This window comes from Hyla sarda, chromosome 2 (assembly GCF_029499605.1).
Source record: "Hyla sarda isolate aHylSar1 chromosome 2, aHylSar1.hap1, whole genome shotgun sequence".
Classification (NCBI taxonomy): domain Eukaryota; kingdom Metazoa; phylum Chordata; class Amphibia; order Anura; family Hylidae; genus Hyla; species Hyla sarda.
In genome coordinates, this window is record NC_079190.1 from 423,384,878 (window position 1) to 423,638,652 (window position 253,775).

A 253,775-nucleotide genomic window follows, 5' to 3' on the forward strand; every position below is an offset into this window, starting at 1 on the left:
GTATACCTCTGATGGACCTTACGAGAGGCAATGTGCAATCAACCTTACACTTGGCATAGCTGATGCCTGTGGTTTTCAAGACTAGAAGACACAGGCCAAGCCATATATACAGCTCTCACAGTCCTGTGCACCAATGCCTCCATTTATTGCCCATCTACAGCGGGTGAAATAAGTATTGAACATCACCATTTTTCTCAATAAATATTGTTTCTTGGAGACAACAGTATTTGCTAATTCCAGGTCTCCACAAGTGGTCCTTGGCTCTTGGACATCTCTTGTGGACAATCTTGTGAGAAGAACCTGGTCGAGGCAAATTTACATTTCGGTATTATGACCCCAACAGAGCTCACTGGAATATTCAGAAGCTTAGAAATGTGCCTGTAACCAATGTCGTTGTTATGTTTTGTAGGTTGCAAAGGTCTTGAGACAGCTCTTTACTTTTACCCATCTTGAGATGTGTCTTATGTGACACCTTTGCAATATGACCTTTTTTAAAGCCATCATTTGGGACTGAACCAACTGATATTAGTTTGCACTAGGCTGGATTGCTTTCTAATTACTGATAGATTTTAGCTGTTGTCTTGGCTTTCCATGCCTTTTGCACGTCCCCTTCTTCATGTGTTCAATACTTTTTCCTTGATACATTTAAATTATTAAACATAACTTAATTTCTGAGCTAATTCTTTTGGTTTATTTGTATGTATGGAGTACTTGGATTGTTACCAACATCTGGTAAAATTTTCATGTCAATAGCACCTTTGGAAGTATATTAAGTGAGAAAAACTTGTGGCGTGATCAATACTTATTCCACCTGCTGTAAAGTGGTTTGATACCATACAGGTGATCAACACAGTATCACCTCACTGCAGAATGGACAGATTAATAAAATACTAATCAGACACATTCAAAGTAATACTAAACAGATCCAATGACTCACAGGTGGTGTCTTCCCTGCATGTGGCCAGTCGCTTTCCTAGTCTTTGGTATTCAGCCCACACCAATATGATCACTTCTTCTAGCTATAACTTGCTTTTGCTGGATTTGCCACACAGGCCCCTTTAGCTCAATGCCTTCCCAGTGAATCCACACCATTAAGGAAACCCCCAATCTGCCCCACCTTTAATAGTCCCATCCTGCTGCTACCCTAAAAATGTGTCTGCTGTGCTGCCCAGTGTCCCCAAATACTGTACTGTAGTAAAAGTCAGTGCCTGGTGGTGTCGGTCACACAAGGTACAGCCATGAATTGTGGGTGAGCACTGAGAAGTGTTGGAATACTGAGTACAGCCACATGCTTACCAGGTGTTGGACATGTGCAGGGGAGGGAAGATCAATGCCAATTGCAACAACAACAAGACAAGCTCATCCTGTGCAAGAGAACAATGACTATTCATATTATTAAAGGGGTATTCCAGGCAAAACCTTTTTTTATATATAGCAACTGCCTCCGGAAAGTTAAACAGATTTGTAAATTTCTTCTATTAAAAAATCTTAATCCTTCCAATAGTTATTAGCTTCTGAAGTTTTCTTTCTAACTGCTCAATGATGTCACGTCCCGGGAGCTGTGCATGATGGGAGAATATCCCCATAGGAACTGCACAGCTCCCAGGATGTGAGTCATCAGAGAGCAGTTAGACAGAAAACAACAACTCAACTTCAGAAGCTAATAACTATTGGAAGGATTAAGCTTTTTTAATAGAAGTAATTTACAAATCTGCTTAACTTTCCGGAGCCAGTTGATATATAAAAAAAAGTTTTGGCCTGGAATACCCCTTTAACTGCACTGCACTTCACCTAATATATATTCACATATCAGATGAGGTTAAAGGGGTACTCCGGCGCTAAGACATCCAAAGGATAGGGGATAAGATGCCTGATCGCGGGGGTCCCGCCGCTGGGGACCCCAGTGATCTTGCACACAGCACCCCGTTACAATCAGTCCCTGGAGCATGTTCGCTCCGGGTCTGATTATTAGCAATCACGGGGCCGGAGCATTGTGACGTCATGATGCTACGGCCCCGTGATACAGTAATGATGGAAAAAATTGTATTCAACTAAATTTATCTTTATTATATTGAAATTGTAATACATTTTTAAACAGGGATTCATTTATGTGGGCGGGCAGGGCACTTAAAATGTAACCAAAAATAATAAAAATGTAGTGTGTGTGTGTGTGTGTTTTTTACTTTTTTTTTTTTAAACATTTTTTAGGTAGTACCACTACTCCCAGCATGGAACACACTGTTCCATGATGGGAGTAGTAGTACTTGTACTAATTGACAGATCACCCGCGTCACTTCGGACACAAATGTTTAAATGCAGGCGGCCGCTCTTCTATGGTCCCCTGCACTGCCGTATATATACACATATTCATATTTCCCACAGAGAGCTGTGATTGGCCAGATGGTTCCAGCCACTCACAGCTCTCTGCGGGAAATATGAATAATAGGTATATATAAGGCATATACTCATACTACAGAGGGACCAGAGAAGAGCGGCCGCCCACATCTATACATTATACAGGACAATTGCATCGGGTGGCAGAAGTGACACCCGCTGCGATCTGTCTATTAATGCAGGCAGGTACTACAGCTCCCAGCATGGAGTAGAGTGTGCTCCATTTTGGGAGCAGTAGTACCTGCAGTTGAGGTCAGATCACATCAAGTGTCACTCCTGACACCTGCTGTGATCATCCTATCTATTGCAGAGATGTGAGCGCAGGAGAAAGCCGCTCGCATGTATACATTATAGAGGATGATTGCAGGGGTGTCGCTAATTAAAAAATGTGTTATTTAAAATCCAGTCGATTTGGTTTGGTCCGAATAAATTTTTTCATGAAATTCTGAACGAATTCGACTTAGTCAGATTTAATTACCGTATTTATCGGGGTATACCACGCACCGGCCTATAACACGCACCCTCATTTTACCAAGGATATTTGGGTAAAAAAAGTTTTTTACCCAAATATCCATGATAAAATGAGGGTGCGTGTGTGCGCGTGTATACCCCGATATACCCCCAGGAAAGGCAGGGGGAGAGAGGCCGTCGCTGCCCGCTTCTCTCCCCCTGCCTTTCCTGGGGTCTAGAGCGCTGCTGTCGGCCCTTTTCACCCCCTGGTCCCGCTGCCCGTTCTGTCCCCCTGACTATCGGTGCCGGCGCCGATAGCCAGGGGGAGAGAAGCGGCGCCGACAGCCAGGGGGAGAGAAGGGGCAGCGGCACCCATTGCCGGCGCCGCTGCCCCGTTGCCTCCCCCCATCCCCGGTGGCATAATTACCTGAGTCGGGTCCGCGCTGCTCCAGGCCTCCGTCGTGCGTCCCCAGCGTCGTTGCTATGCACGGCGCCGTTCAGCGCATAGCAACGACGCCAGGGACGCACAACGGAGGCCTGGAGCAGCGCCGCTTCTCTCTCCCTGGCTATCGATAACCGATAACCGATAGCCGATAACCAGGGGGTGAAAAGGGCCGACAGCAGCGCTCTAGACCCCAGGAAAGGCAGGGGGAGAGAAGCGGGCAGCGACGGCCTCTCTCCCCCTGCCTTTCCTGGGGGTGTATCGGCATATAACACGCACACAGACTTTAGGCTAAAAATTTTAGCCTAAAAAGTGCGTGTTATACGCCGATAAATACGGTAGCTCATTTCTACTGATAAGGTATTCCAACAGATACCATGGCACCACGTACCACGGTTCAATAGACCAAACATTTTCTTCTTGTGACTATGCTGAAATATATTTTATTTGTGGGACACAAATGTTTTTTGTTTCACAATTTTTTTTTTTTCATAAAACAGACTCAATTAGTCTCAAGAAGCCAATGTTGGGTCTATTGAATCCTATGCTGTGGTATGTGTTGGAATCCTATGCTGTGGTATATATTGGAACACCTTTTAGAAGGTATCCCGATATAGACCCATGATACACAGTCAACATTTAATGTGAACGACCCCTAACATGTTTTGAAATAGATGAATAGCATTTTAGCCACCTAGAAGGAGGATGGTAAAGTTAGTGAAAACTAAGCTAGATATATAAATGTGGTCTGTTTATGTCAGCACTAGTGCTCCGCTGCTATTCTTTGTTGTGAAGAACCATGAGGGGAATTTATCAAAGCAGATAGTGGTGTTTTTTTTTTTGCTTATCTCTGTCGGATAAATTGTCGCAAATGCGCCAAAGCAAATTATCCTGCAACTTTTTGACAGAACCAGAGCAAAAGCAAAAATCTTGTTGACCACTACGTAGGGAAGTTTGCCCGATGACACTTTGTAGTGGTATTAAATTTATCATAGCGACTGTCGCCTAAAAAGCCACATTGTCCATAAAACTACCGCACACGAAAGCAAACTTTTGTAGATTCGAGAATCATGCAGGAGAGGCCCTGACTCCGGTCCCGGTGGCGGCGGCTAAAGGCTTAGCTTCCTCTGCACCGCTTCCCTCACCGTGGCCCAGCCCCTCCAGCATGATTCTCAGTATTTCTCCTCCCAGCAGTGCTCAATGCTGGGAGGAGGTGGTGACTTAACCCCACCCATGGCTGGAAGCTGGAAGTTGATAAACAGCACAACCATGTCGCGGGTGCATGAAGAGAGCTCAGGAACTTCATACTGGCTGATGCCGGACATCACCAATCCGTGTGATGTCCGGCATTAACGCTTTAGACGCCGTGATCAACGTTGATCACGGCATCTAAAATGCCTAAAACATATGCCGGTAGCTCAGTGGAGCTGATCGGGACACCTGCGGCAAAACTCACGGGGTCCCGATCAGCTGAGGGGGCGAACGGAGGTTCCCTACCTGCCTCCGGCTTGTCCTATCGGCACTCCAATAATGCTGCAGCCTTAGCATGCTGTAGTAATGGAGCGCCAATAACACTGATCAGTGCTGTGCTGTAGGCGGCTATAGCATTGATGAGTATCTGAATAGTTCCCCATAGGGCAGTTATTTCTTAATAGTGTGTCTGCAGCTGTTACAGCCTTTTCGCTGTCCGGGCATGCTGGGAGTTGTAGTATTGCAACAACTCGAGGCATCCTGTGTGGAATTAATTGGAATTTATTATGTATTATTTACAAAATTTACCAAAAATAGTTAGTAATAAATGTCATTAAACCCTAAACTAAATTAAACAAATATGTGAAATTGCCACATGCGTAAATTTCCAAAATTTTACAATCTAACATTAAAGGAGTAGTCCAGTGAAAATAAACGTATCCCCTATCCAAAGGATAGGGAATAAGTTAGAGATTGCAGGGGTACGAGCTCTTTGACCCCCCGCAATCTCCTGCATGGGGCCCCAGCAGGTTTGCTGGAAGCTGATGTCCGACCCCCGCAGGAAGCCGGTGCCTGCACACTCCCTCCATGTATCACTATGGAGTACATGGAGGGGCGCGTCAGCCGGCGCTCTGTGCGGGGGTCGGCAGGCCCCTCTTTTCAGCCGATTGCTGCGGCCCCTTGCAGGAGATTGCAGGGGGTCCCAGCACTCAGACCAACCACCCCCCCCCCCCCCCCCCCCCGCGATCTATAACTTATCCCATATCCTTTGGAAAAGGTATAAGTTATTTTTCACAAATCAACTCCTTTAACCCCTTAAGGACTCATTTTCCATTTTCACCTTAATTTTTTTTACTCCTTCCCTTCTAAAAATCATAACGCTTTCAATTTTTCACCTGCAGACCCATATAAGGGCTTGTTTTTTGTGTCACCAATTCTACTTTTCATAATATAATTAATATAATCTGCGGTGAACCAAAAGAAAAAAATATTTGTGGGGTGAAATAAATAAAAAAAAGCGCCATTTTGTAACTTTTGTGGCCTCCCGTTTCTACGCAGTGCACTTAAAAATTATACATTATTTTTTATTCTGTAGGTCCATATGGTTACGAGGATACTCATTTTATATGTTTTTTTATTTTAATACTTATAAACTACATGAACATTCTGATAAGAACTTGCTTTCTGAGGGGAGTTTTCAAAGTCTTTCTTTCGTGTACCAAATTTATCAATCCCGTGCGACGTTTTGATAAATTAAGCACACGAAAGCAAAACAAAAATCATTTTCAACTAGCCTTTCAAAAGAAAGCTTTGATAAATTCCCCTCCATATCTCTTTTTATATTATAGAATGATCCCGGTCACATCCGGTTCTGTCCTCATAAATTGTCAGGTCACTGCCTCCCACCCACAATATCAGCTAATTCAGCTCACGCTGCGGTGATCATTCCAGCGATCTGCAAGATGTTATGATGTTTTCATTATTCAATTTACGATGGCCTACTACATTTTTACAGCTGTCTGACATGGGCTTTAAACCTAAGCTTTGCAGTTTTATTGCGCATGGGAATGGTGGCTGCTCACTGCTGCGTGTTGTCGTACATCTGTAGCTGGGCCGTCAATGACAGTCGGTGCAGGACACCGGAGACTTTAGGAAGGTGCAAAGAATAAATGGATTTTCACTGTCTGATTGAACCTTCACGGAGTAAGAGCAGCATATACAGTAAACACAATCTATATAAAGACTATACAAATAGAAAAGAGGCCCATATCAAAAATAAAAATGCCCCTCCCCACACATTGACACAATTACATAGAGCGCATAGTGTCACTTATCCAACACAGCTCTGCTGATCCTGGAGCACAGGCCGATATTGTGCAGGTTTTGTTTTTGATCATAACTGAGAACGAGAAAAGTTTATAACTGTTTAGACAGCTGGATCACGGACAGCAGGACCTATATACTATATTTATACAGACTCTACAAGGCAATGAAAAACAAACATTATAGCATGTTCCATGCTGCATTATGGAGATGTTCTACACCATATGTGTGCCACATGGCCTTCCTATGGGTCTGTGATACAAACCTGTCTCAGTGGTAGTCTAGGGAGCGTGTTGTAAAGGTTTCTGATGGAAGTAGTAGTCCCTGATGTGTAACATGGCTGAATGGTGCTACCTATGTTCATTGGTATCTATGTAGAGAAGAACGGCACCAGGAAGTGGTGCACCGTGCTCGTGGATCATATAAATCCAATGAAACAAGAAGAAATACCGGCACCAGTAGCTTTGATGCAAATAAAAGTATATATTTATAATACAGCAAGTATTATATACGTTACAAGACGCGTTTCGGCTAATGTATCTTCTGACATACTGCTGCTAAGGAACGATCTGCTCTTGTCTTGGGGCTAAATGGCTATGTTGTGAGATCACCATAACACTGGGGCTAGCTTTTTGTGAACCGGTATTTCCTGTTTGAGTTTCCTTCTTTGCCTCAAGACAAGAGCAGATCCTTCCTTAGCAGCAGTATGTCAGAAGATACATTTAAGGCTGTTAGCACACGGCAGTGTGACGGCCGTCGGGGGAGCCTAAGGAAACAGTGGGAGAAAAATTACTGCTTGTGCCATTTTTTTCTCCCGATTTTACCATCAAAAAATAACAGTGTCCGGTGGCCCCCATAATAGTAAATGGGAGCCACCGGGACCCGTTATTGCCCATTGCTCCCCGTCATGAAAACTGCCATTAAAGTCACACAAAAAAAAGAGAAAATAATGGCCGTTCTCAACGGGGAGCAACGGCAGTGTGAAAGGGGCCTAAAATGTACCCAAACATGTGCTGTGGTATACCCATAGACTTCAATTATGTCAATGTAGACAAAAGTAGGTGATTTTTTACTGTTTTGTCCCCTGTATGATTGGCTACAATTTATTTGTGGGAACAAATAGTTTTGTCCCACAAAAGAATCGGTACTTCCTCAATACCACAGTTCCCCATAGGAGTGTATAACAGATGTATGGTGTGGTAGAAGTTTTTTGAGTATGCGTTTAGAGTGAGTGACTGCTGTCCCACTCCCACCCACCCAGCAGCATACATTCTGTTTGGCTAACCTGGGGAGGGGGCAGGCTGCCAAACAGATCTGGCCATCTGCTCTATCGGGTAACAAAACATGACGTGTGGGTGATGGTCAGGAAGGGTGTAAGTGATGGTTTGAATGTTCTGAAGAGCAGGCGGCGATAAGGAGATGAGCAGCCATCAGAGAGCGGTGTATTCCTGGCAACTTTCAGTGCCATTTCCTAGTCCCATCAAGAGCTGTGGAGATGAAGCCGAGTGCCTCCAGGTGATAAACAATAAGTGTAGGTGCTGTGGCGTCATATATACTGACCTCCATACATTCCTTCACTGTGCACAGCCATGTATGGAGGCTTCCTAAATAACACCAGGGCATCTGTCTGCATCTGAACAATGCCAGGGAGCATCTTCTCTAGGACTTATTGTAGGGCCATGCACATCCCAGGGGTCAGGTTGGCAGCTGCTAAGTCCTTATTTAAATAGCCACTGTCTTTCTGAAAAACCTAGTGACATGTCAAAACTTTTGATCGGCGGGGGTCTGAGTGTTCAGACCTCCACGGATCAGGAGAATGAGCTGGGAGAGGTTTGCGATCAACACATTTCCCCCCCCCCCCCCAACTTTGTGTCACGTAACCAAGACACGATCGCAATATAAGGCTATGGAGCGCATCTCCATCATGTGACATAGAGCAAGCATAGGAGTGCGCAGCAGAACAGACTTCTCCTGGCTTTTTCTCATGATCGGCGGAGGTCTGAACACTCAGACCCCGGCCGATCAAAATTTATGACATGTTGCTAGATTTTCCCAAAAGACAGTGGTGGTTCCTATACTTCCCTGTCTACAGGAGGTAACTAGGCCCCAATTCTTCATGTAGTTTTTCTGCTCATATACTCACAATGGAGCTCTGATGTTTAAGAGTACCTGTCATCAAACCATATTTTCTAAACTAACTCCCTAACTACTCCTAACATCCCTCCTGCTCTTTAAAAAAAGCTTTAAAAAGCTGTGTATCATACCTTTCCCCTTCCTCACATTGTGTGAGCTCCCAGCAGGAGAAAGTGGGCGTTCCCCAGCAGGCGCAACATCACTGAAGCCTGAGAGAGCTGTGCCTCCCCATGCCCCATATGCACTTCCTGAGTTTGGACTTCTGCAAGTCCAAGTGGAGACCAAACTAACTGTTTTACTTCCGTCAGGGAACAGAACAGAGCCACCTAGTGGCTGTTTTTTTAATCACATTAAAAACATATCAAGGTTCAGAATTTTAACAGCAAGTAAGTGTCTTATAATAATATAAGGAACAATATATTAAAAGTTTAGTCTGGTAACAGGTACTTTTTAAGGATGAATGAAAGGGGGCACCCCCTAGGAGGTAGACAGATTGTTTTGTATGTGGACCTGGTTTATTTTGTTGTATTATGTATGCATATAATCCCCCTCCCTGATCACTTCATATAACCGATGACTGGCAGCAGAGACATGAAGGTGCCTAGGTGCCAGCGCTGCACATGGCTGCCCTGGGAAAATGCTATGTGCTCTGCCCTTGCTGCAGGTGCGTGCACAGGTGAGGGTACCTCTGCCCCATACTGATGTTTGTGGCACTGGCACAGAAATACCCTTGCAGGGTCATCACCATGATGACTCACCTCAGTACCTTTTTAATAGGAAAAAGAAAGCAAAAATATATTCGTTTAAAGGGGATGTATACAAACATAAAAAAATATACCACAAAAGTGTATGTAACAATGAGCCAAATTGGTCATGTTGTATACATCCGCTGTATAGATGTGAACGTACCCTTACATTACATACCTTGTTTTTATATATTTTTTTAACAGCGTTCCCCTTTAACACTATAAAGGATCGTTTTGTTGATGTAGTTCCGTCTATTTTGTTGCACAACAGGGACATCATGTGGTAAGATTGGGTAGTACAAGACATTTTTTTTTTAAATCTGATAACACTGAATTGTTCCGTTTGTCCTCCTGCAGTTTCAGTATCATTGTGTTAGTGAAGTAAACCTCAGCATGTTGATATATTCCTTCTATCTGTCTTTTAGTCATCTTTTTGTATTTGCATTATGTAGCCTTTTATGATGTAATCATTTATATTGTATGTAAATAGGAGAGCTGCATTTACTGAATATGTTGTATTTTTTCTTTTCTTTAGACTGTTATTAGGCAGTAAGGTCTCAGTTTCCTCCTATTAACCCCTTAAGGAGCAGGCCAATTTTCATTTTTGCACTTTCGTTTTTTCCTCCTCCCCTTCTAAAAAACCCTTTAATTTTACACCTACTGGCCCATATAAGGGCTTGTTTTTTGCTTCACCAATTGTACTTTGTAATGACATCACTTATTTTATAACAAAATCTGCAGGCAAACCCAAAACCTAATTCTTTGTGGGGTGAAATAATTTTTAAAAAAAACAACGCCATTTTGTAACTTTTAGGGGCTTCTGTTTCTACGCAGTGTACATTTTTGTAAAAATAGATCCATACAATTACAAGGATACCCAATTTATATAGGTTATTTTACTACCGTATATACTCGAGTATAAGCCGAGTTTTTCAGCACAATTTTTTGTGCTTAAAACGCCCCCCCTCGGCTTATACTCGAGTGAACTCTCCGCCTGTCAATCCCTTCTCAGTGGTCTTCAACCTGCGGACCTCCAGATGCTGTAAAACTACAACTCCCAGCATGCCCGGACAGCCCCGGACTAGTGACGTTGCCTTGACGATGACGCACAGGGACATCCGTGCGCAGCAGACGTACCTGCGCATGAACGTCTCTGTGCGTCATCGTCAAGGCAACGTCACTAGTCCGGGGCCTGCCTGGAGCGGAGAAGAGGGCCTCCCGGTGACAGCCCTCCCCACCAGACTTTCCCTGAAGCACAGATGGCCCGGAACAGCTCACCCTTCCTTCCCACCGAGAGGAGGTGAGTAGAAAACTAAAGGGGGGGCCTGGATGATGACAAAGCCCGCAGTGGTCTTCAACCTGCGGACCTCCAGATGTTTCAAAACTACAACTCCCAGCATGCTGGGAGTTGTAGTTTTGCAACATCTGGAGTTCCGCAGGTTGAAGACCACTGAAAGGGATTGACAGGCGGTGATGATGAAGGGTGGGGGGGGGGGAGTGATGACAGGGTGATGATGATGGGGGGGAAAATGACAGGGTGATAATGATGGGGGGGATAATGACAGGGTGATGATGACAGGGTGATGATGATGGGGGTGTTAATGACAGGGGGGGATGATGACATGGGGGGGATGATGTATTTCCAACCCTAGGCTTATAGTCGAGTCAATAACTTTTCCTGGGTTTTTGTGGTGAAATTAGGGGCCTCGGCTTATATTCGGGTCGGCGTATACTCGAGTATATACGGTACTTAAAAAAAATGTTAACGTCAGGCACCAAGCAATTTAATTAACATTATATTTTAATAGTTTGGACATTTACACAAATGCGGCAGTATCACATATGTTTATTTTTTATTACATAATTTTATTTAAAAAAAATGGGAAAAGTGGTTAATTCACTTTTATAAAAAATTTTTTTTTTTTACACTTTTTACTTTTCTTATTTTTAGTTCTCATAGGGGGCTACAAAATGCAATCTTGAGATTGCATACACTGTTCAATGTTGAGCTTTGGCTCAGCATTGATCAGTGTTATCGGTGCTCTGCTGCTCTAGCCTGCCTTGGTTGGCTGGAGCTTCAAAGGACCGATCGGACGGCGAAGAGTCAGGTAAGAACCCTCCTGCCATCCACTCAGCTGATTTGGACCTGCAGTTTTGCCGCAGATGTCCTGATCAGCTCTGCTGAGCTATGGACACATATAGATCCCGCAACTCAACTTAACTTTGATCACGGTGTCTGAAGGGTTAATTCCGGGCATTAGCCCAATCGGCGATGCCCGACATTAACCATGGGTCCTGGCTGCTGATAGAAGTCGGGACCGACCGGGTATGAAGCACGCCTAGCTTGTGAGCGTGCTTCAAATTGCAGGAGCAGGACCAGGGCGTACAGTACAGGTATGCCCTTGGTCCTTAACAAGTTAAAAAATCCCACAACTTAATTACCCCTCACTGTACACAATAAGCATCATGTAATTACATTAATATATCACATCTAATAGCAATAAACCCTTACCCCCTTGTTTTACATGGCTGAGATTTCTTCCTTAACCTGCTTCACACACTAGACATGTCGGTCCATCTTTATGTACAACATGCTTCCCCCGCCCCCGCTATGCAACTCTATGGGAGGGGGCGTGCAGGTTGTCACGCCCCCTCCCATAGACTTGCATAGCGGGGGCGGGGAGTGATGTCACACAGGGGCGAAGTCGTGACGTCACGATTCTCCGGCCCTGTGGTCGCCACCCGGCTGTTTGTGAGCTGGCACCGCAGCGTTCAGCTCAAACAGGTGGGTGGTGAATACAAGATTGCGGGGGGTCCCCAGTGGTGGGACCCCCGTGGTGAGACATCTTATCCCCTATCCTTTGGAAAGGGAATAAGATGTCTCATGGCCGGAGTACCCCTTTAAAGCATGCTCCTATAGACTCCCTGAGCTCTCACCCTAGAGATCGGGCAGAGTACTCATAAAGACTCTGCCCCATCATGTTGACAATTGTAGAGCCATATAAAGCGCTACAGTCCTAAGTTTTTGCTGCAAGTGGCCAAAAGCATGGTACAAATTTCTTGTTTTTCTGTGATTATGCTAATGAGGTAAATCACTGTAAAATGTGCAATTTTTTACCGTGACTCTGGACATTTGCAGGAAAAATGGACACAGTCAGTTAATGACTCCGGGCGACTCATTTTTGAACCATATCAGTTTTATTGCCAGACTAAAAGCTGTGGCTGACTGCCGTATTCCCAAAATGTGGTGTGAATGCGCCCTTACATTGATTGGTCTACTTCTTTGCTTCTTCTCCAGGAACTCATTAGCTCTGAAACATGTCTGCAAGTCCTTGCCTGTCATGTGGTACTGCTCTTTGCCAACAAGGATTGTCAAGCTGATATTTTGTCTAGCTCGTCTGATGCTTTGGTTTTCTGCTGGAAAGTTCCTGCCCAATGTGATTCTCCATGTCAGATTGAGTCCTTACAGCCATGTCTGGTCCTGTCTTTTGGTTCCATGGTGCCTCTTAGGCCATGTTGACAAGACAGAATTTTGGTGCTGAATTCCACATTGGAATCTGGCACGGAGATTCCGCTGCAGCAGAGTCCTGTTGAATTCAATGGAATTTTGCTGCGCTTTGCACACGGTGGAACATCCGTGCCAGATGTTTCCGGCACAGAAATTCTCTTTTCGGTGTCCACACAAAGAGTCCGCACGGAATGCATAGCTGTCAATGAGACGGCGCATTCCTGCGTGGTCCTAGCTCCGGCAGATTATGCCAGTGCCCGCACTCTCTGGAATGTCTGAACGGAAATTCTCCGTGCGGACATTCTGGTGTGTGAACATAGCCTTACAGTCTATGTAGTTACTCACCTTTTTCCAACTGCCAGAAAGCTATTTGATCGTGGTCGCCATTCTAGTTTACATTAGTTCTTGAGCTATTCTTTTGGTGCATAGTTTCTATTTCCCATTACCTCCCTGCTTCTCCAGCAAAGCAACAGTTAAGGCTCCGCTCATATTGCATTTTTCCTCTCATTAGATCCCACTGAAAATGGAATGCTGACGGAATAGTGTAAGGGAGAGCAGAGAGTACCATTTATTTCAATTGCCCGTACAGAGTTACCTACTGACTCCATTTGAGGTGTATGCTCCATTTTAAGCGGAATGGACAATGCATCAGTTTATGCTTTGAGCCTTATTAAAATAGCGCATATAAAGTCAACTAGTTCTGATACTCATGGCCTGGGTGTCAGCACAGCTCAGCCTCTGTTTTGGTCCTGATCAGCTCCTGTATTCAACGGACTCTGCCTCAAATTACCCTCTTAAAGTATGTTTTAAATGGGCACTGTCAGATAAAAAAAACATTTGATATGTTGTAAAGCATATATAACCAATAGGTTTTGTAATTGCTTTCATTAGAACATTTTCTGTATTTCATACTGAAAAAGCCAGCCAAACAACTGCCCCCCCCTGTCTGCTTTGACAAATACTAGTCCTGCTGTGTCCATGCATCATCACCTATGTCATGGACACACTTCTATGATTGACAGCTGTGAGTGCAGGGCTCACAGCTAGAGGAAAAATCCTCCCACTGTCAGCTTGTGTCCCCCTACTGTCAGTGAGGACAAGCTGGGAGTTGTAGTTTTTCTAATGCTAGGGGAGATGTGAGCAGACAGCATACTGAGGGAGGGGGCAGAGACCTGCACAGTGAGGCCATGCCCCCTCCCTTTGAGAGGAATTCAGACTAGTGAGCTAGATTAAAAGTGTAATAAAAAAAAAAATAAAGGTAATAGACACATAAAAATGAGATGTACATGATCAGGATTAGGTACTGAGTGATATATTAAAAAATGTCATCTTCTGATCTGACCTGATCCAAGACTCTGCTTTTGCCTGTCCTTATGGATACTGTGATTTGCAAACCGCCCCTGGTTTTATGCCCCTGGTTCCAGCTCCTGGTCTGTGTTCCATGCACCTTGCCTGGTCTTGTGTCCATCCTGTCATCATAGCTGTGTCCAGTAGCCATTAGGGGATCATATCTGGGGCAAGTCCAACCTTCCAGTGTGCAATGGGAAAAACGGGGGCCCAGTCTAGCCAGCTACTGTATGTTTAAATGTTTGCTTAATTCCTGTGTCTAACTTTTACACTTAACCCCTTCCTGTCAATGAACATCAATGTACGGCATGGTTGAGTGGGCCACAACACACCAAGATGTACAATCATGCCCTGTGCTGCATTTTGTCTATTAGTGCAGGAGTATGCATTCTCAGTGCAGGTGGTTTCAGTCTGTCATATAGTATATATACATTGTTAAAGGTTAGCATCATAGAACCAGGCAAATAGAGACAGGGATACAGAAATGAATTTTAGGGCTTATCCTGTTTTTATTTTTCAGCAAACAAAAATATGGCCTTCACAGTCAGGCACACAATACATTTTTGTTTGACCAAGTGCTAACCATACAATAATCTTCCCAACCTGTACAGGTGGCTTACTACTAGCCACCCAATAAAACAGTCATCAAATGTGTTACTTACACATGTAAAAATTTCTCTTTTCTGAGGCCACAGAAATCAGGACTCCAACTCCCATCAGAGATACATCTCATCACAGCCTGCAGAGTTTACATCTTGCTCTTAAAAACCAGTAATGAGCTATGCTGATTTGGGCTCATTTAAAAAAAAAAACCTGGACTGATCAGGAAGGGAATCAAAGGACCCACTACCAAAGAACTTTGATAAATTAAAATTCTAGGCCCAATAACAGACTTTACCAAAGTTTCAACAACTATGGTCTGCTGGGGATTCAACTATTCATTGATTCCACATTTCTCACCCAGCTTTCCTTGGATGAGATATGTGCTTCCTAAAGCCTGATAGCTACACGACAAGTACCTTGGGAAAATATAGCAATCCCTATCCAATCCGAGGAAAATGACATTGCCCCAGGGAATGACCATCTCCCCCTTAAAGGACAACTGCAGCGGTATGACACTTATCCCCTATCCACAGGATAGGGGATAAGTGTTTGATTGCGGGGGGTCCGACCGCTGGGACCCCCCGCGATCTCCCTAACGGGGCACCGCCATTAGCGCTCATGGTGAGCGCTAAGGCGCGTAGCGTCGACCTAGAGGTCGACGGTGACGCCCCGTCTCCTCCCCGTCCCCATACATCTCTATGGGAGAGGCGGGGAGGCAGCGTTCGTGCCTCCCCGCCTCACCCATAGAGATGTATGGAGGAGGCGTGCCGGCTGCAACGTCATGCTGCGGTCGGCACGCCCCCTGCGCGGGACAGCCGCTACCCCATACAGGAGATCCCACCGGTCGGACCCCCCACGATCAAACACTTATCCCCTATCCTGTGGATAGGGGATAAGTGTTATTTACCCTTCAGATGTCCTTTAAGGACCAGGGCCTTTATAGGGCTATTTAATCTGAGGACCTGGAGACTGTCCAAGGGAATTGACATGTCTTCACCTTTAGGAGGGCCTACAGAATAGATGATGCGCCTAAATAGGTCTATCCCTATCCAATTCAAGGTAAAGGACATTACCCAATGCATAACTCCCTGTCAGATCTGATGTGCGTTGAGTGGGGGCTCCTATCTTTGAAGGTGATTATCTTTCAAGATTTTGATGGCTAGTGCCCCCCAAGGTGGAAATGGCCATAGCCAAATGAAGTGAATGTGGCAGTTATTGAAGTCAGATCTAAACTTAAAGATCTTATAAATAGATAGGCAGGAAATGCAGAAGGGAGTTTTTAATGAAGATGCTCAGCCTTGCCAGGGTTAGTATCACTTCAGATAATACTCTTAAACAATGATGCACAGATTACTGGAGGACATGGATCTGGGGTTCCAAGTGACAAGGTTTTATCATCTCTGAAGGATGATAATTATCTTATCATGGGGATCTGACTGCCGGGACCCACTGTAATTTCCAGAATGGGGCCTCAGCTCTCAGCGAGAGTGCATGCTGTAGACACCATGCACTCCATTTATTTGTATGGGAGAGCCAGAGATGTCCAGCACTTGTTATCACTCTTACACTCTCTAATACTGGTCATTAGAAGTTCAACATGGCATCTCATGGCAAAGAACTCTCTGAGGATCAGAAAAAAAAAAGAATTGTTGCTCAACATAAAGGTGGTCTAAGCTATAAGATGATTGCCAGAAGATCATCTAAAGATGATGCAAAAGAAGGCCTGAAAGCAGTTTGCTGAAGACAAGCAGACTAAGGACATGGATTACTGCAACTATGTCCAGTGATCTGGTGAGACCAAGATAAACTTATTTGGTTCAGATGGTGTAAAGCTTGTGTGGTGCCAACCAGGTGAGAAGTAGAAAGACAAGTGTGTCTTGCCTACAGTCAAGCATGGTTGTGGGAGTGTTGTGTTTTGGGGCTGGATGATTGCTGCTGGCACTGGGGAGCTACAGTTCATTGAGGGAAGCATGAATGCCAACATGAACTGTGACTCCAAGATGCTGACGGTAAAGGTGATTGTCTCCAATCTATTATGGATGAAACACAAGAGATGGGGGGGGGCTCAGCTAATGTGCAAATATTACAAGGGGTGCTACCCAACAAATTACAAGGGGTGCTACCCAACTAGAGACCCAACTACAAGTATATAGAAACAGAATGAATGCTAAAAAACGGATGCACGTCCACAATGAATATATTGAAAAAGTAACACATTTTATTGGACACACAGGATATACAATGCCAACAAGAAAAGACATTTACAATTAAAAACACTTAAAAAGGCTCTACCACACTACAGTGGAGAGACACGGTGTTCCTCCCTAGGACAAGGGCATCTGCATAATAGTGTGCCTATCTATTCAATTCCGAGGTACCTATAACCACCCAACAGACACCAGTACTCTCCTCAATAACATGCAATAAATAATATCAATATTCCATAGTAATCTGCAATAACATAGAGGAGAAGCCTGCAGTTGGATAGCTGGAAGGTAAATATAAAGCTGTCCACACCATAGAGTTCGGGTAATATAAGATGGCACCTGTATAGGAAGAACAGCTATTATATAAAAGACAATGGTGGGAGGAAAGAGGCCCAGTTAGGGAGGACAAAGCAAAATGTCACCAATTAGCCCGTGTCCATGAGAAACCCCACGACAAGTGACTTCCTCAGGGGTGTAGAGGTGTTTGAATGAGACGTGTCTTATATACCATATATATCAGGTAAAAATGCCTGTCCGGTGTGGAGCTCCATGCTTGCGGCCTGGCGGGCGTCGGCTTCCACATGATTAGACGTGGGGGTCATAGGTGAACATGATGTCAGCGTGTGTTAGGCTAGGTTCAGACTACGGAATCTCCGGGCAGAAAATTTCCGCCAGGAGATTCTGAGTGCGGCCAGCGCTGACTGAATTAGTCGGCGCTAGGACCGCGCGGACACTGCAGTCTCCAATAGACGGCAATGTGTTCTGCGAGTATTTCCGCCTGAAAAAAGAGCAACCTCATTCTTCAGGCGGAAATTTCCAAGCGGATTTTCCGTTCACAAATTCTGCTTCACAAATTCCGAAGTGTGAATTTGTGAACGGAAACCCATTCACTATACTATACATTTTAGTAAGCAGAATTTCCGCCTGCAATTTCAAAGAGGAATTGCAGGCGGAAATTCCGTAGTCTGAACCTAGCCTTAGCGCGCCGCCGCCGCTACCACCTTCAAATACACCTACTTTTATCACTAAGTGGAGCGAGTCATGTGTAAGCGTATCACATGATCAAATAGTCACATGACTCAGCCGCTCACAAGATAAACAAATACATCACATGATTGCTGTTGATTCAAATACTATCCAAACCGAGGAAATAACTTCCCAATAAAGAGGTAAGTGATGTCATATATTCACTGTTTGTTCCGGTAACCCCTATTTATAAATACCACACCAAAATAATGAATTAAGTGGGCAGAAAATAATAATAAAATAAAAAATTTAAAAAATAATGAAAAATAATAAAAATAATAAATAATTAAAATAAAAACACACAAAACAAATGCCATTATTATCATAATTGAATAATTCTAAATATCACACCTGATGTACCCCCAAAAATATATGAAATAAGAAAATAGAAATAGGTACCTTGGAATTGAATAGGTAGGCACACAATTATGCAGATGTGCTTGTCCTGGGAGGCACAACGTATCTCTCCACTGTAGTGTGGCTCATTTTAGAGCCTTTTTAAGTGTTTTTAATTGTAGGTGTCTTTTCTTGTTGGCATTGTATATCCTGTGTATCCACTAAAATTACTGCTACTACTACTACTGCAGCATTGGTATAGGGACTCACTGCTACACATTCAGGAGTATTCACACAGCTTTTTAGAAAAGATTAGCATCATTATTAGAGATGAGCGAACTTTTCAAAAATTTGATTCAGCCGATTTGCCGAATTTTCCGTAAAAGTTAGTTTCGATCCGAATTTTTTTGCGGTGAATCTATATTAAAAAAGGCTATTTCTAGCCTACATACAGCCTCTATAGGGGTATAGAACACTTTGCTGTGTTCTAAAATGCATATGGAGTGTGCTGGGGTAGTGAAATAATACTGTTATTCAGAATAACATGCAGATTACCGGCATCGCTTTTAGAATCACTGCCGCACAGCAGCCCAATGACAAAGCCTGGTGGTGGCATCAGTGTCAGGAGACCATATAGTGACTGAATGACAGCATGGAGGTATTGGCAGCATGAGGACACCATATAGTGGCTGAATGACACAGCTTGGATGAGGCTGAAGCATGAGGACACCATATAGTGGCTCAATGGCACAGAATGGAGGTGTTGGCACCATGAGGACACCATATAGTGGCTGAATGGCACAGTGTGGAGGTGTTGGCAGCATGAGGACACCATATAGTGGCTGAATGACACAGCTTGGATGAGGCTGAAGCATGAAGCACCATATAGTGGCTCAATGACACAGAATGGTGGTGTTGGCAGCATGAGGACACCATATAGTGACTGAATGGCACAGTGTGGAGGTGTTGGCAGCATGAGGACACCATATAGTGGCTGAATAACACAGCTTGGATGAGGCTGAAGCATGAGGACACCATATAGTGGCTGAATGACACAGAATGGAGGTGTTGGCTGCATGAGGACACCATATAGTGGCTGAATGGCACAGTGTGGAGGTGTTGGCAGCATGAGGAGACCATATAGTGGCTTAATGACACAGCATGGACTTGTTGGCAGCATGAGGACACCATATAGTGGCTGAATGACACAGCATGGACATGTTGGCAGCATTAGGACACCATAAAGTGGCTGAATTACACAGCTTGGATGAGGCTGAAGCATGAAGACACCATATAGTGGCTGAATGACACAGCATGGAGGTGTTGGCAGCATGAGGAGACCATATAGTGGATGAATTGCACAGCCCGGAGTCGACAGCAGCATAAGTAGGCACTAGGCCTTCACAATCCCTAAGATTAAAAGATGAATTAAGAAATTTAAACCAAAGATTTTGGATAGCGGGTGCTACCTATGAGAAAATTTGAAATTCCCAGACCCAGGCCCCACAGCGGCATCAGTAACTCATATATTGCCTGAATGACACAGCCTGGAGTTGGCTGATGCACAAGTACACACCAGGGCTTCACAATCCCTTCAAAAAAACACCACAATTTTAGAAATTTTTGAGAAAGATTTTGGATAGCGGGTGCTACCTATGAGAAAATTTGAAATTACCAGACCCAGGCCCCACAGCGGCATCAGCAACCCATATATTGCCTGAATGACACAGCCTGGAGTTGGCTGATGCACGAGTACACACCAGGGCTTCACATTCCCTCCAAAAAAACACCACAATTTTAGAAATTTTTGAAAAAGATTTTGGATAGCGGGTGCTACCTATGAGAAAATTTGAAATTACCAGACCCAGGCCCCACAACGGCATCAGCAACCCATATATTGCCTGAATGACACAGCCTGGAGTTGGCTGATGCATGAGTACACACTAGGGCTTCACAATCCCTCTAAAAAACACAACAATTGTAGAAATTTATGAAGAAGACTTATGGATAGCGGGTGCTAGCTATGACAAAAAATTTGAAATTCCCAGACCCAGGCCCAGCAGCGCCATCAGTAAACCATATATTGCCTGAATGACACAGGCTGGAGTTGGCTGATGCATGAGTACGCACCAAAGCTTCACAATCCCTAATAAAGAAGACAAAGATTTTTGACGAAAAATTTTAACGAAAATTTTGGACATCGAGTGCTCTCTATATATTACCAGAATGATGCAGCCTGGAGTTGACTGCAGCATGAGGAGACCATTGAAATGTGTGATTTTTTTATTTGAAATTTAAATAAAAATTTGTGTCCCGGATCCAGCCGTGTGGGAACAAAGGACCTAATCTCACAAGCACCCACAGGGCTCATGTGGCCGTAAGATGTAGGCGCAACGTCTCCATAGCCCTGACCGGCCATTTTTGTTTTTTGTACCTTTGTTTAAGAACAAGTGCATATCCAAGAGTCCAGAAGACTCTATAATGGACCACCAAAAGACATTCTTCTATCAAATAATTTTTTATTAAATAAAGAAGCAGAGTTCATCCCTCTGCGTATTTTTTTTGAAAATTTTACACGCACCAATCGTTCAATGGTGTAATGGTTATAATTGTGGAAAATTCAAGTTTATTACTGTGATAATTATCAGAAAATTTGAAAAAAAACACTACCCAAGAGTGTTTAATAACCCCATACATTGCACCATAAATGTTAAAATTTTAATTAAGCATGTATGTATGTATTTCAAAAATCCTAAAATTAAAGGCCCAAGCCCAGAAGCATTAGGAAGTCTAGTACTTCCTGAAAGACACAGGAGCAGTCAGGAGTAGGCATCAGCAGTACCCAAGAGGCTTTAATAACCCCTTACATTGCACGATCACTCACGAGATCGAACAATAACAGGTGTATTATACCCTCAGATGTCCGGGGCTGCACGCGCGCTACACTGAACGGACCAGCGTGTGTCTATCTTTAACCGACAGGTGCGGGTAACCCGCTGAACCCCCTTCGCGATAGGGATCAGGGATTGCAATTATTTGCCAGGAAAGAAAAATCACAACTAAGCGCCGGTCATAAGCTTGGGTTCATTAAGTCCCTGCCCTTTGTACACACCACATGTCTCTAGTACTGATTGGATGGTTTAGTGAGGTCCTCGGATCGGCCCCGGCGGGGTAGGAGAAGGCCCTAGCAGAGCACCAAGAATTTTAAGATCATTGTTGAAATTAGCATTAAGCATGTATTAGCTACTGCTAAACTTCCAAAAATTTAAGGCCTAAGGCCTGAGGCATCAGGGAGGCAATTATTTCCTGAAAGACACAGAATGAGTCAGGAGCAGTCATTCGCAGTACCCATGAGGGTTTCATAACCATCCCCTTACATTTAAAAGTCAATGTTGAAATTTGCATTAAGCATGTATTTAGCTACTGCTAAACATCCAAAAATTGAAGACCCAAGGCCTAAGGGCAGGGAGGCAAGTAGTTCCTGAAAGACACAGAATGAGTATGGAGCAGGCATTCGCAGTACCCAAGAGGGTTTCATAACCCCTTACATTTAAAGATCAATGTTGACATTTGCATTAAGCATATATTTAGCTACTGCTAAACATCCAAAAATTAAAGGCCCAAGGCCAGAAGCATCAGTGAGGCAAGTAGTTCCTGAAAGACACAGGATGAGCCAGGAGCAGGCAATCGCAGTACCCAAGAGGGTTTCCCAACCAACCCCTTACATTTAAAGATGAATGTTGAAATTTGCCTTAAGCATGTATTTAGCTACTGCTAAACATCCAAAAATTAAAGGCCCAAGGCCAGAAGCATCAGTGAGGCAAGTAGTTCCTGAAAGACACAGGATGAGCCAGGAGCAGGCAATCGCAGTACCTAAGAGGGTTCCATAACCCTAATTGATAACCCAAGAGGGTTTCATAACCAACCATAATTGGGAAATGTTGGTGTAGCAGCTTGGTCAATCTACTCTGAGGCATCTGGCATTGGTGGCTGGAAATCCTGGCTGATCCATCCCTGATTCATCTTGACAAACGTCAGTCTCTCCACATTTATAGTGGAAAGACGAGTTCGCCTTGGGGTGACTGTGGCCCAGTCCGCACTAAACACCTGCTCTGATGGCACACTACTGGCCGGGCGGGACAGCTTTTCCAGGGCAAACTCTGCTAGTTGTGGCCATAAATCAAGTTTGGCTGCCCAGAATTCCAACGGATCTTCAATGGCTGTTGGCATGGCCATGTCAAGGTATGCCACCACCTGCTGGTTCAGGTCCTGCTCCATGTCTACCTGCTGCTGATGAGTTGCTTCACTATGTGGGTGAAGAAAGCTACTCATCAGCGACTGTAGACTCAGGCTGCTGCTGATTGAGCTGGTACTGCTCCTGCCACCCCTCCCCAGCAGCCATGGCAGTGGAAGGTGAGCGCAGAGGGCCCCCCGAGTCAGACCCGATAGGCATCAGCCAACTGACTACGTAGAATCTCTCTGTAGCAGGTACGTTTGTCCTCCCTCTCAGTGGGTGTAAAAAAGGCCCCCATTTTGGGACGGTAGCGAGGGTCTAATAAGGTGGAGATCCAGAAGTCATCCCGCTGACGAATTTTGATAATTCGGGGGTCACTACGCAAGCAACTGAGCATGCATCGTGCCATTTGCGCCAGTGACTCGGAGGGACTACCTGCCTCCATCTCCACTGCATACTGCCACGGTGTGTCTGGGTCCTCTGTCTCAACTTCCTCATAACCCTCCAGCTCCTCTGGCTGCTCCTCCTCTCCTGTCCGAAGACTAGAAACACCGGCCATCTCATCCAACCTAAACTGTGCTCCGCTCTGCCCCTCATCATGCTCCTCCTCCAGTTCAACCCCCACAGGGCTCATGTAGCCTTGAGATGTAGGCGCAATGTCTCCATTGCCGTGACCAGCCATGGTTTCAATCATTTGTTGTAGGAAATGTAGGAGTAGAATTACGTTGTTCATGGCGTAATCCAGGCGACTCACAAATAATGTGGCTTCCTCAAAGGGCCTCAGCAAATGGCAGTTGTCATGTATGAGCTGCCACTGGTTCACATTGAAGTTACACAGGGGAGTACTCCTATCTGCTTCAACGTGTGGCAAAGTCACAAATAAGACTATGTTGTGGGATACTGTTCTGACGCTGCAGCTCAAGGAAGGTGTGCTTGGCGGTGTACGAGTGGCTGGAGTGCATGCACAGTTTCCTTGCCATTTTCAGGATATTTTGCAAATCGGATGAAGACTTGAGGAAGTGCCTGACAACCAGATTCAACACGTGTGCCATGCAGGACGCTTGTTTCACACTTCCTTGTCGCAGCGCAGACACGATGTTCTTCCCGTTGTCTGTCACCATGGTTCCCATTTCCAGATTTCGTGGAGTAAGCCATACTTGGATTTCTTTATGAATGAACTTTAGCAGTTCCTCCCCGGTGTGACTCCGTTCACCAAGGCAAACCATGTGAGGAACAGCCTGACACTGCCATGCCCTACACACAAGGTACGATGAATGGCCACCGAGATTTGGACGTGTAGTGGAGGCCAAGGACACGGTGGAGCATGAGGAGGCGGTGTCGCACAGTGTAACAGGACCAACTGCCTGGGGGCGAGAGCGTGGAGAAGGAAGCGGTGTGACCTGTCCAAGTTGCTGTTGTGGCTGTGCAGGAACCACATTTACCCAGTGAGTCGTAAAAGACAAGTATTGTCCCTGCCCGTAGTTACAGCTCCACACGTCGGCGCTGCCGTGCACTTTTGAACACACCGACAGGCTCAAGGACTGGCCCACCTTCTCTTGTACAAACTTATGCAGGGCTGGTACTGCCTTCTTCACAAAGAAATGACGGCTTGGGACTCTCCACCTCGGCTCGGCACAAGCCATCAATTCTCTGAAAGGTGCAGCGTCCACCACTTGAAAAGGGAGGGACTGCAACACCAGCAACTTGGACAGGAACACATTCAACTCCTGCGCCGTTGGATGAGTGGGCGCATACTGTTGTTTCTTGGACATGGCTTCGCCGATGGATTGTTGGCGGAATGGCTGACTAAAAGCGGGAGAAGCAGGAGCGACAGAAGGAGGGTTTGACACACAGCTCCCTTCGGCTGAGGTGGTGGAGCCTTGGCTGGATGAAGGAGGGAGCGGTTGGCCACTGGGTGATGCAGCAGGCTGGACCACTACATCGGAGCCACGGTTCTCCCAGGCCGCTTTATGGTGGCGAAGCATGTGTTGACGGAGGGCTGTGGTGCCGACATTGGGACCCTGGCCACGCTTAACCTTCTGCCGACAGATCTTGCATGTGGCTACATGAACCTCCTCCGGATGCCTTATGAAAAACTTCCACACCGCCGAGTAGCTGAATTTCCCACCTGCAGTCCGCACTAATTGACTGCTACTGGCGCCGTCTCCAGGAACCCCTGTTCCACTACCTCCCGGAAAGGTAGGCTGCCGCAAAGCATGTGGTCTCCCCCGGGCACGTTTGGCTCCTGAATTTCCATTACTGCCACCACGCTGACTGCCAAACGTGCTACCGCCTTGCTGCCTCAAGGGCAACCTGCAACTCTCTTCTCCTGATGATGATGAAGCCCCTTCTGCACCCGGCTCCCAATTGCGATCGGCTTCATCATCATCAACAGTTGTGTGCATGTCACTGATGTCCTCCTCAGGTTCCCCAACAATGTCTGCTTCAGGACCCTGAACACTTGCAACACCGCCTCCCACGTCACTCTCCGCATCACTACTTGGCCGCCTAGCGGAGCAAGCGGCGCATGTCTCCTCCCCTTCTTGACTGTCCAGTAGCTGCTGACTGTCCTCTATTGGATCGTCCCCAGTAAATAGTGGAGCTGAACCCACAGCATAAGATACTTCTTTAGGAGAGGGAACAGCATAGGACAAAGGCAATGGGAGGACACGGACTGCTCCCGGGCCATGCCAACTGAGGGTTGTGTCTGAGGAACCCACCGACTGTTGACTGGGGGTGTCAGATGTCACTTGTGATGATGTGGATGAGCGTGTAGGCCCATGACAGATTAACAGGTACTAGATGGTACAATACTTGGATGTACCTATGCGGTATGCACTGATGAGGGCAGTAATATGCCTAACTATTAGCAGAAAAAACTCTGTATTTTTGTAATACACCAGCCGGCGGATACTATTGTTTGGACTTTGACGGTTTGGAGCACCTTGACAGATTAACAGGTACTAGATGGTACAATACTTGGATGTACGTATGAGGTATGCAATGATGAGGGCAGTAATATGCCTATTAGCAGAAAAAAACTCTGTATTTTTGTAAAACAGTAGCCGGCAGATACTATTGTTTGGACTTTGACGGTTTGGAGCACCTTGACAGATTAACAGGTACTAAATGGTACAATACTTGGATGTACCTATGCGGTATGCACTGATGAGAGCAGTAATATGCCTAACTATTAGCAGAAAAAACTCTGTATTTTTGTAAAACATCAGCCGGTGGATACTATTGTTTGGACTTTGACGGTATGGAGCACCTTGACAGCTTAACAGGTACTAAATGGTACAATACTTGGATGTACGTATGCAGTATGCACTGATGAGGGCAGTAATATGCCTTTGAGCAGAAAAAACTCCGTATTTTTGTAAAACACCAGCCAGTGGATACTATTGTTTGGACTGTGACGGTTTGGAGCACCTTGACAGCTTAACAGGTACTAAATGGTACAATACTTGGATGTACGTATACGTAACTATACGCAGAAAAAACTGTTTTAAAAAAAAAAAAACAGCCGGTGAATAGTATTTTTTAGACTTGCACAGTATGTAGCCAGCCCCTTGACAGATTAACAGGTACAAAATGGTGCAAATGCAGTACAGTCCACTGAACAATCACGTATTTCTGAACAGCAGCAGGACCCAACAGTGCCTCACCACAAAAAAAAATCCAGGGATTAAACCCTAAATTGCACTCTGTCACACAATTCTGAGCAGCAGAAGTTTTGTGGAGCAAAATGTATGTATGCATGTATGATTGATTTGTCTGTATGTATGCATGTATGATTGATGTGTCTGTGTGCATGTATGATTGATGTGTCCGTATGTATGCATGTATGATTGATGTGTCTGTATGTGTGTATGATTTATGTGTCTGTATGCGTGTATGATTGATGTGTCTGTATGTATGCGTGTATGATTTATGTGTCTGTATGTATGCATGTATGATTGATGTGTCTGTATGTATGCATGTATGATTGATGTGTCAGTATGTATGCGTGTATGATTGATGTGTCAGTGTGTATGCATGTATGATTGATGTGTCTGTATGCATGTATGATTGATGTGTCAGTATGTATGCATGTATGATTGATGTGTCAGTATGTATGCATGTATGATTGATGTGTCAGTATGTATGCATGTATGATTGATGTGTCAGTATGTATGCATGTATGATTGATGTGTCAGTATGTATGCATGTATGATTGATGTGTCTGTATGTATGCTTGATAGATTTGTGTAATACTACAGCTGCAGGTCTGAAGGGGAGGCCTGTTGCTGTCAGCACACTTATTTATTTTAATGCTGGGCCCTTAAAAATAAATAAATAATAATAATAATTTTAAAAAAGCGAAGCCGCTTTTCCCCCTGCAGGAATCTCAGTCTGGGCGGCCGTTAGCGCAGTAAGATTGGGCAGGGGCACTGCCCCCTTAAGAGCAGGGAGCTGCTGGGAGCAGACATGCCCCACGCAGGTAAGCACATCTGCTCCAAGCCCCTGACAAGTCCCTGCCTGCGACCGCCACTACATCCAAAGCAGCAGCCTCTGCTCCACTCCATCCCCTACAGTCACAAGCAGTATAATCTCCTCTGCCTCGCTGCATCCCCGGCACCTGGTAAGTGGCAGGCCATGGTGCTGATCTCCAGGAGGGTGAGAGGTTGGAGATGTGTGTATGTATTATAGAATGTGTGTATGTATGATGTATGTATGTATGACAGATGTGTGTATCTATGATGGATAGATGTATGTATGATGTATGTGTGTGTATTTATGATGTATGTATGTATGACGGATGTGTGTTTGTATGATAGATGTATGTATGATGGATGTGTGTATGATAGATGTATGTATGAATGATAAATGTGTGTATGTATGATAGATTTGTATGTGTATGATATATGGGTGTATGATGTGTAGCTGTATCATACATCTATCATCATACATATACACATCTACCATACATACACCAGTCACATACACATCTATCATACATAAATACATATACTGTACATCAATGCGGAGGGGTGAGGGGCCAGGGGATGATTGGGTACAGGTCGGATATTGGGCTCTGGGGAGTGGGGCAGAGGAGCCTGGAGTGGAATCTGGGGGTCTAGGGAGAGGGGAAGAGGAGCATGTAGGAGGACATTGGGGGGGGGGGGGGGGTTAAAGGAGCCAGGAGAGGACTTAGAAGTCTGAGAGGGGGGGGGGGGGGAGTGGAACAAAGGAGCCAGGAGGAGGACAGGTTGGATTCAGCTAAACTGAGAAGAAACTGTCTGAGGACATTATTATTATTATTATTAGCACAGTGTATGGCAGGGTTATATTCAGAGGCTACAGTGATGGTAGTATTATATTCATGGGCACAATTTGGCAGTATTATAATCAGAGAGTACAGTATGTGGCAGTATTATATTCAGAGGGTATAGTATGTGGCAGTATTATATTCAAAGGGCACAGTATGTGGTTTTATTATATTCAGAGAGTACAGAGTGTGGCAGTATTATATTCAGGGATATAGTGTGTGGCAGGGTTATATTTCGGGGGAATAGTGTGTGTGTCAGTATTATATACAGGGGGTATAGTGTGTGGCAGTATTATATTCAGGAGGTAAAGTATTTGGCAGGATTATAATGATTTTGTCTTTATACAGAGGATGAGGATCTACTGACAAAGTGAGCAACCAATGATGTCCGGGTGGACTCTGCAGAGAAGATGTAGCTGGAAGACGTCCTGACGTCTGGACCAATTGAAGAAGAAAAGGAAAGACAACGGAGAAGACGTCACTCAGGTCACTTTGTATATTCTTCTGACTGTCCCATCAGCTGGAATCACTTGTAAGGTCTGCAGTGATGATGGCTGTACTCATGCTTGGCTCTCCAGCTGTTGCAAAAGTACAACTCCCATAATGCCTGAGGCTCTACAGACATGATGGGAGTTATAGCTTTACAACAGCTGGAGAGCAACTGGAACCAAGGTGATTGGTGGGGGTCCCAGCATTCGGACTTCCACCAAAAAAATGGGCTGCTTATTTTAAAATGCCCGGGCGTATTTTTGATACCAGTCCAGCCCTGCCTGTTAGTCACTTATATCGTTGTGTATTCTCTTGACTGTGTCCCATCAGTGTTGTAGTCACTGATATCTTTGTGCGGCCAAGGCCTGGTAAGGGGGTCATCCGGGATTGGGGAAGCGGGTTGTCAGGTGGTTGAGGGGCCCAGGGCAATTTTTCTAGCTACGCCCCTGGCACCAGGATATATTATGGGAAGATGACAAAAGTCAGCGGGAGTGTGATGCTCTGGTAAAAGTTCTTCTGGTTCTGGCAAACATGTGGATATTATTTTGACACACAGTACAACCTACTTAAAGTGGTACTCTGGTGCTTACACATCTTATCCCCTATCCAAAGGATAGGGGATAAGATGCCTGATCGCGGGAGTCCCGCCGCTGGGGATGCCCGTGATCATGCACGTGGCACCCCTTTTGTAATCAGTCCCCGGAGCGTGTTCGCTCCGGGTCTGTTTACGGTCGACCGCAGGGCCGGCGGCGTGTGACGTCATTGTTGCTGGTCAGTTATACCCCTTAAAGGGGTACTCCGCCCCTAGACATCTTATCTCCTATCCAAAGGATAGGGGGTAAGATGTCTGATCGCGGGGGTCCCACCACTGGGGACCCCCGCAATCTCGGCTGCAGCACCCCAGACATCAGGTGCATGGAGTGAACTTTGTTCTGTGTCTTCTGCCCATGTGCGGATTATCCATTTTGCTTCTTGTTGTAGTAATGATTTACGATTGTCTATTCCTTCTTTTTCTCTCACTCGCTCAATACCAAAAAACATTAAAGATTTAATATTATTTTCATGTACTTCCGCCATTTGATCAATAAACTTGGTTGAACCTTTTTTTGTTTTTAATGAATGAATGTGTTCTCTAAATCATGTATTCATCGAACGAATAGTACACCCAATGTAAAAACTCCCACAGGTACATTTTATTCCATATACCACATAGAAGGTTTGACAGCAAAAACTGTCCCTAAAATAGATTTGCTCCCCTCCAATCGCAATAAATTTATCTGTGCAGATATTTTTGCACCATGTACAGGTTCCACAACGGTGGTTACCAAGGGAAACAGAACTCTGCAACCAATTGTTTTTTTCAGGCTTAGAGAGGCGGCTTCGAGAAGGTTTTATGAACCTTTGGTAAAAAATACCAGTGAGCAGGTCAAGGATTTTTCGGTAACAACTTTTCTGCCATTCTTTTAGACAGTACGCCCTTATCCATATAAATCCTAAGCAACAATTGTAACTTCCTTGTAAGTCTCTGGGTACGATTCCAGGACAACCAACCTAGTTCCATGTGTCATTTAATTGCCTAAAGGCTTCATGGCAGTAATAGCGTCTACTCATTAACACTCCCTTTTTCTCAAATACTCCAATGCCTCCAATTCTTTTGAAAGAATCTGCAGAGAAGTTACCAAAAATGACATGTACACTCTAACTGACTTGGGCAATGACATTTCAGCAAAGACTATGTTATAAAGGTGTTTCTAGTTCCTTAGAGGAGAAAGTATCAGATGGCACACTGGTTTATTTGGCTGATGTTCAGAGTTCCCTGGGGGCCTTGTTTGTCCTCTTAGACAAATGTAGTTCTTTCTCCGGTCTTAAAGGGGTACTACCGTGCTGACAACTTATCCCCTATCTAAAGGATAGGGGATAAGTTGCCTGATCGCGCTGGGTGTTGGTGCTTGGTGTTCCTGGCTTGTGGGTATATGACAGGTAGTCTTTTTAGGTATTACTCATCTTGGGTCCCTATTTATGTCTGTTATACTGCATTGCTGCTCCCCATGTTATACTGATGTATGTTAGATGTTATATCTATATTATACTATATTACGAGTTTGCAGCCGTGCCAGTTTTACATTGTGTATGCTTTTCACTGAATACCTACATTGCCCATACCAGGTTCACTGGCACTTGTTGTCTCCTGCCTAAGGTTATCCTCTGCCTTTTAATTATTTTTAATTGTTTGTTTTATATTGTCTAATAAAGATTGTCATACTTTTTGAAATAACATTAGTATTGTGGGTCTCTTTGTTTTTGGCTATATATTGGTACCCCCGGGACCTACATACGGCGCTTAATGTTTGCCGTGTTGTTGTTTGGCTAAATTAAAACTACAACTCCCAGCAAGCCTGGAAAGCCGATGGCTGGCCGGGCTTGTTGGGAGTTGTAGTTTTGAAACATCTGGAGGTCCGCAGGTTGAAGACCACTGTATCAGATATTGACAAGCGGTGATGATGAAGGGGGGGGGGGGGCTGATGACATGTGGTGATGATGACAAGGGGATGATGAAGGGGGGGTGTGGGATGATGACAAGGGGATGATGAAGGGGGGTGTGGGATGATGAAGGGGGGGTGTGGGATGATGACAAGGGGATGATGAAGGGGGGTGTGGGATGATGACAAGGGGGTGTGTGGGATGATGACAAGGGGATGATGACGAGGGGATGATGACAGGGTGATGATGATGAGGGTGCTAATGACGGGGGTCTGGATGATGACAGGGGGATGATGTATTTTCCACCCTAGGCTTATACACGAGTCAATAACTTTTCCTGGGATGTTGGGGTGAAATTAGGAGCCTCGGCTTATATTCGAGTATATACGGTACCTAAGTTTTTTCTCTTTCTCCGGTGATTCCTCCTAGGAAGTACTTTGTACAGTGGGGATCAAAAGTTTAGGCACCCCAGGTAAAAACTTGTATTAATGTGCATAAAGAAGCCAAGGAAAGATGGAAAAATCTCCAAAAGGCATCAAATTGAAGATTAGACATTCTTATATGTCAACAAAAGTTAGATTTTATTTCTATCATTTACACTTTCAAAATAACAGAAAACAAAAAAAAATGGCATCTGAAAAAGTTTGGGCACCCTGCAGAATTTATAGCATGCACTGCCCCCTTTGCAAAGCTGAGACCTGCCAGTGTCATGGATTGTTCTCAATCATCATCTGGAAAGACCAGGTGATGTCAATCTCAAAGGTTTTAAATGCCCAGATTCATCTGACCTTGCCCCATCAATCAGCACCATGGGTTCTTCTAAGCAGTTGTCTAGAAATCTGAAACTGAAAATAGTTGACACTCACAAAGGAGGAGAAGGCTATAAGAAGATAGCAAAACGTTTTCAGATGTCAATATCCTCTGTTCGGAATGTAATTAAGAAATGGCAGTCATCAGGAACAGTGGAAGTTAAAGCAAGATCTGGAAGACCAAGAAAAATATCAAATAGCTTGCAGGATTGTGAGAAAAACAATTCAAAACCCACGTTTGACTGCACAATCCCTCCAGAAAGATCTGGCAGACACTGGAGTTGTGGTACACTATTCCACTATAAAGAGATACCTGATGCATTTTGGAAACTAGTTCTGTGGACCGATGGGGTTGAAATTAAACTTTTTGGCTGGCTTCTACAAATGGATAATGATCCTAAACACACCTCGAAATCCACGGGGGATTACATCAAGAGGTGTAAACTGAAGGTTTTCCCATGGCCTTCACAATCTCCTGACCTCAACATAATTGAAAATCTATGGATAGACCTTAAAAGAGCAGTGCGTGACAGACAGCCCAGAAATCTCAAAGAACTGGAAGACTTTTGTAAGGAGGAATGGACAAAGATACCTCAAACAAGAATTGAAAGACTCTTGGCTGGCTACAAAAAGCGTTTACAAGCCGTGATACTTGCCAAAGGGGGCAGTACAACATATTAACTTTTGCAGACGCTATTTTTTTGTTTTCTGTTATTTTGAAAGTGTAAATGATCGAAATAAAATCTAACTTTTGTTGACATATTATAAGAATGTCTAATGTGTAATTTGATGCCTTTTGGAGATTTTTCCATCTTTCCTTGGCTTCTTTATGCACATTAATACAAATTTTTACCTGGGGTGCCCAAACTTTTGATCCCCACTGTAAAGCTGAGTGCCACCCTGAGATCCTTCTATTGGCAAGATAAACCACCCCAATTGGGTCAGGTGCTGCTCCAGGAGTCCAAACAGCGGGGTGGCTTACCTGCTCCTAAAATGTACAATTACTTTCTAGCATCTCAATTGGTGTATGCTGCCTGGTGGATCGACCTGGATCTGGCGAATACATCTACTGCCCTTGCAGGCACTCTCGTGGGTTCATATGAAACCTTTACTAATACACTTTACAGATACACTTCTAATTCTAGGTTGTTGCCCCCTATTCAAATTGTGGCTGAGGTGTGGTCAGTGGTCTCCAGGCGTTTTCTGTTGCCGGTGATGTCTCCGACAGCACCTCTGTGGGGGAACCTTCCCTTTTAGCACCTACAGGAGTTGGAGGCTGCCGTCTTCTGGAGTGATCATAGAGTCAAGTTCGCTGTGCATTTATTTGGTGGAACTTCCTTCTTTCCCAGAAATACGAGACATCTTTAATCTCCCACAAGGTGCTCAATTTCGGTACTTGCAGCTGAGACATGCAGTAGTGGTGCAATTTGGCTCTCTTGATGTGATTGCAGAGGTGGAGCTACTTCTGGGTACCACTGACCTTTCCAAACATCTGACTCAGGCATATGTATTACTTCAATCAGTATGCCCTGACCCGTTTGAGTTGGCTTTTGTAAAGTGGGTGGCTGATATTCCTGATCTGTCGGAGGATCAGTGGAGGGAAGTTACCAAAACCTATTACCTTACTGTAGTCAGTGCTAGGGATATGCTTATTCAAGCTAGATTGATCCTACGTCTATGTTATACTCCAGTCAAGCTGTCCCGTATTGGGGTTTCTGCTTCTTGTTTTGGATGTCACACGGATGTGGGCTCTCTTCTACATGCTATGTGGAGTTGCCCTTGTGTGAAAAACTTTTGGAGAGAGGTGATGCAGTTCACTTAAGAGTTTCCCTTTGTGTTTTCCCCTGTTGTATGTCTGTTAGGTGTTATTAATGATCTGGCCTTAGGCTCCCATAGGCGCCTACTCATTCGGTTTCTCTTGTTCTGTGCCAATAAAGTTTTGATCATGGGATGGAAGGATACCTCTCCTCCTCCCATCGTACGGTGGTTCAATTAATAAATATGTACCAATGTATAGGACTCTTTATAGTAGTCGTAAATGCCCCCAAAAAATTTGATAAAGTCTGGATGCCCTGGTTACTGATAGGTGAATCGGTGGTGCGCCTGGAACGAGTGAGTTCTCCTCGGTAGTGCGCTTATATACCTCTAAATCTGTGAGGTGGGGGGTCGCTCAGGGAGTATGTATGTCTGATTGTTGGTGTGCATGTGTTTTGTCTTGTTGGTTTTTCAGGCGCAGATCAACTTGATTTTCCATTCCTGAGACACTTCAATATCATGTCTCTACCTTCCTTATTGTGGGAGATTGGGGAGCTCTGTGCTCGAGCTACATGTTTATTGTATGTGTTGTTTATTTTTCATTAAAAAAAAGTTATAAATACTTGGCATTATAGTGCAGGTGAACCGGATTACAACTAGGTATCACTTACCCAATCCAAGCTGGGTATGCCGGGTCCCGCCTCTATTGCGCAAAGCTAACTATTAGCAATGAGGCCTGATACCACGTGTATCTCTGGAACCAGACAGCAGATCCAGGTAAAAGATACCTTGTTGTAATCTGGTTCACCTGCACAATAACATTTTGCAATAGGTTTAGTGCAGGTGAACCGGAAGACAGGTTACCTTTAAAGAAGGAGTCTCATGCCCGACAGTACAGAAAAACGTATACCCTATCTGCAGGCTAGAGGATAAGTTTTAGATTGTGGGGGTTCAGAGCGCTGTGGCCCCCCGCGATAGTCTGTACGAAGCCCCAGCTCTCCCACAGAATGACGCATCACGACCCCCACCTGAAACAGGGGCCGCCACGCCCCCTCCATATATCTCTATGGGAGAGCTGAAGATTGCCGAACCTCGCCCATAGAGATATATGTGGGAGAGCTGGGTCTCCGTACAGACGATCGCGGGGGGGCCACAGCACTTAGACCCCCTGCAATCTAAAACTTATCCCCTATCTGCAGATAGGGGATACGTTTTTCATGAGACTTGTCCTTTAAGCTTCTAAGTTAGGTAACTGAGAATTGTTAGAAAGGTTACAGTACAAAAACTCTTGGTCCTGCACCTGAAACATTTTTCATGATTGCATGAATTGGTGATTCTGGAGATGTGGTGTATGGGTAACCGATTGTTATAAAGGCCGTCACGCCCCCTCCCATAGACATGAATGACATCACGTCCCCATTCCCGGAGGTTTCCGAAACTAGAGACGCAGTCCCCGCATAGAATACGGTTGCTGCAGGGAGATCGTGGGGGTCTCAGCTGCGGGCCCCCCACGATCAGACATCTTATCCCCTATCTTTGGATAGGGGATAAAAAATTTTTGCCCGGAATACCCCTTTAAAGGAGTAGTCCGGTGCACACTTTTTTCATTGTATCCCGTCCGGGCTGCAAAATAAAAGAAAACACACTTTATCTTACCTGCCAACGAGCCCCCAGAGCTCCGGTACAGGTGTTTGGTCCCCGGGCTGTATTCTTCTTACTTCCTGTTAGCCCGTCATGTCACACGGAGCTTCAGCCTATCACCGGCCGAGGTGGGACATCGCTGCGGCCAGTGATAGGCTGAAGCTCCGTGTGACGTGCCGGGCTAACAGGAAGTAAGAAGAATACAGCCCGGGGACCGAACACCTGTACCGGAGTGTACCGGAGCTCTGGGGGCTCGTTGGCAGGTAAGAGAAAGTGTGTTTTCTTTTATTTTGCAGCCCGGACGGGATACAATGAAAAAAGTGTGCACCGGAGTACTCCTTTAACTTCAATGGGGCCCAGTATTTTTGTCGGATCCTGTGACAAAGGCACTAAACAGAGGGTCCAACTCAGATGTAAACCCAATCTTAACCAGGTTCCAACTAGCACTAGTTTAAATATATATTCTTGCATGCTGATAGTCAAAACTGCAAACCTAGCTAAACAAATGATGATAATGACATGAGGCCACTTAATATATAAAAAATGACTGAGATGATATTGGAGCAATCAATTTGGATGACAGGTATATACAAAAATTTAGCAACAAAGTAACACAATGAAATATCTGTTTGTAGTTCAGTTTATTAATATATATCACAAATGCTCACAATATCAAAGCATTTTCCTCGGCATGCTAGATGGAGACATTATAGGGAAACATTTTTTTATTTTCCAATTTTATCTTTAAAAAGGTCTGAACATTTCCAAGGCCTGTCCTTACCTATACTTTAGGTTTTTCACTTTTCTGAAAATATCTGGTTGCTGTACTTCCATAGCAACATGTGGAGAACAAAACAGGAGCAACATGTGGAGAACAAAACAGGAGCGACATTAGCTTGGGAGAACGAAAGGAATAGGCATAACAGCACAAGTGAGGTTAGCTGTATACTAAAGGATAAAAAAGCATCGATATATTGCCTTCACAGTAAGCAACAACAGTTTAGTAACAGTGAAACACAAAATCTTGGAATCTGAAGCAAAAAATTCACTAGACGAAGATCATTAGCAATAGGCATACAGCACACAGTAAGAATCCAGGGTGCAGCCTAGCCTTAGGCCTACTGGATGTCATTTAAAGCACAACATAGTTCAACATGACTCTTCAAGTATTGTAATATCACAGATTTATTTTAATTAATGTGGTATATGGCAAAATAAAAAAAGAAGTATGCCTTGTAAATAAATATATATATATATAGATATATATATAAAAAGATTAGATAAGCTATATTTGTTTTTCATGTATTGATTTATATAAATGTGTGGAACATTTAATAAACCGTTGGTAAGGACGTCTTTGTCCCTTTGTTTGTATCAGCCACTGCATGCACAGCCAGGTCGAGGCAGTTAATGGATTATCATAGTAACAATACAACTACAGTATGACTAAAGAACACACAGAGTGCCATCATACGAAAAGCCTTCCCGGAAGGAAGTGTGCAGTTAGACACTATATAGGCTACTCTTCATGGCACAACTTTACTGGAACGGATGGTTACACTACAAAATGGGAACACGGAGTGCTTGGTAAATGTGTTGTGTGCTCTAACATTCTGTAAATTCCTTCTTTATTCCTTCAGCTTCTTATGTAGTAATGGGTGGATCCTAGGGGGAAAAAGAAAGCAATAAATAGATCATAAACTTTCCACTAAATATATGCATTCATCTTTATTTACGCAAATAAAAGACAATGAGATTATTAGTTATTGGTATTTTTTACACCTAGTAATCGTGTACATGGCATCGCTCTGTGAATGCTATACAGGCATTCTTGGGCAGTGGGTTGGGTGGTAATCCTCTCCAGATGGAGGGCATCCAATACAGCATGCAATATTATTCCTGTTGGATTTATATAGGAGCAGACACAAAAAAAACTCTGCTTATAAGTGAAAGACTGTGTTGGCACAGTAGATGCCCCATGTACCTCTATGGTTGTCCTATAATGGCTCTGTGCAGTATAAACAGCCACGTGCATAAGCTCATGAAGGGGTTATCCAGCATTAAAGTGATGACCTCTCCTAAGAATAGGTCATCGATATTACAGCGGTGGGGATTTAACTCCAGTCATTCCGTCAACTAGCAGTTTGAAGGAGCTGTAACACTGCAACGTTGTCATTTTAGAGTGAAAAAGACACTGCCCCCCCCCCATCAATGGGGGTGAAGGGTATCTCTGGAGGGTCAGGAAAAAGGACTTGATGCATGGATGTATCCTATCCATAACAAATACAATAACCCAATATGCTGTTGTTGAATTTCATTCAAATACATTAGAAGAAATGCCATATTAAAGGGGTACTCCGCTGGAAAACATTTTATTTTAAATCAACTGGTGCCAGAAAATTAAACAGATTTGTAAATGACTTCTATTAAATTTAAACAGATTTGTAAATGAATTCTATCCTTCTAAGACTTACCAGCTGCTATATTCACCACAGGAAGTTCTTTTCTTTTTGAATTTCCTTTCTGTCTGACCACACTGCTCTCTGCTGACACCTGACTCTGGACAATTCCTAAAATGGACAGAGGTGTCAGCAGAGAGCACTGTGGTCAGACAGAAAGGAAATTCGAAAAGAACTTCCTGTGGAGCATACAGCAGCTGATAAGTACTGGAAAGATTACGATTTTTTTTAATAGAAGTAATTTACACATCTGTTTAACTTTCTGGCACCAGTTGATAAAAAATAAAATGTTTTCCAGCGGAGTACCCCTTTAAGGGCAATCTGTCAGCTCAATTTTCTGCTTAGAGCTGCAAGCACCGCTGTTAGGGTATTAAAGCAAAATGTATGTCTACTGGAGCTGGTGGTGGCTTTCAAACTTCTAAAATTACCTTTTTATTTCTCAGCTAAGTTTTAAGAAGGCAAAGCTAAGCTGCTCAAGTGCCACCGCCTGGCACGTTTCCTCGCTTGCTCTCACTTCCCAGGCTCCCCTTGTTTGGTGTAGAGAGCCCAGTTCCTCATGAAGAGGCTGGAAGGTTAGGGAGGTGTACCAGGCTGTGACACTTGGCTGAGAAATTAAAACGTGATTTTATAACTTCAGCAACCACCACCAGCTCCTGGAAAGATACAGTTTGCTTTTATACTCAAACACCTATACAACAGTGTGTGTAGCTCTTAGTAGGTAACATATCTGACCAATTCCCTTTAACACAAATGCTGTCAGCACAAGCCACACTTCTTACTACCCACTGCCAGATCATGGGGGAGATTTATCAAAACACGTGCAGAGGAAAAGTTGACCAGTTGCTCATAGCAACCAATCAGATCACTTCTTTCATTTTTCAGAGGCCTTTTCAAAAATTAAAGAAGTGAGCTGATTGGTTGCTATGGGCAACTGGTCAACTTTTCCTCTGCACCGGTTTTGATAAATCTCCCTCCATATGCTGCAGTTTATTACTTCCTATGGAACCTTGCAAGCAATTATTAGAGTTTATTAAAGCGTACCTGTCATAGTGCAAAAAAGAAAAAAGTGATATGTTACTCAGTACCTAATCATGATCATGTACACATCCTTGGTATGTCTAGGACCTATATATCCCTAGCAAATAGCATTTATATTTTGCTCACTTGCTTTTTGTTCTTCCTTATGGAGTGGGCGTGTCTGTTTCTCTCCCTCACTGTGATGACTCATCTGCTCTGAGTCTGGGAGCTGCCTGGCAGTCTGTAAATCACTGCACAGTAGTTTGCATACATTTTCTATATTTTCCTAGTAAAGCTGGAAGCTAATCAACATAGCTGTCACTATGTGCATCATTCAGCTTTCACAGACTCCTGAATGTCTGATCAGCTTCTTTGTCATTCAGAAAGGTTTGGCTGTTCAAGCATGCTGGGAGTTGTAGTTTAGCATTGCAACAGCTTCAGCTGCAGTGTTTATAAAGCACTGTGTTAGAGCAGTGTTGCCTTTAACTGTTGCAAAACTACAACTCCCGGCATGCTCACACATTTTTGTCTGTAGTTTTGCAAGAGCTGGAGAATACACTGCTCTAAAACAGTGTTGTACAAAGATTGTACCCCCAGCTGTTGTAAAACTACAACTCCCATCTAGGAACAGCTGAAGGCTGTAGTGGTGCAATGGTGATCTGCTATACTGGATACCAACACACTTTATGGCCAGTATTCAGTATGCTGCAAAATACAGAGTAGTCTGTCTGCATAAAGACAGATGACCCCTAGTGGCGGCTATTTTCATTTTTGATTTTATAGTAAAATTTACATATTTTTTAAATAAATGTATATTTTAAAAAGTCATCTTATCAGTAGTACTACAAGATATAAAAAGTTTTTCATAATGATAGTGCCTCTTTAAGAAATTAACAACAGATAGAGATATTCCCATTGATGGGATATTGACAGACTATGATCAGTGGTGGTCTGACTGTTGCAACTCACAGGAACCTCAGAATGAAAAAGCTTTATATTCCTGTACTGTAGTGCTTCCATCCACCTGCTGCGAAGAGAACAGGAGAACGGCCCTATTCACTGAATGCAGATGTGTTTTAGTTCTTTGCACAGCAGGTGGACAGCAGTGCAGATTGTACAGGGAAAAAACATTCTCACTTGTTATCATGGGAATACCCATTTAAACCTGATAAAAGGATTGCACAATAGAATAATGAAAGCCGAATCGAAAATTAAAGTAAATTACAAACTTCCCCCATTTCTATGCAATCAAATCCAAATCTACAAAAACAATATCCTGCAGTTTTACCAACTCAATATATAGCCACTAGTGCTGTATTATGAAAATTGCATTTACTCAGCTTCCTATCTTACAAACGATAAAGTGTTCATAGATAAATTGCAGGCGCATATATGGAAGCGCCTTGCATACACAAATAAGGCCAGACACATTATTACCAGCAGAATCGATTAGTTTTAAATCACTGCATTAGCTTCAGCAATTTAAAAGTGAATACAATCCGAGGGGGACGCCGGTGGCCTATTGCTAGACATCAGGGGGAGGGGGGTGGGTGGGGAGTGGAAATTTACCATGTTACACCATCTCGTACTGATTTGCAGTGATAAACCTGGAAAGGCAGCACGCCAACAGCATTCCAATCAGCTGCAAGACAAAGATGCATATATTAATAATACATACATTAGATATCCTATCCCAATCATATCCCATTTTATCATAATAAATATCTATTGTCTACTGTGCGTTTTGTCACATAGGTTTGAATAATACTACACATAAAGCCGCATACTGGTATATGCCTTTTATCCAACATGGTATGCAATTGTTAAACAATTGTATTAATTTTAAAGTGTACCTGTCGTTAACAAAAACTTTTTATATAACGTAGATAATACAAATATATATATATATATATATATATATATATATATATATATATTTGCAATACACATTGGTTATAAAAAAATTTGTATAGCTTTGTCCGTACAGCTATTGTCTGTGTGTCTCTGTGAAGAGTCCAAATACACGAAGTGTAGGTGGACAAGCAAGGCTGTGTGCACTGAGGACAAGCAGGGCTGTGTACACTGAGGACAAGCAGGGCTGTGTACACTGAGGACAAGCAGGGCTCTGTACACTGAGGACAAGCAGGGCTCTGTACACTGAGGGCAAGCAGGGCTCTGTACACTGAGGGCAAGCAGGGCTCTGTACACTGAGGGCAAGCAGGGCTCTGTACACTGAGGGCAAGCAGGGCTCTGTACACTGAGGGCAAGCAGGGCTCTGTACACTGAGGGCAAGCAGGGCTCTGTACACTGAGGGCAAGCAGGGCTCTGTACACTGAGGGCAAGCAGGGCTCTGTACACTGAGGGCAAGCAGGGCTCTGTACACTGAGGGCAAGCAGGGCTCTGTACACTGAGGGCAAGCAGGGCTCTGTACACTGAGGGCAAGCAGGGCTCTGTACACTGAGGACAAGCAGGGCTCTGTACACTGAGGACAAGCAGGGCTCTGTACACTGAGGACAAGCAGGGCTCTGTACACTGAGGACAAGCAGGGCTCTGTACACTGAGGACAAGCAGGGCTCTGTACACTGAGGACAAGCAGGGCTCTGTACACTGAGGACAAGCAGGGCTCTGTACACTGAGGACAAGCAGGGCTCTGTACACTGAGGACAAGCAGGGCTCTGTACACTGAGGACAAGCAATAGGCAATAGCTGCAGGGACATCTTAGATTATAATATGAACAAAGTTAAAATAATATTCTGGCCTAAAAAATGTATCAACTATACATAGGTTAAATGATAAACATTAGATTGTTGGGTGTTCCCATCCTCCTCTGCAGCAAGGAGGAATGAAAATGAAGTTGCTGCTCCATTCAAAGCCTATGGGACTGAGGAAAGTCTCTGAGCACAGGACCTCCACCAATGTAACATTTATTACCTATTCAGTGGTGATGCATTATCTTAGGCTTGAATACCCCTTTAAGGAAAATAATTTTGGAATGTAAAGGTATTGTCCAGGATTAAAGGGGTTATCCACTTTAAGGTGATTTTAGTACTTACCTGCCAGACAGTAATGGACATGCTTAGCTTGGGGCTAAATGGCTATGTTGGGAAATTAACATAATGCTGTGGTTCTCTTTTTGTGAAATGGCTATTTGCTGTTGGAGTTTGTTCCCTCAAACTACAAGTCCCAAGATTCCTTGTTTGTAAGTGTGAGGTCACTTTTATCCCTCCAACACTTCAGCCACCCCACCCATTGGAACACACCTTTGATCCTTTCCATGCAATAGACCAGAGTTTTCTGACCAGGGTGCCTCCAGCTGTTGTGAAACTAAAATTCCTTCATAATTATCTCCCTCCCACCCAGTTGCTCTACCCATTGAAGCAAAGACAGGCTCCCTCTGAAGAACTGACTAGTGATGTAACGTCTTAGGCCGCACTGCTATCTGGGAAAACCTGAGCCAACAGTCATTTTGTATGCTCTTAAAAATACTAATTGGAGCAAAAATCTGAGAATTGTGTGACCACCATGAAACCATGGAAATATGCATTGCAAATCTGCAGCAAATTACAGTACCAGCAAAGTAGATTTCATTTTTGAAATTGAATCAACAAACAGCAGAAATTTCCCTGACTAAAATGGACCTGTGGTGCAGATTTTAAACTCTTCAGCTTGTCAATTACTTTCCACATTAATATCAATGGGAAAGGTAAAATCTGCTTAAAAACTGCTGTAATTTCGTACCACATCTCCCCTCAATCCATACATACCTCTGAATAGTTAATCAGTTTCTCCAGCACTAATATATCAGTATTAAAAAAGATATGTAGGTTGGTCTTTGGAGCTCACAACATGGGTGTTTCCCTCGGCTGCTATCTTACCTCCTTAAAGGGGTACTCTGCCAGAAAACATCTTATCCCCTATCCAAAGCATAGGGGATAAGATGTCTAATCACTGGGATCCCGCCGCTGTGGACTCCCGCGATCTCCACTGCGGCACCCCAGTCATCCGTGTCTATGGGAGGGGGCGTTACTGTTACCTACTAGCAGTCACACCCCCTCCCATAGACATAAATGGAGGGGGCATGGAGTGATGTCACAAACTTGGAAGCTCCAAAGCTTCTGTGTTCCGGATGCCACCGATGCCGGCCCGGAGATCGTGGGGGTCCCCAGGGGCGGGACCACTGTGATCAGACATGTTATCCCCTATCCTTAGGATAGGCAATAAGATGTTTTCCGGCAGAGCACCCCTTTAATTTTATAGTACATGCACTAAACAATGCTGTACTATACTGTGAATTTTCCCGTATAAGGGGTTAATGCAAGACATGGGCCTGATCCGCAATGTCTGGCATTAGCCATGGGCCTGGTTGGTGATCGCAACCGGGACTCACCAGGTATGAAGCGTGCTGAGCTTCTGAGTGTGCTTTGTATCACGGGAGCGGGTGCAGGATGTACAAATATGTCCTATGTCTTTAAGAGGAAACAAGGGAGAGGCGATGACTATAGAACAGCCTAGTTGTTGTAAATCTGGGGGATAGAGGATGTAGCCAGCACAGAGGGGCGGGACTAACAAGTTAAAGGGGTACTCCACCCCTAGACATCCTATCCCCTATTCAAAGGATAGGGGATAAGATGAATGATCATGAGGGTCCCGCCACTGCGGACTCCCGTGATCTCGGCTGCGGCACCCCAGACATCCGGTGCACGGTACGAACTTCACTCCGTGCCGGATGACTGGCGATGTGGGTGGAGGCTCATGATGTCAATGTCACGCCCCCTCCAATAGACTTGTATTGAGGGGGCACAGCTGTGACATCAGGAGCCTCTGGCACTGCATCTGATGCTCTAAACGAACGCCGGGTGCAGCAGGGAGATTGCGGTGGGAGCCCGCGATCAGACATCTTATCCCCTATTCTTTGGATAGGGGATATGATGTCTAGGTGCGGAGTAACCCTTTAAGGCACAGAGCTGTGCTAGGCTCTAGAAGCCGAAGGAAACACTCAGTGGACTCCAAAGCCATATAAGCATTTTTTTTTTTTGCTCTGGAGTGGTCAAATAATTAAAGAGAGGTATGTATATGGATTCAGGGTCAAAAAGCTCTATACAGTCATGGTCTTGCCTTAAACCCTAAAAACCTGCTAAGAGGTCCACTTTAAAGTATCTTTTTTGTTATTATCTTTCATGTGTGCTGCTCCGTGATTAAATTCTAGGACTCTAGTGTTTTATAAGTATGACTGAGAAAAAAATCAAAGCAAATCTTTAATCTGTTAGAACAGACAGAACTGATTTCCACTGGTCGGAACTAATCGATTTTACAACATACACGGAACGCTAATCCTTAAGGATTGACTTCTCAGGTTACATCAAACAATTATTGTTCATGGCCACCTTAGAATAAAATATGATCACAACGTCTTGTAGGATTTATGTGATCTTTGTAGTTGCTTCCTGTAACCCACTTTACTACTGTTAAAAAAAGGGTTGTGGTCAAAACAGAGAGGTATAAGATAATATTAGGCAAGGTATGAACTGTGAGGACTGGGTTATTGCCATCATAAGGGACAATTTATAAATAACCGTAAGGATATCAAAACAGCTGAAGTAACATCTAAGAGGAGGTTTCGGAATTTCCATTAGGAACCGATTATTAGGAAGTAACATATTTTACAAACAAATAGTGTATGGATAAGGTTGCAGGATATCCTATCAATGAAATTCTAATTTATTACAGCTTAATCCTCAAAGAACATTCTCCTCAGAATATCTTCAATATAGAAAGGATAGTGAAATAAAGATATAAAATCTATTGAATTTCTCCAAAAAGCTGATGATTATTGAAGGGGTAGTCCAGTGCTGAAAAACGTATCCCCTATCCTAAGTATCAGATCGTGTGCGGGGGGGGGGGGGGGGGGGGGGGTCCGACCGCTGGGGCCCCCCGCGATCTCCTGTACGGGCCGCCAGCTCGCTGGCCAGATAGTGAGTGTCGACCACCGCACGAAGTGGTGGCAGACACTCCCCCTCAATACATCGCTATGGCAGAGCCAGAGATTGCCGCTTCGTGTGGTGGTCAACACGCCCCCTTCCCGTAGACTGCTGTGGCCCCATACAGGAGACCGCGGGGGCCCCAGTGGACGGACCCCCGCGATCTGAAACATATCCCTTATCCTTAGTTTTCCAGCATTGGATATCTCCTTTAAGTGGGTGCAAGACCCTGTGAAGTTCAATAGTTTTGCAAGGGTCCAATGGATTCCAGCAGCCAAGACCATACATGTATTTACATGTGACAGGAGGAGTGCTAGAGGGGTACAGACAGTGCATATGTTTCTGTGTGCATGTCTATATGTCTGAATGGGCACAAGGATGGATATTTATGGATGTAGCTAACATTAAAGGGAAAAAAGCAAAAGGTACTGTACTGTTTTTGCAATATGTTAGAACTGACCCTATAGGGTATTTAATATTTTCAATGTAAATCAGCAATATCTATCTCCTATAGAGAACATTTATCTTTTTCTGCTCAGTCCCTCCTACATACTATGGAGACAGAAAGTGATAAAAATACCAGTAAGTCAATCTCGCCATAGCTGAACAAGCGTAACAAGCTTACAGGCCTCCTATGCATTTATCTTGTCAACCACTGGAGCAGGAGAAGCTTAATTTATCTCCTATGTACTCGCTGCACACTTAGTCATAGAGGTTGCTCTGAACAGGACGCTGCTCTATAAAATTGGCTATCCTTTTCATTTTAGTAGGATCTACTTGTCTACTTGGATCTAATGTCTTATGAAAATGCTAGACAGTCCTCCATGGCTGCCATCGGGGGCTACAGGGATTCATCAGGCTCGACTTCAGTCTGAGAAATTCTTTGCTTTCATCAGAAAAATGTGGAGGCCAATTTGTCTGACAGCAGAATATCTGCCCCAAACTACTGGTGTTTCTGGAAGCTTAACTTGAATGCTAACAAACCACTAGCCCTCACTTTTTGTGATGTGAAAACCTATGATATGCCATATTTTTTGTATTGGTGGTCATCAGACTTCAGCAACCCCCACTGATCCTGGGAATGTAAGAGACGTAGTGTTACAGCTGTGATTCACATTTTTTTTCTGATACGTTATCTTATGTACCCACTACAGGAACCTGAAAGTAAAAGTAAATGGTGCGGTTCTATAGTTCTCCACATAGCTAGTAGTTGGAAGTGTTGCTACGCAGGGAAAAACTGAAACCACCAATTTGTTTGGCCCTGACTTTATCCATGAAGTAAAGGGCAGACACAGGGCTAGAAAGTCCTTTGGGGATCTCAAGAAGCCTGCCAAGAAGCCCATTTGGTCCAAGGGTCGTTCCTTCTGGTCCCGTGGACAGACCCAGCAATCCCAGGGACATACCAGACGTGGTTTGTCCAGTGGTGCCCATCTATCCAAAGGAGCCTCTACCTTCTACCTTCACAGAGACAGACTTTACAATTAGGCCGATATCATTGATCAGTGGAATGCCTATGTATAGCACTGAACAGTGGTATGCCTATGAATAGTCCCCTAAGCGAATAAAATGTAAAAAAAAAAAAAAAGATTTTTTTTTTTTTTTTTATGCCAATAAGTGGGCAATTTCAATAAAAATTTAAATCACCCCCTTTTACAAAAAATAGTGTTAAAGTGTAACAGGTAAAACTCGAAAATTTGAATATCGTGCAAAAGTCCATTATATTTCATTAATGCAAGGTAAAAGGAAAGGAAGCATGAAGTGCTCCAAAATCTCCTGGCAGACGGATGCCTTGACCCTGGACATAATGAAGCACAGTGGACCAACACCGGCAGATGACATGGCTTCCCAAATCATAGTTATTTGGGGGGGGGGGGCTTTGGGGTTTTCATGAGCTGTAATCCATAATCCTCACAATTATGACAAATCACAGCTTGAACTATCTAGCTTTGCATGTAATGAGTCTCTCTCATGTATTAGTTTAACCTTTAACCCCTTCATGACCCAGGGTTACCTTTAAAAAACCATAACTCTTTCAATTTCGCACCTAAAAATCCATATCCTGGCTTATTTTTTGCGCCACCAATTCTACTTTGTAATGAGATCAGTAATTTTACGCAAAAAATTTACAGAGAAACGGAAAAAAAAATTAATTGTGCAACAAAATTGAAGAAAAAACACAATTTTGTAACTTTTGGGGGCTTCCATTTCTACGCAGTACATTTTTCGGTAAAAATGACACTTTCTCTTTATTCTGTAGGTTCATACGGTTAAAATGATACCCTAGTTATATAGGTTTGATTTTATTGTACTTCTGGAAAAAATCATAACTACATGCAGGAAAATTTATATGTTTAAAATTGTCATCTTCTGACCCCTATAACTTTTTTATTTTTCTGTGTATGGGATGGTATGAGGGCTCATTTTTTGCATCGTGATCTGAAGTTTTTAGCGGTACCATTTTTGTAATGATTGGACTTTTTGATCGCTTTTTATTTACTTTTTCATGATATAAAAAGTGACCAAAAATACGCTTTTTTGGACTTTGGAATTTTTTTGCGCATACGCCATTGACCGTATGGTTTAATAAGTAATATCTTTTTATAATTCAGACATTTCCGCACGCGAAAATACCACATATGTTTATTTTTATTTTTATTTACACTGTTTTTTTTTTAAATTGGAAAAAGGGGGGGTGATTCAAACTTTTATTAGGGAAGGGGTTAAATGATCTTTATTCACTTTTTTTTCCACTTTTTTTTTGCAGTGTTATAGCTCCCATAGGGACCTATAACACTGCACACACTGATCTTTCACATTGATCACTGGTTTCTCATAGGAAACCAGTGATCAATGATTCTGCCCCTTGACTGCTATTGCCTGAATCTCAGGCACGGAACAGTCATTCGGCGATCGGACAGCATGGAGGCAGGTAGGGATCCTCCGACTGTCATGTAAGCTGTTCGGGATGCCGCGATTTTGCCACGGCGATCGCGAGCAGCTCCCTGAGCTAACCGGCATTAGTTTACTTTCACTTTAGATGCAGCATTCAACTTTGAACGCCGCGTCTAAAGGGTTAATAGCGTGCGGTACAGCGATCACTGCCGCGCGCTATTAGCCACGGGTCCTGGCCATTGCTAGGTGCCAGGCCCGACCCGCTATGACGAGGGGCCACGCCGTGGCCCCACGTTATAGAATGGGAGCTGACCCATGGCATACATGTATGCCATGGGTCGGGAAGGGGTTAAGTTGCATTACTGAAAGAAATGAACTTTACACAATATCCTAATTTTTCGATTTTTCACCTGCACAAATATTTGGTATCGCCTTGCAAGTTTATGTCTGAACTATTAAAATATGATGTTAATTAATGGTTTTCTTTTCAATTTCCCCCCACATATAATATATATTTTGGTTGTGCTGTAAATATTTTGGTAACATGAAAGGTGTAATTACAAAGTATAATTTGTTGAGCAAAAAAATAAATAAATAAAAAAAGCCCTAATATGAGTCTGCAGTTGGAAAAATAAAAAGGAGTTTTGACTCTTAAAAAGTGAAAAACACAACAAGGAAAGTGGCTGCCCCCTTAAAGGGGTACTCCCCCCCTAGACATCTTATCCCCTATCCTAAGGATAGGGGATAAGATGTCAGATCGCCGTGGTCCTGCTGCTGGGGACCCCCGGGATTGCCGCTGCGGCACTGCGCTATCATTACTGCACAGAGCGAGTTCGCTCTGTGCGTAATGATGGGCGAAACAGGGGCCGGAGCATCGTTAAGCCCCGCCCCTCATGACATCACGGCCCGCCCCCTTAAATCCAATCTATGGGAGGGGGCGTGGCGGTCATCACGCCCCTGCCATAGACTTGTATTAAGGGGGCGGGCCGTGATGTCACGAGGGGCGGAGACATGACATCACGCTGCTCCGTCCCCTGTTTCGCCCGTCATTATGCACAGAGCGAACTCGCTCTGTGTAGTAATGATGGCGGGGTGCCGCAGCGGCAATCCCAGGGGTCCCCAGCAGCGGGACCGTGGCGATCTGACATCTTATCCCCTATCCCTTAAGGGGATAAGCTGTTCTGGTTTTCCCAACCCTCCTAATCAGGTGTCATTGTCTGTGCAAATTGCATGTAGATGTCCATTTTGTACATGTAATATACTTGGTCTCCTCATGTCGATCAGTGTGGGAACAGTCTGCACTTATTATTGGACAATACTTTTAATATCACATTATCTAAGTATAGCTTAGGTACAAAATAAGATTTGTATGACTTGTCTTAAAGAGGACCCATGGTCTCTCCTGACCTGAATGTTTTAGTAAACACTTGTATTCCCCATGAGATAACAATTCTGGAGCACCTTTTCTTTAAAGGGGTATTCCGGGATTTAAGCTTTTGATAGGGGATAAAATGTCTGATCACGGGGGGCATAATGGAAGTTACGCCCCCTCCCACAGACACGAATGTAGGGGGCGTGGCGTGGCGTTACGGGGTGGGGAGATGGTTGGGTGACGCGGTTTGTGACGTTACATCACGTCTCCAGTCTCGGAAACCGGGAAGTTTCTGACACTGGAGAGGCAGCCCCACATACAATGCAGGTGTTGCAGGGAGATCGCGGAGGGTCCCAGCGGCAGGTCCTCCTGCCATTAGACATTTTATCCCCTATCTTCTGGATAGGGGATAAAAGCTTAGATCCCAGAATACCCCTTTAAATAGCCAACTGCGTGTTACCAGTTGGGAGTGTGTCTCTACACTGTCTGAGACTGACCCAATCAAAGTTAACAGTGCGAGACTGTGGTGAGACCCCCCAACTGATAACACCCAATTTACTATCTAGTGATACATTCCTGATAAGAATAACAGAGGAATAGTAGAGCTATAAGAACATATGCTCCAGAATAGTTATTTCCTAGTTAATACATGTATTTACTAAAACGGACAAGTCAGGAGAGGTCACTAGTCATCTTTAATAGGATGATCCAGTGTAATTACATATTCCCTGAATATCACAGGATTTGGCATTAAGGTGGAGGGTCCTAAATTATCTTGCTAATTGTCCAGGATTAGATAAACAAAGCTGATTTATTTCACAGACCGCACTACACTCCTCCTCAGGTTGTATGTAGTATTGTAGATCAGTTCCATTGAAGTGAATGGAGCCAAGTTGTACTACTACACACAACCTGAGGACAGGCATAGCGCTGTTTTTAAAATAAATTAGATGTTTTTCTATTCCCAGATAACCCCTTTAAATAACGATCTAAGACTTGGAGAAAGCCAGGGATCACCCTTCCATCCAGTGTTTTACTGAAAACAGTTGCCAGCAGACATATTTGCTAGCAAAACAGGGGTCAGACATTTATGGGATATACTGCGGATGTCCCCGTTAATGTTATTATAACTTAAGTCAAAATAAGAGTTTTATTTATGCAAATTACTGATAACAGAAACTAAAGAAAATGTGGTAGAGTAATGTTTCATGGTCTATCCCTTTTACACACAATTAGGAAGTCATTCCAACTTAGATAAACATCACACAAGTCAATTCCAGGACTACATTTAAATGACCAGATCCATAGTGGTCCAATATAAGTCTGTCCCTCTGTGAGAACTAAATGCACTGGGACTTAAAAGGTAGCTCCCACCATCATGATTTTTTTTTTCTGTCCCTGCCTATTGCCCTTCTATCCCTAACACCCTCCCTGCCTTAATTTAATTTTTTTTACTATTTTAAAAATGGCATTTAGTCTGCCTGGTAGTGTGCTCACTACCAGGCAGACTTCCCCAGCAGGCACCATGTCACTGATGCCTGCTGGGGGCCAACTTCCGCCCTTAGTTCTCCTAACAGGGTGCCTCCAGCTGTTTCACCACTACAACTCCCAGCATGCCCTGACATCTACTGGAGTTATAGTGGGGAAACAACTGGAGGCACACCGTGATGGCCGCGCATCCTGCAAATCCACCCCCCCCACCCAGGCCCCGTCGCGCCGTTCAACTCCCTCCCCCCCCCCCTTAGTTCACCTATTCAGCATTCCTCCAGCTGTTTCCCCACTACAACTCCCAGCTTGCCCTGACATCTATTGGCTGTCAGGGCATGCTGGGAGTTGTAGTGGGGAAACAACAGGAGGCACAACGTGATGGCCCATCCCGCTCCCGCTGCGCAGCCCGCAACCCACTACCCCCCCCCCCCCCAAAAAAAAAAAAAACATTCAGTAACAGACACAACATAGATAATCTTACCTGTCGCCGGGGCCTGCCAGGGACCTGCGCGCGTCCTCTTCATTCAAAGCGCTTGCACCGCAGTGAATGAATTCCGACTCGTTGCCAGGCTTCAACGAGTCGAAATTCATTAGTGACGTCACTGCCCAATGCATTCGGCCACTAGGAGGGCGGCCCCTCAGTGGCCGAATTTAAAAGTGATTTTAAACTGTTTAATTAAAGTATATTAGAGATATTTTGTAGTACTTAAGTACTACAACATATCAATTTTTTCATTTCATGACCGTGCCCATTTAAAGATCATTGCATACAAATTGCAGGCACAAAATGTAAATACAGCATTGCTGTACAGATCTATATAGAATTGACCTATTGTTCTTAAAGTGAAGTGGCTGTGATTCATTGACTTAATGCAATTACATTGAATACCTAATGCTTTTATACTCTATCAGCAGCTACTCACTTTAATAGTAACAAGCAAAATGAAATATAGACAAACCTGCCTGTTAATACATCTTTGTCCCTTTAATTACAGAAATAATCCTAACCTAATAGAAAGAAATACAAATGCTCCTATATATGATTTTGCATATTGGCAGGGCCATATTTAGGCTGTACAGGTAGCACTGCTATCAGGGGCCCGGGCAAAGCAGGGGCCCAAACTCACATGTGGGCTGCCTCTAACACATCATCCACCAGTTGTTAAATGATTGTGTACAAAGTTGTAAATAAAATAAAGAGGGTTTTATGTTAAAGACAATAATGTGAAAATCTAGCTGCCCTTAATTTCACTTTATGAGAAAGATATCAACTACATTTATTTCAATAGTAAAAACTAGGTTCTGATACATATTCCATCCAATATTTCTAATCTTATTATTTTTATTTCCTGGTTGTACGTTTATTTATTTAAATAACTAATTTCTATGGGAAAGTTGGCATGCTCTATGACCTGTGCAGTGTTCACTGCAGAGGAAGGAGGAAGACGAGAGCTGTGACCATCACCTATTGTAAATGACAGATCCTGTGTTATGTATATGTTACTTTTCAGTTTAATCTTGCCTGTGATGATAGTGAGAGGACTGACAAGATTTCAGGATTTATTTTTATTTAAAGATGTGACATAGTTATAAAGAGTTTTTTTTTGTTGTAATAACTATAATATTTTACAGTTCCCAGGAAAAGCTGCCAATATGTTTATATTATGTTTTTTATATGCTACTCCCCTTTTCCCACCATGTAAGCAAGGATGTCTAGGACATGGACTTGTCCTGGCTCAAAAGGTCCCTCAGCTCTATTTGATGGGACCCAAACTGTAAATGACATTGAAGTCAGGTCCCGTTACAGAGTACAACACTGCAGTTGATGTTAGTTTGCTGTAAAAATGGATTCTTACCTGTGAAAATGCAATTCCAAATGCCACGCCGGCTATGATTCCCATATTAATTTCCATGAAATCAGTGACCAGTTCATAGCAGCCCTGAAAATGCAAAAAATGTATTGAGAAACAACCATTACCTTATAGAAAGGCTCCAAAGATGAGAAAAAAGAAGTCCGGAAATGTTAAGGCTATGAATAATCCTTGTAATTGAAGCTGGCTAAAGATGGAAGTAATAAAGTCTAATTCCTTTGTATCTTAGTGACACTCACCTTGCCAAACACAGCAGGCTGCACATGTCCTTAGTCTACCGTAATGACTTTACGTGATGCTACCATAGAAGGAAACAAGTCATTCGCTGTGCTCTTCTACTCTAAGACTAAGCTCCTGTTCTAAGACTATAGTTCCTGTTCTCATGGCACCCTTCTCCTCTATGGCCTGCATCAGAGGAACCTATAATTTAGGTTATTTCACCATTTGATCACCACTGTCTATTAAAAATCAAAAGGGACTAGTGCCTTCGATTGATCAGAGACTGCGCAATTCCTTTGCAGTCAGACCTGTGGACATAAAAGGGAACCTAGGGGTGACTGTTCAGAAAACCTGCTTATCAGACAACACAGTATGCCCTGCGTCATAAAGTATTATGTTCATACTCCATAAGTATTATATGAAATAGTAATCCCGAGGGATACTCCAGCCCTAAGACACCTTATCTCTACCCAAAGGATAGGGGATAAGTGGTGATCATGGTGGGTTCCTGCCGCTGTTGCCGTCACGCCCCCTTCCATAGACTTGCATTGCGGGGGAGGGGCGTGATGTCACACGGGGCGGAGTCATGACAGCAGCGCATCCAGCACTGCGTGAAGCTCCCACAGGTGGGTGCTGCATGCGACATTGCGGGGGTTCCCAGTGGAGGGACCGCCGCGATCAGACATCTTATCCCCTATGCTTTGGATAGGGGATAAGATGTCTCCGGGCCGGAGTACCCCTTTAAGGGTAGGGTCACATGTAGGGCTTCCAGGAGCTAAAATTGTACAAATCTATGGAAATTTGCTTGTACGGATTTTTCTGCTATGGAAATTTGCAAGAAGATTATGTTGCTATTCATTGAAGCCAAAGGGTTCCTCAGCAGAATACTGCAGCGAAAAATCTGTAACCGGAAGTTCAGCTGTGCTAAACCCTCATCAGATGTGCTACATGTGACCCTACGCAAAAGGGGTTATACCACAAGGCAAAGTTTGTAACATTAGATGTGTATCACACATGTAGAGTAGTACAAATGTGCTGTTTTTAAAGTGAACCTGTCATTTGAAAAAAGACTTGACATGTCATAGAGACTTAATAGTTGGATTCTCAGGGAGTGCCCAGTAGCAAGCCAGGGAGTGAAGTGTGCTATCGTGCTCTTCTCCCCGCTCATTCTAATGGGCAGCTCTGAGACTCTGATCAATCAACATTTTTGGACATGTCTTTTTCATATATGAAACATTTTCTAAATGACAGGGACACTACATTGTCTCAAAGGATGCCTTAAAGGGGTTATCCAGCATTTTTTCTATGTTTCCATTCTGCCCAGGCTGCAACAACAAAAATAACAAACCTTACTTTACCTTCCGCTGCTCCCCCGATGTGCCGTTATTGGTCTCCCGTCCTTCGGCCCTGGTTTTCTTTCACTTTCTGGGACCCGAAAGATCACAATGCACTGAGCTTATTACCGGCCGCAGTGATACCCTGTCTCGGCCAGTGATACGCTGAGCGGCTGTAACAGGCACTGCCTTCTTCATGGTGCCCGGGCCCCTTACATGACACTGCTGCTTAGCATATTACCAACCTCGATGGGACACTGCTACCTCCAGTGATAAGCTTAGCGCAGTGTGACGTGTTGGGTCCCAGAATGCGGAAGAAAACAGGGATCGAAGGACACAAGACCAATATCAGCACACCAGTTAAAGGGGTACTCCGGCGCCTAGACATCTTATTCCCTATCCAAAGGATAGGGGATAAGATACCTGATCACAGGGGTCCTGCCGCTGGGGACCCCAGTGATTTGCACGCAGCACCTAAGTTAAAATCAGTCCCCAGAGCATGTTCACTCCGGGTCTGATTACCAGCGACCACGGGGCAGGCGGCGTGTGACGTCACGCCTCCATCCCCATGTGACGTCACGCTCCACCCCTCAATGCAAGCCAATGACAGCTGTCATGCCCCCTCCCATAGGCTTGCATTGAGGGGCGGAGCGTGGCGTCACACAGGGGGCGGAGGCGTGACGTGACACGCCGCCGGCCCTGTGGTCGCGAACATGCTCCGGGGACTGATTTTAACTGGGGTGCTGCGTGCAAGATCACGGGGGGATAAGATGTCTAAGCGCCGGAATACCACTTTAAGGTGTATTATTTTTCTTGTTGCAGTTTAGGCAAAATGAAAAAAATAAATTAAAAAAATTAAAAACCGCTAGATAACCCCCTTTAACCAAAGTTGTAACCAAGGACATCAGAGCAAAACAAAGCACATGGGTGATTAGTAAGAGGATATCTCTCAAATGGTGCATTTTAAGAAACACTTGTACATTTGAAAAATGTGTAAACTCTTGCATAAAGTGAAGAAACATTTATTTTCCTGAAAAAAAAAAAACCTTTGATGGGATTAAAAAGTTATAAAAATTCGGTGGGGAAAAAAAAAAAGTCTGCAAAACACTTCCCCCAAAATCCCAATTATTTAATATTAAATAAATGTCATTGCCTAAACTGTACATAAAAATGAAAAATCCACAATAATTATTAGGCATTCTCACAACCATGATAACCTGAAGAATTAATTTAACAGTGAATTTAGTGTTAAAGTTAACAGAATACTGTGTCCCAAAAAATTACAATGTCCACTGCATAAAACAAGGCCCCATACAGCCAGATAAAAAAAAAAAAAAAAAAAAACTAAGGATGCTGAAATGCATAGAGCTAAAAACGAAAAAGAAAAAAATATAGCTGGACAAAATAATTACTATCGTTTAAAAAACTTTTTCTCATGTCATAGAGGTCTAGGTGTTGAGACCCCCACTGATTGCTAGAACAAGCAGGGAGAAGCACTCAGCTTAGTGCTTCCTCTCCCTATCTCCCTGCAGGAGACAAAGTCTACGAAATCCATGCAGTGAGGAGATGGGGGAAGAGAACATGCTCAGGTGAGTGCTTGTCTCCACTAGTTCTTGCAATCGGTGAGGGTCTCAGTGCCCAGACACTGACTGGTTAAAACTTTTGACAGGTCTTTATGATAATGTCAAAGGTTTTTCAATGTTAGTAACACTTTAAGGTCCAAACAGACAAATGCCCTTCACAACACTATACACCCCAAGCCTCTCATAAGTCTAAGACATTAAAATAAATCATCTCAAACATTCTTTCATGTCAGAAATTTGACATGTGATGAACACGGTTACCTTATTTTATACATTAAAACTGGAGTCAGGTCCATAAGGTATCTTAGGACTCATCCAGACTTGTGAAGTGACCTTTGTCTTGTAAGCAAATATTAGTGAACTGCATTATCTCTTAGTGATATGAACAGGATACACTTATTATTTACTTATTATTTACTTTGCCTTTGAGTTAACCTCTTTAGAACCGAGACAATTTTGGACTTCAGTAAAATGCATCTTGGCCTTCCTAATAGCTTTTTTTCCCCTGCATTGATGCAGCACTATGAAGTCTTTTTGCAGAACAAGCTGTAGCTTCTTCATTCCCTATTTTGGGTTTGTATACACTATCCCAAACCCCTTGGTTGAACTTGATAAACGTGTCTTTTTTAATGGTACCAACTATGTAATGTTTACATTTTTATGGGCTAGTTGTGGTGCATTACAACTGTCTTCTGGATGGTGATTGTGAGATCCCCTTGACATGATAATACATGAAAATGTTCTAAAGCAGTATTCTTATTTAATTAAAAAACCTAACAGCGGCATACTGCAAGTGTACAATAACAAACTAGAGCATACTCACTTCTTTCAGTGCAGGACCAGCGCTCCGGCTGCGTTGGTGCCTGTTTACTTAACCTGTTGACAAACTCTCCCTGCTCTGCCGATGACTTTCCAAGCACAATGCAGTCAATCACTGTGACTCTGGTGTGTGGACAGTTTGTCTTCAGGCAAAGTAAACACAGGCACATAGGTCTACCGGAGCGTTTGGTGCTAGTCTGGGAAAGGTAAGTATTCTATAGATTGTTATTTTGCTCTCATAGCATGGTGTAGTTAGGTTTTTTATCTAAATCAAAATACCACTTTAAAGGGGTACTCCGCCCCTAGACACAAGATGTGCGATCTCCCTGCCGCACCTGGCATTCTATTAGAGCATCGGGTGCAGTGCCGGAGGCTCGTGATGTCACAGCCACCTCCCCCCTCAATGCAAGTCCCCTCCCATAGAAGTTCATTGAGGGGGGCATTGCCATGACGTCACGAGCGGGGAGCGTGACCGTGATGTCACAAGCCTCCGCCCCACATCGCCAGTCATCCGTCATGGAGCGAAGTTTGCTTCGTGCACCAAATGTCTGGGGTGCCGGAGCAGAGATTGCGGGGGTCCTGCCGCTAGGGGATAAAATGTCTAGGGGCAGAGTACCCCTTTAACTATGCAAGAACCCTTGACATACTATTACATCGTGGTGCAAGAAGGGAGAGTAGAAGGCTTGGCACAATGTACAGATTGGCATTGCATTAGAATCTCTGCTTTGTCTATTCACGGTCGGGTATCCTGATAATGCCGCAGGTAATACATGCATATAGGAAAAAAAGCATAGATTTCTGTGAAATTCTGAAATGTTTAAATATCTATATACTATATGTTCCTACGGATGTTGCATTTAGTACATTTAAATGGCAAAAAAAACATTTTTTTTTTAAAGTACTCACCCTTTGATACACTTTTGTAGAAGCAATTGTTATGTTGCGCATATCTGACGGATTGCAGTCGCTCATGTTGGCGCAGCAGCTGGGTGGGATACCATGTTCAGGAAAATAATTGCTGTTAGTCCAGTTGATGTAATTCTGAACTCCACAGCAACTCAACTGCAAAGAGGGAGAAACAGTATGAGGACATTAAAGTCAAATGCAGCTTTCTACTGTGTGCATCTAGGAAATATTTGGAAAGTATGGATCACATACATAATTCTTGACCATTCTGCTACATGTAAGTTTAGTAAAGTCATTACCGCAGGATGGCAAACGGATCACAAAGTGTTCTTTGTAAAGGGGTACTCTGCCCCTAGACATCTTATCCCCTATCCAGGGGTGCCGACACTGGGGACCCCGAGATCTCTCCTGCAGCCCCTAGTCATCTGCAGCACAGAGCCGAAGTTTGCTCCGCGCCCAATGACTCCCGATGTAGGGGCTGATGGTCTGTGACATAACAGCCCCGCCCCGAACCACCGGCCCCTGCATCGTGAGCCATCAGGCACGGAGCAAACTTCGGCTCCGTGCTGCAGATGACTAGGGGCTACAGGAAAGTGGCGAGACCCCCGCGATCAGACATCTTATCCCCTATCCTTGGATAGGGGATAAGATGTCTAGGGGCAGAGTACCCCTTTAAAGGATCCTTAATACTTTGCATGAATTTCGTTTTTTTGGAAAAATAATGGCCTATTGGCCTATATATATATATATATATATATATATATATATATATATATATATATATATATATAAATGTAGAAAAAGCGCAGCACTCCTCAAATACGTGAAAAAAGTGGTGGTTTATTGGCTCACATAGCAGCAACGTTTCAAGCTTGAAAATGGTCCTATGGTAGGACAGAAACGTTGCTGCTATGTGAGCCAATAAACCACCACTTTTTTTCACGTATTTGAGGAGTGCTGCGCTTTTTCTACATTTATATTACATGGACTTTGATCGGGTCTGGGGCGCTGGCACCCGCTGCTGTATTGGATAAGTAGTGCTGCAGATTTTCTTCATATATATATATATATATATATATATATATATATATTTTATTGGTAGTAGACTTTTTAAATAGTAAGACGAAGAAAAAAATAGAGGGGCACTAACCGGAATAAAAGTCTTCCAATTCTTCCGGCTGTGGTTTGGAACCGCGGGATGACTTGAACGGACGCTACAGCGTCCGTTCAAGTCATCCCGCGGTTCCGAACCACAGCAGGATGAATCGGAAGACATTTATTCCGGTTAATACCCCTCTATTTTTTCTTCATCTTACTGTGGATATATTGTCTCATTTTGCATAATAGAAGTTTGAGCACACGGATTGTCATTACATACATGCTGTGTCCCTCAATGACCCATATATAACAGCCCTCTTGTAGGTCTGTGCCCTCCTCCATTTTTTTCTTCTTTTGGTTGTTATATTTATGACTTTTTGAATAATATTAGAATAGTAGTAGTGGTGTTTTGCATGCTGGTTACTTATTTTGGTGCGATAGTGACCAGCTGTAGTCTCTACCTCCCTAATTCTCCTACCTAATATATTCTTCACTTCCCAGTTGATACTTGTGTATACGATCTCTACCAAAATAACATGTTACATACAACTTACACTTTTTTGAACATCATCAACTGCGCGACTCCTCTCATCGTTTCCATCGTAGTTCTGGATTGCTTCAGTGTAAGTTCTAAGAAAAGTATCCTTGATCTATAGAAAAGGCAAAGATATAACAATAAACATCAAAATTACTTTTTGTTCTCTCTTAATAAATATTGACCAATGTTCTCCCCATGATATACTCTCGCAGTAGATGGTGCCCTGCAGCAATGAGAGGAAAATATAGTATTACATTCCCTATAATGAGATGATTTGGTCTCATAACTTATTAACTATTAGATATCTCAAAGCGCCTATTATTGGCCTGCAATGTCTGATCCTAAAACAGAGAACCATTCTAAGCCTGTTATTACAGGTTCTCTCAATCACAAGGAATCTGCCCATATTACCTAGTTCTGAGGAAAAGATATCTTTACTAAGACACTGTAACAAAACACTTTTAAGAATGTTTTGGCATCCATCATGAAGGAAAATATTTATTGTAGAGTACTGATCTGTTATGAAGATAAAATACTGTATACTGCTATATTGTCAAATATAAAATACTGTATACTGCTATATTGTCAAATATAAAATACTGTATACTGCTATATTGTCAAATATAAAATACTGTATACTGCTGTATTGTCACATAAAATACCATATACTGCTATACTGTCATATATTAAATAACCTATACTGCTTCAATGTCATATATAAAATACTGTATACTGCTATATTGTCATATATAAAGTACCATATACTGGTATATTGTCATATATAATATACTGCTATATTGTGATATATACAAAAACAATATACTGCTATACTATCATATATAAAATACCATATACTGCTATATTGTCATATATAAAGTACCATATACTGCTATATTGTCATATATAATATACTGCTATATTGTGATATATAAAAAACAATATAGTGCTATACTATCATATATAAAATACCATATACTGCTATATTGTCATATATAAAATACCATATACTTCTATATTGTCATATATAAAGTACCATATACTGCTATATTGTCATATATAAAGTACCATATACTGCTAGATTGTCATATATAAAGTACCATATACTGCTAGATTGTCATATATAAAGTACCATATACTGCTAGATTGTCATATATATATATATATATATATATATATATATATATACATACATATACATACACACAATATACTGCTATACTAGCATATATAAAATATCATATACTGCTTTACTGGCATATATAAAATACCATATACTGCTATATTGTGATATATAAAGTACCATATACTGGTATATTGTCATATATATATATATATAAAAAACAATATAATGCTATACTAGCATATATAAAATATCATATACTGCTTTACTGGCATATATAAAATACCATATACTGCAATATCATGTAGAAAATAACATATACTGCTATACTGTCATATATAAAATAACATATACTGCTATACTGTCATATATAAAATAACATATACTGCTACATTGTCATATATAAAATACCATATACTGCTATATAGTTATGCATGTTTAATCTAAGGCTTATTACATTTACTAGGATATTCGCAAACAAAAATAAAATATATCATATTTTCAAAGTGAGATAATGTTCTTCTTCTGTATTTACCAACAAAATTTACAAAGATAAAATTACAATGAATGTGGATTTTATATCTCCCTCTACCACCATCTTCACACTAATGCTGACACAGTGGTTGTTTCCCTCTTGTCAGGAAGAATGATGTGTACTGAACACGTCAGGACCCAACAGGATATAGGTGAATGATGGGGGATCTAAATGCTACAACCTAAACCAGGAATTTCATAGGTAAATCTGCCGTATTCTACTTTTCGTCTATTGACTAGTCATTTGAGCACTACCTTGCCAGCTGAGATCTAGCAGAAATTATTTATTACGGAATCTGCAGAACTCCCTAATGTATGAAAATGGCGGTGAGAGAGCAGAGGTTTAGCAGGGATTCCCTCTAACTAGCTCATTCATCACCAGCCTTCCTGTAATTAGCTGCTCAGTGAAGCGGTGTTAAATCTGATAATATATGGCGGTAGCAATCTCACTATTATCTATTCTCATGGAGCCTTGGATTGTCTTCCAGCCACATACAAGAAAACAATGGGGGAGATAATCAAAAACTGCCTAATAAGTGTAAACATAGAAGAATGCACCAGATTTTTTACAGCGGCTCAGGCTCAAGTCTGCAACACCTATTAGGGGACTTTCTATAAGCCGAAAATGTGTGCATGTTTGGCACATTTTAGCCCCTCCTGTTTTACTAAGGTCACGCCTCCTGTTATTTGTGTATAATTCATTAAAACATTTTACGCAAATGGTACTTACCACTTTCCAAAAGAAATGTGTTGCAAAAGGCGCAAATCCTTTAAAGGAAACAGTTCGTCCTGTTCACCTGAACTAAACCCAATACACTGGGTTATATTGTGGATGAACAGGAAACGGCTGAGGGGTCAATGACTCCTATCTGTCCCTCCGAAGATCGGCTTCCTTCTCCTGTGAATTGCACGCTGGAGGCGGGCCCATCAGCTCAATCTAAATATTTATTGTCGCTGGTCACATGAGCGTTCAGTTGGCGCAGGATGACCATTTTAAATTGTTTTAAATATCCTCCTTTCCCAAAATTGACTTGCAACCTTACTTGAACAGTAGACCATGTTTATATGGACACGGTTGTTGATTTGAATCCACCTTAAAGTGTACTTAGACTTCAAACAAACTTTTGACATGTCATAGAATAAGTGCTCTGTCGAGCGCTTCTGCCCCTTGGTTGTAGAGATTAGTGGGGGTCTCAGAAACCGTACTCTACTGATCGTAACTTCTGATGTGTCACTATGACATGTCAGAAGATTTCCAAAAGGAGGAAAATACATATGTGATGCTGCCAATTCACCTTCAGACAATACCCCAACCAGACCTTGCAGAGGTTCACAGCTAAGGTCTGTGACTCCTCTCCCCAAAAAGCTGATATTTAAGGTGCCAAAAGTCTGACTAAGACTAACCCCATCTATGGTAGGTATCAGGGGAAGATATATCCATATGGCACAGGTGGATTGGTGTTAAATAACTAAAGTGGATGATATATAATTGAATGAACTCGTTATAAGCCGCAGGAGAGCCTAGCGTGGGAGAGGCAAGAACATGTTGCCAAATTTTCTGATGTCATAGAGGGTATATGAGATTTCCAGAAAGCAGCCTCAGGCAGGGGTTGTTGAGAATGTTTGGAAACCCTCTAGGAGCCTTTGATCAAATAATACCAATCAGAGTTTAATCTAAAATAGGAGACCTAGGTGGACAGACCCGACTATTAAGCACATAGCACAATTGGAGATACTTCTAGATCATGGATAGGGATCCCAAATTCCTCCTGCAACTGAGAGAAGGATTTAATTGCATTCTACTGTACACATGACAAAGCTGGAGAATGCCATGAACCGTCCAGGATTCCGGGTCTAAATCCAGTGTAAAATAAGTAAACTCTGGGTTGTGCACCATATAGGTAAATCAGACATAATATCTGTGTAAGAGTGCAGCTGTTGTGTGGACCTCAAAACTTGCAAAGCAAGCCGATGGAGGGGAAGAAACTTTCTATTTCTATGAGAAGTAGCATTCAGAAATAGACGGAAGAACTGAACCTGTAGATAATATGCTGAACCAGAATTCAGCCAAAATCACTTAAGGCTGCAAAAGTTTCATTGGTCAGCTAAAATCTGGAAGAGGATACCCAACCGTCTCTTTTAAAGGGGTACTCCGGTGGAAAACTATCAACTGGTGCCAGAAAGTCAAACAGATTTGTAAATTAAAAAGAAATTGGGGTATGTGCAGCTCACAATATAAATTAGTCGAGGCTAAATGGAAAGTATTTACACCAAAAAAATACCAGTATAAAATAATATATGAGGATAAAAAGGGGGGTACCAAATGCCTCTAGACTAATACCATAAAATGGTACATGATGATGAAATTACAGAAAAATAAAGTCGGACTGTGCTTCACTTTAAATGATGTACAAATTTAATATAAAATATTACAAATGAGACATAAAATAAATAATGCAAATCTAATACATAAATGCCTCCTACCACAGGGCCCTTGTGGGGAGGTATGGTATTGAAATACAAAAAATATTATATTAAAAAAAGTGTTTAAAAAATGGCATGTACATTGTATTCTACCGCTATCCCAATAATGTACAAACCGACATAATATACTTTTATAAGGTACACTACGTTCTCATATGGTTTAGAACAGTTTGCAAAATGGTATAATTACCAACTCCTAAAGGTGATTTTTGGCTGGACGTCCGAGAGATAGGTGTTGTAGAGGCTGTGTCCAGCGCTAGTATGTGCTTACGGTGACGGGCCCGGATGCCACAGGCCAAGGAGAAATCACCGGTCACGGAATGATTCCGGAGATGGATGCAGGCTCGGAGACAGATGTCGTGGAGGCTGTGTCCAGCGCTGGCATGCGCTTGCGGTGATGGGCCCGGTTGCCGCAGGCCGAGGAGAAGTCACCGGTCACGGAGTGGCTCCGGGGATGGAGGTACACTCGGAGATAGATGGATCTTACTCCGGAAACGAAGGAAAGCCTCGTGGAGGATCTCTCGGCGTCTGGTGGAATGGCGGATGGAATGCAGCCAGGTGTGGAAACAGCAGATGATAAAGTTGTATTGGAGGTAAGTGATAGCGGTTTGTGGATTGCGGTGGTCATGCGGTAAATATTTCTTTCTCTAGACGCGTTTCAGGGTACTTTATATATGACCCTTTCCTCAGTAGAGATCATCTCCTTATAAAAGTATATTATGTCGGTTTGTACATTATTGGGATAGCGGTAGAATACAATGTACATGCCATTTTTTAAACACTTTTTTTAATATAATATTTTTTGTATTTCAATACCATACCTCCCCACAAGGGCCCTGTGGTAGGAGGCATTTATGTATTAGATTTGCATTATTTATTTTATGTCTCATTTGTAATATTTTATATTAAATTTGTACATCATTTAAAGTGAAGCACAGTCCGACTTTATTTTTCTGTAATTTCATCATCATGTACCATTTTATGGTATTAGTCTAGAGGCATTTGGTACCCCCCTTTTTATCCTTATAGATTTGTTTAATTACTTCTATTAAAAAATCTTAATCCTTCCAGTACTTATCAGCTGCTGTATACTACATACTACAGAAGTCCAAAAAACAGACAAAACATACGTTGGGGCAGTGGTGACAGGACCCTATTATGGGTGTTACAGCGCATGGTATACGGTATACAAACTGTATAGGGAGTGGTGCATGTCCATTCAGCACCGTTAGGCTGCACCCTAGTGGAGGCTAAGGCCCGGTCCCCCTATACGTATATTATATGAAGTGAGACCTACATATCGCTGCTAACTCTATATTACATTTCTCACTATCTAGTAACAGTATATTATAAGTGTAACCTTTCCCATCTTCTTTTTGGTGTTAATAGATTGAAAAAATATATATATATATTTTTATCAGTAGCAATTGCTCTAGTCCTTTTCTATGTATAAAATGTTTTGTACAGAGCTATACTGTATAATCACTAGCTAGACCCTCAGCACTTTACATTTAAAATGAGGCATAAGTACCGGGATATTTCTTTTTGGTGCTGTATATTTTTGTATCTAATACTACAGAGAAAGTTGAGTTGTTCTTTTTTTCTCTGACCACAGTGCTCTCTGCTGATACCTCTGTCTGTGTCAGGAACTGTCCAGAGGAGGAGCATATCCCCATAGAAAACCTCTCCTGCTCTGGACAGTTCCTGACATGGACAGAGGTGTCAGCAGAGAGCACTGTGGTCAGACAGAAAAGAAAAACTCAACTTCATCTGTAGTATACAGTAGCTGATAAGTACTGGAAGGATTAAGATTTTTTTAATAGAAGTAATTTACAAGTCTGTTTAACTTTCTGGGTACCCCTTTAAGTATTGTAGGTTACTCTGTTTACGCTTAGATCTACAGGAACCCTACACAAAAGAAGGTAACAGAGAATAGAAAGATTTTAAAAAAGGAGTTAGGCGGCGGAATAGACACACGGTCCAAAATAGAAAGACATTTTAGGAGTATGATCATTTGCGCTAGGTTAATTCTACTGGGAACTGTACTAGGGAGGAGGCTCCATATTTTAAGTTTATCTCAAACATAAGGAAGGAAATGATGATTTACCGTATTTTTCGCCGTATAAGACGCACTTTTTCTTCCCCAAAACTGGGGGGAAAAAGTTGTGCGTCTTTTACGGCGAATACACCCCTATCGCGGCGGTCCCTGCGGCCATCAACGGCCGGGACCCGCGGCTAATACAGGACATCACTGATCGCGGTGATGCCCTGTATTAACCCTTCAGACGCGGTGATCAAAGCTGACCGCCGCGTCTGAAGGGAAAGTGACACTAACCCGGCTGTTCAGTCGGGCTGTTCGGTACCGCTGCGATTCCACCGTGGCGGTCCCGAACAGCCCGACTGAAGAGCCGGGTTAGTGCTTACAGGACACCGGGAGGGACCTTACCTGCCTCCTCGGTGTCTTCTCTATTCAGGGATCCCCTGTATAACCGGCGCTCTCCTTCCTCGTCATCACGTCGTCGCGTACATGCGTCGGTGTGCGTAACAACGTGATGGCGGCGACGGAGAGCAAGGATACCCGGCCGGCAGCAGAGATGTTCCGGAGCGACGGGGACACGGCGACAGCGATGGAGCGACATCCAGGGCAGTGGTGACGGGTCCGGAGCGGCAGGGACACGTGAGTATTACCTCCTATGCAGTGGTCTTCAATCTGCGAACCTCCAGATGTTGCAAAACTACAACTCCCAGCATGCCCGGACAGCCAACAGCTGTCCGGGCATGCTGGGAGTTGTAGTTTTGCAACATCTGGAGGTCCGCAGGTTGAAGACCACTATTGGGTTCAAAATCTTTATTTTTTTAGATTTTGCACCTATAAATTGGGGTCGTCTTATACGCCGGTGTGCCTATAGGACAAAAAATACGGGTAGAGTCCCATGTATAAACACCTCAAGATATATATGAACGGTCTACGACTTGGAGATCACACATGTAGGTGGGCCAAGAGCGATCGAAAAAGCGCATAAAAACAGACTTGGACCAATTGATCCAAAGGCCAGAAGAATCCCAGAATGTATTTATAAGGGCAATGAGATGGGGGAAAGACCCTTTAGGATCCTCCATAAATAAGACCATATAGTTTAGATACATTTTAAAGAAGTACTCCTACTAAAAGAAAAATAAATATCTTGTGGCCTATAACTAATGTAAATTTTGTTAAATAGATGTTCAGTTAATTTAATTACATTGTTGCCTGTTATTATGCCATCAATGATAAATGCCTGGAAACCCCTTTAAATCAACCCATAACAATCTGATGGGTGGGTTATAAGAGCAAACAGATCTTCCCAATATCAGCATTGACTAAATCCTATATTATCGTTTCAGACTGCTAGAAGGAAGTCATATGTTTTATTTTAGGTAGGACACTTCCTTTGAAGGTGTTTGGGGAGGTCAAAGACCAACTTGATGATGAAAAGAATTTTCACTTACCTCATGTCTAAACACGAATCCTGAGATTCCGGCAATCAGTTCAGCCAGGAATACCAAGGATAAGAACATTGCATACTGGAAGACACAAAAGATGTTATAATAAGGATTACCATCATCATGGAAGAATTTCACAAATGAGACAAAATGCTGAGGACCTCCAACCAAACTTAGCGCCAAAATATTCCGCAGCACTTTACTATTCTGAGTGTACATATAAAGAAAAATATCAGACATTACAAAATCACACACTATTCTAACAATGTTAGCTTATAGTCTATTGGTGAATGATGGTAAAAAGGGCACTCATTGTACTGCTATACCATTCATCCAATCTGGCAGAATTTTCTTATGGTGTGGGAGGAGAGCCCAACTGGATTTCAATATCCCCAATCCATTGTTTCCTTAGGGCAGGGTCCCACGTAGTGTATAGGCTTATGCATATTTTCGTACCCACTGAAGTCAATGGCAGCAAAATTTGCAGGGTATACACTACTTGGGACCCAACCATTAGGAGCTAAGCAGCTACCAAAGGTGTCTGGCAGGGGCTTATCTTCTTCTCCATAATAAGATAACGAGCATGTGCAGTGGATGGGAGAATTCATGTTTATGAAAGGTCAACAGAGATGGACACAAAATTGCTTTCTCCCAAACGTGGCTATGGCTGGCTTTAGGTACAGGAAAATCTGTTAGAATGTTGTGGCTTTTTCTTAGCTTTGCACCACTAGTGATTTTAATCAGCTGCAGGCCTAGGTAAGTCTACGTTGTCATCGGCCATGCATGAAGCTATCACAGCTGGCTCTGTGCCGCCGCTCCCACACAATGTACTGACAAAGACTGCACAAATTAATTGGTCTATCAGAATGGCAGCGCTCATGTTGTTCTGGTGCACTATAAAAAGACATTTCTCCTGGGAGCTCCACAACACACAAAAAAACTCAGAATATGATAGTTTCAGAGTCTCCCGAACAGAGATAAGAAGTAACCCACACTATAATAGGAAATCCTCCTGCAATAACAATTCAATTAGAAATAATGCTCGGAAAACTCCAGATAAGCTGACATCTCTGTACCAGAAGTCATGTCCTGACTGGAAAACCAGGGAACTGCTATAAATCATATTTTTTTAAGAAAGTTTATTATTAGAAAATGTATCATTGTTTAAATAAAATGTTTGTTTAACATACTTTTTAAGAATCGTTGGTGATTTTTTATCAATTAATCCTGAAATCTTGCAGTTTAATTTCTGTACAGATCACTTTTCAGCAGTCCAAATCTTTATCATACAGAAGTACAGTGAAAGGTGACATCAGTATACAAATAACACTGGATCCACCACCATTCACCATTCTAGCCAAGTCTATTTTGTTTATGACCATGGGGCTTGCTGTAAAGCATCTCTCTCAATGCTGTCAAAACAGCTCAGGCAAGATGGCTGCCCCCATAATAATGTCCCAAAAAATTAACATGTTTCAGTACGTGGCTCTAATCCCTCAAAAAATATCCAGGGGACACATTAACTTTGAGCACACAGACTTTCAATCTTCTGAGATGTCAAAGACGCAGAAGATAGGGATGTGGGTGTGAGGACCTGTACCTTCTTTGCGCCTATCAATCTGGACTCATACTAATTGTAACTTCTGATATACCAGGGTGAAATGTCAGAAGATAGGATTTTATGTACAAAGATGTACAATTACTTTACAGTGAAGCATCTCTTCAATTATAGACATTAATTTAAATGTATTTAGTCAGAAAAACAAAAACTATCCAATGGGGATCATGTCTGAAAATAAGGGGGTCTGAGCAGTGAGGCCCCCGCAATCTCTTGTACAGAGCCCCTGTGCTGCAGTACAGGAGCGCGTCACGACCCCCGGCCGAAGCGGAGGCCGCCAAACTCCCTCCATTAAGCTCTATGGGAGAGCCGAAGGTTGACAAACGGCTCTCCCATAGAACTATATGGAGTGGGCGTGGCGGCCTCCGCTTCGGGCGGGGGGTCATGATGCGCTCCTGTGCTACAGCACATGGGCTCCGTACAGGAGATTGCGGGGGCCTCACTGCTCAGACCCCCTTATTTTCCACTGCAATCTATAACTTATCCCCTATCCTTCGGATAAGTTTTTATGCATGAGACTTATCCTTTAGAAGGTGTTTTCCTAGATCCGACATTTGTCATAAAAGATTACTTGGCTATTTCTGTAATTCTCATAGATATGAATGGTTGTGGTTTACATTTCCAATCAGTTTACAGCTAGATGCTTTATCTGGCAGAATAGAGTGAAAGGAGTAGTCCAGTGGTGACTCAGTGGTGAGCAACTTATCCCCTATCCTAAGGATAGGGGATAAGTTGCAAATCGCGGGGGGTCCGACCGCTGGGGCCCCCTGCAATCTCCTGTACGGAACCCCGACAGCCTGCGGGAAGGGGGCGTGTCGACCTCTGCACGAGGCAGCGGCCGACACGCCCCCTCAATACAACTCTATGGCAGAGCCGAAGCGCTGCCTTCGGCAATCTCCGGCTCTGCCATTGAGATGTATTGAGGGGGCATGTCGGCCGCCGCCTTGTGCGGGGGTCGACACCCGCTATCTCGGCGGAGAGCCGGGGCCCCGTACAGAGAGATCGCAGGGGGCCCCAGTGGTCGGACCCCCCGCGATCTCAAACTTATCCCCTATCCTTAGGATAGGGGATAAGTTTTTCACCACTGGACTACCCCTTGAAGGGACCCCTGTTTTCCCTGACTGGTAAATAATCAGCAGGCTTTTTTCAGCAGTTTTCTTTCTCTATGTGCATTTTAGGTGGGTATTGTAGATAAGTAAAGTGAGTAAAGAAGATTTTATTTTGTAGATATTAAATAGGAACCAATAAGAATCACCAAAAATATGTTTCACCCAATATTTTACGTTCTTATTACTAATAAAAAGGCCATAAATGTGTACTTTGTATAATTTATTTTTAATAACTAGATTTATTAACATTTTCCGCTCTGGGAGCCATCACAGAGTCCAGATTGTTTCAGGTCCAGATAATGGCACTTAGGCCAGAGCTGTCCGTGATATCTACAACTAACTCTCCTGTGCTGCAGGAACCCAGTGATAAAATGTGGCTATAAAAAAAAATACATAGGTACTGATGTCTACACCCAGAGCAGAATATGTTAGTTACAACCATATCTCAAAACCCACTGAAGCAGAAACCATGCGATTTCAGGTGGAAGGGGGGGGGGGGGGCATAAAAATACAACTGATATGCAAACTGGAACACTGCCAGCTGCCATATATTTATGTAAGAGACCAGCCTACAAAAATGGACATCCACAGGGCGCTTCTCCAGGAGAAAACAGTCCAAAATACAGACAAATAAAATATTAATTCAAAGTGTACAGCCACCCTATTACAATTCCGTTAGGATTCTTAACTTGCTTGACATAGGATTCTTTACAGATTCGAAACTCGTTGCTGTACACTTCAAATAAATAGTTAATTTTTTTCCATATATCACACTGGTCTGTTTGTCTGGGAAAAGAGACTTGTTGATGTCCACTTTTGTAGGCTGGTGTCTTACATTCCTTTCCCGGACTTTTCTTTACCGACACTACAGGAGAGATTCTACTTACCTGCAAAGGTGTTGCGCTCTTCGGGTACGTGCAGTCAGTAAGTGTAACTTATCCCAACCACCATTGTACTGATGTGTACACTAGGGGTGCACCTTTATTTCTTTATTTACTCACTATGTTTGTGTAAGGCAGTTGGGAAGGGGTTATTATTATAAAAAGGCCATCATGTACCAAAACTTACCATGTTGAACAGTCAGAGTACATACTGTATCAATTCACAAAAATAAAAGCAAAACACTGATGGGCAACAAGGCCTAAGATTTGTGAATGTCTAGAGGCTGGAAAAAACTGGGTATCCAGTGACAGATACATCATATTTTAACATGAAATATGCTGTTATGTTATATATTAATAAAAAGGAATGGAGAATTGAAGCCACATTCCAGATGATCTAACAAAATGCTAAAAAAACACCATAATCCTGTTCACATTATACTTTAATTCAACATGGAATCAAATGAAATTTCACTGGCATTACAAAAACTCCTTACCAGTTTTAGCATCCATGGGCTACCACGGCAAGTGGCAAAGCATCCAAAGAGTCCGAAGACAATAATGGTAGTTCCAGTTCCAATGAGGACATAGGGAGCATTGGTGGAGTTTTCAGCAATAAGTGAGATATATGTTCCTAATGTAAGTTTTCCCCACACTCCAACGGCTAGAAGAATGACACCGGTAATCTGAAATACAAAAAATAAATAAATAATGTATATAAATAATGTAACCAACATGCATCTCCTGCTTTAGTTGCAGAATTGGTTTCATTCAAGAGTACTCAACCTAGTCTATTGTTATTAATGCCACTGGATTCATGTCTAGCAAGGAAGACAATAAGCCTACATCAAGTAGCTGCTGCTAAGCCTTGGCTTTTGTCATGTTCCACAATGTCCTTCGTTTTTGCCTTGAATGGGAAGTTGGTACATTCTTCAGCTTAACAAAAGTAGAAATACTACATTAATGTGTGGGTTATTCAACTAGACCTTGAAAACGTGCACTGAATACAAGTGCCTGCTCCCATCATACCCAAAGTGCAGAGAACTATACGTACACTGAGATCCCTTTATCAACACAATGGCCCTGATTTACTATTGTAAACCAGACATGATTTGTGGGGTTGTGTGCCAGATTCTGGCACATTGCGTCAGAAATTCTGTCTGCGCCAGAATGTGCGTCAGAATTGGAAAAAAAACAAAAAAAAAAAACTTGACTAACTCTCCATTTTACTGAGAAAAACCAGAAAAAGGGGTGTGGGTGCCGGGAAAAGGGGCATGTCCCCAACATTGTCACAAAAAAAGCAACATATTTACTGAGGTTTCCACAGAAAATGTAGTGGATTTGAGCTGAGAAAACCCCACAGATTAGAGCATGTGTGAAAAAGCTAAATGTAGGGAAACCTTAGTAAATACCGTGAAAAAAATTATTGTAGGGAATTAAAATCCACAAAGAAAACTACACACCACTCTTAAATCAGGGCCAATATCTGTTGGACACAGTCAATTACACGAACACTTAACCACACAGAGGTCCCCTAGAATACAAATTTTTTGTATATATTCAGTAAGACTAGTTTGAAACATTAGAGCGTCTAATAGACAGGGTTCTTTTTGTTAGTGCATCTCCGAGATTCATGTGTTGGTGAAACTACTGCCACACGAGCCTCTGATAGGTGAAGGGGACTCAGAAGTGTTAGGGTATGTTCACACTGAGGAATTGGAGAGGAATTTCCACAAGTAATTCTGCTCGCTTTTTCCTCTCCAATTCATTCAGCAGTGAAATCCCCATAGAGTTGTACAGAATTTCTGCCCCTCAGTTCAAACTGAGGAATTTCTTCAAGCAGAATTCTGACGAGGAAGTCTGTTCCGCTTGAAGAAAGAACATGTTCTCTCTTTCAGGCGGAATCAGCGTCGTTCTCCCATAGAGATCAATGTTATTTTTTTTTGAGTCCGAAGCATTTCTGCGCGGAATTGGCGCACAATTTACACATGAAAAAAAAAAAACATTTTTCTGAATAGAAATACTTGATACTCCTCCTCCGCATGAAACCTGCATTTCCAATTCCACGCGAAATTCCGCACGAAATCTCTGCGAGTTCTTGTAGAAAAGTAACAATATTTTGAAGCAGAAAATTTCTGCTTGATTTCTGCCCCAATTCCTCAGTGTGAACATACCCTTAATCTGCATGTCATGAAGGAGAACATATGGGCTTCTACTGGAAGGATAGAGGGGCTACTTGGTGACGCACCCAATGACCTCTGTTGGGCATCTCCTAGATGCCATAATAATGAGGGCCCTGTCTCTAGTAGATGCCTATTAACAAACAGCTACTGGAAAAAGAAATGTTCCCCCTGAGGCTGCTGACCCACTGACCTATTTTGTAAAGGCTGAACTCCAATAAAGCAGTGGGCACATTAACAGAATTACTTTTCAACTAAATTCATAGTAGAATATTACATTTGAAATAAAAGCTACAAGTAAGACTACATTCACATATGTGTCAGAAGCTTATTTGCCCATTAAAATGCTCCCACTGGGATTATTAGAACAAAAAATATGGAGCAGGCAGATCTGCTGCACGATGGTCACCAATGGAATTGTCACTGAAAACAAAAACAAAGATATATTTAACCAGGGTGACGTAGTATAACAATGTCACAGGACCGCAACACCCAACTAAAACTGAGCATTTAATAGATACGCATTAGAATACATTATAATCAGAAAGTATGCGGTTATCGGATCCCAGGACTATGGGGTCTGAGAAAGTGGTCCGATTCTGGATCTGGGTATTCACCTTTTCCACAAGGCGTACTGTTTATCTTGTTATTGTGCAATGTTATCCATAATGATGTTTATTAAAGGAGTAGTCCAGTGGTGACTCTTAAGGGGGCCCCCTGCGATCTCCTGTACGGAGCCCCTACAGCCCGCGGGAAGGGGGCGTGTTGACCTCCGCACGAGGCGGCTGCCGACACGCCCCCTCAATACAACTCTATGGCAGAGCCGAAGCGCTGCCTTCGGCAATCTCCGGCTCTGCCATTGAGATGTATTGAGGGGGCGTGTCGGCCGCCGCTTCGTGCGGGGGTCGACACCCGCTATCTGGGCCGAGAGCCGGGGCCCCGTACAGAGAGATCGCAGGGGGCCCCAACGGTCGGACCCCCCGTGATCTCAAACTTATCCCCTATTCTTAGGATAGGGGATAAGTTTTTCACCACTGGACTACCCCTTTAATGGTTCATAATTGTTTGACCCATGATAAACCCCATTTTCTAATGGGGGAAAACCCATTGGGGAAGGATGTTTTCTGTGTTGAAACTTAGGACATGCATTTAAGGTTGTATTTTTTCCTCTAGTTCTTTGTTCATTTACTGTATTTACAGAATCAATCAGTCTACATTAATGTGATACTCATGTATTGCCATTCAGTGTTGCTGCCTTTTCGGAAAAGATAATGTGGTTTACATTTGGCAATATTTATGTGCCTTATTTTCACAGTTTCATTTTCTGGTAGGACCTTATTAATATTGTACAGGGTGGGCCATTTATATGGATACACCTTAATAAAATGGGAATGGTTGGTGATAACTTCCTGTTTGTGGCATATTAGTATATGTGAGGGGGGAACTTTTCAAGGTGGGTGGTGACCATGGCAGCCATTTTGAATCCAACTTTTGTTTTTTCAATAGGAAGAGGGTCATGTGACACATCAAACTTATTGGGAATTTCACAAGAAAAACAATGATGTGCTTGGTTTTAACGTATTCTTTCATGAGTTATTTACAAGTTTCTGACCACTTATAAAATGTGTTCAATGTGCTGCTCATTGTGTTGGATTGTTAATGCAACCCTCTTCTCCCACTCTTCACACACTGATAGCAACACCGCAGGAGAAATGCTAGCACAGGCTTCCAGTATCCGTAGTTTCAGGTGCTCCAGAATGGGCAAAACAAAAATTGGAACAGGACCCTCAGTTTACGCAGAAGATTTTGTTCAGTGATGAGGCAAACTTTTATGTGAATGGTGAAGTTAACAAACTAAACCACCGCTATTGGTCTGACACTAACTCACATTGGATAGATCCCTCCAAGACTGTTGGAACACAAAATTTGATGGTATGATGTGGTATATGGGGTACAAAGATAGTGGGGCCATTCTTCATCAATAGAAACCTCAAGGCCACTGGATATGCAAAATTGCTACATGATGATGTGTTTCCCTCTTTATGCACTGAAGCTGGCACGTTCCCTGAGTATTTCCAGCAAGAGGGTGCACCACCACATTATGGGTGTCAGGTCCGAGCATTCCTAAATGAACAGTTTCCTGGAAAGTGGATTGGTCGTCGTCGGCCAGTTGAATGGCCCCCAAGGTCTCCCGATCTGACCCCCTTAGACTTTTATCTTTGGGGTCATCTGAAGGCAATTGTCTATGCTGTGAAGATACGAGATGTGCAGCACCTGAAACTACAGATATTGGAGCCTGTGCTAGCATTTCTCCTGCGGTGTTGCTATCAGTGTGTGAAGAGTGGGAGAAGAGGGTTGCATTGACAATCCAACACAATGGGCAGCACATTGAACACATTTTATAAGCGGTCAGAAACTTGTAAATAACTCATGAAAGAATAAAGTTACGTTAAAACAAAGCACATCACTGTTTTTCTTGTGAAATTCCCAATAAGTTTGATGTGTCACATGACCCTATTCCTGTTGAAAAAACAAAAATTGGATTCAAAATGTCCGACTTCAAAATGGCCACCATTGTCACCACCCATCTTGAAAAGTTTCCCCCTCACATATACTAATGTGCCACAAACAGGAAGTTAATATCACCAACCATTCCCATTTTATTAAGGTGTATGTATCCATATAAATGTCCCACCCTGTATATTTTAAAGGGCTATTCCAGCCTTTGAGCCCAGGATGTCAAGTTATAATACTGTGTAATATAACAGTAAAATGAAAGTACTTTCAGTAGAAAAAAGGAATGGCACTCACCGTTGTCTTTTATTTCTTATTCTTTATTTTCCATAAAGTGCAGGTGCATAAAACGACATATCACCCGTTCGGGTGTGGACGCCAGTGCGCGTGCTTCAGGTAACAATTGTTTCGCTCCAACTGAGCTTCAACAGACCCTCAGTTGGAGCGAAACAATTGTTACCTGAAGCACGCGCACTGGCGTCCACACCCGGACGGGTGATATGTCGTTTCATGCACCTGCACTTTATGGAAAATAAAGAATAAGAAATAAAAGACAACGGTGAGTGCCATTCCTTTTTTTCTACCGAAAGTATTTTTTGGATTATGGATACTGTATCTTCTTGGGGAGTTGAGCACCACCTATCGTATAGGGATTGACCGGGTTCTTTCATAGGAGTCACGGAGAGTCTGGCAGTGCCAGCCAGCTTTCTCTAATCCAAGTCTTGAGTAAAATGAAAGTACTTGCAATACAGCACTTCCGGGTATGGGCCCGGAAGTGGCGCACAGAGGTAATAATAACGTATTGCACAGTAATAAAACTTGACATCATGGGCTCAAAGGCTGAAAAAATTCTGGAATATTCCTTTAATGCATTTCTATTAAACACTAACTTTAAAGGGGTACCCTGCCGAAAAACATCTTATCGTGCAGGTCCCACTGCTGGGGACCCCCGGATCTCCTGCATGGCACCCCAGTCATCTGTGCATGCAGCGAACTCTGCTGGTGACTGGTGACTACAGCTGCCACGCCCCCTCCATTTATGTCTATGGGAGGAGGCGTGACAGCTACTACATAGCCGTCACGCCTCCTCCCATAGACATGAATGGACAGGGCATGGCATGACTTTACCAACACAGAAGCTCCAAGCTTCCATGTTCTGGACGCCGCTGCTGCTGGCTCGGAGATCGCAGGTGTCCCCAGCCGCGATCAGGCACCTTATCCCCTATCCTTTTGATAGGGGATAAGATCTTTTCTGGGGAGTACCCCTTTAAGTGGGTGTTGTGCTCCTGTGACATCATTTGGACACCAAAGGAGCCCACTGGACCCCAGATAAGAGAATTGTATCGGTTATGTGACTGGATGGGACTGAGCAAAAAAATTATTGCATGCAGCTTTTTTTAACTGGTCTTTTGGAGGGATTCTGTGATGGAGGCCTAAGACGGAGCCTCTGACGGAAATGTGAACTGTTATCATCTGCGTTAGAAGTCTCCATTACATAATTTGTAAAAACATGGCAGACATTATAGCACAGATGGCAGTTTTTTTGTCTGGTAAAATACTGCTCGCCATGATGGAAGCGTGACAGCTCCCATGAGGACAGACGGGCATCAATGGTGTCCGTTATGTGACTGATCCTTCAGTGCTGTTATTTTTGTTGTTCCGACATAGCAGAACACTGAAAAGAACAGTGCAGATGTGAACAAGGCGTAAGGCATGGATAGCATTCTAATGACTAGATAATATAGTTTCACTTCACTTTTATATTTGTTTCTAGGAAACGTGACCAGAACTACTTCGACTGGCCTTAGCTTTGTGCTCCTGGCTGTTGGTTTGTTCAGGTACTTGATGTTTTTCAGGTGGTGTTTTCTCAAGCGCTTACAATGTATTTCTAAGCTCGTGTCTCTCTGCTTGCAGACTCATTGTTTTGTCCTTGAATATAAGAAATACACAGTGCAAAATGAACACTCCAATAAACAAAGGCAGTGAACGAGGTTATCGTGAGCAAATATATTACAAGATAAGCTTTAAACTAGAAATAATAGCCCATTATCTGTAGTCAGCTGCAGCAGGTGCCATATTATCAAAATTAGAATAATAATTTATTTATATAACGCCAACGTATTCTGCAGCGCAGTACAGAGCTTGACATCACTCAGGTTGGTCCCTGTCCTTACAACCTAAATTCAAAAATAGTGTCTTTCTGAAGTGTTGTCGGAAATCGGAAAACTTGGAAGAAACCCACACAAACACATAGAACATAAAACCTCTATGCAGCTATTCAAACAATGCTGTACAAAAAACATGTATCCCTGCAGCAACATATATACTAGATAACCAATCCAGGGCCAATCTCTTCCCTGTATTCGGCTTCCAGATTTAGGAAGCATTTTTTGGACAATACAAGTAGCAGAATATCAGGCAGCGGATACATTCTACAGCGATTTTCCGCCACACATTGTTGCTCAAGATTTGATTTCAATATGTAAAAGAATTTATTTGCATTTTTCCACCTCTGGTGCGTTTAGAGATAACCACTTAATCCGATAATTCTTCATGTATTATTACCTGGAAATGTCTTCTTTTACTGCCTCCCCCCGATTAAGGACCTAATGGAGCGTACACAAACAGCAAAGCCATTAAACAATAATTACCAGCCCGTACTAAATGTAGAAGCAGCGTTGTTTTGTTTTACGTTTATGTAAGCAGACTCTATTGAGTCACATGTTATCACGTGCTGGGTGCCAGCAGGATAAAGGGGAAGGAATTACATTATGTTACCGTTCCTATCTGCAGTGTTGCTACTATAAACATTTCCAAAGTTATTTGTGAACTATAGAGTACGAACAAGTCAAGTGCATTGCTGTAAACCACAGAGATATTGCTTACACCTTACAATTTCATTTCCAGCAGGCAGGTTATATTCAGGACATATGATAATCCTGGAAGAACCTTCAATTGGAAGTGATTACATGAAGTGTACACGATGGCATTTGCAGTGTAAGCAGTTCTGTACAATCAGCTATTAAGCCTACTTGCGGACTTATCCTCCTCTCACCTGAATTACACTATGGCATGTGACTACTGTGCCATCCCGTAAACACCTGCACTGGGTTTAGAGTAAATCTCTGTGCTACTTCATGTGCTTGAACTGTATATAGGCCAGGTATAGTAGATTTATATATCAGGAAGAGTATGAAAGGGCAAAATAAAGAATACAATTGAGTGATATGGCTTTTATCCTTGTGTTAAAGGGGTACTCTGCCCCTAGACATCTTATCCCTATTGAAAGGATAGGGAATAAGATGTCAGATCGTGGGGGTCCTGCCACTGGGGACCCCCGGGATCTTGGCTGTAGCACCCACCTGTTGCAGCTTCCGGCAGCGCTGGAGGCTCTCATCCTAACGCCTCACGACCACGGTGACGGGAGATCGTAACATCATGACTCCGCCCCCCGTGTGAGGTCACGCCCCCGCCCCTCAATGCAAGTTTATGGGAGGGGGCGTGACGGCTGTCACGCCCCCTCCCATAGACTTGCATTGAGGGGCGGGGCGTGACGTCACACGGGGGCAGAGTCGTGACGTCACGATCTCACGTCAGCGTGGTCGGGAGCCGAAGCCTCCAGCGTTTCCGGAAGCCGCAACAGGTGGGTGCTGCAGCAGAGATCCCGGGGATCCCCAGCAGCAGGACCCCCTATCCCCTAAGATTTTAAGTGTAACTGTCATTTCAGGTAGTGTTTCAGGATAAGTTGCCCTGTGTGTGTACATGAGGAGCAGCACTATCTCTGGCCATTATATACAGTATCTCTCATATAAGGGAGTACACCCCTCAAATTTATAATAATGTATTATAATATTTTATTGTATCTTTTCATGTGATAACACTGACCCTCTGCTACAATATATAGTAATGACTGCACAGCCTGAATAACAGTGTTTAATGTTCTGTCCCCTCAAAATAACTCAACACACAGCGATTCATGTATAAACCTTGGCAACATAAGTGAGTGGAAATGTCCAAATTTGGTCCAATTTGCTATTTCCCCTGCCCAACATCATATACTTGTTAGTGTTACAAGGTCTCAGGTGTGAATGGGGAGCAGGTCTCTTAAATTTGGTGTTATTGCGCTTACGTTCTCTCATACTGGTCACTGGAAGGTTAACAAGGCACCACCATAGAACTTTCTGAGGATCTAAAAAATTAAAATAAATGTTGCCCTACAAAAAGAGGGCCTAGGCTATAGGAAGATTGTCAGGGCCCTAAAACTGAGCTGCAGCACAGTGGATAAGACCATATAATGGTTTCACAGGACAGGTTCCACTCTGAACAGGCCTCATCATGGTAGACCAAATAAATTGAGTGCACATGCTTAGCGTCATATTCAGAGTTTGTCTTTGGGAAATAGACATATGAGTGCTGAGTGTTTAGAACATGGATTACTGGAACCATGTCCTGTGGTCCGATGAGACCAAGATAAACTTATTTGGTTCAGATGGTGTCAAGCGTATGTCGCAAAAAACAAACAAGTTTGCCTTGCCTACAGTCATGCATGGTGGTGGGAGTGTTATAGTCTGGGCCTGCGTGTGAGATTTACGCAGATATAACCTGTATATGTATTTTTTTTTTTTTTTGCAGATTTCTGCTTTGCAAGCTTTATCTCTTAGCTCTAAACTCCCATCCAAAATACTTGTATTGGTTTGTCTTGTAGACACAGGAGAATGTTAAGCTGATTTCCAGAGTAAACAATAGTCTCACAGGAGAGGGGGGAGAGGGAAGAAGCTTTATAACTAGAGAAAGAGTTTTTTTTTGTCTAATAAGGTATACTGACCACAGTGCACTCTGCTGACACCTCTGTTCATGTCAGGAACTGTCCAGAGTAGGAGAAAATCCCCATAGAAAACTTATCCTGCTCTTGACAGTTCCTGAGACAGACAGAGGTGTCTGCAAAGAGCACTTTGGTCAGACAGAAAAGAAATTTAAAAAGAAAAGAACTTCCTGTGAAGCATACAGCAGCTGATAAGTACTGGAAGGGTTAGGAATTTTATATAGAAGTAATTTTAAAATCTGTTTAACATTCTGGCACCAGTTGATTAAAAAAAAAAGTAGTTTTTCACCGGAGTACCCCTTTAATAGCTAACACTGCATGATTTTTGACACAGAAAACCACACAGTTTTCCCAACCAAAAAACACCCGGATTATGCCTGTGTGAACATGCCCTAAGGAGTCTTTTGTTACAATATATCAATTGGTTTAGCTCCTCCTCCTTTATATCATGATGCTGGCGGATCAGACTGCATGTTCAATATGTCAGGTTCCATTTTTCTACCAATATGGTTTAACCTGGTACGAAGATCCATCCTTCTCCTGTCGGCAGTGATAAACGTGCAGCTGACTGCATGTACCATCCATCCATCACCGCCGTCTGCTGTATTCTTTAATCAGTCCTATTAGCCAAATGGAACAAGATGTCCTTTGCTGTATGGGCTAACAGCAGAGAAGACCTGTTCACATACCATTCTGCATAGTCTGATGTCAGATCCTCTATAAGCGATGCTCTTTTGGCGTAGTTTCTCTCAATTCCGTTTTCTATCAAACCACACTTTTTTTTTTTTTTTTTTTTACTGTGGCAACTACCGTAGTTTGATAAATAGATCACAGACTGAGACTGTGCTGACTTTGGAAAACTTTACTAGAGAAAAGCTATTCAACCTGCCAAGGATAATATAACACAGACTGGCAGAATGACAAATATCAAAGCATCTGTTTTTCCCATTTGGTTTCCTATATAGGCTACATTTAAACAAAAGCATTTAAATTATAATAATGTGTTTATGTAACAAGTCATTTTCAGATACAAAAACATGAAGGCCAATTGTATTCTTAGGGCCCAAGCACATGAATGTATTACGGCTCTGTGTAACCCACAAGTTGTATGGGGCTGTAATACAGCTATAAAACTCTTAATGGGCCCTATAGAACGCCATATGCGTCGCTTATGATGCTATTCTTTAATACAAGTCCTGCAGCATAGGAAATTGGAGGTTCGCATAGACTACTTTACACCTACACAATGGTAATAGCCTAAAAAACTACTTGCATGTTGTTATAACTGCTGTTCTTACTTAAAGGGGCACTCTACCCCTAGACATCTTATCCCCTATCCAAAAGGGATAGGGGATAAGATGTCTGATCAGGGGGTTCCGTAGCTGGGAACTCCCGCCATCTCCCTGCTGCATCCGGCGTTTGTTTAGAGCGTCGGGTGCAGCGCCGGAGGCTCATGATGTCATGGTCTTGCCCCACTTGTGAAGTCACGGCCACGTCCCCTTAATGCAAGTCTATGGGAGGGGGCGTGATGGCTGTCACGCTACCTCCCATACACTTGCATTGAGGGGGTGTGACCGTGATGTCACGAGTCCTTGCCCCGCATTGCAAAGGTCGCTCCATGCACCGGATGTCTGGGGGAGCGAAGGTCGCTCCGTGCACCGGATGTCTGGGGGAGTGGCAGGGTAGGGGATACGATGTCTAGGGGCAGAGTACCCCTTTAAAAATGCATTGCTTTTAAAGAGCTCACATCTGAAGTATCTCATGACAAACCAGTCAGGCAGTAAGGAAATCGGTCTCTCTCCCCTGCAGCTGTCATCTGTCAAAGCACAAAGAGTCCCACTTTAGGAAGGAAGCAATGAAACACAAATCCTTCACACTATGTCAGGACTGATTTTCACTCAGCACCTGCTAAGTGAATCACACTACACTACTGCTTTTCCTTTGCACCTCTAGGTCATTTTTTTCTGTACCAATTTCCTATGTCTTTGCCTGACAAAGAGTCCCGTCTGGACTCAAAACTTTCTGTTGCAAGAATCCTACTAAACCAAGTTGTTATTTTTATCAACCTCGGGTATGGATCATATCTATCATTTAGAACCATCGGAGAGGGGAAGCATCGTACAACACAAGTCCTTTTTTTTTTTTTTTTAGTTTTCCTCCAAAACAACCAGAGGTCACTTGAAAATGTGTAGAGCCAACAGGGGGTTGGCTCTACACATTTTCAAGTGACCTCTGGTTGTTTGGGGAATATGACCTCCATATCACCAGCGAGTCTACAGGCACATTGAGGTGTTGACGCAATCTGGTGGGCAGTGAACAAATGAACACACTGTGTGAACGCTATCCCTGATCCTCTGCACTAGGAGCGCACATTTTTCTCAGTCCGCTCTCACTTTCTGCTTCACACCAAAGGCTAAAAATTCTACCCCTGTAGAAATCACTAATCAGATCACACATAGAATACTGTGTACAGTACTGGGCACCATGTAGAAGAAAGATATAGTGGAGCTGGCAACCAGAGTAATGGAAATGGGAGGACTACAGTACCCAGAAAGATAATTTTGTTTAGGAAAAGATGGCTTAGGGGCGACCTAATAACTATGTATAAATATATCAGGGGACCTTACAGAGATCTCTCACATTATCTATTTATACCCAGGACTGTATCTATAACAAGGGGGCATCCTCTACGTCTAGAGGAAAGAAGGTTTCTACACCAGCACAGATGAGGGTTCTTTACTGTAAGAGCATGGAGCAATTGGCACCAGCCTCGAAGTTTTTTTTGCCTTCCTCTGAATCTACACAGCAGGGATATAGGTTGAACTTGATAAATTCAGTTTTTTTATTTTTTTTAAACCTTATGAACTATGTAACTATGAAAAGCCGAATTCATGTCTATTATCTTTGTGCCAATTGTAATTGTTAGTAATTAGTAGTCTAGACAATTCAATTCAAAATTGGACCACATCCACTCAGTACTGCTGTTATTGTAGCATCAGCATCAGATCAACCAGTAATCCACTGTATGGGTGTATTAAATAAATAAAAATTCCAGTAGGTCGAACTTTATCTTGAAGACCGGATTATCAAATTGCATTATTTTATTCCACAGAACAAGAATCTGCATCATAATTGGGCCTATATCAGATGGACGTCTATAAGCAGAGAACTCGGATTTCATGCCTTCCATGTACAGCAGAATGTATTTTCTACCAGATCATTTCGTTGGAACCATAAACTACAAATTGCTTTTTACTAAGCAGCTTTGATCTTGACTAGTATGAAATGCTGGCATGAAAAACTAAACCAGAATGGGTTAGGATGGAGATCAAGAATGATCTTGTGGTAATGGGACACTTCCAATCAGGCAAGAGGAAAAATAGGCCTAGGATTGTATAACACAGACAAGTACGTAGACATTTGGCATTTTATAACCACTGTGGTAATGAGGTCTACAAATGTGGCCTTTTCTCTAGAAAATCTATTCTAGAGGCCAGGGTACCGGCTCTAAGGTAACAGAAATCAGGTTTTAATAATTTTTAAGATACAAAAAATATCTTACGTTTGCAATAGAGCAGAAACAATATAGTAAGCTGGTTAGCATAGCAAAATAACACACCAAGATATGCCTAGTGCACCATATGAGGGGGCTATACATAAAATAGGCATATATTGCCCAGTCCAAGATGGGAACCCTGGGGAAACTCTAATTACTATATATATATATGGTGAGTTACAGAATTGGAATTTCCTCTTAATGGAAAGTGGCATCATAAGACCTTCCATAACTATCCATTAAATGTATATCTACTTTTAGAGTTGAAGGACATTTCGCCATAGGCTATGTTCACATTTGTTACTGCACATATTTCGCTGTATACACTGGCTTACTTGCATAACAATGGGCCAATGTATACCGCAGCATACACAAGCTATACCATTCATTTTAATACACCAAACATGGTGGTCTAGTGATTTGGTCAATTTCTGACCATATATTGGAAGTTTGAGGGATTCAAGAGAACTGGAGAGTGAAGACCATGCTTTAGTGTCCCATAAATTAGTTGGGCTTGGGTATTTAGCAGCATATGTTCGCATAGTGTTCTGCCAATGTATACAGCGAACATAATAAAAAAAAGTGTGTTAATATAGCCTTCATAGATAACCTACCTTTCTAAGGGTACTGTTAGGTACTGAGGATATTTTTATGACTAGCAACTTGAAAAATGCGTCCTCAGAATTGAGCAAATATTAAAAACAATGTTTGCATCAAACAGACATCACAGTGTAGTACAGAGCTTCTGTTTATAAAGCCAAATGCCATGGCTACACGGTTCACAAACAGTCAATGCTTGCCGGCAGCTCAGTCAACAGAGGTGCTGCAGTTCATCAGATATGTCGCTGCTGGCCGCTTTCCACATCCACAGCTGATATACATGTTTATTTAGGAAGTATTCATAGCCGCTTATCACAAGGCACTTTTTGTGCAGTAAGCTTTGTCTAGATAAAATGTTATTGGACGTTTCCTCACCGAAAAATGCACGGAATACAAATTATATAGATATCTACTATTGTAGGAACACAGTGTAATAAGATTTCCTATTATTATTGTTTAATAACGACCAAGCAATAAACTATTCATGGCCTATCCAGAGGATAGCCAACCATAAGCTGATCGACATGTGCACTACACAGACTATGGGACCGGAAGCAGTTGGCTCCATACTCCGTGTAGTGGTAATGCCAAGTTACTGCAGCCAACCTCGTACGGAGCCAACTTCTACTGGCTCGGTGTATTCGTGGGTGCCGATTAACTGATATTGTATATTCCTGGAGAACTCCTTTGATAAAAAGTTACTCTGTACCATTTCTCTTTCCTATCTGGGTAAGTAGCACATCATAAAATAAATACATCTAATAAATACAATGCCAAAAGATTGTGATCAGAGATCCAGGAAAAATTATTGCAACACATCAGTTTAATAGTAATACCATATATCGATTATTTCATTAAATCCCAGATAAAACAAAAGTGAATGAACTAAAGTAGTTTCTTTAGTACAGTAGTAGAGTTTTACAGTCCCAACAACCTTTGTAACATGGCGGAGCACTAAAATATTACGTCATGGATTAGAATAGCACTAAGGAGCCATGACAGCATTCATGACAGCATAAGTCATGACAGTTTTTTGGGTGGAAATGATGCCAGAATTCTGTCACATTTGCAAAAGTACATTTTCCTACATATAATAATAAGCATAATCCAGACTAAAATCTGCAGCAGCAGAATCCAATAAAAATTCACATTTTTTTTTTTTTTGCTACATATGGCCATACACTAATAGAGTCTGTCAGGTTTCCATCAGGGTTGTTGTATTTTTTAAAAGGTAAGAATAGCTCTGCACACTTTGCATAGAACCATGTGTTATTTTTTCATTAAAGGGGTACTCCGGCGCTAAGACATCTTATCCCCTATCCAAAGCATATGGGATAAGATGCCTGATCTGTGACATCACAATACTACGGCCCCGTGATCGGCAGTCATCAGACCCGGAGCGAACATGTTCCGGGGTCTGATGGTAACGGAGTGCTGCGTCAAAGATCACGGGGGTCCCCAGCGGCGGGAACCTCGTGATCTTTGACGCAGGACCCTGTTACCATCAGCCTCCGAAGCATGTTCGCTCCGGGTCTGATGACTGCCAATCACGGGGCCGGAGTATTGTGACATCATGGCTCCGCCCCCGTGTGACATCACGCTCCGTCCCCTCAATGCAAGCCTATGGGAGGAGGCGTGACAACATGTTCGCTCCCGGGGCTGATGGTAACGGGGTGCTGCGTGAAAGATCACGGGGGTCCCCAGCGGCGGGACCTCCGCGATCAGGCATCTTATCCCCTATCCTTTGGATAGGGGATAAGATGTCTTAGCACCAGAGTACCCCTTTAAGGTCATGGCTAACATTTATTCTGTATAGCTCTATTGTACAATTACCCCAAATGGGGGCTAACTGGCTAAACTGAACCCTTTAATAACCACCCTCTGTTTCCTATCATTGAGCCAGTTACTTACCGACTTACACACATTCTCTCCCAGTCCAATCCTTCTCATTTTATGTACCAATCTTTTATGTGGGATCGTATCAAATGCTTTGGAAAAATCCAGATAAACGACATCCAACGATTGCCCCATGTCCAGTCTGGAGCTCACCTCCTCATAAAAGCTGATCATGTTAGTTTGACAGGACCGATCCCACATAAACCCATGCTGATATGTAGTTATACATTTATTTTTATCAACATACTCCAAAATATCATCTTTTAGAAAACCCTCAAACAATTTACATACAACGGAGGTTAAACTAACTGATCTATAATTCCCGGGGTCACCTTTTGACCCCTTCTTAAATATTGGCACCACATTTGCCATGCGCCAGTCCTGGGAAACCTTCCCTGTCACTATAGAGTCCTTGAATATTAAAAATAGGGGTCTGACTATTACATTACTTAATTCCTTTAGAACACGGGGGTGAATGTCATGTGGACCTGGTGATTTGTCTATTTAGATTTTTTATATGCGAACTGTACTTCTACCTGGGTTAGACCGGTGACCTGTACTGGGGAGTTTACTTTATCTCGCTGTATTTCATCTGGCATTTCATTTTCCTCGGTGAATACAGTGGAGAAGAATTTCTTCCTCACCTTTTTTTAAAGGGCCAACACTTTCATTTTTGACCTTTTTACTACCATATTTATTGGGGTATACCACGCACCGGCCTATAACACGCACCCTCATTTTACCAAGGATATTTGGGTAAAAAAAGTTTTTTACCCAAATATCCATGGTAAAATGAGGGTGCGTGTGTGCGCGTGTATACCCCGATACACCCCCAGGAAAGGCAGGGGGAGAGAGGCCGTCGCTGCCCGCTTCTCTCCCCCTGCCTTTCCTGGGGTCTAGAGCCCTGCTGCCGGCCCTTCTCTCTCCCTGGCTATCTGCGCCGCTGCCCGTTCTGTCCCCCTGACTATCGGTGCCGGCGCCGATAGCCAGGGGGAGAGAAGTGGCGCCGACAGCCAGGGGGAGAGAAGGGGCAGCGGCACCCATTGTCGGCGCCGTTGCCTCCCTCCATCCCCGGTGGCATAATTACCTGGGTCGGGTCCGCGCTGCTGCAGGCCTCCGGCGCGCGTCCCCTGCGTCGTTGCTATGCACGGCGCGGCGCACTGACGTCATGCGCCGCGCCGTGCAGCGCATAGCAACGACGCCGGGGACGCACGCCGGAGGCCTGCAGCAGCGCGGACCCGACCCAGGCAATTATGCCACCGGGGATGGGGGGAGGCAACGGGGCAGCGGCGCCGGCAATGGGTGCCGCTGCCCTTTCTCTCCCCCTGGCTGTCGGCGCTGCTTCTCTCCCCCTGGCTATCGGTGCTGGCAATGGGGCGCCGGCACCGATAGTCAGGGGGACAGAACGGGCAGCGGCGCCGATAGCCAGGGGGAGAGAAGGGCCGGCAGCAGTGCTCTAGACCCCAGGAAAGGCAGGGGGAGAGAAGCTGGCAGCGACGGCCTCTCTCCCCCTGCTTTTCCTGGGGGTGTATCGGCGTATAACACGCACATAGACTTTAGGCTAAAAATATTAGCCTAAAAAGTGTGTGTTATACGCCGATAAATACGGTATTTATATAGTTAAAGAACATTTTGGGGTTAGTTTTACTCTCTTTGGCAATGAGTCTTTCTGTCTCTATTTTTGCAGCTTTTATCTGTTTTTCACATAATTTTATTTTGTCATTTATTGCCCCCTTAACGTTTTTATTCATCCATATTGGTTTTCTTTTATTTCTGACTCTTTTATTCACATAGGGTATATACATCTTACAGTGAGAATTTAAAATATTCTTAAAAGTCTCCCATTTAGTGTCAGTATTCTTGTTTTTGAGGACATTATCCCATTTTATATTGTTAAGGGCTTCTCTGAGTTGATCAAACTTTGCCTTCCTAAAGTTCATTGTTTTTGTGGCCCCTCGAGAGATTCCCTTATTGAAGAACAAGTTATAATGTATTATATTATGATCACTATTTCCTAGGTGTCTTTCTACTTGCACATTAATTACTCTGTCAGGTACGTTGGTTATTATTAAATCTAGTAGGACGCCCCCTCTGGTCGGGCCCTGCACCATTTGGGACAGATAATGGTCTTTAGCTATAGTCAGAAACCTGTTTCCTTTATGAGATTCACAGGTCTCAGTCTCTCAGTTTATATCAGGATAGTTAAAGTGTCCCCCATAATTATCACCTCATTCTGATTTGCTGCCTTGTTTATTTGCCTCAGTAATTGATCTTCTGCCTCTTCAATTATGTTTGGTGACTTTTAGCAAACCCCTATCAGAATTTTTTTAAATTATTATGTCCATATAATTCTACCCATAATGACTCCGTAATAAGGAGTGCTGGGATTCATTTCTTTACATTTGTATTTACATTGTCCTCGTGCATCCCGCCGCACTCAAGTACCGCCCTATACTTATCCAGTTTATCTACTGGATATGCATAAAAATTTGTGAGGGCCCGAACGACAGCAACGCTTTGTGATAATCAGTCAGTAAATAAGTTTTTTGGCTTTTTTTATTCAAATTTACAAAGATGAATACATGAAATAAATGATGATTTTGTATTCATGAGTCTTTTCCTGTACTGTATAATTTATTCTCAACACCTAATGAACAACATGAATGCAGAGATTTGCGCTAACAACTAACCTTGAATACTGAGTGACACATAAGCGTGCCTGCGCACTTCACAGTAAGGAATATATGCAAATATACAACTGTCTACCTACCCCATCTTAAACGCTAGTTATTGATATTATTACGGCTCCTAATCGATGGCGAAAATAATAAAATTTACAAAGACTTATGACTTCCTGAAAAAATACGGGGTTAAATGAGGTCACACAGTTAATGAACAATACAAATGCCAATATCATGGATAAGAGGAAAACAAGGTTTGATTTAGTACATACAGACTTTCATGATGGAACCGGAGAAAGACTATGGAGACTATCCAGAGAAACATCAATAAGCTTCAATGTGTGATAATACTACAGGGCTACAAATGAAGAAAAACTTCAAAAAGATGGGTCTACATGGATATTTTATTCCATTTTTTGCATTTGCCATCTACAAGAATAGAGTATTGAGCAGCTAGATTAATATTAAGAAAGCCATGAGAGTGAACAAAAGTCACAAGAAAGCTGGACGCAAGACAGCGACTTTAAGGCTATGTTTTTACGACAGAATTTCTGCATGAATTTATAGCCAATAAACTTTAATGGGATTCTGCTGTCCTATTCACACAGATTTGGTAATAGGTGCGCCCATTAATTCTATGGAGCTAATAAAATGTAAAGTATCATGGATCATATTGCGTGCAGACTATGGGAGTCATATTTAGCTAGCTACACAGTAATCATGTTTCTCCATAACTGGGGATCTTTTCTCGCCATGTTATATTAAAATAAAATATACACATAAAATACCACCCTACCACTTCAAAATAGACAGAAAACATTTTTTGAAAAAATATCACACTGAGGCTAAGTTTCTACTTGTTTTTTCCTCTGAGAGTTTTTGGGAAAACTACCACTGCAGTTTTTGAGCCAAAGTCAGAAGTGGGTCAATAAGGGAGGAGAAGTGTAAGTCCTCCCATTATATGTCCTATTCCTTTTGAATACATTTCTGGCTTTGGCTCAAAAACTGCAGTGGCAGTTTTCCAAAAACCGCCAGAAAAAAACCAAGTGGAAACTTAGCCTGATAGTTTAACAAATAAAAAGTTACATCTAGCATGTCATGTCTACGTTGTTTCTGGTCCTGAAGACCAAAAGTACCCTGAACTGCTGAGGCCCCTTTCCCACTGCCGTTGGGGCCCGGCAGTGTGACGGCCTCTGCAGAATAGCGGGAGAAAAATTACAGCATGTGCCGTCTTTTTCTTCCGCTATTCATAATGGGTCCTGGCGACCCCCTTTATAGGGAATGGGAGCCAACGGGACCCGTTGTTTGCCGTTTCTCCCAGTTAAGAGAACGGCCAATAAAGTCAGAAAAAAAAGTAACTTTGACGGCCATTCTCAACGGGGAGCAACGGCAGTGTGAAAGTAGCCTGACAAAAATAAATGCAAGTGGGTTACCAGCATAATAACAAGTGAGCGGCTATATGTTGGCACCATATACAAGAGATATTCTCCTCTAGAAGCCATACTTAAAGGGCACAAGGTGCAGCATTATCCAGTTTGGTTTCTGTGGGATTCTTATGGATACAAGGTAGAGCAGGGCGCCATAGAATACTAGTCATGCGGAAATACAGTGATGTTCTATTCAGGATATAGACAGAGCCATTATATGGGAGTGTGATGTGCGTTGGACATATACAGTATAACCCTCCAATGTGGATTGTGTTCTGACTTGGATTGCTGCCAGGGGTATCTGGCAACAACTTCTTCCTCTCTCAGGGTGCGTTTACACGCTCTTTGTTTTTGCAGGTTTTCCGCTGCGTATTTGAAAGGGGCGGGCTCTTCTTGGCTGTCCAGAGCAGATTGTCTGCGGCGAAATTTATGCTGCGGAAAATCCGCCGCAGTCCCTACTGACTTCAATGGGGCTTGCGGCGGATTTTCCGCAGCGTAAATTCCTCTGTGGAAAATCTGCTGCGGATAGCCGAGTAGAGGCCGCACCCTTTCAAATACGCAGCGGAAAACCTGCAAAAACAAAGAGTGTGTGAACGCACCCTCACAAGTCAAAACACGCACCTAAAGCTGAGGTGGACAGGTATTGGGAGAGATAGCTGTTGGCCAAATGCTATCTTCTATGTATGGCCAGCTTTGAACTAGGATAATCCCTTAGTGCCCCAAAGTCCTAATTTGTCTGTTATACGGTCAGCAGCATGTCCATCACGTCCAAACAATCTCTGATCAACGGTTCTTTGGCCCAGTTATCCCCATATGATCACACAGAAACTGATAGTAGTCAAGATATGCAAACATGAACCCCCTTCCCCGCAAGAAAAAAAAGACGCAGAACATTGATTAAACTTCTCCCTTTTACATTTAATTAAAAAAATATATATCAAAAGTTGTGCATTTCTGTCCAGTGGTCAATGTGACAAGTTCTTTACGATTTATTTTTGCACAAAGCAGTATTTTCTGCTTAATGAGAAAATATTTGTATTTAATTAAAAACACCATAGAGTTAATGAGAGGGGTTTTTAGCAGGTGCTCCCTAGATCCGCCTTTGAGAGGTGCAATTATAAAGCATTTTAATATGAATTAGTGGATGCAGTACTAAATGCCTAGTAAACCTTCACAATTAGAAACAATTATCACTTACTAGGAGAAGCGTGTGTGGAATGTAGAGAAGCCGCTTTAATACCATTCACTGTACACAACAAATCTAGCAGCGTGGTACACATACTAACAAACTGGTTGGAGTGGAGCTCTTCTACAAACCTCAGCCTCCGTATTGCGTATTGACACATGATATGAAGAGAGAGATTGATTCGTAGGTCATCTTTGTGACTGCAGCGGAGAAAAATGTGGCACATATCCCATAAATGCTTCCCACTGACCTTGTGCTTTTAATAACTGTAAACACTGTGTACAGGACAGTCACTCCTATCAGTCTTGTTCTAGTAATATTACAGATCTGCTGAGTGCAGGTACAAACACAGGAGGGTAAGAGACTCAGGGGGTTATTTATCAAAGGATTTATGTGCTTTTTTCAAGTAACTTTGGTGCAATACTTTGGCGCAGTGTCTTTTTGCGCCAAAGTTTGGCGCATCTTCTCCACTGTCATTTTTACAACTTTCTCAAAATCACACGGTCCTGTGTGTGATTTTAAAGGGAACCAATCATCAGATTGTACCCTATATAATGCTTGGCAAAGCGTTATATAGGGTAAAATCTTTATTTTCACCATTCCCGGGGGACGCTACTGCCCCCAGGGATGGTGAAGATATGAAGTTATAAACTAGTCACCGCCGCCGCCGTAAGTAGTCACCTGGGCGGGGAGCTCTTCTCACCTACTCCCGTTCTTCGGCCGGCAGCGACGCCCCCTCCACTTGATTGATGGGCCGCGTCATCGCTCTGCTCCGTCTGTTCAGTGAGCGGAACAATGACGCGCCCATCAATCAAGCGGAGGGGGCGTCGCTGCCGGCCGAAGAACGGGAGTAGGTGAGAAGAGCTCCCCGCCCAGGTGACTACTTACGGTGGCGGCGGTGACTAGTTTATAACTTCATATCTTCACCATCCCTGGGGGCAGGAGCGTCCCCCGGGAATGGTGAAAATAAAGATTTTACCCTATATAAATAAATATATATATATATATATATATATATATATATATATATATATATATATATGGTAAAATCTGATGATTGGTTCCCTTTAACTTTAGTCAGTAATTCATAATTTGCGCCAATTGATCTTTGGCGCAATTTTGCGCCTTTAGGGTTTTTTTGGGCGCAAATCACCGCCAAGAAATTTTGCACATGGAAAACACACTTAGCAATGTCTGAAAATGTAAAGGCGTCAAAATACTTAAACATTTTTTGTGAAAGCAGCGACGCCTCCAGGGCTGCTCAATACTATCCTGCGACATAGTTGTCAGCATTGGACATGGCCACACAGGTTCAGGAAAGGTAAGCACTAAAGCAGTGGTCTCCAACCTGCGGACCTCCAGATGTTGCAAAACTACGACTCTCAGTATGCCTGGACAGCCAACGGCTGTCCGGGCATGCTGGGAATTGTAGTTTTGCAACATCTGGAGGTCTGCAGGTTGAAGACCACTGCACTAAAGTAACCAAAAAAAAAGTTGAAAATAAAATCCATTTCACCTGGTGGCTATTAACCCCACAAAAGAAAATAACTCACGTCGCTTGCTGATATACTGCAGGAGGGACTCCGAAATGGCTGCTCTACAGGGTAAAATACGCGTCCTCTATGGCGGTAAGTTCTGTGTAAATGGCGCTGTGAACAGCTGATTTCAACATTTGACCCAAATTACTAACAACTTGCACCAAATGATAAATACCAAAGTGAAAAAAGGGTAAAAAGAAACTCTCAACAGGCAAAATTGATAAATACCCCCCTCAGACCCTAAAAATGACAGTGGTTTATGGTGAAGTTATACTTTATATAACACAAAGGAGGATTTATCAACACCCAAACATCTAGCACATGCCAGTCTTAGGCTGCATGCACACCACGTTTTTGCAATACAGTTCCCGTATCAGGTTTTTGATGAAAAACGGATTCCTAAAAAAAGTACTAAACTGTAAAAAAAAGTGTGTACAAATTTTAACCCGTATACGATGATGTCCCGAAAAATGATGTCCGGTTGCATCTGTTTTTTAAGAAAAAAAAACAGCCGTTTTTAACTTTTCACTCCATTATGAATAAAGTTTCACTTGTTTGATTGAAACTCCAAGAAAAAAAACGTGCAAAGTAAAAAACCATATGGTGCAAACCGGATGGAACCGTATGCACATACGGTTCCCATTGACTCCCAAGTTAAAAAAAAACAAAAAACAGCCGACTCGTCCTGAGAGGGCAACATAATAAAATGCTGTCTAAAGGCAGTTTTGTAAGCCAGATCTGGGCTGTTGTAGATTTGCGGCGTTTTGGAGAGACTTGTGACTCTTTGTGCAACATTCACACTTTATAAATTCGTTGCTAAACTTGATTTTGGAAATGCTGTTTTTTTTATTTTTAGCGCACAGTCAAAAATCGCAAAAAAAAGTGCTTAGGCACACGTGCAATATTTCATGCGCCAAATGTAAGCAAAAAAAAAAAACCATCTCTAAATACAATAATCTCCCCCTTATTGTTTCAATGGAAGTTTTTATGTAAAATATTTGAGAATATTTGATCTTTTAAATTTTCGATGTCACTGAATCACTTAAAGGAAAACTGACAGCAGGGTCAACCGCACTAAATTGAATATACAGGTAGATAGTGAGGGTGACCCGGTTTATAATGTGGTGATGGTGTGATTAGGGCAGACGGAATTACCCTAGGGGCAGATGGCATAAACCCCTTGTGTTTGTGACGCCAGGGCGTGGTTTATCCACTACACCACCAGAAGGAATACAGCTGGATCCTGGGCTAGGCACGGGGGCAAATACTGAAAGCAGTTGCTTCCTATAACCATCAATAAGCTACTTACACCTCTCAGCCGGAATGTTTGACCACTCTTCCTTTTCAAACTGCTCCAGGTCTCTCTTATTGGAAGGGCGCCTTTTCCCAACAGTAATTTTAAGATCTCTCCACAGGTGTTCAATGGGATTTAGATCTGGACTCATTGCTGACCACTTTAGAACTCTCCAGCGCTTTGTTGCCATCCATTTCTGGGTGCTTTTTGACATATGTTTGGGGTCATTGTCCTGCTGAAAGACCCAATATCTCAGACGCAAACCCAGCTTTCTGACACTGGGCTGTACAGTGTGAGCCAAAATCCATTGGTAATCCTCAGATTTCATGATGCCTTGCACACATTCAAAGCACCCAGTGCCAGAGGCAGCAAAACAACCCCATCATTGAACCTCCACCATATTTCACTGTAGGTACTGTGTTCTTTTCTTTGTAGGCCTCATTCCTTTTTCTGTAAACAGTAGAATTATGTGCTTTACCAAAAAGCTCTATCTTGGTCTCATCTGTCCACAAGATGTTTTCCCAGAAGGATTTTGGCTTACTCAAGTTCATTTTGGCAAAATGTAGTCTAGCTTTTTTATGTCTCTGTGTCAGCAGTGGGGTTCTCCAGGGTCTCCTGCCATAGCATTTTATTTTATGGATACCCATGGCACTGTAGCTAATCTCCCTGGGCGTGGACGGAAGAGAAAAATTGATGAAAGGTGTCAACGCAGGATAGTCAGGATGGTGGATAAACAGCCCCAAACAAGTTCCAAAGATATTCAAGCTGTCCTGCAGGCTCAGGGAGCATCATTGTCAGCATGGACTATCCATCTACAAACAATAATTACTCACTCCATACAAGTAGTATAATGGTTTCTGGGTATGCTATAAAGTGATTAGGTGGTTGATACTCATTGGGATAAAGTGACAAGTGCTTACATATAATATCATGCTCCAGCACAGAATACTCAAATAGCCATATATGGAATAAAGCTCATAATCTATCCCAGTGTAAAACACATATACCCAATGCAAATTCCAATATACTTGCATATACCAGTTCCTGAAATAGGAAGCAAGCGTCTCAGACTGGAGAGGGAAGAGAGGTTACGCCATAAGTGAGAGGACGGGGCCACCGAGAACCCCACGTGTTCCGTTGCCAAGCTGGCAACTTCCTCAGGGGTGTTGTGCTGCTAAAGAGTCCATACATATATATATATACACACACACACATGTCTATTAGGTACACATACCCTCGGGGTTCTCGGTTATGGGGTAACCTCTCTTTTCTCTCCAGTCTGAGACGCTTGCCTCCTGAAAGCACTTGTCACTTTATCCTAATGTTTGAGTATCAACCACCTAATCACTTTATAGCATGCCCAGAAAATGTTATACTACTTGTCTGGAGTGAGTAATAATTGTTTGTACATCTTTATATACAATTGTTGTTTAGAGGACGGGTGCCAAGTCTCAGCTGAGGGGGTTCATGGCCCCCCTCCTGGGTTGTGCTTTAGGCTTCTGTGAGCCATTATTTTAATTGGTTTTAACATGTTCTTGTCATATGTTCACAGTGTGTATACAGGATCCTTTTCTTTATGTCTAATAAGATTATATAGAACATTAATTGGTGTGCTACTATGTTGCAGTGCTGCTTTTTCTCTTGAATACAATGTTGCTGTTTATCACTGAGTAGCACCCAGTCTTGTAGATTGGATTGAGACCCCGATACTTTCTCTCATTCTGGACTCCAGACACACACTGACAGGACTTGACCTTACTGCAACTCAGTAAGCAGAAAGAGAGTGGGCAGAGGTTCCACCCAGGGTCCCATAGGTCACCCTGTAGGCAACATTCCTGGGTTACAATCACATGACAACAGGTCTTAAAGGCATAACACATTTTATATGCAATACATTAAACAACACAGGCACTTAAGAACATATATGGGGTACAGGTGCAGGGGGGGCCCAGAGGTCACTGTATGGAGGCTACCTGACAGGGCAGCAAAGGTACAGGGGTGCAACTCCTGTACTGGGCCACCACAATAACATTTCTTACTGGGTAAATGTGTGTGTGTGTGTGTGTGTGTGTGTGTGGGGGGGGGGGGGGGGGGGGGTTGGTTGTTTTTGGGGGTTATGGCATTGCATACAGCAGCAGCACGCCTCCAGTGCACTTATGAAGAAATTACCTTATTTGCATCAAGATGAATGTCTCCTGAACAGCTGCACTGATTTTACCCTTTAAGAAGTGTTAGGAACAGGGTCCCCCGCTTCTACATGTATATCCAGGTTAGTGCAGGTGATCCTGTCAGTTTCCCTTTAAACAAAATCTTGAAATCCCGACAATGACCTGATTCTTGCACTGACCAATGAGCCTAATACTTGTCACTTATGCTGCTTTCACACTATAAAATTAATCCGTTTTAAAGATCCGTTTGATGTTCCGTTATGAAAACCCTGAAAATCGCCCATTAAATGGCCGTTACAAAATCCCATACGGCAGTTAGAAAATCCCATTATAGTCTCTGGGATTTTTACATTATCTGTTTTAACCCAGTTATTAATAACGGACGTTATTTTGTGATGGAAGGTGGTAATGGGAGAAATAGTGCATCACAAAATAATGCTCGTTATTAATAACGGGCTATAACGGGTTAAAACGGATAATGTAAAAATCCCATAGACTATAATGGGATTTTGTAACTGCCGTTTAATGGCCGATTTTCAGGTTTTTCTTAACGGAACATCAAACGGATCTTTAAAACAGATTATTTTATTTTGTAGTGTAAAAAGCAGCGTTAGACTGTCACTTCCTGTTCTATAGAGGTCTCTTCTCAGATGTCATGTCTTATCATCACAATGTATTACAATGAAAGATAACACCTTATTTTACAGCAGGTAGATGCAGCAGGCAACTTGCAAGTCCATGGTCAAAATCATTCTGGGAACCAAGTCTCCCGGAATAAGGTTAACAGCATAGTTTGTGAGGCTACGCCATTTACGCAAAGCTTATTAATGTCAAAGGGAGTTACACAAATTGCATAAGACAAAGTGCTCAGATGTTTTTGGCTTTCAAGCCACTGCAAGAAAGCTGGGGGAGGCCAGAAAGTCATGTTTTAGCATAGTTAAAATGACCCTTTAATGCACTCGACGTTCAAAACACTTTATTTCCGAAAAACAACAGTAAATAGAAAGCTACTTTTCAGGCTTCAACTACAATGTTAAAAGCTAAATAATATTTGCTTTGCAAATGTATTTTTATATTTATTTTTTATATTTTAAAGAGTACCTGTCATCAAACCATATGTTCTAAACTAACTCCAATTATATTCCCTAACTACTCCTAACACCTCTCCTGCCCTTAAATTTTTTTGGAGCTTTAAAAAGCTCTGTATCACACCTTTTCCCTTGTTCACATTGTGTGAGCTCCCGGCAAGAGAAAGTGGGCGTTCCCCAGCAGGTGCAACCTTACTGAAGCCTGTGAGAGCTGTGCTTCACCATGCCCCGCACACACTTCCAGAGTTTGGTCTCCTGCCAGGCCGGGAGGAGACCAAAATAACTATTTGACAGGTGCAGGACACAGAACAGAGCCACTTAGTGGTCGTTTTTTCAATCACATTAAAAACATATAAAAGGTTGAGAATTTTAACATCAAGTAAATAGCAAAGTGTCTTATAATTACATAAGGAAAAATATATTAAAAGTTTATTTTAGTGACAGGTCCTCTTTAAGAAAATTGCAGTTTCCTGCTAATACCTTTTTCTCTGACACTATAATGAGCAGAAAAAAAATCCGGAGACTGAGGCCAACATTTATCATTGTCTTTAAACAGTATTTTGTGTCTATAAAAGGCGCAAAGGGCGCATGCAGAGTTTGCGCCTTTAGGTTTACACATTTCTGCTGATTTTGAGTTGCACTCCACTGATTTTGGCAATACACATGATATGAAAGGGTTTTATGAACTTTTCACAAAAAGGCGCAAAAAAGGCGCAAAGCCACTGAAAAGTCTCTAAAAGTACACCAGCCCAGACTTAGCTTAGCTTTTTGGTGTATGTGAAGAGTGAAATTTCAGAAAATGTGACCTGCACAAAATTTATCAAATGCTCTGCGACCATTTAAATAAATTTGGTGCCCCTACACATTACCAGCAAACAAAAAAAAAGGTGTAGAAAAATGCTTCAATTAAACCTACAATAATAAATGCCGGCCAAAATCTTCTAGGCAGCGGTTCTGTTTTACCCTTGTTGTATGGAAACACAAGGTACTTTGTCATGAGATTCGACAAACCCAGGAATATAAAACAGTTCCAGGAGTATAAACCCCAATGCTAATGAGCACTTCAGATCTCATTATGTATTTATGGAGTATTTATAACTTCTCTATGTGAGGTGTGCAATGGAAACAACACTTCTAAATAAAGGGAAAATATCTCACAGTGTATTGCATACATACTAGATGAAACATTATGTCTGCAGAACAGAGCTACTATTTTTTGGCGAAATATTGACATTTAAAAGAGATCAGGCTGCAAATATGCCTAGAAATGTGTTAATGGTGTCTATAGGTTTTATTCTTTGAGGTCTTATAGCTGCCACTTATAGCTGTCTTTGTTACCTGTACAACTCCTGTAAAATTCCTGGCGCTGATGGTGGTTTCCAGACTTTTTTTCCCCCTCAGGCAAGTGTCAAGGGGGCGAGGAAAAGCTGCTCAAGTGCCACAGCTGGCATGCCTCCTGACACCCTTGCTTATTCTCACCTCTAGCCCCCCTTTTACTGATGTACAGTGGTCCCTCAAGTTACAATATTAATTGGTTCCAGGATGACTATTGTATGTTGAAACCATTGTATGTTGGGACAATAACTCTATGGAAACCTGGTAATTGGTTCTGAAGCCCCAAAATGTCATCCTAAAATATAGGAAAAAGTGAGGAATAAACAAAAATAAGTAGATAACTAATAGAGATAAAGCAATTCCATACATATAAAAGTAAGAAAGAGCTGCTGGGAGCTGTAATCACTGTCTATGTCAGTGTTTCCCAACCAGGGTGCCTCCAGCTATTGCAAAACTATAACTCCCAGCATGCCCGGACAGCCAACGAAACAATGGTTTATGTAGGGGACAGGAGCTTCTTCAGGGTCCTATACAGTACACACAGTGTCCCAAATGGAGCCGCACTTACTTGGTGTCCAAAGGAGCAGCTAACCCTGACACAGGTAAGGAGTAGTACAGAACTTGTAGTTCCTCCCTGTACTGTAGGGGGCGCTACCAAACAGCCAGTCAGTGCATGTACTTCAGTAATACAGGTGATTTACCAGTAAAATGCCCATTCTGATTGGTCAGTTCCTCCAGTTGTGACAGGTATCACAGATCTGGACTGTCCGTAGCATTGTATGTTGAGTCTGGTTTCAAGTTACAATGGTCCAGAAAATACCATTGTATGTTGAAACTATTGTATGTTGAGGCCATTGCAAGTTGAGGGATCACTGTACATGGCTCTGTATGTCAATTAAGTGGGGGGCAGGATGTGAGGGTAAGTGAGGTGGTATGCCAGGCTGCGACCCTTAAAGGGGTACTCCACCCCTAGACCTCTTATCCCCTATCCAAAGGATAGGGGATAAGATGTCAGATCGCCGGGGTCCCGCTGCTGGGGAGCCCTGGCATCCCCGCTGCGGCACCGCGCTCTCATTACAGCACAGAGCGAGTTCGCTCTGCACGTAATGACGGGCAGTGCAGGGGCCGGAGCATAGTTACGTCACGGCTCCGCCCCTCGTGACGTCACTGCCCGCCCCTTTAAATACAAGTCTATGGAAGAGGGCGTGGCGTCGTCAAGGCCCCCTCCCATAGACTTGCATTAAGGGGACGGGCCGTGATGTCACGAGGGGTGAAGCCATGACGTCACGCTGCTCCGTCCTCTGTATCGCCCGTCATTACGCACAGAGCGAACTCGCTCTGTGCTGTAATGAGAGCGGGGTGCCGCAGCGGGGATCCCAGGGCTCCCCAGCAGCAGGACCGCGGCGATCTGACATCTTATCCCCTATTCTTTGGATAGGGGATAAGATGTCTAGGGGCGGAGTACCCCTTTAAACAGCTTGGCCACACCTCCTTGACACTTGAATGAGAACTAAAATGGATGCTTTATAAGCTTGGTTACTACCAATAGATCCAGGAAAGGTTACAGCTATCCAACAGTGTCTGCAGCTCATAGTAGCAAATACAGCTGACAGATTCCCTCAAGAGTATCTGGGGGAAAAGAAAAATCACTTGGATTTGTCATGATTTAGTGATCAACCTCTGGGATTTCCACTGATACACAGAATGGAGGAGCCATAGTGCTGATTTAGTTCTGCCGCCCATTTCTTGATATTCCCTGCTGTGATAGGAACTGTAACATGGCCCCTATTCAGGTTCACAGCCAGCTGGTCAGGAGTGCCAACATGGGGTATAACCCCGTACATGGCCAAGTACTTTATACCTGTATGTGAAACAAACATGAAATAACCTTCTATTAGTCTCTCCATAAAGGATTTTCTGCAGCACCGTCAGTTCACTTCCTCTGAACTATTGTGCACGGAAGCATTAAAAGTATTTTTCTTCTGAATGACTGCTCCATGAACTACATTACCGAAACAACAAGAAGAAAGGAAACATTAGCTCGGCCCAGCAGCTTTCTCTTCCATAATGGCTGACAGAACTTTTTTTTTCTACTACTACTCTTGTGGTAGCCGTGTAGAGTTTAATCAAAAACACCCAGAACTCGACTCTTAAAAGGATGAGTAAAGGATGGGCACTGAAAATTGACCACTTTTCCTAAAATATGAAGCAAGCCCAATGCATTTACCCAGAGCCCTTAAAAGGGGTACTGCGCTCCTAGACATCTTGGGGGAGATTTATCAAAACCTGTCCAGAGGAAAAGTTGCTGAGTGGCAGATAGCAACCAATCAGATCGCTTCTTTCATTTTTCAGAGGCATATTCAGAAATGAAAGAAGCAATCTGATTGGTTGCTATGGGCAACTCAGCAACATTTCCTCTAGACAGGTTTTGATAAATCTCCCCTCTTATCCCCAATCCAAAGCATAGGGGATAAGAGGTCTGATTGCAGGGGTCCCGCTGCTGCAGCCGGCGTTCTGAAAGTTATTTTCAGTATGCTGAGTTTGGGTGACTATGGGGACTATAGCTGAAGAAGCGTATGCATTTTGATGAAGGCACTTGAAGAGCTACCACAACTACAGAAATGTAATGCAAATGTAATCTATAAAAAAATCACGTTCTAAAAAATAATAATAAAAAAAAAAGGATCTTTAACCCCTTAAGGACGCAGCCCTTTTTCACCTTAAGAACTGAGCCCTTTTTCGCAATCCTGACCACCATCGCTTTACGAATTAATAACGCGAAAACGCTTTTACCGATTATTCTTATTCTGAGATAGTTTTTTCGTGACATATTCTACTTTATTTTGGTGGTAAATTTTCGGCGCTACTTGCATCCTTTTTTGGTGAAAAATCCCAAAATTTCATGAAAATTTTGAAAATTTTGCATTTTTCTAACTTTGAAGCTCTCTACTTGTAAGGAAAATGGATATTCACAATAAATTTTATTTTTCTTCACAAATACAATATGTCCACTTTATGTTGGCATCATAAAATGGACATATTTTCGCTTTTTGAAAAAATTAGAGGCCTTCAAAATAGAGCAGCAATTTTCAAAAAATTCATGAAAATTGCTAAATCTGAAGGGACAGATGTTACAGAACTACAACTCCCAGCATGCCTGGGCAGTCCAGGCATGCTGAGAGTTGTAGTTTGGCAACATCTAGAGGGCTACCGTTTGGGCACCACTGTAACAGTGGCCTCCAAACTGTGAGCCTCCAGATGTTGCAAAACTACAACTCCCAGCATGCTGGGAGTTGCAGTTTGGCCTTCCTAGTGGTTTTACTTTCACTTTCAACTCCCCCCCCCCCCCCACGACGATTCCCTACCTGAGCCAGGATCCAGCAGTCTCCAGCGAAGATCCCGGGTCCCCAGGTCTTCCCACGATCCCCTCGACATCCAGGGGCGGGCAGAACGGGGGGTTGCCATGGCAACCCCCTGTTTTGCGCTGCCATTGGTCAGAACTCCGTTCTGCTAATGGCAGGGGATAGGAGGAGATCGCAGCTCTGCGACCTCACTCCTATCCCTTAGGCTGGTCGGGGCTGTCGCTGACAACTCCGATCAGCCCTATTTTCCGGGTGATCGGGTCACCGGAGACCCGATCAGCCCGGAATTGGAGAAAATCGCATGTCTGAATTGACATGCGATTTTCTCCGATCGCCGACATGGGGGGGTCTCAGGACCCCCTGGGCGATGTGCCGGGATGCCTGCTGAATGATTTCAGCAGGCATCCCGATCCGGTCCCCAACTGGCTAGCAGCGGGGTCTGGAATTCCCACGGGCGTATCCATACGCCCTCAGTCCTTAAGGACTCGGGATGCAGGGCATATGCATACGCCCTGTGTCCTGAACAGGTTAAAGGGGTACTCCGGTGGAAAACATTATAATTATTTTTTTTTTTTTATGAACTGGTGCCAGAAAGTTAAACAGATTTGTAAATTACTTCTATTAAAAAATCTTTACCCTTCCTGCACTTTTTAGCAACTGTATGCTACAGAGGAAATTCTGTTCTTTTTTAATTTATTTTTTGTCTTGTCCACACTGCTCTCTACTGACAGCTGATGTCCGTATCAGGAACTGTCCAGAGCAGGAGAAAATCCCCATTGCAAACCTATGCTGCTCTGGACAGCTCCTGACACAGACAGGTGTCAGCAGAGAGCACTGTGGACAAGACAAAAAAGAAATTCAAAAAGAAAAGAATTTTCTCTGTAGCATACAGCTGCTAAAAAGTACTGGAAGGGTAAACATTTTGTAATAGAAATAATTTACAAATCTGTTGAACTTTCTGGCACCAGTTGACTTAGGCTAGGTTCAGACTACAGAATCTACAGGCAGAAAATTTCCACCCGGAGATTCCGAGTGCGGCCAGCGCAGTCGGCGCTAGGACCGCGCGGACATTGCAGTCTCCAATAGACTGCAATGTGTTCCGTGCAGATTTCTGCCTGAAGAAAGAGAAACGCCATTCTTCAGGCGGAAATTTCCAACCGGATTTTCCGTTCACAAATTCCGAAGTGTGAATTTGTGAACAGAAACCCATTCACTACACTATACATTTTACCAAGCGGAATTTCCGCCTGTAATTTCAAAGCGGAATTGCAGGCTGAAATTCCATAGTCTGAACCTAGCCTTATAAAGACCTAAAAAAATAAATAAATAAAAATAAAAAAAAAAGGTTTTCCACGGAGTACCCCTTTAAAGACGAATGTGTTATTGGAAGAGTCAAGAAAAAAAGATACCAGGAGCTGAAAAGCCAATTTGTTGGGAAATTTTCTGTTGATGTCTATACTTCTGGGTACCTTTCCACTGGTATATATGAAAAGTGACAATAAAAAGAAAAACTGTGGGTTCCTGGAGGGGTCTAACTGGCTCCTTAATGGTCTATTCACACTTGCAATATTCTGTGCAGATTTGACACGCAGATTTGATGCGCAGGATTTTCTGCTGCAGATTTCAATGTAAACTGAACACAGCTTGAAATCCTGCACATCAAATCTGCGCAGAATACTGTATGTGTGAATAGACCCTAAAGTGGTATTCCAGGAAGAAAACTTATATATATATATATATATATATATATATATATATATATATATATCTCAACTGGCTCCGAAAAGTTAAATCAGATTTGTAAATTACTTCCATTAAAAAATCTTAATCCTTTCAGTAGTTATCAGCTCCTGAAGATGAATTGTTCTTTTCTGTCTGACAACAGTGCTCTCTGCTGACACCTCTGCTTGTCTCAGGAACTGTCCAGAGTAGGAGCAAATCCCCATAGCAAAGCTCTAATAATTCGGACAGTTCCTGTCTATTTTAAAAAAAAGTGTACAACATGAAAACAAAATTGCGGCTTTCTTATCAATTTCCCCACACAAATAGTATTTGTCAAGAAACAGAAGCGCAACAGCCGGAGCTGTGCGGGTGGACGGCAACAAGGTGGTTTCGCGGGTATTCCGCTTCCTCTTGACCAGAGGAAGCGCAATACCCGCAAAACCAGTTTGTTGCCGCCCACCCGCACAGCTCCGGCTGTTGCGCTTCCGTTTCCCGATCCCACCCAGGCCAGCTTTCTGTTGTATGAAGATGTCGAAATGAAAATTAATTTTCAACAGGCGAGTGCAAATGTGAATTTCTTACCACGGATTCTACCTGTAAAAATAAAATTGTCCTTAAGGCCCAAACGGGCTGAGTCTGTTAGGGGTTAAGGAGCATTCACATTTTTTAGTAAGGCCTCAGAAATGCCAATAAATATACAACTGGTCAATTTAGTCTCCAACCTGACTTTGCGTACGGCCTAAAGAGACTCATATAATAAGGACACAGTTTTCAACTTAAAATGGAACAATGATCATTTCTGTATGTTTGTTCTCAGCGGACTACCAGGTCTTATAATATCTGCCCTGAAATGTGATAGACTTTATTTTTAGAAATCCTAAACATAGCAATTACTGTTATAGAGGCAATTTCCTGCTTTCCTTGTAGTTACAAGGCTTTTAACATACACTAAAATTGGGTTGCGGAGTTTCCATACTACTGAATTTGAGTTGAGAGACTGCACGATTCCTCTGGATATGTGTCAAGTAATCGTATTACGTAGGTGACAAACAGAGACCCTCTTTATACATGCAGAACAACAACTACTCATTGCCAACAAAAAAGTTTCCAGACCTAATACTAAAGAGCCAGGAAACACTGGCTAATAATTAAAATGTTATGGTTTCCATAAGCAATAAATTACATTGCTTTCCTGGCCATGCCGAATTTATTCTACATAATGCAGGCGCCTGTTCGGAAACAGTTTCTGCAGACTCCGTGACCACAACCATTATAAAAAGGTGCGAATGCTACTGTGTGGTTTAGGAGTCTGTACTGATCCTTCAAGAAACGACCATGATAATCTAAAGCCAGCGGGGAGATTGGCCTGTAGTAAACATGTATTCAGCATACATAACCCTTATATATGTTCTAAATACACATCTGCAAATCCTGCACAGATCCTATATTTAACCATATGTTAGTCACAAAAACAGCTGCCCACTCAGATATTCCCAAGAGTCACAGTCATATGAAAGTGCCCTGTCAATACAAGCTCCTGGAAAAATACTTATAGGGGATGTCTAATGGAGGATATTTTAATTTTCTTACCATATTTTTGTACTATAAGACCCACCTGACTTTAGAAAGCTTCTCTGGTTTAGACAACTGAAAATATATAATAAAAGTATTTTATAATAATTAGACTACCCTAGTGGAGAGGAGGGGGCCAATGTCACTATCTTTGGTGACCTAAGGGGGTTAATGTGTACCGGTTATTTTCAATTTTTTTAAATATAATGTAGATAATAACATTATGTGTATATTTGTAATATACATTGGTTAAAAAAAATTGTATATTTTTGGGTGAAACAAATCCTGTCTTGTCTCTGCAGCTATTGCCTGTGCAGGGGTGTGGAAATTTAATTAAAAAAACTACTTGTCCACGGGACTAAAATGGAGCAACAACTACTTGTCCCTCATAACGATCCACTTGTCCAGGCCAATTTTCGCTTTTACACTCTCGTTTTTTCCTCCTTGCCCTATAAAAGCCATAACTAACTACTATAATACCTTTTAATTTTTCCATAACATATTCTCCGAAACAAAAACAAAAATATTGGTGAAGTGAAATTGAAATAGTAAAAGATAATTTTACAGATTTGGTGGTTTTCTTCTCTACGCCATTTACCTTGTGGTTGAGCTAAAATGTTATTTTGATAGTTTAGACCGGCCTAATTACAGCAATACCAGATTTATATTGTTTCCATCATGTTTTACTAATTTAAAAAAATTATTCTAAACTCTTTAGATTTTTCTTTTAATTGCAATTTTTTGACCCCTGTAGCTTTAAAAAAAAAAAAATGCATACCAGGCTGTATGAGGGCTAATTTTTTTTGCACCATAATCTGTTTTTTTGTATCGGTACCATTTTGGTATTGAGCCGACTTTTTAATAGCTTTTAACTTTTTTTTCTGGGATATTATAAAAATTGCAATTCTGTGGTTTGGTATTTTTTTTACATTTCCTTAATTTACTGTACGGAATACAATCGTATATTTTAATAAATCGTACAATTACACACGCAGCGATACCAAATATGTTTATTTTTATTATGTTTACATGTTTTTATATAGGAAAAGGGCATGATTTGAACTTTTAATATGGAAGGGGTTAATGTGTATCTTTTAAACTTTTATTAAACATTTTTTTCACACTTTATTAGTCACTTAGGGGACTTTTAGGAGGAATCATTAGATTTATCATGCAGATCAATAGAGTTCAATTGAACTCCATTGATCTGTGTGCTCTGCGATCCATTGATAGAGTCTAGTCCAGCCAAGATAATGACACCAGGGAAGCAGAGGTAAGCCCTCCGGCTACCTCTATAGTGGATTGCAACCAGGGAGCATTCACATGTCCCTTTAGACGCCGCTGTCAGCTTTGACAGCGGTGATCTAAAGGGTTAATAGCCAGCGTTAATAGCCATCCGTGGCGATCACCGTATTAGCAGTGGCCCCCAGCTACTGAAATCAGCTGGGGCTGCAGAGTATGAAGCGGGCTGGAGTCAGGAGCCCGCTCCGTACTCCCCTGTGAGCGCCGCCGTGCTTGTCGGGGGCTTTCAGGTCCGGCCCTACTTGCCCAAAGCAGGGCTAAGGGCCTGAAAAATTCCCCTGCCCGGCGCATGGAACATCATGTCCCGGGCATCGAGCGATACAAATTCCATTTCCCTGCTGTGTGTCCCTGTGCAATACAGAAAGTGTGGACTGACAAGCAGGGCTCTGTGCACTGGAGGACAAGCAGGGCTCTGTGCACTGGAGGACAAGCAGGGCTCTGTGCACTGGAGGACAAGCAGGGATCTGTACACTGAGGACAAGCAGGGCTCTGTACACTGAGGACAAGCAGGGATCTGTACACTGAGGACAAGCAGGGATCTGTACACTGAGGACAAGCAGGGATCTGTACACTGAGGACAAGCAGGGATCTGTACACTGAGGACAAGCAGGGATCTGTACACTGAGGACAAGCAGGGATCTGTACACTGAGGACAAGCAGGGATCTGTACACAGAGGACAAGCAGGGATCTGTACACAGAGGACAAGCAGGGATCTGTACACCGAGGACAAGCAGGGATCTGTACACTGAGGACAAGTAGGGCTTTGTGCACTGGAGGACAAGCAGGGATCTGTACACTGAGGACAAGCAGGGATTTGTACACTGAGGACAAGCAGGGCTATGTGCACTGGAGGACAAGCAGGGCTCTGAGCAGTGAGGCTCTGTGACACACTCCCAGCTCACACATCAGAATAAAATGGATCACGAAGAAAATGGAAAAAATTGAGTCCTGTGCAGTTACTTCTTTATTCACATGAAGACATAGGGTAAAACAGCAGAGGACAGATGGACGGACGCGGGGGGAGAGATTGTCTCGGTACAATCGAGACGATCTCTCCCCCCGCGTCCGTCCATCTGTCCTCCCTGCTGTTTTACCCTATGTCTTCATGTGAATAAAGAAGTAACTGCACAGGACTCCGGTGAGTGCTCCATTTTCTTCGTGATTCAAGCTATATGAACTCTATTACATGTGCAGCACCGCCATTAGGAGCCTCCAACAGTTTCAAGGGACCGCACTCATATCCACTTAGTCCGGGGTCATACACTAGAGTGGTGCCGAGCAGCTTCGTGTATTATAATTTATAAATCTGTTTAACTTTCTGGCACCAGTTGATTTAAAAAATAAAAATAAAAACTAAAAGTTTTCCACGGGACTACCCCTTTAACAGGAAAAAAAATTGCCCTGGGTGGATTTTTTTTTTCAATAAGTAGGAACATAACCTACTAGTCATTGTGGAGTGGCATTTGCTATGCAGAATATTATTGCTACAGACCTATACTACTAGTCACCCCAAAAAATAAAAAATTCATGAGTGTAGCGTAGTTAGCCTCTCCGTTTCTTCTGCCCCTCCAGGTAATGATTTATAGGCTGCTGTGTATGTCCCTATGCATTCATTGAAAAAGGGGTGACTGACTTGGGGGGGGGGGGGGGGGGTGAGGAGACTCCTATCATAAATATACTGCTCAAAAAAATAAAGGGAACACTAAGATAACACTTCCTAGATCTGGATGAATGAACTAATAGTATGAAGTACTTTCGTCTTTACATAGTTAAATGTGCTGACAAGACTTGCGATTAATTGCAATTAGCCAATCTTGGTGTTCTCTGGCAAATGCCAAACGTCCTTCATGGTGTTGGGCTATAAGCAAAACCCTCACCTGTGGACGTCGGGCCCTCATACCACCCTCATGGAGTCTGTTTCTGACCATTTGAATGGACACATGCACATTTGTGGCCTGCTGGAGGTCATTTTGCAGGGCTCTGGCAGTACTCCTCCTGCTCATAGGCGGAGGTAGTGGTCCTGCTGCTGGGTTGTTGCCCTCCTACACCCTCCTCCAAGTCTCCTGATATACTGGCCTGTCTTCTGGTAGTGCCTCAATGCTCTTGACACTACGCTGACAGGCACAGCAAACCTTCTTGCCACAGCTCTCATTGATGTGCCATCCTGGATGAGCTGCACTACCTGAGCAACTTGTGTGGGTTGTAGACTCCTTCTCATGCTACCACTAGAGTGAAAGCACAGCCAGCATTCAAAAGTGACCAAAACATCAGCCAGGAAGCATAGTAACTACGTAGTAGGTCTGTGGTCACCACCTGCAGAACCACTCCTTTATTGGGGGTGTCTTGCTAATTGTCTATAATTCCCACCTGTTGTCTGTTCCATTTGCACAACAGCATGTGAGATTGATTGTCAATCAGTGTTGCTTCCTGAGTGGACAGTGTGATTTCACATAAGTGTGATTGACTTGGAGTTACATTGTGTTGTTTAAGTGTTCCCTTTATTTTTTTGAGCAGTGTATAATGGACTCTATAACTATAATGCTGGATTCACACAGAGTATTTTGGTTGTTTCTTTTTTTTTTTTTTTTTTGCCAAAACTGATAAGGGAGTGAGTGCCAAACACAGCAAAAGTTGCAAATCTTTCTATTGAAGTCTTACTATGTGTTGGTTCAACTCCTGGTTTTGGCTCAAAAAAGACCAGAATTCAGCCTTAGGGTGCGTTCCCACACGGCGTATACACAGCGTATTTCACACTGCGCAAAATTTATGGCAGCAGCGGAAAAAACGCTGCGTATTCCTTGCTCACTATACAAACAGGTCTTTCTGGCGGCAACCCTATGCGTGTAGTAAGCTTTGGAGGCGGGGCCGTGTTCCGGCTTGTCAGTGACGCGCAGCTCCGCCTCCAAAACTCACTACACGCATAGGGCTGCCGCCGCAAAGCCCTGTGTGTATAGTGAGCAAGGAATACGCAACGTATTTCCCGCTGCTGCTGTAAATTTTGCACAGCGTGAAATACGCTGCGTATACGCCCTGTGGGAACGCACCCTAAATCTGCTTGCTGCACTTTTTTTTTTTTTACATAGGTACAAAAAAAAAAAAAAAAAAAAAAAAAAAAAAAAAAAGATTTTCAGCTGACAGATCTGCTTGCACAGGTGCATATGTCACTCATTGACCTTATACCGTAGTAATAAAATGTATGGTGATATATCCCTGTATATACTAGATCACTGTTTCCCAATCAGGGTGCTTCCAGCTGTGGCGAAACTACAACTCCCAGCATGCCCGGACAGCCGTTCGCTGTCCGGGCATGCTGGGAGTTGTAGTTTTGCAACAGCTGGAGGTCCGCAGGTTGAAGACCGCTGTACTAGATGATACTTTATTACATAGGTCAAGTAATAAAAATAAAAAAGGCAGTGGATAAGTTCTATGTATACATCGGAAAAACATTCTCAAGATGGAGCAGTGCCCAGTGCCAGGGAGAATTACCAAACGCCTGTAACGTCCCTTGATAAGTATCTTTAGAGCCCTGTGTAGACAATGCATGGTTCAGAGATTACAGCAGATGACATAAAACACCCCTATTGGATTATATGTAAATTAGCTTTATTCCATCTGTAAAGAGAGTTCTGATGACAAAAAATAAATAAATCTATTTCTAGAGAATACATTCTGTTCTCGAAACAAATGGCCCGCATAAGCTGTTCTCCACTGGCAGAAGCATTGGAATTGCGCATTAATGCTTCACACAGAAAAGCCAATTGAAAAGAATAAATTGCATTCACCTCTCCCGATTCCGCTTTTTTTGGAATGCGCCCAATATTTAGATTGCCAAACACAATACCAATAAATCAACATTGTCTTTTCCTGCATTACCTGCTAAATGGATTGCTTCCCTAAATCCGATGAATCGCAGCACAAAGCAGCCCTGAATTACTCCAAAACAAGGACAAGCACAATAAAGTAGATTTATGTAAATACCTATATGGGGAAAATTATTTTCAGAGCAGCCAAAGTTGGGCAAAAAGTTTGCACAAAAAAATTAAAAATTTTATTTTTTTTTTTTTTAAAAGCACAATTTTCCAGTCTGGAGCATGAAATGATAAATCCCCTCCCCCCCCATATACGGTAGTTTACGTGTATTCATATATTGTATGTATAGTCCATTGGCACAAAGCAAGAAATTGCATGCTGCGGGACTGCAGCCAATGCCGCAGCAATTTACAGACTAAGGCAATGTTCAAACAGTTTTGGTCTATGTTTTAAAGTTATTTTCCTTTTGAATTTCTGTCTGACCACAGTGCTCTCTGCTGACACCTCTGTGCATTTTAGGAACTGTCTAGAGTAGGAGCAAATCCCTATAGCAAGCCTCTCTTGCTCTGGACAGTTGCTGACATGGATGGAGGTGTCAGCAGAAAGCACTTGTGGTCAGACAGAAAGGAAGTTCAAAAAGAAAAGAACTTCCTCTGTAGTATACAGCAGCTGATAAGTACTGGAAGGATTAAATAGATTAAGGATTTATTAGAAGTAATTTACAAATCTGTTTAACTTTCTGGCACCAGTTGATTTAAAAGAAAAATGTTTTCAAGTGGAGGTCTCCTTTAAAGGGGTACTCCGTCCCTAGACATCTTATCCACTATCGAAAGGATAGGGGATAAGATGTCTGATCGCGGGGTCCCCTGCTATCTCTCCTGCAGCACCCAGTGTCATCTGCTGCATGGAGCGAACTTGGCTCGGTGCCTGATGACAGGCGATACAGGGGCCCCGCCCCCTCAATACAAGTCTATGGGAGTGCGCGTGACGCCACCACGCCCCCTCCCATAGACTTGCATTGAGGGGGTGGGTTGTGACGTCAAAAGGGGCGGGGTCAGGACGTCACAATACTCCGGCCCCTGTATTACCCGTCTTCAGGAACGGAGCCAAGTTCGCTCCGTGCAGTAAATGACATGGGGTCCTGCCGCTGGAAACCCCCGCGATCAGACATCTTATCCCCTATCCTTTGGATAGGAGATAAGATGTCTTGGGCAGAGTACCCCTTTAAGGCCAGGCATAGATAACAAAAGGCTACCCCAGCTTCACTTCTTTAGACACTGGCATCTTGCAGAGGGCACTCAAGCACCAAAGTAAGTAAGCACCATTTGAAAATTAACAGGCCTTATAGTATGCCTGAACAACAGCAGGAATTACTCTGTTGCCCATCTACGAATAAGAAGATGTTGGTCTGAGCTATTGAGCACCAGACACATTAGTTGGACATCCTGAAAAGCAATTAAAGGGGCGATCCAGAAAAAAACTAATTTTTTCATATATCAACTGGCTCCAGAAAGTTAAACAGATTTGTAAATTAGGAAAAAAAAAGGGGTACCATGAACCTCTAGACTAATACCATAAAATGGTACATGATGATAACCACATTTTGGAATAAACTGTGCTTCACTTTATGATAAGAACATTTATTTATAAAATAATTAATAACAACCTCCTTTCAAAGGGCCCTTGTGGGGAGGTGTTAAAACATAAACAGAATTAAATAAAACAGTAAAATATTAATAGACTGCTATATAATGTATTATCCGCTAACCCGACATTTGATAAACCGGCATGAATAGCTTCTCATATGGAATGAATTGCAGTCAATGTCCGTGTGTGATGGATAGTTCAGATTAAGGTGCAGAACACCATGAATCGTAGTATATTCGCGTATATACTATATTCGTATATATACCATCTGCAAATCCAGCATTTCCATCTTGCCGAAATCACCTACCTGACGTCAGACGCTGAGGGGCTCTCCACGAGGCTGCTTTTCCTTCCATCTCTGGAGCAGAAACATCGCGAGACAAGCGACTTCCCCTAGGCCTGTGGCAACCAGGCCAGTCGCTGCAGCGCATGCCAGCGCTGCCAATGCAGCCTCTATGAGATACACCACCTGCCTCCTTGGACGTCCAGTGATACGGCGCCATACCACAAATATACTACGATTCACTCTCATCTGCAGGAGCTGGTAATTATAAATGGTGTTCTGCACCTTAATCTGAACTATCCATCACACACGGACATTGACTGCAATTCATTCCATATGAGAAGCTATTCATGCTGGTTTATCAAATGGCGGATTAGCGGATTATAGCATTATATAGCGGTCTATTAATATTTTACTGTTTTATATCATTCTGTTTATGTTTTAACACCTCCCCACAAGGGCCCTGTGAAAGGAGGTTGTTATTAAATTATTTTATAAATAAATGTTCTTATCATAAAGTGAAGCACAGTTCTTTCCAAAATTTGGTTATCATCATGTACCATTTTATGGTATTAGTCTAGAGGCTTATGGTACCCCCCTCCCCCCCTTTTTATTTTTCCTTTTTATAGTATTTAATCGGTACTTTTTGGGTGTAAGTACCTTCCATATAGCCTCGACTAATTTATTTTGTGAGCTGCACAATACAAACTATTCTTTTAGATTTGTAAATTACTTCTATTAAAAAATCTTAATCCTTTCAGTATTTATGAGCTGCTGAAGCAGAGTTGTTCTTTTCTGTCTAAGTGCTCTCTGATGACACCTGTCTCGGGAACTGTCCAGAGTAGAAGCAAATCCCCATAGCAAACCTCTTCTACTCTGTGCAGTTCCCGAGACAAGCAGAGATGTCACTGTTGCCAGACAGAAAAGAACAACTCAACTTCAGCAGCTGATAATTATTGGAAGGATTAAGATTTTTCAATAGAAGTAATATACAAATCTGTTTAACTTTCTGGAGCCAGTTGATATATAAATAAAAGTTTTTTCCTGGAATACCCCTTTAAAAGAAAAGAAAACAATGGGGCGCCAGCAATACCACTCTATAAGAACATGTATAACAGGTGCATCTCTACAATGACTCCAGCTTAAAATTTGCTCCGAGCAAATAATTTATTTATTTGAGGGACAACCCTTATAAAACGTATACTGGCAAAACTAACTAAATTGTCTGTGACTAGCGAACATAACAATACAAGAGAAAGTGAATCAGAGAGTCTGTGGTACATTAAAGATGGATGTATGGTTCTCCAGAACCGGCTGACTCTGTAGTGATATGAATAATGTCATCTGACGTGGAGACAAAGGGCCCTGTTTATGAAGGCAAAGACGAGCATTCAATCACACAGAGCTCAGCTGTTAGTCATCCCATTACCAAAGCCCAGGCAGATGAGACTTGGAAAGTTCCTTTCATGTGGTTCAATTCACATATGCTCCAGGAAGATAACACCAAACCCTTGAAGATGAATGAAGATTAGCTTAGAAGTGTTATTCTCTTGCAGGGATATCATTTTTCGCCTTTTAAAGTACAAAAAGCATGACATTTTTCTTTTTCTTTTTAGTGTAGAGTAATATTTCATCCAATGAATGACCATGGTGGATTCAGAAGCTTCACCTATCCATGGGGCTATGTAGAATGTCTCTAATCGTAAGTCAATAACACAGGAAGAGCAATGTATGTGCACTATGCAAACCGCCAAAGGTTATCTATTCAAGTAATGATCAATATTTTTTCTGATTCTAACTTTAGCACTGTCCATTGCGATGCAATGCAGCTGCATAACTAAACTAGCAAAAACAAAATACCTGGGCCCTTCACCAAGCTGCCTATACACTGTACAAAGGTTTACTATTATAGTGGACCTGTCTAAAGCAGTGGTCTCAAACTGTGACCCTCTAGATGTTGCAAAACTTCAACTCCCAGCATGCCCGGACAGCCGTTGGCTGTCCGGGCATGCTGGGAGTTGAAGTTTTGCAACATATGGAGGGCCACAGTTTGAAACCACTGGTCTAAAGGGTCTTGGTCAACTGTATTTGATGCTAAGAGCTGCAGACACTATTGAAGAGCTGTTAAGGATTAAAAGTAGGGATCGGCCGATATCGATTTTTTAGGGCCGATACCGATAATCTGTGGCCTTTCAGGCCGATAGCCGATAATTTATACCGATATTCCGGTATAAGTTATCGGCTATTTCTCCACCCCCCCCCCAGGCCCCGAAGAAGCGTCTGCAGATCATTGATTTAAAGCAGGCGCTTTATTTTGCTGGGCCAGAGACCGCCGCCGCGACACGCTTCTCTCCCCTTGCCGGTCCTTAGTCCAACCACCGCCGCTGCCCCATTGCTTCCCCCATCCCGGTTTTATAATTACCTGTTCCCATGGCCCGGGGTCCGTGCTACTCATGGCTCCAGCGACATCCTGAACTGTCACTGTGCTGACGGTGATGTTGCGTTGAGGACGTCACTCGTCATTGCGCAGTGCACAGCGTAATGCAGGATGCCGAAGGAGCCAGAAGTAGCGCGGACCCCGGGAACAAGTAATTATAAAACCGGGGATGAGGGAGACAGTGGAGCAGCGGCGGTCTCTGGCCAGGGCGGTGGGGGACGGTACAGTGCGGTGGGGGGGGTGGTGCTGGGCTCGGGGGGCGGTGAGGGGCGCGGGGCATTATCGGATTATCGGCAATGCCAATACCGATAACGTCCAAAATCATGAAAATCGGTCGATCCCTAATAAAAAGCAAAAGGGACCTTGACTCGAGGTGATGGTGGTTGCCAAAAAATCACAGAACTGTGAGACCACCGTCACACACATATGAACTACACTAACTTTACAGCCCCTGTAGCATAGTCAAAAAAATAAAAAATCCTGGAATACCCCTTTAAGAAGCTCGTCTCCACCTTCTTGACACTTGGCTGAGAAATAAAAAGTGATTTTATAAGTTTTTGCAACCACCAGCTCCAGGAAAAATACAGTTTGCTTTTTAACCCTAACATCTATCCACTGGTGTCTGCAGCTCTTAGCAGCAAATACAACTAACAAACTGGGGGTTTGAATCGAAATTGTGTATACATCAGAGTTTTCTGTGAACCTATGTAGGAGCAATACACAGCTCCATGTTGTGTTCAGGAGGACAGAAGTTTTCTCATTCAATGCTTTAGTCTTCTAATTAAACAAAGACAAAACTAAAACCTGGCCAAATGTATGCATAAAAGCACATAGTCCCCCAAAGGCAGATAAAAAACCTGCCACATCCTGAAAGGACTTCTTACACTTTCTGCTGTATTGCCTAGATTTTCTTTACTAATTAAAACCACATTGTGTGTTCTTATTTTATTTGGATCTGGTTTTATTTTCTGATTGTAGATTATTTTCTGTACATAATTGCGGAGGCAGCCATCTTTGCCTCTGTTAAAAGCTATAGAAGATATACTTTACAGCAGAGCTGTAGGTAGGCTTTCTTTCACCCATTGCAAAAGTTTAGTTTACATTCCTAGCCCTATATCTAAATACCCTGGCTAAGGCAAAATGGCATTTTCCCCCCCTCGCCGAGTATTTAGTACCCGGGACACATGCCTCAACAAATCCCTGTTGCTTTCCAGCAGCCATATAAACCATAAGAACCAGTAGTCTGGAGATGACTTTTGGTGGGACAATGTTCTGGGCGTGCTCAGTGACTGTACTGAGTTCAGTGTGCAGGAAGAAGGAGGTAACTTGCAGCATATTGTGAAAGGCAGATCCTGTCTTACATGGTCAGTTGTAAAATTAGAAGTAGGGATCGGTATCGGGGCCGAAACCCGGCATCTGCATGGTATCAGGGACTAGTTTAATGTCCCCAATACCAAGGCCGATACCTGCAGCAGTGCGGCCTGTCAAATGTCCCGTTCTGCTGCCCCGCATCATGGCGTCCCACGGAGGAGCATGTGACACACATGTAACTCCACCTCCCCCACTGCTCTCAGTGTAATGTTACGTAGGAAGCAGAGAGACGTGTATGTCACATGCTCCTCCATAGGACGCCATGATGCAAAAGGGAGAACAGGGCAGCGGAGTAGAAACGCCCAACAGAGGACAGCCGCAGGTGAGCAACTCCCAGGGGCACTACCGAGGGCATGGTGGTGGGGCCTGCTGTCTACTAAGGGGGGGCAGCTGTATACAAAGGGGGGGGACTGCTGTCTACAAGGGGGGGGGGGACTGCTGTCTACAAGGGGGGGGACTGCTGTCTACAAGGGGGGCTGCTGTCTACAAGGGGGGGCTTCTACTAATGTCTGCAGGGGGGCTGCTGTCTACAGGGTGCTGCGGTCAATGTCTGCAGCTATCTATACTACCTACTAGGGGATACTACCTACTATTATAGGCAATCTTACAGCAGAGTCACCTGCACTAACTTTAATTTATAGGTAGATGCAGGTGACCAGGTTTCTACCGCTGCTCACCCTGTGAACATCAGCGCAATCGCTCCGGAGACATCGGTCTCGCCCCCAATGCAAATTCCCTGTTCTGCCCAATGGAGAAGAGAGAATCTTGGCTCATACTACAGCAGCCGCCTCCATTGCACACAACAAGGGACCCACATATCAGCACAGTAAGCTGCGCCAGAAACCGGGTCACCCTGGGGTTAGATTTCCTTTAAAATAAAAGTACTCATAATTGGTATTGGCGAGTACTAGAATTAAAGCATCGGTACTTGTACTCCGTCTTAAAATAATGGTATCGGGACATCCCTAATTAGAACATTTTTAAATATAGATAATGACAGTAAAGAGAAACAACATCACGAAAAGTTCCCCAGAATTGGGATTCTGCTAGCTATGAGCAGACACACAGAGCTACCCCGCCACAGCTCTGTGTGTATGCAACAAGGTTTGGAGGTGTGACTGTGACATGCAGGTCCACCTCAAAATCTCACTGCACACACAGGCCTGAGGCAGGATAGCCCTGTGTGTCTGCTCATAGCAGAATCCGCAGTGTAAGGAAAAGTATCAAAGGCTCTATATCAATCAGTCTGGTGGGGCAGGCTGAAGCCACAGAGGACCACCCTGATGACTCATGTGTAAGGCAGCATGAAATGAAGAATGGTTTTGGTGCAGAAATGGAGCCACTACACACCTTGCTGCAGATTTGTTGGAAAAATGTCAGATACAAAATTGGCACTGTCAGATACAAAAACTTTTTATATGTTGTACATCTTAGCAAAAACATTAACCTTTCTAATATACTTCCTGAGAAAATGTTATTTCCTTATGTGCTCTCTCCTGTCTGATAGCACTCCTCTGTGCTCTCTCCTGTCTGATAGCACTCCTCTGTGCTCTCTCCTGTCTGATAGCACTCCTCTGTGCTCTCTCCTGTCTGATAGCACTCCTCTGTGCTCTCTCCTGTCTGATAGTACTCCTTTGTGATCTCTCCTGTACTATCAGACAGCAAAGAGGAGTGATAGCCCACCCTCAAAAAACACAATTTATTTCCTATACACAGCATGTGTGTCTGATCAAGGGAGGTCGGATGCTGCGACCTCCCACGATCTTTAGAACGGGTCTGTAATACACGCTCTCTCTGAGATCCCCGTTAATACATAACTGGGCAATTCCCATGACACAGGAAACAAGTGCACCTAAGTCTTCATTCAAGCGCATATGTAAAAAAAAAAGGTGAAACCAGTCAGCACTTTGCAAATGACAAAGGTTGAGTCTCAAACCATCAATGTAGAATATGTCACTAGCTTATAAGTAGAGAGGCAAGGCAACAATTTGGTCCTGCTTGAAAAAATATGCACTGCATACTAATGTGAAGCTGAAAATATAATGCACATAGCAATAAATAATGTGCATATGCCCTATGCATCTGAGATACACAAAAAAAAACAACATAAATTTTGCTCACACACGGCCGATGCAGCAGTGTGCTATATTTTTCACTTATCCGTTCTGCAGAGTCAGATAAACAGGGCTCCTGTTGACCATTCATTGTGCCGTCACACCTGTTTCCTGCTCCACTGCTGAGAGGAGTTTCGGCATAGGGGATTAATAAAGGAACGCTCCACTGAAGTCTTACAGATAATTAGTAGAACAAATATGTCGGCCTAATTCTCTTATGTAACATCAATTTTTTCTTACCCTAAGATTCTGCTTGCAAGAATGTATTTTATATGTCACATTTTAAAGGGGTACTCCAGAGGGGATTTTTTTTTATTTTTTTAAAACAACTGGTGCTAAAAAGTTATACAGATTTGCAATTTACTTCTGTTTAAAAATCTTAAAGGGAAACTAACAGGCTGTTCACCTGCACTACACCCAATACACTGAATTATAGTGTGGGTAAACAGGAGTAAAATTAGGTATAACTTACAGAAACTGGTCCAGTTTTGAAGATATGGGCTCATTGCTGGAATGCAGATCAGGTTTGCTGTGCAATGAAGGTGAAGGAGGCTTTCACAGCTTCCCTGCCTCCAGCCCTGTATGCAGCACAATGCCCACCCATCATATGATTATATGATGTATATTCATTATTGTTCACTCTCGCATCCTAGTGATGTGAGCCTGCATTCTGCCACAAAAGCAAAACGCTCACGTGACTGCAGGCTCTCACATCTTAGTGACTAGGACAAGCAGGACTCTGTGCAGGGAGGACAAGCAGGACTCTGTGCAGGGAGGACAAGCAGGACTCTGTGCAGGGAGGACAAGCAGGACTCTGTGCAGGGAGGACAAGCAGGACTCTGTGCAGGGAGGACAAGCAGGACTCTGTGCAGGGAGGACAAGCAGGACTCTGTGCAGGGAGGACAAGCAGGACTCTGTGCAGGGAGGACAAGCAGGACTCTGTGCAGGGAGGACAAGCAGGACTCTGTGCAGGGAGGACAAGCAGGACTCTGTGCAGGGAGGACAAGCAGGACTCTGTGCAGGGAGGACAAGCAGGACTCTGTGCAGGGAGGACAAGCAGGACTCTGTGCAGGGAGGACAAGCAGGACTCTGTGCAGGGAGGACAAGCAGGACTCTGTGCAGGGAGGACAAGCAGGACTCTGTGGAGTGAGGACAAGCAGAACTCTGTGGAGTGAGGACAAGCAGGGCTTTGTGCACAAAGGACAAGCCTCACTGTGCAGTGAGGCTCTGTGACACGCTTCCGGCTCACACAGCAGGATGATTGACAAGCCAGAAGCCTGCACAGAGTCCTGCTGGTCCTGCCTTCACTTTCTGTATTTGGACTCCTCATAGAGACACACAGGCAACAGCCGCAGAGACAGCGATTTTTCACCCAAATATATAAAAACATTTTAATCAATGTATATTACAAATACATATAATAGTATCATCTACATTATACCAAAAGTTTTTGTTAGCGACAGGTACACTTTAACTGAACTCCCTCCACGGCGGTGCCGACAGCCAGTCCCGCCTTCTCTTCTTCCTCCCTCCAGGGGGCAGGGAGGGACTGACTGAGACTGACAGTCACACTCAGCGTGGCCGCAGCGCCGGTCACGCGGCCAGCCCCACAATCACTGGCTGCGGTGTACCCGTGCAGCTCTGTGATGGCCACACGGCGCACGCAGCGCATAGCACCCCAGCCTGGCATGCAAGGAGGGATAAAAAAAAATATCCTAGCAATGGCACTACTGGGGGCCCCTACCTAGCCACAGGGGCCTCCTCTACACCACTGCATGTAATATGGTTTGTGCAACAAGATGTATCAACCAGGATTGGCAGCATGAAAATGATTCCAGAAAACCTACTGAGCGCACATCTAGCCGACATCTTGTATGCTGAAGATGTTGTGCAGTGCCTGACTACATGAGTGACCAAGCCAGAGCCAGGAAGTATATAAATAATACATAACACCGAGAGGCATATTAACACGCTGCAAGTTGTGGGAGAATCAATTCCTTCTTTACAGTAATTCCCTGGAGGCCGGCACAGTTGTACATCAAAAAGAAAACATTAAACTCACATTTATATTCCATTTGAAGCAAGACTCAGAAGAACACAATAGAGAAGATGTAGAAAAACTAGTGTAAGCAAAAACAGGAGTTGTCCATAGTAACCAGAATACTGATGATTTCCAACATTCTTTGTAAACTGTAGCAATATTGGTTAGACAACAGCAAATCTTCTTAGTTCTCACCATACATGTCCCTTGGTAGATTTGCTCCAATTATTATTCTTAATTCAAGCAGATTGTGTTAATGGTAGAACTAATCTGTTTTACGGCTTGTGCGTACATGGGTGTATTAACATCAATACTAATACAGAAGCTCACTATAACTTGTCATGCTGGTTCTGGATTGCTTTTAAAAGGGTATCTATGACTTATGATCACATGTCATAGTGTCACGTTGTAGTTCAGATCAGTGATCACTAAAATGAGAAGGAAGATGTGCTCTGTTGAGCGCTGTGTGCATTTGTTTCTGCTTTGCATCACTTGTCTCAGCTTGGACAGTAAATATGATGGGAAAAAATCACATCGCCACCATGGTTAAGTTTTCAACATTGGGCCTCCTTTAAACGATCATTTGGTCCTTAATATGGATTTTAAATACCAATGTTTTACGGACGAGATGTCATCAGTGTCTCATCAGTGAAACTTCAAGAGTCTGTCAGCTCTAGATCATGCTCACAGTTGCAGACATGGGCAGACAGTGTATAACGAGATGGATGTTTGCAAAGTCATAAAATCATGTTTTCTTTCTAAGGCCAAATAATAGTGGTGGTGGTACTAAACCTAAGTACACATTTCAGTATGCATTTTATAGGCCCTGTGGTCCTAGTCCCACAGGTTAACATTACCGCAGAACTACAGTTAAAAAAACTTAATAGGGACAGGACATATGCTCACGTCAAATCGACACTAACAATAAAAAAGGACCTGTGTACTAAGGGGAGCTTTTACCAACAAGAAGAGATGTGAACCTCTGTGACGTATAACTAAAACCTACTTTTCATGCAGAAGGAGCATCCTTCTCCGCTCCAGAATCCACACTTAGACAAAGAGTGTATTGGCAAAGTGAAGTCTAGATTTCTCTGAAACAGACATAGCTGTAAAGATTGTAGATGTGAACTTCAGAACTAAAAATTTATGTTTTACCACCATAACTCTATGCACCAATTCCCTTTTCTTCTTTATAACTTTGTATCACCAGATTCTTCCTTTATTTGAAAGTGACTCAATGTAGAGCCTTGGTTCATCGGCATGTTCAATGCTGTCAACTGCAGTGACCAAAAGCTTCATTTAGATATAGCTGCGCTCCAGAAGACTTTTTCTGTAAGTATACAGTACCTAATGTTTTTGCCTGGCATGGGGTAAACTTTATGGCTCCACCACAGGCTGAGCACTTAAAAGATGGTCTTAAACAGCAAGCATCTGCTTAAAGGAACACTAAAGCCCTGCCACAAATGGCGCTTATTAAACATACTGCAAGTGCACTAATGGACTTTATTTATAAAGCAATTTACAGCCCAAGTCACTTCACAGTCTTATCGATAGATTCTACTAGAACCATGATAGCAGCAGAATCACTGCATGAGGGTAATGTATAGCAGGAGGAACCTAGGGTGCACTTAATAATACAAGGACAGTGAGACATCACCATCCATTCATCAGAAGTGAAGACAGAACAGAATGGCATTGGCCAGTTCATAGAATCAAAACCCATTACTGTATTTAAGGGTGGACATATTGGTGCCAGCTGACCCTTCTATATCCATTCTTTCATAGGAGAGAAGTATAGCATAAGACACTGGCTGTGCAAACCTCTCTATTTACTAACAACACTGTGAAAAGGGGGAATCCTACACAGGCATGGCATAGCATCAAAGGGAACCTGTTATTACCGGCATGCTGCCTGAACCACAACTCATCAGGGCAGGCCCCTGCAGACCCAGCTCTTGGATGTCACTCACACCCATCCTAAGGGCTGGGTCCACATTAGGTAAATTTTTGGACAGAAATATTTCAGTCAGATATTTAGGCTGCTGCGTGCGCCCTGATTAGTCGGCTCAAGAACCACTTCGATATGTCCCTCCCCCATAGATGGTAATGCATATCCGATTGGATTCCACTGAAAGAATGAACTTGATCATGCTTTTGGCAAAGTCCAGAAATTGTATTCAGCAATGTGTACTGCTCAGCAGAATCCCATCGAAAACAATAGGAGGCTTCTACACCTGATTTTCCAAGCAGAATTTTTCCGCTTAGAAATTCTAGAATGTGAACTCCGCCTAAGAGACAGGGAGAAGAGGCTGTAAAAATATGGAGCTGAAATACATTGCTATGTAAAGGCCTCTTACATTTCATGTTTTAGGTCTTGCTGGTACATATTTTCTTTTGATGACATTGATAAGGATGACAGAAAAACATTATTTTCCTTATGAGACATATCAGCTTGCTATTTGCTTGTAACTAAGATGAAGACCTTGGGATGAGGCCAGAAGAAGCAAGATTAAGAAGAAGTTGGAGACAAAACATCTGAAGAAAGATAGACTGTGCAGAAGGACGGATACATCCAGAATTTTCTGGTAGAATAGGGAGATGGCAACATAAGTGACCTATGGCTAAGAAAGAAATGAATGCTTAATATGCTAATATAAACAGACACAATACTCAAATAACCAATCAAAATATAACAATGATTTTGACGCGATAACTAACCTCCCCTTTTTGTCAAATGTAAAAACCAATGTACTTCCGTAGAATAAACAGAACTCCTTAGGACAGCTCCTTAGCCTTCTGCTGAGAAGGAGTTTTATACCAACTTTTTGTCAGGTGTGTATTTCTTGTGTCGACACTCAGCAGTATACAGCGGCAGTCACTCAGATTTTAAGGCCTAAACAGCAGCCAACCTTGACAACATCACTTCAGATTTTCTGCACAGCAGTCACCTATAACAGTTAAAAATGACGCACAAAGGGGGAGATTTATCAAAAGCTGTGCAGAGTAAAAGCTGACCAGTTTCCCATAGCAACCAATCAGATCGCTTCTTTCATTTTTTAAAGAGGCCTGTAAAAAATGAAAGAAGCAATCAGATTGGTTGTTATGGACAAGTGGTCAACTTTTCCTCTGCACAGGTTTTAATAAATCTCCTCCAAAGTGCCTGACATTGATTGTCTTGTTACAATGGCAGCTGCCAGGGGGTATATTAGGCACCAAGTAAACAGTCAGCTCTTGAAGCTGATGTGTAAGAGGCAGGAAAAATGAGAAAGGGCAGAGATTTGGGTGACACTGACAAGGTCTATATTGTGATGGCTAGAAGACTGGGTCTGAGCATCTCCAAACTAGTAGGTCCTGTAAGGTGTCCCTAGTATGCAATAGCAATTACCTACTAAAGCCAGCCTGTCTAAAATTATCCCACAGAAATGCTTCTGTAGCACAACGTGGTAAAAAGTTACTGCTGGAAACAATAGAAAGGTGTAAGCACATATACTGCCTACAATGGGCACATGAGCATCAGTTTCCTTTTATTTCATGTTAACAGCTGGATGGTGAGTGCGCGTACTCGAGGTCCAAACTGCACCAGGATGCACAACTGGAAGAAGCCAAGTCAGGATAGTGTGATTTTCTCTGAAATATTCTGCTCGAAACCTTTGGTCCTGGCATCCATGTGGATGTTACTTTGACAGAAAAAAAAACCCCCACCAATATACACACACACACATACATAGCGTTTTTGTATCCCCTATTATATGGGAAGAAAATTGCCACAATTTCTTAAAGAAAAAATACTCAGAGCATGCTGTGATTTTGCTAACTGTCCTGGAGCCTAATAATGACAAACCTTGTGTTGTGGCTGGAGTTTCACTTTAAGATTGATAAACTTTAGTTGTGGCTGGAGTTTCCCTTTAAGCATACTATTTGTGCACATTTCTTGAATGATTCACAGAAAGCTAGTACTATGGAGCAAATATAGACTAACCAGTCACTTAGTAAACTACCATTGGAGGTCTACCATTCAAGTGTCAAAACTAAAACAATGTACCGTATATACTCGAGTATAAGCAGAGTTTTTCAGCACGATTTTTCGTGCTGAAAACGCCCCCCTCGGCTTATACTCGGGTGAACTCTCCGCCTGTCAATCCCTTCATCAGTGGTCTTCAACCTGCGGACCTCCAGATGTTGCAAAACTACAACTCCCAGCATGCCCGGACAGCCATCGGCTGTCCGGGCATGCTGGGAGTTGTAGTTTTGAAACCTCTGGAGGTCCGCAGGTTGAAGACCACTGCGGCCTTCGTCATCATCCAGCCCCCCCTTCCTTCTGTTTTGTACTCACCTCCCCTCAGCGGGAAGTTAGGGTGAGCTGGTCTGGGCCATCTATGCTGCAGGGACCGTCCGGTGGGGAGGGTTAGTCATTCCGGTCTGTCCATTTTAACCGGGGGGGGGGGGGGGGCCTCTTCTCCATGCCCAGCCCCAGACTAGTGACATTGCCTTGACGACGACGCACAGGGACGTCCCTGTGCGTCGTCATCAAGGCAACATCACTAGTCCGGGCCCGAAGTACGGAGAAGAGGCCCCTCCGGTGAAAATGGACAGCCCGCAACGACTAACCATCCCCACCGGACGGTCCCTGCAGCATAGATGGCCCGGACCAGCTCACCCTAACTTCCCGCCGAGGGGAGGTGAGTACAAAACAGAAGGAAGGGAGGGGGGGGGGGGGCTGGATGATGACGAAGGCCGCAGTGGTCTTAAACCTGCGCACCGCCAGAGGTTTCAAAACTACAACACCCAGCATGCCCAGACAGCTGATGGCTGTCTGGGCATGCTGGGTGTTGTAGTCTTGCAACATCTGGAGGTCCGCAGGTTGAAGACCACTGATGAAGGGATTGACAAGCGGTGATGATGAAGGGGGGGGGGGATGATGACGGGGGTCTGGATGATTACATGGGGGGGATGATGTATTTCCCACCCTAGGCTTATAGTCGATTCAATAACTTTTCCTGGGTTTTTGGGGTAAAATTAGGGGCCTCGGCTTATACTCGAGTATATACGGTATGATTTCCTTTTACCTGGTAAACCAGTTCCCTCAGCCTGCTCGCCTTTAATAAGAGTAATGCTCATAGTAAAGTGACAATCTGAGAGGGCTGGATCAATATGCAAACAATCAATGCAATCTCATTTTGCTTGAGAGATTCCATTTGATACATTATTGAAGAGTGAGACAATCCTCAGCTTTGCAGACATGATTCTGCTATTCAGACAGCTGGCAAGGCAGTGCTGACCTAGATACAAGCTGCACAGGGGGGCACTACCCATCGCGCAAGATTTACACATACAATTACTCTGCATTGAATAAATATATTTGGTAATATATTTTGCACTGATCCAGTCTGTACTAGGGTATATTCACACCCAGCAGATTTTTTTTGCACACCCCTTTCAGATGTACATGACAGGCACAGAAATTTCTAAAAACAAAAAGGTGCTGTGTGTGAATATTCCCTTATAGTCCTAAAATCTTCCAGCATCTGTGGCAGCCTCATTTGTTGCACAGAGCTTGCTGTAATGATTTGTACTATACAGTACATTGCTGGAGAAAATAAATGTCTTTTTAGCAGCATATCTGATGACAACCCTGTCTGTTTCCATTAATGACCAGCAGAACTGTGAATGCAGCTCTGGACTACAAGATTGCAACTCAATCATAAAGAAAACTCATGCATTCAAGGTTCTTTTCACACAGACATATAGTGGGATCTGTCGGCCATAGGACCCTAAGTCAATTACACATATACAGCATAGTATACTTTTTTTTTAACTGAAGGCTTCTGTATGGAACAGAACAGTTTGTTGCACTATTTAAAGGGATAGTCCAGTGCTGAAAAACATATCCCCTATCCTATCTGCTGCGGAAATTCAACTGTGTGCACATTGCAGCAGAATCCCACTGAAATCAATGGGGCTATGCTATAGCGGAATTTCCGAGCAGGATATTCCCGTGGAATTCCGCCATGTGAACAGAGCCTTAGAGAGTCAAATCTCAGCCAGAGGAGTCTTTCAGTGGTTTAGCACAACAATATATTGAGAACACATGAACACTAGGCCGACTGAAGCATTTATGTGTACATGAAGAACGGGAGAGAATAACAGTTTGGTCAACATATATTTAAGGCAATGTTTCCCAAACTATTTCAGCTCAGGGGAACCCCTCGGGAAAAAAATTGCACAATATCTATTTGTGGGTTTGTAGATTACAGTGCTGCTTTATACAGCTACTCACAAATTACTTTCTCTAATTAGCATCGTTCCCTTTTCTTCTACATCTGGTCCGGGCCATCATCGCCACAATTCTTCAACGTTTCACTGTTAAACCTTCAAAACAAACCTATTAGGCTCCGCACATTTCCAGCATCAGCCTCCAGATTCCCCTGAGGAGTACAGGTGTAAAGGGGTAATAGAGGGGTGTAGAAAGGTGTACATGGGTGACAGGTGTGTAGAGGAGTGTACATGGGTGATAGATGGGTGTACATGGGTGACAGAGGGGTGTAGAGGAGTGTAGATGGATGACGAAGGAGCGTAGAGGAGTGTACATGGGTAACAGAGGAGTGTACATGGGTGGCAGAGGGGTGTAGAGGAGAGTACATACGTGGCAGAGGGGTGATAGAGGGTTGTACATGGGAGACAGGGGGGCAGAAGGGTCTGACAGGGGGTCAGAGGGGTGTACAAGGATGACAAGGGGGTAAAAGAGGGGTGGACAGGAGTGAAAGGGAGGGGTGGCAGTCCACCCCTCTCGGTCACTCCTGTCCCAGTGGGTGACAGAGGTGTAGACTGTGGGGTGGTCAGGGGTGACAGAGGGGTGGCCAAGGTGGACATGGATGACAAGGGGGTAGACATGGGGTCAGAGGGGTGGACAGGTGTGACAAGTGGGTAAAAGAAGGGTGGACAGGAGTGACAGAGGGGTGAATAGGGGGTGGACATTGGTGACAGAGGGGTAGACTGGGGGTGGACAGGGGGGTGAACATGGGTGACAGGGGGATGGACAGGGGTGACAGAGGGGTGGCCAGAGGGGTGGCCAAGGTGGACATGGATGATACGAGAGTGGACATGGGAGACAGAGGGTCAGAGGGGGTAAAAGAGGGGTGGACAGGAGTGACAAAGGGACAGAGGGGTGAATAGGGGGTGGACATGGGTGACAGGGGGATGGACAGGTGTGACAGAGGGGTGGCAAAGGTGGACATGGATAACAGTGGGATGGACATGGGAGACAAGGGGTGGACAAGGATGACAAGGGGGATAAATGAGGGATGACAAAAGGGACAGAGGGGTGAATAGGGGGGTGGACATGGGTGACAGGGTAGACTGGGGGGGTGGACGGGGGGTGGACATGGGTGACAGGGATGGACAGGGGGGTGGACATGGGTGACAGGGATGGACAGGGGGGTGGACAAGGTGGACATGGATGACAGGAGGGTGGACATGGGTGACGGGGGTGAACATGGATAATGGGGGGACATGGGTAATGGGAAGGGGTGGACAGGGTTGACAAGGGGTAACAGGGGTGGAAAAGGGTACAGTACCTGCAAGCCGACACAGGAATCAGGCACAGCTTCCATGGGCAGTTCTTCTCCTCTCCGGCAGAGCACCATTTTTTGGCCTCACTCCCTGTGCCACACAGGGAGGGGGACGCTGTGCACACACACAAGCTTTCCTTCCTCCTGCGGTGCTAGGAGTCACAGGAACGCAGGCCGAGGCACCCCGGTTGGGAATTACTGATTTAAGGTATATGAACTGCAGGGTTCCCAATGGCTGTCTGGGCATGCTGTGAGTTGTAGTTTTGCAACAGCTGGAGGCACCCTGGTTGGGAAACACTGGCATAGAAAGTCTCCAGGGCCTCTGTCCAGTATAAAATCTGTCATTATAAATACAAATTAGGGGTATTATAAGAAATGTTCTAATAATGTGGGTTTAAAATCCATCACTTTACAAATAGAAGTAATCTAAGCAATTAGTTCAGATTTCACAGCCCTGTCTTGCAGGCGTTGCGCACAGAATATAGGCACCAAAGAGAAAACTGTATTCTATGAAATAAGAGCTCGCAGAACTTTGCAGTGGCATCTGCAAGCAATATATTGTGCATTCAGAATTATTCCCACTAGGAAAGGGTCTAATGCCAAAAATAACATACCTTGAGATTGCTGATGTAATTCTCTTATATAACAAAGAAGAGGCCTTAAACCTCAGCTTCCAGGGGAGTTGTATAACACAGTTGGCTGCGTGCAGTAAGCTGCCGTTTTGCAATGTAAAGTAATATTACAGAACAAGCAGCCATCATCCTACTTCTTAGTAAGTCAATACAGTGAATATGCCAAGACACAAAATTGCTACTTTCTACTGGCAAAAGATACCCTCTAAAAACCGGCCAATGGAAAACCACTGCAACAATTTCAAAGTAGTAATTAGAAAATATATTAAACAGCAAAATGCCATCTAAAAGGCACAGCAGATAAGTTACATGAGGGTTCTTTCTTGGTGATCTGCACAAAAGAAGGATATTATGGGTTAATGCTGAAATATGTCCTACACCAAAACCTAAAAAGTTTGTTTCCTCGATACACACTTTGTCCAGCACCATCACAAAGACAGCAGAGGAGGCAATGTTTCCAGAATAGTAAGTAGTCACAAGGTCATCCATAGGTCTTGTGTTTTGCAAAGTTAAATATCGAGTGCATAATGTCCATTTCTAACAAACTAAACTACACCAAAGGTTCCAGTCTACGACTGTTCAATGGAGTATTGAAGTGTAAAGAGTTAAAGGGGTATTCCACCCCAAGACATGTTATCCCCTATCCAAAGGATAGGGGATATAATGTCAGATCACGGAGGGCCCGGCTGCTGGGCCCCCACACAATCTCTGTGCTGGCGGCGGCATTACGGTCATGGAAGCCTTGGGCTTCTGTAATCGTGATGTCATGCCACACCCCTCCATTCATGTTTATGGGAGTGGGCATAAAGGCTAGTACACAGCCCTCACACCTCCTACCATAGACATTAATAGAGGGGCTCGCTCTGTGCACCGGATGACTAAGGTGCCGTAGCGAAGATCGGGGGTTGCCAGCGGTGGAGTACCCCTTTAAAACTGAACAAGTATATTCAGGCTGTGATGGATCAGTCATCTTACAGAACCTGCTATGAGGTGGAAAATGCTCCAAATCGTTTCCTATAAAGAATAAGGGTTCTTGGTATTTTTATGGTTGTGCGATCAAGGCCTGAACTACATAGTGGCCCTAGTGGGTATGTGTACGTGTCAATGCTAGGCAAGGTAGGCTGTAAGCCCCATTGGGAATAGGCACTAATGGTGATTAATGGTGAAAACTTCTGCAGAGTACGCCGCAATATGCAATAAAATGCAATATATGCTATAAAAGCAATGAGAATAGATAAATAGCAATCTTCTTGGGGGTGAATTGCGCCCTGCACACATAGTAAGGATATAGTTGTGCATATGTGATGATAGTAGACCTACCCCACAAAAAATGATGATGTGAAATTTTCAAGAAGTAAAAGGTGGAGGTTGAGAAAACAGCAGTATATAAAAGAGTTGCAGCCAGAGAGGTAGGAGAGATAATGGAAAAGTAATGACATATGTATTATATAGATATATATACACAATAACAGCGTTGTAAGGCAAGTGAGGAGGTGTGCGGAGGGGCACTTGGCCCCTCTTTCTTGATACCTGGCTAAGAAAAGAAAAAAGTCAGTTTATAGGTTCGGCAACCACTTCAAGACATTTTGTTTTCTCCATAAATAAGTTGGTGCCTGATGCATAAAACCTTTAGAATGTCAATGTGCCTGTGTGCATGACATGCCTTTCATCATGAGCCATTTTAATGGAAATGTCACGCTGTTATCAGCAATCTGCAGCAATTTATATACATGCAAGAGGCATTGGTTGTGTTTATCCTAACACCAGGAGGTAATACCTGTCCCTTATGCTGGTTCATGCCAACACAATCACAGGAACAAATGGTATCAGACTTTTCTCCTTTCTCTCTCGCTTGTTAAGCAACGCTGCAGTTCTGTGGGGCCAAAAAACCAGGCCAGTCGAGGTTCACAAGGGAAATGGGGTCTCCGAAAACTGAGCCTCATCACCACAACCACTTAAACAGCAGCACAGACTGTTTCTATGTTATATATGCGCTTGTGACTATGGGATTTCAGTAATTTTTTAGATACTAATAACAAAGAAAATTATGCTACTTTAGCATATAATTTTGTGCTTGTAAAACTGGAATTCATTTACTGGAATCCTAAGATCCAAATTGGAATTCAAAGCATCTCAGCTGGTTACAAACAGGGCTGCATAATGGCCGGCCAATCAGATTGCCCATGTTGACTCCTGCCCACCATCAAAGTAACCTACAATGGGTATGTGGGCACCAAAACTGGACCATGGAGCAGCACAAGGAAGGTGGTCTGTTCTAATGAATTACATTTTGTACATTATGCCTTGACTGAAGATGTATCGGGTCAATGCAGGAAACATTTGGGTGTCACTCACACAAGCTGGGGAGGGATTAGTTCTGAGATCCCAGGTCATTTCTCTGTTCAAGATAGCAGACACTAACTATTTACAGCACAGTAAGGCTGGCACCACAAGGAGGGGGAATTGTCCACTCAAAATTCATGGGGGACCAAAGTAAAATCCACAATTGAATCTGCAAGAGATCTACAGACAGTATAAGCATGCAGTGTACCCATACTTCCACATGGATATAAAATCTCATCTAGTGCTGGGCGGTATGACCAAAAATGTGTATCACGGTATTTTTCAAACTTATCGTATTTTACAGTATTTATTTGTTTCACTCATCACCCCCTAACCCCCCGCCCTCGAATGAATTATCAGCCACAGTGCATTGGGGAACTAATCATAAATGACCCGTGGGCACTGCTCTGCTTTTCCTCCCCCCACCGAATGAACTATCAGCTGCAATGCTGTCCCCACATAGGGGAACTAATCATGTTACCCGCAGGCGCTGATCTCCTTCTCCTCCTGTGAGAGGCTGGTGCAGGACGGAGAACGGAAGCTGTCACCTCCCCCTGCAAGAACTGAAAGCCAGTGGGCCGCGGGCACTGCAGAACTTCTGATCAAAGTCGCCCGAGGCCCAATGGCTTTCTGCGCTTGCAGGGGGAGGCGACAGCTTTCGTTCTCCGAACAGAAGTCCTGTGCCCGCGGCTCACAACTTATTCAAACTCATTCCTTTTCAGCACTGTGGCTCACAGGAGGAGAGGAAGAGCAGCGCCTACGGGTAACATGATTAGTTCCCCGATGTGGGGACAGCGCTGCGGCTGATTCATTCATTAATTCGAGAGGGGGGTCCTGACCGGTATTAAGATATAGGGAAAAATTCATATCGTACAGAATAAAAGACACTGGTATTCGGTATGAACCGGTATACCGCCCGGCACTAATTTCATCTACTTGTCTCAACTGTATTCCACCCCAGATTTTATTTGTGCAGATAAACAGCTTTTAAGCCTGAATGCCTAAAGCCTAAATCATAATTGTACCTTATATTTTGACATAAAAAGCCATCTGTGTACCAGGAGTAATCTACGTGAAAATAACTTCTACCGATTCCACCGTTATGGAAAGTCACCACTATAACAGTGGACTCTAACATAATAATCATTTGGGATTGCCCTGCTCACAATGGAGTTCTTCACAAAAAAAAAAAAAAATCTCATCAAATTCCTTCTGAAGGAAAATAACAGAGAGTAAAAGAGTACCGAGGATTGTCTTAACCTTAGCCACAGGGCACAATAAGAGGTGGAAGATGTGATGCATTTCAATTCCCTAAGTAACTGGTCACTAGGAATCTGTCCTAACAGCATCCTGCTATGTAGCCGTGCCCCAGATTTAGCGCAGCACAAGAAATGAGATCTTCCAAAGTGACGGTCACCTAACAAGATGGCTAGAAATTCACTAACACAAATTAGACATCTATAGGCAATGGCCTTAGTCAGTATATTATTCTAGCTCTTCTAGAGGTAGGTATGATGCAGATACTGGACATCAATATAGTAAAATATGGCACTCGTAATCCTTTCAATGGTGCTCAAGTAGGATCACACTCCTTAAATTCATAGAACAAAACACTTGGCACTTAAATATTGCAATCCGAGTTTTATTTCATACGCAATCCAAAATTTTGATAATGTTTTGGTCAAACATTGACCTTCATCAGATCAAGGATTACTGCGGAGTGTAGCCATCTAAAGCCGTGGCAAAGGCATATGAGAGGCGCGACCTAGGTCGCGCCTCTCATATGCCTTTGCCACGGCTTAGGCCATTCCCATACTACACTCCGAAGCAATCCTTGATCTGATGAAGGTCAATGTTTGACCGAAATATTATCTACATTTTGGATTACGTATGAAATAAATTGCAATATTTGAGTCCCAAATGTTTTGTTCTATGCAGATACTGGACAGTGAACATATGCATATATTTATAAGCCCCTTGCTATGTTTGATTTGTTTCTTTCACCTCTGCTCTATTATTAAATCAATAGGATTTTAAATATGGCGGAGCAGACACACGCCGATAAGGAAGCCTGTGGCTAACCAGCGCTACGCTTTAATATGAATGCACTCCTCAGCTGCCTCTTTAAGGAAAATAAAGAACTGGATTTAATTACATAAAATCCCTATAGAGAACCATTGATGGTTGAAGTACAGAACCTTATAACAAGGGCTTAATATCCACCCGTCAGTGCTAAAACGCTGTGGATTGAGTCTTGCCTTTCTAGAGCAATTGGATATTTATGAGCTGTGCTGCCAACCCTTAAATAACATTAGCCCACAAAATAAAGAATCATCTTTCTTTATGGATTCCAGTTTCTTTTATGGTCTAGAGTCTCTGAATGCATTCAGTGCCCCTGTTGTTACACAATGAACATTAAGCATCTGCCTGACTATATTACAGAAACAGTATATAGCTTCCACACACTGAAAACAAGACAAAAAAAATAATCTATAAAAACCAAAAACCAAGGACAAGGTTTCAATTCACTGATCTGAGACCACAAATCATAGGATTTACTTTACGGAGTTTATCATGGGGAACTTGAGTTAACAGAAAACATCAGAAAGGAGGACACCAGTGGTGATCCATGGCTGCTATCTTGGCCTTACACACTGGCATGTGCGGTCATTCCTGTTAGTGTTGTTACCATTATTACACATTTCTACATGTAGTTTTGCTGTTACTGGACTAAAAAGCTAAAACAAGACTGACCCCAGAATGGCCAAATAATTGTTCCATGCAAGCAGTCAAGAGGACATCATTGCGCTGCAGAGCAGACAAATCCTGTGCCGAACAAGGATCGGCGATGGACAGATCCTGAAAATGGTGAAGGATTTAGAAAAGAAACGTTGTTACAAAGTTGCACAACGCTCTGTTATATAATTCTCAAAGAGGACACATGGCCTTATTTGACCTGTTTTGGTTAATACTTGTATTCCCCCTTAAAATAATACTGAACAACTCTTCCTCTAGCTCTGTGTTGTGCCTTTCTCCTGTAATTGTTACTAGAAATGTATGACTAAATAGCCAACTGGGTGTTACCTAGGGCTTAATAAATTTGTTTTGGATCCAGCAAAAAAAGTTAGGAGCCAGGATTTTTCTTTAAACGACCAGCGCCATTTCTCAGTTTTTGCAATCTAGTTTTTACAGGTACCACATTGGTATAGTATTGACTTTTTGATTACTTTCCTTCAGCTTTTTTCTAGGATGGAATGAGCAAAAATAAGAAATTTGGCATTTGACATTTTTTACATTTGCGCCATTGAGATTACAAATGATATCAAGAATTTTTTATATTTTTTTTTATTTTTATTGAAAGGGGGGTTGACCATTACAAAGTTTCAAAGGTTAGCTTGTATCACTGATTTAATCAAAGTTTGCTAAAAGTGATATGCCTATTTAAGTTTCATTTATTACCTGAAAAGAGTCTGACTTATTAATGACATCACCTTCAACAAAAGAAGCTTGACAACTATGTAACTATCACCTTTAATTTAATGGAAAACTCCAGGTAAAACATATACAGTAAAATCTCCCAATAGCGGACAGTCACAGGAATAAAAAAAAATTGTCCGCTATTGGGAGATGTCCCCTATTGGGAAAAAAGGCTCAACATTTTTTTTTTAAATGACGGAATACTGTACTGTACTCACTCCAGAGTGCAATTACCTATAAAACATGATAAAAAGCGATATTACAGTAGAATCTCCCAGTGCAGTTTAATCACCCCTTATCAACCCCATGTACCATTTCATCCTTTATACCCTGTGCCACTTTATTCCCCCCTGTGCCAAATCATTCCCCCTTACCCCCTGGGCCACACAATTTCCCCTTGATTCCCCCCCTGGGCCATTTCATTCCCCCTTTATTACCCTTTGTTCAAATTACTCACCCCCCCCCCCCTTACAACCCCTGTGCCATTTCATTCCCCCTTTAACCCTCTGTACCACTTTATTCCACCTGTGCCAAATCATACCTCCCACCCCTTGTGCCACATATCTTTTCCCCTTCCCTCCTCCCCCTGTTGTTCTTCTTACTTGGCCAGCAGGCTCAGGTGCAGGGGTTTTCAACGGGTTTGACGTTCACCTGACAGCCTCTGCGTTGCACTTACTGAGAGCAGCAGCAGTGGCTGCAGGCACTGACAAGTGACGTCAGGCACCGGTGGGATAAAGGGGGAATGAAATAGCACAGGAGGATGAAATGGCACATGGGGGTGCGGGAGGTAAAGAAAAGGTGATGAATTTGCACAAAGGGTAATAAATGGGGAAATTAGATAGCACAGGGGGTTGGATTTAAGGGTAAAAGATGGGGAACAGGGGGTAATAAAGGAGGGATAATTTGGCACAGGTGGAATAAAGTGGCATTGGGGGGGGGGAAATCAGGGGGGAGAATGATGTGGACAGCGGACATATGGAAGCAGGAAACCACTGTTTAAACAGCGATCTTCTGCTTCTGTGCTCTGGGCCCCTTAATGGGGTATTGGCTGCAATAACCCCCCCCCCCCCCCGCAGGTGGCTCTGTGTACAAGGTAGGGCGGGCACAAGCTTGGTTGTCCCCTATTGAGAGTGTGTTGTCCCCTACTGGGAGTGCCTGCATCCACTTTGCTATTGGGAGGTGTCCCCTATTGGAAGGTGTCCACTAAAGTAGATTTTACTGTATACAATGTTAACGCTGAGGCAGGAGGTGCATGTCTCAATGTCAAAATGAGGCATCATGCACTGCCCTCTTCAAGCCCCATTTTTGGTACATCATCAATTCTGTGTGGAGAGTTTTTGTAAAGTAGGTTAAGGGGTACATCTGCACAAATCAAAAACAGCCCCCATGACTGCTGATCATAGGCCAAAAAGAGATCCCACCTATATTTATCCATCTATCTCATAATCCCTCTGACAAATAACCCTCTTAGCCACTCAGAAGCATCATAAGGGTCTCCATAATTTTTTTAGATTATGTTAGGGCGGCTGGGGCAAAAGTGTAATTTCTATTTTCCTGTTACTGAAATGAGACATTGATGCAGGACCCATCTGCTCAGCCAATCACTGGTCACAGTGGTGTTCTGCCTTGGCCAGCGATTTGTTGAGTGGACAGGTCCTGGTCTGACATCTTGTCAGAAACAGAGAGAAGAGTCAAGCAGCAGGATCAGGCCCAGCAACATCTTGATACTGGAATACCCCTTTAAAGGGGTACTCCGGTGGAAAACAATTTTTTTTTTTTTTAAATCAACTGGTGCCAAAAAAAGTTAAACAGATTTGTAAGTTGCTTCTATTTAAAAATCTTAATCCTTCCAGTACTCTTCAGCTGCTGTATGCTCCACAGGAAGTTCTTTTCAAATTTCTTTCCAGTCTGACCACAGTGCTCTATGCTGACACCTCTGTCCATGTCAGGAACTGTCCAGAGCAGGAGAAATCCCCATAGCAAACCTCTCATGCTCCTGAAAGTTCCTGATATGGACAGAGGTGTCAGTAGAGAGCACTGAGGTCAGACAGGAAAATTCGAAAAGAAAAGAACTTCCTTTGTAGTACACAGCAGCTGATAAGTAATGGAGGGATAAAGATTTTTAAATAGAAGTAAATTTACAAATCTGTTAAAACTTTCTGGCACCAGTTGATTTAAAAAAAAAAAAAAAAAATTACACCGGAGTACCCCTTTAACATTGGTAAAAGCTGTAAGTTCCTGGTGCCTTTTTTTCAAGACCCCTCTACAATGACCCTTTTTAGAACGGGATTGCAAGGGCCACGTTGGCTAGCTGCCTGCCAAATTGGGCTACTTTTTCAGTAGCCTAAATTTTTTTTTTATTTTTTTTTTTTATTGTTGGTCATTGGTTAGGTTGACGGTGCTATTTTTATGCATAATAACTACAATAAGTACAGACAGCATGGGACAGCTTCACCAACAGAGAATCTCTGCTTTGCTGTTGATGCTACCAACTGTTCAGGCGGCTTCTCCCTTCCAAATAATGTGGTAAATAGTGCTCAGCAGGGGAAGTCAATGCATTTAGGCACGTCAGGGACATTCGTGCATGTGCTGTGGACAGCAGATCATGTTTAGCTGGATTTGAACTTTACACTAGGTTAGACTGGTTCAGGTTTTCATGTATCTGCAAGCTTACTGCAGTAAGTGCATGGCTGGCCTTTCATAGGTCACAGACACAGGCCAGCAGAAGACCATAAGGGAACAAACTAGTACTAGTCCCTGATGGCTGAGAAACTCTACAAAGGCTTCTTTTGTTGTGTCTGCAATAAGCAGCCGGCTAGATAAAATAAGAAATAAAAAGAGCAATGACTGAATCTTTTATGAATGGTTCCTTCCTTATATAAGTGGTTATATAACACCAGTCTCCTGTCCACACCCATGTGAACTCCAGAATTAATTAAAGTGACAGTGAATCACATGCTCATGGTGTATGACATTAGTCATTGCATAAGAGTACTTAAGTCCCATTGGGGAGGTGCTCCTCGCCTGCTTGGACACACGTAGTGTGAGCTTTCGAAATCCTCCCAATAATCTCATCTGCCAGTTGTTCACAAGATTATCTTGATATACTTTACCTTAGGATACATATATGTTTATCCCAGCCATGCTTAAATTCAATAACTACTGGTTTACCAACCACATCTGCTAGACATTCCATGCATCTACAACTCTTTCAGTAAATGAATACAGTGTAATCCCACATTGCTTCTGATCTCTCCCCCCCCCCAACCTCTGCTTGTGCCCCCTTGTTATTAGATTTGCTCTCTTAATAGAACAACTTCCCTCCTGAACCTTATTTAACCTATTTAAAAGGTTTCAATCATGCCCTCCCACCTTTCCTCTCAGGCATTTAAGTCTCTCCTGCCGTAGGCTGTCCGGGCATGCAGGGAGTTGTAGTAGTTTTTTTTGGCTTAAATGAGAATTGTTATTTGCAAAAGCTTTGTATATAATGTAGATAATAACATTATATGTATATTTGTAATATACAATGGTTTAAAAATGTGCATATTGTTGGTAAAATAATGTAAAATAATATTCTATACTTTTTACCACTAGGGGTCTCGCGGTTTTCCAGAACATGGTCTTGTCCCTATAGCTATTGCCTGTGTGTTTTTGTGCTGAGACAAAATACAAGAAGGTGCTGAGGTCGGGTTGCTGAGCCTCAGAGTACAGCACAGCCAGTTGTCAGCTCTGAAGTGGGGGAAGAAGCTCCCACATGAGGTGTAAGGGCAAGGTTTATCTCATGAGGGAACACCCCCTCCTTCTTAGTGAACTGCATGCAGAGTAAGCACGAACGCTGCATCTCCTTCTCTCCCATAGAAAGACATGGAGGGGCGTGTAGGCCGCGGTGTCAAGCTGCGGCCGAAACGCCTCCAGCTCAGGAGAGCCGCGGCAGAGCCAGGGGCCTGTACAGGAGATCGGAGGGGGTCCCCAGTGTTCAGACTCCCTGCGATCAGACACTTATCTCCTATAATGAGGATGGGGGGGGGGGGGATTAGTGTCTGGGGCTGCAGATCTCTTTTAAATTACTCTGGTGCAATGAAAGGTGATGTGATTGGTTGCTATGGGCAAATCAGACAGTTTTGTGTCTCAGACAGATTGATGAATCTGGGCCAATAGTTGCCACATTTATAAAGTATATGGTTGCATTTTCTTATGATATCCTCATGGTTGACTGCTTGATTTGCAGGTGTGCTATATCTCCGAATTGCAGGATTTGTGATGACAAGAAGTGGTCAGCATTTAATGTGCACCTTTGTGTTTTCTTATCACTTTCAAGACCACGGCTCACTGTCGGTAAAGTCTGCAATCCCATTTCAGGCAAAAAGATAACATCAATCAAGCAAAAGTTGCTTGACTTTCCTTTTCACTTCTGCTGGATTGTAACTCTACAATATTCTGCCTGGTATACCGAAAATAAAAGTCAAGCTCTCAGGTGCATAGCTCCGGGAGAGGAAGGGGGCAGGCGAGGCACTTACCCCAGGAGCAGGATATTTTCTTTTTGCAGAGACTGACCTTTTTGTGTACACCACTGTGAACATGAGGCTATGTCACCACTGAGAAACCCATGAAAGATTGTTCAGAAAAAAATTACTTAACTTACCCCTTATCTACAGGATAGGGGATAAGTGTCTAATCGGAAGACGATTGTCAAGCAGTTAAAATGAATGGATCAGCCGAAAAATGAGCATTTGCTTGTTTGTCATCTGATCGCTGGCCCAATTACACGGGCAATATCTGCCTATTCGGCGACAAGTGCCCAGTTGACTACAGCCCTTACTAACCAGGTGGTTGAACATTGGTCTGTGCATTCTTACTACTGGACTTCAGGGCAAGTAACTACCAATGCAGATATACATGAATGTAATTCCTACTGCTTAAAAAGGGGTACTCCACTGGCCAACGTTTGGAACATTTAGTTCCCAATGTTGTGTGCGCGCTGAGGGGGTCGGTTACACCCCCTTGTGATGTCACGCCATGCCCCCTCAATGCAAGTCTATGGGAGGGGGCGTGGCATGACATCACAAAAGGGCATGACCAATCCCTGCAGCACGCACTCAGTGTTCGGAACTAAATGTCCCGAACGCTTGGCAGTGGAGTACCCCTTTAAACCATAACAAAAAAGGAGAAGCAGCACTAGATATGAATTTAGTATTCCAACACTAAATATTCCACCAGATTATATTGTTGCCCTAGAAACCAAAGCCAGACATTTCTCAGTGAAGTTGAAAATATAGAGGATTTAAGAAGACCATTTGCCTAAGTGTTTTACTTAAAGTGGTTATCCTTAGGGCTCTGAGCTGCGCAGCCCTAATCCTCGAGTGCTTGTTATATGCCAGATCTTATACTGATTTCCAATTTACTTCATGAGTTCAGTGTCTGGTCAGAATTACTCATCCATAGTGTACCGGCACTGACTAAGGCTTGATTTACATAACATTATTGGGTCTTCCCTTTGTCTGTCTATGTCTTTTTCATCAACAACAATACTCGTAACTTATTTTTAAATTTTAAAGTATTCATTAGATGTCTTTTCTGGGGTGCATTCTTCTTCTAGTAACACAAACCAAAAAATAGATAATGGATCCCTAAACTACTATTGAGTCTTAGGGTATGTTCAAACTATGGAATTTCCACATGGAAATTCAAAGTGGATTCTGCTTGCAGCAGCCTCCCATTGATCAAGGGGAGGCTGCTGCTCCTTGCCTATGCAAGTTCTATGGAAGTTCCGGTATGGGAACTGATTTAGCCAAAATAATAAATGTGTTCCTTTTTCCTGTGGAATTTGCCTGGAAAAGCAGAATAGTATGGGACAGCACTTAATGTCCGTGACGACATGGAGTGCTGATTCCAGAGGAATCCATGCGGAATTTCCTTGTGAAAATTCAGCTCAGAAATTCTGTAATGTGTAAATACCCCTAAGGGGAATCTGTCAATTTTATTTACTTTTAGGAGCTGTAAACACCACAGCAAACAATCTTCCTTGGAGTTTATGAAAATGCTTTTTTATTTTTCAACCAAGTGTCAATAAGGCGTACGCCAAGCTGCTCAAGTGTCACAGCCTGGAATGCCTCCTTGCTGATCCTCACCTTCTATTAGCTCCTTAGCTGACAAACAGGGCTCTGAAGATCAGTCCGGAAGGTGCTGGGAAAGGAGAGTGAGCAAGGAGGCATGCCAGGCTTTGGCACTTGACCAGCTTGGCCCTGCCTCCTTGACACTTGGCTGAGAGATAAAAATGTTGACGATTTTAGTAAAAATCCTACAGCTTCAGAAAAGGTACAGTTTGCTCTCATACCCTCACAGCTAATTAACAGTGACTGCAGCTCTGAGTAGCAAATAACTGTTGACATATACCCCTTAGAGTACAAGGCATTGTATTTATCAAGATACAATTTGATTAAAATTTGTCACATGTGACAGCAAATAAAACAATTCCTCAATATATATTTATCATCAAAATCATACAGCAAAGAAGCTGAAGGGAAACTACACTTCAGCAGCTTAACTGCCTACATTTAGGCTATTTTACAAGAATATGCTATATCCTAAGCTTAAAGGGGTTATCTGGAGTTTTGCAAAAATTAATAATTAACTAGCCTGACTCCTCCTCCAGCTCCTGTTTGTCTCTTTCTGGTTCCCCGCTCTTCTATCTTCTTCTGAAACACTGGTTTGTTACAGGACCTGCCCCCTTAGCCAATTACTGGCCAAGATGGAAACGACAGTGATTGACTGAACCGGCAGGTCCTGCATCCAGCTCTCAGAAGCAGGAAGAAAACAGAAGATTGGGGGACCAGACAAAGCAGATTGGGAGCTGCGGGAGGAAATGTTTATAATCGGGCTTGGTAAGTACTTATGTTTTTTTCTCTATTTGACCCTGGCCCAGTAAAATGCAAGATAACCATACTGACTGATATATTTGCAGGGCCTTCCTTTTTCATGTTATTGAACATATTTATAACATATTAAAAGTTGCCATTCAGATAACAGAATTAATGTATATACCATTTTCTTTTAAGGGTACCTGTCAAAAAATAAATAAAGGGTTCAGACCCTGGCCAATTACTAGAACTAGCGAGGAGAGAAGTGAATGACTGCAAAACGGTCCAGTAGACTTGCATTACTTGTCATGTGACGCTATGCTCGCACTTCTCCCAGCTTGTTCTAGTGATCGGTCAAAAACAGCAAACTCGAACCCTGACCAATCAATACATTGAATATGTCTCTATGACAAAAGTTTTTTTTATTGACAGCGCCTATTTAATATTGCAGATCCATTTTATCCTACAGAAACCTAAATCATGATGTGGGCTCTTTTCACACTGTGTTAGAAATGTATGTTTTCTGTACGCACCCGCTGCACTGGATTAATATGTCCACAGACTGCCATTATTTAATGAAGGCCTAAAGAATTTTTGCCTCCATTAACGTGGTACACCGCATTTTTTGCCCTATAGGATGCACCGGCATATAAGACGCACCCAATTTTAAAGGTGCAAAATCTAGAAAAAAAAAAAAAGATTCAGCACCCAACAGTGATCTTCAACCTGCGGACCTCCAGATGTTGCAAAACTACAACTCCCAGCATGCCCGTACAGCCTGGGAGTTGTAGTTTTGCAACATCTGGAGGTCCGCAGGTTGAAGACCACTGGATAGGAGGTAATACTCACGTGTCCCCGCCGCTCCGGACTCATCACCGCTGCCCTGGATGTCGCTCCATCGCTGTCGCCGCGTCCCCGATGCTCCGGACGTCTTCTTCCCTGCGATCCACGCTCTATGTCGCCATCATCACGTCGCTACGCACGCAGCTCCTATTGGACGACGGGACAGCTTGCGCGACGACATGATGACGTCGAAGGAGAGCGCCGCCATGCAGGGGATCCCGGCACGGAGCAGACACCGAGGAGGCAGGTAAGGTCCCTCCCGGTGTCCTGTAAGCTGTTCGGGACAGCACGATTTCACTGCGGCGGTCCCTAACAGCCCGACTTTCGCTTCAGATGCGGCAGTCAGCTTTGATCGCCGCGTCTGAAGGGTTAATACAGGGCATCACCGCGATCGGTGATATACTGTATTAGCCGCGGGTCCCGGCCGTTGATGGCCGCAGGGACCGACCCGATAGGTGTGTATTCGCCGTATAAGATGCACCAACTCCCCCCCCCCCCCAGTTTTGGCAAAGAAAAAGTGCGTCTTATACGGCGAAAAATACGGTACTTTACAATTATTTTCTATATGGAATAAAACTGCAAAATCTGCTATTGTGTACAAAAGGCATCCAGTAAGAAAATACCTGTAAAACGTATATGTCCCCAGAAAACCATTTAACACTGTGAGAAAAGAGATTTATGCTATACTTTCAAGTATTTTTTAAATACGCAGGCTAAATTGGCTCGGTTTGTTGTATTTTAGCGCTTAATGATGTTTTGTTAATTAAAATCATATTGGGTGGCATTTTATGGAAATGAAAAACAAGTCAAGCAGTCTTCTCCGTAGAGGAAATCACTTTATTCCACTTCTAGCTAAAGGCAAAAACATTTTCCAAGGCCCTTCAATGTGTTGCTATGATGTTCTTCACGGCCATTATTAAGATTCTGAAACAAGCTGCTAATAAATAAAAGCCTTAGCTCAAATTTCAAGAATACTGAAAAATATACTGAAAAAATCTGAGAAAGATTTTCAGGAAATCTATTCTACCAAACACAAAGGTAGTAGTGGAGAATCAAAAGGTTCAGACTTTGCTAAGCCATTTTTAAAATGTTAGAGGAAATTTATATAGACAAGCACAGATAAAAGACAAGAGTGATGTCCAAGGTAACCAACAACATTTTATTATTTTTTTTCCCAGGTAGATCACACACATAGCAAACTATAAGAAAAACCTTCATTTTTCTGCAGCACGTTCAAGAGCTTGTGGTACCAATCAAATAGGAAGAATTTACACGTGCAATATATGGGACGGTTTTATGGGTCAACAAATCAGTCATCTGACAAATAGTCAATGGTATTTCTTTAAATGTTCAAATGCCCATAAAGCTTCTAAAAGCTATGAACAGTCTAAATGTCAGGGAGAAATCCCTGTACAGAAGTATCAAAAAGGAAGCAAGTAGTCACCAAGTGCGTAGATGTGCACTGGTTGCTTGGAAATACCAGCCCCAACATGGTCATGGTATGACATGGCATCCAATGGCCTCTTCACTCCGGTGTTGGAAAAATGTGTAATATGTGTATTTAGACATTTTCAGGGCTAATAACAGAGGAATGGTTCAGCACAAAATTCCAATAAAAAACACTTCAACAGAATTGTTATTTCACATGTAGTACAAGTATTTAGAGATACTGACAGGAGAGCGGACAGACCCTCTTTATAGGGGTTGTGAGTTTTAGATGATCACTTTTTTGTAAGAAGGGTCCTCTGATGAGAAACTAAGCACAGGGTAGCCCCTGGGATCATCTGTAACCCACTGGGGACGTACTATATTTTCTGCACTACCAACATGAGCCATTCCACTGTTGCCAGTAAGATCTTTAGTCTAATGTAAGCTAAGGATCTGGAACAGGGGAACCCGTCTAATAATTCAGAAGCATGTAACAGGTACTGGAAAATGGGTATCCTAAACTAGACAACCCCTTAATGATTTTCACATTTATTATTTAAGAAGTACTCTGGCATTAAAATTAATACATTGCTTGCACCGCAAAGAGTAAGGAAAAAAAGGCCATTCTTATCTACCCCTGGGCCCCCTACAGCTGCCGTTCGTATAGTCCCCCGATGCTTATGTCTTTTTTCTGCCTCCAAACAGAGCGCTTGATGCGGGACCTGCCCGCTGGGAAAATTGCTGGCTGGCCACAGCGGTGTCCTGTCTTACCCAGTGATTCCTGGGGGGATAGGTTCCGCACTGAGAGCTTGTCTCTGAAGCTATAAGAAGACAGAAGCATTGTAAGGAGAAGAAGAACAGGATTTGCGAGGTTGGGGAAGTTTGTCAATTTTTCCTATTTTTTACTGGCCAAGCAATGTATACATTTTTATTTAAAAAAAAAAGCTAAAATACTCCTTTTAAGGTATTGTGTTTTACAAAGGTACTACACTTTCTACAAGCTTTACAAATTAACAGTATTGTATATACTCGAGTACAAGCCGACCCGAATATAAGCTGAGGCCCCTAATTTCACCCCAAGAACCCAGGAAAAGTTATTGACTCGACTATAAGCCTAGGGTGGGAAATACATCATCCCCCCCTGTCATCATCCAGACCCCCGTCATTAACACCCTCATCATCATCCCCCCTTCATCATCCCCTTGTCATCATCTTCATCATCACCGCCTGTCATCATCCCACATCCCCCCCTTCATCATCACCACCTGTTATCAGCCCCCCCCCCCCCCCCCCCTTCATCATCACCGCCTGTCAATATCTGAACAGTGGTCTTCAACCTGCGGACCTCCAGATGTTTCAAAACTACAACTACAGGCATGCCCGGACAGCCATGAAACATCTTGAGGTCTGCAGGTTGAAGACCACTGCGGCCTTCGTCATCATACAGCCCCCCTCCCTTTAGTTTTGTACTCACCTCCCCTCGGCAGGAAGGAAGGGTGAGCTGGTCCGGGCCACCTGTGCTCCAGGGACCGTCCGGTGGGGAGGGATAGTCATTCCGGGCTGTCCATCTTCACTGGGGGGGCCTCTTCTTCACGCCTGGAATAGTGACGTTGGCCCCCCGGTGAAGATGGACAGCCCGGAACGACTATCCCTCCCCACCGGACGGTCCCTGCAGCACAGATGGCCCGGACCAGCTCACCCTTCCTTCCTGCCGATGGGAGGGGAGTACAAAACTAAAAGGGGGGGGGGGGGTCTGGATGATGATGAAGGCCGCAGTGGTCTTCAACCTGCGGACCTCCAGATGTTTCAAAACTACAACTCCCAGCATGCCTGGACAGCCGATGGCAAAATGAACATCTTCAGACCCTATTCTTTGTAGGGGGCAGGTTTGTAAGTTTGCTCTGTGACCAGTGCAGAGGTTTTTCTACAGGGGTGGATGAGCTGTGAGCTTCATCTATTGTCTTCTTTATCTACTGGTGTCACCTTTTACTGTAATGTTGTAAAGATCACTTTACAGCAGCCTCCTCCTTATCACAGAGAGAACAGGAAGCCTCAGCTGAGTTTTAGGCTTAGTGGTGAGAAAACTGCAATATTTCAGGATTATTTTAAAATATAGAGATAGTAAAACGGAATATTATAAAAAAATAAATAAAAAGTTTCCAAAAATGAAAACACATTCCTGATGACACATTCCCTTTAAAGCATACCTCTTATTTCAGCTAGAAAGGGAAAAAGTTTGATAACAGGAGTAAGAAGCCTTCTTGTCTAATCAGATATATTACCGTATTTTTCACCATATAAGACCATGCTGGGAGTTGTAGTTTTGCAACATCTGGAGGTCTGCAGGTTGAAGACCACTGGTATAGGAGGTAATACTCACGTGTCCCCGCTGCTCCGGACCCGTCACTGCTGCCCTGGATGTTGCTCCATCGCTGTTGCCGTGTCCCCGTGATGTCCCCGACGCGCCAGACGTCTTCTTCCCCACGCTCTCCGTCGCCGTCATCACATCGCCGTCATCACGTCGCTACGTACACCGCTCCTATTGGATGACGGGACGGCGTGCGCGACGACGTGATGACGTCGAAGGAAAGCGCCGCCATGCAGGGGATCCTGACACGGAGCAGACACCGAGGAGGCAGGTAAGGTCCCTCCTGATGTCCTGCAAGCTGTTCAGGACGCCGCGATTTCCCCGCGGTGGTCCCGAACAGCCCGAATGAGCAGCCAGGTTAGTGTCACTTTTGCTTCAGACGCGGCAGTCAGCTTTGATCGCCACATCTGAAGGGTTAATATAGGGCATCACCGCGATCGGTGATGTCCTGTATTAGCCGCGGGTCCTGGCCGTTGATGGCTGCAGGGACCACCGCGATAGGTGTGTGTATTCGCCGTATAAGACGCACCGACTTTTCCCCCCAGTTTTGGGGAAGAAAAAGTGCGTCTTATACGGCGAAAAATACGGTATATCATTTCTCATATTCGCTTGAATTATTGATTTATGCAAATGACAGTGCCTACTTATGTATTTGGGTTTAACCTTTCGTGGAATAAGTTGGAGTTTAGCGCTGCTTCATCCACAGTACTACATCCAGCTCAGGTAGAAGGTATTCATTATTTCCCTGACTCATCATATCCACCCAGATAAGATAAATGAGAATGTCAGGCTGAAGGCCTCGCACCACATCCAGAGCTCATGTCTTTGAGGTAGTACATAGAGGCTGTGCGGCTGTGTCAGTGAAGACCAGAACCAGTTCAAATTATTACTTATATTTATGTCCGGAAACAGAAATATCTAAGCCGTGCCAAAGGGGTTTATGTGCCATAAAGCCATTTCATTCTGCAGTTCCAAATCACAGAATTCCTATCAGGTCATTCTGACAACATTTTTACTTCCAAGCAGCTTCCAAATACTCTCGTCTGCTTGAGAAATATGGCACATTTAGCTCTGACAGGAGCATCTCCAGTTTTACAGCAGAAAAACACTGACAAAACCGACATCATTATACAGACAAATAAAGGGAGATTGATTAAAACCTGTGCAGAGGAAAAGTTGACCAGTTACCCATAGCAACCAGATTGCTTCTTTAATAAAAAAAAAAAAAAAAAAAAGAAGCGATCTGATTGGTTGCTATGGGCAACTGGTCAGCTTTTCCTCTGCACAGGTATTGATAGCTCTCCCCTATTGATCAGATCCCAGCCCCCTCCCTTAGGAGTTCGGAGCCGGATTCACAGGTTGGAGTTTGGTACTAGGACCGCGTATAATTAACATGTTCATTCTTTCAGCAAAGTCCAAAATTTGAATCTCCGTGCACAAAAATTCAGCACCGTGCAGCAAAATCTGGAGGGAAATTCTGCAGAGAGAAATTCCACTTATTCTGGCCTTTGTGTACCACCTTGAACAAAGAAATTGTCAAATGTTAAAAACTTTCCAAATATCTTAAAGGGGTTATCCAGGAAAAAAAAACTTAGATATATATAAATATATATTTATATATATCTATCAACTGGCTCCAGAACGTTAAACAGATTTGTAAATTACTTCTATTAAAAAATCTTAATCCTTTCAGTACTTTTCTGCTGCTGAAGTGGAGTTGTTCTTTTCTGTCTAAGTGCTCTCTGATAACGTGTCTCAGAAACTGTCCAAAGTAGAAGCAAAACCCCATAGCAAACCTATTCTACTCTGTGCAGTTCCCGAGACAAGCAAAGAGCACTATGGCCAAACAGAAAAGAACAAGTCAACTTCAGCAGCTGATAATTATTGGAAGGATTAAGATTTTTTAATAGAAGTAATTTACAAATCTGTTTAACTTTCTGGAGCCAGTTGATATATAAAAAAAAGTTTTTTCCTGGAATACCCCTTTAACCTCTTCAGGACATAGGGCGTATGGATACGCCCTGCATCCCGAGTCCTTAAGGACCGAGGGCGTATCCATACGCCTGTGGGAATTCCGGCCCCCACCGCTAGCCGGTTGGGGACCGGAGCCGGATGCCTGCTGAAATCGTTCAGCAGGCATCCCGGCATATCGCCCAGGGGGACAATTCAGTCCAGCGATCTGCAGCGATTCCGGGTCAATCGGGTCTCCAGTGACCCGATGACCCGGAATTACTGGCTGTTCGGGGCCGTCTCTGACGGCCCCGAACAGCCAGAGCCTGCAGGGGTGAGGTGGCACTGGTGCCACCTCACGATCGCCCTGATTCGTCGGCCGGATTACCGGCCGACCAATCAGGGCGCCTGCTGCGGGTGTCACTCCCGCACCCGCTCCGCCCCTCTTCTGGAGGACGTGAGCGGGTGCGGGACGTGCACCCCGGGTGCTGGGGACCCCGATCCCCGGCGCCCCTGTTGGGATCGGGGCCCCAGGAGCAGCTGCGGCGGCGGGACTGACCTGCAGCGTCTGGATCGTTGGAGGTGAGTGACAGCCTCCTGCTGTTGCTTAGCAACAGCTCCCAGCATGCAAAAAGGGCATGCTGGGAGCTGTAGTTATGCAACAGCAGGAGGCAGACCACCACAACTCCCAGCATTCCCTTATGGGCATGCTGGGACTTGTAGTTTTGCAACAGCTGGAGGCACATTTTTTCTATGGAAAAGTGTACCTTCAGCTGTTGTGTAACTACAACTCCCAGCTTGCACAAACAGCTAAAGTGCATGCTGGGAGTTGTAGTGGTGCATCTGCTGGTTGCATAACTACAACTCCCAGCATGCCCGTTGGCTGCTGAGAGTTGTAGTTTTGCAACAGCTGAAGGCACACTGGTTGTGAAACTCAGAGTTTTTTTTTACCTAACTCAGTGTTTCACGACCGGTGTGCCTCCAGCTGTTGCAAGCTACAACTCTCAGCAGTCACCGTACACCATGCACCGTACATGCTGGGAGTTGTAGTTTTGCAACAGCTGGAGGCACACTGGTTGTGAAACACTGAGTTAGGTCACAAACTCAGTGATACATAACCAGTGTGCCTACAGTTGTTGCAAAACTGCAACTCTCAGCAGTCACCGACGGGCATGCTGGGAGTTGTAGTTATGCAACAGCTGGATGTCCCGGGTACACTCACATGGGCGGAGGATTACAGTAAGTATCTGGCTGCAAGTTTGAGCTGCCGCAAACTTTCTGCTGCAGCTCAAATTGCCAGCGAGAAACTACTGTGAACCCCCACCTGTGCGACTGTACCCTAAAAACACTACACTACACTACCACAAAAAATAAAAAGTAAAAAACACTACGTATACACATACCCCTACACAGCCCCCCTCCCCTCCCCAATAAAAATGAAAAACGTCTGGTACACCACTGTTTCCAGAACGGAGCCTCCAGCTGTTGCAAAACAACTCCCAGTATTGTCGGACAGCCGTTGACTGTCCAGGCATGCTGGGAGTTTTGCAACAGCTGGAGGCACCCTGTTTGGGAATTACTGGCGTAGAATACCCCTATGTCCACCCCTATGCAATCCCTAATTTAGGCCTCAAATGCGCATGGCGCTCTCACTTTGGAGCCCTGTCGTATTTCAAGGCAACAGTTAAGGGTCACATATGGGGTATCGCCGTACTCGGGAGAAATTGTGTTACAAATTTTGGGGGGTATTTTCTGCTTTTACCCTTTTTAAAAATGTAAAATTTTTGGGAAAACAAGCATTTTAGGTTTTTTTTTTACATATGCAAAAGTCGTGAAACACCTGTGGGGTATAAAGGTTCACTTAACCCCTTGTTACGTTCCCCGAGGGGTCTAGTTTCCAAAATGGTATGCCATGTGGGGTTATTTTTGCTGTCCTGGCACCATAGGGGCTTCCTAAATGCGGCATGCCCCCAGAGAAAAATTTGCGTTCAAAAAGCCAAATGTGACTCCTTCTCTTCCGAGACCCGTAGTGCGCCAGCAGAGCACTTTTCACCCCCATATGGGGTGTTTTCTGAATCGGGAGAAATTGGGCTTCAAATTTTTAGGGGTATTTTCTGCTATTACCCTTTTTAAAAATAAAAAGCATTTTAGGTAAAATTATTATTATTTTTTTTACATTTGCAAAAGTCGTGAAACACCTGTGCGGTATTAAGGTTCACTTTATCCCATGTTACATTCCCCGAGGGGTCTAGTTTCCAAAATGGTATGCCATGTGGTTTTTTTTTGCTGTTCTGGCACCATAAGGGCTTCCTAAAGGTAACATGCCCCCCAAAAACCATTTCAGAAAAACGTACTCTCCAAAATCCCCTTGTCGCTCCTTCCCTTCTGAGCCCGCCGAACACTTTACATAGACATATGAGGTATGTCCTTACTCGAGAGAAATTGGGCTACAAATACAAGTAAAAATTTTGTCCTTTTACCCCTTGTAAAAATTCAAAAATTGGGTCTACAAGAACATGTGAGTGTAAAAAATGAAGATTGTGAATTTTCTCCTTCACTTTGCTGCTATTCGTGTGAAACACCTAAAGGGTTAAAACGCTGACTGAATGTCATTTTGAATACTTTGGGGGGGTGTAGTTTTTATAATGGGGTCATTTATGGGGTATTTCTAATATGAAGACCCTTCAAATCCACTTCAAACCTGAACTGGTCCCTGAAAAATACTGAGTTAGAAAATTTTGTGAAAAATCGGAAAATTGCTGCTGACCGTTGAAGCCCTCTGGTGTCTTCCAAAAGTAAAAACACGTCAATTTTATGATGCAAACATAAAGTAGACATATTGTATATGTGAACCAAAAAAAAATGTATTCGTAATATCCATTTTCCTTACAAGCAGAAAGCTTCAAAGTTAGAAAAATGCAAAATTTTCAAATTTTTCCACAAATTTACGGATTTTTCACCAAGAAATGATGCAAGTATCGACAAAAATTTACCACTATGTTAAAGTAGAATATGTCACGAAAAAACAATCTCGGAATCAGAATGATAACTAAAAGCATTCCAGAGTTATTAATGTTTAAAGTGACAGTGGTCAGATGTGCAAAAAACGCTCCGGTCCTTAAGGCCAAAATGGGCTCCGTCCTGAAGGGGTTAAGGGCCTTTAACACAGGCTGAATTAACCTTAGATGGAGCATTTGTTCCCCATAACTAGCCTGTGTGAAAGGGCCACCGATCAGCCAATGAACAAGAAAAGGTTTTGGCTATTATATCATGTATGCAGGCCTATCATTGTTAGTCTGCTGCCCCTTGTCTTGTGTGAATGGGACATGCGGGGCACAATAATGAAAGTAAAGAGCTGCACAATCGTTGCAGCAATCGGTCATGCTGCCCTCCATGCATAAAGATTGGGCATAAAAAGCTCTTTTAAACAAGTGGCAAGCTGCTGATTCAGTGCATGGACTGGTCTGTCTAAGGCCTCGTTCACATTGCCGTCGGATTCTGCAATTCGGAGTTCCGTTGGCAATCCGGCCAGAAGGACAAGAATTTAGCAGAGAAAAAAAATAAATAGTAGAAAGCACAAATTTTTTTTCTCCTCTAAATTCTTATAAAATTACCGGATCACTAATGGACCCCATGCGAGGGAATGGGGTCCGTCGGGATCCGATAGTAGCTGTTTGCATACGACCCATTTTAGGGTTAGATCGGCTTAAAAAAAAAAAAAAAAGAAGAGCCGATCGGACCCTTAAAGGGTTACTCTGGTACCCAGCGTCCAGAACATTGAGTTCCGAACACTGTGTGCAGGCTTCCGTTTCACGCTCGCCCCCTCGTGACGTCGCGCCCAGTCATGTGACGTCACATCCCGCCCACTCAATGCAAGTCTATGACTTTCATTGAGGGGGCGGGCGTGAACACGGAAGCCCACACACAGCGTTCAGAACTCAATGTTCCGGATGCTGGGGAGCAGAGTAACCCTTTAATGAGTCGGATGCAAACGGCAATGTGAACCTTACAGGGTCTTAAGAAGAAATCCTTATGCAATATTTCTTATCAGAAGCAATCAACAGCTATTCACCAATAAGACTATTACCACATCAGGTTGTGATATCACAATACAATATAAGGACGGCCACCATTAGTGCTCATGCACACGGCTGTATTACAATACTAAGTTGTGCCATAGAAGTCAACAGGCCCATACTGTACCTAAGATGCCTTTATATGGCAGCACACAAATGTCTATGTTGAAAAATGCCTTGTGAATTAAACAGAAAAAGCATTTTTAGGCATGTTCCTTCAGTTGCCATATTAGTAAGGTGTTGCTTCTCTTGGAGAATACCTTCATAATATAGTGACATATAGAGGCTGTGCCAAGTTTAGAAGGCCCAGGGCACACTCTACAACATGCTTAAACAGTGATATCGGACTATTTTATGTTTGTTTTAGGCTTTAAAGAGTGCCTGTCATCAAACCATATTTTCTAATCTAACTAAGATTATATTCTCTAACTACTCCTAACACCCCTCCTGCCCTTAAAAGCTTTTCCAAGCTTTAAAAAGCTCTGTCTGATACCCTTCCCCTTGCTCACATTGTGTGAGCTCCCGGCAAAAGAAAGTGGGCGTTCCCCAGCAGGCTCCACGTCACTGAAGCCTGTGAGAGCTGTGCCTCGCCATGCCCCGCACGCACTTCGTGAGTTTGGTCTCCTGCCAGGCCGGGTGGAGACCAAACTAACTGTTTGACTTGCAGAGGAAACAAAACAGAGCCACCTAGTGGCCGTGTTTTAAATGAAATAAAAATAAAAAAATAAAAAATAAAAAGTTGAGAATTTTAAACAGCAAGTAAATAATAAAGTTTACTTTGGTGACAGGTACTATTTAACCCCTTAAGGACTCAGCCCATTTTGGCCTTAAGGACTCAGACAATTACATTTTTACGTTTTCGTTTTTTCCTCCTCGCCTTCTAAAAATCATAACTCTTTTATATTTTCATCCACAGACTAGTATGAGGGCTTATTTTTTGCGCGACCAGTTGCCTTTGTAATGACATAACTCATTATATCATAAAATGTATGGCGCAACCAAAAAAAAACACTATTTTTGTGGGGAAATTAAAAAGAAAAACGCAATTTTGCAAATTTTGGAAGGTTTCATTTTCACGCCGTACAATTTACGGTAAAAATAACGTGTGTTCTTTATTCTGAGGGTCAATACGATTAAAATGATACCAATTATTACATACTTTTATATTATTGTTGTGCTTAAAAAAAAAAAATCACAAACTTTTTAACCAAATTAGTACGTTTATAATCCCTTTATTTTGATGACCCATAACTTTTTTATTTTTCTGTATAAGCGGCGGTATGAGGGCTCATTTTTTGCGCCATGATCTGTACTTTTTTTTTGATACCACATTTGCATATAAAAAACTTGTAATACATTTTTTTATAATATGTATTAAAAAAGTAGCAATTTTGGACTTTTTTTACGTTCACGCCGTTCACCGTACAGGATCATTAACATTTTATTTTAATAGTTCGGACATTTACACACGCGGCGATACCAAATATGTCTATTAAATTAATTTTTTACGCTTTTGGGGTAAAATAGGAAAAAAAATGACGTTTTACTTTTTTATTGGGGGAGGGGATTTTTCACTCTTTTTTTTACATTTTTTTTTTTTTGTTTTACACTTGAATAGTCCCCATAGGGGACTATTCATAGCAATACCATAATTGCTAATACTGATCTGTTCTATGTATAGGACATAGAACAGATCAGTATTATCGGTCATCTTCTGCTCTGGTCTGCCGATCTCAGACCAGAGCAGGAGACGCAGGGAGCCGGAAGCAGGAAGGTGAGGGGACCTCCGTGCGGCGTTCTGAATGATCGGATCCCCTCAGCAGCGCTGTGGGCGATCCGATCATTCATTGAAATCGTGCACTACCGCAGATGCCGGGATCTGTATTGATCCCGGCATCTGAGGGGTTAATGGCGGACGCCATCTGAGGGGTTAATGGTGGATCGCGGGCGTCGGCCATTGCCGGCGGGTCCCTGGCTGCGATCAGCAGCCGGGATCAGCCGCGCATGACACGGGCATCGCTCCGATGCCCGCGGTTATGAACAGGACGTAAATGTACGTCCTAGAGCGTTAAGTACCACCGCACCAGGACGTACATTTACATCCTGCGTCCTTAAGGGGTTAAAAGGGGTACTCCCGTGGAATTTTTTTTTTTTTTTTTCAAATAAACTGGTGCCACAAAGTTAAACAAAGTTAATCCTTCCAGTACTTATCAGCTGCTGTATACTACAGAGAAATTAGTGAATGCTTATCTTTTTAGATTTCTCTGATGTCATGACCACAGTGCTCTCTGCTGACCTCTGCTGTCCATTTTAGGAACTGTCCAGATTTTCTCCTGCTCTGGACAGTTCCTAAAATGGACAGCAGAGGTCAGCAGAGAGCACTGTGGTCATGACATCAGAGAAATCTAAAAAGATAACCATTTCCTCTGTAGTATTTAGCCCCCAAGTACTGGAAGGATTAAGATTTTTTTTTATTGAAGTAAATTACAAATCTGTTTAACTTTCTGGCACCAGTTGATTTAAAAAAAAAAAGTTTTCCACGGGAGTACCCCTTTAAAGCCTTAACTGTCATTCAGACATGACAAAAGCTTTGATCAGACAGGGTCCCTGTGCTGAGACCCCCACTAATCTCTCAATGTATCTGGGTACAGTGTGCAGCAGCATGTTTCACTCTCTAGCCCGCCACTCATTGCAAGGGACTGGCTCCGTTATGGTCTGTAAAGCCGCCATCTGCAAAGTAACAGGGAGTGGAGCGCAATTCTTTGTATAGAGATCAGTGAGGGTCTCAGCACTGTTTATGGCAGTGATTTCCAAACAGCGTGCCTCCAAGCTGTTGTGAAACTACAACTCCCAGCATGCCTGGACAGCCAACGGCTGTCCAGGCATGCTGGGAGTTGTAGTTTTACAACAACTGGAGGCACCCTGGTTGGAAAAAAAAACCCTGCCATAAATAAATATTTGGCAAACAAACCACAGCGCGCTATAGAGGGAAGACAATTGAGAGAATTACTACTTGACACACTTTCCACTTCCCGTTTGCAGAAGAGCTTCCTAACTCCAAGCATTTGACACAGATAATAAATATAAAAGGTTCCTATCGATTCCACAGGGACTATGCAGTGATAGAAGCGGCAGCGAGCCAACCTGCAGTGAACACTCCTCACATCACACGGACCTCAAAGGGTTAATACCTGCGTCCTGCAAACACGTACTGGTGCAAAAACATTGTACAATCCGATAAATAATCTTTATACATTTACAGTAATGCCCGAGTGGATTTCATACGACGCCGTACATTGGATAGATAACGTAGGCGCCATAATCTGGACGCTAAAGGACATAATCAGTCTCTCAATGAGTCAGATTGCGGAGGAGGGATAGAAAATAATCCGGAGCTTCCTGTATGAAGAACTAGGACGATTGTTTTCCTTTATTCTTTAGACATTAAAGCGGTTCCTGTACTGAAGAGAACTTCTTAGGTTAAAGGGGTTATCCAGGAAAAAATATTTGCTCCAGAAAGTTAAACAGATTTGTTAATTACTTCTATTGAAAAATAGTAATCCTTTCAGTACTTATGAGCTGCTGAAGTTGAGTTGTTCTTTTCTGTCTAAGTGCTCTCTGATGACACGTGTCTCGGGAACCACCCAGTTTAGAAGCAAATCCCCATATCAAACCTCTTCTACCCTGTGCAGTTCCCGAGACAAGCAGAGATGTCAGCATAGAGCACTGTTGCCAGACAGAAAACAACAACTCAACTTCAGCAGCTGATAATTATTGGAAGGATTAAGATTTTTTAATAAAAGTAATTTACAAATCTGTTTAAATTTGCAATCCTACAAGTATGCTATAGAGAAGAAGGAGCAGGGCAGATTGATATATAGTTTTATTATTCATTCATTCAAAGGGAATCGGTCAGCAGCATGACCAGCACTAATATGCTGATAGTGCCTGTTAGGCTGTGTTCACACAGGCGGAACCTGGGTGTAATGTCCGCACGGACATTCCGCTGCAGCAGAGTCCCATTGACTTCAACGGGATTCTACTGCAATGTTCATACGCCAGGATTTCCGTGCAAGATGTTTCTGGTGGGAAAATTCAAATTCCAGCATCTTGTCTATTCTTTCTGAGGATACCACAAGGAAATGCATTGCCATCTATGCGACGGCCCATTTCCTAGCAATCCTAGCGCACCCCGGTTAGTTAAATGTGCGGGGACACACACTTGTTTTCTATGCGGACATTCCACATATTTTTCACTCTTGTGAACATAGCCTTAGTGAGAGTGAATAGGGGATAAGTAACTTTTCGTTTCACAATCCCTTTAAGATTTGTAAGGATATCTAGAGAATGGCGGTTCCTAAAAAGATAAGGTAACCAATAGTTTGGTCAGTGTCACTCGCACTAACAGGCAGTACCAGCAGGATAGTGCAGATGATGCTGCTAACAGATTCCCTTAAAAAAAAGTTCCCTATTTTGCCTACTTGTTAGGAAGCTTTGTCAATATCAATCACAAAGAGCACACTGCTAGACCCCCCCCCCAGCAATCAACAATTACTTGTGGGAAAACATGGCAATATTTTCCAGCAGCACCCCCACAGGTGCAATAAAGAATTACACAGTGCCCCGTACAAAGTCAGATGTCAAGAGGAGTCCAGACCTCCAGAGCAAGAGATGTTCCACTCGGAAATTCACCTGCAGCAGAGTCCCATTGATTTCAACGGGATTTCTGCTGCACTGTGCACACACAATGTTGGTGTCTGTAGAAATAATAAACAGGTTTATTGTTTCTGCAGATTCCACTTAGAAATGCATTGCTGTCTAATGAGATGGCATATTTCCGAGTGTTCCTTGCGTCGGCAGAACATGCCTGTGTGTGGAATGTCTTCTTGTAATTTCCGAGCGAACAATACTCATATTTTCCGCAGTGTTTTCAGCAAGAAAAATGTCCTTTCTAAATTCCTCTGTGGATCGGCGATCTTCCTGCTCCATGCTAAATGGAGTAGAAATGATCCGGAATCGTTATGTCTGCGGCAATTTGGCACAGACATAAGTACCACTCCATTGACAAATGGGCCTTGTCAGCAGATGCCACTGAAAGACCGAACATGTCCAATCTTCTGCCAAAATCCAAATCCTCGCTATAGCGGAACTTATATTGTGTGAACACAATGGAATAACACCCACTGAAGTCAATGAGATTGTGCTGCAGAATTCCCGGATTAGGCCATGTTCACACAATGTAAATGTGCAGAATGTCTGCATGGAAAACATGTGGACATTCTGAACATCTGAATAATCCAGCGGCTTCCAGGACCGTTGGGAAATGCGCCGTCTCTTACATGGTAATTCATTTCCTAGCAAAATCCGCAAAAAAGAATAGGCAAAACTATTCTTTTTGGGGACACACGAATCAGGATTTCCACAGCAGAAATTCCACCATGGTAACAGTGTAGCAGAATCCCATTAAAATCAATGGGACTCTGCTGCAGCGGAATTCTCAATTGGAATTCTGCATGGACATTTGGCCGTGTGGACATACCCTTACTCGCGGATTCCTCCTTGCAGATTTTCAGATACCAGCATGTCAGTTCTTTTCATCCATCCGTCACAGATTTTCATCCTTAAAGGGGTACTCCGGTGCTTACACATCTTATCCCCTATCCAAAGGATAGGGGATAAGATGCCTGATCGCGGGAGTCCCGCAGCTGGAGACGCCCGTGATCATGCACGCGGGACCCCGTTTGTAATCAGTCCCCCTCCCGTAGGCTTGCATTGAGGGGCGGAGCGTGATGTCACACGGGGGCGGAGGCGTGACGCCGCCGGCCCTGTAGTCGCCCGTAATCAGAACCAGTGCGAACACGCTCCGGGGACTGATTACAAACGGGGTGCCGCGGGCATGATCACGGGTGTCCCCAGCTGCGGGACTCCCGCGATCAGGCATCTTATCCCCTATCCTTTGGATAGGGGATAAGATGTGTAAGCACCGGAGTACCCCTTTAAAAGGGGTACTCCAATGGAAAACATTTTTTTTAATCAACTGGTGTCAGTAAGTTAAACAGATTTGTAAATGACTTCTATTTAAAAATCTTAACACTTCCAGTACTTATCAGCAGCTGTATACCGCAGAGGAAGTTCTTTTATTTTAGAATTTCCTTTCTATCTGACCACAGTGCTCTCTGCTGACACCTCTGTCCATGTCAGGAACTGTCCAGAGCAGGATAGGTTTGCTAAGGGGATTTTCTCCTACTCTGGACAGTTCGTAAAATGGACGGAGGTGTCAGCAGAGAGCACTGTGGTCAGACAGAAAGGAAATTCAAAAAGAAAAGAACTTCCTCTGGAGCATACAGCAGCTTTTAAGTACTGGAAGGGTTAAGATTTTTAAATAGAAGTAATTTACAAATCTGCCTAACTTTCTGACACCAGTTGATAAAAAAAAAAAAAAAAAATATTATATATAATAATAATAATAATAATAATGTTTTCCAGTGGAGTACCCTTTGTTCAATGCATAGGGTAAAATCTGCTGCAAATCCACATGTAACATGTAGAATATTGCAGCATATTTGCTGCGGATTCACAGCACAATCTGCAGCAAAAAATAAATAAAAACCTGTACATCTGGCCTTATCCTTACGGTATGTTCAAATTTTTTCTACATCATGTGCGGATACCTGCAACGGTGTGAGAATATGTGTTTTACTGTTAGGCTATGTTCACACGGGCGAAAAATGTGCGGAATGTCTGTGTGCCCGTGTGAAAAACAGGTGTGGACATTCCGCATATTTGACTAACCGGTGGGCGCTAAAAACGCTCAGAAATGTGCCATCTCATATACAGCCATGCACTTCCTTACGGACTCCGCAGAAAATAGACTTGAGACTTCAGACGTTTCTGGCGCAGAAATTCTACTATGTGAACAGTGCAGCAGAATCCCATTGAAACCAATGGGACTCTGTGGCAGCGGAATGTTCCGTGTAGACATTTCGCACAAGTTTCTCCCCCCCCCCCCCCACCGTGTGAACCTGGCCTTCCCGAGAATGTTATAGTCAGTATAGATCCGTATAGGACAGTATTTCTTAGGCTGCATTCACACCTCGTTTTCAGCTTACGGGTGCCGGATCCGGCTGGGGGAGGGGAAAACCGGGCCCTCCCGTACCCCAGTCGGACCAGTGCTGAAATCCATTTACTTTAATGAGCCGACCGGAGTCAAACGGTGACTCCGGTCGGCTCATTTTTGATCCGTATCCGGTTTCCTGACCGGACCTAAAACCATAGTATACTACAGTTTTAGGTCCAATCACAAAACCGGATACGGGTCAAAAATGAGCCGACCGGAGTCACCGTTTGACTCCGGTCGGCTCATTAAAGTAAATGGATTTCAGCACTGGTCCGGCTGGTATGAGAGCACCCGGTTTTCCCCTCCCCCATCCGGATCCGGGAACCGTAGGCTGAAAACGAGGTGTGAATGCAGCCTTAGCCAGGGTGCCTTCAGTGATTGCAAAACTACAACTCCCAGCATGCCCGAACAGCCGAAAGCTGTTCGGACATGCTGGGAGTTATAGTTTTGCAACTGCTAGAGACAACCTAGTTGGAAAATACTGTTAAAGGCCAATGGAATCCAGTAAGAACGATAGCGCATGTGCCTCCCCGCCAATGAAATTGCTGATTTATCTCTACACCATCTCCAGTCATTACATACACTATTATTTCACCATTTTTGAACACTTGTAAAATAAAATAAAAATGCATTTCAAGCATTTTTCATTGTGGTTTTTTATTTTATTTATTTTAAACAATGTTAGATGTGCATTTTGTCTGCAGCCTCATACATCAGTCAAGGAGGAGCTGGGATATAAGGGCAGTGAGGAAGTGTGCCAGTCTGTGGCACTTGAGCAGTTCAACTCCGCCTCCTGGACACTTGACCGAGAAATAAAAAGATTTTATATAAGTTTGGCAACCACTATCAGCTCCAGGAAAGGTACAGTTTGATTTTCTACTCTAACACTTATCCAACAGCATCTGCAGCTCTTAGGAACAAATACAGCTAAAAGATCTCTTTAAAGGGTAGCTCCCACCATCCTATATTTTTTTTTTCTGTCCCTGCCTATTGCACATCTATCCCTAACCCCCTCCATGCTTTTTATTTTTTTTACTATATAAAAAATAACTTTTTGTCTGCCTGGTAGCGTGCTCACTACCAGGCAGACTTCACCAGCAGGCACCACATCACTGATGCCTGCTGGGGACAACACTTCCGCCCTTAGTTCATCTACACAGGGTGCCTCCAGCTGTTTCACCACTACAACTCCCAGCTTGCCCTGACATCTATTGGCTGTCAGGCCATGCTGGGAGTTGTAGTATTGAAACAGCTGGAGGCACCCTGTGTAGATGAACTATAACTTAGTGCCATGTGGCGCTACGCCCGCCGCCGCATACCCCGTTCCCTCCATCACCCCCTCTCCCAACCTCCCCCCGGATACCCCGTTCCCTCCATCACACCCCCCCCCCCGCATACCCAGTTCCCCCTGTCACAAACAGCCCCCCCCCCCCCCCCCTTCTGATGCTTACTGATACTGCAGAGTCCGGCAGATGGTGTGCAGGGGCAGCAGCGGCGACAACATGTGCAGGAGGAGTGGCCTCCCAGCCAGTGGCGGGGAGCCAATGCGCTCGTTCCCGCTTGTCTGATTGACAGGCAGGGAGCGAGCACAGTGTAAATGAATAAAGATTGATTGCCCGGCCGCAATCAGTCCGAATTCAGGTGTGACGTCACGCCAAGCTGCAGCAGGCCACTAGGAGGGAGACCCCTAGTGGCTGGTTTTCAAACGTAAAATTCACCCTCAAAATGAAAAAATAAATAAGAAAAATATATTACAGATATGTTGTAGTACATAAGTACTACAACATATCAAAAAATTAAGTTGGTGACAGTGCCCATTTAAGGCTTTTTCGGCGGAAATATTCTACTTGATTTCAATGGGATTCTGCTGCACCGTGTTTATGTTCAAGGTTTCCGCCTGTACATGCGTTGCCGTCTATGAAGGAGGCACATTTCTGAACATCCTAGCGCTGGCGGAACATGCAAATGTGCGAATTGCCCGACCGTGTTTTGCGCCATGTGAGCATAGCCTAAAAAGGGGTAGACTCACCAGAGACAATGGGGGAGATTTATCAAACCCAGTCCAGAAGAAACACTTCTGAGTTGCCCATAGCAACCAATCAGATCGCTTCTTTCATTCTTAACAAGGCCTCTGCAAAATGAAAGCAGCGATCTGATTGGTTGCTATGGGCAACTTTTCCTTTCCACAAGTTTGATAAATCCCCCCCCCCAATATCTTTCAGAATCCAATTCCCCAGCCATAAGCTGATCACCAAGAGTTCCGATCTCAGCACTCGGCTTATTTAGCCACTTCCAAACAGAGAGGAGAAATAAAGTACGCTGCTCAAAAAATATAAAGGGAACACTTAAACAACACAATGTAACTCCAAGTCAATGACACTTCTGTGAAATCACACTGTCCACTCAGGAAGCAACACTGATTGACAATCAATCTCACATGCTGTTGTACAAATGGAACAGACAACAGGTAGAAATTATAGGCAGTTAGCAAGACACCCCCAATAAAGGAGTGGTTCTGCAGGTGGTGACTACAGACCACACTCAGTTCCTATGCTTCCTGGCTGATGTTTTGGTCACTTTTTAATACTGGCGGTGCTTTCACTCTAGTGGTAACCTGAGACGGAGTCTACAACCCTCACAAGTGGCTCAGGTAGTGCAGCTCATCCAGGATGGCACATCAATGCGAGCTGTGGCAAGAGGGTTTGCTGTGTCTGTCAGTGTAGTGTCCAGAGCATGGAGGCACTACCAGGAGACAGGCTAGTACATCAGGAGATGTGGAGGAGGGCGTAGGAGGGCAACAACCCAGCAGCAGGACCGCTACCGCCGCCTTTATGCAAGGAGGAGCCCTGCCAGAGCCCTGGAAAATGACCTCCAGCAGACCACAAATGTGCGTGTGTCCACTCAAACGGTCAGAAACAGACTCCCTGAGGGTGGTATGAGGGCCCGACGTCCACAGGTGGGGGGGTTGTGCTTACAGCCCAACACTGTGCAGGACATTTGGTAGTTGCCAGAGTACACCAAGATTGGCTAATTCGCCACTGGCATCCTGTGCTCTTAACAGATGAAAGCAGGTTCACACTGTGCACACGTGACAGAGTCTGGAGACGCCGTGGATAACGTTCTGCTGCCTGCAACATCCTCCAGCATGACCGGTTTGCTAGACCTCATGTGGCTGGAGTGTGTCAGCTGTTCCTGTAAGAGGAAGGCATTGATGCTATGGACTGGTCCGCCTATTCCCCAGACCTGAAGCCGATTGAGCACATCTGGGACATCATGTCTCGCTCCATCCACCAACGCCACGTTGCAACACAGACTGTCCAGGAGTTGGCGGATGCTTTAGTCCAGGTCTGGTAGGACATCCCTCAGGAGACTATCCGCCACCTCATCAGGAGCATGCCCAGGCATTGTAGGGAGGTCATACGGGCACGTGGAGGCCACACACACTTCTGAGCCTCATTTTAAGGACATTCCATCAAAGTTGGATCAGCCTTTAGTGTGGTTTTCCACTTTGATTTTGATGTGACTCCATATCCAGACCTCCATGGGTTGATAAATTTGATTTCCATTGATAATTTTTGTGTGATTTTGTTGTCGGCACATTCAACTATGTAAAGACGAAAGTATTTCATACGATTAGTTCATTCAGATAAAGGATGTGTTGTTATCTTAATTTTTTTGAGCAGTGTATTACATGGTCATTGTCATACAAGTGCAGTCCTAGTCCATCACAGCAGAAGTCACTTGTATAGAGCAGCTCTGATATATGGGTACTCCTCTATTATGTCCATATAGCCTTAACACGTAACAACCCCTTTAAGACACCCAGACGCATGAAATCATTACCGGCTGAAACTCTTCCAGCAGCATCTGCAGACTACTGAGCATTTTATTCAATCCTGCGTTCTCCCCCAATACAGAATACCAACAGATAACCGGCTGAAATGTGATCTGGATTATCAGACATAATAAGTTGCAATGTGAAGTCTACGGGTCACATAGCAAATTCTATATGACATTATAACATTCCATGGCCACATCTCCTGCCTCCAGGGGTGGCATTTTCATTTCAAGCTTGGCATCTGCCCATGTGTGTCTGCCTGTATACTAAAACCGTCTGTACATTTCAGCTTTACATTGCAGACCTTATACCAGCGTTTTCCAACATGGGTGCCTCCAGCTGTTGCAAAACTACAACTCCCAGCATACCCAGACAGCCTTTGGCTGTATACTAAAACCGTCTGTACATTTCAGCTCTACATTGCAGACCTTATACCAGCGTTTTCCAACATGGGTGCCTCCAGCTGTTGCAAAACTACAACTCCCAGCATGCCCAGACAGCCTTTGGCTGTATACTAAAACCGTCTGTACATTTCAGCTTTACATTGCAGACCTTATACCAGCGTTTTCCAACCAGGGTGCCTCCAGCTGTTGCAAAACTACAACTCCCAACATGCCCGGACAGCCTTTGGCTGTCCGGGCATGCTGGGAGTTGTAGTTTTGCAACAGCTGGAGGCACCCGGGTTGGAAAACGCTGCCTTAGCAAGCTTCCCTTAAAAGCAAATGCAACGGCATTTCAGAGCTGATAATATACCGTAGAGACATACATGTTTTTTATGATAATTATATATATATATATATATATATATATATATATATATATATATATATCTCATCATTGCTATCCCTTGTTTTGCATCACTGAATCCCATACCGGCCAATCCCTTATACCGATACCCAGCTATAGAATTTAATAAACACCTGAAGCAATTGTTCTATTTTTAATGGAAGATAAGATTTCAGGGTCTAAAACACAGCGCCTGCAGCATACGCTGTACACAATCCGAGCTATTCTAACACACTGTATACACCTATATCTCTTTTCTCATTCAAGCCCAGACTGTCATTTGAGATGTATATCCATAAGACGCGGCAGCATTTTGCTAGGCAGACTGCATTCAGAGCTGAGATACAAGCCCAACCTTTGCAGTAGTTGATCATCTCTTCTCCTTCTAGTTACAGTCTCCTTTATTACATCCAGGGTCCCTAGCAACGCCATAGACAGCGGCTCGCCTCTGTATTAGCAATGGGGCCTGATCCCCCACAATTAGAGCGAGTGCTGAAGGACCCGTAGGGTTACACTGTAATCCATAGGGACAGATAACATGGTGTCATATCAAGTGTCCTGCACACCAATAACTAGAACACAAACCTACGCTGTATAATGTCACTTTTGTCACCACAGACGTGTAGCATTTTCCTTTACGGACAAATATACAATATTTCACCCCAAAATAATCATTAAGAAACATTTCCACCACATTGCAAAATAACAAACAAACAAATAAGGCTGTCATGGGATTTCTTCCTATAATATATATATATATATATATATATATATATCTCAAAGGCAAAAGAGTGGGCGAAAAGCATTATGCCTCTGTGCCCATGAAGGGTTAACTCATATATAGCAGGCAGTGCAATGTATCCAGGTCTAATTAATTACTAATCCCCATTACAGGTAGACGTGACCTGAGGGATAAGCAGCAGTGATTTGCCCCTATTACCCCCACAGGGCACCCAGCCTGGCAGGAGAGGGCTTGTATTTGGTGCAGTAAACAAGATAGCAGGAATGGAGGGAGCCAGATAAGGAGGGGAGGGAGCCGCACACTCTATCTAAACCTTATTAATGACATATTACAGCCGCCTGACAGGACACAGCGGGCACCAGCACTGGCAGTGCCACCTCCGGGGTGCAGGGGAGCGGGCACTACTCACCCAGAAGACGAAGGAGTAGATGATGAGGAGGGTTTTCAGACACGTTATGACTGGCTTGGTCTCCATTCTCCTTGATGCCATGCTACTGAGATCCGGTAGCCGGGTGTTACTGTTGCTGCTCTCGGCTCCTCCTGCTGCAGTTTATCCCCAATACAGCTGAGGGGAAGGCAGAGCACAGAGGACGTCCACACCTCCTCCAGCTCCGAGCAGTTCATTGTGTACAGGGCATGCTGGGAGTTGTAGTGGTGTATACCTCCAGCTGTTGCAAAACTACAACTCCCAGCATGCCCTGTGTCCGTGCATGCTGGGAGTCGTAGTTATGCCAGAGCTAGAGGAACACTTTTTGACAGAAAAGAAGTGCCTCTAGCGCACTGTTTCCCAACTAGGGTGCCTCCAGCTGTTGCAAATGAATTTTGGCTCACAGCCATAACCAAAAGCAAAAGAATTTTGGCGAACTGCCATAAGCAAAAATAATTCCAACTTAAAGGGGTACTCCGGTGGAAAACTATTTTTTTTTTTTTTTTAAATCATCTGCTGCCAGAAGGTTAAACAGATTTGTAAATGACTTCTATTAAAAAATCTTAAAGGAGAACTCCAGAATATAAAAATTGTCCCCCATACTGCCGGCAGTAAAAAAATAAAGATGTACATACCTTCCTTCGCTCCCCCAGGGCCGCCGCGATCGTCTTCCTGGTTGCCGGTGGTCGGCGAGTCATATTGCGCTCAGCCAATCACTGGCCACAGTGAAGTCAGACTCGGCCAGCGATAGGCTGAGCGGCAGTGTGAGAACGCTTCAAGACACGAAATTCTTCACTACACCGGCACCTGCTGCCGGGGCCAAAAACGTCACACTGCCGCTCAGCCTATCGCCAGCCAAGCCGAGACTTCACTGCGGCCGGTGATTGGCTGAGCACAGTATGACTCGCCGACCACCGGCAACCAGGAAGAGGATCGCGGCGGAGACCGGAGGCCCCGGGGGAGCGGAAGAAGGTATGTACCTGTTTATTTTTTTACTGCCGGCAGTATGGGGGACAATTTTTATATTCTGGAGTTCTCCTTTAATCCTTCCAGTACTTATTAGCTGTTGAATACTACAGAGGAAATTATTTTCTTTTTGGAACACAGTGCTCTCTGCTGACATCATGACCACAGTGCTCTCTGCTGACACCTCTGTCCATTTTAGGAACTGTCCAGAGCAGCATATGTTTTTTCTCCTACTCTGGACAGTTCTTAAAATGGACAGAGGTGTCAGCAGAGAGCACTGTGGTCATGATGTCAGCAGAGAGCTCTGTGTTCCAAAAAGAAAAGGATTTCCTCTGTCGTATTCAGCAGCTAATAAGTACTGGATGGATTAAGATTTTTTAATAGAAGTAGTTTACAAATCTGTTTAACTTTCTGGCACCAGTTAATAAAAAAAAAAGTTTTCCACCAGAGTACCCCTTTAATATTTCCAACTTGGAAGAATTGTTCTTTTTTTCTCTCCCTTTTTTCTCTCCCCCTAACCTACCACACCTTACACACACATACAACAAACCAGTGCTCACAATGCATGCTATACCATAACAAAAATAATTCCAACTTGGAAGGAAAATTTTATCCCCCTAACCTACCACACATTACATACAACAAACCACTACTCATAATGCATGCTATACCGTAACAAGAGGTTTTTTTTTATGTGTATTGTGTATGTTACGTAAGGTTTCCTATCCGGAGGTTTTTCAGTTAAAACTCAGTTAAAGGGTGCCTCTCATCCAAAAAAATGTTGATATATTATAGATTAATGTATGCAGAATAACTTCACAATTGCATGTTATTAAAAAATATGCTTCTTTCTATTTAATTTTCCACTTTGAAGAAATGACCACTAGGGGTCTCCCTACCAGTCCTGGCAGCAAGCATTTCAGACTCATGCTGGAGTCCTAAACACTACGAGCTGCCAGTCTGCTTTGTTCACAAAGGAGAACACTCAGAGCTGCCAGCCTGCTTTGTTCCCAGCCTGTTTGGCTGTGAACAAAGCAGGCTGGCAGCTCTGAGTGTTTAGGACTCCAGCATGAGTCAGAAACGCTTGCTGACGGGACTGATCGGGAAAAATACAATAGAAAGAAGCATATTTTTCATTAACATGCTATTGGAACGTTATTCAACATTCATTAATCTAAAATATATCAAATGTTTATTTGATGAGAGATACCCTTTAAGGAAAACTATATTTACCGTATGTTATGGATGGTAATGAATGTGTATGTGTGTTTGGAAGGATAATAGGTTAGAATTAGTAGTAGTAGGTAGGTATTATTTGTTGGTTTAGTTAAGCTGGTCTGGATGGTTAGGGCGGTCTTTTTATTCTGTAACAAAAAGTTTGTTACTTTTTTATTGTTTATGTTTCAGCTGATTAAGCATTGTTTTTGTGTTTTGTAAAAGTTTTATATTTTTCTAATAAAAAGAGTTCCAGCTGTTGCAAAACTACAACTCCCAGCGTGCCCGGACAGCCGAAGGCTGTCCGGGCACGCTGGGAGTTGTAGTTTTGCAACAGCTGGAGGCACCCTGGTTGGGAAACACAGCTCTAGCGGTTGCATAAATACAAGTCCCAGCATGCACGGACAGTCAAAAGGCATGCTGGACATTGTAGTTATGCAACAGCTGGAGGCATCTAACTACAACGCAAAGCATGCCCTCTGGCTGTCTGTGCATGCTGTGAGTAGTAGTTATACAACAGCTAGAGCACACGGGCGGGATTACAGTAAATTCCCCGCTCCGAGTTCAGGGGAGTGTAATAAAAAAAATAAAAAAAATAATACTTGTCCAAGGGACCAAAACGGAGCACAATCTACTTGTCCCTCATGACGATCCACTTGTCCTGGTACATAAAATAATTTCAACCAAAATAGTCTGTAAAGAAGGTCTTTATTAATAGAAACTTAATAGGCAGACCAGTATGTCACTCCATTAGGTGGATAGGGCCCCTGATAAGAAAGTCCGTCCCATTAAGTAGGTAGTCCCTCCTTCAGGAAGGTATGTCCCTTTATTAGGTAGGTCCGTCCCTTCATCAGGTAGGTAGGGCTCCCCTAGTAAGTAAATAATGCCCCAGATAGATATGTCCCCCCAGTTGCTGGGAATGGTGGGCTCCCCCAGTAGGCAGACAGAGCCCCAGATAGATATGTCCCCCATTAGGTAGAGCTCCCCCGTATGTAGACAGGTCCACAGATAGATATGACCTCCATCAGGTAGGGTTCCCCAGTAGGTACACAGACCCCCAGATATGACCCCCATCAGGTAGGGCTCCCCAGTAGGTACACAGGCCCCCAGATAGATATGACCCCCATCAGGTAGGGCTCCCCAGTAGGTAGACAGGCCCCAGATAGATATTGCACCCATCACTGATGGGAGTCATATCTATCTGGGGACCTGTCTACCTACTGGGGAGCCCCACATGATGATTAGGTAGGGCTTCCCAGTAGGTAGAAAGGCCTCTAGATAGATATGACCCCTGGCAGGTAGGGCTCCCATTTAAACAATTATACCACCTAAGTCAGTGTTCTTCAACCGGGGTGCCTCCAGCTGTTGCAAAACTACAACTCCCAGCATGCCCAGACGGCTGAAGTTTTGCAACAGCTGGAGGCACCATGGTTGGGATGCACTGCCCTGAGTAGATAGGTTAGCCCCTAGTGGTAGGCATGTCCTCCCTTATGTAGTAAGTAGCCAAGTTTGAGTAGGTAACTCATTTCTACTTACACCTCCCTGTTCCCTGCAGGGACTTCCTGGCGAAGGTGCACGTGGTGAGTGATGTCATTGCAAGCGCTGCGCAGGACGTCAGCGTCCCGGTATCCTGCATTGCACGTGCGAGGACGTCCCTCACCGCTCGCACCTCCGCCAGGAAAGCTTGCTATAGGCTGCATCAGGCAACTGCGGTCTATAGCAGTTTACTGATGGGGCAAGGCAGTCTTGAATTCTTCCAGCATTTAGCGCTGCTTGCCCAAAGCAGGGCTAAATGCCTGAAGAATTCACCTGCCCGGCACCCGGAACTGCATGTCCCGGAAGTTGGGCGTTACAATTAGTGTTGAGCGGCATAGGCCATATTCGAATTCGCGAATATTCGCGAATATATGGACGAATATTCGTCATATATTCGCGAATATTCGCATATTCGTTATATTCTCGTTTTATTTTCGCATATGCGAAAATACGCGTATGCGAAATTCGCATATGCGAAAATTAACATATACTAATGTTCGCATATGCGAATTTTCGCACGCCAGTCTCATACAGTGGTATTACAGCCTTCTTTACACCACACAAGCTGGAAGCAGAGAGGGATGATCACTGTGATGTGTACTGTGAAAAAAAAAAAAAAAAAAAAAAACGAATATTCGTAATTACGAATATATAGCGCTATATTCGCGAAATTAGCGAATTCGCGAATATGCGATATTCGCGAATAATATTCGCATTGCGAATATTCGCAAGCAACACTAGTTACAATTCCCACATCCCTGGAGTTTGAGATGCGGAAAATCTGCCATGGCTCAAACTTGTAGAGGGAAACTTGTAAACCTGACCGTGTGTACATACTATAAAAACACTACAGTACACTAACAGAAAATAAAGAGTAAAACACTACATATACACACACCCTTACACTCTTACTCCCTCCACCCCCTAAAAACGGCTCATTTGGCAGTGTTTACTAAACTGAGCCTCCAGCTGTTGCAAAGCAACAACTCCAAACATGCATGGACAGCCGTTGACTGTCCAGGCATGCTGGGCATTGTAGTTATGCAACAGCTGGAGGCACCCAACTACAACAAAAAGCATGCCCACTGGCTGTCTGTGCATACTGGGAGTTGTAGTTATACAACAGCTAGAGCACACGGACGGGATTAAAGTAAGTTTCCTTATGTTCCTTTTATGTGGAAAATCAGCCATGGCTCAAACTTGTAGAGGGAAACTCGTTGTAAACCCGACCATATATACATACTATAAAAAACACTACAGTACACTACACTAATGCAAAATAAAGAGTAAAACACTACATATACAGATACCCTTACACTCTTACTCTCCCCACCCCCTAAAAATTAAAAACAGCTCGTATGGCAGTGTTTTATAAACTGAGCCTCCAGCTGTTGCAAAGACACAACTCGAAGTATGCATGGACAGCCATTGACTGTCCAGGCATGCTGGGAGTTGTAGTTTTGCAACAACTGGAGGCACTCTGTTTGGCAAACACTGCCATAGGGTATGCAAATCCCTAATTTAGGCCTCAAATGTACATGGTGCTCTCTCCCTCTGAAGCCACATATAGGGTAATACCTTCTCAGGAGAAATTATGTTACAAATTTTGTAACTTTTTCTCTTTTTACCCCTTATGAAAAAGAAAAGTTGGGGGCTACAGCAGCATGTTGGTGTAAAAAAATAATTTTTTTTGCTCTAACATGCTGGTGTTGCCCAATACTTTTCATTTTCACAAGAGGGAAAAGGAGAAAAATATTAAATAATCTGTAACACAATTTCTCCCAAGTACGGAAATGCCCTATATGTGGACGCAAAGCGATCTGCAGGCACACAACATGGCTCAGGAGTGAGAGAGCACCATGTACATTTGACAAAATTAGGGATTTGCATACCCTACGGCACAGTGGCGGATCCAGGGGGGGGGGGCAACAGGGCAATTGCCCCCCCCCCCCGAGATTGCTGCCCCCCGCCCCCTAGAATGGTGGAGCCGAAGCTGTAAGCTTCCGCTCCACCATTCACTAACCTTGGCTGTCACGAGCTGCGGGGTCGCGATCCACTGCAGGCCGGCGCGATGACGTCACATCATCGCGCCGGCGCCCGGAAATCCCGTCCCCGCGGCCAGCATACAGTCAGTACTAAGAGTATGCTCAGGGCCCAGGGGATTTGGGGGATAGAATATGTGCCACTGTTAAGGGCATTATATCGTACAGGAGGAGGGGGAGGGGGATTTAAAAACGTAGGGGGGGGGGGGGGGAGAGAAAGGGGAATTTTTAATGTGAGGGGCTGCAGGGCTAAGCACTGGGGGCACTATATGTGAAGAGCACATGACAGGGGGCCCTCTGTGCTGTGCCCCTCACATATAATGCCCCCGTGCTGTGTCCACACATATAAATTATATGTGTGGGGGGGGGCACAGCACAGGGGGTATTATATGTGTGGGGCACAGCACAGAGGGTATTATATGTGTGGGGCACAGCACAGGGGGCATTATATGTGAGGGGCACAGCACAGAGGGCATTATACGTATGGGGCACAGCACAGGGGGCATTATATGATATAATTCCCCCTGTGCTGTGCCCCACACATATAATGCCCCATCATGTGCTACCTCATATATAATGCCCCCATCCTGTGCCCCTCATATATAATGCGCCATCATGCGCCCCATACATATAATTCCCCCTGTGCTGTGTCCCACACATATAATGCCCCCTCTGCTGTGCCCCTCACATATAATGCCCCCATCATGTGCCCCTCACATATAATGCCCCCATCATGCGCCCCTCATATATAATGCCCCCATCCTATGCCCCCCATATATTATGCGCCATCATGCGCCCCTCACATATAATGCCCCCTGTGCTGTGCCCCTCACATATAATGCTCCTGTCATGTGCCCCAAACATATAATGCCCCTTGTTCTGTGCCCCTCACATATAATGCCCCTTGAGGGGACAGGACAGGGGGCATTATATGTGAGGGACAAAGAACGGGGGCATTATTTGTGAAGGGCACAGCACGTGGCATTATATGCGAGGGGTGCATGATGGGGGCATTATATGTGAGGGGTGCATAATGGGGGCATTATATATGAGGGGCGCATGATCGGGGCATTATATGTGAGGGGCAAAGAACGGGGGCATTATATGTGAAGGGCACAGCACAGGGGGCATTATATGTGTGGGGCATATAACAGGAGCATTATATGTGAGGGGCACAGCACGGGGGGCATTATATGTGAGGGGAACAGCACAGGGGACATTATATGTGAGGGGCACAGCACGAGGGGGGCATTATATGTGAGGCGCACAGCACAGGGGGCATTATATGTGAGGGGCACAGCACAGGGGGCATTATATGTGAGGGAAGCATGATGGGGGCATTATATGTGAGGGGCAAAGAACGGGGGAATTATATGTGAAGGGCACAGCACAGGGGGCAAAGGGCATTATTATGTGGAGGGAACAGGACGGGTCATAATTATTATATGTAGGGGCACAAGATGGGGCATTATTACTATATGTGAATGCACAGAGTGTTCTGCATTTCAGAAGTATATTGTAGATTATGAGGAATTTCTGGGGTGGTACGTTTTTTTATGGGCAACAATACATTTGGGTATTTTATTCAGAGGGTGCACTGCACAGCAAGTTATATTCAGAGAGTGCAGTGTGTGGTAGTATTATATTCAGAGAGGGCAGTGTTTGGTAGTATTAAATTTAGAGGGCACAGTGTGGTAGTATATTCAGAGGGTACAGTGTGTGGTAGTATTATATTCAGAGGGTGCAGTGTATGATAGTATTATATTCAGAGGGTACGGTGTGTCGCAGTATTATATTCAGAGGGTGCAGTGTATGATAGTATTATATTCAGAGGGTACGGTGTGTGGCGGTATTATATTCAGAGGGTACAGTGTGTGGTAGTATTATATTCAGAGGGTACAGTGTGTGGTAGTATTATATTCAGAGGGTACAGTGTGTCGCGGTATTATATTCAGAGGGTACAGTGTGTTGTTTATTCAGGGGGTACAGTGTGTCAGAATTATATTCAGAAGGTATGTGCCCGTATTACATTCGAAGAATACAGTGTCTGGCAGGTTTATAATAATTATTGTTTTCATATAGAGGATCAGAATCTGCTGACATAGTGAGGAGCTATCTGGGCGTCAAGTTCTGCAGAGAGAAGATTTAGCTGGAACAAGTCCTGGCGGTATGTACCAGCTGAATTACATAAGGAAAGACTATAGAGAAGACGTCACCTGTAGTCACTGATATCATTCTGTGTCCTCCTGTGTGTGTCCCATCAGAGCTGGAGTCACTGATATCATTCTGTATCCTCCTGTGTGTGTCCCATCAGAGCTGGAGTCACTGATATCATTCTGTATCCTCCTGTGTGTGTCCCATCAGAGCTGGAGTCACTTGTAAGTTTTGCAGTAATGATGGGTGAAACAACAACTCCCAGCATCCCCTCACCACTGCTTAAGTCATACTGGGAGCTGTAGTTTTAAATGGTAAAAACTTCTTTAGCGCTTTCCCATTCTGTGGCAATTGGTATATTTGATTATTATTCTGACATGTGAGCATGGCCAAAAAGTCTTAAACAAGGTTAGGACTGTATGATACATTTAATACTATTGTATGTTCCGTAAGCAACATCTTATTTTCTGTCCGCCAACACAAAATACTCTAATAGTGCCCCTCCTTAGACTCGACTCTGGATCCGCCCCTGCTACGGTAGTGTTTCCCAAACAGGGTACCTCCAGCTGTTGCAATACTACAACTTCTAGCAAGCCTGGACAGTCATTGGTTGTCCATGCATGCTGGAAGCAAGAGGCTTGTATAGAAGTGTAGTAAACACTGCCATACGAGCCATTTGTAAAAAAAAAAAATGTTTTGGGGGGAGGAGTAAAAGTTTAAGGGTGTGTGTATATGTAGTGTTTTACTCTTTATTTTGTGTTAGAAAATACTAGCAAAGAAAAAACAGGGTACCCACACTCACCGCAGGGCTGCTGTAGGCTTCTGGCAAAGATGGATGACCCAGTGCCAGACACGTAAGAGGGTGCTCAGAAGCGAGGCGACTGCTGGCGAAGTTTCGTGCTAGTTGCGCTTCTAGTTGCGTGGGGTGGAGTAACAGTGTAAGGGTGTGTGTATATGTGGTAATTTACTCTTTATTTTGTGTTAGTGTAGTGTACTGTACTATTGCAGTGTGTACATGTTGTGTCCCAGCCCCAAAGGCTGTCCTGTGGGCTGCGGATCTCCTCGGGCATGCCTGCTGCTTCTGTGATGGACTGCGACTGTCACTCACTGACCGCTGGGTGCCCGCAAGGACTATGACCGGGCACATTTATTTCTAGGGCGCGGACCCCTTAAGAATTATGGCAGAGCCGGACATGCCAAGGGCTGATTGGAGTAGAGAGGTCATGTGCCCCGCGCAGGCATGCACGTCTACTCCAATCACCTGACCTGTCCATGTCCGTGCGCGATCTCCTTCATCCTCCCCGTCCAGCACCAGGAGCAGCAGAAGGCTCACGTGGTATCTCTGATTCCGGCAGGGTTAGTGAACCTGAGTGGGGGTGGGGGTGTTGTGGGAGTGATAAGAGGTGATGAGTGGTGCGGGGGGGGGGGGGAGGTGACGAGAGGTGCAGGGGGGTTATGGGGGTGATGAGAGGTGGTGGGGGGTTATGGAGGTGATGAGTGGTGCAGGGGTGGGGTGATTAGAGGTGTCGGGGGGTTATGGGGGTGATGAGAGGTGGTGGGGGGTTATGGGGGTGATGAGTGGTGCAGGGGGGTGAGGAGAGGTGCAGGGGGGTTATGGAGGTGATGAGAGGTGCAGGGGGGTTATGGTGTGATAAGAGGTGCAGGGGGGTTATGGGGGTGATAAGAGGTGCGGGGGGGTTATGGGGGTGATAAGAGGGTGGGGGGGTTATGGGGGTGATAAGAGGTGCGGGGGGGGGGTTATGGGGGTGATAAGAGGTGTACGGGGTTATGGGGGTGATGAGAGGTGCATGGGGGTGTTAAGAGGTGCAGAGGGGTTATGGGGGTGATGAGAGGTGCATGAGGGGGGTAATGAGAGGTGCAGAGGGGTTATGGGGGTCATGAGATGTGCCTGGGGGTGATGAGAGATGCAGGGGGGGTTATGGGGGTGATAAGAGGTGCAGAGGGGTTATGGGGGTGATGAGGGGGTGCAGGGGGTTATGGGGGTGATAAGAGGTGCAGGGGGTTATGGGGGTGATAAGAGGTGCAGGGGGGTTATGGGGTGATAAGAGGTGCAGGGGGGTTATGGGGGGATGAGAGGTGCAGGGGGGTTATGGGGGGATGAGAGGTGCAGGGGGGTTATGGGGGTGATGAGGATAGGTTTGGCAGGGGGTTTATGGGGGTGATGAGGACACAGAGGATAAGAGGGGGTGTATATGTATATATATGTGTATGCATGTATGGCAGTATTATATTCAGGGTACAATGTGTGGCAGTATTATATTTAGTGGGTACAGTGTATGGCAATATTGTATTCAGGGGTACAGTGTGTGGCAGTATTATATTTAGTGGGTACAGTGTGGGGCAGTATTGTATTCAGGGGTACAGTGTGTGGCAGTATTATATTCAGGGTACAGTGTGTGGCAGGATTATATTTAGTGGGTACAGTGTGTGGCAGTATTATATTCAGAGTGCAGTGTGTGGCAGGATTATATTTAGTGGGTACAGTGTGTGGCAGTATTATATTCAGGGTACAGTGTGTGGCAGTATTATATTTAGTGGGTACAGTGTATAGCAGTATTATATTCAGAGGGTACAGCGTGTGGCAGTATTATATTCAGGGTGCAGTGTGTGGCAGGATTATATTTAGTGGGTACAGTGTGTGGCAGTATTATATTCAGGGTACAGTGTGTGGTAGTATTATATTCAGTGGATACAGTGTGTGGCAGTATTATACTCAGGTTACAGTGTGTGGCAGTATTATATTTAGAGTGCAGTGTGTGGCAGTATTATATTCAGGGGGTACAGTGTGTGGCAGGATTATATTTAGTGGGTACAGTGTGTGTAAGTATTATATTCAGGGTACAGTGTGTGGCAGTATTATATTTAGTGGGTACAGTGTATAGCAGTATTATATTCAGGGTACAGTGTGGGGCAGTATTCTATTCAGAGGGTACAGTGTGTGGCAGTATTATATTCAGGGTGCAGTGTGTGGCAGGATTATATTTAGTGGGTACAGTGTGTGGCAGTATTATATTCAGGGTACAGTGTGTGGTAGTATTATATTCAGTGGATACAGTGTGTGGCAGTATTATACTCAGGTTACAGTGTGTGGCAGTATTATATTTAGTGGGTACAGTGTATAGCAGTATTATATTCAGTGAATACAGTGTGTGGCAGTATTATATTCAGGTTACAATGTGTGGCAGTATTATATTTAGTGGGTACAGTGTATAGCAGTATTATATTCAGGGTACAGTGTGGGGCAGTATTCTATTCAGCGGGTACAGTGTGTGGCAGTATTCTATTCAGGGTACAGTGTATGGCAGTATTATATTCAGGGTACAGTGTGGGGCAGTATTATATTCAGGGTACAGTGTGGGGCAGTATTTTATTTAGTGGGTACAGTGTATAGCAGTATTATATTCAGGCTACAGTGTGTGGCAGTATTATATTTAGGGTACAGTGTATGGCAGGATTATATTTAGTGGGTACAGTGTATGGCAGGATTATATTCAGGGTACAATGTGTGGCAGCATTATATTCAGGGTACAGTGTGTGGCAGGATTATATTCAGTGGATACAGTGTGTGGCAGTATTATATTCAGGGTACATTGTGTGGCAGTATTATATTCAGGGTACAGTGTATGGCAGGATTATATTTAGAGTGCAGTGTGTGGCAGTATTATATTCAGGGGGTACAGTGTGTGGCAGGATTATATTTAGTGGGTACAGTGTGTGTAAGTATTATATTCAGGGTACAGTGTGTGGCAGTATTATATTTAGTGGGTACAGTGTATAGCAGTATTATATTCAGGGTACAGTGTGGGGCAGTATTCTATTCAGAGGGTACAGTGTGTGTAAGTATTATATTCAGGGTACAGTGTGTGGCAGTATTATATTTAGTGGGTACAGTGTATAGCAGTATTATATTCAGGGTACAGTGTGGGGCAGTATTCTATTCAGAGGGTACAGTGTGTGGCAGTATTATATTCAGGGTGCAGTGTGTGGCAGGATTATATTTAGTGGGTACAGTGTGTGGCAGTATTATATTCAGGGTACAGTGTGTGGTAGTATTATATTCAGTGGATACAGTGTGTGGCAGTTTTATACTCAGGTTACAGTGTGTGGCAGTATTATATTTAGTGGGTACAGTGTATAGCAGTATTATATTCAGTGAATACAGTGTGTGGCAGTATTATATTCAGGGGGTACAGTGTGTGGCAGGATTATATTTAGTGGGTACAGTGTGTGTAAGTATTATATTCAGGGTACAGTGTGTGGCAGTATTATATTTAGTGGGTACAGTGTATAGCAGTATTATATTCAGGGTACAGTGTGGGGCAGTATTCTATTCAGAGGGTACAGTGTGTGGCAGTATTATATTCAGGGTGCAGTGTGTGGCAGGATTATATTTAGTGGGTACAGTGTGTGGCAGTATTATATTCAGGGTACAGTGTGTGGTAGTATTATATTCAGTGGATACAGTGTGTGGCAGTATTATACTCAGGTTACAGTGTGTGGCAGTATTATATTTAGTGGGTACAGTGTATAGCAGTATTATATTCAGTGAATACAGTGTGTGGCAGTATTATATTCAGGTTACAATGTGTGGCAGTATTATATTTAGTGGGTACAGTGTATAGCAGTATTATATTCAGGGTACAGTGTGGGGCAGTATTCTATTCAGCGGGTACAGTGTGTGGCAGTATTCTATTCAGGGTACAGTGTATGGCAGTATTATATTCAGGGTACAGTGTGGGGCAGTATTATATTCAGGGTGCAGTGTGGGGCAGTATTTTATTTAGTGGGTACAGTGTATAGCAGTATTATATTCAGGCTACAGTGTGTGGCAGTATTATATTTAGGGTACAGTGTATGGCAGGATTATATTTAGTGGGTACAGTGTATGGCAGGATTATATTCAGGGTACAATGTGTGGCAGCATTATATTCAGGGTACAGTGTGTGGCAGGATTATATTCAGTGGATACAGTGTGTGGCAGTATTATATTCAGGGTACATTGTGTGGCAGTATTATATTCAGGGTACAGTGTATGGCAGGATTATATTTAGAGTGCAGTGTGTGGCAGTATTATATTCAGGGGGTACAGTGTGTGGCAGGATTATATTTAGTGGGTACAGTGTGTGTAAGTATTATATTCAGGGTACAGTGTGTGGCAGTATTATATTTAGTGGGTACAGTGTATAGCAGTATTATATTCAGGGTACAGTGTGGGGCAGTATTCTATTCAGAGGGTACAGTGTGTGTAAGTATTATATTCAGGGTACAGTGTGTGGCAGTATTATATTTAGTGGGTACAGTGTATAGCAGTATTATATTCAGGGTACAGTGTGGGGCAGTATTCTATTCAGAGGGTACAGTGTGTGTAAGTATTATATTCAGGGTACAGTGTGTGGCAGTATTATATTTAGTGGGTACAGTGTATAGCAGTATTATATTCAGGGTACAGTGTGGGGCAGTATTCTATTCAGAGGGTACAGTGTGTGGCAGTATTATATTCAGGGTGCAGTGTGTGGCAGGATTATATTTAGTGGGTACAGTGTGTGGCAGTATTATATTCAGGGTACAGTGTGTGGTAGTATTATATTCAGTGGATACAGTGTGTGGCAGTTTTATACTCAGGTTACAGTGTGTGGCAGTATTATATTTAGTGGGTACAGTGTATAGCAGTATTATATTCAGTGAATACAGTGTGTGGCAGTATTATATTCAGGTTACAATGTGTGGCAGTATTATATTTAGTGGGTACAGTGTATAGCAGTATTATATTCAGGGTACTGTGTGGGGCAGTATTCTATTCAGCGGGTACAGTGTGTGGCAGTATTCTATTCAGGGTACAGTGTATGGCAGTATTATATTCAGGGTACAGTGTGGGGCAGTATTATATTCAGGGTACAGTGTGGGGCAGTATTTTATTTAGTGGGTACAGTGTACAGCAGTATTATATTCAGTCTACAGTGTGTGGCAGTATTATATTCAGGGTACAGTGTATGGCAGGATTATATTTAGTGGGTACAGTGTATGGCAGGATTATATTCAGGGTACAATGTGTGGCAGCATTATATTCAGGGTACAGTGTGGGGCAGGATTATATTTAGTGGGCACAGTGTATGGCAGTATTATATTCAGGGTACAGTGTGGGGCAGTATTTTATTTATTGTACACTTTCTGGCAAGGTAATAACGATCACTGTCTTCATGCAGAGGATGAGGATCTGCTGACAGTGAGGAGCCAATGATGTCTGGATGTCAGACTCTGCAGAGAAGATGGAGCTGGAGGAAGACCTGGTCTCTGGACCAGATGAAGAAGAAAAGATAACAGAGAAGATATCACTCAAGTCAGAAGACGTCACTCAGTTCACTGATATCATTGTGTGTTCTCCTGACTGTCCCATCAGAACTGTAGTCACTTGTAAGTTCTGCAGTGATGATGGGTAAAACTGTGTCCAATCTATGTCTCTCCAGCTGTTACAAAACTACAACTCCCATTGCCAGAGGCTCTCCAGACATGATGGGAGTTTTAGCCTTCCAACAGCTGGAGAACCACTTCAACCGAGGTGATCGGTGGGGGTCTCAGCAGTCAGATCCCCACCAAAAAAATGAGCTGCTTATTATAAAATGCCCGGGCCCTGGGGGGGGGGGGTCTGCAGGGAGGGGTAGGGAGCCCCGAGGTAACTTTTTGCATTGGGGCCCTGTGGTTTCTAGCTACACCCCTGCGCACGACCGCTGCGCATTGATACAGCATTGGGGGCAACGGTTAACAGCAGAAAGGGGCGTACAGCAACTATATAGTGGCAAATTGTGCCCCGGCCCATATAGTTGGTGTAGGCCCCTCTTTGCTAATAGTTTTCCCCCCCATATAGTTGTAGGCCTCTCTGAGAGGGGACCAGGCCTACCACAACTATGGGCAGGGACGTGCACACATAGGGGTAAAAGGGGGCTGGAGCCCCTGCCCTTTTCCTCACCTGCCCCTCTAGTGCCCTCAGAAAAGGAGCTACAGACTCAGGGTGACAGGTGCAGTAAAAAGGATCCATTGCTGGGGAGATTTGTATGCGGTTTAATGGAGGGTGCTTTGCCCTCCCTGCAGCAAGGGGGCGCCACTCACCCTGTCATTATCTGCCATTTCTAAGCTTCTCTCCACACGGAGGAGACAGGAGCAGCGGAGGCAGAGAGAAGCCCCGCCCACAGCATGTCCGGACACAGACTCCAGTCTATGCAGTCCTTACTGTAAGTAACTTTAAATATATGTGAGTGATAGTATGTCAGTGTGTGTATGTGTATGTGTGTGTGTGTGTCTATCTCTATGTATATGCCTATATATGTGAGCAAGTGAATCTATGTATGTATGTGTGTGTGTATGTATATATATGTGTGTGTGTGTGTGTGTGTGTATGTGTATATATGTGTGTGTGTCTATATGTATGTGCAGAGAGGGATGGCTGGGGCCTTAGTGTAAGTGACTGTAAATATATGTGAGTGATTGTATGTCAGTGTGTGTATATGTGTGTGTGTGTATGTATATATATATGTGTGTGTGTGTCTATCTCTATGTATATGCAGAGAGGGATGGCTGGGGCCTTACTGTAAGTAACTGTAAATATATGTGAGTGATTGTATGTCAGTGTGTGTAATGTGTGTGTGTGTGTGTGTGTGTGTCTATGTATATGCCTATATATGTGAGCAAGTGAAACTATGTATGTATGTATATATATGTGTGTGTATGTATATATGTATGTATATTTATATATGGTTGTGTATGTATGTATATATGTATGTATGGATGTGTGTGTGTATATATTTATATATATATGAGCAAGTGAATCCATGTATGTATGTATGTATGTATGTATATGTATGTATGTATGTATGTATTAGGGATCGACCGTTTATCGGTATGGCCGATATTATCGGCCGATAATCACGATTTTGGGCATTATCGGTATCTGCAATTATCTTGCCGATAAGCCGATAATGCCCCGCCCCCCGCACCGCCCCCACCGCACCGCGATCGCCACCCCCTCGACCCGCCGCACCGCACCTCCGACCCACCGCACCGCGTCGCACCCCCCACCGTGATGCTAGGCGGTATACCGGTATGGATTTTTTCCCATACCGCTATACCGGTCGGGCCCCTCCCCCACCCTCCGAGTGAATAAAAAAATTAAACTTACCCGTAATGGGGGTGGTCCAGGCCATCCTTCCTTCATGTAGTGTCCGGGGGCGTTCCGGGTGGAGGGTGGTCCGGTCCGGGCTGTCCTTCTTCTCCTACGGTCATCTTCTCCACTCCGGGCAGGCTCCGGCCTAGTACGCTGCATAGACGCCGATACGCCGTGACGTCAGGTGCGTCGCTGCGCACGGGTGTCACTGCGCAGCGACGTCTATGCAGCGTACTAGGCCGGAGCCTGCCCGGAGTGGAGAAGAGGCCCGCCGGAGAAGAAGGACAGCCCGGACCGGACCACCCTCCACCCGGAACGCCCCCGGACACTACAGGAACGATGGATGGATGGCCCGGAGCACCCTGGCAGGTAGGGGAGAGAAGCGGGTGGTGGCGGCGGCGGCCTATGGCCCTGCAAAAGCCACTGCAGATCATTGATTTAAAGTGCCCGCTTTAAATCAATGATCTGCAGCGGTGTCGCAGGGGGTTAAATAGCCGATAACTTATACCGGAATATCGGTATAAGTTATCGGCTATCGGCCCTAACCTGCACCGATTATCGGTATCGGTATCGGCCCTAAAAAACCAATATCGGTCGATCCCTAGTATGTATGTGTGTGTGTATATATATGAGCAAGTGAATCTATGTATGTATGTATGGATATGTATGTGTATGTGTGTGTGTATATGTATGTGTGTATATATGTGAGCAAGTGAATCTATGTATGTGTGTGTACATATCTGTGAGTAATTGTATGTGTGTATATATCTGTAAGTGATTGTATGTGTGAACCTGTATGTGTGATGTGCTTATTGACTATATCTTTCAGTATATATTCCATGTTATATGTGTGTCTGGGTATATATGTTTCTTAATGTATATTTGTACCTGTATGTATGTGTCAGTGTCTCTATGTATGTGTGTATATTTCCTATGTACTGTATGTGCCTTTATGTTATGTGCTTGTATGTAATGTATGAAGCACATTATTAGGGAATTATTAGAGGAATGGAAGCACAGTATATAGGGAATTTATGGAAGCACAGTATATATTTCATTATATTGGAACATTATATTTTTTATGTATGCTGGCACTGTGTATAGATCCTTAGGGTGCGTTCACACGTGCCTATTTTTGCTGCAGATTTTGCTGCTGCAGATTTTGCTTCCCATTGACAATGGGAAGAGAAATCTGCTAAAGCAAATCTGCAGCAGAAAATGCGCACGTGTGAACGCACCCTTAGGGGTGGCACAGTATAGTTAAATAATAGTGGCACAGTATATAGTTCATTAATGGTGGCACAGTATATCAGGAATTAATAGATGAATGGTGGCACAGTATATAGGTAATTAATAGATGAATGGTGGCACAGTATATAGGGAATTAATAGATGAATGGTGGCACAGTATATAGGGAATTAATAGATGAATGGTGGCACAGTATATAGGGAATTAATGGTGGCACAGTATCTAGGGAATTAATAGATGAAAGGTGGCACAGTATATAGGGAATTAATAGATGAATGGTGGCGCAGTATATAGGGAATTAATAGATGAATGGTGGCACAGTATATAGGGAATTAATAGATGAATGGTGGCACAGTATATAAGGAATTAATAGATGAATGGTGGCACAGTATATAGGGAATTAATAGATGAATGGTGGCACAGTATATAGTTCATTAATGGTGGCACAGTATATCGGGAATTAATAGATGAATGGTGGCACAGTATATAGGGAATTAATAGATGAATGGTGGCACAGTATATAGGGAATTAATAGATGAATGGTGGCACAGTATATAGGGAATTAATGGTGGCACAGTATATAGGGAATTAATAGATGAATGGTGGCACAGTATATCGGGAATTAATAGATGAATGGTGGCACAGTATATAGGGAATTAATAGATGAATGGTGGCACAGTATATAGGGAATTAATAGATGAATGGTGGCACAGTATATAGGGAATTAATAGATGAATGGTGGCACAGTATATAGGGAATTAATAGATGAATGGTGGCACAGAATATAGTTCATTAATGGTGGCACAGTATATCGGGAATTAATAGATGAATGGTGGCACAGTATATAGGGAATTAATAGATGAATGGTGGCACAGTATATAGGGAATTAATAGATGAATGGTGGCACAGTATATAGGGAATTAATAGATGAATGGTGGCACAGTATATAGTTCATTAATGGTGGCACAGTATATAGGGAATTAATAGATGAATGGTGGCACAGTATATAGGGAATTAAGGGGGGTATGGTATATAATTAAAGGGAAACTGACAGGCTGTTTACTCGCACTAAACCCAATACACTAGGTTACAGTGCAGTATACAAAAATTGGTCTTTCCATTTTCTAGGTATTGCCCCACATTGCTAGTATGTGAAGTCAGTCTTGTGCGCAATGGAGGCGGAGCTTCCCTGCCTCCATCCTGTATGCTGTGCTATATATTTATAATTCTTTCTTTTGCCAATTTTTGTATATTGTAGCATGTAAGCATATATTAGTGTGGTGTCCATCTCTTCAGTGTAAGAACCAGAGCTGTGTGGAAATTCCTGCATAAGGTGGGTGCTGGGTTATTGGGGATGGGTGATGGGTGCTGGGTTATTGGGGAAGGGTGATGGGTGCTGGGTGCTGGGTGATGGGTGCTGGGTGATTGGTGCTGGGTGATTGGTGCTGGGTGCTGGGTGATGGGTGATTGGTGCTGGGTGATTGGTGCTGGGTGATTGGTGCTGGGTGATTGGTGTTGGGTGATTGGTGCTGGGTGATTGGTGCTTGGTGATTGGTGCTGGGTGATTGGTGCTGGGTGATTGGTGATGGGTGATGGGTGCTGGGTGATGGGGGATGGGTGATTGGGGATGGGTGATTGGTGATTGGGGATGGGTGCTGGGTGATTGGTGCTCGGTGATTGGTGCTGGGTGATTGGTGATGGGTGATTGATTGGTGCTGGGTGATTGGGGATGGGTGCTGGGTGATTGGGGATGGGTGATTGGTGCTGGGTGATTGGGGATGGGTGCTGGGTGATTGGGGATGGGTGATTGGTGCTGGGTAATTGGGGATGGGTGCTGGGTGATTGGTGATGGGTGATTGGGGATGGGTGATTGGGGATGGGTGCTGGGTGACTGGTGATGGGTTCTGTCATATAGAGGTCAGACCGGGGCATATAGGGGGAGATTTATTAAAACCTTTGCAGAGGAAAATCCTTCTGCAAAACGATTTGATTGGGTGCTATGGGCGACTGCACCGCTCTTTCTCTGCACAGGTTTTGATAAATCTCCTCTATAATTCAGTATATTATAGTGCAGCTGTCACATGTTTTCTGTAAATAAGACTGACAGCACAGACAAAGTGTATATACACATGGCGGACCTCAGAGAAACTATTCTTGACTCGATTTTACAAAAACACCAACTTTTATGGGGGCTAGGAATGTCGAGGAGGCCTGGCAAGAGTCCACTGTGTCCCTGGGCCGCAGCACATCTGCCCATTAAGTCTGGCAGATGTTTTTTAAATTATGAAAAGTGCCTCTTTTTTACTTGAGCCCCTGCCCTTCAAAATGTCTGTGCACGTCCCTGACTATGGGGGCAGGCCTTGAGCTGTGTGAGGGGCCCCGAAATTTCTGATGGCAGCCCTGGGCCCACTGCTCTATTGTTTACTGTGTTTATGCACTTTGCTGTATTTACTGTATTCTCATATTGTATATGTACTGTATCTTTAAGAAGGGGATGCAGAATAACCAGGTGACCCTGTCCACCCAAAAGTGCCCTGTATTTAGTGTTGGGGAAGAGTTGCCCCAGTCTAGTTTCAGTTTGTGCTGAGTCAGTGTTCAGTTCAGTTTAGAGCTAAGTGCTATGAGCAGAACTCCAGAAGTGTGAGGTGATTCCAAGGGAAGCCTAAAAGGCAATGGGGGAGATTTATCAAAGGATTTAGACTGGTTTTTCCTGTCTAAATTTGTCGCACAGAAAGTCGCAGTCTAAATATGTGCGACTTTTCTGCGACTTTTGCTCTAGAGGATTTTTAGAACATGATGCATGCTAGTTTATTTTAGACTGAAATGCATAGAAAAATGCATTGGTGCTGAATTTATCAAAAGCGACTTTTCAGCGACAAGTCTTATCGGCTGAAAGTACGCTGAAATGTCAGACCATGCTGGAGCAGGTTTAAATACGGTCTAAAGCATAGACCCCGAAGTCTGTGCGCAGAATTTATCATGTTTATCAATTTATCATATTATGTGCGCCATTTGATAAATTAGGCGCATAATAGACCAGCCAAACACTCTGTAGTTTGGTCTATATTGATGTGGGACAACTTTGATAAATATCCCCCAATGTCTCAACCAAGCGACCGCACCATTCTGCAAGTGTTCCCCTTACAGTTTGAGTCATACCCTGGCTGTGAAATTGGACCTTAGCAGAACCCTAGTCAGTGAGGGATATCTCTCAATCTCCACGTTTCAAGTCTACCTAATTCAAGTGGGTGAAAAGCACCATAAGTCTCAGCAAAGCAACAGGGCTCCAAGCGTTACACTTCAACCCTTCGACCCCACTCTGTACAGTGAGTGTTGTACCATCTACACCTGCCTAAGTAAAAGACAGTTATCCGTAACCCGGCGTTGGTGTATTTATTGCCCCTTGTCTAGGAATCGGGCAACTTACTCTAAACACCCCCCCCCCCCCCATTGTGCTCTAGCTGTTGTTGTATCCCTTCAACTCCCAGCATGCAAAGACAGCCAAAGGGTATGCTTGGAGTTGTAGTTATGTGCCTCCAGCTGTTACATAATTACAATGCCCAGCATGCCTTTTGACTGTCCGTGCATGCTGGGAGTTGTAGTTATGCAATCTCTAGGGGCACTTCTTTTCTAAAAAAAAAAGTGTGCCTAAAGCTCTTGCATAACTAAAACTCCCAGCATGCACGGACAGCTGAAATGCATGCTGGGAGTTGTAGTTATGCAACAGCTGGAGGCACACCACTACAACTCAAAGCATGTCCTTTAGCTGTCCGTGCATGCTGGGAGTTGTAGTTATGCAAGAGCTGGAGGGAAAATGTGCCACCACTGGTGCATAACTACAACACCTAGCTTGCACGGACAGCCAAAGGGCATGCTGGGAGTTGTAGACATGATCACCACTATATGAACACTATGCATTGTATGAGCACTGTGCAATCAAGGCTTCTGTACAATGAAGCTACTCGGAGCTGAAGGTGGTGTACATCCTCTCTGCTCTGCCTTCACCTCGGCTGTAATGCTGAACACTATTTCTACGCTCGGAGGGTACAATGAAGGCGAACTTCTACGAGCTGAGGGAGGTGTGTACGTCCTCTCTGCCCTGCTTTGTCTTCGGCAAGCTTCGGAGCACCAAGGGGCAGAGCGAATGCAGACCTGCATAGGATGCAAGTTTTCACCTCACACTGGTGCTGGGCTTGACGGTCATACCCGAGCACTATATTATCTACTGTAATGGACTGTCACACAGGGGCACTATATTATCTACTGTAATGGACTGTCACACCCGGGCACTATATTATCTACTGTAATGGACTGTCACACCCGGGCACTATATTATCTACTGTAATGGACTGTCACACCCGAGCACTATATTATCTACTATAATGGACTGTCACACCCGGGGACTATATTATCTACTGTAATAGACTGTCACACCCAGGCACCATATGATGTACTGTAATAGACTGTCACACCCGGGCACTATATTATCTACTATAATGGACTGTCACACCCGGGCACTATATTATCTACTATAATGGACTGTCACACCCGGGGACTATATTATCTACTGTAATAGACTGTCACACCCGGGCACCATATGATGTACTGTGATAGACTGTCACACCCGGGCACTATATTATCTACTATAATGGACTGTCACACTGGGCACTATATGATCTACTGTAATGGACTGTCATACTGGAGAGACTACATAATGTACTGTAATAGACTGTCACACCAGAGCATTACATGATCTATTGCAAAGCACATCCGGGACACTACCTGATTCATACAGTGCCCTGTCATTCCCTAGCTATCACCTGATTCATGCAGTGCACTGTCACAAAGTTTCCTAATTAATAAGGTTTAAAAAAGACAAGATTCTTTCAAGCTTAATCTAAGACCCTACTGTGTTGATTCAGAGGAAGGAAAAAAAAAACATGAGACTGATGCCAAGGTGCACATACTTATAGAGAAGGGACAGGAGCAAACACTAATTAAGGGCACACTGGCCCTTAAATCTCAGAGCTTCGACACGCACGCCCTAGGAGGCGGGGACAAGCGTGCTGGCGGTGTGAGAACACGGAGGAAACAGAAGAAGGAGGAGGGGAATGATGGCCCGAGATTCACATTCAATGCACATCCTGGGCCCGCCGGAGGACAGAGGCTTGCCGTAACAGTACCCCCCTCCCCCCCAAATTGTGGTCTAAAATATTCTCTTTTGGCTCCCAGGACCTTTCCTCAGAACCAAAGCCCTTCCAGTCTACTAAAAAATAACATCTCCCTCTTACGGTCTTCATCGCCAGAATCTCCTTCACTTCAAAGATATCCGGAGAACCAGAGACAGGAGAGGGAACAATGACTTTTTGTGAAAAACGGTTGAAAATGACTGGTTTGAGGAGGAAGACGTGAAAATTATTCGTAATAAGGAGAGAGGATGGCAGACGAAGCTTATAAGAAACTGGATAGATTATTTGCAAAACCTCGAACGGTCCAAGGAAGCGAGGACCTAATTTGTAGCTGGGAACCCTGTAACGGATGTATTTAGAAGAGAGCCAGACCTTAGCACCAGGAGCGAAAATTGGAGGAGACCTTCTCTTCTTATCCGCTTGAGATTTCATACGAGAGGAAGAGTGAAGCATAGAATGATGGGTCTCCTGCCAGATGATCTTAACCCCTTAAGGACACAGCCCATTTTCACCTCTAGGACGCAGCCCTTTTTTGCACATCTGACCACTGTCACTTTAAACATTAATAACTCTGGAATGCTTTTACTTATCAATCTGATTCCGAGATTGTTTTTTCGTGACATATTCTACTTTAACATAGTGGTAAATTTTTGTGGTAACTTGCATCCTTTCTTGGTGAAAAATCCCCAAATTTGATGAAAAAATTGAAAATTTTGCATTTTTCTAACTTTGAAGCTCTCTGTTTGTAAGGAAAATGGATATTCCAAATATTATTTTTTTTGGATTCACATATACAATATGTCTACTTTATATTTTCATCATAAAATTGACATGTTTTTACTTTTGGAAGACACCAGAGGGCTTCAAAGTTCAGCAGCAATTTTACAATTTTTCACAAAATTTTCAAACTCGCTATTTTTCATGGACCAGTTCAGGTTTGAAGTGGATTTGAAGGGTCTTCATATTAGAAATACCCCATAAATGACCCCATTACAAAAACTGCACCCCCCAAAGTATTCAAAATGACATTCAGTAAGTGTTTTAACCCTTTAGGTGTTTCACAGGAAAAGCAGCAAAGTGAAGGAGAAAATTCAAAATCTTCATTTTTTACACTTGCATGTTCTTGTAGACCCAATTTTTGAATTTTTACAAGGGGTAAAAGGATAAAATTTATACTTGAATTTGTAGCCCAATTTCTCTCGAGTAAGCACATACCTCATATGTCTATGTAAATTGTTCGGCGGGCGCAGTAGAGGGCTCAGAAGCGAAGGAGCAACAAGGGGATTTTGGAGAGTACGTTTTTCTGAAATGGTTTTTGGGGGCATGTTGCATTTAGGAAGCCCCTATGGTGCCAAAACAGCAAATAAAAAAAACATGGCATACCATTTTGGAAACTAGACCCCTTGAGGAACGTAAAAAGGAATTAAGTGAGCCTTAATACCCCACAGGTGTTTCATGACTTTTGCATATGTAAAAAAAAAAAAAAAAATTTTCACTAAAATGTGTGTTTCCCCCCAAATTTCACATTTTTGCAAGGGTTAATAGCAGAAAATACCCCCCGAAATTTGTAACCCCATCTCTTCTGAGTATGGAGGTACCCCATAGGTTGACCTGAAGTGCATTACGGGCGAACTACAATGCTCAGAAGAGAAGGAGTCATATTTGGCTTTTTGAGAGCAAATTTTGCTCGGGGGGCATGTCGCATTTAGGAAGCCCCTATGGTGCCAGGACAGCAAAAAAAACGACATGGCATACTATTTTGGAAACTAGACTCCTTGAGGAACGTAACAAGGGATAAAGTGAACCTTAATACCCCACAGGTGTTTCACGACTTTTGCATATGTAAAAAAAAATAATTTTTTTTTTTACCAAAAATGCTTGGTTTAGCAAAAATTTAACATTTTTAAAAAAGGTAATAGCAGAAAATACCCCCCAACATTTGAAGCCCAATTTCTCCCGATTCAGAAGACACCCAATATGGGGATGAAAAGTGCTCTGCTGGCGCACTACAGGTCTCAGAAGAGAAGGAGTCACATTTGGCTTTTTGGAAGCAAATTTTTCTCTGGGGGCATGCCGCATTTAGGAAGCACCTATGGTGCCAGGACAGAAAAAAAAAAACACATGGCATACCATTTTGGAAACTAGACCCCTTGGGGAACGTAACAAGGGGTAAAGTGAACCTTAATACCCCACAGGTGTTTCACGACTTTTGCATATGTAAAAAAAAATATATTTTTTTTACACTAAAATGCTTGTTTTCCCCCAAATTTTACATTTTTACAAGGGATAATAGCAGAAAATACCCCCCAAAATTTGTAACCCCATCTCTTCTGAGTATGGAAATACCCAATAAGTGGACGTGAAGTGCACTGGGGGCGAACTACAATGCTCAGAAGAGAAGGAGCATCATTGAGCTTTTGGAGAGAGAATTTGGCCATGTGCATTTCCAAAGCCCCCCGTGGTGCCAGAACAGTGGACCCCCCACATGTGACCCCATTTTTAAAACTACACCCCTCACGGAAGGTAATAAGGGGTGCAGGGAGAATTTACACCCCACTGGCATTTGACGGATCTTTGGAACAGTGGGCTGTGTAAATTAAAAATTTTATTTTTCATTTTCACAGACCCCTGTTTCAAAGATCTGTCAGACACCTGTGGGGCGTAAATGCTCACTGTACCCCTTATTACATTCCGTGAGGGGTTTAGTTTCCAAAATGGGGTCATATGTGGGTATTTATTGTTTTGCACTTATGTCAGAACCACTGTAAAATCAGCCACCCCTGTGCAAATCACCAATTTAGACCTCAAATTTACATGGTGCACTCTCCCTTCTGAGCCTTGTTGTGCGTCCCCAGAACACTTTGCGCCCACATATGGGGTATCTCCGTCCTCAGGAGAAAATGCATTACAAATTTTGGAGGCTTTTTTTCTTTTACCGCTTGTGAAATTTTAAAGTATGGGGCAACACCAGTATGTTAGTGTCCAAAAATGTTTTTTTTTTACACTAACATGCTGGTGTAGACCCCAACTTTACCTTTTCATAAGGGGTAAAAGGAGAAAAATCCCCCCAAAATTTGTTAGGCAATTTCTCCCGAGTACGGCGATACCCCATATGTGGCCCTAAACTGTTGCCTTGAAATACGCCAGGGCTCCAAAGTGAGAGCGCCATGCGCATTTGAGGCCTAAATTAGGGATTTGCATAGGGGTGGACATAGGGGTATTTTACACCAGTGATTCTCAAACAGGGTGCCTCCAGCTGTTGCTAAACTCCCAGCATGCTTGGACAGTCAATGGCTGTCCGGAAATGCTGGGAGTTTTTGTTTTGCAACAGCTGGAGGCTCCGTTTTGGAAACACTGCTGTAGGATACGTTTTTCATTTTTATTGGGGGGGAAGGGGTGGTGGTGGGGGGGGCAGTGTACGTGTGTATATGTAGTGTTTTACTCTTTATTTTGTGTTAGTGTAGTGTTTTTAGGTTACACTCACACTGACGGCGGATTACACTGTGTCTCCCGCTAGGAGTTTGAGCTGCGGCTGCTGCAGCTCAAACCTGAAGCAGGGAATTCACTGTAATCCGCCGCCAGTGTGAATGTAACCTGTACATTCACATGGGAGGGGGGGGGGGTCAAAACTACAACTCCCAGCATGCACTGACAGAACGTGCATGCTGGGAGTTGTAGTTTTGCAACAGCTGGAGGCACACTGGTTGGAAAATACTGAGTTAGGTAATAGAACCTATTACCTAACTCGGTATTTCCCAACCAGTGTGCCTCCAGCTGTTGCAGAACTACAACTCTCAGCATGTACTGATTGCCAAAGAGAATGCTGGGAGATGTAGTTATGCAACAGCTGGATGCACGCAAGTACAACTCCCAGCATGCCGAGACAGCCATTTGCTGTTCCTGAATGCTGGGAGTTGTAGTTTTGCAAGATTTAGAGGGGTTCAGGCTGGAGATCACTGACAGTGGTCTCTAAACTGTGGCCCTCCAGATGTTGCAAAACTACAAATCTCAGCATGCTAAGACAGCAAACTGCTGTCTGAGCATGCTGGGAGTTGTAGTTTTGTAATATCTGGAGGGCTACAGTTTAGAGACCACTGTCAGTGATCTCTAGCCTGAACCCCTCTAAATCTTGCAAAACTACAACTCCCAGCATGCCAACACAGCAAACAGCTGTCAAGGCATGGTGGGAGTTGTAGTTTTGCAACATCTGGAGGGCGACAGTTTAGAGACCACTCTCTAAACTGTCGCCCTGCAGATGTTGCTAGGCAACAGACTATGGACACGCGGCGCCATACTCACCTCCACCGCCGCCGTGATCACAGCCGCCGCCGCCGCCGCCGGGTAAGTGATCGCCGCCGCCGCTACTACACGGTTCCCCCCGCTGTGCCCGGACACCGATGGGCGGGCATAGCGTGGGGAACCGAACTTTAACCCCCCCGCCCCCAGTCTGCTATTGGTCGGCCGCTCCGCCGATCAATAGCAGGGATAGGAGGGGTGGCAACCCTGCCACCTCACTCCTATCTCTTCAAGGGGGATCGAGGGTGTCTTGGACACCCCCGATCCCCCTTATTTTATCGCGGCGCCGCGATTGATGGGCAGGGGGAGAGCGCTCCCCCTGCAAACACCATAGATGCCGTGATCAGACTGATCACGGCATCTATGGGGTTAATGCTGCCGGGACCGGCGCGATCGCGGCCCCGGCAGCTGCGGTGGGACTCCGGCTGTGATTGACAGCTGAGTCCCACCCGCGATCTCCTGCGCTGCCCGCGGCAGAGCAGGAGATCGCTTGGACGTATGCATACGTCCATTTGCGCGAACGTGTAATTCGCCTGGACGTATGCATACGTCCAATAGCGGGAAGGGGTTAAAGGGGTATTCCAGGCCAAAACTTTTTTTTATATATCAACTGGCTCCGGAAAGTGAAACAAATTTGTAAATTACTTCTATTAAATAATCTTAATCCTTATAATAGTTATTAGCTTCTGAAGTTGAGTTGTTGTTTTCTGTCTAACTGCTCTCTGATGACTCACGTCCCGGGAGCTGTGCAGTTCCTATGGGGATATTCTCCCATCATGCACAGTTCCTGGGACGTGACATCATCATTGAGCAGTTAGACAGAAAACTTCAGAAGCTAATAACTATTGGAAGGATTAAGATTTTTTAATAGAAGTAATTTACAAATCTGTTTCACTTTCCGGAGCCAGTTGATATATTTAAAAAAAGGTTTTGCCTGGAATACCCATTTAATGTCCCGTACAGGTACTCCAGAAGGAGCTGGAAGAGGAAGAGGCGGGCGAAGAGGTGAAGTCCTCGTAGACTCAGAATCCTTGTGATTATTAGTGATGAGTGGCAGGGGCCATATTTGAATTCGCTATATTTCGCAAATATATGGACAAATATATATTTGTCCTATGTTTGCGAAATTCGCATATTCACTGTTCGTTCTGTTTTTTTTTTTTCATGTGAAAATTCATAATGAAATTTGCATAGTTCGAATGCACGGTTATATCTTTCACCGAAAAGAAGGGAGTGACCTCTGACTGGAAGTGCCGTTATTCGCATATTTGCATATTCACATATTCGCAAAAAAAACAAAAATGAATATTCGTCATTATGAATATATATCACTGTAGTCTAAATATTCACGAAATTGCTAAGTGCCGATATTTGCGGTAAAAATTTGCATTTCGAATATTCGTGCTCAACACTAGTGATTATAAAAAATTTTTTGCCCAAGGTAAAAGGTCGACCCAATCATCCTGTCGAGTTGAGACAAAATGACGGAGATAATCTTCCAGGATTTGATTAACTCTCTCTACCTGGCCGTTGGTTTGCGGGTCGTAATCAGAAGAAAAGTCCAGCTTGATTTTGAGATGGGAGCAGAGAGCTCACCAGAACTTGGAAACGAATTGCACTCCTCAATCAGAGACAATGTGAGATGGGAGGCCATGATGGCGAAAGATATGCTGAAGAAAGTGTTTCATCAGCTGCGGAGCAGATGGAAGACCAGGCAAAGGAACGAAATGAGCCAATTTGATAAATCGATCAACTACCACCCAGATGACCGTATTGTTTCAGGAAGGTGGCAAATCAGTAATAAAGCCCATTGCTATGTGTGACCATGGTGTTTCCAGAATAGGCAAAGGCTGTAGAAGACCTGCTGATTTCTACCTAGGAGTCTTGTAGCGAGCACAAATAGCACAAGAACAGACAAAATCTGTGACATATCGCGTTCTAGGTTCGGCCACCAGTAATGCAGAGAAATAAGTTGAATGGACCTCCGTACTCTAGAAAGACCTGCCAGCAAGGAAGAATATCCCCAATTCAAGACTCTTTGTCTCAGTCGAGAAGGCTCGAAAGATTTTCCAGAAGGAAATTGCAGAAGATTGACAGGAGTAGCAAAAATCAATCGCTCAGGAGGAACAATGTGCCTAGGAGTAGAGTCCAGACCAACCACATCGGAGGATCTAGAAAGGGTATCGGCCCTGACATTCTTGTCTGCAGGACAGAAATGAATGAAGAAATTGAACCTTGAAAAGAATAGGGACCATCTAGCCTGCCAGGGATTCAGGCGCTGAGCAATTTGAAGGTATAAGAGATTTTTATGATCCGTATAGATGTTGACAGGATAAACCCTCCAAAAGATGTTGCCATTCCTCTAATGACAGCTTAATAGCGATAAGTTTTCAATCTCCAATTGAATAATTCCTCTCAGCAGGCGAAAAGGTCTTGGGAAGAAGCCACAGGTGACAGTCTTGCCCTTGGAGGATTTTTGAGTCAGGATGGCACCAGCTCCTACAGAGGATGTGTCTACCTCCAGATAGAAGGGTTTTTCAGGATCAGGTCTAGAGAGAACTGGTGCTGAGGCGAAGGCAGTGTTACACACTGCGCTGTGGCCGCAAGCACCGGCAGTGAGCGCAGTGTCCCTGGGTCCCGACCGCTGGTGGGGCCAGGATTTGCATCGCGGGACGTGCCCGTATGCGAATCCCGGCCCGCCTCTTACCACGCTCCGCTCCTGCAGCTCCTTCTGTCTCTCAGCTCCAGCGTGCCCGTTTCCGTCTCTTTGGGCGCACGCGCCGGAGCTCTAAAATTTAAAGGGCCAGTACGCCCATAATTAGTGAATACACCTGACACCCCATTATAAGTTGTTTGCACCTCCCACACTTCCCTGCCGGATCTTCAGCGCCTATTGCCTGAGAGAAAGTGTTCCTATTGCGTGTTTGCCATACCCGTGTATCTAGACCTTTCTGCTACGTTTTTTTGACTACGAACCTTTGCCGCCTGCCTTGACCTTCTGCTACGTTGACTTTACTACTGCTTCTTCCTTCGGTTCCTCGCCTTGGTCAGTTACCTGTGTGGTCGAGCCGTGTCGGGGGTAGCGACCTGGGTGCCGCCTGCCGCAGCAAGCCCATCCTGTGGCAGGCTCTGGTGAAGACCAGCGGCACCTTAGACTCCGCTCCCCGATACGGTCCGAGTCTTCAGCCACACAGGTAGAGAATTCACCTCCTGCTCCATTACAGTAAGATCCGGCCATGGATCCCACTAGGGATCCTCTGCCTGATAACACGGATCTTGCTTGCGTGGCGCTTCAGTCACAGCAGTTGGCCCAGCAGACACAGCAGCTGAACCAGCTATCCGCCAGTGCACACCACTTCCTTAAAGATTGTCCTCTGAGTCCACAGCCACAGGGAAATGTTCGCACCTAGGGTTCGTGGGAGAGGCCTCCCTAGGTGTGAATTCCACCTCTTCATGCTTAAATTTGACGGTCCAGCTTCAACTTCCTTCTAAAGAGATCATCTCCGTTCTGGCTTTCCTGGACTCTGGCTCAGCAGGGAGCTTTATTGATGCCTCCCTAGTGCATAGGTATCATTTTCCACTGTCTCGCCTCTTAAAACCACTGTACATCTCTACGGTCAATGGAGGAAGACTGGACTGTACCGTGCTATATCGCACAGGACCCCTGTTGATGCAGATCGGGTTCCTGCATAAGGAGAATTTTTCCTTCTACGCACTCCGACACTATATTTCTCCTCTTTTGCTTGGCCTACATTGGTTGCAGCTTCATGCCCTACAGCTGGATTGGAAAATTGGAGAAGTTCTTCGCTGGGGTATGTACTGCAACAACTACTGCATTCACATACGTCTGTCCAAGTTGAAATCATCGTCTAGTCCTCTGCCCAGTTTACCTTTGTTCCTCCAGGACTTTGCTGATGTCTTCAGTGAAAAGCAAGCTGAAGTTTTGCCTCCACATCGTATATACGATTGTCCCATTGATTTACTGCCTGGCACCACACATCCCAGGGGCCGAATCTACCCCTTGTCTGTTCCTGAAACCCAGGCCATGTCAACCTACATCCAGGAGAACCTTCAGAAGGGATTTATCAGGAAATCCTCTTCTCCTGTCGGAGCCGGGTTCTTCTTCGTGGGAAAAAAAGATGGGCCGTTGCATCCTTGCATCGACTACTGAAAACTGAATAAAATGATAGTAAAAAACCATTATCCCCTTCCTTTAATCTCGGAGTTGTTTGATCATCTGCGAGGTGCTAGGATTTTCTCCAAACTGGATCTTCGTGGTGCCTATAACTTGATTTGTATAAGAGAAGGGGACGAGACTGCGTTTAATACTCGAGACAGACATTTTGAGTACCTTGTAATGCCATTCAGTCTATTTAATGCTCCAGCAGTCTTCCAGGAGTTTCTTAATGACATTTTTCGGGACCTTCTCTACTCCTGTGTCATTGTCTATTTGGATGACATTCTCATCTATTTGCCCAATCTCAACACTCATCGTTTCCATCTCGGTCAAGTTTTACGGTGTCTCCGAGACAACCAACTCTATGCAAAACTTGAAAAGTGTACCTTTGAAAAAAACAGTCTTCCGTTTTTGGGGTATATTGATACCAGTAAAGGACTTCAGATGGATCCTAACAAATTATCTGCTGTACTGGAGTGGCTTCAACCTTCTGGTCTGAAAGCGATTCAGCACTTCCTTGGCTTTGCCAATTATTCTCAGCAATTTATTCCTCACTATTCAACCTTGGTTGCCCCCATCGTATCTCTGACCAAAAAGACTGCCAATCCGAAAGTCTGGACTCCAGAAACCGAAGAAGCATTCAAACACTTAAAGTCTGCCTTCATTTCTGCTCCGGTGTTGCCAAGACATGATCCAGACAAGCCATTTACTTTAGAGGTGAATGCTTCTTCAGTTGGTGCAGGAGCAGTCTTGACACAAAGATCTTCCAAGGGAAGGACTGCGACTTGCAGATTTTTCTCTAAGACATTCTCTCCAGCGGAGAGAAATTATACTATAGGTGATCATGATCTCCTGGCTATTAAGTTGGCCTTGGAAGAATAGCGACATCTCTTAGAGGGCTCAGTGCTGTCAGGATCCGGATACTGTGAGGATACTGGTGGTGGATCCTCTGTGTCAGTGGGGTGATGACGTGGGCCGTACCAGGGGAACGGAGTCTAAGGGGTTACTGGTTTTCAGTGGCGCACTGGCCCTTTAAATCGCAGAGAGCTGGCGCGCGCGCGCCCTAGGGAGCGGTGCCGCGTGCGCCGGGACTGAGCTGTCGGGGAACAGGACGGGTGAGGAGACCGGGATGCGAGCCGCGAGTGGGCGCATCCCGCTACGTGGGTCGCATCCCCGCCGGTAACATTAATGCAGCGCTTCCGGTCAGCGGGTCTGACCGGGGCGCTGCAAGAAGGTGAACGCCGCGAGCGCTCCGGGGAGGAGCAGGAACCCGGAGCTCTCGGCGTAACAAGTGCATCCAATAACCATCTATACCGATCACAAGAACTTGCTCTATCTTCAGTCAGCCCATCGTCTCAACCCTCGACAGGCTCGCTGGTCCCTGTTCTTCTCCAGGTTTAACTTTTTTTATTCATTTCCGTCCAGTGGAGAAGAATTTTCAGGCTGACGCTCTATCTAGATCTTCTGAGGTACAAGACCTGGAATCACATCTTCAACATATTGTTCCTCCTGATCATCTTATTTCCGCTGCACCGGCAAGGCTTCAGCATCTGCCCCCTGGGAACACTTATGTATCTCCTCGTCTGAGACTCTGAATCTTAAGATGCGGTCATTCCTCTCTGTTGGCTGGTCATGCTAGTATCTGTAAATCTTTGCAACTAATTTCCTGACAGTATTGGTGGCCCACTCTGAAACGGGATGTCATTGACTTTGTTCATTCCTGCTCAGTCTGTGCCCGGCACAAAACACCACGTGCCAATCTAATGGTCAAGTTGAAAGGGTGAACCAGATCTTGGGAGATTACATTCGCCACTTTGTTTCTGCCCGCCAAGACAACTGGTCCAATCTACTACCCTGGGCTGAGTTTTCTCACAACCATAGGGATACCGAATCCACAGGAACTTCACCCTTCTTTGTGGTCTATGGACTTCATCCTCGTCCACCTATGCCCTTGTCTTCTCCCTCCGGTGTCCCTCTGGCAGATTAACTTGCACGAAACTTCACCTCCATCGGAAGAAGACTTGTCTCTCCCTTCTTCATGCCAAGACCCGTATGGAATCTCAAGCGGACAAGAAAAGGCGCCCTCCTCCTGAATACTCACCCGGGGACAAAGTGTGGTTGTCATCTAAATATATCTGCTCCAAAGTACCCTGTTACAAACTGGGTCCACGCTATTTGGGTCCTTTCAAGGTCAAGAAACGACTAAATCCAGTGGCTTATTCTCTTCACCTGCCTTCCTCCCTTCAGATCCCAAATTCTTTTCACGTCTCCCTCTTGAAACCTGCCATCCATAATCGCTTCTCTAAAAAGGACATTCTTCCTACTCCCATCTCGGGTACCTCTGATGTATATTCTGTTAAGAAAATTCTGGATTCCAAATTCATCAGAGGAAAACATCTCTTTCTTGTAGATTGGGAGGGATTCGGACCAGAGGAGAGGTCTTGGGAACCACAGGATAATATCCTAGATCAGGATCTTCTCAGAAGATTCTTGAGCTGTAAAAAGAGGGGGAGACCAAGGGGGGTACTGTTACACACTGCGCTCTGGCCGCAAGCACCGGCAGTGAGCACAGTGTCCCTGTGTCCCCGACCGCCAGCGAGGCCAGGATTCGCATCGTGGGACGCACCCGCATGAGAATCCCGGCCCGTCTCTTACCATGCTGCGCTCCTGCAGCTCCTTCTGTCTCTCAGCTCTGGCACGCGCGTCTCTGTCCCTTAGGGCGTGCACGCCGGGGCTCTAAAATTTAAAGGGCCAGTACGCCCATAATTAGTGAATGCACTTGACACCATATTATAAGTTGTTTGCACCTCCCACACTTCCCTGTTGGATCTTCAGTGCTTATTGCCTGAGAGAAAGCGTTCCTATTTTCCATACCCGTGTATCCAGACATTCCTGCTACATTTTTTGACTACGAACCTTTGCCGCCTGCCTTGACCTTCTGCTATGTTGACTTCGCTACTGCTTCTTCGTTCGGGACCTCGCCTTGCCCAGTTACCTGTGTGGTCGAGCCATGTCGGAGGTAGCGACCTGGGTGTCGCCTGCCGCAGCAAGCCCATCCTGCCTTGCAGCGGGCTCTGGTAAAGACCAGCGGCACCTTAGACTCCGCTCCCTGATATGGTCCGAGTCATCAGCCACACAGGTAGAGGATCCACATCCAGCTCCGTTACAGGCAGATTTTAGTTGAGAGAAGGCATCATCGGCCAATTCTTGGCATTACAGTTTTTTTTTTGTGAGGGCCACAATCGGGGCGACCGCAGAAGAAAAATGAGGAATGAACTGATGATAGTAATTAGCAAACCCCAAGAAACGCTGAATGGCCCTTAGGCCAGTAGGTCTTGGCCAGTCCAAAACTGCAGACAACTTGCCAGGATCCATCTGAAGACCTTGACCAGACACAATGTAACCAAGAAAAGGAAGAGTTGATCTCTTGAATAGGCACTTCTCAAGCTTGGAATACAGACGATTATTCCTGAGGCGCTGGAGAACCTGCCAGACCGATAAGAACGATGATCCTCCACGTTGGATGAGAAGATCAGTATATCATCAAAATATACCACAACACATGTGTAAAGCAAATCACAGAAAATGTCATTAACGAATTCTTGAAAGACAGCTGGAGCGTTCTCTTGGATATATGGATATATAGCCATGGCTTGCGTCTCTGGAACAGACAAAGGATAAATGATTCCCCGGGGAGGCGAAGTCCCTGGCTGTAAGTCAATTGGACAGTCATAGGGAAGATGTGGTGGAAGAATTTCAGCCTGCTTTTCACTGAATATATCAGAGTAGTCTTGATAAGGAAGAGGCATAGAAGAAGGCACATTGATAGACTTAGGCAGGGTAGGCTCAAGACAGTGTTTTGGCAAAAGAATCCCCAGCGGGTGACCTCACCAGACCTCCAGTCGAGGAGTGGAGTGTGACGTTGAAGCCAAGGAAGACCGAGAAGAAGCTCTGAAGTACAATGTGACACATCCACTCGCATAATGAGAGGTTCAGTGCGGAACAGCACAGTACAGTTCAGGTTTTCTCCATTGACAGAGGAACTGTACATAGGCTTAGTAAATCAAGTCACTGGAAGATGATGTTTATGGCACATGAATAAGGGGGTCCGCCCCTGAAACGTTGTGCCATGACTGGTGGAACTACTGTTTATGCTGTCTAATTCTACTGCTAAATATGCTGCTATTAAGTCTTTTCAAGACGATTTGAAGAGCAATATGAAATAAATTAAAAAAGGAAATAAATTCGGAAGACTTTTCCAAAGAAATCGTGAGTTATGATTCAATTTTTTACTCACTTTCATTGATTTACTTGGCGTGCGGACAGCATATGTTTGCCCTACACACGTGTTTATTTAAGTTGCCTGGAGACTCTGCATGGAGCTCTATGGTGTAGTGGCTATCCTATGGTTAAGCTACTAATATTTGGAACTCAATTGTGCTGTTGTTATTTAGATGATGTTTATGGACCAGAGAGGCATCAATAAAATCTCCAGTGGAATTGGAGTCCAAAAAGGCAGAAGCGAAGAAAGATGTCCAGGTTGGAGTATAAATTTGAACCGGCATGATCAAACGAGGAGAGGTAGTATTCACACCTAGGGACGCCTCTCCCAAGAATCCTAGGTGCGAACATTTCCCGGACACTGAGGAAGTATAAAACCGTCTTTGAGAAAATGCACCGGATTGGCACAATATAAGCACAAATTCTCATTGCGTCGACGGGATCTTTCCTGCAGCGTTAGGTGAGACCGATCCACCTGCATTGCCTCTTTGGCAGTAGACATAGGAGACGGTAGAGGTGGACACTGGAACACAGGTGCCAGACGAGGAAATTGCTGAATACGGACAGGTTGTTTTTCCAGATGAAGCTCCTGCCTCTCGGCAAAATGCACATTAATTCGAGTGGCCAAATGGATAAGCTCACTCCAGGTAGATGGAGAATCTCATGCTGTAAGAGCATCCTTGATTCTACTAAACAGTCCTTTTTTGAAAGTAGCTCAAAAGGCCTTGTAGTTCCAAGCCAGTTCAGAAGCAAGAGTGCGGAATTGAACCATGTAGTCGCCTACTGAGGAGTTCCCTTGACTGAGATTCAGAAGTGCCGTGAGGCCCGTGCAGGTCCTTCAAAGACATTGCAAAATTCTGAGAGAAAACCCTGCAGGTTAGAAGACACCAGATCTTTACAATCCCAGAGAGGAGCAGCCCAGACCAGGGCTTTACAGGACAATAGACTGACCACAAAAGCCACTTTAGCTCGCTACGTCGGAAACTGATCAGCCATGAGCTCCAAATGCATAGAGCATTGAGTCATGAAGCCTCTACACAACTTAGGCTCTCCTTCATACTTCGAAGGCAAGGGTAAATGAAGCTTGGATCTGGAAAGAGCTTGCAGCCACAGGAGGAGACACAGGAGCAGGTTGCGGCTGCTGTTGCTCTTGCTACTGCGGGGCGGCTAGAAGCTGTTGCATCATGGCAGATAGTTGATTGAGTTGTTGCGCCTGATGGGCTAACTGCTGCGACTGTTGAGCCACAACGGTGGAGAGATCTGTAACATCAGGCAGAGGCACCACAGCGGGATTCATGGCCGGATCTTACTGTTAGTGCCAAGAAGCCTGTGTGAATGATGTCAGGCCATGTCAGGGAGCGGAGTCTAAGGTGCCGCTGGTTTTCACAAGAGCCCGCCACAAAGCGTGATGGACTTGCTGTGGCAGGCGGCACCCACGTTGTTACCCCTGACACGACTCGTCCACACAGGCTGCTGAGGAGAAAACGTGGTGCAGGAGGAATATGGCAACTCATAGTCAGGATAGCAGAAGGTCAGGGCTGGCAGAACGGTAGCGAGAACAGGGACGTAGCAAGAGGTCAGTAGGCAGGTGGCACAGGAGCAAGGTCAGGTCACGAAGCAGGTAGGTCAGGAACATGGTAAGGCAAGACACAATAAACACTGTCACTGGGGCACTGGGCACACAAAGATCCGGCAAGAGGTAGAGGTAGGTGCACATACTTATAGAGAAGGGACAGGTGCAAACACTAATTAAGGGCACACTGGCTCTTTAAATCTCAGAGCTCCGGCGCGTGCACCCTAGGAGGCAGGGAAGCGCACACCGGCGGTTTGAGAACACGAGGGAAACAGAAGAAGGAGGAGGTGAGTGACGGCCTGAGATTCGCATGGGGGTGCGTTCCCCGCAATGCGAATCCTGGGCCCGCCGGAGGACAGAGGGAGAGAGTACACATGGCCAGTATGACCGGCCGGAGCGCTCGCCGTAACAGTCTGCAAAGAGAGTCTCCCTCACATTTGAGTAGTAGTTTACCTTGTCGCAGGCCAGGAAAAAAACTTTATTGTTTGAGAGACGGATGTTTTAGTTGACCAGGTATTTTTTTTTATAGTTTTTTTTACCTTTCACCTTTTTATATAATGTTATCATCACTTTGTCGAATATTTTTTAAAACTTGGGTACATGAAATTGTGAGATGTTGGCCATTGCTAACAATCTTATTGTTTCTTACATCTTTAGCATTCCTTTTTTGTACCTTAAAAAATATATCTGATTGTTTCATATGGACAACTGCTTTATTTTTCCTTTGCACTTTTTTAATTTTTAACTTTTTATGTTTTGAAACATTCTTATTATCTACCTTATTCTGTCTCTCTCTCTTTCTCACTCCCTTCCTTTCTCCCTCTCTTTCACTCTGGCTGAAATTAATCTTTTTTAAACCTGGTCAGAAGGTGGTCTAGATTTGCGTTTTTGTACACCAGTTGCGGCAAAATTTGCATAAAAATCTAAAACACGCACATAATAAATCTGTGACCACTGCATCCGTCACTTTAAAAAATGGTCATGCAACACCAAAAATCAAAATAACGGATTTTAGAACTTTAAAAAAAAAGAAGCCGCAAAAAGCCCCTGTAAAAAAATTACAAAAATTCGCAAATGTAGACCAAAAAAAGCAATATAACACAATGATAAATAACCCCCTATGTCCTTATCATGTGCCCCTATGCCTCTTTTGATACATCCCATGACTGTGATAGCTTTTGGCAGCCTAAATTTAAGTTAACTGTCCACCAGTAACCCTAAATCCTTCTTGGTAAAAATGTTATGTTATGTTTTCTTATTTAGCACATAATTGAACATGTTGTTTTTACGGACCAAGCATATAACCTTATATTTATCCACGTTTAACTTTTTTGCCATGTCTGTGCCCAAGATCCCTCTGTAGCTTCCTAGGATCCCTCTGTAATATTATGTTATCCTCCTCTGTTGTGATCACCCTATCCAGTTTAGTGTCATCTGCAAATATAGAAATTTGAAGCTGTATTCCCTCTACAAGGTCATTAATAAACATATTGAAGAGAAGTTGACCCAGTACTGACCCCTGTGGTACCCCACTAGTAACTGTCACCCAACCAGAGTAGGTTCCATTGATTCAGACCTTCTGTTTCCTGTCACTGAGCCAATTGCTAACCTATTTATATATAACCTCCCATAGTCCGAACCTCCTTAATTTATGTACTAACCTTTTGTGTGGCACAGTATCAAATGCCTTAGAAAAGTCCAGATATACAACATCCACAGCTTCACCCCGATCCAATCTAACTGACCTCCTCATAGAAGCTGATCAGATTAGTCTGTCAGGACTGATCCTGCATAAACCCATGTTTTTCTAGCACGGTACTTAATTCCTGCAAAACTCTGGGATGGATGCCATCTGGGCCCGGCGATTTGTGTGTTTAGGATAGGGGAGGGTCCAACTGCTGGCCCTGCAAACGACACCCCCCCCCCCCCCCCCCACCCCAGCTCTGTCTGATCTTCTATCTCCTAATACAAATATATATTTATGCCAGTTCATGCCAAAGTTAATGTAACACCCCACAGGTGTGGACACACTGTGCCACAAGTGGCAGCCAGCCAGGCAGGCAGAATGGGGCAAACTGACACTATAGATAGCGTATAGATAAAACAATAGCGAAAACAACTAGCCAGGATGGCTACAGGTGCAGGCTGGAACAAGCTTCAAACAGATAGGAATGGCAGTTGACAGTCCAGTAGACAGGCAAGATCAGGAACTCAGGTACAGAAGACAGGGTACAGGGACCTAGAATTCAGGAAACACATCCTTTCTGAGGCATTTGGCAACAGGTGAAGCAGGTTTATATAGGGAGTGCTAGGTAGGGATTGGAGGAGGATCCATTAGTGAGTACACACTGCCTCCATAAGATTCAGCTAGTGCTCGCGTGCGGACCCTAGAGGACAGAGCAGGAATTATAGCAGGAGACACTCAAGGGCAGGAAGACCAGGAAGCACAGCAGACACAGGGCACAGAGGATGTCGCTTGACACTGGTAAGAACCAAGAAACATGGTTCGCTGGTGATTGCCAACCAACAGCATTACAGTTAATCTCCTCTGCACTCCTCCTATTGTCACTTGTTAGCACAGAAACTGTTAAAGAGGCAATGTTGAGTGGGAGGTGAATGCTGCTTCTGGAAACTGTTGTTTTTCAGATAGCATTAACAGTCACATGGTATAGTCTGCACGACACGTAATTTTACAAACCACGAGGAAAAAGAAAAAAGGGGTGACAACTGTGAATGGGACAAAATAGAGACCCATCAGTGATACAGTGCCTTGCGTATTTAACCCCTTTGGGTATTTTACATTTGATCAACACAACATGCATAGTACTTTTAAAGTGCAAAATTTATTGCGACTCAAAACAATAATGAGAATAAAAAAGTTGACATCTATTAATGTAAAAGTATTTGCTATTCCCCACTCTGCCAGTACTTGGTAGAACCACCATTCAATGCAATTACAGCTGGAAATGGAGTTTTAGGGTATGACAGGATAAAGCTCGGTCAAAGTGGATGGAGACATCTGTGAGCAGCAATTTTCAAGTCTGGCCATAGATTCTATATTTGATTGATGTCTGGGCTTTGACTAGGCCATTTTAGGACATTAACATGATTTGATCTAAACCATTCCATTGTAGTTCTAGCTGTATATTTAGGGTAATTGTCCTGCTAAAAGATGAACCTCAGTCCCAGTCTCAAGTCTTTCAAAGGGGTACTCCACTGGCCAGTGTTTGGAACTTAATGTTCTGAATGCTGTTTTTGCGGTGAGGGGGTTGGGCACACCCCTCGTGACATCATGGCCACTCCCCCTCAATGCAAATCTATGGGAGGGGGCATGAGGTCGTCATGCCCCCATCCATAGACTTGCATTGAGGGGGCATGGCCGGGATGTCACGAGGGGCATGCCTGACCCCCACAGCGCGAAACCTGCGTTCGGAACATTTATTTCCGAACGCTGGCCAGTGGAGTACCCCTTTAACAACTGCATCAGATTTTCCTCCAGAATTGGCTTGTAGCTGGCTCCATCCATCTTCCCATTAATTCTAACCTGTTTCCCTGCACCTGCTGAAGAGAATCATCCCAATGTATTATGCTACCACTGTGGGGATGGTGTGCTCAGGTTGATGAGCAGTGGTGTGGTGCAGTTGCCATAGCAACCAGATTGCTTCTTTCTTTTTTCAGATGTCTTTTCAAAAATTAAAGAAGTAATCTAATTGGTTGCTCCACTTTTCCTCTGCACAAGTTTTGATAAATATCCACATTCCGTTTCTTTTTGGTGTTATCTGACCAAAGCCCCTTCTTCCACATGTTTCCTATGTCTCCCACATGGCTTGTGGAAAAGTCCAAACAGGATTTCTTGTGGTTCGCTTCCAACAAAGGCTTTTTTCTTGCCACTCCTCCATAAGTGGCAGATTTGTTGAGTACATGACTAATAGTTCTCCTATGGACAGATTCTCCCACTTCAGCTGTTGATAGGTCCTCCTGAGTTGCCATGGACCTCTTGGTTGCTTTTCTGGTTCATTTTCTTTTTTTTTGCCTGGCTTTTCAGTTTGGGTGGACGGCCTTGTCTCTAGGTTTGTGGTTGTGCTATATTCTTTCCATTTTCTGCCTATAGATTTTATGCTGCTCCATGAGATGTTCCACACTTTGGATGTTTCGTTTTATAACTTAAAGGGGTTATTTGGGGAAAATGATCTTATCCTCTATCTGATTGCAGAAGGTCCATGTGATCTCAGTGATGGCGTGTGCTGTGGACAGAATGAGCACCATTCATTTGTCTGGGAGTGTCAGAGACGCACAAGTAATGTACACATGCATCTTCAGATCCTCCCCTACAAATGAATGGAACTAATGTCACTGAGAGCAGGGATCCCATTCCAGTGAGTGCGCTCCTATGAGATACTTATCCCCTATCCTGTGGATGGGGGATCAGATCATTTTTACCCGACAACCTCTTTAACTCTACTTTGTACTTATCCACAACTTCAGCCCTGACCTGTTTGGTGAGCTCCTTGGTCTTCCTGCTGCTGTTTGTTCAGTAGTGCTCTCTAACAAACTCTGAGGCCTTCACAGAACTGGTGTACTGAGATAAGATTGCAGAAATGTGGACCCTATTTAATAACTTTATAATTTGCACATGTGAATTGTGAAAGCAACTGATTGCACCAGATCTTTACTAGGGTTTTCGCAGTAAAGATGGTGAATTCATATGCACTCAACATTTTTCAGATTTTTATTTCTAAGTAATTTTAAAATCCATGTAATATTCCAAATGATTGACTATTTTGTGTTGGTCATTACATAAAATCGTAATTAAATACATTTGAATCTGTGGATAGACCCTGACAACATATAGAAAAGTCAAAGGGGGAGTGAATCTATATATGCAAGGAACTGTAGGATTTAATGTGTAACTAGAACATAGAAACAAATGTGCTTTCTTCATGTGAACAAGACCATCAATGGCTACAGAATGAAGAGCACAATTTATGCATGAACCCTTGGTGAGATAGAGATCAGCTGTAATAATGCAGAAGGTACCTACTGTTTGTTATGATGAAAATAAATGTCCTTATAAAGAAAGTAAGCAACACTGTTTAAGCCATAGACTGTATTGATACAAGGTGCTAACTTGAATCATTAAATTCAGGTTTTTCATTCAGCGTCATTTGCCCAGATGTATAACATCCAGTACCTACTAAAGAGATCATTTTATTTCAGCGTGGTACTGAAATAGGACAACATTGCTGCAACAAGATAGTTTGTGAAATGTTGTCCTTCCTACAACTTCCAGTGAGTGATATTATTGAAAAGTAGAAGTTTTAAGGGCCACAGCAATTCAGCCACAAAGTGTAGACCGCTTAAAGTTACGTCACATATATGGACATTTATCAACGGGTTTAGTCAGGTTTTCTTTACTATAATTGTCGCAAAATTGTCGTAACTGCGACTACGCGATTTTTCGTGTAACATTTTGACTAGTAAGCGAGAAAAGCAAGTTTTCCAAAAATTAACTACGTAGTAATAATTTTAAAATGGACTACGGGTAGTCAGGTATTTATTAACTGCGACAGTCGCAACTGGGCAAAAAAAAAAAGTCGCAACAGGGTTCAAAATTGACAAAATTTACTCCAGCTCAAACATGGAGCAGAAAAAGCTACTACCAAAGTAAAAAAGGAAAAATTGCTTACATGAAAGAAAATTATCAACAGGCTGAAACAAGTTGATAAATAAGTCACACATAAGCAAAAAAAAAAGTAAGGAAAAAATTACAAAAAAAAAAGAATACATAAGCAAACATTGATAAATGTCCCTCATAGTGCTGAGGTGCATAGTGGTCTCCGATGCTCAACACACCTATCCCCTGTACGTCAGCGCTGGGACCACTGTGTGATTGACACACAGGTCCCAGCGCATGTGCATCTTAGCTTATCACCCGTGTGCGCCGCAGCATGTTATCCTGGCAAGCGTTCGCTCCTGCCGCCTGCCCCTTCAGTGCGACTGCGCAGTGCTAGAGGCAGAGAGCATGCTTTCTGCCTCTAGCACTGCACAGGCGCACTGAGGACTGGCATACGTTGTAGGAGGGTTTTTGATTTTTTTCTTTAAGCGTGAAATGTTAGAATTTTAAAAAGACATTTAGATTATGTGAAATAAGTATACTAGGTGCATTTTGCTCTGACAGCTTTTGTTGAAGGAAAAGTTCACGTCTGTCATCCTTGCTAGAACATTGGATACCTTTGCACATTACTGATGTGCTTTATTGCTTTATTTCAATGCTCTTACAATATGCATCTCAACTTACGATTTTGAGTAGATGTATTCAGATGTAGGGGGGAATTATTATAACCTGCACATCTAATGCCAGCTCAAAGTGCACTGGAGTACAACTTCTGGTGTACATTGGATGTGGATGCCAAAACCATACACCGAGCTCTACCTACAATCGGGGGGAGAAAAAAAATTAATAAAAAAAGAAAACTCCCAAAAAAAATTATGTTTTCAAATGAAGCTGCTGCTGTATTCTCCAGAGTTCGTTTTGTAGTTCTTTCTAGTCTTACCACTGTGCTCTCTGCTGCCACCTATGTCCGTGCCAGGAACTGTCCAAAGTATAAGCAAATCCCCATAGCAAACTTCTCCTGCTTTGGACAGTTCCTAATACAGACAGAGGTGTCAGCAGAGAGCACTGTGATCAGAGTGAAAAGAACTACTTAACTTCCCCTGGATCATACAGCAACTGATAAGTACTGGAAGGATTAAGATTTCTTTTTTAACTAGAAGTAATTTACAAATCTTTTTAACTTTCTGGCACCAATTGTTTTGAAAACATTTGTTTTCCACTGGAGTACCCCTTTAATCACCCAAGGATAATGTAAAACAAGTAATCTGAGCATGTTGTGAAGCAGGATGAGTGGAGAATATATATATATATATATATATATATATATATATATATATATATACAGTGCATAGTGAAAGTATTCGGCCTCCTTGAACTTTTCGACCTTTTGCTACATTTCAGGCTTCAAACATAAAGATCTAAAACTGTAATTTTTTGTGAAGAATCAACAACAAGTGGGACACAATCATGAAGTGGAACGAAATTTATTGGATATTTCAAACTTTTTTAACAAATAAAAAACTGAAAATTGGGCGTGCAAAATTATTCAGCCCCCTTAAGTTAATACTTTGTAGCGCCACCTTTTGCTGCGATTACAGCTGTAAGTCGCTTGGGGTATGTCTCTGTCAGTTTTGCACATCAAGAGACTGAAATTTTTGCCCATTCCTCCTTGCAAAACATCTGGAGCTCAGTGAGGTTGGATGGAGAGCGTTTGTGAACAGCAGTTTTCAGTTCTTTCCACAGATTCTCGATTGAATTCAGGTCTGGACTTTGACTTGGCCATTCTAACACCTGGATATGTTTTTTTGTGAACCATTCCATTGTAGATTTTGCTTTATGTTTTGGATCATTGTCTTGTTGGAAGACAAATCTCCGTCCCAGTCTCAGGTCTTTTGCAGACTCCATCAGATTTTCTTCCAGAATGGTCCTGTATTTGGCTCTATCCATCTTCCCATCAATTTTAACCATCTTCCCTGTCCCTGCTGAAGAAAAGCAGGCCCAAACCATGATGCTGCCTCCACCATGTTTGACAGTGGGGATGGTGTGTTCAGGGTGATGAGCTGTGTTGCTTTTACATCAAACATAACATTTTGCATTGTTGCCAAAAAGTTCGATTTTGGTTTAATCTGACCAGAGCACCTTCTTCCACATGTTTGGTGTGTCTCCCAGGTGACTTGTGGCAAACTTCAAATGACACTTTTTATGGCTATCTTTAAGAAATGGCTTTCTTCTTGCCACCCTTCCACAGAGGCCAGATTTGAGCAGTATACGACTTATTGTTGTCCTATGGACAGAGTCTCCCACCTCAGCTGTAGATCTCTGCAGTTCATCCAGAGTGATCATGTGCCTCTTGGCTGCATCTCTGATCAGTCTTCTCCTTGTATGAGCTAAAGATTAGAGGGACGGCCAGGTCTTCGTAGATTTGCAGTGGTCTGATACTCCTTCCATTTCAATATTATCGCTTGCACAGTGCTCCTTGGGATGTTTAAAGCTTGGGAAATCTTTTTGTATCCAAATCCAGCTTTAAACTTCTCCACAACAGTATCTCGGACCTGCCTGGTGTGTTCCTTGTTCTTCATGATGCTCTCTGCGCTTTAAACGGACCTCTGAGACTATCACAGTGCAGGTACATTTATACAGAGACTTGATTACACACAGGTGTATTCTATTTATCATCATTAGTCATTTAGGTCAACATTGGATCATTCAGAGATCCTCACTCAACTTCTGGAGAGAGTTTGCTGCACTGAAAGTAAAGGGGCTGAATAATTTTGCACGCCCAATTTTTCAGTTTTTTATCTGTTAACATAGTTTGAAATATCCAATAAGTTTTGTTCCACTTCATGATTGTGTCCCACTTGTTGTTGATTCTTTACAAAAGATTACAGTTTTATATCTTTATGTTTGAAGCCTGAAATGTGGCAAAAGGTCGATAAGTTCAAGGGGGCCGAATACTTTCACTATGCACTATATATATATATATATATATATATATATATATATATATTTTTTTTTTTTATGGAAAATCCTTGTCTTAAAAACCTTTCTCTTTCTACGCGTAGGAGTCCAGTGGGTGACTGACAGTTATCTGTAACGCCCTACAGGTGTGGACCCACTGGGTTACAAGTGGCAGCCGGCCAGCAGGCAAATGGAAAATCCAATAGACAAGCGGGATGAGGATCAGTGGGCAAAAAAAATACAGATACCCAACAGAACAGGATACCCGGACAGAATACAATCTTGCTGAACTAAGGAACAGAAGGTGTAGCAGGTTTAAAGAGGGAGTGCCAGGCAGGGATAGGAGCAGAGGCGTTGCTAGGTCTCCAAAAGACCCAGATCTAGAGCCCATAGCCTAGCCATACCCCTAACCACACCGTTAAGCATGTACTAACCACACCCTCAGGCACACCACCTAACCACACCAAGCCTTGTTCGTTAATATTTTTGCACACCCCTAGCCACACCCTCAGGCCTCATCTCGTATGAAGAAGCATGCCAATAAAAAGAGAAGAACTCCTCCTGTCTTCGCTCCTGGGGATAAAGTGTGGCTCTCTGCCAAGTATATCCGCTTCCGTGTCCCCAGTTATAAGCTGGGACCACGTTATCTTGGACCTTTTAAAATCAAGAGTTAAATCAATCCTGTCTCCTACAAACTCCTTCTTCCTCCTTCTCTCCGTATTCCTAACTCTTTTCACGTTTCCCTTCTCAAACCTCTTGTCCTTAACCGTTTCTCTCCCAAGGTTGTCGCTCCAGCTCCTGTCTCTGGCTCCTCCAATGTCTTCACTGTTAAAGAAATTCTCGCATCCAAAACGGTTAGAGGTAAAAAAAAAATTCTCGTAGATTGGGAGAATTGTGGACCTGAAGAGAGGTCTTGGGAACCCGAGGATAACATCCTCGACAAGGAGCTCATTCGCAGGTTTTCAGGTTCCAAAAAGAGGGGGAGACCCAAGGGGGGGGGTACTGTTACGCCGATCGCTCCGGGTCCCCGCTCCTCCCCGGAGCGCTCATGGCGTTCACCTTCTCGCAGCGCCCCGGTCAGACCCACTGACCGCAGCACCCGCCTGCGGCTCGCGTCCCAGTCACCTCACCTCTCCTGTCCCCCGTCGGCTCAGTCCCGGCGCGCGGCCCCACTCCCTACGGCACGCGTGCGCCGGCTCTCTGCGATTTATGGGGCCAGTGCGCCACTGAATGGCGCCTGGCTCAATCAGTGCTCTCACCTGGGGCCTCAGTATAAAACCTCACTTCCCCTTCCCAGCATCGCCGGATCTTGTTGCCCTTGTGCCAGTGAAAGCGTTTCCTGTGTATGTCCCAAGCCAGTGTTCCAGACCCTCTGCCGTTGCTCCTGACTACGATCCTTGCTGCCTGCCCTGACCTTCTGCTACGTCTGACCTTGCTCTTGCCTAATCCCTTTTACCGCGCCTATCTCAGCCGTCAGTTGGGGTTGAGTCGCTATCGAGTGGAACGACCTGGGGGTTACCTGCCGCTGCAAGTCCATCCCGCTTTGCGGCGGGCTCTGGTGAAAACCAGTAACCCCTTAGACTCCGTTCCCCTGGTATGGCCCACGTCATCACCCCACTGACACAGAGGATCCACCACCAGTATCCTCACAGTATCCGGATCCTGACAGTTACATTGTCTTTGTAGGCATACTTATAGTGGGAAAGATGTCAATCATTGAGTGAGACCATCCATTGGATTTCTAGGCATAATCGGAGCGAGGCTTTCAATAATCAATCAATCGGTGACATGTTATACAGAGTCATTTTCCCACAAAACAGTATATCATTCTGCTGAGCTCTTATTGCTCTATATCAGTGGCCTCCAAATTGTGACTTCCAGTTTAAAAAAAAAAAAAAAAAAACAGAAACATAAGTCATAAGCATGCCAAACAACCAACATCTGGAGGGTCGCAGCTTAAAGTCCACTGCTCTATAACATGATACTGAGATATTAAGGATTGGATGTACCTATGACTTTACGATAAATTTATATAGTGCACAAATAGTGGTGCCATCTAGTGTACAACTAAAAGTGCCATATAGAGACCAAAGTATAAGGTGCAATGATAAATTGCATTATACAGTATCTAAAGAGTACATTACATAACTAGTAATGTGCATGGTACAATAAATCATGTTATACATAATCAGTTTTGGAAACAGTTTGTGAAAGCTAAAACACTTTTGGGTGGCAGTAGGTTGGAACACCCACATCTACAATGGTATGAGACACAGGCTGTTTGTATACAGGTGAACCTACTATTATAACAACATGAAATAATATGACGCTGATAACCTTTGCACACAACTTCATTGCTGCTAGGCGATCATAAGTGGTCCCATAGAGAAGCAAATTGGGACTGGTTGGCAACAGGGAATGTATAACCAGAGGTTATCCCCGGTCATGTCTTCAGTGTGGAGGACCTAAATAGGAAGTGAAAAGGATTGTTACAAGTAATGAACCTTGCCTGCTGTACCTTATTTTCTGGCAGCACAAGACCAAATTATCACAATATTGTCATGTAGGGAATGGGTAACATATTAAAATGGCAGTAGGTTGGCCATTTTTTTTGTGTTTTTTTCTTTTTTAAAGAGAGCATGGATTAGGATGTGGGCATATTTTTTTATTTTTTTTTTCATAGTCTTTTCCAGTGTCCAGATAAAACCATGAAAATTATGAAAATAACGTTCAAAAGCACAGAAGATGTTTTCCAGCATGGCAAGAGGCCCTGTAAAATTGACAGGTGGATGCAAGCAAGTCAGTGGGTTGTAATACAGAGGACATGGACTGGACTTGCCTGGGATCTTGCCATGCTGGGGAATGCCCCTGCACTTTTGAGCTTCATTTACATACAGTAGCATACCAACGCTTTTGGTGAACCCAGCACCCTTTGGGGATGTACACCCTGAGGGGAACACAGGCTACCAAAGCGTAGGTCTGCCATTGCAGGAGGGCCCAGGGATGAGAGGGGGCCTGGTCGGCACAGGCAAGCACTGCTTTCAGCTGTATACGGCCTGCACTGAGAGGAGACCGTGACTTCCACCCCGATGCAGTGCAGACACTATGACATCCCTCACTGGTGCCTGCACTGTGGCGGAAGAAGGACACAGACAAACTGTGCTGCTGAGAAGATGTCTGGGTGGGACATGAGGAAAGCATTATTTTTTTCCCATCCTGGCATCTTAGGGGGCGGGGGGGGGGGGGGGGGGGGTTAGGGGTAGGGGGTTGATTACATACCTGACTATCTTTCTGACTATGTACTTGGCTACTTGGCTCTCACTTATCTACATTTTTACCTTCCTGGCTAACTACATAGCTTCCTGACTACCTGCTTAGCTACATAGCTATCTACTTGCCTACCTGGCTACCTATCTACCTACATAGCTACCTACTTCCCTACATGGCTACCTACCTACTTACCTAGCTAGATACCTACCTGGCTACCTACCTACATATACTCCTGGTTATCTTCTTGGCTACCTACCATAGCTACATGCCTACCTCCTTACCTAGTTACCTGCCTACCAACTTAGCTACTTAGTTACCTACCTAACTATTTACCTACTTAGCTACCTACCTGGCTACCTACCTACATAGTAATCTAACCTAGCTACCTACTTACCTACCTAGCTACCTACTTGGCCACCTACTTACCTTTCTGTCTAACTACCTACCTGGCTACTGTCTTGCTTACTAACATATTTACCTTGGGGAAGGAAAGATTGATCTACCTACCTAAGGATATATTAACCTATTTGGGGGGGCTACCTACCTGAGGAAATACCTGCCTATATGGTGACTTCCTGAAAAACAACCAAGTTTTTCTGCAGACAGATCTGCTTTATTTTTTTTAAATATATATTTTTCTACTTAATCTGAATTCCACAATATGTTTTAACTAGAGAAAAGTGCTATCCTTTTAATTTTGTCTATAAAAACCTGATTGTTCTCCCAAAAAACACAACATGTAAACATAACCTTAGGACTCCATTTTGAATCCAATCGATTACATTTCAATGTAAGGTTTTGCTGGTCGTGTAGCTTGACTGAATACTTTTGGTGATCTACCCTGACCTCCCCATTATCACGTGTGTTTAGCTTGCCAGAACAGACATGCCATTTTTATGGAGAACATTCAAAAAATAGAGAATATACTGGTCTAGCAATATGTGACTGTGTGACTGCTATTTATATTGAAAGAGATGATCAGCTGACAGAAACCTTATCTCAGTGGAAATAAAGGGCTGTATAGATTAAAATCCAACCTGTCAAATGCCTGTTTCCCCGCAACCAGGAGTTGTCAGGGACTGTCAAGTAGGTTTGAGTGGCTGAGATTGTCGCGTACAGTCACACTTGTCCACTGATGAAGATATCATGTCCAAATGGCTAGTTTTTGATTTAACAAACCTATAGTTGATATACGCAAATTATAACTTACAAAATGAAAGGGCAGACTTCTGCCTGCCTATAATGTGCTGATAAAGCAAATTTTTATGCTCATTTATTCATTCATCTCTAATACAAAGTATCTTTTCTTAAAATGTAGAGCTCTGTTTTAGCCACCAAGTGTAGTGATTTTGTACTTGTGTATTGTTATATCACATTTGTTACTTTTCCAAACTATGACACTTGAATCACAAGTATTCATATCCCTTTCATCACACCCCAAAATGAATACAAGCCTAAGATCAGATCCCACCTTAAAGGGGTACTCCGTTGGAAGACAATTTTGTAAAAATAAACATGTGCCTGAAAGTTAAACAGATTTGTAAATGACTTCTATTTAAAAATCATAATCCTTCCAGTACTTATTAGCTGCTGCATTCTCCACAAAAAGTTATTTTCTTTTTGAATTTCTTTTCTGTCTGGCCACAGTGCTCTCTGCTGACACCTTTGTCCATGTCAGAGCAGAATAGGTTTGCTATGGGGATTTGCCTGCCCTGGTCAGTTCCCAACATGGACATAGGTGTCAGCAGAGAGCACTGTAATCAGAAAGAAAAGTAATTCAGAAAGAAAAGAACTTCCTGTGGAGCATACAGCAGCTGATAAGTACTGGAAGGATTAAGATTTTTAAATTGAAGTAATTCACAAATTGGTTTAACTTTCTGGCACCAGTTGATTTAAAAAAAAAAAAAAAACAGACACCCTAAATGCCACTATACCCTAAATGAAATACAGCAAGCTGACCCCCACTTAAAAAAATACCAACCCTGAAATAACTACAGACCCTTACAGATCTTGGACCACACCCCCTAAAGTAAAGGGAATGTCTGGGGAGGAACTTTTCTTTAGTACTGCCAAAATATAGAATAACCAATACTCACCTGCCTTGAACCCCAGTTGCTGCTTTTCTGACAGTGTAATCTCTGGTCCTACCCATTGTTCCTCCTTCCAGTAATACACAGACACTACAGGAACTTTGCAGTGATGACATCCTGGGTTCTGAGTGCTGTCAGAACAGCAGTACGGGAGAGATTGGGGAAAATAAGTATAGGTTGCTTTTTATTTTGGCAGTGGGCATTTAAAAATAAAATAAAAACCTTCTCCCTGGGACCCTAGGTGACACCCTCTTAATACACCCCACATGCAGCCATATACAATTTTCTGATAAGAAAGACAAGGTCAGGATGTTGTCTATGGTGGCTGCAGAAAAATGCAGCTTATTGGAAATATGATTATATTTTAAAGAAAATGTGGCAACCGTGCAGTGGCATACAAAAGAGAAAGAGGGCTCAAAGCAAAGGTCAAAACCAGCCAACTATTATGCTGTCTAATTTTACCCCCAGAAATGTCTGGTCTTCATTTCCCCTTGTTTTCTATGACCTATTGGCCAATTCTCCATCCATTAATTCATTAGCAAAGCACATAACTGGAGAGAGGAGTTATGCATAGTTTTTTTCACCAAAAGAAAATAATAGGACCAACTGGGTCTTGGCCCCGTCTCTCCATGCGCCTTATAGCAGCTATATGGTCTGCCACTATAGTATGTACACCCCTGCACCCGAGAGATCTGTCTGATCTGGGAGATCTTCCTTTTTTATCTGGGAGTCTCCTGGACAATTCAGGAGAGCAAGCAAATACTGTATGTGCTATATACATGTTTTTTTTCTATTTAGACTCTGGAAAAAAAAAATCTTTCAGTCATTTAAGGCTGGAACGTATAGGGACACACTCAATGGGGAATCATATGAAGGGGCAAACATTTGGCTGAGATAATTAAAATGTCAGATTTTAGGCTGACACACATTTTACATAAAACCTGCAGTTAAAGGGGCTATCCACCATAAGGTGATTTTAGTACTCACCTGCCAGACAGTAATTTACATGCTTTGAAAGGAGCCGTGCTTGTCTTGGAGCTCACTAGTTATGTTCTGAGTTAACTATAACACTGTCACTATCTTTTTGTGAACTGGAATTTCCTGTTGGAGTTCCCTACTTTGAACTACATGTCCCACACTCCCTTATTTGTGAGCGTGAGGTCATTTTTCTTCTTCCCACACATCAGTCAACCCACCCATTGAAACACACTTGTGCTCCTTTCAATGCAGTAGACCAGCATTTTCCAACCAGGGTGCCTCCAGCTGTTGCAAACCTACAATTCACTTCAAAATAATCTACCTCCCACCCAGAGGTCGCTCCACCCATTAAAGCAAAGACAGGCTCCCTCTGTAATGTCTCGGGCCACACTGCAATCTGGGAAAACCAGAGACAACAAAAATTGTGAGACCACCAGCAAACACAGGTACAGACACTATATTATGAACTACACTAATTGTACAGCCCCTGTAGCATAGTCAAATAAAAAAATGGTGGGTTTATGTGAACTGTAAGGCTGGGTTTACTCAGCAGAATTTCTGCACTGAATTCTGCATGCTGGGAAGCTTTGCGGCATCTGGAGGGCCACAGTTTGAGGCCACTGCTCTAAAAAGCAGTGCCACTGTGTTTTTTGTGTTTCTCCCCTTTGAGCAGACAAGAGAGATAGATTCAGGTCAGAGTCCCATTTTACTTGCGTGCTTTAACAGCAAACAGTTGTAAACCAGGGTGGTAAATACATTAGATTTATCATGTATCAAACATATTTAATGTTGCTTTTAAATCATTCTCTGCACATTGCCACAAGTGTTCATTGCTTAAGGTAACAAATCATGTAATGTTCCCCTGTCAATCACAAAGATACATTGACTGCTGCAGCCACAGGACTGTTTTACAACATCGGGTAATGTATTTATAATTGAACGGACTAATTAAAAATAATGGTTTTATTGATAACTCGTAATCAATCTTCACTTGCCTCATTTGCATTAGTAGAATCAGGCTGTCTGTGACATGGATGACAACTTCCTAGAGGTTTACGGAAAACTATAAAGGAAAACTGCTCGCTATACTTTGTTTTTTATTGGTCTATGTGGTCTCACAATAAAAATGGCAGTTCGGATTATGCGCTCAGCTTCCATGGTGCATACGAAATACTGTGCTTTATTGTGATTGCCACCAAACTCTGCCTTAGGCCCCTTTCACACTGCCGGTATGCTCCGGCAAATTCAGCCGTCAAACTTCCTTTTTTTTTTTTTGCAGTTTGCTGGGTGTAATTTTGCCGGAGCATACTGGCAAATAACAGGTCCCGAAGGACCCCATTGTATTCAATAGCCACCGTTATTTTCAAAAAGTATTTTATCTCCGGCTTTTCTCGATCCTAAAATAACGGGCTTTACACTACCAGAGACAACGCACTGTGTGAACGTAGCCTTAGCCTGTTGTTTATGATAGGGACAGCAGATGTCATTCAGTTTATGGATACATTTAGAAAGAATTTTGATAAATAATGACGTTTCTGTGACTGCCTACTGGTAATGTGTAAACAGATCTAAAGGCTGAATTTTAAAAAAGCACGGCATTAAGCTTAACCCCTTAAGGATGCAGCCCTTTTTCACCTTAAGGACTGAGCCCTTTTTCGCATTTCTGACCACCGCCACTTTACAAATTAATAACGCGAAAACGCTTTTACCGAATATTCTGATTCTGAGATTGTTTTTTCGTGACATATTCTACTTTATTTTGGTGGTAAATTTTCTGCGTTAATTGCATCCTTTTTTGGTTAAAAATCTAAAAATTTCATGAAAATTTGGAAAATTTTGCATTTTTCTAACTTTGAAGCTCTCTAATTGTAAGGAAAATGGATATTCCAAATAAATTTTATTTTTCTTCACAAATACCATATGTCCACTTTATGTTGGCATCATAAAATGGACATACTTTTGCTTTTTGAAAAAATTAGAGGGCTTCAAAGTAGAGCAGCAATTTTCAAAAATGTCATGAAAATTGCTAAATCTGAAGGGACAGATGTTACAGAACTCAACTCCCAGCATGCCTGGGCAGTCAAGGCATGCTGAGAGTTGTAGTTTGGCAACATCTGGAGGGCTACTGTTTGGGCACCACTGTAACAGTGGTTGCCACAGTAAAGATCGATTTACTTTCACTTTCAATTCCCCCCCCCCCCCCCACTGTCACTGAGTAATGGCAGGGGATAGGAGTAGATCGCAGCTTTGCGATCTCACTCCAATCCTTTAGGCTGATCGGGGCTGTTGCTGACAACTCCGATCAGCCCTATTTTCTTGGTGATCGGGTCACCAGAGACCCGATCAGCCCGGAATTGGAGAAAATCACATGTCTGAATTGACATGCGATTTTCTCCGATCGCCGACATGGGGGGGTCTCAGGACCCCCCTGGGCGATGTGCCAGGGTGCCTGCTGAATGATTTCAGCAGGCATCCGGCTCCGATCCCCAACCGGCTAGCGGTGGGGACCGGATTTCCCACGGGCGTATGGATACGCCCTCGGTCCTTAAGGACTCGGAATGCAGGGCGTATCCATACGCCCTGTGTCCTGAAGAGGTTAAGGCTGCATTCACACCAGGTTTTTTACATACGGGGATCCGGCGGGGGGAGGGGCAAACCGGGCTCTCCCGTACCCCAGCCGGATCAGCCCGTGACTCCATTTACTTTAATGAGCCGACCGGAGTCAAACGGTGACTCCGGTCTGCTCAGTTTTGACCCATATGGGGTTTCCTGACCGGACCTAAAACCGTAGTATACTACGGTTTTAGGTCCGGTCCAAAACCGGATACGGGTCAAAACTGAGCCGGCTCATTAAAGTAAATGGAGTCACGGGCGCCGGATCCGGCTGTGGTACGGGAGCGCCTGGTTTGCCCCTCCCCCCGCCGGATCCGGCACCCGTATGTAAAAAAACGTGGTGTGATGCAGCCTTACTCCAGTGGAAAACTATTTTTTTTAAATCAACTGGTGTCAGAAAGTTAAACAGATTTGTAAATTACTTATATTTAAATATCTTAATCCTTCCAGTGCTGCTATATGCTCCACAGGAAGTTCTTTTCTTTTTGACCACAGTGCTCTCTGCTGACACCTCTGTCCATATCAGGAACTGTCCAGAGCAGGATAGGTCTGCTATAGGGATTTGCTCCTACAGTTTTCTTTGTCTCCAATCTGCCCAATCAAGCGGATGAACATTACCATGACACCCTCAAGATTACCCTGGGCAAAGCAGCACCCCATAAAATCTGAACCTCCCAACACAGACAGTATCAACCCTGGCACACACAAAGTACCCACTTTCTTTGGTGGGGCTCTGGGTGTGCTGAATGTTTCTGGAGGAAATCTAAGATGTCAACAGACTTTTACGATATCACTATAATCAATATAAATTCATGCTCAAAACTACAGGTATGGTTTGTTAGTTTACATTCAATATCTGTCTAAAACTGGAGTTCTAATTTTTTTTTATTCACATGAATATAGTGGAAAATGTATTATTGTTTATTTGCGCCATTGGTTCTATCGCATCACAGATGTATACATTATTAGGTCATGATATATTATTTACTTTACATTTATATTCACATTTTTACGTATTAATTTAATATTAGTCAACATCAATCAATAAATAATTACTTGTTTCATTGCACTTTTTTTTTACACTAAAGGTATCTATTATCAATCATAATTTATTTTATTTATTTATACACTTTAAAGACATTTTTATGTATGTATTCATGTATTCACAACGTTTCATATTTTATTATACCCTACATGACCATGCATAATAAATCACTTCAATTCTGTTTTATAATGAATTAGTTCATTTTTTATGTTCTTATTATGTACACAGTCATTGTAGCATTAATTTGAATGCATTAGCTTGTCCTTGATGTAATAATGTGTGCTCTTCTAAGGGATTATAAGTTAAGTTATTTTAAGATTGCGGTATGTAGTAAAAGTGGCATTTTGTGTTTAATTGTTAAATTTGGAGAAACTCCATGTTAAATAAGTTGTATTGAACTAGTTGCATTTTTCTTATTTTTTTCTTTTTTTTGTGTAAACAGTTGAAAATTTGTAATTGTTGCACATAAACCTAATTTGCAAGGGTGTTGAACAATTTTGAAGACTTTCTCTTAGTGTGTTAAACTAGCACCAGCACATGGCAAAATGTCACTATACTGATACACTATTGCAAAAGAAGAGGTCATTGTAATGAATTTACCTTGACCAGCTCCAACACCGCTGGTTCTGTCTCCTGTGGTCGGCGGCACTTGTTGTTGTCCTGGTGATGGCCCTGCATGTTGCATTGTATGATGCTGCCTTCCCAGCCTATCAGGAGGTGGCAATGCCAGGCCAATAAGCTGTGGCGCTAGTGCTTGCACCTCCCAGCAGTAGGATATTTAAACTGCCCTGTGTATACAGTGTAATGTTCGTTTATATGTGTTTAGTATTTTAATGCTTTGGTTCCTGTTCAGGCATTAGGTTTGTGTCGGAACAGTTTATGTGTTAATTCTCCCTGGGATGGGAAGAGTTAACCTTCCTGACCAGCACTGGGAGAATATATATAAGGCCTCTTTAGGTGCTGCTCTGTGCTGGTTATTAGACCTGTACTCTGACCATATCTTGTTTTTGAGGAAAAATGGGAGGATCCCAATGAACAGTCCAGCACTCCGGAGTGTAGTATAAAATAGACTACTTTGTTTAATCCATAGAGGTAAATTTACAAAGGCAGAGCAGATAAAACCAATCGACGCGTTTCGGATAACCTTTATCAAGGTATAAAGCAAATAAACCTTAGGTGAAAAATAATTAACACTAGTCAATAGTAGCACTGCCCCCTAATCAAAGCGTGAAGGAGCAAGCACATGTGGAAACAGCCTTACACACCTTTTCAAGGTTGCTAACTCTATGTGTGCCATCGTACATCATGAAACCACATAGATAGACACATACCGCACACAAAGAGAAAACAAAACCTATGTGTGTATGCGAGCATAAAAAATTTGTACACCTATACAGGTTAAGAGTAGAAGAAAATCTGTCTGTAATGAATAACCAATGTATCATAACATGTAGATATAAGCTCTTGAAAGAGCAGTAAATTTCAAAGGAGACCATCATTTTATAAAATATGAAAAAAACTTATTCCACATCATTCTGGGGTTCTCCTTTAATACATGTTCTAATAATGCTACTGGAAATGGTAGCATTATTAGAACATGTATTAAAGGAGAACCCCAGAATATAAAAATTATCCCCCATACTGCCGGTAGTAAAAAAAATAAAGATGTACATACCTTCCTCCGCTCCCCCGAGGCCTCCAGTAACCGTCTTCGGTCTCCACCGCGATCCTCTTCCTGGTTGCTGGTGGTCGGGGAGTCATACTGAGCTCAGCCGCAGTGAAGTCCCAACTCGGCCGGCGATAGGCTGAGCGGCAGTGTGATGTTTTCGGCCCCGGCAGCAGTTGCCAGTGTAGTGAAGAATTTTGTGTCCTGAAGCGTTCTCACACTGTCGCTCAGCCTATCACCGGCCAAGTCGGGACTTCACTGTGGCCAGTGATTGGCTGAGCGCAGAATGACTCGCCAACCACCAGCAACCAGGAAGAGGATCGCAGCGGAGGCCGGAGCCAGATACCGGAGGCTTCGGGGGAGCGGAGGAAGGTATGTACATCTTTATTTTTTTACTGCCGGCAGCAAGGGGGACAATTTTTATATTCTGAAGTTCTCCTTTAAGGAAAAAAATGCAACCAATGATGGAAAAAAAACCTTTTGGCCTGGTTCACACTATGGCATACAATATCAAGGTAGTGATCTAAGAACAAAATGGTCATTTCAAAGTAAAATCATAAGTGACCAATGTGGGAAGCATATGTCTAGCCATAATGTAGAATTATTAATAGAAATACATAATATCAGAGCAGTAGTTCATGCCCCGGGGCATTCTGGTGTCCATTTAAAGGATCCAGAAAACCTCTCGGGCATGAAGTTTCTTAATCCAGTTTCCTCCCCGAATAGGTCTAGAGACATATTCTATGGCAGTTACCTTGAGTGAAGAGACAGGCTCTTCATGATGTTCCCTAAAATGTTTTGACGCAACCGAAGATGCCTTCATATTAGCAGTGGTTCGAGTACCTGTGATATGTTCAGATATTCTTTTTTTTATGGCCTGCATGTAGAACCTACATATTGTTTAGTGCATATTAGCCCTGATTTACTAATGGTAACCCGACTCTTTTTCTGGGGTTGGGCGACCAAATTTGTGTCGCATAGCCCATTTGACACTTTGTGCGACACAATTTTCTGACAAAAGATATCATCACTCAGATAGTTTTTTAAACCCGTCAAAACAGGCGTGGTTAGCCCCAAAAGGGGCATGTTCCCAACAAAAAAAGAAAAAATACTCCGAGTATGATGAAAAACTCACAGGAAAACCGACAGCTCAGAGCTGAAATTACTCAAAACTGAGTGAATCCTACCCCCATCATGGAACAGGGTCTGTTCCATGTTGGGGGTAGTAGTGCAGGGGCTGAGGGATTGATCGCATCGGGTCTCACTGCTGAGACCCGATCCAATCAGAAGTTATTAAGCAGGGAAGCGGGTGGCATGTCCCCAGTGAGGTACGATGTATTTTACTTTCATTTTTAAATTCCCCGCCAGGAGCCCTGAATGGCCGGTACTGAGGAGCCATTCAGGGCTCCCAGTGGGGTTCTTAAATAGAAGAGCTGTGGTGGGGAAAGATATATAGAATCGCTGGGGGGGGGTATATATCTGGCCCCCACAGCTTCTATATATCTTGCCCCCTGCTGTGCTATATGTCTTGTCCCTCGCAGCACTATCATATACCCATCACAGTGCATGTATATATATACTCTCCCCACACTATCATATGCCCCCCGCAGCGCATGTGTATATATATATATTCCCCCCTGCGCTATCATATGCCCTCTGCAGCCCATGTATATATATATATATATATTTATTTATATATATATATATATATATATATATATGCCCCATCCGCTATGATTGACAAGCATTCTATTAGGAGTGCATCTGGCCGGGAAGCCGGCTGCCTGATGCACTGCTTAAAGAAAACTTGTCATTCATAGCGCTGCAGAGGCATATGTATATAGAAGCGCTGTGGGGGCCAGGCATATAGCGCTATTGTTACGCCTAGCGCTCCGGGTCCCCGCTCCTCCCCGGAGCGCTCACGGCGTCTTTCTCCCTGCAGCTTCCCGGTCAGTCCCGCTGACCGGGAGCGCTGCTCTGTCATGGCCGTTGGGGATGCGATTCGCACAGCGGGACGCGCCCGCTCGCGAATCGCATCCCAGGTCACTTACCCGTTCCCGTCCCCTGCTGTCGTGTGCTGGCGCGCGCGGCTCCGCTCTCTAGGGCGCGCGCGCGCCAGCTCCCTGAGACTTAAAGGGCCAGTGCACCAATGATTGGTGCCTGGCCCAATTAGCTTAATTGGCTCCCACCTGTTCCCTGGCTATATCTAGTCTCCTCCCTTGCACTCCCTTGCCGGATCTTGTTGCCCTTGTGCCTAGTGAAAGCGTTTTGTGTGTGTATAGCCTGTGTACCAGAACTTCTGCTATCTCCTCTGACTACGAACCTTGCCGCCTGCCCCCGACCTTCTGCTACGTCCGACTTTGCTTCTGCCTACTCCCTTGTACCTCGCCTATCTTCAGCAGTCAGAGAGGTGAGCCGTTGCTAGTGGATATGACCTGGTCACTACCGCCGCAGCAAGACCATCCCGCTTTGCGGCGGGCTCTGGTGAAAACCTGTAGTGGCTTAGAACCGGTCCACTAGCGCGGTCCTCCTATCCCTCTCTGGCACAGAGGATCCACTACCTGCCAGCCGGCATCGTGACAGTAGATCCGGCCATGGATCCCGCTGAGGTCCCTCTGCCTTATATCTCGGATATCACCACGGTGATCGCCCAGCAATCCCGACAGATCGCCCATCTAACCCACCAGCTGTCGGAAATGTCCACCTTTGTGCGCCAACTTCAGTCGCAACTTCAGCAGCAATCATCTCCTCCGCCAGCTCCTGCACCCCCTCCGCAGCGAGTGGCCACTCCTAGCCTCCGCCTGTCCTTGCCGGACAAATTTAATGGGGACTCTAAGTTTTGCCGTGGCTTTCTTTCGCAATGTTCCCTGCACATGGAGATGATGTCGGACCAGTTTCCTACTGAAAGGTCTAAGGTGGCTTTCGTAGTCAGCCTTCTGTCTGGAAAAGCCCTGTCATGGGCCACACCGCTCTGGGACCGCAATGACCCCGTCACTGCCTCTGTACACTCCTTCTTCTCGGAAATTCGAAGTGTCTTTGAGGAACCTGCCCGAGCCTCTTCTGCTGAGACTGCCCTGCTGAACCTGGTCCAGGGTAATTCCTCCGTTGGCGAGTACGCCATACAATTCCGTACCCTTGCTTCTGAACTTTCCTGGAATAATGAGGCTCTCTGCGCGACCTTTAAAAAAGGCCTATCCAGCAACATTAAAGATGTTCTGGCCGCACGAGAGACTCCTGCTAACCTGCATGAACTCATTCATCTAGCCACTCGCATTGACATGCGTTTTTCTGAGAGGCATCAAGAGCTCCGCCAGGAAAAAGACTTAGATTTCTGGACACCTCTCCCACAGTCTCCATTGCAATCTGCGCCTAGGCCTCCCGCCGAGGAGGCCATGCAAGTGGATCGGTCTCGCCTGACCCTGGAAGAGAGGAATCGCCGTAAGGAAGAGAATCTTTGTCTGTACTGTGCCAGTACCGAGCATTTCTTGGTGGATTGCCCTGTCCGTCCTCCACGTCTGGGAAACGCACGCACGCACCCAGCTCACGTGGGTGTGGCGTCTCTTGGTTCCAAGTCTGCTTCTCCACGTCTCACGGTACCCGTGCGGATTTCTACTTCAGCCAGCTCTTCCCTCTCAGCCGTGGCCTGCCTGGACTCTGGTGCCTCTGGGAATTTTGTTCGGGAGTCCTTAGTGAATAAATTCCGCATTCCGGTGACCCGTCTTGTCAAGCCACTCCACATTTCCGCGGTCAACGGAGCCAGGTTGGATTGCACCGTGCGTTTCCGCACGCAGCCCCTCCTAATGTGCATCGGACCTCATCAGGAGAAAATCGAATTTTTGGTCCTTCCCAATTGCACTTCCGAAATTCTCCTTGGACTACCCTGGCTTCTACACCATTCCCCAACCCTGGACTGGTCCACTGGAGAGATCAAGAGTTGGGGTCCCTCTTGTTCCAAGGACTGCCTTCAACCGGTTCCCAGTAATCCCTGCCGTGACCCTGTGGTTCCTCCTGTATCCGGTCCCCCTAAGGTCATTAAGGACTCTGCCCTCCACAGGAGATGCCTCTCCCCCCCTCCCAGTCCCATCAGGCAAGCCTCTGTGTCCCTTCTTGGCTCCCGTCCTTGTGTCTCCCTGCCCCGTGCCAAGCTTCACCCTCTGCCCTCCCTCCCCATTCCTACTCCTGCTGTACTGCCTGCCATTGAGGAAACCATCCATTCCTTCCCGGTGTCCTCATCCCAGGGGAGGCAGTCACCGGACAAAAAAAAGGGGAGACCTAAGGGGGGGGGGGGGTACTGTTACGCCTAGCGCTCCGGGTCCCCGCTCCTCCCCGGAGCGCTCACGGCGTCTTTCTCCCTGCAGCTTCCCGGTCAGTCCCGCTGACCGGGAGCGCTGCTCTGTCATGGCCGTTGGGGATGCGATTCGCACAGCGGGACGCGCCCGCTCGCGAATCGCATCCCAGGTCACTTACCCGTTCCCGTCCCCTGCTGTCGTGTGCTGGCGCGCGCGGCTCCGCTCTCTAGGGCGCGCGCGCGCCAGCTCCCTGAGACTTAAAGGGCCAGTGCACCAATGATTGGTGCCTGGCCCAATTAGCTTAATTGGCTCCCACCTGTTCCCTGGCTATATCTAGTCTCCTCCCTTGCACTCCCTTGCCGGATCTTGTTGCCCTTGTGCCTAGTGAAAGCGTTTTGTGTGTGTATAGCCTGTGTACCAGAACTTCTGCTATCTCCTCTGACTACGAACCTTGCCGCCTGCCCCCGACCTTCTGCTACGTCCGACTTTGCTTCTGCCTACTCCCTTGTACCTCGACTATCTTCAGCAGTCAGAGAGGTGAGCCGTTGCTAGTGGATACGACCTGGTCACTACCGCCGCAGCAAGACCATCCCGCTTTGCGGCGGGCTCTGGTGAAAACCTGTAGTGGCTTAGAACCGGTCCACTAGCGCGGTCCTCCTATCCCTCTCTGGCACAGAGGATCCACTACCTGCCAGCCGGCATCGTGACAGCTATCTGTCCCCCACAGCGCATCTATACACATATGCCGCCACAGCACTATGAATAACAAGTATTCTTTAACCCCTTAAGGACCAAGCCCATTTTAACCTTGAGGACCAGGCCAATTTTATTTTTGCGTTTTCGTTTTTTTCATAACTCCTTTATATTTCCATCTACAGACCCATATAAGGGCTTGTTTTTTGCGTGACCAATTGTCCTTTATAATGAATCCTCTCATTTTACCATAAAATGTACGGCGAACCCCCAAAAAATTTCTTTAGGGACGAAATTTTTATGAAAACCACAATTTTGCACATTGTGGAGGGTTTTGTTTTCACACTATACACATTATAGTAAAAATTACATGTGTTCTTTATTCTGTGGGTTAATAGGATTAAAATGATACCCATGGCTAGATACTTTAAAATTTTTGTACCGCTTAAAAAAAATCAGTAATATAAAATCGCCCTATTTTGACCACCTATAACTTTTTTATTTTTCCATATATAGGGCGGTATGATTTTTTGCGCCATCATCTGCTCTTTTTATCGATAAAACATTTGCCTATATAAAACTTTTAAATCATTTTTTATAATTTTTTTTTATAAAATGTGACAAAAAAGCAGCATTTTTGGACTTTTTTTTTTTTTTTACATTTACGCCATTCACCGTACGAGATAATTAATAATTATATTTTGATAGTACAGACATTTACACATGCGATGATACCAAATTTTTTTAATGCTTTTTGGAGTAAAATGGGAAAAACAGACAATTTTCATTTTTATTAGGGGTGGGGATTTTTCACATTTTTTTTTACTTTTTATTTTTACATTTTTCAACTTTTATTATACACTTTTTATGTCTCCATATTGGACTATCTATAGAAATCCTTAGGACATAGCACTGATCAGTATTATCGGTGATCTTCTGCTCTGGTCTGCTCGATCTCAGACCAGAGCAGAAGACCCCGGGAGACGGCCGGAGCCAGGTGAGGGGACCTCCGGCCACCATTCTGGATGATCGGATCTTTGCGCACCGCACTGCCGCAGATGCCGTCATCTGTATTGATAATGGCATCTGAGGGGTTAATGGCGGACATCAACGTAATCGCGGATGTCGGCTATTACCGGCGGGTTCACGGCTAGCGTTCCGATGCTCGTGCTCATACACAGGATGTAAATGTATGTCCTGGTGCGGATTGGGCAGCTGGCTTCCTGGCCAGATGCAATGCTAATAGAATGCTTGTCAATCATAGCGCTGCCTGGGGCATATATATATATATATATATATATATATATACATACATGCGCTGCGGGGGGGCATATGATAGTGCTGCGGGGGGCATATATATATATATATATATATATATATATACATGCGCTGCGGGGGGGGCATTTGATAGTGCTGCGAGGGGAATATATATATATATATACATATATACATATACACATCTGCAACAATATGATCACCACCACAGGTCTCAGAAAACAGACAGCAACTAATTCCTACCTGCATTTCAACAGTTATCATCCCGCACACACTAAAAACTCATTACCTTACACCCAACTCCTGCGTCTGAAGAAAATTAACAGCACCGAGGAAAAATTCCACACTCAAGCAAAAGAAAAGCGTTTTGTGTTTTCCTTCCAGTACAATGCACTCTCCGATATCATCAAAACAACTTTGTACAAAAATTGGCACATCCTAGAACGGGATCCTGCCCTACACAATACTGCCTTTAACAAACCTCTTATCACTTTTAGATGAAGTACCAGTCTAAAAAACCTGCTGGTGTCATCCAAATTCTCTTCCAAAAATTCCAATGAAAATTGGTTAACCAAAAATGAATTAAAAGGAAATTTTAAACGCGGTTCATGCATTCATTGTCTCCCAGATGCAAAAGGTGCCTTTCTAAGACATGGTGGCACCGAAATCTATGCCAACGAATTTATCAGTTGCCGCTCTGAATGGGTTTTTATGCCCTCATCTGTCCCTGTAAATCTTTCTACATCGCCTCCACCAAGTGCTGCCTGTTCTTCAGGTTCAGAGAACATAAAAGATCTCTCATCACTGGTATTGGATCGGCACGACTCATCGAACACATGCGATCCCACCACAAAAGCAATCTTCACTACAAGCAACATGCAAGAAACGATCCTCAGACAGCGCAAAGCTGTATGGATCATGTGCCTAGATGCGCTTGGCATACTCGGACTTAATGACAGGAACGAGCTCACCGTTTTTCTACAGTGATTTTTGCAGCTTACATTATGCACATTTTTACACTGTATTTTTACACTTTTCCCATTCTCTCACTAGTTGATTTCACTTTTTATGTTGTACCCATTCTCTTTACTGATTTATATCTTATTTACCCTTTGGTTGTACTCCTCCCCCTCCCTGAGCGCTTGGCACTCCTCCTCCCCCAGAAGGCCAGAGGAAGCTGTTTTTGTCGCGAAACCAGCTGTTTGCCGCCACCCGCACAGCCTCAGCTGTTGCGCTCCATTACCGACCCCACCAAGGCCGGCTTCTATCTACCTGTGATGATGCAATAAAGGAATAATTTTTACAGATGAGTGCAGATGTGATTATTCTACTTGGAATATATATATATAAACATGCGCTGCGGGGGAATGTATATATACACATGCGCTGCCAGGGGGAATGTATATATACACATACGCTGCGGGGGACAAGAAATATAGCGCAGCAGGGGGCAAGATATATGGAAGCTTTGGGGGGAGAGACATTTACATTCCCCCCCCCCAGCGAGTCTATATATCTTTCCCCACCGCAGAGCTACTATTTGAAAACCCCTCCGAGAGCCCTGAATGGCTCCTCAGCACTGGCCATTCAAGGCTCCCGGAGGGGAATTTAAAAATAAAAGTAAAAGTACACTGTATATGGCTGGGGAGGAGCATGCCGCCTGCTCCCCTGCTTAATAACTCCATGCGATACAAAAAAAAACAGATACGGGCAACAGATAACTTCCCTGCTAGAGAGAAAAAAATAGAGACGGGCGACAGATCACTCCAAGATAAACACTCCATTCTTAGTAAATCAGGGCTATTTTGCATGTAACGCAATAAACTACATGTGTAGTTGTACAAGAGATATGTGAAAAAATCTTGAATGACTGTTGTGTTACTGTGGTAGTTACTGCAGAAGTTTTGTGCATATATTTGCATATTGTGCATCTGTTCCACAGGGAACATTGCCCTGGTGGCGTAACCAATTCTTATTTGTCCAATAACCACTGTTATCGGCAGAAGTAAAGAGGCTGGGTGACAGGATGTTACCTGTTGTATTGTTGTGCTTAGCAACAAACCTGCAACCATCCTGCAGGATGGACTCCAGGACACTGTGCTCATACAAAATCAGTAGATATTTATTCACTATGCTTTTAATATTTGCAAATTGTTTGCTGTATTGTGTAGAAATAGTGGGCGGGCACCTGGAGATTTCAGTTTGTTGCGTGTCTTTATGTTGGTCGTGTTCTTTTAGAAGATCAGATCTGGGCCTGTCTTTTACTCTGTTTTTGGCCTTTTGGACAATGTCGTGGGGGTAGCCCCTTTTCCTTAATCTGTTTTCTATGACATGACATTCCTTTGTAAAAGCTTCAGTATGACATGCAGAGTACAGACATCGCTATTAGAATCACTGCCGCAGAGTGTCTGGATGTGGCAGATTTTTTATGTAATTTTTATTTTATTTTATTTGATACTGTGAGTGTCCACTTGAAAAGGGAGGAATTGAAGTACCAGCAACTTGGACAGGGGCACATTCAGCTTCTGTGCCATTGAATAAGTAGGCGCATAAAGCTAGAAGTGGCTGCAGTAAAAAAGTTCATATTTGTATCTTAAAATCAAGCTGGCGGTCCTCCGCCAGGCGAGATACCACCTGTTCCAGCCCATGCCTCTCAGCACCCCCCTGACTGTGAAAGTGCGAATGTTTCATTTAATCAGTTATGGTCCATTGTTATCGCTTCAAGCTGTTTCATTGGATTCTTGTGATAATTCCACAGGTAATATGATGGCGACGACCATAGAGCCCCATTCTTGAAAAGTTTACTTTGCTTATTTTATTTAAATTTAAGATTTATATTAGATTCCCAAGTTTAATGTCTCGATGTTTACTTTGAACTAATACTGTATGACCACAAAACTCAAACTAACAAAACCCAAACTAGCATGGGGGCACAATGACAGAGCCTAGAGGAGGCAGCAACATGAGGAGACCAAAATCTGGCAGAATGACACAGCCTGGAATTTGCACAGCAAGAGAAGAACATATAGTGGCTGAATGACACAGCCTGCAGCTCGCGGCAGCATGAGGAGACCACAGAGCTTCACAATTCCTAAAATTAAAAGATGAATCTTAAAATGTAAATTGAAGATTTATGGTAGCTAGTGCTATCATAAAAATGTGTAGGTAATGTCCCAGGCCCAGCAGCATCAGTAAACCATACAGTGGTTGAATGACACAGCCTGCAGCTCGTGGCAGCATGAGGAGACCATAGGGCCTCACAATCCCTAAGATTTAAAGATGAATTTTAAAACTTAAATTGAAGATTTATAGTAGCTAGTGCTACCATACAAAATTGTAGGTAATGTCCCAGGCCCAGCAGCATCAGTAAACCATATAGTAGCTGAATGACACAGCCTGCAGCTTGCAGTAGCATGAGGAGACCATGGGGCCACACAATCTAAGATTAAAAGGTGAATTTTAAAATTTTAATTGAAGATTTATGGTAGCTAGTGCTACCATAAAAATTTGTAGATAATGTCCCAGGCCCAGCAGCATCAGTAAACAATATAGTGGCTAAATGACATAGCCTGCAGCTTGTGGCAGCATGAGTAGAACATATAGTGGCTGAATGGCACAGCCTGGAGTTGGAGGCAGATGAGGAGACAATAGGGCTTCACAAACCCTAAGATTAAAAGATTAATTTTTAAATGTAAATTGAAGATTTATGGTAGCTAGATTTATGGTAGCATCAGTAAACCATATAGTGGCTGAATGGCACAGCCTGGAGTTGGCGGCAGCATGAGTAGAACATATAGTGGCTGAATGGCACAGCCTGGAGTTGACGGCAGATGAGGAGACCAAATAGTGGCTGAATGGCACAGCATTGAGTTGGCGGCAGCATGAGTAGAACATATAGTGGCTGAATGGCACAGCCTGGAGTTGGCGGCAGATGAGGAGACCAAATAGTGGCTGAATGGCACAGCCTTGAGTTGGTTGCAGCATGAGTAGAACATATAGTGGCTGAATGGCACAGCCTGGAGTTGGCGGCAGCATGAGTAGAACATATAGTGGCTGAATGCCACAGCCTGGAGTTGGCGTCAGATGAGGAGACCAAATAGTGGCTGAATGGCACAGCATTGAGTTGGCGGCAGCATGAGTAGAACATATAGTGGCTGAATGGCACAGCCTGGAGTTGGCGGCAGATGAGGAGACCAAATAGTGGCTGAATGGCATAGCTTTGAGTTGGTTGCAGCATGAGTAGAACATATAGTGGCTGAATGGCACAGCCTGGAGTTGGCGGCAGCATGAGTAGAACATATAGTGGCTGAATGGCACAGCCTGGTGTTGGCGGCAGATGAGGAGACCAAATAGTGGCTGAATGGCACAGCATTGAGTTGGCGGCAGCATGAGTAGAACATATAGTGGCTGAATGGCACAGCCTGGAGTTGGCGGCAGATGAGGAGACCAAATAGTGGCTGAATGGCATAGCCTTGAGTTGGTTGTAGCATGAGTAGAACATATAGTGGCTGAATGGCACAGCCTGGAGTTGGCAGCAGAGGAGGAGACCATATAGTAGCTGAATGGCACAGCCTGGAGTTGGCGGCAGAGGAGGAGACCATATAGTGGCTAAATGGCACAGCCTGGAGTTGGTGGCATATGAGGAGACAATATAGTGGCTGAATGGCACAGCCTGGAGTTGGAGGAAGCATGAGTAGAACACATAGTGGCTGAATGGCACAGCCTGGAGTTGGCGGCATATGAGGAGACCATATAGTGGCTGAATGGCACAGCCTAGAGTTGGTGGAAGCATGTGGAGACCATATAGTGGCAGAATGAGACAGCCTGGATGTGGCAGCAACAGCATCTGGAGTGACAGAAGGAGGATATGACACACAGCTCCCTTCGGCTGAGCGTTGATGGAGCCTTGGCTGGCTGAAACAGGGAGCGGCTGCCCACTGGGTGATGCAGCAGGCTGGACCACCACATCGGAGCAGCGGTTCTCCAAGGCCGCTTTATGGGGATGCTGCATATGTTGACACAGGGCGTGGTGCCAACATTGGGACCCTGGCGACGCTTCACCTTCTGCCGACGCATCTTTCATGTGGCCAGGTTAAAAATGATGAAAAACTGCCACACTGCTGAGTAGCTGATTTTCCCACCAACAGTCCGCACTGATTGACTGCTACTGCTGCCGTCTCCAGGAACCCCTGTTTCACTACCTCCCGGGAAGGTAGGCTGCTGCAAAGCAAGTGGTCTACCCCGGGCACATTTTGCTCCAGACTTTCCCCTTCTTCCACCATGCTGACTGCCAACCATGCTACCACCTTGCTGGCTCAGTTGCTGCCTTACGGGCAACCTGCAACCCTCTTCCCCTGATGATGATGATGCCCCTTCTGCACTCAGCTCCCAAGTGCAATCGGCTTAATCATCATCATCATCATCGAGTTGTGTCTGCACGTCACTGATGTCCTCCTCAGGTTCCTCAACAGTGTCTGCTTCAGAAGCCTGAATGCTCACAACACCTCCTCCCACACCACTCTCCTCACTACTACTTGCCGGCCTAACGTAGGAAGCGGCAGATGTCTCCTCCAAACCTTGGATGGACAGTAGCTGCTGACTGTCCTCTAGATCGTCCTCAATAAATAGTGGAACTGAACCCACAGTATAAGATACTTCTGTGGGGCAGGGAACAGCATAGGACAGAGGCAATGGGAGGACAGGGACTGCTCGCGGGCCATGCCAACTGATGGTTGTGTCTGAGGAACCCACCGACTGTTGACTGGGGGTGTCAGATGTCACTTGTGATGAAGTGGATGACCGTGTTAACCAATCGATGACGGCAATTGGGTTGCTGGTCGAGACACGACCGCTAGCTGATATCGGGAGCTCAGGCCTCTCACTGCAACTCCTGCTGTCACTCGCCCCTAGTCTGCTGCAACCTCTGCCTGATGAATTTATTCCTCTGCCACTCCTCTGTGCACGTCCTGGCACTTCTCTGCCTGACATACTTAGTGGGTATATGAGGGGAGTACAATACGCTCCACTACACTTAAAAAAGTATTTGTGTAGAACACCAGCCGGCGAGTACTTTTTCCTGGCCTTTCACAGTATCTAGGCCCTTGAGACTTTAACAGGAACAAAATAGTAGACCACTTAGATGTACGTATGTGGTATGCACTTATGAGGGGAGAAAAATGCACTACAGTATACTTAAAAAAGTATTTGTGTACAACACTAGCGGCAGAGAACTTTTGCCTGGCCTTTAACAGTATCTAGGCCCTTAAGACTTTAACCTGTTGGGGACGGTGGGCATACCTGTACGCCCTCCGCCCACTCCCGTTCTATAATGTGGGGCCACGCCGTGTCCAAATTCTAAAAATATATCGTTAATGAAACCGCACAGTCAATGGCGTACGCGCAAAAAAATTCCAAAGTCCAAAATAGCGTATTATTGATTACTTTTTATATAATGAAAACATGAATAAAAAATGATCAAAGGGTATGATCAATACAAAAATGGTACCGCTAAAAACTTCAGATCATGGCGCAAAAAATGATCCCTCATACTGCCCCATACACAGAAAAATAAAAAAGTTATAGGGGTCAGAATATAACAATTTTAAACATATAAATTTTCCTGCATGTAGTTGTGATTTTTTCCAGAAGTACAACAAAATCAAACCTATATAAGTAGGGTATCATTTCAATCATATGGACCAACAGAATAAAGATAAAGTTTCATTTTTACCGAAAAATTTACTGCATAGAAATGGAACCCCCAAAAGTTACAAAATGCAGTTTTTTTTATAAAATTTTGTCGCACAATGATTTTTTTCCCTTTCGCCGTAGATTTTTGGGTAAAATGACTGATTTCATTACAAAGAAGAATTGGTGGCGCAAAAAATAAGCCATCATATGGATTTTTAGGTGCAAAATTGAAAGGGTTATGATTTTTAAAAGGTAAGGAGGAAAAAGCTAAAATGCAAAAATGAAAAACCCTCCGTCCCTAAGGGGTTAAGAGGAACAAAATAGTGCACCACTTAGATGTACGTATGTGGTATGCACTTATGAGGGGAGAAAAATGCGCTACAGTACGCTTAAAAAAGTATTTGTGTACAAAACCAGCCGGTGAGTACTTTTGCCCGACCTTTCACAGTATCTAGGTCCTTAAGACTTTAACAGGAGCAAAATAGTACACCACTTAGATGTATGTATGTGATATGCACTTATGAGGGGAGAAAAATGCGCTACAGTATGCTTAAAAAAGTATTAAAACAGTCACTGTGTACTGCACCGAAAATTGCTCTCTCTCAATCTCACTCCCTTCCCTATCAGTGCTTCTAGGCAGAATTTGTGCTTGAGCTGAATCGCTGCTTTTCTGTGCAACACACTGCTCTCTGTCCCTCTCTGAAATAGAATGCTGTAGACAGTGACTGGGAGGTGAATCGTAGCAGTAAGAATGCTTTTCTGTGAAACACAAACTGCTCTCTGTGCAACAGAACGCTGACTTGACTAGGAGGTGAATCACTGCTGAAAAAAAGCTTTTCGGTCACACAGCGCTGTCTGTCCCTATCTCTCTGCAGTGAAAGGCTGAAGTGACTGGCCGCAATATGGCTGCCGATTATATAGGGCTGTGACATCACAGGGGAATGGCTGCTGATAGGCTGCATCCAGCATGGGATTCAGGGTCATCCTGTCTACCCTTGTTCCCGACTTCCCAGAGTTCCTTGCCTCATATCCTCACATGTGGATCTGCAATTTTAGATGCCCTGGAGCCTGGGCCGCACTAAATGGAGTTTAATGAAGCGATTCGCACGATAGAATCGCGACGATATTCACACTAGTTGTGAATCAAATTTTTCCTGAAATTTGTTACGAATTCGGATTCGCAAGATTCGATTAGTTCATCCCTAATTATGAACTACACAAATTTTACAGCCCCTTTAGCATAGTCAAATAAAATAAAAATTCCTGGAATACCCCTTTTTAATACTTTTTTTTTTAATACCCCAAATCATTAGTACTGTATTAGACTTACCATGATTTTCAGTCACTCCAAATATAACATAGGAGTAGTTTTTCATTTTGAACAAATAGTTCAGTACTATCGCCACAGATTTTGTAGGTTGTATTTGACTTTTATTACTTTTTTGTTCTTGACCTGATATTGTAACTAGAGATGAGCGAAGTTAGTGATTCCATTTGTCACAAACTTCTCGACTCGGCAGTTGCTGACTTTATCCTGCATAAATTAGTTCATCTTTCAGGTGCTAAAGGGTGTAAAAGGTGGACACAGTCCTAGGAGAGAGTCTCCAGCCCACCGGAGCACCTGAAAGCTGAACTCATTTATGCAGGATAAAGTCAGCAACTGCCGAGCCGAGAGGTTTGTGACAAATCAAATCGCTAACTTCGCTCATCTCTAATTGTAGCCCATTCTGTCTTAATCTATATACAGTGACCCCCCGACCTACGATGGCCCCAACATACGATCATTTCAACATACGATGGCCTCTCAAAGGCCATCGCATGTTGAAGGCAGCATCAACATACGATGCTTTTGTATGTCATGGCCATCACATAAACGGCTATCCGGCAGCGCAGACTTCTTCAGCTGCCACCGGATAGCCATTTACGGTGCCCCGTGTGGTCCGCTGACGATCACTCACCTGTCCTCGGGGCTCCTGCGCGTCCTCTTCGGGATCCCCTGCATCGTTGGTGCTCTCCTTTGTCATCATCACGTCGCTGCGCACGCCGTCCCGTCATCCAATAGGAGCGGCGTGCGTATGGCGGCGATGTGAGAGCGAGGATGCCGGGGAAGCAGAGGTCTTGCCGGAGCATCGGGGACACCTCGGGGATGCGGCGACAGCGATGAAAGGCGACATCCAGGGCAGCGGTGACAAGCGGTGATGATCCGGAGCCGTGGGGACATGTGAGTATAACCTCCAATACCAGTGGTCTTCAACCTGTGGACCTCCAGATGTTGCAGAAGTACAACTCCCAGCATGCCCGGACAGCCAACGGTATGCTGGGTGTTGTAGTTTTGCAAAATCTGGAGGTCCGCTGGTTGTAGACCACTGTCCTATACTTTACATTGCACGGTCCCTCAACATACGATGGTTTCAACAAACGATGGTCCATTTGGAATGGATTACCATCGTATGTTGAGGAACCACTGTATAACAATGAAAGTGATATGATATCATACTAAGATTAACGTTTCTGTTTTTTCACTTGTAATCCCTTCTTTTATTTTCACACAACGTATATGTAACACACGTATGAAGGCCTATATGAAGAAGCAATTGTACATGAGTATTGAGTAGAATTTGTTTAATGTCGCTTCTGATGTTGTACAGAGATCAAAGCCATTGAGTTGTCTAGATCAAAATTCATCATTACTGGAATAAAATTGCAGTGTAAGTTCTTCTTTGTTCACTCAGTGATCATCACACAGCGGCTTCTCTTTTTTTTTTTTCTCTTTTCAAATGCCTGAGCGCAGCCCTATGTGAGACAGAACATAGGAACAAAGGTTTCTGGACAATCACATGCAAATGAGCTCATGTGGGTTTAAAGCGAATGCTCAGTAAAAGAGTGTGTTGCTAAGCAACAAGAACCCCTTTAGAATCAGCGGAGAGCAGTATAGGTGCAATGCTCAGTGATAGTTGGGAACAGTAAGGAGATAGTCGTTTTGTTCAATTTTTTGGGTGAAAATTGTGCAATCGATTAATCGGAGCATTAATAAACAACCCATATTGGGGAATTTAAGACTTTCATGCTGCTCTTTAGTGCTGATATGTTAATGGTTATTATGTTACTAGTGTTCCTAGAAAACCACTAAACTTATTATGGCACCTATGAGGGAAGGGGAGCTGGGGTCAGGCCCCCGAGAGGTGCCACTTTCAACTCTAAGTTGTAAGAATGCACTTAGATTAAAAAGTGGTTCTCAGTTGAAAGCTGTGACAAAGTAAAGAACTATTGGCTCCTTGCTCCATCTCGAATGCCTGCGGCCACAAGGGACGTTGACATTGTGCACCCCATACCAGAGAAAGGAGAGAAGACTGGTGTGCTACATAGGAACTGGGACATGGAGAGCATGATTTGTCTTTTTTTTCTTTGGGAAAAAGGAATCTACCTAATGGGGACACTACCTACCTACCTATTGGGGAAACTGTCTACTTTATGGGGTGAAATTACTTACAGTACCTACCTAGTGGGTGTCACCATTTAACCTAATAGGGGCATTAGTCTACTTACTGGGGGAACCTATGTACCCAAAGAGGGAAACTACCTACTGGAGCAGCCTACCTACCTAATGGGGGAGCTACTGTACCTAATTTGGAACCTACTAATTCCTTCCCAACCCACTTACTTACCCACTTTATTGTGTAAGACACCAAGGGGGTGGGGCATTATTACTGTTTGGGGCATTATAGATGGAAAAAAAAAAAAGCGGTAGAAAAGTGCATTAAAAATAATGCTTCTACATTTGGGGGCAATCTGTGGTATCTTAAGGGGCATGTGCTGGAAACAAAAATCCAACAATGTTTGAGCAAGATTCTCTGCAGAGGTGAGTCATGGCTGACAGCAGTCTCTCCTTTATGGTCAGAAGGAAAAGATGAAGAAAGCAGATAACTCCAATTAGAGAACATGGCAACACTGAGTCATTGGTTTTCATTTCTGAGTATTCTATCTCTGTCTGTGCCTGTTCAGCACTGTTCTTGCTAGTTCCATGTAATAGTTTGTAACTTAGTTGGTCACTGTATGGCAACGCTTATCAGTCTTGGTATGTCAATATTATTCAGACATTGTATAGTGGTATTATTCAGTTGCTGTATGGTAGTATAATTCATTCATTGTTTACTGATGTTTTTCCATTATAGTATCATTGTAACATTCCATTACTTTATAGTGGTAATAATGGGTCAGTGTATTGGGTATTATTCAGTCATAATATGGTGGTAACTAGAATTAAGCAAACTTCTGAAAAGTTTGGTTTGCCAGGCTCACATAACTCAAAAAGTTTGGTTAGCAGCGAATAAGTTCTAACCGAACTAGGAATTCAATAACCCTTAAAACATGCTCTGGCTGGCCTATTGGGATACCGGGAAAACTCCCAGAAGGCTGTGCACCCTTTGGGCTGGCCTGGCCGCTCCCACCCGAAGTGTGGACCGAGCTGGCCACTAACACTAGCACACAAGGTCCATATACAAGTGTCAGGACCTTGTGTGCAGTGGCCGCAGAGTAGCGGAGCTAAGAGCTATAAGCTCTCAGCTCCACCACTCACTTCAGTACCTGCAGAGTGGCTGCACAAGACATTTGCGTCCTGCGTGGGGTAGTGCGATGATATGATGTCACTGCGCCGCCTACACTAGGAAGCAGAGGTTACTGTGCCGGACAGAACAGCTCTGCATGGACGAGGTGGTGAAGTAAGTTGTTCCCCCCCCCCCCCAAAATTGTTAATATGGCTGAGGAGGAAGAGGGGAAGGGCTAGTGCCTACCTGCCTATTTACCTATATAATCTGAGGGCTGCCTGCCTATCTGCCTACCTAACCTGAGATTGGGAGATCTACCTAGCTAATGGTTGGGGTCTGCCTGCCTACCTACCTAACTACCAAATCTAAGGGAGGAAGAACTACCTATCCAATGTGGGGGTCTGGCTGCTTACCTAATAGGTAGGAGGGAGCTAATATGGCACAGCAAGGGGGCTTACTATTATATGGGACACAAAGGGTCCCTGACTGCCATATGGGGCACATGGAGGGGCCTATCTGCCATATGTGGGTGCAGTGGGGCGTTACTGCCATATATGGGCACAGTAGGGGCCTAACTACTGTATGGAAGCACAGAGAGGGTCTCACTATGGTATAGGAGCATTGGAGGGGGGGCTAATACTATAAGTGGGTTGGGAAGGGCACTATTGTTATGCGAGGCAATATTGATGGGAAGTTTGTAGAGAGATGAGGATGGTGTTGAAGCAAGGAGCCTAAAATGTGTGTCTTGCAGATTCTGCAGCGACAAGTCTTGGCCGGGAGAAGTCTTCATGATGCCCAGGACTGATAGAGAAGAAAAGTAAAAGTGAAATGGATTCTATGGTTTTTGTTCTCTCATCTCTAGTGGTAATCACTGGTTCGGTGGTTATATTTGGTCATGGTATTATGATATTATTCTGTTACAGTATTAAAGGAAAACTGGCGGGAGTATTTTTTTTTCTAACTAGGGCCACTGTGTGGGGAACAAAAAATAAACCTCTACTTACCTCCAGCGCTCCCCCAGTGCCTCCGGGGTCTTGCTCCAGTCCCCCGATACGCTTGTCTTTCTGAGCTGCAGCATGACTGTCGTCAACAGAAGCACTGGGGCCCAATGTGACATACTGCAGGTTAGCGAATCGCTGAGCTGCAGTAAAAAACACTGGTCCTGGGTGCTTCTGTAGACAACAGTCACACTGCAGCTCTGGAAGACTGTCGCTGTGGGGAACCGAAGCAGGTTACCGAAGCTATCATAGGAGCGCTGGATATAAGGAGATGTTTAGGTTTTCTTTTTAATATCCCACACAATGGCCATAATTAGAATACAAAGCACTGGAATTCTCCTTTAACTAACTAGCACATTTGACAGAGCTCTTAGAGGGCCCATTCTGAGTTTTACTATGAGGTCCTATAATCTATCCATATGTCCCTCTCCATATGTCCCTATTACAAAATATGTACCTACTAAAACATATCTCTCACAAAAAAAATAAGTTAGAGCCCTCTATAAGTGCAAGTGCATTTGTATGTTCTCGCATAGCTTACTGTGTCTATAATGGACTGGACTTTCTCTTTTTACCTGAGCCATGTAAAATCATATAAGCGTAGCCATAAAAATTGATCTTTCAGTGTTTGTTTTCTTTTCAATTAATATATGGATCTTCACCAGTTCTTTCTCCTTTGCCGCAATAAATAGAAGCAGTTGCCTTGTGTCTATTACCTGCAGGTAGCATCTCCTGCTAAACAATAGCAACAAATATCAATATCATTTGACTGTACAGCAGGGGTCAGTGACAAGAAACATGAAATCTATGAAGGTTTTTAGTTTTAACCAAATGCCACAAACTGAAATGGAAAGTCAAATGTTGTGCATGTTGTTGTTCCGGTCATGTTCAGATGATGCATAAAATATATTAAAAAAACTGTTCTCACCAATCTTCAAGTACATGTCTCCATTATTATACAGATTTTTTACTCTCAGTGTTGATGCTATATGAAACTATGTTACTTACAGAACTTAAAAGGAAGAACATTTATTTCTTATTCCATTCTCCATGCTGAGTGCAGCTAAGGGCCTCCATATGGACTGGGGGTGTCACGCTGATGTGTTTCAATCTTGTTGACCTACACTGGTATAATAATCCATTAAACAGCTCAATCTATTGAAGGCCAGGCAACACAAAGGATAGTTTACATTTTATCATGGTCAGCCGCACATTACCCGATAATGATGATTTAAATGGCCGCACAAAAGATGTGATCAGCCGACAAGCTCCTTCCTGTTCGTCGGCTGATCATGGGCCCTTTTATGTGACCAAATATCAGGAACAAGCATTTCTTCAATATGTGATTCAGCCAATAATCACCCTGTTTAAAAGGGTGCAAATTTCCTAAAAAGCTATGAGACTTGGGTGGGGACCCAAAGACCCAAGGGAACCTGACCATTACACTATATTGGACCTAAATATTTCTGATAGCAGTCTGAGAGGTAGAACATGCTGGAATTCTAAACAATGTAAACCATCACTTCCGCTGGCGATGTGAGCAGTGCAAAAGTAAAAAAAAAAAGTCAAAATTTCAGGTAAAAAAAGACAAGTGCCAAAATGTACAGCAAGAAAACTGGCATAGCAGTATTTAGAAATTCTATGCTGAGAGGGAGAGGGAGGGAGAGGGAGAGGAAGAGAGAGGAAGAGAGAGAGAGAGAGAGAGAGAGATCATGTACTGTAAATCATCCCTCAGCACAGTGCCAGCAGTTCATTTTAGTGCACTCTCTCCAGCTCTATCTAATGGCATAGCTGAGAGGAGTAGGTGCAGTCCTGTGATTGGTCAGACACATAAGTGGAAGAAAGTATCTGTGTAAGTACTATTGGTAAAAACCTGTGCTCTGGTCCTACCCCCTGAAATCAAGGGCTTAATGAGAACCCAAAAACGACTTGTCACCACTTTGCATTAATTTGTGATGTATATTTCTTAGACTTTTAGATTAGGAAAGCCTACCTGAGATGTGTGTCTTAATACCATATGTCCATTACAGGTAATATAGTAGGCTTTATCCCTCTTATAAAGAGATTAAGACGTTGTTTACTGACCGCAGTCTTTTACTTGTAAGTAGCTAGAATCTTGACAATGTACAACATTTATTCTTAGGGTTATATTCAGACATTGCCCATAAGAAGCTTTCAACAATACAAAATACAGTGACCCCCCGACCTACGATGGCCTCGACATACGATAATTTCAACATGCGATGGACTCTCAGAGGCCATCGCATGTTGAAGGCAGCATCAACATAGGATGCTTTTGTATGTCGGGGCCATCGCATACACGGCTATAGCCGTTTACGGTGCCCCGTGCCCTTTGCTGGCGATCACTTACCTGTCCTCGGGGCTCCGGCGGGTCCTCTTCGGGATCCTCTGCATCGTCGGCGCTCTCCATCTCCATGTGCACGCCATTCCGTCATCCAATAGGAGCGGCATGTGTAGCGACGTGATGGCGGTGACGGAGAGCGCGGATGCCGGGGAAGAAGAGGCCTTGCCGGAGCGTCGGAGACACCTCGGGGACGCGGCAACAGCGATGGAGGGCGACATCCAGGGCAGCGGTGACGAGCGGTGACTGTCCGGAGCGGCGGGGACAGGTGAGTACAACTTCCTCTAACAGTGGTCTACAACCTGCGGACCTCCAGATGTTGCAAAACTACAACTCCCAGCATGCCCGGACAGCCGTTGGCTGTCCGGGCATGCTGGGTGTTGTAGTTTTGCAACATCTGGAGGTCCGCAGGTTGTAGATCACTGTCCTATACTTTCCATTGCACGGATCCCTCAACATGCGATGGTTTCAACAAACGATGGCCCGTTTGGAACGGATTACCATCGTATGTTGAGGGACCACAGTACACATAGAGCCGCTACATTTTTAATGAACAGTATCCAGCCAACTACTGGAACTCCAGTTTTCTATTCAAATCAATTAGAAGTCCAGAGATGTATTTCCCGTTGTTCTAGATAACTTGTACAGATGTCTTTTCAATATTTGTCTGTTATTTTCACAATCACGGTCTGAATGCAGATGAGATAGACTTCTCACTGCACACATGAATGTCACAGCCAAGAGAAAATGACTTACAATCCGATGGCTGCATACTCACCAGGAGCTGCTAATGAGTCGGAAGAAGCTTACATTTCTTAACAGTCTGTAAGGTATTTGCAGGAGGTTTCAGCAGTCATAAATACACAGGAATCAGGATTATAGACGCAAGTAGAATTTCACCGCAAGGATTTTTAAGTGAAGACCATAATTAAAACAGGTCTAATTTTCAATTCATATATTTTTATAAAAATGTTCTATATTTATGTTTTATTTAGAAACTGCCTCTACTTTGGAAGAGTTTGTTTGTTACTGGGGCATATTCACATGCAACAATTTTTTTGGCTGATTCTTTTTATTCTTGCAGTCGTTTGCAAAATGTTATGCACTTCTGACAATTTCCATGATTTTCATTTTTAAATAATTAGGTGTTTGAATCCGCAATCTAATTTTGACCTATCAGATATCTAAAAGAACGCAGTAATATTTCAGTCGTGAAATTAGGTTTATTGGATGAACAGAAAATGTACAATCTGTATCAAAACAAAAGAAGACAGGTGCATAAATTTGGGCACCCCAACAGAAATATCACACCAATATTTAGTTAAACCTCCTTTAGCAGAAATAACGGCCTCTAGACACTTCCTATAGCATTTACAGAAGTAGTGCAGTGAAACATAACTTATAGATAGGGGTCCAACCACTGGGACCTCCCGTGATGTCCTGAACGGAGATATGGTATACATGGAGGGTATCAGTATACATGGAGTGTATCAGCCGCCGCTCTCTGTGGGGGTCAGTACGCCCCTTACAGCAGACTGCTGGGGCCCCGTTCAGGAGATCGTGGGGGTCCCAGCGGTCAGACTCCCAGAAATCTATAACTTATCCCCTATCCTTTGAATAGGGGATAAGCTATGTTTTACTAAAGAACTCCTTTAATGAGATGGAGTCTGGATTCTAGATGAAGGTATTTTGGACCATTCCTCCTTCCATCTCCAGTTCAGTTAGGTTTGATGGTTGCTGAGCATGGATAGCCCGCTTCACATCACACCACAGATTGTAAATTATATTTAGGTCTGGGGACTGGGATGGCCATTCCAGAACATTGGACTTGTTCCTCTGCATAAATGCCAGAGTAGAAGGGCGTGGCCTGCATGCTGGACTGAGCGGATGCATAAGCCAGAGCTCCCGATCCCTCAGCCTCTTTTACCCTCTTTGAGCTACCCTGAGGGTCCACAACCCACCTGCCCATACCTGAGAACCCTGCAGAAGGTGCCCTGTCTCCAGTGGAGCTCTTGTTTCTCTGGTGGCAGTGCTTGGAGGTCTGGGATTGCGAGCGGAGGTGATCTTGAGGTGCAGGGATCGGTGGTGATCCATTGGGTGCCATGCTGCGGGAGACTCCGATGAAGCGCCGGTATGTGGAGGAGCTGTGGGGGCCCAAGCGCAGGTGTACAGAGGCAGTCTGTGGGTCCCAGGAATGCTGAGAGGACACCGCCATTGCTGCCTTTCGTGGGCGGGGCCTTGCTGGTTGCCTAGGTAGCTCCTGCCGGCAGGAACTCTGAGGTGAACTGCGCATATCCTGGCTGCAGCCCTGTGGCTTTCAGCTCCGGAAGCCCAATATAACACTTGCTCCTGCTAGGGGCTGCTGTGTGAAGACCCTGCTGGCTCTTGCGGGCTGCTATTGGAGTGATGGACCCCTGACCCCAGGATTGGCCTCTGCTCTGCATTCAGTGAAGTGCTGTGGACTCTGCCCTTACTTTGCCTTAATTGAAATGTATGGTGCTGCTGCTGCTTTGCTTCCGCTCTACTCTGGAGCCCTAAACTGTGAGTCTTGCTGGGACCTGTTGTCCTCCCTGTTGGTGCTGGACTGTTTTTTTTTTCCACTACAGTGGAGGTACTCCCTTTGGGGGACTTGCAGTGACCTGATCTCCCTAAATCTGCCTTTTCTCTGTTGGTGGTTACCCTGTTTGCTACAATGGGAGGATCTCGCAATAAGAGCAAAAAATCCAAGGTGGCTGCTGAGGCGGCTAGACAATCTTCTGAAGATGACAATTCGTCTGATGATGGTTCGTTACGGCCCTGTGGTCCGTCCCGCAGGGACTCCTGTGTACCGACCCCTCTGACATCTAAAGTGTCCTCTTATGCAGCTAAAGCAGGGCCCAGGGCCGGCCGGAGCAGGACTCTCCTGAACCATCCCTCCCGCTATTTGAGGGTACTGACAGTCCCCCCGCAGCCCCACTCTCCGGTTCGCCCTCCATATACTGCCTCGGATATTGATCAGAAATTTGCCGAAGTCCTGGCGGCTATGACAACCTGCCAAACCTTGATGCTCTCCAGGATTACGACAAGACTTTGTAATTCTGCAACATGAAACCCAGAAGATTAGGAAGTGTACCACGGAGGTGGAGCGTAGGGTCTCTACTGTGGAGGAGACCCTGCAGCCCATTCCCCAACAAATAGCTACTCTCCAGCGCCAGATGAAAGGAGTGGCCGTCCGAGCAGATGACTTTGAGAATTGTTTACGCATAAATAATATTCACTTGGTGGGCCTTCTGGAGAGGGCTGAGGGAGTAGATGCAGTTGCTTTCCTTGAAACATTGGCTTAAAGGAGTAGTCCGGCACACACTTTTCTCATTTTATCCCGTCCAGGCTGCAAAATGAAAGAAAACAAAGTTTCTCTTAACTGCCAACGAGCCCCCGGAGCTCCGGTATACTTCGGTACAGGTGTTCGGTCCCCGGGCTGTATTCTTCTTACTTCCTGTTAGCCCGGCACGTCACACGGAGCTTCAGCCTATCACCGGCTGCAGCGATGTCCCGCCTCGGCTGGTGATAGGCTGAAGCTCCGCCGGACTACTCCTTTAAAGAAATCCTGCATGCGGATACCTTCTCCCGTTACTTCTCTGTGGAGTGAGCTCATAGGATCCCGGGCAGGCCTCCCCCACCTGAGAGTCCTCCTAGACCATTTCTGGCAAAATTGTTACACTTCAAAGACAGAGACACTATCCTGCCAGCGTCCCCAGTCTAAAGGTTGCAAGTATGTTATGCTGTTCCCAGCGAGGCTGCGAGTGGTGGATGGCGAGTCTACAAAGTTCTTCACCTCTCCTATGGATGCCCTGCAGTGAGTGGATGCTGAACCACCAGCTCGCTCTCCAGACTGAACTCTGATGGACATATGACTCTCCTTCTTGTCTAGATAGTCCAGGTGTTCAGGGGTTCCATAGGTTCCTGTTTCATTAGGGCTGTCCCTTAACGGGGTGTAGGCTTTAGGTGGGTTGGGTGTTCCCTGTAATTTTATGGTTGGGGGGCAGGGGTCGGGGTGATGGATTGCTCTTTTTAGCCAGTGCTAGCTTTTTCACAGTTTCTAGGACTGTTTAGGGCAGTGGTTCTCAACCTTTTTTGCGACTGTACCCCCAAAGGGTGAAAGCATGTCCGTGGGTAACTTACGCATGAGGGGTATCCGCAGACAAAATAAGTAATAAAAGTACTTAATTTCATAATGGCGTGTGCTTCCCTTTCTAATACGATACTAATGCAATACTATTACGATACTTAATCCTCTTGTGCCACTATTCCCCCCTCCATCTTAATCCCCTTGTGCCATTATTCCCCCTCCCTCTGATCCCCTTTTGCCATAATCGAATAATGGCAAAAGGGAATCAGAGGGAGGGGTGAATAATGGCATAAAGGGATTAAGATGGAGGGGGGGGGGGATAATGATTACCCCCCCCCCCTTCATATTAATCCCCTTGTGCCATTATTCCCCCTCCAGATTAATCACCTTATGCCATTATTCCCCCTCCCTCTGATTCCATTTTGCCATTATCCCCCTTCAATCTTAATCCCCTTTTGCCATCATCCCCCCTCCATCTTAATCCCCTTTTGCCATTAACCCCCTCCCCCCATCTTAATCACCTTGTGCCATTATTCCCCCCTCCGATCCCCTTGGGCCAATATATAAGATACATACAATAACACCCTCCCATACTCTGGTGTTACACTTAGTTTAACATGCTTACCAGGCCTGTGTCTATCCCATTTGGCGGGAGTCGGAGGGCCACACTGACGGGTGATGTCCTTCTGCGCTGTGCCGGTACCTCCGCGCTACGTCAGGGACGTCACACGTCAGGCCCGGCAGCCACTTTAGCTCACGTAAAATGGCCATGGCCGCAGCTGCCGCGGTGACTGCGGCATCCAATCCCTGCTCTGCGCTGACAAATACTGGCCCTGCATAACCCTTGGCGTACCCTGGGAACCCCTGGTTGAGAACCCCTGGTTTAGGGTATAGGTCTGCACGTGTTCCACTAGTGCTAGACAGGAAGTTTTTGGGAATGTTACTTAATGTGGTTGTTTTTCTGTTTTTGTATGTTTCTGTGCCCAATCTGTTGGTATGTCTGTCGTCTGTCTGGTTTGTGTGCCCTGGGGTGCTCTTCCCTCTGTCCCTTAGAGGTCTTGCCTCCTCCTGTCAGTGGTGGTCTCCGATGGTATGATGGGGTCACTTAAAGTCCTTAGTTGGATCTTCTGGGGCCTTAATTCTAAATCTTAAAGGGCGTTATATTTGGATTTTGTTAAACGGCACTCCCTGCATATTATTTGTTTACAGGAAACTCATTTCACGGGTCAGAAGGAGTTGGCTCTTAAGGGGGCCTGGGTTGCCAGGGGATATCATGCCCCTTACTTCTCTTCTGCTAGGGGTGTGTCGGTCCTGGTGTCTAAAGCTTTACCTATAGAGGTCTCTCAATTGGCCTTTGATCATTTTGGGCATTTTATTATTCTTCACTGCTCTCTGTACTCTTTCCGTTTTGCTTTGGTGCCCTTGTATGTTCCTTCTCCCTTCCGGATGGAGGTGTTGGATGTTATTACTGCTAAATTACTTAACTTCCCTACTGACCCTGTTCTTTTTGTAGGAGATTTTAATGTGGTTCCGGACCCACAGCTCGATTGCACCAATGCAGTGGACCCTGGTTCTTTTCAGCTTGCGTCTTGGCGTCTGGTGCTGGGAACAGCATAACCTTTAGACTGGGGACAGCATAACCTTTAGACTGGGGACGCTGGCGAACTTCAGTGAATTTCATTTCTCGTTAATGGGGGTTTTCAGGCCTTTTATAGTGATTTGTATTCTTCTGGTTTCTCTAGTGTTTCTGATGGCTTGGGTTCCTTTTTGGCAGGTCTTCCCCTCTCCCCTCTTCAGGGGCATAGGAACCCCCACTAATGGGAGGATTGCATTGTAATTGGGTATGGCTTTGCAAAAGGATGAGCCATAAAAGGGGAGGGACCAAAATGGACAGAACCACTCAACTGTGCATGATAATACAGGCTCCTCATCACAGGTACCTTCAGAGATAGGGATTCGTCAGGACTGTGGGAGGTAGGCTGTGTGTGTGTGTGTGTGTGTGTGAAGTCAAGACGAGGGGTTAGTGTAGGCACCATTAACACCTTGACGACACATGGTGTACATGTATGCCGTGGTGGCAGTCTCGGTGTATGAAGTGCGCTTACAAGCTGAGCTCTCTTCATTTATTGGTAATGCCGGACATCAGTGATCACCTTAGTGATCACGTCTCCCAGTACATTAATAATATAGACACTGATTTGAATAGGGACCTACCATACAATAAAATATACCTTTTATTATGTTCCAATAAAATATCGACTTACACTACAAAATATACAGGCTGCCACGAGTCACCTATGGTTTGCACTTGAGTATATGTAGACCTGCTTAATGGCACATGGACGTGCATTCACGTCCATGGTTGTTAAGGGGTTAAGATTCTCACAAAAATTCTTGCAAGTAGGCGTAAGGGGGTTATTACTTCCCTTGTTCACCCTGACCAGATGGGCTTCATGCCGGGTAGAGCTACAGATGTTAACGTTAAAAGACTCCAACTTAACCTATCCACCTCGGAGGGTGTTGCTTCTGAAAGTTTTCTGGCCAGCTTAGATGTATATAAGGCCTTTGATTCCGTTGAATGGTGCTATCTTTGGTGCCTGTTGCATGCCCTCCGATTTGGACATCGCTTTGGGAATTGGGTTTGGTTGTTGTATAATCAGCCTAGGGCATGTATCCGAACTAATCTGGTTGTGTCTGACTCTTTTCCTTTGGGTAAGGGTACCCGGTAGTGCTGTACCATCACCCTTCCTGTTTGCTCTGGCTGTGGAGCCTCTGGCTGTGGCAATCCGTGCTTCTGGTACAGAGGGGGTCCTTGGAGGAGAAGGTCTCTATGTATGTTGATGATACCTTGGTTTATCTGTCAGATGCTGATGCATCCCTCCTGGCTTTGTTTGACCTTCTTGACCCTTTTGGCTGCTTTTCGTGCCTGCGTGTTAACTGGGCCAAATCCTCACTGATGGCTTTATCTAGGAGTATGGTTCTCCCTCCTTCTCTTCCCAAGGGCCTCCGGCTGGTGGAGGGCTTTCGCTATTTGGGGGTGGAGGTGTCTGTTTCCCCGGGTACCTTTTATGAGCCTTAACCTTGTGCCCTTTTTGACTCTTACTACTAACAGGCTGCCGGGTTGGTGCTTTTTGCCTTTATCGTTAGCTGGCCGGGTGAACATCTTCCTAAGTTTTTGTATCTCTTTCACCTCTCCTATTGTTCCTCCTATTTAAACAACTGAATGCTACTCTGAGATCCATCTACTGGCAGGATAGACCTCCGAGACTGAATCAGGCTCTCCTCCAAGACGGTGGTGTTGGTTTGGTCGGTGTTCTCAGCTCGCTTTCCGCAGCCGTCGATTTCTCCCAGGGCACACCTGTGAGGCAACCCACATTTGAAGCACCTTCAGGGGTTTGAGGAGGCTGCCTTTTGGAGCTCACACTGAGTCAAATTTGCTATGTACCTGTTTGAAAAGGACTTATTTACTTCCTTTTCGGTTATGCAGACTCTCTTTAATGTCCCTCGGAGTGACTATTTTAGGTATCTCCAACTGCGACATGCAACACAGGCACAGTTTGGCTCCCTGGATGTGGCTCCTGCCTTTTCTGATGTTGAGTTGTTGCTGGGTACTTCCAACCTTGCCAAACCGTTTACACAGGCATATGCATTGTTACAATCTGTGGAGCCGGATCCCTTTGCCTTGGCTTATCCGAAATGGGTGGAGAATATACCGGGTCTCTCGGAGGAGCAGTGGAAGGAGGTTGTGTTGTCCTATTATCACACTGTAGTTAGTGCCCGTGATCTCCTTATCCAGTTTCTTCTTATCCTTCGCTTGTATTATACGCCTGTCTGCTTGCTTCATATGGGGATTACATCTTCTGATAATGGTTTCCGGTGTAATGTTCACAAGGGTTCCCTTCTGCATGCTGTATGGGACTGCCCTTGTGTGGTTCCTTTCTGGAGGGAAGTGTTTTAGCAGATCACCTAGAGTTTCCGTATGTCTATGCCCTCGAAGTATGTCTCCTGGGTGTTATCAATGGGCTGGTGTCTGGTTCGCATAGGCGTCTCTTAGTACACTTTCCTCTTCTCTGTGCTCGTAAGGTAATCATTATTGCTTGGAAAGACACTACTACTCCCCCTCATTCCCATTGGGTGGCCTTGGTTAGCAAGTATGTCCCTCTATCGGGCCTTGTACATAAGTCGCAGTTGTCTGCAAAAGTTTGATAAGGTTTGGCTTCCTTGGTTACTATTGGAGGCCTCAGCTAATCCCCCAGTTCGTTCTCGGTCACAGACCTAGGGAGCCTGACTACTAATGTTGTTATGGAGGGATGGGAGGAGGGAGTCCCCAGGGTTGTGTGTGTGTGAGTGTATGGTTGTGTGTCTGTGTTGGGCCTGTTCTGGCTGGGAGCTGCACAGGAGGGAATACTCCTGGGACACATTGCTAGAGCGATATGGGATTGAACAGTGGCAATTCTTAATACTGTATTTGTTTTCTTCTGTCCCTGTTCCCATGTACACCTGCTACTTGTTTTGCCTGTCTGGTTGCTCCTGTGGGGCTCCTAGTTGTATTGTTTTATTTTGTTATGAAAATTGAATAAATAAAACCATTTAAAAAAATAAATAAATCCCAGATTAGATTTTGAGGAGTGTTTTGGTCGTTGTCTTGTTGAAATATCAAGCCCAGGCATAATTTCAACTTTGTGACTGATTCCTTCCTTACTGTATTCTCAAGTATCTGCTGATATTGAGTGGAATCCATGTAACCCTCATTTTTAACACCGCAACAAAGTCAGAGCGGGTCTCAGCAAGATATAACAATAAAATGGGGTGCTACTATGTATATCTAATCTCTAGAACTAAAAAAGAAGAAAAAAGGTGCACAAAGTGCACACCCACTAATAAATATCAATACAAAACATGATTGTATTATTGTAAACAAACATGATTAAAGCAGACAGAGACATTTAAAAACATTAAAAGGCACAAAGGCCACTACACAACAGGGGGGGGGGGGGGGGGCATCCTAACCAGGGGAGGCCACTCCCAGGACACCTGCACAATAAGCTGTATAATCCGCACCCTCCTAATGCAGGTCAGAATGAAAAAATGACAAGTGGTGTAAATACTGGGGACACCTGCTTGCTCATCCTCCATCTGCTGTTCCTAACCGTACCATCTCAGTGGTTAGATCAGGTTGTATGGAACACTATTATTTTGGCTATACAGTGGTCCCTCAACATACGATGGCAATCCGTTCAAAATGAACCATCGTTTGTTGAAACCATTGTATGTTGAAGGATCCGTGCAATGTAAAGTATAGGACAGTGGTCTACAACCTGCAGACCACCAGATGTGGTAAAAGTCCGGGCATGCTGGGAGTTATAGTTTTGCAACACCTGGAGGTCCACAGGTCGAAGACCACTGGTATTGGAGGTTATATTCACGTGTCCCAGCTGCTCCGGACCGTCACCGCTCATCACCGCTGCCCTGGATGTCTCCTTCCATCGCTGTCGACGCGTCCCCGGGGTGTCCCCGACGCTCCAGCAAGGCATCTGCTTCCTCGGCATCCTCGCTCTCACGTCGCCACCATCACGTCGCTATGCACGCTGCTCCTATTGGATGACGGGACTGCGTGCGCAGCGACGTGATGACGACGATGGAGAGCGCCGATGATGCAGGGGATCCCGAAGAGGACGCGCCGGAGCCCCGAGGACAGGTAAGTGATAGTCAGCAGACCACACGGGGCACCGTAAACGGCTATCCGGCGGCAGCTGAAGCAGTCTGTCTGCATCGTATGTTGATGCTGCCTTCAGGGGTGCCTAAACTTTTGCATACGACTGTAAATACAGTATTTGTAATGGCAAACTGGGGCAGGCTCTGTGATCCAAAATCCATTTGAACAAATATCATTGTTTATTAGCATTATATGCCCAAACAGGATAGGAAGGGAGAGAAAAACATAAATACTCTGTGATCATTACTGTGGTTAATATTTTAATTATTAATAATAAGAATAAGTATGACTTGTTTCAAGAGTCTCATTGTGACCTTTTCACAGATACAAGTGTCCATACCTGCAATTGTCTTTATGTTAGAGTTTAACCTTTTTTTTAGGAAGCCTGGAAAGCTGGGTGTTTTCTGCTGCTGGGGGTTCCGTAGTTAATGGGCTCAGCTGGACCTGAGCTGGACCTCTGGTATTTTAGAGGTTCTTTGACTGTAGATAGAAATCACTCAAATTACTGTGGATTGGTTGAGACCCAAGGTTTTATTGTGGCATTAGGAATTTCAAAAATACAATAAGAACAATGCATTTCAAAGGTACAGTCCTTCCTTGCCAGGTCCATACATGAAGACATTGAAGGAGACATTTTAACACTGTAGGGAACACAGGAATGGACCTAGAATGTGTTATGTTAATTTTTATAATGAGATCAAATAATACAGTGTCATCAGTTTAAACTGTACATAGAAGCAGGAACATGCACACATAGATTCAAAAGGGGGCTTAGGCCCCTGCCCATTTAATGCACCTGCCTTTTCTTGTCCTCACAAGCAGAACTGTGAAGTGATAGGTGCAATGGAAGGCACCGCACAAGTGGACTGTGGACCAGTACCAGCGGTGCATTTAATAGCCAGAGGACGGTGGGGATGTTGATTTGGTGCCTCATTGCTTTTTGTTTTAGTAAAGTAGCACTGCGCCAGTTGCTGCAGCCAGGTCCCAACCTGAATCCCCTCCACTGGTGGTGATGTGGCCAGGCTTGTCACCTCAGTGGGCAGAGGCCAGAGAGGAGGATGAAGCCTGTGCTGAGCCTGAGCCTCCCTCTTCCAGTTGGTGCAGTCAGGTTCTAACCAAACCCTCCACCAGTGGAGATGTGGCTGGCCATACCATCTCTATGTGTGGAGAAGGATAACATTGGCTGAGCATGCTGTCCTGCTGAGGTGATACCTTCCCCACTTCCCGCCATCGCTGTTGTTACGCCGAGCGCTCCGGGTCCCCGCTCCTCCCCGGAGCGCTCGCTTCACTCCCTCCGCTGCAGCGCTCCGGTCACGTCCTCTGACCCGGGGCGCTGCGATCCTGCTGCCAGCCGGGATGCGATTCGCGATGCGGGTAGCGCCCGCTCGCGATGCGCACCCCGGCTTCCCTACCTGACTCGCTCCCCGTCTGTTCTGTCCCGGCGCGCGCGGCCCCGCTCCCTAGGGCGCGCGCGCGCCGGGTCTCTGCGATTTAAAGGGCCACTGCGCCGCTGATTGGCGCAGTGGTTCCAATTAGGGTTTTCACCTGTGCACTTCCCTATATTACCTCACTTCCCTTGCACTCCCTTGCCGGATCTTGTTGCC

General features: G+C 44.0%; 1 protein-coding gene across 1 annotated transcript; it reads right to left on the reverse strand.

The window, feature by feature from the left end:
- Positions 1-35,830: 35,830 nt before the first annotated feature.
- Positions 35,831-164,550, reverse strand: TSPAN7 (tetraspanin 7). Its single transcript, XM_056558929.1, has 8 exons — positions 164,392-164,550; positions 70,508-70,696; positions 66,409-66,483; positions 58,798-58,893; positions 57,146-57,301; positions 52,270-52,353; positions 40,252-40,324; positions 35,831-36,871 (listed from the first exon to the last, which is right to left on the reverse strand). Exons 1-7 carry the CDS (start codon positions 164,470-164,472, stop codon positions 40,256-40,258), a joined length of 750 nt encoding a protein of 249 aa, XP_056414904.1. The 5' UTR covers positions 164,473-164,550; the 3' UTR covers positions 35,831-36,871; positions 40,252-40,255.
- Positions 164,551-253,775: the final 89,225 nt, after the last annotated feature.

Coding starts and splice junctions, on each gene's coding strand:
- TSPAN7 (XM_056558929.1), bottom strand. CDS start 164,472: ATGGCATCAAGGAGAATGGAGACCAAGCCAGTCATAACGTGTCTGAAA. Junction 70,697..164,391: donor TCTACTCCTTCGTCTTCTGG/GTGAGTAGTGCC, acceptor TTTGTATTTCAG/ATTACCGGTGTCATTCTTCT. Junction 58,894..66,408: donor GATTCGTGTTTAGACATGAG/GTAAGTGAAAAT, acceptor CCTTTTCTATAG/ATCAAGGATACTTTTCTTAG.